The following is a 282,732-nucleotide window of genomic DNA, read 5'->3' on the forward strand; positions in this document are numbered from 1 at the left end:
CTACAGAAACTTGAAACTTAAACTTGAAACAGGATGACATGACATATGCTTTTGTTTCTGCTTCTTACAAAAAACACAATTGTTTTATTCAAAAACAGGAAATCTTCAGATACGATTTTTAATTTCATTAAGAAAACTACAAATCCAATTGTTAAATACATGATAAAAATCTGGTCTAGGGTATACAAGCATACTAATGAAACTAATAACTTATCTTTGTACACCCCAATTTGGGGAAACCAGTATTTTATCCCAGGGAGGGCAGATATTATCTTTCAAGACTGGTCTTCGAGAGGATTAAAATCAATACAGGATCTATATTTACCAAATTCAGAATCACTAATGTCCTTTGACGAACTGACATGCAAGTATAACATTGATAGGAAATGTTTCTTTAAATTCCTTCAGTTACGGAGTTTTATTAGAGAAAGGCAGGGTAATCAATTAACTAAGCCAAAAAAAACATCACTTGAAAGAATGCTTTCTAAAAATAGTCGGAATAAAGGTGCCATATCAGAATTTTATGATCTTTTGTTGTCCAACTCTGAGGAAAACTCTGATTTTAAATTTAAGGCCTGGAATGAGGATCTCAAAACAACCTTGTCAAAGGAAGATTGGGAGTTAGCTTGTAGCAAAGTTCACAAACAGATAATCAGTACTCGGTTTAGGGTTCTGCAATACAAGTGGCTTATGAGAACATATATAACACCAGCGCAACTGAACCGATATAACAGTAATATTCCCGATATCTGTTGTAAGTGTGCTGAGGCTAAAGGGACTCTCTTCCACTGCATGTGGCAATGCCCTGAGATAAGACTTTTTTGGGAGGAGGTTAGAAAAGCAGTGGAGATGATTGTTTCAAAAACTGTTCCAACAAATCCTGTTATGTTTATTCTAGGTATATATCCTTCAAATCCCAAGTTTAGTAAAAGCGAACAAATTATGATTGACATGTGTTTTTTACAAGCAAAAAGAACCATTGCAATGTTTTGGAGAAGAACCTGTAGGCCCAAATTGACTCACTGGGTGAAACAGATGCTCGTAGTTTTTCCATTAGAAAGGATTACATGTATTAGGAAAGGAAAGTTGGAACTGTTTGCAGAAATGTGGGGTCCTCTAAAAAGTTTTGTGAGGAGTCTTAATTTGGAGAATGGATCTGTGGATGACCAAGACTAACTAAGAATACTCTGTAAACCTTCAGTATTTAAAAAAAAAAAAAAAAGCATTTGTATTTGAAAAATGTATCAAAAGATGGCTTTTCTTTAATTTCCTGATTAATAGAGGTTGATCTGTTTTTTGTTCTTCTTGTTATTGCTTAGTTTTTTTTCTCTGTTCTATTTTGTTTATTCTATTTTAGTTCACATATACAAATTGGATGTAAAGCTTGTGATTATGGTTGATAATGTACCAAAAATTAAAATAAAAACAATATTACAAAAAAAAAAAAAAACAGGAAGTCAATTACTATGGATAAAAATCTGTTCGGAACATATTCTTGGAAGAACCTGAATTTAAATTAGTAAAACACCTAAAAAAAAACGTTAAAAACGGGGATAAACATGCATCTGTACAGCTGTGAGCCAGATTCCAGCTCAGATGTGGAAAACGAAGATGATCACGGATTTATTTGATTACAAGTGGATGCATGATCAGCATGGAGCAGAGCAGGGAGCTTGTGACTTGCTATAGTAGTTTCTACGTCACACTTACAAACCTCAACAGCTATTGGTTTAGTTTGCTTTTTGGTGTTGGTGCCTTTCGATAAATAGAATATGGAGTGTTTGAATATACATTTATGACATTAAAATGGTAAACTTCTGGCGCTGATGCGGTGTGAATGAAGGAGAGCTGCGCGCTCGCGGGACACTGAAAGCGTGAACCCGCGTGGAAGGCGTGGACAGACAACACCTCAGCGGACGGGCTTCCCGTCTCCTGATTGGTCCGCTGCTCATTATCGGGATTGTCCCTCTAAGGAGCTTTGGCCTAAAAGGTAACAGGAGCTCCGATCGAGGAGGTCGACCTCCAGCGAGGTGTTCAAGCGGCTCAGGGATGAGCTGAAACGACACTTGGAGCGGTCTGACCTCCGGGTACTTTGGAGGGAAAGGAGCATCCTTAAACATGGTGGAGGTGTTTTCCGGCCGGACCCTGCTGAATAAAGACGGGGATCTGGTGGATCCCGAGCTGGCGCTGAGGAACAAGGTGGTGGGGATCTACTTCTCGGCAGGATGGTGCCCTCCGTGTCGCGACTTTACACCGATCCTGTGTGATTTCTACACGGAGCTGGTGGAGGAGGGTGAGCCTCCTGCACAGTTTGAGATAGTTTTCGTCTCCTCGGACAAGACGCTGGATGACATGGTTGAATATTATCACGACATGCACGGAGACTGGCTCGCTCTGCCCTGGACGGATGAATATAAACAGTGAGTTTTAGGAAAACTGGCTTTTTTCTCTCTTATTTTATGTAAAATAATTCAAAAAGTAGGCCACTTCTTCACATTCTGACACTCTGACACTGATCTTCTTAGGCTGCAGATTTAAATGCTGGTGGAGGGTCACCCTGGTCAAGGATTAAGGTTAACCCTTGTGCTATCTTAGATGACCCCACACTTACATTGACGTGTTCTCTCTACCATGACAAAGGTGGAAAGATTTCATGTAATTCATGGAAATCAGCTAAGATCACAAATCATTGAAGAAAAAAGGTTCAGCGCACTGTCTAGTGGGTCTAGATGACCCAACTCCCAATGTTAAAGTGCCTAGGATAGCACAAGGGTTACATCAATGCAGCCAAGAGACACTTCCTCTTCTAGAGGATGTGTTCCTGAAAAAGGATGTAAGTAATAATTCCTGTGGTATTATTGAATCCTTTAAAAATTGGATTTATTTGCATGGATTGGATTTGGAAATGATTTATTTCATGCCATCAAACCAGAAATAATACAAAAACTAGACAAACAATAGAAATGAATTGTCTAAGGATATATCAAACATTATTTGCAGTGGGTTTGCATTGGTCAGATCTAACAAAAAGCTTTAAAAGAAAATTAAAAATGATGTAAAACTACAAAAAAAAAAAAAGATTATTGGGAATAAATATACCTGAAAGTAAAGCTTGAATATTGCAGCTCAACTTTTTTAATAGAGTGATTTAAAGCATTTTACCTGAAAATCTTTTTTTTTCCAATGTGCTGACTTAACCTTTGAAAAGAGCGCAAAAGAAAAAAAACAATGCAGCACACAGCCACAAAAACAAATATCAAAACAAAGATTCACGAATATGAATAGTTTTGAGAACCTATTAGTGTAATATTGATTTTATAAAAATGTACATAAGAAATTAAGGAAAATATGTTGTTTTATGATTAAATTTACATTTATGAATATAGAATTCACCAGAAGTATTAATACATTAATTGCAAAAATTTTAATATGCCTTTTTGAGTTTAAGATAAAACAAATCTTTGAAGATATGAATAATATTAAATCCAATGAACTCCTTCCAAAATTTCTGTGTGGGCCTCTGTTTCTCCTTTGTCCAATCAGTGAGTTGAAGCAGCGCTACAACATCACAGCGGTCCCAAAACTGGTGATTGTGAAGGAAAACGGCGACGTGATCACCGATAAGGGCAGGAAGCAGATCCGAGACAGAGGCCTGGCCTGCTTCGGGTCCTGGCTGGATGCTGCTGAGGTCTTTCAGAACTTCAAGGGCTAGAACCGCCCAGACGGACCAGAAGAAAAACATCGTTTATGAGAATTTACAATTACACTATAATTTTCTTCTCCACGTCAGCACTAAAACCATGTTAAACCCCTGAGTTTAGCTCAGCTTTTTAGAAGTCATGGCAGGATCATAAACAAAGACTAAAGATTAGCTTTCAGCTTCAAGCCTTTGCTATGCATTTAAGGTGAATCTCAGGCATATCTGCAATAGCTATGTTGTGTGTGTGTGTTGTGATAAGCAGCTGCTATAGTTTTGAGGACTTTTTCCTGCAGCTCCAGATTAAACAAATATTTATTGAACGTCTTGTTTTGATGCAAAAAGAAAGACTTGTAGTTGTGTTTGCACCTGCGTGTATATTTTTATATTCTGTTTTCTATGAGTTGGTAATAAAATATGATCTGAACTTAAACTGTTCTGTTTTTGTCATTAAGGTGTTGGTGTTTAAGCTGATTCCCTTTTGTCTCATTATAAAGGTGAAAATCCCCACAGGAACTTCACTTTTTCCAGCATGCTAGCACATTGGTACTAATTGCTTGCCCTCCCTGTGTGTGCTGACAGTGCTGTTCCCTTTATTTTTTTTACAATTAACCTCTAAAAGATAAGACGAAGAGATGATAATGATGCTGATGCTGATGCTGATGCTGATGCTGATGATGATGATGATGATGATGATGATGATGGCGAAGACCTGCCTTGTCAGACCCATCGCCCCTGGAAGACCTCAAGTAATTCACTGCCACTTCGAGTCATTTTTGTTAGAGAGCAGCATTGATCAGCTGTGTTTCTGCCACCCTTCATCATCACAGGAGCATGTCAGAAGGCTGAGCAGAGAGAAAAGAAAGATGCCCTCTTAGATCTATCTGACTGAAATGATGCAACTCCTTGAAGAAAAATAAAACAGGGGAGTCCAATTGAAGCATTGAAACAGATCTGACAAACCCACACACATCTGTTGGACTTCAAAGTGAGTCTGGTCTGTCCAGTACAACCTTGTTTACCTGGATGGCTTCGTTATTTTTTTGACTGTTGCAGTTCTGCAGCCTTCCAGGTGAGGGCACTGTGCTGACATAAATGAGCACGTTAAATCTATTGGTGTGGTTGATTGTGTTCATTTTGCATTTTATTTTGGTGCAGGACTGCATGCTCATGTGAGGGACTGTGAACTTCACCTTTCTTGTTCATATTTCTCGTTCTTATTCTTGATGTGTTGTCTTTAAATGTTTGGTTTTATGTCAGCATTGTTTTGTTTTGGATCATTTTATGAAAACATTTCGAAGGCGAAGGCTTCTGCTGTCTCTGGAGCAACTAGTAAACTCCACTACATTTTTGTAGTTCTAGGGCTTAAACCTCACCCCTCTGACAGATGAGGTAAAAGAATTGATACATCACAATGCCGAAAATATTTGAGACCTTAGATCCATCAAATTCATTCATGAAGAGAGCAAAGACCTTCAAAAAGAGAACCCTGTGCTGAAGAACTAATGTGAGAAGTTAGTAACACAAATGGAAGAGTTATATGACTGCGTTGCAGTCGCAGAACGTTACAAGTGGTCAGAGCTGCTCTGTTGCCCATCGTGGAAAAGGCGTGCAAAGATGTAAAGAGGGATTTGTGGGACACAAGGACTTATGACTGAAGGTAATGTATCAATGTAAACACTAAGGTTAAGTTAGTTTAATATTGTTTTTCTTTAAAAAATGTTCTATCTGTTTTGTAGACTTTAATTATTTTTCTTTATGAATTTGCTTAAATGGTTGACATCTTATAAAAAAAACTCTCTTAATTGGTGTTAAAACCAAAGTATATGTCGGAGTTAGCTTTACCATCAGTAAACACTGGGAAATAATGTCAAAAGAAAAGCTTTCTTTATGTTTTCCAAAGATACAAACGCAGATTTTGTTTTTCATCAGGACTGTCACAAATTTTTAGAAGATGAATTATTTTAGAAAAAACCAATGGGGAAAAGGTTTATGGTTTGCTCATGGTTGTAACAAATCAGCTGTAGGTTTAATATTAAAACATCATTTTAAAGGGATTTTTTTTTTAATGTTACAAAAGATTTTTAGAAAGGCCATTGGATAATTCTAATTGTTAAATAACTATATCATTCTTTTTGCTGGGAAATATCTGGTAATAATTCTGATTTTCTAAATGGGACTTTGTTAAGAGATATCAAAGATACTTTAGTATTTTGTAGTATTAAATATCCTGGAACAGAAGGGATTTTGGGAGGAGATTTCAATATGGTTTGGTCTAATCAACTATATGGTGGGAGGCTTCCTGCGTCAATTTCATCAACAAGTTCTTTTATGTTGGAGTCTTTTTTTTCCAAACACAACTTTTGTCTTCACAATTGTATTTTGTGGAACAACTCACTAAATGTACACTCTCAAACTTTATGTTTACATAATTAGCATGTTATAAAAATCAACAGTGTTAATTGATTACTAAATGATAAAGGAGAAGTGTACACATGTAATCATTTCTTGAGTACCGGTAAGTGCAACGTTGCTGTGTCACAACAAAATCGAGCTGGATATGAGATCAATTCAAAGTTTACATTTATTAAACTAGATAAAAATCATAAAATTGGAAGATCTAAATGTTACTAAAATATAATTCCAATTGGGGGATTATCCTTATTGAAAAGAAGTTTACAAACATATTTATTTAGATAACAATTCTGTACCGGTATGTCAACATAGATGGCCTTACATGAGAAAAAAGTCTGTAAGAAACACCTACTTATTACCAGATAAGTACCTTATAATTTGTATTCATATTACCCAGTAAAAGTTTATATTTGTCCATTTTTCCTGATGATGGTACATTTTTTTATTTTAAATGTATTATTAGTAGACCGCTGTTTTAAGTTTTTTATTTTATTTTAAATGTTATCCTTTTTTTTCTTCATTTCCTTGTTTTATGGTGAGATGACTACTTTGTAAGAAGATATTGTTAAACTTTTTCATTTTGGGATTTGTTTGACGGCAATATTTGAAGATGTATACTACAATTGTTTTATTCTGTTCTATTTATGACACTAAAAAGATTCTGATTCTGATTTTGCAGCGTAATGTGTATCCGGACGTCTTCACTTCCGCTATGTCGAAGTCCACACAATTTGGCCAATCAGAGCACGGTCGTCGGTTTTACTGCTGTCTCATTGGTCCAGTCCAGGCATTATGACACTAAGCAGTCATTGATGGGCTGCGGACTTTTCGACAGAAGCGAGACTTCCTTATAAAAAGAGACCACACCAGAAACAACACTTTCGATTTAAATCCCTCCGCTTTGGAAAACCTGCAGTCATGGTGGAGCTTTTTGCTGGCCTGAAACTGATGAATAAAGCCGGGGAGTTGGTCGACTCCGAGGCGGCGCTCAGTAATAAAATAGTAGGACTTTATTTTTCTGCGGAATGGTGCCCTCCGTGCCGCGGCTTCACACCAGTTCTGAGTGATTTTTACACGGAGCTCGTCCAAGAAAGTAACCCTCCGGCCCCGTTTGAGATCGTGTTCATCTCCTCAGATCAGACCAAGGAGAGAATGATGGGATACTTTCAGAAAAAGCACGGAGATTGGCTCGTTTTGCCATGGGACCCCGAAACGAAAAAGTAGGTATATCAAGATCACTTTACCTGTCAGAAATTGTAAAATACTTACAAACGACGCAGAACGTGGATAAAAGTAGCGTGAAGTGAAGAAAACTGCGATTAAATCTGAAAAGATCCATAGAAATAAAAGTTGACGACGCTGAAGTTGGCTTCCGATTTACAGCTTCCAATTCGCGGTGACATTAATAAGGAACATTCCACTGTATTTCTCGCACCGACCTCAGCGTCGGTAAAAATGGGCTCAGTCTGCCTTGAGGACCATGATGACTTGCAAAAGGGTGTGTCTAGTCTTTCCATCATAGATGAGAGAAATTGGGGAAACATATTGATATTATACCAATATCAAGGGAAATAACTTTTTTTTTCTTACTGTATCTTTGTCCTGTTTTTGCAGGAAGTTCTCCCAGCGCTACAACATCTCAGGAATTCCCACATTGGTGATTGTGAAGGGGAATGGTGACGTAATCACAAAAGATGGAAGGGCTGATGTTCAAAGCAAAGGCCCTGCATGCTTCAAGATCTGGCAGAAAGCCTAAGAAAAAAGGAAGTCCAACTGGATTTCAGTTTTGATCTTTTTCTTTCTTATTGTCTTGCTGGATGATGGGTTCTTTAAAAACAATAAAACTTGTCTCTTGGTAAGAAGATTCCTGTTTCTGTGAAGGGGAGATACCTGTGTCAATTCTTTTAAATTTCCTTTTTATTCAGCATGTGACTTAACTTTGTGATGAATGGCTGCAGAAATTGCCTCAGGAAATGGTCAATGATTGAAATCCTGCAACTTGTAGTTCCTGGTTCTGTTACAAAATAACACTTGGCAGACGAAAGGCTTTTATATTACGGCACATCTGTCTCCTTTCACTCTACTTCTGTAAAGAATTGTGGCAAGAAAGAGCTGTTTAAAAAAGGACACAGAAAATATACTGTTTAAAGAGACTAGAGATGGCTGAATTCTCCCACTTTTAGAGCATTAAGAGCCAGTATGTGTGAGTCTTGTTCAGACATCTCTGCCTTGCTCAACTGCTGATTACCTGGATCAGGTGTGGTCCACTATGTAAAACATGCCGGAGGGGGACGTTTACGAAAAAAAACAGGAATGTAACCCTCAGTATCCACCTTTGCTGCAGTCAGAACTAAAAGTTTCTTTTTGTAAAGTGGATTTTCCTGTTCAAGATTCTTGATATTCAGCAGAGAAAGGGGAGTTTATGGGGTGTGGCTCAGTAATTCAGAACCTTTTCTTCTGCTGGTGAGCTGTCAGTCAAAGGGAAAATCCTTTTGACGAAGAGACTGCTCTCTCGCTCTTATTGATCACATCAGAGGGTCACCAAACGGTTAATTTTCTGTGGATAAACAAAACTTAAAGTCAGTAAAACCTCCTTGCAATTCCAACATTGGTGATTGTGAAGGGGACAGGTGATGTGATCACAAAAGACTGATAGATCGAGGTTAAAAGCAAGGCCCTGCAATCTTCAAGATCTGAAGACCTGAAAAACACCTAGGATTGTTGGGAAAACAAGTCCAACTAGATTTCAGTTTTGATCGATCTGTCTGATAATGTTCATGTGTGTGAATGAAGTTAAAATGATTTGTATTGATCTTTTGCAAGTTTTATTGCATGATTGCTTCTATATCTCATCATCAATCTATATCTACCCTTTAAGATATTAAAATACTTGAAATGCAGCTTTAATCACACGCTCTCACCAAAACTACTCTTTTCACCTGTGTTACACCCCATTTTGGGTCTAGGGGTATCTAGAGGGGCATAACTAATGTGAAGTTTTGGCCACCTAGTTTAAATTAACAAAAAACACAAAACGAATGTCTCCATACAACTATAACAAATGTATTTAAAAATTACTGAATAAAAAGCAACAAGAACTTAAAGTGAAGCAAAAAGGCCTTCAGGGTTAACCAAAGCCAAAATAACAAAACCCCACCAAACTGAAGTCCAACATCTTACCTGAACCAAAAAAAAAAGGGAAAACAAAGACAAACACTAACTTTCTTCCTGAACTAACATAAACAGGAGAAAATGAACACTAAAGAAAATGGCAGTTCACCCCTAAAGCTTCACTTACTTATAAGTTACACTAAAGAAAACCAGAGTGGGCAACAACACAGAAACACAAAGTGCAACACAACAAAACAGGTGGAGAAGAGTGCCTAGCTGCAGTGGAGCCATGTTACAGCCAAGCACTCTTCTCACAGACTGGGTCCAATAGGAGCCACGCCTTCATGCACCATACTTGACAAAAATCAGACACAGACAGACACAAAGATCCACAAAAACAACGAAGTCCCGCTCTGATACAAAAAAAGAATACACAAACCACAGAACACACAACACCAAATACGGTCACAGCTGTAACATAAACCATAATCGACTATGAATCGCATCTTCAAATAAATATTATGATACAAATCGAATCATTGTTAAAATCAATAATTACACCACTACCAGGGGCACACAAATATATGACATTTACGCCCCTTAGACTCTATTACTAAGGTATAGTATTGAACTTTCTTTTAAGTGGAAAACTACAGTTTCAAAACCTGCCAGAAGAGGCCACTGTGTTGCCATATTTCAGAGGCTGGATCAATGAAACAGTGTACGTAAATGCACCCTAACCCAAACCTTTAATCATTTTTATATGCCAGAGAACTCTATTGTATAAAACATACTGTGTAAGCACAAATGTAACATTTTATACGAGAGAATTTTTGTGAATATATTGATTTTATAAGCTAAAAGGAGGACTTTTAGGAGAAGATGGTGGTTTTTAAGTCTATTTTAGTTTAATTTCTGTAAAGGAAATCCAACAGCTGACAGGAAAACAGAATTTTTTTATCTGATAATAATGAACTGCTTAACAAAAGGATCTATAGGTAACTTAATTTGGGGCTGCACGGTGGCGCAGTGGTTGGAAAATTCCCGGTTCAAATCCTGGCTGGGGGACCCGAAACACCTCTCTGGGACTTTTCTATATGGAGTTTTCATGTTTTCCCTGTTCGTGCATGGGTATTCTCTGGGGAATCCGTCTTCTTCCCAATGTCCAAAAACATGCTTTTTAGGTTAATTGGTTACTCTAAATTGTCCCTAGGTGTGAATGTGGGTGTACATGTGTGACTGGCCACCTGTCCACCAGTGGCAGGAGTAGGCTCCGGCAGCCCCGTGACTCAATATGCCCAACTAATTTTTTAATAAAAAACAGTTTCAATGGGGCTATAAACTGTTTTCATAAAGGTAAATTCCTTTTCTGACAAGCTCAATCAGGCTTGTTGTCAAGTTGCCAGCCAGTGTTTTAATGTATTTACAGGAAGTCACAGGGTTGTCTATAAGTGGATCTTTTCCAACATATTTTGCAATCTAGTTTCTGTGCATCACTGACAGTTTTTCAGGAGCATCACGCTGGACATCTCACTCTCATGCTCCTGTTCCATCATGTCTGAATGCTGTTCATAAACATACACATGCTCACTAAGCTCCATATCATGAGAGTTCCACTTCTGTGCTTTTCTGTCATAGCTTTGTATTGCCAGATCTGGCCATCGCGGACAAACCAAAGATGAATGGATGATTTTTCAAAGCAGACAGAGAGTTTGTTCCTCGATCATATTTTAAATGAGACTTAAAAATATGTCTTCTAAAAAAAGTCACATTTTGATTTAGTTTATTGACCAAGCAGTTGCAGAAACTCTGATTTCTGCCACACCCATGTGTTTTGCAACACTTAAAAGTAGATGGATTTTTAGAGCCCAGTGAGACTTAGTAAAATATTGGTATCCTCCTCCATTATTCTTCAATTATTTACACTGCCTTTAGGCATTCAGGTTAAATGGTGGACCACACATAAAAACCTGGATGTGTATAAATATTCAGAGATTATGAGTGAGACATAGATTATCATGCATCCCAGGCATTGCCAGTCATATCTTTCTCCATTCTCCTCTTGAATGCACCAAACATCTTAATGTTTTCTTTCAAGATAAGATCCTTTTTTTGTATGATGATAGAGGAAAACTTTGGGAATCTGCATCATCAGTCAACACTTTTAACTTTGTAAAAGCACACAGGAAAACATGTACTTTTGTACCTTCAGTAAGTTTGTTTTTTGCCAGTGATTAAACATCCCGGCTAAACAAACAAATTGGATTTTCATTATAAGATAAAACACTAAAAATCATTAAAAATTCTATCGTATAATGTTAAAAGTATCATTTGAAGGTGAGAACCACAAGAAAAGTTGAAATGCTGGATGTGAAGGTGCTTTTTGAACTCATTCTACATACATATTTTCAAATTATAATGCCAGACTTGTCCCACTCAGTGGGGAAAGAAAAAGCACGTTAGTAGCATCTTTGTGATGTTAATCAGCAATTCACATTTACACTTTTATTGTTCATATTGTAATTTGTTGACAGACCATGTCATACCAACATAGAAAAAAACCCCACTGCAAACAGTAACACAAAGGGAAAAAAAAGATAGGACAATATTCTGTATACAACAGTACAGGCAGTGCAGTAGGAATTCGTGTGGTCTTCCTACACCTCTTGTCGTTCCTGTATGTTAGGCCACAAATTCTCATCCACATCAGCGAATATCCTCTCTTGCAATGCAGCCAAATATGTTTGTCACATTATGACAACTTGGTCAACCATTTTGCAGTTAATGACTTATACGATGAACTAATGACTAGGTGTTTTGAGGACTAAGACTATTGCAGTTACTATAACCATAGTGAACTATAACTATTACAGTGAACTATATAATACATTTTGATCAACATGACATAAACAATTGATAATGTAGCAAAGAGCAGAGAATTGTACATAATCATTTGCATGGATGTACCAAAGCAACTGCAACTTGTTCAAAAAAGTGATAAACTGCTTATATGATGTGCACAAGTGACATCATGATGTGAAGATTGAACAAATAGTTTGGGGAATTTCATTCTGATCTGAGAATTGTACCAAAGCGACTGAGAAAAACTGTAATTGTCATCAAAAGTTTAGCCATAGTTTACATCAGAACCTCCCTCTAAAGTACACAGTTATATTGACAACATGACTAAGTAATTTGACCGTCTTGTTCGTAGACGACGACACAAGGACTTAACATTCTGATGACACCGACATGTTCAATGACATAAAGACTTCGTTTTGAGAGATGAACTAAAGATTTTGAGCAAGTTATAGGCTTTTGCAAGAAATCCACAGTGTTTTGCTGTTTGTACAAATTGTTTTGAGAAATGCACACACATATTTGCAAACTTCAATTCTGATCTGAGAATTGTACTAAAGCGACTGAGAAAAACTGTAAAAATCTTCCCTTGAGCTTGGAGCTTAATTGAAGAAACACTTTAGATTTGGATTTCACCTTTACATTTCGACTTCTTGTTAGCCTTTACAAATGAAAGGTGGCAGTGTTTCTTTCTGCTGTAACGGTGTCTTGAGTGAGTCAACCAACAAGGCTGTCTTTATGTGAGAACAGGGAGGGCAGCAGACAGCTGGGCGGATTGACAGACCTACATGGAGAGCGCCTTCCATCAAGCTGCTTTATCGTGGATCAGGCAGACTTCTGCAGGAGTCCTTTAAAATAAGACGCTAGTTTGATGCATGTTTTTGTTCCTTGTCAGAAATAGAGATTTTGTGATTATGTTTGAGTCCCATTTAAACAAATTAGGCATGTTAATTGGGCCATTGTAGCAACTTGTATCATCTTTTAACAAGTTGCCAAGAAAGCTCACCATAGCAACAACACACAATCCCAGTTGACATCAGAGTAAAGCATTTTTCTGTTCTGATCTTGAATTCTGAGTAAACCTCATTAAATATACAACTGTTAGAGGGTTATAAAGCGTGATTTGTATCTTTAGTACAAAAAATTTAAGAAAACCAATTCGATGGATGGATAGATAGATAGATAGATAGATAGATAGATAGATAGATAGATAGATAGATAGATAGATAGATAGATAGATAGATAGATAGATAGATAGATAGATAGATAGATAGATAGATAGATAGATAGATAGATAGATAGATCGATATCGATCGATCGATAGATAGATAAGGGATGGCTGGATGAATGTGAATATGAATGGATCAATGACAGAATGAAAATCCCAAGGAATGAATGAATGAATGAATTTGTGAATTCCAGTAGTTTTATTTTGAAAGCATTCTCATTTCCGGTCGTTGGAGTTCCACAGCTGCTTCACAACGCTCCACCTCAGAAACGCTCCAGAGCTCCTACCGGCTTCTCGGAGTCCGCTGGAATCGGCGTTAGACGCACGCGGAGCACCGAGACAAGGACGGCATCCAAACCTTCACTCCGGGAGGATGGCGCCAACGGCTTCCGTGACGAAAGGTGATCTAAACTGTCACGTTTTCCGGTGTTTAAATTCAACAAATGACTAGAATAGCCTATAAAAGGTGATGGTTTAAAAGATTATCACTTTAGTTTTACTCTTGCAGGACATATACTTTATGTAGCAAAAGACGTGATAAATTAGATTAACAAAAGATATAGTTTAAATGAAGAAAAAACAAACAAAAATATTATCATCCTTTTTTTTATTGCAACTTGAAATTGTAAATTTCATATCAGGCATAAAGCTTTATGTTGCTTGAAATTTAAATCCAATTGTGCATAAAAGGCAACCATTTCTGGCAAAGGGAGCCAAGTAATAGTTTTTTTAAACTCAGTTTTTACATGAATGTGAGTTTTTAAACATCCACAATCACATGCACGCGCGCCCCTATGCACACTGACAGCATTCTGGGAGCGCTGAAGGTTTTCTGCTCTAATCCTGCCTAATGCTCTCACTAACAAGCACCTAGCACCCTGAAATGTTTGGCTGAGTTGTTTTCCCCTCTCCGGCTGAACGGAACAGGAGATTATGGGCTGTTTTGGGTTATTTTGAGCAGATAAGAGTGATGCAGCCAAAGGGGGAAAATTACAATACATGCATGTGAAACTGGTGATGTAACATGTTGTGACATACATGTGCTTCCTTTGCCCTCAAGATCAAGCTGCCCCATTTGAGACCTGTTTTGTTTTGTGGAAGTGCCCTGAATATGCGTTTGCCTGGGAATGTGTGCATTCTCACTTTCTGTGGCCGTGCAGGCTGCATGCCTTCTCATGTTTCGCAGATACCATCACAGCATCAGACAGGACATGGTGGCGTTTGAGTGGTGCCGGCGTGACATCCCTGCAGCGAATTGACTAATCACCGCTGATGAAATTCTGCTTGCCGCGTGCCTGTTTAAATGATCCCAGTTTGTTGAACTCCATTAAGACAAATGGAGATATAATCAGTTTGCACACTGGGTTGTGTTGCCTTTAGGGGCTCCTGACAGTTTCACTTACGTAAACCAGTGTCAGCTATCAACTTCAGAGATGGGGGGTGGCTCAGGAACACTTATTAAAATCCATTGTGACTTTGGAAAAGCTGCTGTTCTGCTAACGCTGCTGTGGCAGTCTGGTTTGACAGTTGACAGAACAGACAGGGACAGGTTTCGGCGATCATACATGATGGTGGTGTTTGCAGATCGTTGGCTGAAGTTAACAGATGTCAGAAACGGTGCACTCATGCGATCATGGTGCCTCAGACTTATGCAGAGATGCAGCTCCACGCTGTCAGACATGGATTTTCATTGTTTTCATCGTCACTCATCCCCTGCTTCCACTGCGTGTTTATCCAGATGCTGCCTGTAGTTTATGTAATTGATCTACAACACAGGTCAATTTTTACTTTCCACAAATTGTCTTTTTAATTCATCACAGGCTCAAATCAATGTTTACATGTTGGCAAACCGTGTAGTCTTTTCTGCACAGAGAAATCAGATCCAATTAGTGCCGCTGACCGATTCATGAGGCAGGTGAAAAAAAATCATATTTTAGGGAATTTTCCTGATAAATTACAACGTCATTAAAACGCAGCTATTGAGGAAGATACCTGATTATTTTCATTCATCATTTTCAGCTTTTCTGTTGTTTATCAATGGTCATCAACACATTTTTATTAGATATTTTTGACTTACTTTTTCCCATTAACTTGACAATAAAATGTGACAATAAATGTTCATGGGTGATACTTTTGCAACAAAATGCTTCTTTGGATTTGCAGGATTTAATCATAAATAATACTTAACGTTCCCTTCTCTGCTTCTGTGCCGGTCCCAAGCCCGGATGAATTGAGAGGGTTGCGTCAGGAAGGGCATCCGGCATAAAACATTGCCAAGTTAACCATGCAACTCATCCTCGAGATAGAGGTTGTTTCGCTGTGGCGACCCCTGATGGCAGAAGCCGAAAGAGGAAGAAGAATCATAAATAACAAATTAACAAAAGCACTTGTGTGTGTACATCTGCAAAATAAAACCCAATTAAGCTGGTTCTTGAACTTCCTTTCAAAAATGGGGAAATTTGTTTAGATTTAAGTCTAAAACAGTGGAAAAAATGGGAAAAATAAAACAGCCATTTCTATATGTCTGAGGCCCTGTGAGGTGAAGCCGACGTTATTTAACACAATTCAGCCATGTAATGAAACTAATGGTTATAGAAGTTGTGGAAAAAGCATGTAATGAAACCCTGTCCATATTTTGCTTAGTTATTTGTTTATAATAATAATCTTACGTTTTTTATCAACTTGGCGCTCACCCAGTTAGCAAGTAGGTTGAACAAAAGGTCTTGACTGTTGCTGGAACATTCCCACAGAAACAATTTTAGAGCTGAAGATTTGATAATATGTTCCACCATCCATCCTCTTTCTAAGCCTGCTTAATCATTTTGGGGTCATGGAGTTGCTGGAGCCTATCCTAGCTACAGAGACAAACAGCACATCCACACCTAGGGGGCTTGATTATATCTTGTCAATAAAAATGCAAAGTGTTGAACTTTCCAAAAATTTCAAATGCAGTTTTCATTGATATTAAATTTAGTAACAAAAGCAAAAAAAAGGGGTTTGACACCAGAGTTTAAGTGTGTTTATTTCTTATTTATTTTCTTAGTTTGTGCCATTTGTTTTCAGGGCAATAGGAACTCACTCGCTAGAATACAGAGCCCCCTAGTGGTCAATTGATGAACTGACCCGGTTACAGCTTTTTGTGTTTAACAAGGAGCCTCAAATGGAAAATCCGGCGCTGCTATCTATGAGAAAAACTTCATAGAGATTCAAATGCAAAAAAGGGTATTACAGATTTTTTTTTACCTTTTATGTTTGAGGAGTGCAAATACAAATGTTTTCAGTAAAAATGGAAAGTTAGGGGTTAAAACAAAAATGCTACAAATTGGAAAATTCAAACACTCCATCGTTGCTTTGTCGGGCACATTTGGGCACTCTCCACGTACAGTGAGAAGGCCTTGATTTTATTCCCAGCTAAAACCTTCTTTGTGGAGTTTGGAGGTTCTTTTTGAGCATGTGTGGGTTTTCTCCAGACACTGACTTCTTCCCACAGTCAAAACACATGTTGACTGGTGACTCTAAATTGGGCCTCGGTGTGAACGTGTGATAGTGTGGCACTCCGACCTGTCCAGAGTGTCCCCCTGCCTTTGCCCAACAGCTGCTGGAATAGGCTCCAGCAACCTAGGGGCCCTAAAAGGGACCAAGCACGTTTGGAGATGGATGACTAGATGGCGTTGGTTTGTCATTTTATTACCTTAACATTGCATACTATCGAGCTGCATTACATTGAAAAGTACATCTTCTGCAAGCCTTTTCTCTGTTGGCTGCTGCTGCCAGAGTGTGGGACGGCAACAGGGCGCTGACCGGTGCAGCAGGTTTCTGCTTAACTCACAGGATTAGTTTGAACCACAAATGCACACGTTTCAACTGATCACAGATTTTTGCCGCTGCTTCACCCTGTTTTGCCTGACGTACAACTTTATTCAAACTGCCAAATAGACAAGTTACAACAGTTAAAAACAGGTAACAGTTCTGGAAAACCAGTCTGATTGCACCATTTCTAACTGTCATGTTGGGTAATTTGAGTGACAGAAAGGACACAAAGGAGTTATTTTTACTCATTTATGTTTTATCAACTGTGCAAACATTGTCACTGAGCTAAAAATAGACACTTACATGTCTACATCTTTTAAAAACTCAAATTCATCTGCAACGTCAATTTTTCAGATTAAGTTTAGCTCTTTTATTTTAAATGATTTAAATTATAATAATGTCGTACAATATGGAAATTAAAGACCCACTCCGATCAGCTTTTGATCCATTGTAAAAGTGTCTCCAGTGGTCTTTTAATTATGAATATGCCGTTCTTAATAAAAAAATAAAACCTGTGTCATTTTCTAAGATTGTTTCTGCAGAGCGGCAGTAGCTCATTAGAAATTTGCCTCTGAGTTGTTGGCGGGACCGTTGGTGCAGAGCAACCCCACCACCCCTTCCCCCCTGTTACTGAGAGATCTCTGTTTACACCCCCTCCTGCTAGCTTACAGGCCCTCACACCCCCAGCAGTACATGATTCTAGTCGCTTACAAGTCAATGCCGGTGATTGAGCAGAGTAGGGACCGCCTATTTGATTTTCTGCGTCACAAAACTAAAATTCTTCAAACTGTTTTTTCCCCCCCCGTCTGTTCCTGATTCACAACAATTTTAAAAGAAATGCAATGGAAATTCCATTTTAAGCTTAATTTACTGTATATATTTTCTCCATCATGAGAAAAATGCCACAAACAGGTGTTAAAAAGACCAAGAAGCACGGTTTTTTTAAATAACTGAGGATACAGAATGTCTTTCGAGGTCAATAAAAACACAGGAAAAACATTTTCTTGTAAATGAATCCATGTGGATTAATCAATTTTTCCCCCTTATCTTTCAACTTTCTTCAAATGTATCTATCTTATCTTACGTTAGCCGCCCTCACTTGACGTGAAGTTAAGAATTTGTTTTTAAGGGCTTACCAGATGGCACGTTCAGAGGAAGTATCAGGGGAAACCGGCCTCTAATGAATGAGAGAGAACCACCTGAGGGGACAGGAGACATCAAAAGGAGCCTCGCTCCTGCCTCCCTTCCCTCCCACGTGCGCACTCGCTGACTTCTCATCTCCCCACTCTCTGCCTGCGCCGTGTATCTCATCTGTCCGCATAATAGCTCCCCTCCAGTGATCCGTGGGCAGCTGACGGTTGAACCGAGCTCATTTTGCTCGTTTTTAAATTTTATTTTAATTAATCTGCTCCTTCCCCCCTTCGGAGGAAACGTATCACTTTTATAGTGGGGATAACTGGGCGGGGAAGCGTGTTCAAGCAGAGCAGCGCTCTAAGGAAGAAGTCCTCACTGCCTCTGACACCAGGATGCACACAAACACATGAACATCCTTTACTGGGAAGAATGTAAAAAAAATTCCAGCAGGAGGGAAATGTGGCAGACATAAATTTCAGTGCGGTAAAGCAAACATCCATCATGCTGTGGTTTATTGGGCTGTTTGTAATGAACATAAAGAAGGTGGGTGTTCTCCGAAGGATGGGCTCCCTAACATAAAGATAAGTGTACATTTCCGCCGTAAAAATATGTGGCAGGCCGAAAATGTTATTTCACAAAAGACATTAGAACAGTTTTGCGTTTCAATCATAGTTGAAATTCCGGTTCAACTGAAGTTACATACATTCATTTGCGTGTAACCTAAGAAGTTTCCTGTTTTAGTCATCATAGTTGCTTGAATAAAAAATCTATAGCAAGACGTGAAATGTCAGGCCCTGGAAATGTTAGTTTTGCTTTTGCACAAACTAATTTCGAATTACAGTAATAAAAATTAAACAAATTATGTCCACAATGCACAAGAAAAATGTAGCAAGTAAACAGAAAATGTTCAGGAAATATCTCTTTAGCTCAGTATGTCATTAAGAAAGCTAGAAAAAAAGGGACAGTATGACATTATTCTGGTCCTTAGCAGCCACTGACTTCACAGAATAAATATTCATTGCAATTCTTCTCTCTTACTGCACTTTTGAGTGAAGGTTTTCCCTCCCTGCTCATGCTAATAAACTTAACAAAACGTGCACACACTGATGAAAGTGAAGTTTTAAAAATGTTGAATGACCCACCCCCTAAAAGAAAATAAAAACAATAAAAAGATGACATTACAGCGGGCGAAATACGGTAAATAAAATGAAAAAAGAATAGGGACGAAGCGTCTCATTTCAAGATCCACTGACGCAACCAAAAGACACGTGTCGGGGTTATCCAAAGGCAGTTTTAAAACTATTATGGGATGGCCACAGGATCTATCGGTTTTCACTTTTTTCTACAATATGGGAAAAGAAAACTTTTGTTTTAGTGATCGTCATGAAATTTCACACACATGCTGCCTGTTTAAGTCTACAACCACAGCCAAAGTTTTGTTGACCTTTAACCTTGGGAAGAGGGGGCCATCTTGAATTTTCAACAAAATAAATCTCCCCTTTAGCTCCAGGAAAAATTAAATAAAAAATTAAAGATCAAAATCCCCTTCGGATTTTGATCTTTTGCCTCCTAACACGTCGGGCATCCTTAGGAAGCTACTTAGTAACAAATTTGGTTTTAGACGTTGTACGTTTACGTTAGTGTGGAAAATTTGCAGAAGAGGGATTCCCCTGTTGCTTGTACATTTTTGACCAGAATATTGTGAAAATGTATTTTATGAATTGCATTAAATTCAACGAAACGATACAACATAAAATGAACCTATTAGGAATCTAGGTGTGGCTGACAAAACAACGTCCGTTCCAAGGAAATCCAAAATATAACTTTTGCAGATTCTTCTAAAACATACATAGACCTTTGAGTCACCCTTAGGTGACCAAAAGATACAAATGGGAGCTCTGGAGAGAAAACAATTTCAAAAAGGGAATTAGCTGTTCCGTCCACATAGAAAATTATGATTAAAAATGCGAAAGACCAAACAGCTCCAACTTGGTTAAAGCTAAAAAATTGATATTTGATGTGTTTTTCTCACATTTTCCAATGCAAAAATGGTGAAAAAGATCAAATGTTGAACACATTTGGTGCTTTTTAGTTTTAGTTCTTGGATGTTTTAAAAACCAACAGAGGAACAAAGGCTTTGTGCTCTTCATGGCAGAATGAGATGCCACATTTGAAAAGGTCACAGGGTTGATTCTCAGATGCCTTGGGCGTTCATGGGCCGCTGCTCAGCGAAGAACACACAAACAAATATCCCCCGTCACCTTAGTGCGACATCTGCAGCATCTGTGTTACCGTCACTATAGAGCGCCGCTGGTGGACTTGTAAGAGTTTCAGTCAGTGAAATGCTGCCTCAAAGTAAGAAGGTCTTGGTTCAAATCCCAGCTGGGCTTTTATCTTTGTGGAGTTTTCCTAGTGCATACTTCATAGGTCCAGGTCATCGTTGTTAATAAAAATTGGTTCTCAGTTGACCTAAATGAAGGTTAAAAAATACAAAAATGCGGCCTTGTTGTTCAACACTTTCCGAAAGGTGTTGTATTGAAGGATAGAACAGATATTTGAGCTGCAAATATGAATGAAATCACATTTTTAAGGAAAGGTGTGTTACACTTTCAAAAGAAGCAAACTGCACAGGAAAGCGTTTAGTCCAGAAACATTTCTGGTGACCAAACAATAAATGTAACTTTTACTGAAAAACAGCAGGATTATTTATTTCATATCTCCCTCCTATCTTCTGGCACTCTCATCACTGCATCTGTGTTTCTATTTCCTGCTTTGTGAAAATGAAAATGTGATAAGGGGAGCAAACACATTTATCAGTTATGGCATCCCAGGAAGTGGAGGAAATGTATTCTCTGTGTTACTGCTGTGGTGAAAAAGACAAACCCGAATACACAGAGATGATGGATTTATGACTTTGGGTGCAGGATCGCGGGGTCTCTGATGTATATTCCGTCTCTTTTGAAGCTAACAAACGCAACGAAACAGTTATAAGGTGGTGTTTAGAGAGCTCACTGCTTCACAAAGAAAAGAGGAACCGTTGTGGTGGATTTAATGCCAGATTCACTGTGGGTTTTGTTGCTGTTGAAATAGGCAGTGATATGGTGTAAAAATTACAACATAAATGTCCTGGATGTGTTCTAGATAAAAGATTATCTTAAAATTACAGTTTTTTTTAGTTCACCTGAATGTATTTTATTCTAACTGTTAAGGTTTTGTTTCCATTTAGCAGCAAGTTTGTACTTTGTAAACCTTTTGTAAGCTTTGACATGAAGTTATTATTGCGTTCAGAGTTTTCAAGAAGCTGTTGGGACTGCGGTTGGCCCCTCCCACATCCCAAAACGCTTCTAGCAGTAATGGCTAACAGTAACAGGAAATGATAATAACTGTCCTAAACATCCAATATTTCTCATTTTTAATTCCAAAATCTATCAATGTTTTGTTTCTGCTTATCTCACACTGTCGTTGGTTGGTTTGTCTAGTTTTTAGCTTTTATAAAACTTAACATGATAACATCAAACCTCCTAACTTTTGTAAGTATGAATTATCACTTATCCACAAATTGTGTGTTCTGTTAAAGCCTATTGCAACACTTTATGCTATTGTTATCCATCCAAATGTACAGCAGTGGGATTTTAAACGCTTATATGTGTAGCGTTTAAGATTTTCCCTTTAAAAACAAGATCCGCTCCTGACAAAAGCTTCTTTATTAATATAATTAAATGTGGAGCTCCTGTCTGCTTCTGTAAAAGTTCAGCCCAGGTGCTTCCAAATGCAAATGTCAGTCTGCTGAGCTGTTAAGCTCGTCGGTAAATTGTGTTGTGTAGGCTTGTGATGAGGAGTTTTAAAGCAGTGCAGAGTTCCACTTCACATGGAGAGTTAGAGAAAACACAGAAAAACACCACAGGTTTTAGTAGCACAACAGCAATCCTGTGATACCTGATTCATTCCTAGAGAGCACTTGGAAGACAACAGTAAATAAAAACTTTCTGACTTCAATGCATATTTTTAATTTTAGAGTGGTCCCTTACTTTTTTGCTTTATTTTTGTCATCTTTTTTATAACAAAGGCAATGATATGTTGATGGGTTGGTATTTTGAAAACCATCCATACCTACATTGATGTCATTTGCCCTTTTATAATTCCACACTTGTAAAAGGAAATTCAAAATAACGAACAATTGTTACTGAATCAAAAACATAAATGTTAAGGAAAAGGATTAATCTTTATACCTATTATTCATCACAAAACGGACATTTAAATACATCAGAATTAATAAAAACTAACCTGTCTAACTATTTTAAAGACCCACTCAGATGAAAACTGCATTTTTAAAATGGTGTTTTTAACATGTTGTTGTGGCATTTTCCCCATGATGGAGGACATTTATGAAGAAAATTAAGCTCAAAATTTTGTTTCACTGTGACATCGGTGTAAAGGAAAAATATCAGAAATGGGTTCTGTGGTCCACTTGGTGTGTGGTAAAATACACATAATTTTATTTTATTTTATTTAGAAAGAATGGGTCTGGGTTCTTATAGGTTAAAATAGATCACAAGATGATCGGAGTGGGATTTTAAGTTCTGCTTGAATGTTGTTTACTACTTTCAGCGTAATATTGTGACATTCTCACATAAAATTTCATGTTTCTGACAGCCTGAGTTTTGGATAAATACTGTTAGGCTTATTGGGGAGATACAGTTAGACAGCAATGGCAACAGGAAACTACAAACGCCTGTTCAGGCAAGCCCCACCAATAGAACTCGATGATTTAGCTGCCAGTGTTCTTGCATTGCAGCCATGCCTGTCCTCATGGGAAGTTGAGTAAGTGGAGCTGAATCAACTCATTCATTTCTGTGAGACTCGGTGGTTTGACTGCAAAGTCTTTGCTCGTAAATCTCGATCGCGCACAAACTCCCTTTCTGGCAGCATATCTGTTTTTTCTGTTTCCTCCCATAAAGGAATGATTGCTTCACTCCGGCTGATTTATGCTGCTATTGTTTCTGTGAAATGCTTTGCAGTTTGGGTTTTAACAGCAGCTCCCTTTTACCAGTCTGATGCCCGCAAATACTGTGTTCTTTATTATAGTGGAAGTTATTGGTTTATTGTCTTGCTGACATAATATTGACAAATGTGGTTGCTGCTTTGTGTTTAGTTTTTAATATCCAAATATTTTTCTCACATAAGAAAAAAGTTCATTCGGAAAAAATTGGGATATAAAAATGACATAAAGGGCCAATATCACACTTTTCTTAAGCCTTTTAGAGCAAACTATATCCATGTATGATAATATATTACCTCCGGCACACTAAAGAATGATTTTTTAAATAAAATTTGAGTTTATTTTCGCAGCAATTTTTCTACCCAGAGTAAGACGACTCGTTCTCTGAGACACCGGTTCACGCTCCGTGTGGGTCCCGCTCATCTCATCACGTCAACCTAGAGTCTGCCTCAGCAGCGTGTCTGCGTTTCGCCCACGAAAATAAACAACATCCAAATTTTTGCAAAGATCGATGTGCATATTGTTCATATAAAAAGAAAGCGTTTTAGCCGATCACCGCTATCTCCCCAGAGAAAGTGTGTGTGTGTTGGCCTGGCAGTTCAGACTCCTCCTGGAAGGGGCGGTTCCTCACTGGTCTACATCACAACGTGAGAACCCGCTCGTTTTCATGGATTGGGAGGAGCTGGTGCTCAGAGCTCAGGTTTTTAGAGGAATACCCAAAAATGTGTGAACAGATCAAAATACCCCTTTGGGATTGTTCATCATAAGGAGTGAACATTATAACACACTTAAAAGCTAAAAACATGCTAGAAGCCTGAGAATATTAAAAAGTAAAATAGAATAGGATAATGATAATTGGATAGGCAAGTTGATAAAATGTGCCTTTATCTGCGTGCACAGCTGATGAAAACAGTTGTGAAATCACAAGTCAACAAAGTGATTTAATTGAAGAAAAAAATGGTTGTATATAAAATCAATTATTATTGCTAACTAAACAACATTGCTAATTAGGTTTCCAAAAATGTCTTTGCATATTTTTCAGAGTTTTTAAAGATGAATAATTCGATCTTAATAGAGAATGTTCCACTCCTCCTTGCGACTCACCCAGTTCTCCATGGGAACCTTCTCAAACAAGCCTGAATCAGCAGTGGAGGTCCTGCTGGAGAGGTGCCCTGTTTCTCCCGGTGCAGCCATGTATTCAAGCACAGTTCGGCATTCACTCGGGCCACAGACTAATCCTTTCATTTGCCCCGGCTTCAGGTTGTTGTGTCAAAGAGTGGACTGTGTGTGGAGTCCAAAGAGTCTGAGACTGATGCACAGAGATACATTTACAGATGCAAGCAGCAACTCAAACACCACACAGCGTCCAACAAAAATATGCGTATGTATTCAGACAGAAACCTCTCCTTCACATCTCCAAGTACACTTAACCAGTGTGTACTTACCATATGGAATATCTAGAATCTATACTCCGTAGATTTATGACAAAATCTGTTTGTTATGCCTTTAATTGCAGCATTTAAATGTACAAGAAATGTGTCAAAAATGCCTGAATCAATCAAAATACTATTTTTACAGATAAATAAAAATTCAACGCTAGCCCAATCGGGCACCACGGTGTGGCTAAAAGCTACAAGGAAAATATCTATAGTATTTAAAAAAGTATTTTTGTTGCAAGAAGATAAATGTGTTTTTTTTTTAGAAGAATTGAATGACTCCCTTTGTAAATCTTTAGTCTCCATTAATTGTTTTCAACCGTAATGAGCACAGCAGGTAAGTATTCAAAAATCCATGAATAGATGCCACTTATCTGTCCCAGCTTGTAAAACCAAAGAACATAATTTCCACTTCTCAGCTGGAGCACAGTACTTTCTCAGTAACTCACAAAGCTGAATTTAGCCAAGGCAGTCCTCCCTAAAACCAACGTGTCAAAGCATCCCAGCAGGATTCAGATTTGCTGCATTTTAATGTTTGGCTGTGAAGAATGAACATGTATTTAATAATAAACCTCTCTGTCTTTGTTCTGTCCTCTTCTTCTTTTACAGAAACGACCTGAAACCCCCACGCTGACCGAGAAGACTTGTTTCCTCCCCGAAATGCTGATTTTTTCCATCAACCAGCTTCTCTCAGACCCATGTGGCAGTTCTTACGAGAACACTGTGGAAAATGCAGACAGGCTTGGACCGTCAGGGGAATTTCAAACAAAAGATTCACAATTGAGTCATGAATGATGTCCAGACGACTAAGTCCTTAAGCAAGCCATGAGACTAAACGGATCAAGCGAAACGTTGCATTTAAACCACATCTTGGCCTTTTATCTACATGACCAAAGCAGTTACACTTTCAGGAAGCGTACGCGATTCCTAAAAATATGACCTCACGCTAAAAGGCAGCCCGCCCCCCCTCTGTGGATGATGGAACATAATCAGATTTGGACTCTTTTCAATGAGCCTGGAGTGTGTGAAGTCACATGATTTTTCCTTGAGTGCGAGATTTGATGCTGCATGTGGAAATGTTAAGGCGAGGACTGCTAACCTGGGTGTCCCGTGTCGGGGGTTTGCTGGTGCTTCTCTGCTGCTCCCTGTCCCTTCTTTATGTCATGACATGTAGCCCTCCACATTCCGACAACCCCCCGCTGACTCATGTGTTACCCCACGCCGGATCAAACCACGCCAAGTTAGGGTTAATCATCGGAGGGGGGACTGGGGAGATAGGGGGAGCTCGGGCGCCTGCCCAAAGCCCACCGGGAGCCCACTCTTACCAGGTGCTCCTGCAAGAGCGAGAGGAGCAGCACCGCCTCTACATCTCCTCCTTAAAGAAGCAGATAGCTCAGCTGAAAGAAGATTTGCAAGAACGCAGCGAGCAGCTGAAAAAGGTGCAGGACAGCCTCAAAAGAGACACTGGGGGTCCAGCAGCGAGGAAGGAGTCAGGTACTGAATCACAGGGAGGGGGCCATGGAGACGTTCAGGGGGTTAAAAGCCATCAGTCTGACCTCCAGGAGTTTTTGAGGAGCCAACTGGCAAAGGCTGAAGTCCTGTCAGGCACCAGATTCCCCAGCGAATATGCAGTGGTGCCTTTTGAGAGCTTCACCTTGCAAAAGATGTACCAACTGGAGATGGGGCTCACCCGTCACCCCGAGGAGAAGCCTGTGCGGAAGGACAAAAGGGATGACCTGGGGGAGGTGATGGAGGTGGCTCTGCGCAGTCTCAACACCCCCCCATCGCCACAGGACAGCAGGGATGCAGCAGGAAAACGTGAAACTAGCAAAGTCTACACGCCGTCCGACTTCATAGAAGGTAAGAACTCTGTTTCACCCACCACGAGATTAAATTTACTTTCAGGATTATCTTCCCTGACTGTGTTAAAGTCAGAATTCTCTCTTTTTAAAAAACAAAACAAAATGTGGAACCGCTTCTGGAAATGTTTCACGAAGCTTTGACATAAAATGAACTCAAAGACTGTCTGAACTTCCAAAACCCTCAAACTATCAACCAGTTTCTCAGAAGATATAAGAGGCCTCTTTTCATTTAATTCATGCAGAGTCTTTTGACACTTTAGCAGCAGCACTACTCAATAATGCATTATTTATACAAAATTATGGGCTGGTTTCAGGGCAGATTTTGCAGGAAATAATTAAAAAAGCTGTATGACAAAAATGGTGTTTTAGCATGTTCTTATGGCTTTTTTCAAATGATGTAGGACATATATTAAGAAAATACAGCTTAAAACTGCATTTCCTCATATTTATGTATAGAAATCATTGTGAATTTGAAAAAGATCATATTTGTTTTGTAAAAGATACGATGACACAAGCTCCCTGCTCCACTCCATTCTGATTAGATCCATGTACGTCTTTGTTTTCCTCATCCAAGCTGATATCTGGCTCAAGGATTGCTCAAATGTTGCTCGCCATTTCTGTTGCACCAGTAATGTTAGGCTAGCAAGAGAGCGTGTAAGCAGAGCGCTCTCAGTAACAAGGAGGGGAAGGAGGGGTGGGGTTGCTCTGTGCCAATGGCCCCACCCACAATTTTGGCTAAAAACAGCATAATCATTATTAAAAGACCACTGGTAACGCTTTTAAAATAGATCAAAAGATGATAGGAGTGGGACTTTAAATAGATTTTTAAAAAATAAGGTAGCACCTTAGTAAGTTGAGTTTATTATACTATAAAAGACAAAACACACTGTGTTCTCTTTGCCTTTTTAAATGTTTTTTTTGTGTGTAAATTTGGTTTAAAGTTTTTTTTTAATCCACTGGGAAGGACTTACATTTGTGTTTGTGTGAAATGACAAACAGGAAATCCTCAAAGCTTGCTGTTTATCTCCGATCAGAATGTCAGGAAATGACAGCAGCTGCTCCCTGCTGTTCTCTGCAGAGCATCTCTTCAAATGTGGAGTGTTTGAAAAATCACTGTTTTCAGCACGCGAGCAGGTGGATGTTTTTAAAGGCCAGCCAGAGCTCCTGGTTTGGAAGGAATGAACCAAAAAGTCTCAAATACCGGATGTGTTGAGTCTGTGCATACATCTTTGTGTACATTTCCTTAGCTGGAATCCAGCTTCATTCTCCCTCACAGACATCTGTTTATGTTTAACCTTAAATGAGAAGCTTTTAACGGAAGCAGTGGAGATGACAACGCCATCGCCTTTTAGCGACAGTCGAGGAGTTGAAACTGCACACAAACACTCAGAGAGGTCCTCAGAAAAAGAGGCAGACACGAAGTGAAAGCGTTTAGCCTTGTTCAACATATTTAGTAAATGAAAGCTTGTTGTGCCCCTTTGGGAAAAGGAGCCTTCCATCACAGGAAGTTGGTCATTTTAACAAGAAGGCTTTAATTCAGGCTGCGACAGAGCTGCTAATCTTTGCTCACATAAACCCCCTGTGTTTCTCCTCCATTCTTTCTTTTTTTAGATCACCATTAATTATGACCAAAAAAACCACAGAACCACACTTACAACAGTGTTGCCGTTTATTATCAAAAAAGTATGAATATGCCACTGCATGACTTTGAGATTATTTTATTTTGAAGTATGATTTTTAGCTAATTGTGATTTTGTCTTATCCGGCTGTCGGCTCTGACAATCACATGCCTCTCTTCCTTTCTCCTCTTCTCTATTTGCTTCTCATTTCTCCACTCTCACTTTCTAAGTTCCCCTCTTTACTGTTTCTCTTTGCCCGTTGGTTTTCCTGAAATCAGCTGGCGACTGAGTCTGTCAGCGATGGCAAAGCAACTGGAAAATAGATTGTCTCTTGGGAAAGATGTTGACGTAAGGCCCGGATTAAAAAAAAAAATGAGTCTGGACAACAAATGTAGCCTCTCAGTCTGGGAGTCTGGGGTAGTAATGGCTGTTAAGCAGAGGATTTCTCATGTGGCTCCTTTTTCTTTTCCACAAAAAAAGGGTCATTTTAAGAGTTAATATTAGAAATGCGAATAATATTGAAGCAAAATCTAATTAGAGATCATTTTTGTTAACATCTTAGCTTTTTTTTTTAGGATTTTAAACTAAAAGGGATGATTGACTTGTGAATCTCTCAAGGGTTTAAACAGTAGTGTTACCCTGGAGACGACGAGAAAAGTAAACTCCCAGTGACAAGGGATGACAAAGAAACTAGAACTTGATTTGAAAACTGTTTAATGTGCAGCAAAACTGCACTCAGATTTTCATTTTCTTCACTTTCCAGGATGTTTCCCATTGGGGAGAGATCTTTTTGATCGGTATATATTTTTAACTGTGTGCCTTACCTTTTAGGTATCACTCGCACAGAGAAGGACAAAGGGTCGTTGTATGAGCTGACCTTCAGAGGCGAGTCGACCAGTGAATTCAAGCGTCTGACGCTCTTCCGGCCTTTTGGACCCCTGATAAAGGTCAAAAACGAGAGGGTGGACACGGCCAACGTCCTCATCAACATCATTGTCCCGCTGTCCAGACGCACCGACAAGTTCAAGCAGTTCATGCACAACTTCAGGTGAAATTCTCTGATGCTTTTCTCACCTTTCCATCTGTCAATTATGAAGACAAATAAGGGTTTCAAACAGCTTTTAATTTTTTAATCACAAGAAACTTAAAGTCCTAGTCCAATCATCTTTTGAGCCATTATAAAAGCAGTGGTCTTTTAATTATGATGATGCTGTTTTTGACCAATATTACGAAACTGGCGTTGTTTTCTTGGACATAGTTTTTGCAGAACAGGAGTTCATCAAAAACTTGCCTCTTGAATTGTGGGAGGGACAATAGGGGGAGGGCAACCCTGCCCCCTTTACCCTCCCTGTTGCTTAGAGCTTGTGGCCCCACCCTGTGTTTTTTTACGTCCCACATAAGCTTTTTCAATGGATTTTTTTCCTGCTTCACAACAATTTGATCAAAGAAAAGCTCAGAAATTAAATTTTAAGCTTAATTTTTATTATTTATGTCTTCTATCGTCAGAAAAATGCCATGAGAACATGTTAAAAACACCAAAAACACAATTTTCATCTGACATCCTGACTGTTGTTCTGACCCAGTATCAGTTTTGTGTTTTAGTAGAGATCAGGCAAACATACTAGGAGAGAAAATGACAAAGAATGGTTACTAAACGCTTTACAACAGCATTTCTGTCCCTACTGGTTCATTTATTGAGTGTTGGCAAGCATCAGCAGGCTGTAAACAAATGGTTTTTAAATGTCTGCCATTGTACCACTTCAGTTTTTATTAGTGCCAATAAAAGCACTGAATTAAAGAAAATTGTAAAAATAAAAAAAACGGAGAAGAGTCATTTGTCAGCTAAGAAATCCAAAATTCAACAAGTTTTAATTGATTCAAAAATCGAAGTATTTTAGTAAAAGATAGAAGCAGAGACGCTTCTACCAAGTCGTTTTCAAAAGTTCAGGTCAATCTGGTCAGAACTTTAAACATCAGAGCTGTGAAGACGTTAAAAAAATACAAATATTAGTAAAATTATTCAAGCAAACGCTGTCTGTCACTGTCTACATTCAGGAATATAATCTCTGCCTTAACATAAACAATTTTTCTAACACCTGGAACTACCTAACGTGACTGTCTTCCACTTCATTTGCACTTCTACTCTCATTTGAACAGATTTACATACTCTAAGCTCTTATGCTTCTTTCCTGCTGTACTGAAGCCCAAATGTCATTGCTCACTTGTTGGGCTTCTTTAGATAAAACCATGTCTGCAAAGTGCCTGACTGTCATTTGTCATTTCTGTACGGATCCACAGTCATAATGGGACAAGCAGCCAAAACACATCCATTACAGACGAGAGTTATTTCATCTTTGCAGTCCATCAGCATCAGTGGCAGAAACCCCCTCTTTAATCTCAGTGACTTATTGTGCTCCCGCTGCCTAACACAGCTCTTTTTACACAGTAAATCCTGCTTAGTAGAAATGTTGCAACCCATTAAAAATGTCCAGGCAGATTTGCAGTAGCTAATATACGGCGTGGCCAAAAGTGTACTTACTTAAAAGACTTACGAGGGGGGTGTTGCTGAGTAAACATTCTCTCACATTCATATAGAAGATGCACTGAGAGAAACTGCATATGTCACCATGTTTAAGGTCCCACTCTGACTAAAATTGTGTTTTTAACATGCTGTTGTGTCATTTTTGCTTATGATGGAGGACATAAAGAAAATTAAGCTTAAAATGAAATTTCTTAGTAATTCTTCAGTCACATCCATTGTGAATCAGGAGCATATGAAAAAAAATGCATTTTGAAAAGGAGCTTTTTTGTGATGTAGAAAATACACTGGGCGGGTCACAAACTTCCTGCTTTAATGGAGAGTAGGGGCGGGGGGTATTGTCTGCCAACAGGCAAACTTGTAATGAAGTACTGCCGCTCTGCAAAAACTGGCACAGGTTTTTTAGTTTTTATGCTAAACGGCATAATTATAATTAAAAGACCACTAGGAACACTTTTACAATAGATTAAAAGGATGAAAAGCTTAATTTTTTCATCAGTTCCTAATTAAGAGACTAAAAGGTTTCTGTTTTTTGTTCTCCTGTAGGGCAGAGTGAAGGTTTTGAAGCTTTTAAAGTGAAGATCTACCTCATTTCAAAAACTAAAATAACTATGATTGATAATTTCTTACTGTTTGAGTGGGTGTATTGAAAGCTTTATTAGAACCTAGCAAATAAAAATCAATTTATTTCATCTTACTTGCATTAGGGAAATATGCAACCATATGCCTGTAAAAACATAACAAAAAACTAGTTTCAATGGAGGTTTTTTTTCCTTTTCTAAAACACTTGAGTCTTTTTTTGCATGTGTGAAAGCAGTTTGAATGTGTGAGTTGCATAAAGAAATAGACTGAACATAAGAACACTAATCTTAGGAAAAAAATAACTAGAAAATAGTAGAAAATATCTGATCATCCAGTAAGTAATTTTGATTTAACTTAAAATCTTAGAATTATATTTCAAAATCTAGATATAAGGAGTTCCATAAACAATCCAAATGGAAAAATAAGATAAATATTCAATAATATTACTTAAAATTGAGTGTTTTACACCCCAATAAGTATTTTTTGTTAGTTCTAGGAAAATAGTTTTGTATGTTTTGAGTTTTTATGTATGTAATTATAGTTTATTGGGATAGCAATAGCAAAAAGTATTGTATTAGGTGGGAATGTATTTATTTAGAATTTTTTTTTTTTTTAAATGGAAAAAAAAATTAATTCTCATAAAATCCAAAACTAGCTTTCATTTTTTTAAACATAAATCTAAATTTTTATTTCCAAAATAATGACAATGAATGCCAATCAACATCTATTGTACTTCTCAGTGGCTTTTTCTGTGGAGATTTTACATTTGATAAAACTTCTCGTCATGGATTAAAAAAAAAAACTTTTCTTATTTCTAGATGCTAGCTCTTAATGAGACAAAAAATTCTCAACTATGTTTACTTTGAGAAAACTTGGAAAGGAAGTAGAGCAAAGCCTGTTGACAAATCTTAAAAGTCTCAAAACAAGGTTTTCATTCTTTGCAAGTATCAAATAATGTGTGATACGTCTGTCATATCTGCCTGCAGCCACATCCTCCCTTGTACAAAAAAATCACTTTGCATTTATTTAACCCCTTTGATGCCTAATATTATTTCCTGTTAGTAAAAAAAATCCCTAAATCAAACCTAAAACTTTACGCTTTTAAATGGAAGAAATCCTTATATATGTTAACTTTTCATGAGTTAAAGACATTTTTTAAGCTAGCAATAAAACTAAACAAGTTTTTCCTGCTGTTTGAAACTCTGTATGTGATCCTTGTTTTTTTCCTTCCTCCTGTGCTTTCATCTAATGCCCCTTCCTTTGTGTATTTGTGCTTCCAGGGAAGTCTGTGTGCGTCAGGATGGCCGGGTCCATTTGACTGTGGTGTATTTTGGGAAGGAGCAGATGAGTGAAGTCCGTAGCACTTTGGAGAACACGTCCAGGTGGGTTTTTGAACTGGAGGAGTAATTTAAATCACAGACCAGAAACTTCCCGCCCAGTCCAGCAGAAACAGATAAAATCATTTTGCAAAGAAACAAAAGCCTCCTCCCTCTCCGTAAACTGTTCTTTTCACAATAGCGCACCAACACGAAACGCTCACCCCTCCCGCTTCGGCATCCTGCCACAGCCGGTCATCCATCCGATAAATAATGGAGCAGTGTGCCACCCATGCTGAGGAGCCGAGGAGCTCCCAGCCAACAGGGATGAAACACAACAGGCCTGTGATCATGTCGGGCTCATTGTGCCCGCTTGCACAGACCTCGACACCCACACCTCCTCCGGGGATGATTGCTGCTGGCTGATCAGGAGTCAGGTCCAGTGTGAATCAAGGCACATAGTCCCTGAGGGGTTGCCATGGCGACGCTTGTCGATTTCTCAGCCTTGGAGGTTTGCGTGCGGCCTTGAATGAGACTATCTCCAGTATCACATTGAGACTCTTTGTATCTCTGCTGGAGGTAAAATGAGGCAGTTTTATGACGTAACTAAAAGTGGAAAAAAACTAGAAGAAAACTGGATCTGTGAATGCAAAAATGTAAAAACTAAATCAAGGGGGGAAAAACAGACAATTTCTGTCTTGCAAGAAAAATAATTTTATTAATAGCAAAATAACCTTACTTAAGGATAATACATCTTAGTGACAAGAACATTTCTCTTAAAGCTAGAATTCTTGAAAATACTTTTTTTCTTACCCCATTGTCAGATTTTTTTTTGCTTATTTAAGAATTCTTTGAATTTTAGACAGATTTTTAGGGGGCGTTTGGGGATTATTGCTGTGAAAATGTATATAAAAATACACAGAAGTGTAAAATGTGTCTTAAAAACATTTTCAGAAGAGCTGGAACTAATTTAACAACTTTCTCTGGTTGTTTTAAAGCACCCGATCTGAATTAAAATAGTTTATTTTCATCAACTTCCCTTCTGTGACCTGGATCCAAGTGATTGAATTCAAATCATGACAAAATAGTAACAACTTTCATAATCTGAGACACACATATAAAAATCATCACATGTATGCCTTAAAAAAGACATGGGTAGACAAATTATGAACGGTTTCTACACTCAGTCCATTCCTCCATCCATCCATTTTCTTAACCTGCTGACTCCTTTTCAGGTTCACGAGGTTGCTGGAGCCTATCCCAACGTATCCCAGCTATTGAAAATGTTGCCAGTCTGTTGTAGGACCACAAACTCAGATTCATATCTAGGGACAAATTAGAGATACCAATTAACCTATTAAGCATGTTTGTGGACTGTGAGAGAAAGCCGAAGTCTTCAGAGAAAATCCACACATGTACAAGGAGAACAAGCACACTCCACACGAAAAGGTCCAGGATTCGAACCACAGCCTTCTGTGGTAGCTACCACACCACCGTGCAGCCCTCAGTCCAGTCCTACGTACTGTTGTATAAGCAAAACTTGGATTCTGGTCCCTGATTTTTTAAAAATGATTACCAAAAATGCAAATTATTAAAAAAAGAAAGCAAATGCGTGCAGCAGGGATGGAACGATTCACTTTCCTCACGTTTTGGTTCAATGATGCACTTCCCTGGTGTCTGATTTACTTATTGAAATAAGTAATATATTTAAAGTTTAGTAATTGGGTTTAGATTTCTGAAAAGTAAAAGCTGAATTGTTTGACTCATAGCTTCTGGTTTGAAAAGACACACACACATCCTTATTCACAAACACAACAAATTCTTGCAGCAATGTCGGCATCATTAAAGGCTCAGATCAATCCGATCCTGCATAGCTCTTCCCAACAAACTCAATTCACCTCCACTAACTGAATCCGTTTGCGCCAACTCACAAATGACCTCCAGCTATTGATCTCCCCGAGACTCACAGTCACACTTTAGAGCAGGGAGCTCAACAGTAAGATGCACCCGCTCAATTTTCCACAGGCATTTGCATAAAGCCCAATAGTTGATCTGGACTCTGGAAGTTTCCCATGAACCTGGGACAAGTTTCAATTTGTTGCAAACCTCCATCTGCTTCATCTGGGTTTGGCTGATAGAAACAAGGGAGCGCCAAACCAGCTCCACTGCATCCAACGCCAAGTCAAATTCAGTGCAGACAAAAACGAGCAAAACAAAGTGTTCCAAACACTTATTTCTGGCATGTATTTTTAAGAGCAGCTCTTTCAAAGACCATCAGAGCTTCAAGCAGACTCCCCTGGGTGAAGGGAATGGGGGGTGGTTTAATTTTAGACCTAAAGGCTCACAAAAAGATTCAAAACAGCTTAAAAGAAAGTGCAGGGGGAAAAGCTTTTACAGAAAAAAAGGAAAATGAGAGATCTCTTATAACTAGACACCAGTCGATACAGATAAATAATTTACTGTGTTGTGGACTCAGAGACGAGCTGATGGCTAGAGGCGAAACAATAGGAGACAAGTCAGAGGAGAAGGTTTGAAAACTGAGCTCACTTAAAAAAACAACCCAGAAAAATAAATAAATCTCAACCATCTTTTGGAGTATTTAGCAGGAAACTGGACGAAGATAAAAGGGAGAAAAGAATGAGAGCACACTGACAATCTGTCAGCCTTTACTTTTTTATTCATTTTTTTGCTTTTTTTTTTGTTTTAGCAGTTTGTCTTTGAAAAACTAAAAGCATTTCTTTCAGTTTCCTCATCGGGCAATTGTCAAGTAAGCCCTGAAAGCTCAGAGGAGGAAGAAAAACACTGAAACTGTTTGAGGGACTCTGAGGAGCAGATTGTATCCAAAATGGAAACTTTGAAATCTGGATTTTATTCATTCCGATGAGAGGAAGAGCCGTTTTAGATCTACCGCAGAGACTGTATTTCATAAATTGTGGCTGAGACGTTAACAGAATGACTCTACATATTTAACAGGCTGCTCTGACCTTTTCATTACATGCATGGATAACTACTCCTCTGAAACAAAACACCAGCAATAACGTCTTTTTTTTATCCGCACAACTGCGGAGAGAAAGATAACACCAGCCTCCTCTGCACCAGTGCAGGTGAAAGCCATTAAACATGAGTCATTGAGATTATATCAAATTCTTCTGCATCACAAAATACTGGGGAGTGTAACTTTTTTTGTTTGTCAGCATGAGAGGAGAGATTAAAAAAATTATTTCTAGGACTGAAGATAAAACATTTTATTTCTAGGACAGAAACGCAAATTATTACAAATTATTCAATTATAACAAAAGAAAACGTAGTGGTTTGTTTCGCTTGTTCTAATTTTTCTTTAAAAACTGTTAAGTTCTAGTTTTGGTGAAAGAATATTCATAATGACCTTTAACCTCTCTAATTTTGATATTGAGGAAATATAATTTTATGTCTGTTCATTTTAGCGAATAAGCACTAAATAATCTTCTTTTTCTATGGACGGGAGTTTTTTCGGACTCCAACTGTTTCACCATCTTCTACAAATGTTTTGTCATTAATATTAGTTTCGTTTATGTAAAGATAATGAGGTTTGTTTTTTTATTAATGTCCCTGCTTTGAGGGAGTTCTGTGGCTGTCAGCCAACGAACTGGTACATCAGGTCCTTTGTTCCAGCTTTTACTTTGGAAATCCAAGAAATTTTCCGATTTGCCTTATCAAGGTCAAAAGAAAACCTCTTGACTTCCAGATTGAAGCTTGTTTAAAAACAAAAGACAGTGGTGTCACGTTAGTTCAGTAGGAAACTACCAGGGGGATTTTTGCAAAAGCTATTAACTGTGGTGCAAAGTAACCAAAATAACACAAACTTATATTCTAGTTTTCTTTAACAGTTTTTTACTAGTTTGGCTGAACTTTATCTTCAGTTCTGATCTGAGTTAAACCACTGACTGTATATGAGAACTGGACCGTGTGACATCACCCAATGAAAAGGATTTTCTACCGGCTTCAACAAAATGTAGTCAATTCAGTTGCCATATTTTCACAATAAGATCATTGTCATTTTGGGACCAAAGTTATCAGTGATTTGGCAACCACTCCAGCCAAATTAGGAGTGAGCTTGTCAGAAGACCACACCTCTATCACTTGAAAGTGGGATACCCAAACGATTTGAACGTTTGACGCATTGACTATATATGAGAACTGGACCGATTGAGTTCGAGGTTACCCATGAAAAATGACTTCCTTCTGGAAGTCTTTTTAATTGTCATTTTTTCGCGATACGGATGTTACCATGGCAATGTTACAATATTGCCAATGTTAGACCGAGTGGTTCTGAGTCAACATTTCTATGGCAACCCCTCTAGACAATCAGGAGTGAGCTTGTTGAAACGCCACACCCCTACCCTTTGAAAACGAGCTCGGGAGAATCTGTCATTCAAACGCTTCGAACATTCAATGTGAGACAACATACTTTTATTGAGGCATCTGATTGGCCAATTTATAACTTGAATAGATTGTACACAATTTTAGAAAAATATGGGGGGAAAATAACATTTGTAAGAACATGTAAAAAGCGCAATAATGTCATTTGGTAAGAAACATGATGCAATATTTCCATTTAGAAAAGATAAAATTTTCATTGAGACAGCAAAAAAAACTTTTTTATGAAACATGGCAACCATTTATTGATTATTTCAACGCTAAATAAATAAGTCAACTTCTACTTAAATATTTAATTGTAAAATCTGCAGGGTATTTTTTTGGTTGTTGTTGTTTTTGTATTGTATTGTTTGCTAGGAAAAAAAACACACGCAAGAATGGTTATTCTGACAAAATTACGACGAGTAAAAGCTGTTTATTTCTCAATAGAACTCTATGCGATTTTGGCTTCTTGGAACCAGCAGGTACTTCCTGTTTGGAATGATAGGGGGGAGGGGTCACTCAGTCCAGTTTCCGTATGCAGTCAGAGAGTGTACCTCACCTTTCAGGCTTGTTTTCCCCACTATTTAGTGTTTTTTGGAAATGCCAGGGATCCTTAACATCATATCTGGTTAAGACTACTATTGAAACAAAATCTTTCCTCAGTTTATTCAATTAAATCATGCTTTAAAAACACTGATTAAGATCGTGCAAAACTTTCCTGGTTCCTCAGTCTGCACAAGCATTTTTAATAGAATCAGAAGTTTCTGAAGTCTTATTTCATGTTGCAAACTGAATTTACCCTTCAGAAATCAAAGCCGGTTGCATGACCATCAAACAAGGCTTTGCGTTTGCCATTATCCAAGTGCTAAAACCAAACAGAAACACAAATGCCGCCACAGATTTAGAGTTTACAGTAAAAGCTGTGTTCAAGCAGCATGTGGTTTGCAGGCAGTCTGCCCCTCCCTCTCCTGACTTAGCATAACTAACAGGATCAGACCCACTGCTGGGACACAACAGGATCCGTCTTCACAGGCTTTTCATTCTGACATAATTTTAACTGGAACAAGGAACGCGCCATGACGCCTACTATAAACAAATTGACTGTTTTAGGTCGTGAAAAGGAGGCTGACATCTGTGAAGAGGGAGGGGAAAAAAAGAGCGGGGGGATTTTTGCAGGATTAGCATGTCTTCCTCCTGATGCACAACAGTAGTGGCTTCATGAAAAACACGTTTGTTTCCATGCTCTAATGGGGAGCGTCCAGTGGACAAAATGCATTAACACACCTCTAATGGCCTAAACCTTAAAACTCAAAATTGGCTCAACTGTTACCCATTTGTTGTCCCTGACACCAAACCTTGACCCTCTGAGATATCATTGCTGTGTGGGAACTTTGGCTTGGTTGCTATGGTGATGAGAACTGCGAGGACAGAGTTTAATTTGAATATGTTGTATAAAGTAGTGTAGTTTTCAGTATTGTCATGGGTGCGTCACATTTTAAGGGTAAACAGTAGAATGCTTAACATTTTCACAAACATAAATGTCTCTCTTGGTACATTTTTCTCTATCTGTGCAGAAAAACAAATTGGAAAACTTCGGTCTGCTTTGGAATATCTGACATATTGAACAACAGTATCGGGTCCCCTGATATAGAAGATAATTTCTCCTCAAGAAGTAAACCTTTGACTTCCGGAATGAAGCCTGTTTAAAAAAGAAAGATCAAATACAGTTCACCATAATCGCTAGGATCCTGTTATATAACATGATGCAGTCTTTTATTTGACAGGGAGCACTATTGGTACATTTTTTGCTTATTTGGGATGGATTATTTATTTAAATCATAATTGTTATTTTTAATTGTTGAATTAGAAACTAGGTATAAACAGTGATAAGGGTCTTAGATTAGAGATGCTGAAAATTGTGTTTTTGGTGTTTTTAACATGTTCTTGTGGCATTTTTCTGATGGTGGAGAGCAGAGATTAACAAAATTAAGCTTAAAATTGCATTTTTTGCTTTTTTGAGTATTTCTTTATTCAAATCATTGTGAATCAGGAGCAGACAAAAAAGGCATTTGTTAATAAGCGTATTAGTGATTTAGAAAATACACTAGGTGGGCCAGAAGTTCCCTGCTCCGCTCTATTCTGATGCATCCACTTGCAGACAAATAGATTCATGTACATCTTTGTTTTCCTCGTACAAGCTGGCATCTGGATCAAAATTGTACGGCTGGATAGCTCAAATGTTGCTCACCATTTTTGTTGCACTGCTAATATTAAGTTGGGGTTCATAGGAGAGAGTGTAAAGAGAGAACTCTCAGTAACTGGGAAGGGAAGGGGGGGCGGGGTTGTTCTGCACCAACAGCCCTGCCCACAACTCAAACAAGAAATTCTGAGGAATTACTCAGAAATTATGTGATAAAAACAACACAGGTTTTTGGATTTTTGGCTAAAAATGGCATCATCATAATTAAAATACCACTGCAAATTATTTTAGAATATATCAAAGGATGATCAGTGTCTGTCTTTAACAGATGATTAACCAGCTAAATGAGGAACCCAACACAGCAAAAAGTACCTCCTATGCTTCGTTCACAATGCACGTTTAGCCCATAGGGTTCAAACTGCATGAGCATGGAAGGGTTTCCTCATATTAGTGTATTGCTACTGTTTACTAGCTAATGTCAGCCACCTGCAGTTGAAAGAGACTTGGTGCGAAATGTCAAAACAATGCAATCTGCTAAATCTTGCTCCTGGCTCTTTCTTTCATAGCTCTGTTCCGACATATGAAAGACTTGGTGTCATGGAATTCCGGCCGGGCACATATACATACAAATTTGTACATAGAGCCCAAAGATGGTCATAGAAATGCGAATGCCAGAGTTTTGAACACGAGAGTCTGTAACGCACATTTACGTCGATTTTTCATTGGAAGTGACTGCTTGAATGCCCGTTCCGAGGGCTGTATGAACGTAGCTTTACACAATCTGATTTGTCTCCAAGACCTTATCAGTAATTTTGGTTTTTTTTCTAACAGTTTTACAGGTTTATATTCGACACAAGCTTTTTGCCCCATTAAAGAAGAGACTAAATCAGCTGCATTTAGACACAAACAGAGCAATTGTTCTGTTTTGCCATCTGTGGATAGGTCAGCGCCAGCAGCGGCCGCAGCAGCAGCAGGATTCTCCTCTCCTGGGAAAACAGAAACAGAGTCTATCTGTTTAGATTCATCTTCTACAGACACACATGTACAACGTTCTCTGACATGTTGACTTACCGACAGCAGATATGAGCAGGTTCCTACATCTGGAAGTTTCCTGACGTTTGTAGGAAGTAAAGGCATTTGTAATCTAACACTACAGTTATTATTCAGACTGAAAAGTTGACTGCTTCTAATAATAACTGTTTATTTTTTGGGAAGAAGGCTCCAGAGCTTGATTACAAGAGATGGAGATGGAAGCCAAACAATAAAAAACGGGATGCTGGTGTGGACGAATTGCAGACAAAAACACACAGAGCATAAACACTGCATTGTAGGAGTCATGATGTAAAATGTTCCCTGTGCTCATCCTGGTTTCCTCTTCAAACGTCTATCTCTTTCATCCCACGTGTTGTTTTATCCCAGACCACATGACTAAGGCAGGAAGTTCGCTCCAGTTGGTTTTGCCTCTGACGTGTGAACCAGTTTTCCTTTGCCATCCTTCATCTCAGCTCTGTTGAGGCAGATGTGTGAGTAAGGGATTAGTCACCAACGGTGTGACTTTATGTGGTCGATGTTAAAGCCACAGCTGCGCACATCTGGATCCAGATGTTTCTCATTAATCTTGCAAAGCAGCAACACACCTTTTATTTTTTTCAGCCTTTGTAATTCACAGATCATCTTCACAGAAGAAGATGATCATCTTCATCAGATCATGTACCCCCTGTTATGAGCAGAACCAGAACAGTTCTAATGAAGATTAATTTTGTCACCAGACCCAATTAAACAAACTCATCAAGAGTTTTTTTATGTGTTGAAAAAAAACCTTTTCTTATAAAACGTTGCATTTTGTCTTCAGGGAGGTCAATTTTAAAAACTACACACTGCTGCAGCTGGATGAAGAGTTTTCCAGGGGCCGTGGTTTGGACGTCGGCGCCCGAGCTTGGAAGGCGGGCAACGTGCTGCTCTTCTTCTGCGATGTAGACATCTACTTCAACGCTGATTTCCTCAACACTTGCAGAATCAACACACAGCCAGGTAAGCCACGCCTTTCTCATTACAATTCTCTTTAGCTTGTAGCAATAATTCTTTTGATCTTAAGCTTAAAAAAGAATCAAAACTTAAAGAAAAGTTTATGTTAAGATACATACATACATTTTTTTTGCCAAAAAATATTTCAAATCTATTTTTTAATTTTAGACAACATTTGCCAAGATGTTATTAAAAAAAGATAAGTAGTGTTTAATATCTAGTTTTGAATATCAATAAATATTTGTCCAAGTATAGAAAGGCCTTTGACTTAAAAGGGAAAGAAAACAATGGACTTGAGTTTGGATTAACACCCTTGTTTGACCATCGGATCTCAGGAAGAGGAACTCCTAGATTTGGTGACTCTTAACAGTAACACTGTCGCTCTGTGCGTCAGAGGAAGAAACAGCTTTCAGTCTAGAAATGAAGACAGTTGAGGTCACGTTAGCTGCACCAGTAATGATAAGACTTTTCTTCAGTGGTTTGTAGTATATTACTCAGATATGCTTGTTTAGAATGAACTGAAAATCAAGACCTTTTTAACTGACACTGCTGTCTCTGCAGGTAAAAAGGTGTTCTACCCAGTCTTGTTCAGCCAGTACAACCCGTCTCTGATCTACGGAGGTCCAGATCACATCCCGCCTGTGGAGCAACAGCTGGTATCACAACAGTTCTACCTTCTTTCATGTCTTCTTTTTGAGCAAGCATCTCTGAGAATTCAACACCACTTTGTTTCTTTTCCCAGGTGATCAAGAAAGACACCGGGTTCTGGAGAGACTTTGGATTCGGCATGACTTGCCAGTATCGATCCGACTTCATCAACATAGGTGCATTACCAGAGCAGCAACAGCCCCTCGTTCTCATATCCACTGCAGTAATATCCACTGTTTTATTAATGCAGAGATTCATAAATAGTGGCTCCTGAGGGTTAATTATCTGTGTAGAGGCCTTACATAACCCTTCAAAATGGGCTTCCTGAATTGCAGTAAAATATGCTCACTGCTGTGCTAATTGTGCCATAGCTTAATGAGTATGGAAAACATCAGACATCGAACGCTCCCTATCAAATTACTTTTCATATCATAGAGGAGATTTTATTATATTACTCTGCATTAAACAATTCTGAGCAGCAGCAACACATATTAGCATCTCCCCAAGTCCTCTCCATCTCGCACTGGGTGAGGAAGATTTGCTCTCTAGACTGATTTACATCAGTTTAGTTTGCCTTCTAAGTGAAGCTGCAGTGTTTTACTGATGAGTGCACATGCAAAGGAAATCAGACGCACACACAAATTCAGATTGCTAAAGATTTAGGGCATTTTCCGTGATTTTTGTTACATACATCTAGATGTAATAGTTTTAGGAATCTAGGAATAATGATGCTGCTGGCTGAGCACACACACACACTTTTTACTTCTGTCACCCTGGTCAAAGTTGCAGGTGACAAATTCATATGTTCAAAATAGCAGCTTTTCTGTTGGTTTTTTCTCGATAGCAACTATATTAATTTTTGGTCGCCTAGCGGTGACATACAGATCTATGTCATTTTCAAAAGAATCAGCAAAAGTACATTTTTGGATTTCCTTGGCAACCGAGATGTTTTAGTTAACCACACCCACAGTCGTAATAGGTTCATATTGTACCTCATTGTACCTCAACGCTTCATTCAGTTTGAGCCAACGATTCATGTGTTACATTTTCACAATGTGCTGGTAAAAAATATGCAAGCAACAGGGGAATGCCACTTTTGCAAGCTCGCCACAATAAGGCCGCTCAAAATCTAGAAACTTTAAAACCAACATTTATTCCAGAGTAGCTTCCCAATGATGCTCAAGAAGTTTAGAGGCAACAGACTGAAATCTCTAGAAGGGGTTTAAATTTGTAGCGTGTCAAAATGGCAGGCTTTTCCCAAAGGTCAAAGGTTAATGAAACTTTGGTTATGGTTGTAGACTTAAGGTGGTGGTGTGTTTGTGTGTAGGGTGGTGTAAATTCCTATATTGTGGGAAAATGTAAAAGTTACCATATTTCACACTTTACCACAAATTGTCCACCAATTTAGACCCAATTTGTAGACCCTTTGAGTATCCCATAATAATTCAAAACTTTCTTTGGATATCCGCTGAGGTGTGTATTTTTGGTTTGATAGTGGATTTTGAAATATTTTTTGAGCTCATACGAGACTTTGGTCCCATTCATTTTTTGCCCTCTGTGATGTCATCATTTCTGCTCAAAGGTGCAGGAAGAATAAAGAATTTAGAAAACATTCTGGCCCTTGTAGTCCAGGACTGCTGCGGGTCATAACTATTCACTTTACACTGACTATTAGATATTTAAGATTAAAAAAAAAAAAAAATAGATAGATAGACTAAAATAGACTTATTAGATGGTGTTATACTGAAGTATAAGTTTTATTTTACTCCAGGCGTGAGCCCTATCTTGGAAACTCTAACCTTTTTCTGCCTGCTGGCATTTCGACAGATGGAAAGAACTCCTCCTGATTCTTGGCCATTTCTTAAATACGTTAGTTATCATAAAAAAATGCACAAAAATCCTGCCTCGTGTTCAAATTTGTGTTTTATCTTTGTTTATCCCTGGAGCTAAAGATAAGAAAAAGATATAGATGTGGAGAGATGATGTGATCAAAACAGATCTGCTGGGAATGAAAGTCAAGCTGCGTTTCACCATCTTAAGACGCGTTTGGACAGGATTTACAGAAAAATAAAACTTTGTTTCTTTTTTCCATAAGAAAAAATAAACCTCTCAGAAAATAAGATTGAATCCAGCAGATCTGAATACAATTTTTTCCTCTGTTTTGTCAGGAGGTTTCGACATCGACATCAAAGGCTGGGGTGGCGAAGACGTCCACCTGTACAGGAAGTACCTGCACAGCAACCTTCTGGTGGTTCGAGCCCCATCGCGGGGCTTGTTCCACCTGTGGCACGAGAAGCACTGTGTTGATGAGCTCCCGCCGGACCAGTACCGCATGTGCATGCAGTCCAAAGCCATGAACGAGGCCTCCCACGGCCAGCTAGGGATGCTCTTCTTTAGGCAAGAGATCGAAGCTCATCTCCGCAAGCAGAAGCAGCAGCCAAACGCCCAAAAAATCTAAAGACTGGAGGAGGACGGGGTTTAAAGGACTGCAATCTGTTTAAAAACAATGTGATGAATGCAAATATCCCGCTGTTGCGTCTGCAGCTATAATTCGGTAGATGAAGACTTGACTTTTGAGATCATCTAATTGAAGTAAAACAACCACAACTCAGCAGATGTAATTAATTAAATTAAGGACTTTTTAGATTAATATTTGTTGCCTAATTTTCAGATATAAAACTTCATAAATGGTGTGCCTTATGTGATAAAAGAAGTGTTACAACAGAAGTTAAACTTTCTTTATTTAAATCAACAGAGCCCCCTGGTGGTCTGTAGTTGAACAGCATGTGAATGAACTATCTTTGCAGCATCCCTATGTGGTGGGGAAATATTTATGACATTAATTCTAAGCCAGCACCCCTTTATTCTTTATTTATTTTTAGATTTATTTTATTCTTATTTGACAAAAGTCTCACCTGAACTATCAGCATTTTCACTTTTCACAGTTTATGTGAAAACTATTGAGTGAGGTCAAATGAAAATAGATTTCTTAAATGATATTTGAAAGTACAATAATTTCCCCGCCAGAATTGTATTGTTTTATGTTTTAACCCCTTAACTTAATCTATTGCTACAAAAATGCATCAAACCACAAAAGCATAAACGGGCAGAATAGTTTTATGTTTTTGGCACATTTTCATTGTTGTGGGGTAATATGAACTAAATGTTCAACATTATTGACGATGACATAAGTCAGAACCAGACCTTAAAGGTTTATTTTTGTATGTATGACTTGGCAAAATATATGCTAAAATATCTTCTGTGCAATAAAAACGAATATTTCTTCTTAATAGACGAGCTGTCAATTTAAAATGTTACTTAGAAGGCTGTCAGCAGTTTTATTTTATTGCTGGATTCCTACCAGTTTTACGTTTTCTAGATCTGTTTTCATTGAATAACAAAAAATGGGGGCGAAAAATTGTTTAATTGAAGTTTTTGATTTTTTGCCAGAAAGGCTTTGATGCAAACATCCAAAATATTTCTTTTCATTTGTGAAGTTGTTGTTTTTACTTTATGTAAATGAGCTCAATAAAGATTTTTGTCCATTGTACATACTTTCTGTAAAGTACCAGCCAACCAGAAAGTATCAGTTAAGATGATTAGAAAACAGAAGCTAATGCTAAGTTGTATATTTTATTCTTTTACATTTGTTTTTTTTCTCAGTGATGAATGTACAGGATATGTACAGATTTAAGTGAATAAGTTTAAGTTAAGTTGAATAAAGAGGAAAACTATCAGAAACAAATAGAATTACAATTAAATAGCAACCTTTAAAAAATACAGTTTCTGTCTAAGTAAAATAAATTAAACAAAAAAAACTTTTATGGTTTTCTAATAAGAAGAATGTACTAATTTAAGACAAAAAGCTTTTTTTGTGGCTTTTCAGTGACCTGTAAGAAGAAAAATTATGGATTTGTACTAATTTTTGTAACTGCAATATAATGTTTTACTATGCAAAAAAAAGTTCATTTCTGTTTTGATCATTTATTATTTTAAGCTTTTAGTTTTTGTCTATATCTCTGTTCGGGTACAGAGCAATTTTCCCTTAGTTTTGTAATGAGCTAAGATTATCTTTTTTTTGTTTTTTGTTTTTTTACTTCGATGTCCCTTTAGGCGCCCTGTAGAATCTAGATGGAGCTATTGAGCTTAAAATCATGTCATATGATAATAGTCCTCTTGACGCTTATTGATGCAAATATGCATCAAACCACTTCAACTCCAAAATTACCAGAATTTCAATGAAATTTAAGTAAAAGCAAAAACATAAGTGATTTTTTTTCATAGCTCGAAATAAATTCAGGCGCCAAGGAGTAAATACGGTTCTAAATAGTATCACAGAATTAAAAAGCATGTCTACTTAAATCACAAAATGTTTCACAAATGTTTTATAAAACATTTTTATGACCAAAGTTATTTACAGTTTTATTATGTTGTCTCTTTTATACTGTGACTAACAAGGCTTCTCTTTTAGAGTGACTGTGGTGAAAGGCACAAGTGTGACATCCTAAGGTCACGAGGTCATGTAAGACTAGGATACTAAACACAGCTTCATGTATGGCGCCATTGTTCTGAGAGCAAAACTAAATGGACAATCTTATCAAGGAATTGTGTTGAGAAACTCACTCTAACGTAGTATTTTAGAACAGCAAGAGGGTTTTCTGTGATTATAAGCGTGTCATTCACTTACGTACCAAAAAAGACCCTACATTTGCGAAAAAAACCACATGGAAAAGCTACAACCAACAGCTACATTCCTTCTAATTTGTAGGTGCTGTCAAAATGAATGTGCATTTTTAAAGCATGTAGTTACTCTTTTAGCTGGCAGTGACTCATCCTGGAAGCCCTGGGGTTGAAATTGACACTTCCTATCATTAACCTGAATCACCGTTTTAGGTTTAGTGCCAAAAGTATGACATGAGCACAACTGCAAATGTGAAGATTCTGAGACGTCCAGGTCACATCATTGCAGGATTCTGCTCTTCAGGACAACAGGACTTTAAAATGTTTATCTAGAAGATTTTTCTCTGTTCATCTGTTCTAGAATGGAAGAAACAGCAAGATTTCCTCAAGATGAGCCGTTTAAAGCCCGTAAGCCCCAAAGAACAGAGTCCTGCAATTAAAAAAAGCATAACATGAGGGGAAAGTTGCCTCAGATAATTCACTTTCTCATTTTTTTTTGTGTTTTCTTAGATATAAAGGCTTTATAGTCAAGTCCATGCCATATTATAAAGTTATTTAATGCAAAATAACTAAAACAACCACCAAAACTACTCATGATTATTTTGATTTTCTTTTTCATTCCATTGTGCAACTAAAATGACTATAGTTTACAGATTTGATTACAGTCTGTGACAAACTATTTATAAAGCTCACCATAACCACTTATCTTCTAAATAGAGAAATGATATAAATGTGCATTTTGGAAGCAGCAGTTAGAACTTTAATTATGTCTGAAAGGGGAGTTGATGGAGCTGGTGCACCATGAAAAAATAAACTGAAACAAGTATTTGTAATGGAAACATTGAGATAGATGCTTTTAACCAGAGATGGAGTGGAGTAAAAGAATATTTTTACATTTAAGCTTGATGTTGAACCAAATGAACAAATGAATACAAAAATGTATGCATATGTATGCAAGATTGTAGACAAGCACTACAATACCAAAGTATTCGCTCAACCCTTCCAAATGATCAGAATCAGGTGTCCTGATCACTTGGCCTGGCCACAGGTGTTTACAATCACTCAGCCACACTCAGGCATGCAGACTGTTTTCACAAACATTTGTGAAAGAATGGACTGCTGTCAGTGAATTCCACCGTGGAACTGTTATAGGATGCCACCTGTGCAACAAATCCAGTGGTGAAATCTCCTCGCTCCTAAATACTCCACAGTCAACTGTCAGCTCTATAAGGAACAAAATGGAAGAGTTTGGGAACAACAACAACTCAGCTACGAAGTGGTAGGGCATGTAAACTGATGGAGAGCATACTGCAAAGAGGTCATTGGCTTTCTGCACAGTCAATTGTTACAGAGCTCAAACATCCATGTGACCTTCAGATTAGACCAAGTACGGTATGCAGAGAGCTTCTGGGAATGGATTTCCATGGCCAAGTAGCTGCATCCAAGCCACACATCACCAAAGCGTCGGATGCAGTGGTGTAAAGCACGCCGCCACTAGAGCCTTGGAGACGAGTCTGGATTTGAAGGTTGCTATGTAAACAGTACATTTCAGACTGCATTGTGCAGAGTGTGAAATTTGGTGGAGGAGGAATTATGGTGTGGACTTTGGCTTGACCCCTTCGTTCCAGTGAAAGGAGTTTTGAATGCTTAAGGATACCAAAGCATTTTGGACAACCTCGTGGGAACAGTTTGGAGTGGACCCCTTCCTCTTCCAACATGACTGTGTACCAGTGCACAAAGCAAGGTCCATGAAGACATGGATGACAGAGTCTGGTGGGGATGAACTTAACTGGCCGCCTGCTCAGAGTCCTGACTTGAGCCACCTTTGGGATGAATTAGAGTGGAGACTGAGAGCAAGGCCTTCTCGACCAATGCGCTTTTGGAAGAATAATCAAAAATTCCTATAAACAAATTCCTCAACTTTACGAACAGCCTTTCCAGAAGAGTTAAAGCTGTAATAGCTGCCAAAGGTGGACTAACATCATATTGAACTCTATAGGTTAGGAATGGGATAGCATCTGTGTTCATATGTGAGTCAAGCCAGGTGAGCGAATACTTTTGGTAATATAGTGTAGATCCAACGAATGAATGGAAGATGGAGGCTCAGTTAAGATCTGGCTCCTTTCTCTTTTTCTTCTTTTTTTGCCCCCTGTCTTTGTCCTTTTTTTATGTTTGTTGTTACGAATGTGTATAAATGCATACCATGTTTGTTTATTGGATGTTGTAACATTTTGTTTGTTAAGTGGTTAATTACGGTGGCCCAGAAAGGTCACAACACAACACATTGGTTTAAAGACATATATTTTGAAAAAATATTTAAATCTTTTGAAAGAATCTGCAAAACTTTGATTTCTTCTCTTTGTTTCTCTTTAACCTTATGTTTTACTTATATTTTTAGATGACTGAATAGATATTTAAAAGATTTTCATCAAATGGAATTGGTGTTTTTGTTTATTAATCTGCTAACAACATAGAGGTAAAGGAATATAGGAAAGTGGAGGTGTTTATAAATGTTTTTTCTTCTCCCTTTACCTTTTCCCCTTAATTTGACTAAACGAGGGAACGTAAAATCAAAACAAAACAATTTTTTCGATATTTAGTATAGGTATCGCATGTGTTTCATATTTACGAACTTTTATGTGAGTGCTTGAACGCAGCACAAAGCCCTGACGTCTTTCCGTCTTCGGAACTTTTCGGCTCCGCTCGGCGTTGCCCTCGGCTCATATGTCCACGGCCAGTGCTTCAGCTCAGAGCAGGTGCCGTCCCTCCGTGACATCATCGTTTGTTGTTCTTTTATAAAGAGCTCGGCAGCCGCCACTTTTACCATGAGCGCCGCAGCGGCACACAGGCTCTCACCAACGCCGAGCAGACTCTACCACAGCCGGGGCGAGACATTTTTGTGAGCGTAGTGCAGTTGGCCGCGTGCGGCCCATTTTAGTCGTTTTATTTTTTTTTATTCTTCGCCGTTTCGCCACATTGAATGTGACTCACTTGGAAGTAGCAGCTTCCCCCGCCTCACCCTGACCCTGAGCTTTATTGCAGCAGAGGAACCAACACCGACGAGCCAACATGTTTGAGGCGAGAGGAATCCCTTTTGTGCTGCTCGACGTAGTCTGCCTCGTTCTCGGTATGTTCTTAACTGTTGTTGCTTGGCGTTCGTCATAAGCGGATTTGTGAGGGAGTGCTTGTTGTAATCCTGTTTGCCATCACGCGAGAGACATTTTTCATGTAATATATAATAATCACCTTTTTGTTTATGGTTAAAAGTTTTTAAAGCAGAAAAAAACATTATTGCTATATCCAGTTAATGTTCTTGTAGTTACATGATCATGTGTTCCTGTTGTCACATTTTATGTCATATGTAAATATGAATTATTTGACAAAGAAAACCACTTTTGTTGAGTTTGAATGACCCATGAAATTAAATAGAAACTGGGTTTGGTAGGGAATCTGATTGTGAACAAAATCGAATCCATTCAGCAATCTGGCAGTGCAATCCAACTCTAATTTTCATAAATAATAGTCCATTTTGTGTTAATAGCATGGGGAACATCTTAGACTTTGCTTACTCTGTCATTAAAACAAACCCAACCTGTATTTTAAACAGCTCAGGACTGTATTCATTTGGCACCTAAAACCACATTTGTTGCTCAGACGGGATCTGAAAATCAACCCAGAACTTGGACTCCAATGTTTCCTTCACTTCTGATAGATATTGAAGTATTATTTAGAAAATCTGTAATTGGTTGATCAGATTTGATCCTTGGTGCTAAAATTCCATTTACCTTGTGCTGTAGAATCCCCACGCCGGAACACTTCTTGTTTAAATCTGACCCACTTTAGTTGCGTTTTTGTACCAAATTGCATAGTAAAAGTCATTTGTTAATGTTAGAATCAGCTGCTCTGAAAAAGTCTTATTTTTATACCAAATACTGCAGTTTTTTTTTAAATGTGCATAGCGTAGTTGCATTTTAAAGGAACATAAATTGTTTTTTCTTCATTTATGTGACTAAAAAGTGTCACATTTCCTCCTTTTAATTTCTCAGACTTTTTTGTGAACAAGCTGAACATACAGAAACCTTAAAAGACCAGATAATTAAAAAATAAAAATAAAAGAATTTTTGAACCTGAAGAGCATCATGCTGTCAAACTTGAACATGCAAGAATTCCAGGACGAGCAGTTTGAACAGTGATCCTCAGGTTCATAGGAACATTCCATTTGGTTGATGCAGAAAACAGTGCAGCCGAGAAAGAAGACCTCCATCATATTTGGTGTGGAGAACACAGAGACGAGTGAATTCCTGGGAACTACAGGACTGTTGTAACCCAGCATCTTTCAAGGCAAAAAACAGAATCTGAGGCGAAAGTTTGCCATGAAAGAGTTAGGCTCCACCTTCACGCGTGATGATCAGGATTATCTCTACGGCTTCTTTTCACGTCGTTAACCAAAGTGAACAATTGGCTTTTCTTTGCTGTGCAAAGGGACAAACGAGCCAAACAAGCGCAGAGATGACAGGGCGTTGCATGCAGACTTTGAGCTGTCGTACCTAATTAGCACAATCTCTTATCTATGTGGAATTTTATGGAAATGGAGCTCCTTACCACGTCCGCATGCCTCAGCACTTCTCCAAAGAGAACATATACATGCTACCAGTTTTATGAAAGTGCTTTTTCTTGGCTGATGCAGCCTCTGTGCAGCTTTATGCTAACATCAAAGCACTAAATTGGTCAAATTTAATTCCAAGACTCAAAGTTAAGTTTTAAAGAATGTTATGATGGTAAAACAAATCTCCTGTTTTGACCTTTGAAGACCCACTCTGATGATGTTTATCATTTTTTTTAACATGTTCTTGTTCTTTTCTCATGATTTAGCTCATATTTACAGAAATTTAGGCTCAAAACTGCATTTCTGAGTCTTTCTTTATTCAAATTGTTGTGAATCAGGAGCAGATGAAAAAAATTCAGTTTTGAAAAAGAGTTAACTTGTGACGTAGAAATTCGCTGGGGAAGCCACAAGCTCCCTGCTCCGCCCCACAGCGGGGAGGGGAAGGGGGGGCGGGGTGGACCTGCGCCAACTACTAATCTGCCCACAACTCAAAGGCAAAATTCGAATGTAGTGCCACTCTCCAAAAACTGTGTCCAAGAAAACGACAATTTTTTTTCAACGTACAAAATCAAACTTGAAAGACCACTGGGGGGGGGTCGCTTTGACAACAGATCAGAAGATAATCGGAGTGGGTCTTTGGATACATTTGTTTCTGCTTCTCTGTGTTTAATGTTGGTCTCCTCCTCAGAAGCCCCGCTGTGAAAAATCCCCACATGTATTCTTTGTGCATCTCTGCCCTCCTCCAGTGTTTAACCGATCTTTTCCTCCACAGGAGGTCTGCCTCTGGCAGTCTTTAACCTCGGTAAGATCCGCCCTTATCAGGTGGGCTTTTTCTGTAGCGATGACAGCATCAGGTACCCCTTCCACCCCAGCACAATCACCTCCACGGTGCTCTACACTGTGGGCTTCGTCCTCCCCATTAGCTGCGTAAGTTGCACGCTCATCAGCGCCCCGTTCAGGGAGCGTAGAATTAGTCAGACTCAGGTGTAAGGCTTTTATGATGCATTGCCATCATGGAAATAGTTCCATAACATTTATCAGGGAAGGTCCGCCCTCCTGCTGCGCTGGCAAGTCAAAATAGTCACTGTGAGAAAGGTCTGTCAGGGTTGATGAGGAGGTCCAGAGCTTCAGAGGAGGATGTCCACTTAAAAAGATGCAGCAGGTTCCACAACTGACCCGGTTCCTTTATGTTTATAGTTAGTAATCTGATAAAAAATCCTAAAACATTTATTCAGGTCGTCCAGCAAAACTGATCTGGTAGAATGAACCCAAACTACTAAGAAGACTGATCGCTGACCTTCACCTCAGGGCTCTTCATGAACCGTCAGAGCTGCTGTTTGACCTGCATTTTCTTCAGACCAGCTGCTGTGGACCGGAGAAGCTGACACCTTTCCTGAGTGGGACCCCTGCTGGGCTGCTTTTGTGGTGTCAGAGCTTCAACTCATCAGTTAGTGATGAGGGTGACATTTCAAATAACCACAAGAGCCAGAGTTTTAACGGGAAATGTCTTTAGTGGGCTCAGGGAATGACTGTGCAAGAATCAGGAGCTGAGTCATGTCATGTCATGGAGCAGAACACATGAATGAATAATTGGAGTTGGTTTGCAGAAATCTGATGCCAGCTCTTCAGGACAGAGCTCGAAGAAGAAAACAGGAGCTCATTTTCTCAGAAATGTCTTTTGCTGCGACTTTTTTTTTTCCACACTAACACTTTGAACCTACGTTTAACAGATCGCCGTCGACACGTTTAACGCCGCTGCTCTTACTGAAAGCTGACCAGTGCGTCTTCAGAGGACTCAGCATTATTTTTTCTTCTCACCTGGCTGCGGGTTTCTACTTTTCACAGGCACACAACTAATGCATGATGGGAAGATGTCTTGTTCTTTGGTAACCTATTCTGTTCTTTCTCTCTCGTTGCTTCCCCACTAGTTGGACTCCCGTTTGCGATTCTCAATTTGAGGCACAAGCCTTTTCGCCGGGGCTTTTACTGTAATGATGATACTATCAAGTACCCGTTTAAAGAGGACACCATTTCCTATCAGTTATTAGGAGCCGTTATGATTCCCGTCACAATACTCATTGTAAGTGCATCTGGTTTTCAACAACAGTTCTTTTTATTCCTATTTCCTCTTTGCCAATCCTACTTTCCAGATTTAGCCCCCCGCTCCTTTTTGTTTTCATTGCTGTGACTTTTTACATTTCTAACCCTGTGAGCATGTTTTCTTCTGATAACTTTCTAGCAGCCGCTTCTAGAAAAAATCCCCCCCCCCCCCCCCTGATATTTCAGAGGGGAAGGTAGTATACTTTTGGAAGCTTCTCTGCCATAAATGACTGTGCAGCTGCAGCAGCAGCAGCTCGCTGGGAGACGAGAAGCTCTTCGAGTTTAGCTGATCAAATCCCAAGAAAATAAAACTAACTTTTTTCCCCCCTAGAACAGATTCCAGTAAAAAAAAAATAATCTCATACTAACTCTACAATTAAAACTTCAAACGTGAACTTTTTCTGCAAAAATTGGAACAATGAACCTTTTAAAGAGCGAGTCATCGGATCAGCGGGAGGAAGTTTCTTCATCGGTTGTGGTCAGAAGGTGGAAGCTCGTCTACACGAGCAGAAATATTTGTACTTCAGTAGAGAAACATGTGTTGACACCGAAAACAATTGTCTTTTTAAGTGGACATCCTTCTTATGGACAACTAAGAACTGTAAAAATAGTGGCCAAAGCGTTATAATTTAGCAATCATTACACAGACTAAGAAAAAATTGTTTTGACTTTAATTTTGAAAAACAGCCATTTCATGGAATTTCTTAAATTTGTAAGCTGCTTTTTTAAAAAAAAAAAACTTTGATAAGATTCCCGTTTAGTTTAGATTAAGGTGCTATTTTCAGGAAAACTTTTAGTTTTGGAGACAAATTTGCTTTGGAAAAAAAAAAGTGAAAATAATTTAATCAAATCCCTGACTCTAAACTCTTGTGAATTTGAGTGATTTCCTGTTTCCTCCTAAATCCCTAAAGTATTCTTCTTCTAATTCCTGGATGCTGTTTCTATGATTTGGACTATTTCTTTAGCTGTCTTTTTCCCCGTTTGTAGCTGTTAAAGCCTCTTTTTCTCCGCCTGCAGATGATCATTGGCGAGTGCCTTCTGGTTTACCTGAACCGCCTCCACTCAAAGTCCTGCTTCGGCAGCTATGTTGCCCGCGTTTACAAAGCCGTCGGCACTTTCCTCTTTGGTGCCGCCATGAGTCAGTCTCTGACAGACATCGCCAAATATTCCATCGGACGGCTGAGGCCTCACTTCCTGGATGTGTGCAAACCTGACTGGACACGGATCAACTGCTCCCTGGGGGTTTATATTGAAAACTTCACCTGCACCGGAGACGCCAAAATGGTCAACGAGGGGAGGTATGTATCAACTCGCTCAAGGAAAGATGGTAGGGTTTTTTTTGTGACCAACATCCACCCAGGTCATCGTGCTAATGACCTTTCAAAATAAAGTTCCGATTAAGGGGAAGAGACTTGTACAAATAAAGAAATGGAGTTAGTTTATGTCTTTCATGGGGCACCCTTGAGTCTTTATTTACCGTAGGTCATTCCTTTCTTTGGGGCCAGTCGCTGTAAAAAGAACACAGGAAACTGAAACAATTAGCCCTCCAGAATAAAGTAAATATTTCAGGGACACAAGGTGAAGCAGGGTGAAAGAAGTGTCATGATTTAAACCGTCTGTATTACCTCATGGTCTTTAGATCTTAAACATTGATGTCATTGTCAGTGTTCTGGAGGAGTTCTACAAACATTATTCCAACTCTATGCGGTCAGGGACTTCTTATAGTGTCATGGATGTTTATTTTGAGGAAAAACCTACAGAATGTTCCTCCTGATGGACTGTTTCGTATTGCCGGAGATTTCAACCATGCTCGTCTCAAGACTTTGCTTCCAAAATTCTATCAGAGAGAACAGGCTGGACCTTGTTTGTGTAAATGTTGCCGTGTATTATGCAGAGCCCCGCCCCCTCTTGGATACCCAGATCACATTTCTGTTAGGTTGGTACGGTTGTACGGGCTGCAAATCGGTTCTAAAACTGATCAAAACCTGGTCAGCCTTTTGAGTTTTTGAGTGCTCTGACTGAGACATGGAGGCTGTAACCTGCGGCTGCTGTGTTGACTATAGCCATTACAACAGGAAGTGTACTGATGATGCGACTGTCTCTAAGACCTTCATCACTTGCTCCAACCAGAGGCCATGGATGATCATGAAAGTGCATTAAAGACAGCAAGACGGCCACTTTCAGAACAACAGAGACTCCTGACACATGTGGAAGGGCGAGGAGCTGAAGATCATCACCTGTCACGCCTCCTGTCCAGAAGCGCTGAATGACTTCTAGACCTGGTTTGAGGCACAGAACAACACATCTCTCCACCTGTTGACCAGGTGCTCTGTCACAACTCTTTTGGACATCTTGGTGGGCAGCTCCATCATCCCAATGTGCCTTAAGACATCGATCGTTGTCCCTGTGGCAAAGAAGTCTTTGGACTGCCGCCTCATTGACCATTGTCCTGTCGTATTCACACCCGTTGTGATGAAATGCTTTGAGGCACATTGAGTCAAAGCCACCATCCTTATTGGAACTCTCAGCGTCTGCATATCGTCCTGTTTCAAGGACGATGCCTTCACCATTGTGCTCTTTCTTGCCCTCACATACCATCAGACGGACGGCTGACCCTGTGAGCATGAACATCTCTCTACCCAAGGAATCCAGGATCTCTGAACTATGATACCCCAGTCCAAGGGTGTCAGACTCCAGGCCTTGTGGGCCGACCTCCGAAAACATTTCAGAAATCTTGTCTTATCTGCCGCTTATTACCTGGATCAGGTGTGTTTTGCCAATCAGAAGCTACCATGGCAGATTAGTTGGAAAACATGTAGGACACTGGACCTCAAGTCCTGGAGTTTGACACCTGTGCCCCAGTCCATCTCCATCAGAAACATCCAGCACCTCCACACTGAGCTCTGGAGCTCAACAGCACTGTGTACACTGCACACAGTCCACCTTGTTGACCCAACCACAACATGACCATAGTAAGTCTCATCAGCCAATGACTTGTCTCTGAATGCCCATCTCCACTCTCCATCAAAGGATCCTTTGTGGAGATTTGTCAAGTGCACCAATCTCCAAGCAAAGAACTTCACCTGCTCACTCAACACCAGCTCCACCACCAAGAAAGCCCACCAATTCCTGAGAAGTCAGAGGAAAGTCCTCGGCCAGGAAACTTCTTTTTTGTTTATCCTTTGAATTGGATGATTGAGAGGTTAAATCAGAAGTGAGATAGCAGAACTTTAGTCCCCGCTGCAACACGAAACATCTATTCTTGTGCAGTAAAGTGTTTTTGGTCAGTAGATTACTCATGAGTGAAGCTAAGGTCTCACAGCAGCTGCTACTTCCACACTCTTTGTTCCCAAAGTGTATTTTTCTTGTGACTTTCACGAGTTGGAGAGTTTCTAAATATAGCTGCATGTTTAAGAATGGTCTCATGACCCACCAGAGGTTTGAGCTGAACTCTTAATTTCACAGTTTAGGATTTTCTCTCCATTCCATCTGAACAAATGAGGGTTTTTCCATTTTTGAAAGAATTAAATAAAACTTGACGAGTCATTATGAAAGTTTGGAGTTAAAAAGTGAAGAAAAGATTTTTTTTTTAAGGAAACAGTCGAGGAGCAGCTCCAGCACACACGAGTGGAGAAATTAACGCTGAGCAATAATGCAGGAATGCACAGCTTGTTTTCATTGCGGTCGGTTATCAGCGCAGAGCAGAGGGAAGTATGATGGGAGGAGAGGATTTCCTTTTCTCATTCTGCAGTTGGCGCAATCGCAGAGGAAAACAGAGAGTTGGGGTTTATTATAAAGGGTGTAAACTGTCTCGTTCAGCTTTGCCCATAGATTCCCTCTATGTAAGTGTTAGGCCTACACTCTACGTTTAGAGGGGTGCGGCGAGTCGCAGATGTTTTCTGGAGCCATGCTATCCATCTGCTGTTTCTAATAGTTGGGCAGCAGACATTTCTCAGCTGTCTGGGAGGAGTCTGGCTATGAAAGGCAGATAACCGGGCTTTTAGGATTAACGTCAGGGCCTATTATATTTCCAGCTGCTAATAGACCCAGTGAAGTGCTGCAGGAGGAGGTGGTGAGGTTAGGGTGTCCTGCCTTGCTTCATCTCTCTGTAATATGATTCCATTTCACTTCAATACAATGTCTAGGAAAGAGAAGCGAATTATCTTGACTTGGAACACTGGAAAACATGTCCTTGTGAAGAATAAATAAAAAATATATATAGAATACTAGAGGTTTTTGCCTGTTATGACTAAATCTGCCAATGGAACTACTAGAATTTTTCTAAGTAAGATTTGATACAATAAATTGTGATTTCCAGCACTTTTAGGACAAAATGAAAACTTCAAATAGCGAAAAAACAAACTATATTGTTACGATTATGTGAAGTATTATATCTTCAACGTTTAAACATCTTTCTCCTCAAATGTATCCTGTTTTAAGCACCACAACTCCTTATTTCTCCTTTTAAAAAGGTTTAATTACACATTAGATACATTTGTTCTAGAAATGTACATAAGTCAAATAAAACTCTTTAGTTTCCCAAAATTACACAATTCTGTTTCTTGAAATAAGACCACTCACCATCCGAAATAAAAAAATAAAACTTCTGCTTAAAAATATTATGCAAAGAAAAAAGAAAAGTTTAATTCAATATTTTGCTAAAACTAAGTTTTCCAGATCAAATGTCTCAACAAATATATTCATGATTTATTGTCAAGCAGTTTCATCTCAATGGAAAGTTGCTAGCAAAATTGTTTTCCTTATTTTAAAGTCCCACTCTGATCAGCTTTTGATCCATTTTCAAAGTGTTCCTAGTGGTCTTTTAATTGTGATTATGCCGTTTTTAGCTAAAATAAAAAAAACCTGTGTTTTCTAGGACATAGTTTCTGCAGAGTGGGTAAAAATTCACCTCCGAGTTTTGGGGGCAGGACTGATGGCGTGGCACTTTTTCTAATTGCTTTTTTAAAAATCTGCTCCTAATTCACAACAATAAGAATAAAGAAATACCCCGAAATGCAAATTGAATCTTAATTTACTTTATACATGTCCCCTATCATGGAAAAATACCAGAAGAACATGTTAAAAACCCAATTTTCTTTGGAGGAGGTGTTTAATATACATCACCCTGATGGTTGTTCTTTGTGTTGCAGGTTGTCCTTCTACTCGGGACACTCCTCCTTCTCCATGTACTGCATGCTGTTTCTGGCTGTAAGTTCCTCCAACCAGCCCACTTCCATTCATTGACCAAGTTATATTATGCAACACTGATATTTATAGAGTGGTTAGTTTGGCGTAGATGACTAGAAACAGGCCAAACCAGTCTGTGGGTTCAGACCTTTCATGTCATGTTACTGTGGTTTAGAGGAGAAGCTGCTGGTGACTCTTCCCCAACATCACCTGTGAGCAAATGTGCTTCAACACTGAGGACAGATCAGTATCACTGCTTTTACTGCAGCGCTCCGATTCCTTCCAGAGGAGCGGATATAAATAGACAGAAAGACAAAGTCCTGGCAGCAAGCCCTAAAGTCCACTCTGCTGTGCTCACAAATGACAATCCCTCAGATTTACATGAAGCGATTTTACGTCACGGCTAGAGCAGCAGGAAGAAAAGTTTGTTTCCTGGTTGTGATTATAATGATGATAATAATGGATTGGATTTATCTGCGCTTTTCCAGACACTCAAATCCCTTACAATGTGTCCATTATTCATTTATTCCTCATTCATACTTGGTGATGGGAAGCTACTGATTTAGCCACAGCTGACCTGGGCCAGACTGACAGATGTTTTAGAAGGTTGAGAGTGAATCATCTTGCAAATGATTCACTCCCGGTTTTGTTCCTCAGCTTTATCTGCAGGCTCGGCTCCAGGTTCAGTGGGCGCGGCTGCTCAGACCAACCCTGCAATTCTTCCTCATCGCTGCTTCCGTGTACACGGGACTCTCGAGGGTGTCCGATTACAAACACCACTGGAGCGACGTGCTGACCGGACTCCTGCAGGGGGCGCTGATGGCTCTGCTGGTGGTGAGAGCTCAGCTAACCTTTTTCCTCGCGTCAGAACGCTTGTGGTTTTGGTCTTGATCGAGAAATGCAAATTTCTGCTGCAGGTCTTCTTCGTCTCAGACTTCTTCAAAGTGCGTCCAGACTCCCGTAAGGAGGCGGAGATCCCTCACAGCACTCTGCAGGAAACGCCCACCAGCGGAAACCACTTTGAGAGTCCCAACTAAGCTAAAGGAGCAGCGGAGAGCTCTGCTATGGAGTCCAAGCTCTCTAGCCTGTCATCTCGCCCTGTCACCCAAAACTCTGCATGGACTTTCCATTCCACCCATCAGACTCCAACATAAGCTACAGTGAAGGAACTCCAGAAACCATAAATGGCCTGCTAAGATTTCTGCTGATCTGCCCTCTCCTCCACCACTCTCCCACAGAGAGAACAGCACTGAAGCGACTGACACTCACTGAAGTTAGAGGAAGAGGAGAACCATTGCATGATCTGCAGAGGCAGAGTGGGCTTGGCTTTCTTGCATCCGCACACTAAAGGGTTTGACCACTACTGGCTGAGAGGACAGTTAGAAACCTGTGAATGTAACCCTGTTTCCCCCTTAAAGGAGTCAGTGCGCTCAAGGATCTGATCTGGGGTCAGCTTGGAGCCTCCAGAAGAGTCTAGAAACGCTCGCTCCTCTGACCTCCTCACAAAGAGGGCTAAAGGCAGGAACGTTCTCGCTGGAGGTTAAAAGCTGATCCCAGATCATAGGGCGGGACATGCACATCTGGAAGCACCGTCTCCAGGGCCACTGCTGTTCTACCTCCAGCTGTTTTACCTGCTGATGTGGTCAGACAGCTGTAGAGCAGAATGTCGGTTAGAGTCTCATAATGCCTTTTGCTGGACTGCTGTGGCTGCTATTAAAGCTCCTTGTGTATCAAATGCAGACAGACATGCTTTTGTATCATCTGTATGCAAAACATCATACAGACATTTATTGAAAAAAACATGTTACAAATGTCTAAACTAAGGAAAAATAAAGCCATATTACTTATTATTGTGAACTTGAATGAAACCTTTTCCTGTTCTGTGAATGTTTGCTCTGGTTTGCTCATGTGAGCAAAAAAAAATTATATTAATATTAAAAAAAAAAAACATGGACAATCAAAACAGAAAACGTCTGGTAAAAAAATCAGCTCAACAACACACCTCAGTTCAGGTTTGATGTTGTAAAGAGGTGTGTGTGTAAAACATTGCAGACGGTGTGAAGGAAAGTCACTATAAATAGAGACTAGCAGCAAAGACGATGTCTCTCTTTATCTTCGTTATTCCTGCAGAGACAGAAAACCACAGAATGAAAGAAGAATTGGTCAAATACATTCAAGAAACGGCTTGAAAATGTTCAATTTAGTTTCTCAAATTAAGGCAGAAAAAGATCACTTATCAAAAAAAACAAAACAGGTAGCTTTTTTAATATTTTTAATCCACCTAAAAAACCGGAATGCTGCAGTCCGCTTGAATCCTTAAAGACCCACTCTGATCTTTTGATCTATTTTAAAAGCCCAGTCATCTTTTCGTTATGTTGTTTTTAGCTAAAATTATAAAAAATAAAAAACAAAAAAGTCGTTTTCTAGGACAGTTTCTGCTCTGATTTGTGGGCGGGACACTGGCGTCAAGCAACCCCGCCCCCCTTCTCCACCTTGTTGGCCCACCTTGTTGTTAGCACATGGCCCACCCAGCATATTATCTATATATCGAATTTGCTCTTCTTCAAACAGCATTTTTTTCAACAGTTTTGAATAAAGAAATACTCGGAAATGCAATTATGAGCTTAATTTTCTGCATATATGTGTGTCCTCTATTTTCAGGAAAAAGCATAAAAAACAACTTTCATTGGAGTGGGTCTTTAAGGACACCACCTGAGCTGCTTTCAGCAAAACCTTTGAAGCGTAAATGTGGCCAAAAGCTTACAGGTGATCATGATTTAGGTTTTCCAGAAAGGGTTAGGGTTATTTATTTATTTTCCTCCAATCAGGAAGTAATAAAACTAGATCTGAAGCATAATAACTGAACTTTGAGCTCATTTCTGATTATCTACGAGGAGTAAACCCGCTTTGCGTATAACTGATCATGTGTGCTACATTATCTGAGGACTTCTCACCTTCTGCAAACTTGTTCTCCAGTTCCGTGTTTCCAATGGCTTTGGCAGCCGAGCACATCTGTCGCAGCACTTCCTCTAAACGGCGCATGCAGCGGATGATGCTTCCTGCAGCAGACATACAAAAAGCTTCCGTCATTTGGTTTAATAATAACAATAATAATGGACTGGATTTATCTGCGATTTTCCAGAGCCTCAAAGCACTTACAATGTGTCCATTATTCATTCACTCCTCATTCATACCTGGTGATGGTAACTACTGATGCCCAGCGGCAGACTGAAAGAGGCGTGGTTGTCAGTACGCGCCTCGGACCACTAAGGGTTTATAAGACCAGACGTTGCACAGATTTTCTTCCAAATGGAGTCTGTGGTGTCGAAATGGTCGTTGATTTCTAGATCTTTTCAGAGCTTTGCGTGGTCAGGCTCATGTTTCATCGGAGCTTTTAGAATTTTACAGCTGTCTACGTTTACTTCGGGTCAGTTTTAAGTGGTTATTCCTCTCATCCATTTAAGAACTGGAGAGTATTGAGCAATTCAAACGATAGAAGGTTCAGCCTTCAGTCTGATTTCTTCTTTTGAGTTCTTTCAGGAGGCTTTCATATTGGCCTCCAAGGATAGCAGATTGTTATGGTTTTTAGATGTATCTTTACGTTTTATGTGCTTGTGTACTCCTTTATTAATGAGCACGGTGTCTTTTTTTAAATCTTTCACTCAGCCACTTGTTCCGTCTCAAACCTTCAAAGACGTCGGTCATTTTGCAGATCTGGGAGAAGCTGGACCCGTTGGCCCAGGCAAAGACCACGTCCATCAGGTGGGACTTGAACTGGCTCAGATACGTCTCCTCGTCCACTTCCAGCTTGGCGTCTGCCGACACTTTGGCGATGCGCTTCGCACACTCCTGGATGCGAGAGCAACGGCGGGGGTGTTTAAGTTCAAAGTGTGACTGAAAGAGCGGTGGAAAGAAAGAAGCGCTTCCCGCCGTCTCACCTGCATCTGTCTGAGCGGCGCTGCCAGCTGTTCGGTCAGTTTGGGAATCTCGCTGGCCTGAAAAAAAAAATACCAAGTGATGAGTTTTCTGTGATCCTCTCTGAAGATTCAGTTTGTGAAGAGAAGTAGAAGACAAAAGTTTAAAAATAAAAAGAACTCTCTTTAAATGGATACATTTTATTTGTAGTGTTTGTAACTACATATTAATGTCATTGCTTTGTTAAATGAATGTGTGATTTTATTAATGTTTCTATCTAAATATTGCACTTTATAAGGGCAGGGGCAATTTTATAGCTTCTTTTTGATGCATAAAATAATTTAGACTCTGTGATTCTCTTCTCCTTCAAAGGCTGCAGGTTATTGGAAGCCAGTGAAGCTACATCATAGACGGATCGGGTGAATACTCGATTCTGATTGGCAGCTGAGGGACAACTGAGGGACAACTGGCCTACACCCCAATAGGATCTGCAGCAACAGAAACTTGGAACATAGGTGGACATACATGTTATTCAGCAAGACAGTAGAAAAGATTTTGTCTTTTAAATGACTCCATGACAGACATGCCAGTATGTCTATCAAATGTTACCATCGAGGGCAACCCTGCCTTTAATTCTAATTAATAGTAAATAGTTTGTTTTATGACAAAGAGGCTGAAAAATTGCTTTCTGGGATGAAAACCTTGAAAAAAGAAAAGTTTATGAGGAAAGAAGGATTTTATTTTGACTATTGCTGCTTTTTTTGGTGATTTTAAATCTTCTCTTTTCAAAATCTCTTACGTTATGCTTATTTATCTGTAAAGCGTTTTCTAGTTTTAGACCTGTAATGATAAAGTACTGAAGCAAAAGGCGACTGAGGAACTCTGTTCCTGACACCTGGAAAGGCGTGTTCATGAGTCTGCACACCTGCTTTACTCCCATTATTCTCTATCAAAGTGAAAGCTCCTGTTTTGTGTCCTTTTTAGTTGAAAATTTGCAAACGCTTGCATGAAATCTGTAAACAGGAGACCTCCGGTTTCTACTCTTTAATTTTTGTAGAGGGCTATGCCTCCCCAAAACTCCTTATTCTTAGTCATTTTTAACAGCAAATTGGTCTCAATGAGTAAAAGATAAAACATGGTAAAATCTAAATAATTAAAATGTGAAGAAGATGAGAAAATCCCACGCAGATATGAGGAGAAATCCTTCCAAAAGCAGCAGCTGGTGCCGTTTACTGACAGCTGCTCGCTGATCTTTTCTGGTGGAGGTGGCAGCTGCTCTCTATTGTTCTCTTCCATTGATGGGGCGTTTGAGGACAACTTGAGGAGGGAGGGAAACATTACAGCTGGTGCAGAGCCAGAGGAAAAAGACCTCCTCAAATAAATTACTCTGCTGGACTGCGCGCTCGAAAAGGCCAGACAAACTTACAAAACCCCGAGATTTCTGTTTTTGCAAGTGAAGAAATCGAAGCAAAAATAAAGCCCCTCCGGCTTCGGCGTTTGGGAATGAGAGCTGGGCGTTTATGTGTGCAGAGATTTGGAGGGTTGGTGTGCGTTTGCTCACGTTCTCCTGGAAGACAAAGCAGGACAGCAGAGCGGTGGCCTGTTCCACTGACAGGTCGTTGAAGAGGCCGTTGAACATCATCTCTGTCAGCAGAAGCTCATCACCACTGGAAAAATGAAAAACATATTTGACTTCTGTCAGCCAAAAACATTACGACTTTACATTAAAATAGACGTTTACGGTATTAAAAAAAACAAAACAGCAATAAATCCTTGAAAAACATTTGTGATATCACTTTAAAGACAGATTTAAAAAAATGTGTTTTTGGTGTTTTTAACATGCTCATGTGGCATTTATCAGAAGAAAATTAAGCTCAAAATTTTTTTCTGAGTATTTCTTATTCAAATTGTTGTGAATCAGGAGCAGATGAAAAATGTTGTTTAGAAAAACACTTTGTTACGTGAAAAATATGCTGCCCAGAAAAGAAGCAATTTTTTAAAAATGTTTTCCAAAAACAGCCTAATAATAATCAAAAGACGACTGAGAAGGCTTTTTAAACAACTCAAAAGGTGATCGGAGTGGGTCTTTAGACAATCGTAGGCGAGCCTTGTGAAAGGTCATGCTGTGAAACAATTAAAGCCACAAATAGTTGGCCCTCTGCGTCTGTGATCACCACATCCTCTGTGGTCACATGTTAACACACAGATCTGATGGGTAAGGCTGCAGCGCTTCTCGTTAAAAACAGACCAACACCTCGAAAAAGTGACGCTCGTGAAGAGATGCAACGCCGTCTCCTTACCTGCTGATTTCACAGGCGACCCGCCCCTTCATCTCGATGACATCGGAGGGACTGGCGAAGCCGAGTCTCCGCAGAACCCTCTTCCGGCATTTCAGCTCATCCATCTGCAGGACGGTGCGAGCCTTCTTCAGCTCTCGTTTGGCCGTTCGGACCTCTGTGGCAATCTGAGACACGAAAAAGCAATTTATATATAAAGTGAATGAAAAAAACTAATAGGGAGCAAAGAACCCATGCTCGTCCTGGACCAATTGCCAAAAGAAAAGAAAATGACAAACATCTGAAGGTGCAAAAGAGACGTTTTTTTTTGCATTCAATGTGATCTAAATGGAGTGTTTGGAAAAACAACCTGCTCTTATGAGGGAACTTTCTGACCTTTAATTGTTATTAATTTTAGAGGAAAGCAATAAAATGTCACTGATTATTTTCTAAAAGAGCATCATACATTTTTTTTAGATCCAACTACAGTAAGTCTGGATCAAAGGAAGGTCTGACATTTAGAAGGACTTCCTGACGTCTGCCATTGAACTCCACAAACAGTTTCTCACCAGAGCTTTTTTCTCGCAGAGAGAGTAAACCGACTCCAAGTTGGGGTCACTGTGCAGCGGGTGGGTGTACATGCGGTGCTCAAAGGCCTCCACCTTCTGAATGACTTTTTTCAGCCCGGGGTCTTTGATGCCCATGTCATCGATGGGGTCTAACAGAGGAACGCCATCTGGGAAACGTTTCTGCACCTCCTGAGGGGAAAAGCAGGCACGACTCAGGATTTGTGTTCATAGTTTGAACTCCTTTTGCCTTCTTGATGGCTGCTGGTTGGACCTGTATGGACTTGAGCATCAGCTGTCTGTTGTCAAAGGGCCTCAGATCTTTGGGGATGTACAGACGAACTGAGCTGATGGATGTGAGGAGGTGGAGCATCACTGGAACCACCTGGAGGTGAAAAAAAAAAAGCATCAGTTACAAGCTCTGTGTTGTGGTTGAATCTAAATGGTCTTTCAGTCACCAACCTGCATCTCTCCAGTCTCCCCTGGTGGAGCAGGTTTGGCAGCTTCAGTTGCAGCGTTTTTCATGCTTTCCTTGCTACAGTGGAGCAATACCTCCACTACATACAGCGGGTCCGAGTCTGTGCTGGCCTGAGTGGGAAAAAGCAGAATCGTGTTCGAAAACACCACAGGTTTTTTTTAGTTTAATTATAATTATAATTAAAAGACCACTGGGGACGCTTTTAGAATAGATCAAAAGATGATTATGATTTAACTACTGTGAGGTCAAAAGTGGTATTCTTACCTTTACATTTGTCTTTTTGCAGAAGTTTACAACAACTCCCCAACCGAAGTCTGCATCATCCTTTTTAACCTGAGGCAGCAAAGCCACACGGTCAGTGTTTACGTTCAAATATCAACAGACGGCGAGGGGTGCAGAGACGTACCTTCACGAGCCGTCCGGGCTGCAAGAAGGGCAGGCAGTATTTGGGCTTGTGGATGAACTCTTGTATCTCTTTGCTCAGTTTGGCTAACTGCTGCCTGATCTTAAAGTAGGTGACCACGCTCTCTTCGTTCGGGATCTCAATGGTGTGGTACTGCTCCTCCAACTTCTTAATTTCTGCAGAAATAGAAAAAAAGAAAATGCAATATATGGCTTCCTTTTTTAAACAAAGGAATCAGTAGAGTTTGGCGCTGCAGATGTTCTTCCTCTTTGTTTTGTATTCACAACAGAAAATAAAAGTTCCCAGATTACACTTTAATGTGAAAGGATTGACAAAGCTTGAGTGTGACCATGTGTAACCGCTGCTTTCTTATGCGGGGGGGGCAATACAGGCAGGAGCCACTTCACAGTGACTATGACTGCAGTGTTTTTCTAAAAAAAAAAAAAAAAAAGACAAAAAAAACCCACCCCGGAGGCTCTGCTTTGGCTCAAATTAAACTGTGTTTGTGTGGGGATACTACAAGTGAAGTAACATCATCCTAGGTGTTGTCATGTCAACAGAACCTTCCGGTTCAACCCCAGAAGATCTGCACGACTCACTCTCCACCACGCCGGGCAGGGCCCTGTAGTGCTGGAACTGGTAGAAGGACTTCTCCAGCATGTACTCTGGGTTGATCTCTTCCACTCGCAGCAGGTTCAGCACCATGTTGTAGGTCAGATGGAAAGCGCTGTTCAAAGGGTCTGCTGAGCCCTGCACACAGATACACACCACACATTTCCTTATTTAAACTAATGGATTTTTTTAAATGACATGTAGACGGGATTTATTGCAATGTAATTTATTTTCTGACATTAGCCCCATATAACCAATCATATATTTTAAACGGGCATTTCTGAGACTCCAATCTCATTAGCAAGATCCAAACGTTCCTTGACAACCCACTGCATATTACTTGTTCCATGCTTACTGCCCTGTAGTGGATCATCATTCCACTAGGGGCAGTAGAAGGGTTTTCCTGCTCATTCAACACTTTTGGTGGAAAAAGTTTATGTAATATTTAAAACTTTACCGTTAGAATTACTCATATGTTGTGATTTTATTCTAAATGACTTCTTGCAGGATTGAAATAATGCAAATTTTGTTGGTAATTAACTGTAATATTAACCGTAATATAGATACACCAGGTGAAGATCAAATGGGAGACAGTGGGTAAAAGAGGTTCTTTTTCTATTGAAAACTCATGTCAATATTTTTACATCTTCAACTAAGATTTTTGTGAGCAAAAACTTACCAAATCACAAAACGTATCATAATAAATAGCTATCCATATCTCAAAAAAAATGACGTGGCACATTATTTGGTGGATTTTATCTTTAAAAACATCAGATTTTCAAGAAATTTGAGTTTTCTGTCAGTTCTTTGATGCAGTGGGGTTTACATAGATACGATTTTGTAGAAAACATGCAGATTTCTACCAGAAAACCTGATATGTTGCACCATTTTAAGATATATTATGTAGTTTTGTGCAAAAAAAACTCCAGTGCGTAGCCAAGTTATCGACCTTTTCCTACTGATGGAGGAAAGGTGGAGAACAGCAGCAAACAGGTGGCGAGTTTTAAACCAACAGGAAGTCTCTTCAAAGAAATACTAATATTAACATTTTCCAATTTCTTTTAACCATATTTCTGTCGTCTCTCAGACCGCATAGAAGTATGAGCTATCTACATAAAGTTATGACCACCATTGTCAACAGCTGTTGCACTTTCAGACTTAAAAGGAGGTTTTAGTAATCACTGCATTGTGAGAAGCAGAGTCCAAAGCAAAGTTCAAGTAGTTAAATATTAACACAATTTCCTTATAAAGTCACTTATTTATAGCAGCAAGGTTGTGCGTTTGTCAAATGACAGAGCACAAAAAGACCGTACGCTCCTCAAGAGGAACCAATGATGGGAGTCGGAAACCGCATGACACCAAGTAACACCACAGCAAAGGGGTCTGAAATGATGAGGAGTGTCAAAGCGTTTGTGTCTGACGCCATGAAAGCACCTTTAGAAGCTGTTTCCCCACAGCAGGACTCATCTTCTCATCCACCATGAAAATAACAATCCCCCTGTCGTCCATCCCTCTTCTTCCAGCACGGCCTGACATCTGGATGTACTCGCCTGACGTGATCTAGAAAAAACCAAAACAGTTATTGCCAAAGGAAAAGTAATCAGTTTTATTTTCTGTCCTGGCAATTAACGGTGTTGCTATTTGTCTGGGAAGGGTATGTGCCCAAAAATACAATCCCAGTAACTATGAAAAACCCATTAAACCCTGTACAAGCAGATTATTGGACAGAGAAACAACAGGATTATCTGCCTTTCATCTCAAATTTCCCACTGGCTCACATCACCATGTGGAGCACAGGAGCTTTGATGGGCAAGTGCCTGCGTGGAGTTCTGGCTCCAACAGGACCGCCAGATGTTTCTGATGAACTTGCTGGAGGGCGACCCCCCTCTTTTCCCAGTCTGTAATGTTTCACAAGTGACGACAGCTTCAGACGCAGCGCTTATAAACAATACGTGGCTGTTTATGTGGCCATGCGAGCTGGAGGACCTTATAAAGGCGTCACTGCACACAAACCAAAGCCCTTCTGAGGTAAAAGCAATGATTAGACGGATCCAACCTTCTTTTTTTTGAAGAGTTGTGAAGATGGGTTCTCTTTTGCTGAGACTCTTACTTTGTCAGCTTGTTTCGGGTTATATTAGTTTAAAAATGATACTTTAGAGCACGGATTCTCACTGTGGTTCTGTGAAACACTTTGGGTTGCCCGTAACGCACTTTACCATTTTTGGAAACTGGAAAAGCTCATGAACTCAGTGTGAAGCAAACAAATGAACCTGGATTTATAGCTAAATAAAGACCAGTAAAATAACATTTATTGTTAATGTAAAGACATTGTAATATGACTACTCTACATTTTAAATTAATAGGATTATAACAAGATTATAGAAAGTTATAGAAAGTATAGAAAGTTATGGAGAAGACTTAATAGTAGAAATGAATTCATAACAAGGATACGGATGAAATGAATGTGTTCTTACAAAGCGGTGGCTCTTGCCATCAAATTTGCGAGCGCTGGTGAAGAGCACAGTGCGGGCTGGCATGTTGATTCCCATGGCAAAGGTTTCAGTGGCAAACAGCGCCTGAAATGAGGAAGAGTGATGTAATTCACTCATACGTTAAATGAGCTTTGTTTATGACCGATGTCATGAGCACACGATTCATTAACAGCAGGTTTATGCTCAGCTAAATTTTTTCTTTTTGTGTTTTGAATATACCATTTTAAAGATGCAGCTAAAAAAACGGAACAGTGCAAAAGTGAAAGTCAATTTTTTTGGTTTGCTGAGAATTGTAGCTTACAGTGAAATAAAGACTAACTATACAGTGTCTGAATTTTTTTTTTTAAACGGCTGCAAATATTTTCAAACAGTCTCACAACTATTGACTAAATATGTGAACTGGACGTGTCACGTCACTCAAAAAAAGGCTTTCTTCGGGTCCCAACGAAATAAAGTAAAATCAGTCGCCATTTTTTGGTGATATAGATGCTGCCATGTTGGAGTTAGACAACAATGTTTCTATGGCGACCACTCAAGCCAATCAGGAGTGTTGGAAGTCCACACCTCTACCACTTGAAAGCAGGCTCGGTCAATCAAACGTTTTGAAGGCTCAACGTGAGACCACATACTTTTATTGAAGCATCTGATTGGTCAGTTTACAACTTGAATACCTTGCACTCAAAAAAAAGTCACGAAAAGAAATTAGGACTAGCAACAAAAAAAAAAGTTAGCAGGGCAAAAATGATTATTTTGACAAATATGATAACTGGATAACAGCCGATAATTCCTCAATTGAAATCTACAGAATTTAGGCTTCTTGGAGCCAGCAGGTACTTCCTGTTTGTGAGGAGGGAGGGGGTCACTCAGTCCACTTCTCATATACAGTCAATGGTCGGTGCACAATTATAGGTTAAGAAATTCTGACTGAACCTGATGTCCACGCATGGACATCACAGAAAGGGCTAGCCACTAAAGCGTATTGCCAAGAGGCTGGTTGTTCACAGAGTGCTGTATCAAAGCACATTTTAAGTGGTATAAAAATGTGTTGTTGGAAAAGATGCACCAGTTACAGGGACAGCACAGCCTTGAGTAGATTTGGGTGAAATCCAGTCAAAACTGGATCTGTAAATGAAGAGCTGCCACATACAGAAAAATCCTTAAAATGGACTGCAAATGTGGAATTCCTTATGTAAAGCCACACCTAAAACACAGAGGTCCAAAATGTCTCATAATTCTAGTTAAAATATGAGTTTCAAGTTTTCACATGCCCAACACTTAACTTTTTCATGTTGTTATTTAAACTTTTTGAGATGTTCCTCTACATAAAGACAACCAAAACGAAACAGAAGTCAAACTGTTAATTTTTTTTTCCTAAACTGTTAAAAAAATTTTTTAATCAAAAACGTTTATCACTCCTTGATGTTCTGCAGAATGGGACAAAAACTGGACTGAAGTTACCTTGAGCAAACCTTCAGAGAACAGAATTTCTATCGTCTCTTTCAGAATGGGCAGTAGACCGCCATGATGGATACCTATCCCTCTTTTCAATAGCGGCAAAACATGTTCCACCTGTGAATATGACAGTTTGCAGGTTAAGAATCATTAAAACACAGAGGGATACTCGATGAAGATCACAGTAATGATTCCATAAACACTTGAACCACAAAATCACAACAGCTTGAAGGACATGAATCAGTAAAACAGCAGCAGAAGCAGGAGTTTTAGCCACTACTTCTGATCAGGCTGCTCTTCCCTCATAGAAAATGAAAGGAGGAAATGAAATTTGCAAACGCTGTTACTGGATAGTTTTGCCAAAGCGGTCACCTGAGGCAGTTTCTTGTCCTCATCCGAGAGGCAGTCCACCGCATTGTTGAAGACTTCTTCCACCAGACGTTTCTCATCATCTGGAACAAACACGTCGTGTAAATATTAGCACAAAGGCCTTTCCTAGCATCCCAAGTCTGTCTGATTTGGAGCAAATTTTAAAAATTGTTTGTTCATTTTCTTCCTCCATATGGCGCCATGGAAGATGAGGAAAGATTGGGGTTGGAGGGTGGGGGGTTTGCAACCACAAACAGGGTGAGCAAGTTCTCCTTAATTCAGATATGGTTTTGTAACCAAAATGTTTCAACTTTGTTTCCTAACAAAGTTGTGCAATTCTTAAAAAAATAAAAAAAGTAAAATTAAGCCACAAGCTGCATTGTATGGCCCGCAGGCGCTATCCACCCCTGTCCACGCAGCCCCTCTTTGACATGGCTGAGCGGCTGACACATGCACCTTACTCTGCCCCTCTGCCCCAGTCACCCTGGTCAAACTTGCACGTGACAAGTTAATGTAAAAAACACTTCTTTGTTGTTGTTTTTTTTAAAGTCAGCTTTTCTGTTGGCTTCACCTCCATAGCAACCACTTCATGTTTTGGTCGCCTGGATGGGACGAACAGGTCTATGTAATCTTTAGAAGAATTGGAAAAAGTACATTTTTTTATTTCCTTGGCAACTGAGGTATTTTGCTCATCACACTCACATGTGTAGTAATATGTCCATATCATGGTATTTTGTTCAGCTTTAGCTAACAAGTCATTTATTGAATTTTCACAATATTCCAGTCAAAAATGTGTGAGTACTAAAACGCCTCTTTTGAAGGCTTGCCCCCCTAGAAATAAAATTCTACAATTTCTATGTCTGATTTTTGTTCTTAAGCAGCTTTCCAATGTCGGTTGAGGACTTAGAAGGCAATAGGTCAAAATCCCAGGAGGAATTGAAATGTGTAGGTGGGCTTAAAGATTTTTTTAAAGAAGAAAAAAAATGGCAGCCTCTTCCTGAGGTCAAAGGTAAAAAAAAGAAAAAAGTCAGTTGTGGTTGTAGACCTAAGCTGGTGGGATGTGTGTGAAATTTTGTGAAGATCGCTCAAACAAATTTTCTTTCTCATACGGTGGGAAAATGTGAAAACCGCCAAATTTCCCATTTTGCCAGAAAAATGACAATCAAGCTGTAGGTCTTGTAGCCATCCTATAATTGTTTCAAGACTTCCTTTGAATATCGCCAACACATGTTTTGATTTTGTTACTGGATTTAGAAATGTTTGTTCTGTGCCCTATAAGATATTTTAAAGGTTTCGCCAGCTGGGATGTCACCATTTAGGGGTGTCACAATGCCCAGAATCCACACCAGTACTAGGTGTGTGTAAATTTTGACGAGTTTGTAAGAATGTGATTGGGGAATTGGCACTGTTAGAAAGAAGAGTTGCAAAATATATATATATATTATATAACAATAACACACTAGTGGTATGGTTCTTTTACAAATTTTTCCAAATGTAGTCAAACTTCCCGGTGTGGATGGACTGGAGGGACGTCCAACCTGCTCACTAGCATCCGTCACCATAATCGTCCCTTGGATCAAAAACCACTCCTCTCTTGAATTCAGCGCCACAGCGAAGCAGCCAAGTGTTGAGTCCCTTTTCCTTTCCTTCAGGAAGCCAAAGTTTGTTTATCAGCCAGAACATTCTGTGCGTGACGTCAGCACAAGGACTGAACTCCTCAGACTAACAAAAAGGACCAAGGTCACTTAGGAAGGCCGTGCTCCCCACAGAATCGTGAGTTTGTCTTGGCTTAACCTGTACAGCAGCATTGTTCTTAGGAGATTCAACCTCACATAATGGAGGGGAGATGGTAGAATGAACAGAAAGTCATTTATTTGGTTTACATGCTGCTGCTTCACTCAGAAATACGATGACAAACTGACCAACTTTACAAAATAACGACAGATCCAATGTCTTCCAAGAATAACTGGTGAAGCCTTGTGAAGATTTCATCCCAACGGTCTGTTAATTTTTTTTTCCCCTAAGAGAATGTTTCTTTCTCCTGGCTCCCTTCAGCAAAGAAAGTCGACACGCTTTCAGTTTCCTCTGGATGCCTCTGCAGTAAGATTACACTTAACCCCAGCCTACATACCAGAAGCAATGAACTCATCACCATGATGTGCAACACACCTTCTGGTCTCCATCATGAATTCAGTCAGTCCAGCACATGTAGTTTTGAGCATAAATAAAACCACTTCTCTCCAGACTTAATAAAAGACGCTTCACCAATCAAATTACAACCAACATTTGTTTTATTAAATGACAGATCACGACGGGTCAGAATTCCCTCCATGTGTGTCTGTTTTGAAAAGGAAAACAGCCACAATCTGGATAACTCATCGCTTTTCTCCACCGACTTTAACTCCATTCCAACAAAAAAAGCCGACAGAGCACAAAGCCAAACAAGTCCATGAAGAAAAGAAGACACAGAGACAAAAATGTAGGAGATGATGAGAGGCCCAGCTGGTTCTGAAAGGAGAAACCAGAGCAGCAACGTGGCCCTTTTTCCTTATCAAAACTGGCTCACAAAGACACACACATTGGAGAAAACACACAGCATAGAAGAGTCCCAGCTGTTTAAAGTGAGATCTTGTTCCAGGAAGTTTTTTTTAGGGTTTGCATCCTATTGTAGCAAAAATGTTAGTAAAAATCTTAAATTTTGTGGAGGAATTTCTTTGATTTAATCCAATATATTTTTAAAAATTTGAATAAGTTGATTATAAATTGCAGTAATAAAAAGATCAGAAAAAGGTTTCATGGGCAAAATCTTTCAATCAAGTCCATTGAGGACCCACTCTGATCATCGTTTGAGCAGTTTTAAAACCCTGTTAACCCTGTTCCCAGAGGTCTTTTCATTATGATTATGTTTTTTTTTTAAATAAAAAAAGTGTAATTTTTTTAGGACATTGTTACTGCAGAGTAGTAGTTTATATGAAATTCGCCTCCGAGTTGTGGGTGGAACCGTTACCGCAGAACAACTTAAAACCCCCTTCCCGTTGCTGAGAGCTTAGAACAGGGAGATTGTAGCCCCCCAAGCGCATTTTCTGCATTATATGCAAGCTCAAGCTTAATTTTTCATCATCCATCATTAGAAAAATGCCATAAGAACATGTTAAAAACACCAACCAATTGTCATCATAGTGGGTCTTTAAAATGCTGACAGTTTAAAAAAACTGTCCATAAATGTTTAAAGAGTGATGATGGATATATGTATGTCCAGGAAAAACAAATCAAAACAAGGAAGGAAAATGTTTACCATCAAAACCTCTTCAGATTTTTTTCCCTTGCGGTAAAACATCCAAAGCAGAGAGAACTGGGTTGAGTCAAGCTTACTCCACAGCTGGATTACGTCCAAACAAAACTTGTTTTCCTGAAGCAACCACTCCACCTCTCAACTGAGCCAAACAGCAGGCCCGTGTGGGGGGAAACACACATCACATCTGTGACACAATGAAGAGGTTTCAATCTAACATTCCAACATTTGGACATCTGAACCTTCCCTTCCAAAAGTTTCATAAATGAATCCTAACGATGGGTTTTGCTGGACCTTTTCTGAGCCCAACAGGAAATCTTTTCATCTGGAGGCAATTAAAAATGATGATGTCAAATTAAGCAACCATGACCCAAATACAAGACGCACAGAGAGGAAATCATTGCTCAGATAATAATAGCACAGTTTCAGCTGATACGAGTTGCAGTGAAACCAACTCTTTTCTTAATACCTGAGCCAGTAATAAAAATAAGTTAAATATTCATTTGGAGTTGAGTTCATCGATTCTTGCCAAGTTTAAAAATTGGATTTGTTAAAGTGAAAGTCACACTTTTACACACACAACGGTAGGGATGTCCTAATGCCATGTGAACACAAATTGGGCCAGATCACGTCGTTTCAGACTGAATCCCAATTGGCTGTTACATTCCGATCAGGAATTGGATATTTGTTTTATTCTTATTATTATGATGAGCGCTAAGCTAAATAATAAGACCTAAAAGGGCATTTCAACGAAAAAAATATTGTTTATATTATTTTTTATGAGAGTTAAACAGAGAGACGACAGTGAGATGGCTGCCAAAAAAACTGTCTCTTAAGTGCAAGCTCCTGGAAAAAGGGATGAAAAACAAAAAAAAACAAAAAAGATGTAATCTCTAAACAACCCAATCAGATAAATGCTTACATTGACACGAGTGAGCTATGAATACTCATCATCATATTCATGCTACAACGATTTTACAAGTCATTGTTAAGTTTTAAGAATTTAATTGACATTTAAATCACATGATCAAAAATGTTAAATAGCTCTAAGATCCTAAAGCTACAGTCACCAAACGTTCTCACATGACTAAATAAAAACAGCGAAAAGCCTGGATCTGTTTATTAAATTTGTTTTTGCTTTGTTATGTGTTACAAAAGTGTCGGATCAGGTCTCAGTATCAGCAGATTCTCAAATGACTCTGAATTGGATCGGGCCCAGAGAAACCTGATAGGAAGGGACATCCCTTCTTAAAGGCTGGTAAATCAGTAAAAAAGCAGCTGTGTCTCTCGAAAACCACATACCAGTGTTGAAGTCGAGTTTGGCCACTTGTAGAGCATAGGCCTCACATTCCTTTTTGCTGAAGCTGAAGATGATAACAGGCTGGAAGTTCCTCTCCATGATCATCTTCACGATCTTAAAAACACTAGATGGACCTGTTGAAGCCCCACATGATAATTGTTTATTCTCATATATTTATGATTGAGTTGCATCATTTGATTTCTATAGAAACGGACCTTTGGTGCCTCCTTTTCGTCCTCTCGGGTCCCACTTGCCGCCGCCACTGCCCCCAGAATCTCCAACATCTCTCAGCACCTGCATGGCTGTGTTGAAATTGTCTTCTCTAAAGTCGCCCTAAAGAGGATCACACATTACCACACACAACTCGGCAAACAACTGGGTCCAAATTAAAAAAATAATTTTTTAAAATAAAATAATCAATTTTCTCATTTGGTCTTAATAAAACCAAAATACTGATGTAATGTCAGATTTTTTTTTGGGGGGGGGGGGGGTGTTTTTGGAAATCCTTACATTCTCATCAACAACTAAGTGAAGTCCATCGCCACCTGCTGGAAAGATGTAGTGCTGCAAAGGAGTGGGGCGGTAATCCGTGTAAACCACATGGCATGGCTGCAGAATGGAAAATATATTGACAAAGCAAACAGACATGTTAACAATAACCTATACCTTCACATATTTAAAACACAAGGAAAGACCAAATGTCATAATGAATTGAAATGAAACCAAATAAACCCCACCTGCTTGTGCAAATGGCAGATCCACTCTGCAAACTGCCTAGCATTAGGAATGGTGGCAGACAAAAACACATAATGTACGTTGTCGGGAAGAAGAATGATGGTTTCCTCCCAAACCACACCACGTTCTGAAACAGACAGAAAGTGGTCAATCTTGGATTAGGTACATGAATGAATGAAAAAAGCAGCAATGCTTCATAATCTTGGTTTTAATCTGACATTAGCAGCACAAACTCTGGTTTGTCAAACTCCATAACAAACTTTACGACAACAGAAAAAAAGTTTCAATGTGAATAAAAACAAATGTTTAATAACTGATGTTTTTTTTTATCTATTGTACAAGTGTGCCTAGTGGTCTTTAATTATGATTATGTAGTTTTTAGCCAAAATCAAAAAACCTTTGCTGTTTTTCTAGGATATAGTTTCTGCAAAGCGGCAATGGGTCATTATAAATTCGCCTCTCAGTTGTGGATAGGAGAGGACTGTTAGAATTGTGCAATCCCTCCCCCCCCCCCGCCCCCTTTCTCTCCCTGTTGCTCAGAGTTCGGAACAGGGAGCTTGTGGCCTGCCCAGCATATTTTCTGTCACAAATACAGGTACATTCTTTTTCAAACTGCATTTTTTTTGGTCTGCTCCTGATTCACTTGATTATGAAACAATTTGAGCTTAATTTTCTTAATATCTGTCCTCCAGTGTTAAAAACACCCAAAATTAATTTTCATCAGAGTGGGTCTTATATAAAACAGAAATGATCCTCATAGATCACTGATCTATCATGCATCTTATCATGATTTTAGCCCCAGTGTTTCTTGTGGGGATCTTTTCTGCCAGGGCTTGCTGGCTTAGTTAGTAGTTGTCGCCCTTGCTGGGGCTTCTGGAGTTTAACTTTGCAGCTTCACGCTGTGAAGTGGACCCCGTTGCTGTCCCAGTTTGGGTGGGCACTGTGGCGATGCTCCTATGGCCAGGCTGGTTCCTGGTGTGAAGAGATTCCCAAATACTGTTTCCATACAGCAGCGCCAAGCCATACTTTTTTTTTTTATTTCATTGTATTTATTTATTTATTTTTAAAGTTACATAGTCATTATTCACTGTATGTCGGGGTCATGGGTCATATGTTTTAACGGAGGGGAGTCGGAAGGGTGAAGGGTGGGTTGGGTTTTTACTGTAATATTGTGTTTTTGTTTTTAATGTTAAAGCGATTGAGCTGCGCAATTGCATGAGAAGTGCTATTTTATAAATACTTTGATTGATTGATCAAGGACCATGTTGTTTTCTGTCTGCACAAACCTGCATCCCTCATGTAATGGATTTCATCAAAGATGACCCATGCTACTTCTCTCATGATCTCCGAGCCCCGGTACAGCATGCTCCTCAGGATCTGAGACCAAAACCATTACTACATGTCAGAACAAGTAGATGATAAAACCTTTTTAAGAGCAAGTTCTGCTGAAGGTGAGAAAACAAAACAAAAAAATTCAATTTCTCACAAAACTGTTTCCCACCTCTGTAGTCATGACAAGACAAGAGGCGGTGGGGTTGATGGTGACGTCTCCTGTGATCAGACCCACATCCTGAAACTCCTCATACATCTCTCTGTACTTCTGATTGGAGAGCGCCTTGATTGGGCTTGTGAATATGACTCTCTGCTTTTCTCGTAGAGCCAGCGCAATGGCATATCTAAAACAGAAAACAGGTCAGAATTTCTGAGATATCAGTTTTTCTTCCCTTAAAATAAAGTAAATCTGGACTCTTTTCTTTATTAAATATTTTTTTTTTCAATCATATTGTTGTACAAATTCATGTACTTAGTTGATAAATGAATGCCTAATAAAAAACAAAATCAAAATATATTTTTAAAGAAAATAAATTATAACTTTATTTTTTCTAAATCTTAATCTATTTTAAAAAAGATCCTTCTGGTAAGTGTGAATTATTTAGGAGCTTTTCAAGCTGTAATCTATTAAGCATCAAAGTTAAAATTCACTTCTCCAAGCGTTTTTGCATATACTCACTCAGCACAAACAGTTTTTCCGGCAGAGGTGTGTGCAGACACAAGCACAGACTGGTTGTTGTCGATGCATAAGATGGCCTCACGCTGGAAAGGATCGAGTACGAAGGGGTATTCCTGCAAATTTCACAAAACAAACATTAGTTAAGGTTCATTTGAGTAAATCCACCCAAATAATGTTGCGATTAACTTTATTTCAGAAAAATACAAAGTATTCTACGATGGCTTTAGAAATAAAAAAATAAATTTAAAGAAACTGCTAAAAAGCAGAACCTTTGAGATATAACTTCAATAAAAATGTCTCAACAAAGGTGTTACACTTTAGAGAGGAAAGCTTAAACCATCATACCTTAGCTGCTTTCCCAACTCTTTGTTTTAGAGGTTTAAACTCGTAATCCGCAGGCAAAGCAACCTAAACAGGAAAGATTTCATACATTTAGATTGAATTGGACAAATAACACAAAGAATATCATTAAAAATGCTTAAAAATGTGTCATTTACCTCATGCGAACATCCTTCCACTGTGTCCACCTGCTCCACTTTTATTTGAGGCATAAACTCTGAAAGACTGTCAAAAAAATTTTTTAAAAATCTTTTACATCAGCTTTATTTTAAGTGAACCTTTAAAAGGCTGCAAAATAAATCCTATTACCTTAAACAATGTATGCAAAGCTTAATATTTTCACTCGAAGTTCAACTTTTACTAAATAAATGGTCGAAGAAATAAGAAAGTTTCTGCATTTTAACTAAGCAATATGAAAAAAGGCAAGAAAAAAAAAACAATTATTCTGACAATACTGGGCAACAAGATGAATTATAGATGGACCATATGAGGAAGATTTCATGCCTAAGAATATCCAAACTTTGAACTTTTTCAAAACAAATTAAGACGTAACATATCTCGTGTTATTCATCTGTACATCTATTCACCTGTTTCAGGACATTTTAAAAAGATCTTAGAAATACTAAAACTGGCTACTTTTTCCCTTATCTGTTTATATAATCTAATACCCTTAATGTGGCTCTCCTAAGCATGGTGAAAAGAATTAAAAGCAATGAGTCTCACTTTAGGTCATTAACTGAGGCCGCCTCATTTCGAGGTTTCTTCCCAAAAACCACCTCCTCCCCCGGATCATCATCTGCCTCCCTCTTTGTCCGGGTGGAGGAGCCTGCATCTTTGTCAGCGCCATATTTACCTGCAGCTTTCCTAGAAAAAAGAAGGAAGAAAAAAATAAAGAAAAATTTAACTCACTTAACTTCAATCAAGGGGAAAAAATGGTTATGCCTTTCAAGATTTGTTTGTCATTCCTCACATAGTATTTGCAGATAAATACACAGGAGAGACGAGACGCTATTTCTCACTAGCATGACAGTGCAACGAAGCAAGCAATAAAATAACAGAATAAAAATAGCAATAAAATAAGATAAATAAAAATAAAATAAGTAAAATAAAATATTTTTCCAGGGGACTTGCAGTGCTGACCACACTTTCTTTGCAGTCATTTTCCAACTTCTGACAAATGTTTTGATTGCAGTAATGCTTTAATTTGTTGGTAAATATCAGAACTTGCACAGTATTTTTTTTCTTCTTTTTTTTGTCTGTCTATTTTATGTTTATTGTTTAAGATTATGGCTGAATGGAAACTGTCTACACTATTTTTGTTAGTGGAACGACACTTGGACAGTAAGCAATTTATTTTTTACCTTTATCTTAAAAATGCTTTTTCTTAATTGACATAAACCTAATTAAGTATTCAAAAAAGGTTCATTACAGTTCGACAACTATAAGTAATTATGAACAGTCCAAAGATGTTTTAGGTTAATCACAAATTTGATTTAAGCCTTGCCGGCGGGTTATTCGAGATTTCGAACAAACAATTCCTTACGAGCGCAAACCATACTACATGTTCTTTAAGGTAAAGTTTTACCAATATAATTTGGTTTAAATGAATGACTTTACTCTGTCTCAGTAGCTGCACTCGCGGGAGTCTTTTTGCTGGACGAACTTTGTTGCTCTTCGTCAAAAACGTTGAACAGTCCTTCCCCAAATAGGTCCGCCATCTTTGTTCAGGTAATATACCCACAATACAACACGAGGTTATTTCGTCAGTTCCGCTACGGAAGCCGCGCAGCACCACATCTAACAGGCAAAAAATACGTTTCAACTTTTTTTTAACCCCACGTCTATCTTAGCCTTTCTTGTGTCTAGAAGGGACACTTCCACGTAAGTGAATGAGGTGTGGGGATTTATCGGATGGGTGGGAAAAAAAAGAAGTCGTCGGCTCAAGCCCCGGCGGTGGCACTGGCGGCAGGAGAACGTCGGAACGGAGCCGCTGCAGCGGGTACCGGCTCGGGAGAGGAGCCAACGAGGCAAACGGCCACTAACAAAACGCAAAAACCATCAAAGGAGAACAAGTCTAAAGGTGGCTGTTTCTGGAAACCGATTAATTAAAGTGAAATTGCATTTAGTACACAAAAAAGTCATAAATACCTGCTACTGCGTGTGACACTGCTCTAATTAATTGTGCTCCATAACAGCTCCAAAGACCTACAGTTTAACCAACACTGCCCAGGTGGAGAAAGTGTCAGAAAAGTCAGTTCTTAAAGTAGGTCTACTATGTGTTTATTTGTTTTTATATTTGCTGAAATCGTAGTTCATAACACAGGAAGATACAACCTAATAACAATATTGATTTTTAATCTGTTAATCCAGGTTTACATTAAAGCTGATCTGGAAAAGAAGATCATTAAGTTGATCAATGACTTCAGACAGGAGAATGCAGATAAAGGGCCCATATCTGGCAGACTTACAACCAAAAAACTGCTGGTAAAAATTCAGATTTGATGGTAGACTTGAAAAGTCATATTTTGTCATTGTTTCTCAAGCTGTCGTGTGCTTGCAGGACTTGTACACGGCTCTCCAGAAGTTCAACTTCAAGAGAGAACACATCGAAGAGGCAATGAAGAGTAGTGTCCTGTATGGAGGCGATCTACACTCTGCCCTTGACTGGCTCTGTCTCAACCTTAAAGATGGTAACTGTAGTGTCAGAGGTCACCACAGAGTCAAAGTTTTAAAAAAAAGATTGATTGACTTTTTGTCTCCAGAGGAGTTACCTGATGGTTTCAGCCAGCAGCTGCAGGAGGAGAGCCTAAAGAATCGGCCTAAATTCCAGCCTGCCCTTCAGGAGAAACCTGCTGTCCAAAGCCCCAAAGCGTCCAGTAACACTCACAAAGACTCTCATAAGGTTTTCTCTTTAATACGCTTGTATAGATGGGTTTCCCATGAAGGGTATTTTTGATGGACTGTAGGACTTGTTTGTTGTATTTGCCAGGCCACAGAAAAGGATGAAGCTGCAACTGTAAAAGATTGGATCTTAAGGTATGCAGAGCAAAGTAGTGAGGATGAAGAGGAGGAGGAGGAAGAAGGAGCAAAGAAGACCTTTAATCCTGAACTTGAACAAAAGTTTGATCCTGTGAGTAAAGTGGAAGTATGCGCCTATAATTTTTATCAACAAAAAACAACAACAACATTTTAATAGAAATTTGTCAACAGTTAACTGTCATTTAGGTTTCAAAAGAGAAACATGTCTGTAATTAATTAATCTACTGTCAACATTCATTACATAATGTTCCAGGTGCTTTTAATAATTCAATTTACAGATTTTAATGAGGCTTAATGTTCAAGCTTGGAAAAAAAAATTTTTATTGCAATATTTCTTTTGGACTTATTTTACACGTAAAAAAAGATTCTTGCATAACAAGGTTAATCAAAACAGGAAATAAAATGATTTGACGGTGTGTGATAGACTGGACACACCAATAGAATTTTACAGAAAGTAAGAAAAAAAAAGTTTAAATTGAAACCAAACAGAAGAATATCTAAAAGTCAACATTTTAATCATCAAGATCAAAATAAGCAATTATTTGCTCCTGAGATTTTTCAAACACATATATATGTATTTAATAGATATTAATAGAAAAATTGTTTACTAAGCTTAACTTCCGGATTGATGATACTTCACACATAATTATGCATTGTTCAACAATTCTGACTAATGCATTATATACGAATCTAAACCTCATACCCGGAGATCAACATTTTAAAGACTTGTTTACTAAGTGCTGTTGAGTTTGTCAAAAAATTTAATTCATTCAAACAATTCTCTGCCACAGTACTGGAAAGAAAATTGGACCTGTATTTTGTAAGTAATAGGAAGATTAAATATTTAGGCTTATCTGGTATTATAGGAGTGAACTTGTTTTTTCTTAATGAAATAACATTGGAAATTGAGTGGAAGTTTACCACGAGTTACACTGTTTTTGATACTTTTTATGCTTATATCATAAATGTTTAAACTTTGTAATTCAAAGAAATTAATTGAATTTTTTTTTTACATAAAAAAAATACAAACTTAGGGATATATAAGCTTTAAGGGATTTATTTTAATACATCTTATTATAGTTTTATTTTCAACAAAAATCTCATGTAATAAAACAATTGTTTTCCTTTTGTGCTTCATCATATTCAGCCTTCTTGGGTTGATCACATATTCCTTTCAATTGAAAACAAACAATCTTGGTGAAGAAAATATATTATAAAAAAAGACAAAAAAAAAAGGAAATATCAGAAAAAATGTGTCTCTTATTCTGTTTTTATTAATCTTTTTATTTATTAAAGTTCCTGCCTGGTAAAAAACTAAAAATTGCAAAGTTGTTATAGTTTGTGCATACCAGAAAAGTCTTTAAATACTTAGGATTTATGTTTTTAATCGGTATCGTATTATCTCTTGTTATACAGAATGACAGGTATTTGATCCTTACTGCACAGCTGTATGACGCTAAAGAAATGGCAACAGCTGCTAAGAGCAAAGTGGACAAAATGGGTCAGAGAATGGCACAGGACAGAATACGCATCATTCAACAAGGTGTGTTACTCATTCGCCAAAACCCTTTTATCTCCCCAACTTACTCAAAAAGCAGAAACGTGTCATGACCAAATGTTAAAGAAAGATTTAGGACTTTGTCTTGAGTTCACCATTTCTGTTAAAACGTAGCCTCCCAATTTTAGCATGGATTGCCTTCCTTCACTCCTTTCTCTCACAAACTGTCTTCTCTGTCGTAAGTGTTGACCTTGTGACATTCTGGCTTCTTTAAAACACATTTTTGCTTCATCATCTGGACAAAAACAAGCGGTAAGAGATGAACTTTCTCCCTGATCTGATGATTTTTTTAACCCATCGTGACGACCAGCATATATATCGCTTTCCTTTGCCGCTGCAGTCGAGACCGGAGGTTGGAGCGGCGCGTTGACATGTTACCGTAGTGGGGTTTCTTAAGTTCTACAAAGATGGGGTGGACTTGATGTGATGATCTATACTTTTCAGAAAGACCACGAATCTTCCTTTGTCTACCGGCAGGATGGTCAATGTTTGTGTACAAGCTGTCATTTGTAAATATTTTCTTTTGTAGAAATGAAGCAATTGGAGTCCCATCCTATGTTCAACCCAGCCATAAAAGTGGTAGAAGCTCCTCAAAACGAGAAAAAGAAAGCTCCAGTCATTGAGGAGAAAGAAGATCTCAGCTTCGGTTTGTTTGAGCAAGCAGAGAAAGACCCCCCTGCAGAGAAAGGTACATCAGAATAACTCTTACTTCCGTCATTTTATGGAACTGCTGCTCTGGTAGATGCCATGAAGGAACTTCAACTGGTCTTGGAGGAGTCATTCTGGTGGTAAATGTTCTGGAAAAATCTTGAGGCAGATGCCCAATGTGTTTTCTGTTTCGTCTCTGCAGTTGTGAAAAAGAACGAACCAAAAGACATCCGAAACTTTGACTACACAGCTCGCAGCTGGACGGGGAAGTCTCCCAAACAGTTCCTCATCGACTGGGTGCGAAAGAACCTTCCTAAAAGTCCACCGCCAGCTTTTCACAAAGTTCCTGCTGGTAGATACTGGAGATCCAGGTAGGAATGTGTTTTCATTTCCCTCACATGTTTAAAGTAATCTTTGACTAGCCCAATGGAGTCATGTAAGCCATCTTTTGATGGTTAATTCTGGAAATAAAATGTCGCTTTTTGTTTCGTAAGGGTGCGTGTCCAGAGAGCAGAAGATGTACTGGAAGTTTGTCCAACTATCTTGACTGAGGACAGCATGCAGGCTCAGCATCTGGCTGCCACTTTGGCGCTCTACAATCTGGTGAAAGGACAAGTAGGTGTTCTCAAAGTCCCATTTGACCAGCCTGAGTGTTTTGTGCCCGTGCTGACCTCTCTGCCCGCCTCTCTTCTGTCCAGTCGGTGCACCAGCTCCTCCCTCCCACCTACAGGGACGTCTGGCTGGAGTGGAAAGACAGCGAGCAGCAACAGCAGCAGGAGAGCCGCATTGCCGCCAACAAACCCCGGGACCAGTTCATCTCCCGGCTCCTGGCCAGACTTAAACAGGAGCAGCAGAACCAGAGCCGAGGGCAGCAGGCTGCATCCCGAGCACAGAGCGGAGAACGGGAAGAGGAGCCTGAGGAATCCTGGGAGAACCTGGATAGTCTTGATATTGGAGATGGAAGTGGGGACGTTGAAGACAAGAATAAGAAAAGTCCAGGGACAAGGGGAGGAGAAGCAGGCCTTCATGCAGCCAGAGAGCTCCTCTTGGGCCTGAGGAAGTCTCCCCTGGCGTCCAAACTGCAGGTAAATCCATGTAAACTTCCACCATGCGAGTGGAATAAGGTCGCGTCATTCAACACATGTCAAAACTTCAAAGGCAGAGCGAGAGCAACTTCCAGTTTTTCAACACCGACATCAAATCCTGGAGGCCTTGCAGCGCCATCCGGTGGTGGTGGTGGCAGGTGAGACAGGCAGCGGAAAGAGCACACAGATCCCTCAGTTCCTCCTGGGGGAGCTGCTGACCGGAGGAAAAACTGCTCAGCCCTGCAACATCGTGGTGACTCAGCCTCGCAGGATCTCAGCCATGAGTTTGGCCTGCAGAGTGTCCCAGGAGCTGGGCTGTGAAGATGGCCCGGGATCTAAGGTAAGGTCTCAGACGAGTCCAGACTTGTGGGCTTTCATTGTTGGACACATATGTAACGACTCTCCGATCTTTATTTCCAATGCTGAATCCAGTCGTCGCTGTGCGGATACCAGATCCGGATGGAGAATCAGTCAGGAGACTGGACCCGCCTGCTGTATTGCACGACTGGAGTTCTGCTCAGGAAGCTCCAGCATGACCGACAGCTCAGCTCCCTGACCCACATCATTGTGGATGAGGTACCAGCAGCTCCTTGTTTTACACACAAAACTGCATTTTTGCTCTGTTTTGTTCACCTCACATCCATCCCTTTAGGTCCATGAGCGTAGCGTCCAGTCAGACTTCCTGCTGACCATCCTGAAAGATGTTGTGATGAGGAGATCTGACCTGCACCTGATCCTCATGAGCGCTACGGTGGACTGCCACAAGTTCTCCAGCTACTTTAACCGCTGTCCAGTGATCAACATTCCAGGCAGGACTTTCCCGGTGGAGGTGAGCGTTTATGGTTGTTCGAAACAGAAGTCAACCTGTACTCCAAGGATAAGCAGAGATGACTGTAAGTCATGTGTTTTGATTACTACCAGGAAACCTTGGCTGTAATGTTTTTGTTGCCAGTCGGGGCAGCAATCCACCAACCTGGTGGTGGTCACAGGAAGTAAGGGATGCAGTTTAGCTGAAGGCGTCAAGCTTGGTTGGAGGGATTATGGAAGCAGCTGATGGGTATCAGCAGTCCAAGTATTTGCAGAGGCAAACAAGCTGAGTCTTAAAGGAGTTCAAGGATTCTGTGGAGAAGGACTCTCATTCAGTCTCAAAGAAATTCTAATAAACAATTTAATGTCTCAGGAGAGCAGTTCTCCCCCAAAACTGTCTATATAGTGCAGCTGACGACCCTGAAATAACAGAAAAGTGGAAAGAATACTTCCTGCAGAGATCTGAGTTTACTCTGCATGGTGACTGGATGCTCCTTTGGAGATAGGGTGAGGAGCTCAGTCACCCAGGAGGCGCTCAGAGTAGAGCTGCTGATCTCAGCTAGCCTGGAAGCACCTTGGGGTTGCAGAATTAGAGGAAGTTCAGAGAAAGGTCATGGTATATTTGCTTAGGCTTCTGCCATAGCAACCCCGCCACAGATAAGCAGGAGAAGGTGGAAGGATGGATGTTTTAAAGCTGCCGTGGTTTTGTTTACAGGTATATCACTTGGAGGACATCGTGGAGCAGACAGGATACGTGCTGGAGAAAGACTCGGAATACAGCCAGAGAATCCTGGAAGAAGAAGAAGCAGTGGTCTCGGTCGCTGTCAGTCAGAAAGGTGGCAAGACATTGCAACACCAGGTAAATCTATGAACTTCAACATGCTTTTAAAATCTTCAGTATCATCAGTAATGTTGTTTGACCGCAGTCCTGATCACGTTTGTTTAAAAACAGTGGTTTGGGAAATCAGATCTGTGTCAATGAGATCCAGAAAAATAACAAATGAAAGCTGCGAGCAGCAGTGTTGTATGGCCCGCAGGCACTCCCTGTGCTCGCCGCCCCCTTTGACCCACCCCCACTGGCTGAGCGGCGACTACGTGCCCCTCATTTTCCCCTCATGTTCCCCTGCTGCCCCACTATTCGTTTATCTTGAGCCAATGATTCATGCATACATTTTTGCTTTATTCCGGTAAAAAATGTGGAAATAACAGATGAAGTTTTGGTAGCTTGCCACGCTAACGCCATTCAAACCAACCTTTTTTTTCCCATTCACTTTGCCCAAAATTGATTTTTATCAGGTTGGTGTATGCAGATATGTGAGTTTTTGAGTATGCGAAGGGGCGAAATTTTTACTCAAACACGCAATAAGACAGAATAGTTCTGAAAACATTAAATATGGTCCTTGCAGTCCGAAACTGCCACATAAGCTCAGCTGAGGCATAGAATGAAGGAATATATGGCACGGGAAAGACATCATCCTAATTACCCGGTAAAATATGTGCAATTGTACAGATTTATAGTTTATTTTCTTTTCAAAATGTATTTTTGTTAACAGCTCTGCTTTTTTCAGCTCACACATGACCTTTCTCTGTTATGGTCATGGTGGTAGCTTACTTTGAATTTCCTGACTATTTGTTAGCGGTTTTTACAGAATTTTTTTCAGGTGACGGGGCCTTTAGAGCCTTGTTTCCCATTGGCTAAGGAGTTTCTGAGGAACCTGGATGCGAATCTTGACCTTACCGGCACAAATCAGGCTCAAGACACAACTATCCCTAAGGGGGATCATTCCCATTGTTTTGGGTCTACACTGCTGTAGCCTCAGTCCTTTTGCTTACTCTGGTCTCCTGTTTGTTTCAGGAGGTGATTCTTAGAGACTCCCCCACTGGGTGGGAACTTGGTCGAGACCTCGACCACTTCAGCAGCAGGACTCGGCAGGTGCTTCAGTACATGAACCCCAATAAAATCAACATGGACTTGCTTGTTGAGCTTTTGGACTACCTAGGTACAGCAGTACATGTAACCTCTCAGGCAGAGCAAACTACGTTATTTTTCGTGTTTAGGTTTCACCTACGACTAAACTTTGGTGGATTTCTTTTTGTTTGTCCTTACTAGATAAATCTCCACAGTTTGCAGATGTGGATGGAGCCATTCTGGTCTTTCTCCCTGGACTAGCTCACATCCAGCAGCTGTACGACCTACTCTCCTCTAACAAGAGGTTCCGGGAAAAAAGCAGGTGATTTAAGAAACTTGATCAAATCTGGTTTGAAACCAATCTTTGTGGAAGTGAAAGGACATTCCCCATTTGCTCTCAGTCAGTTTTATCCATCCTTATAGGTACAGGATTGTTGCCCTCCATTCGACTCTGTCTTCAAAGGACCAGGCTGCTGCCTTCACAGTGCCCCCTGCTGGAGTTAGAAAGGTATGAGAGCTAAGCTGGCTCTGACAGTGCCGTGTCTGGAACTTTCAATCAGAAAGTGAAAAGTAATTATTTTTAATAAAAATCTTTTTAATCCACATTTAACCAAGCTCCACCTTTTTATTCAAGACGTTGAAGCCAATCAAGAATATGTTGCAGTTCCTCCAATGACCACTAGAGGCTGGTTTTAAAATGAGTCAATTTCTAATTGAATTTAGCAGCAAAAACATATATTCAGCTAGGTCAAGTTTTTATTCCTTTTTTCTATTCATAGTGAAATATTTTTGGATAATTGTTGAGGGGAGCACAGTAAATTCCAGTCTTTTTGACACTTCTTTTTTGCCATTCAGAATCCTTTGGAGGATGTTGGAGAGTATTGGTCCACTTCAACTAACTTCATGATGTTTGTTTATCTTCCGTGGACTAAAGGAAAAAGTCTTTTTTTTTTTTGCCTCTTTCAGATTGTGCTGTCGACCAACATTGCTGAGACAGGCGTGACCATCCCTGACGTTGTGTTTGTTATTGACACTGGAAAGACCAAAGAAAACAAGTAAGAATTCATTAAGTGTTTTTCCAATCCCATCCAAAAATCTTGACTTTTTTGGGGGAGCTCAAGTTATGTTAGCTTCTATGCTATCTGGGGCGAGTTTCTAATGACAGAAAAGAACTACAAGATGAGCCAGACTAAGAACCGATCAAGCAACCCTTATGAGAACTCTTCAAAACTCAATCCCTTACTCATTTGGACTGATGTAACCAGACTCCACCCAGGAGCCGGGTGTGTGGTTGGTGCTCGCAGAACTGTTAGACGTTTTAGTAGAGATGGATGTCTGTCAGGTCTAGCAATCATCAAACTAAGAACCTGGATAAATAGATGAATGGATGGACTTTTAGAAGGTCTTTGATTTTGTTATACAGGTTTATAGGAGCAGCCCTCACTCAGAAATCTCACTAGTTAGGAAAAATGACAAAGTCGCAGGTTCTGTATGTCAATGAAACAATTCTAAAGATCTAAAAAATTCAGAATGTGACTTTTTAAAATCCGTTTACAAACATAATGAGAACATTTAGAAGTTTTAGGTCTTCTCTGGAAGCCCACTCCAATTATTCTGACTTCAATCTTTATTTGTTCAGCAAAAATTGTAAAGTGTGTCCAAGTGTTAACATGTTTTACGAATAAACCCTAAGTTTACCGTATTTTCCGGACTATAAGTCGCACCGGAGTATAAGTCGCACCTGCCCAAAATTGCATTATAAAGTAGAAAAAAACACAGATAAGTCGCACTGGACTATAAGTCGCATTTTAACTTTCACAACCTCATATGACACAATCATAGCAGACTGTTTATCTAATAATTTCACAGTAATTTTTTCTCAAACTTATTTATTTATTCTTTTCATGAAGCATCATTGGCCAACTAATACTCTGTTTTCATCCTGTATTTGTAGAAACTGTTTTCACTTTTATTGCATTTCTGAATCTATGAAATCATTGGAAAATAGAATATTATGTTGTTAGCTTTCAAGATCTTACTGTAAAAAAAAGTTTGCTGATTCTCTGAGTCACTTAACAGACTCTTAACACTTAACATACCTCATACATCAAATTGACCCAGGAACATCATCTCTGTTCCTCACAAATGAACATAACAGGAGGGTTAACAATGTATTTATTTCAATTTATTTCTAATATAAGTCGCTGCGGAGTATAAGTCGCACCCCTTGCCAAACTATGAAAAAAAGGGTGACTTATAGTCCGGAAAATACGGTATTTTATTTTATTTAAGAAATTGCTTTTTTGGTATTGTTCAGGTACCACGAGAGCAGCCAGATGAGTTCCCTGGTGGAGACGTTTGTCTCCAAAGCCAGCGCCCTCCAGAGGCAGGGGAGAGCAGGACGCGTCAGAAGTGGCTTCTGCTTCAGGCTTTACCCCAAATACAGGTATGGACCCCGACAGTCCTGGGCTCTCTTGTGGAAACTCTTTTGTTTCTTAACCCTTGTGCTATCCAAGGGACGTTAAGTTGGGAGTAGGGTCATCTAGACCCCACAAGACAGTGTGCTGAACCTTTTTTTTTTTCAATGATTCTTGATCTTCACTGGTGTCCATGGATTACATGAAATCTTTCCACCTTTATCCACCTTTGTCATGGTAGGGAGAACACATCAATGTAAGGGTGGGGTCATAAGGTAGCACAAGGGTTAAAAACCGTTTTCTGTTTTCCAATCAAATTTTATTTCTTAAAATGTACTCTTTTTTTTGGCAAAATAAAAAATGTTTTAATGATGTACACATTATATGGAATATTGCATTCTCAAAACGTTTTATTGAAAGATTTACATGTGTTGCTGTGGGAAAATACAGTCGCACCTGATCAGAATACGTTTATTAAGAGACACGCTCTTTTTATTGCTCTCCAATTTGTTCTGTTATCAGGTTTGATGCTTTTATGGATTACTCCATTCCAGAAATCCTCCGGGTCCCACTGGAAGAACTCTGTCTTCACATCATGGTAAATAAAAACAAAATCTACATCACTTTTAAAATTGAAAAATGAAAAAAACTTCAATCAATCTCCCATTCTATTCCTTGTAGAAATGCCAGTATGGATCCCCAGAGGACTTCCTGAGCCGGGCTCTGGATCCTCCTCAGCCTCAGTCTGTCAGTAACGCAGTCAACCTCCTCAGAAAGATCGGTGCTTGCCACCCCAACGATCACACCCTTACCCCTCTGGGGCATCACTTGGCAAGCCTTCCTGTCAATGTAAAGATCGGGAAGATGCTCATCTATGGAGCCATCCTCGGCTGCCTGGAGCCCATCGTATGTCCTGCCACAGTCCTCATTATTTGTTTAATCTTTATTTAATGTAATAACCAAAGGTTTTGTTCCAGGCAACTATCGCAGCAGCCATGACGGAGAAGTCTCCTTTCTCTACACCCATGAATAGAAAGGAGGAAGCTAACCTGGCGAAAGCCGCTCTGGCAGTAGCCAACTCTGATCACCTCACAATATACAATGCATATTTAGGGTACGCTCAAATCTTTTTATTTTTCATTTGCAAATTTCAACCCATCTAATTGTTTCTTTTTTTCTTCACTTTGTATTTAATGACGTTGCCCAAATTGATGCAACAGCCACACTTTCACCCTCATGGATGTGCATTGAGCTTCTATTGATTTGATTTCTGTCAGAATAACACAGACAAATTGTTTCTCCTTTTTCAATATATTTCCTTTTTCAGTACTTCCCTAGAATGCCTCCTCACCTTTTGGTAATTTCAGATTATAGTGTGAGGTAAATGAGTGAAACCAAAACAATTATTTGGAATTAATGTCTTTAAACTGCAATATAAATGTATTTTTATTTCTCTTTCTTCCATAAAGCCTCTGCATACATCTGATCTAAGTAAAAAAAAAAGATTTTAGTTTGAATTTTGATATAAGACAATTAAAGCCTCTTGGCTATAATTGCTGGCTGCATTTAGAAAAATCTATTTAGTGAAAAGTTCAGTGTTTTTTTGGTGTTTTATTTATTCTATTTATTTAGTCTTTATTCTAATTTTATAAGACCATCTGTTAATTTTGCAAATAAAAATGTTTACATTAAAAATTATATCAAACTGTTGTCAAATGGCTCACATAAAGCAGTGCAGGAAGGAGGTAATATTTCATTTTCTTGTCAAATCTGTCATCAGTGTCAAACAAAGAGTCTTTTCTGACTAAACTTTGCAATTTAATCTTTAAAATGTTATTTTTTTCATTTATTTTGGGGTATGATTATCAAAAAAGTTTCTGTTTTTTTGTTGTTGCTTTGCATAGAATAAAGAAAAAAATGCCACTTATAATCAAGGCAGTTACTATGACAGCAGATGCAAACATTAGCTGGATATTGTGAAAGAAATGCATACTTTTGGGTAAATTATATTCTTCTTTCTTTGATTGATAAATGTCAATATTGATGGTTACTTTCTCCTTCATGTTGTTTCTACCTGTTTTAGGTGGAAAACTGTTCAGACTGAAGGCCTAAAAGCAGAGATGTCTTACTGCAGGAAACACTTCCTTAATCGAACAGCTTTAATAACAATGGAGGTAAAGCGAATGATTTCTCTCATTTTCTCTCATAATTTTTGCTTAAATTAAAATCCCTTTTATCTACTTCTCTTACAGGATGTGAAGCATGATCTGACAAAGATGATGGAGCAAGTTGGGTTTTGGTCATCCCGGCCGTCTCGCGTCAAGCAGCAGGCAGCCTCCCTTTCGAAGCAGCAGATCTCTGTTCTGAACGCAGCGCTGACGGCAGGGCTGTATGACAGCGTGGCCCCCATTCTCTGCACGCCCTCCGTGGATGTGCTGGAACAGATCGCCTGCACGGTGGAGACGCCTCAGGGCAAAGCTCAGGTCCACCCTTCATCTGTCAACCGCAGCTTGCAGACGCACGGCTGGCTGCTTTACCAGGAGAAGGTACCACTCAATCTAGGCTTTCGTATTTTAAATCCCAATTTGAAAAAGTATTTAAAATGGGTACAGAAGCATTTGATTTACACAGAAATTTTTGTTTCAGTCTGGGAGAAAGCCAAAACAAAAACCAAAAAGTCAGATCTACACATTTTTTAAAATTATTAGATGTTTTGATTATACTTGTAAAAAATAACCCAATTAAGAAACTTTTGATCTCATATATACATAACAAACACTAAATGATTTTCCTGAAAGAAGCCCATACCATAATAGTGTCCCCTGTAGCAGGAAGCTCTTTGCAGTAACAGCTGCGTGTCTGCTGTTTTGGGGGGCAGCACCCTGAAATTATTTTTCAGGGAGGCGAAAACCTGGAACGTCACTTTACTTACCGACCACTAGGTGGGGTCGATAACAAGACAGTTAGTCTATGTTCAGGCAACTTTTTATCCATTAGATCAGATTTAAAACCAGTGATTATTGTAATGGATAAACTTTATAAACCCCCTTAATACGTTTTGTCATTTTTTTAATCTAGGGATGTGGCCTTGTTTGGTTGATGTGTAAAGCAATTGATCCTCAGTATTTGAGCAGGAATGCTGGGAATGTTTTAGTAACTTTCAGGAATGTTTGACTTCCCTATTTACCCATTTTCTGAGGGCTTTGCTTTGATATTCTGACAATATTTTTATTTTTGGAACAGCGTAGACACTGAAAACTGAGACTTTATGAAGCTGATGAACTCTCCTCCACAGGTGAAATACGGTAAGATCTATCTGCGAGACACCACTTTGATCTCTCCTTTCCCCATGCTGCTGTTTGGAGGCGACATCGACATTCAGCACAGAGAGAAGCTCATCACTTTAGATGGATGGATCAACTTCCAGGTCAGAGCTCAAAGGGGCACCTTTAAAAAAGCAAAACAAAGCAAGATGGTGGAGGGGAAACTCTATCCGTTCTGTTCAAGCTGTTCAAGCTGATGCTTGTGGTTTTTTAGGTCAGTTAAACGTTAACATGCATCAAAAACAAAACTGAACCACATTAAAGAGGAGGATAGACTATAGTTCTTACATCATCTATTGGCTGGTTACTTTTTTCATCTCAAGTTTCTCATCTGATCTGAAACACGCTCACAGGAAGCTCATTGATCTGTTTTCACATTATGTTTTTTTTTTAAACATTTGGATATTTGCTTTTAGGCTCCGGTACGGATTGGAGTGATCTTCAAACATCTGAGGAAACTGATGGACTCTCTGCTTGAAAAGAAGCTGGAGAACCCCAGAATGAACCTTGAAGGTAAAATCAATGATTATTTTTATCTTCGGTAGCTCAAACACTAATATTCAGGAATTTTTGCTCTAAATCTTTGGTGATTACTATAAAATAGTTGCCATAAGCAACATGCTAAATTGTCCAGATTCTCATTTTACCTTCAAAAATGGTTCAACCTAAAGAAAAACATTTTTTTAGATTTTTTAATTCCAGAATACATTGCTTATGCTACTAATGGCTGTAAAACTAAATATTTATTTTAATAAAAGTTAAAAAACATTTTTGGCACAAAATGTGACCACAGAATGCGTCTGACACAAATTAATTTTTTTCCTTTAACTTTGCTGCCCATTTTAATATTTTAAAGAATAAAATCAATGCTAAATCCCTCTAATACCTTTTATCTATTGTAATAATGTTGAGTATTACTGCAGTATTTCTATCTATAAAGAGGTATTTAAATTACAATTTTTTTATTATTTTTAATGTAAATTAAAAATTGTATTTCTAATGTTGCCGTTTAATTTTTGGCTCAAAAGTGTCCTGAAGGTGTCAAATGTATCAGTGGAGTAATATTAATGGGATTTCAAATATTTTTAAAAAGTGAAGAATTATTTTATAAAATAGAATAAAAGGTCAAATATTCTTTTGACCATTATTAAGAAGTCGTCATTTTTCTTGGCTGTGGAAATATGGCTACTCACCACATTTGTCAAACACTTCTAAAAAGAACAAAGACCAATCTTAAAGTAATCCTACTGACCTCAAAAGTTCTCCATGTTCTCTACGAACAAACAAAAAAGCAGTTTGAGCTATTTTATCAAAAACCAAAGTTTGTATCTACTCTTCCAACTGTTCTTTCTATAACATGTTTGTTTACGATAAAATAAAAAAAGATGAATTAAACGTTGTGGGTTAAGTCCTATTCATCTATGTGTCTGTTGAAGGTGACCCAACCATCCAGCTGATTCTGGATCTGATTCGGTCCGAACACACGGCAGAACGCTGAATCAGCGCTGGAATGAAGATCCAGCATTTCCCCGTTTATCAGGCTGTGCTTCCATGATGTGAAGACTTTCTGATGAACTTCCAGATGAGCTTCACCAATTAACTACAGCAAAGGAATGAACACCAGGAACACTTTCCTCTCCTCATGGAATATATGACATAAAGACTCTTTAAAACAGAATCATGATTTGTGCCAAATGTGGTTAAAATACAAATCTTTTTGTTTTATTCGCTAGTTGTGTCATTAATTACAATTAACTTTTATCATCAGGTTTTTTTTAAAACCCTGTCAACTGCATAATTCACTCACTGCTTAGTGCCCTATAAAGGATCTTTATCATTTTGTTGGGGTGTCCGGATCTACAATTCCAAAATCCAGTGCCCTGGAAACTGGAAACAGTGCCCTGGAAACCCATAAGTGTCTGTGAAAAACCAGGATGCATCGATGGTCACTAGATTGCCTGAATATAGACCACATTTGAATGATTTGTCATTTGGGAAAAATAATGTGTTTTCATTTTTTTCTTATAAATCATCAATTTTGCATGATCAGAACACATAAACGGTCTTGCTAAAATCTTCCTATTTATTAGGTTTTTGCTTCAGGAAGCATGTTCGGACACAGCCAAACTCGCTCTGGGAGTTCCCAGCAAATGTTCATGGATGCTTTTGACTGGAAGCTTTCCACATCATTACAGTATGGAAAATGTAGTTCTAAAATGTAAAAAAAATAAAATAAAACCCTATCATCTTACGTTATAAACAAATAAAAGAACGAGTTAGTTTTCCATTAGAGGGAAGCAGTTTGATATTTAAAATCCAGAGGGAAGAACTTTGCTGGGATTTTTTATTTTTAATGCAGTTAGAAGATAGTTTTTCATGTGATGCAATCAGAGGCAGAAGAATTGCGAAAGCATGAGTGTAGAGCACTTTTCATTTATTGATTCATCTGACAACTCACAATAATAAAGAGGGAAGACCGTATGATGGCTTAAATTGAACATTAAACAGGAACTGGACTTTTATCCTAACAATGACCTTTGGAGGTTAACAAAGGTTATATGAAATGACTCAAATTAGCAGCTGTTAAAGGAAATAACCTGTTTATTTTTGCGGTCACAGTCTTTGCTGCTTTTGGTGTCTTTTCAACTATTTCTAATCACAAAGCAGAAAAACAGTGATCTTAACTTAACACATGGCTTTAAATAACAGAAGTGATCATCTAAAGCTCTAAACGGTGCATGATCATATCAGCCAGCGCATGAGCAACAATGTCAAAATGTTGAAGTGAAGACTGAACAACAAGGAACAGGACTTTGACTGGACGGCAGTGAAAAGAAAAGGGGTTGAAAGCATTTCCTGTCACGTGACCGCTTTTCACACGATAAAGGAAATGAAAACAAGGAATAAAATGTCAGGCCTTTAAGATTCTGAACCAAGTTAGCAGAATAAAATACATGAGTATAGGTGAAGAAGGCTGCTATGTGGAAATAAAGAAAGCGCTATGTGCATACAGCTATATTTACAAAAGTGTATTTTTATCAAAATAGGACTAAACTCTTTGAAATGCCTCTTAAACCTTTAATTTTTTTTATTTCTGTTGTACAATGGAAAAAAAAATATTTTATTTTCAGTCTAAGCAGATCTTTGACGCTATTTTAACACCTCTCATGAGTGTATTTTCATAAAACCATAAAAGGGGAAGTTAAGAGACATGAGAGATATTTACTAGCATAGCCGAGAGTTAGTACTGGATCACACTGTAGCCTGCATCTGCATCCAATGAGAGCTGTGCGCCATCTGCAAAAAAAACAAAACAAAAAAACATTTTGGGGTTAAAATGAAAAGTATAAAGTTATCCTTTAGCCATAGGCTTTATATACCATTTGTTTTAAATATACATGGCTGTATTTCCCCCTAAAGGCCAAAGGGTACCCTACTTTTACTAGGAAAAACACAGAAAATCAAAAGGTTACGTTTCAAAATGCAATTATCAATTTAACGTTTTTCTTTTTTATGATTGCTTCAGCATGATAAATGACACAAAAACACAAAATCAAGTTTACACTAACAAAGAAATACAAAAAATCTAATTAAGGAATAAAATAAGTTTGTTAAAAGGTTTTAATGCACTTATCAGAAGAGCCCTTTTAAAATCCATGAACATTTTAACAGACAATACTGGCAGATAGTAGGGATGCAACAATTCACTTTCCCCATGATGTGGTTCAAATCTTGATTTTTGGGAAAACCATTTTTTCCCGCTTTGTTTTCTTCATTACAAAACAACAACAAAACTAAAATTTTGGGTAAACATTTTTTTTAATCTGCAAATAAGAAATTAACAATGACGAAAATCCTGTTGTAATGTTATGAAACTTTAAATACTAGATCTTAAATGTAGCACAAGTAGGGATGCAGCGATTTATTTTCCCCACGATTTTAACAAAACTAAATTAGATAATATTTCTGATGTTCTGCTTTTAAAAGAGAACATACAAATGTAGGTCATGAGGCTTATATGGATTAGTGATTTGCCTTTAAGAGAGTTTACTTATTAAAGAAAAAAGACATACCCCGATTGTTAGTTGGGTCAGGTAATGGCCCCCTCCTGCAAATTTGAACAACAAAACAAAAAAATAAATGAGCAATATATGGTCAGTATTTATTCATAGAGGGAGGAGAAATCAGGAGGCTGAGATGGAAAACTTCTCTGGGATTTCTTTACCTGATGGGAAATAGAGGCAGACGGGAGGATGGAGCTTCAGTTGGAGACCTCTGCCCACTGTAGAAGTTCTCATACAACACAGTAGCTGTTCAGGAAGAAGACGGGTGACGTTTCAAATACTGGCAGCAGAACTTTGATAAGAACTTCCTTCCACATATCGAGCCAGGCCTGGTTAACCATTAACAAAAGATTTATGCTGCATCATACCTGGAGGTTTCTCTCCTGTCCGCCTGAGGTTTATAAAGTGTTCAACGTCTTCCTGGATGTCACACTGTTCCAGTGACTTCCTCACTTCCTCATACAGCTGCACACACATTGACACGGAGGGAGTGAAAAAACAGGTCAAGGGCCAATTATTGATGAGCTTGTTTGAGCAAATCCTTTAGTTCTATTTGAGTTTCTGTTTTCCAAGTTTCCAATTTGAGTTTCTGTTTTCCAAGTTTCCAATTTGAGTTTCTGTTTTCCAAGTTTCCAATTTGAGTTTCTGTTCTCCAGGTTCTTCTGTTAAAATTGCCTAACAGTCACAGAGTAACACCCATCTAGACATTATTCAAGCTTCATTTAGAGATGTCTGACTCGTAAGCTTCTCACTGCTGTGTGGTCAGAACATTACGTTAAGCTTTGTCTGCTCTTGACCAACGAAAAACTGTTTTTGTCTTCACAGCAAAACAGGGAAGTTTGAAGTGAAACAAACTAAAATTAGTAGGGACTACTTTCAGATTTATGAAAGTTCTTCTTTTATTTTAAATCTTTTTAAATAGGGGATGGTGCACATCAAAGTCAAGGTTGTTGTGGTTCGTCAACAAACTTCCTGCTGATAGTTGCTCTTTTATTCTTTTATATCTTCCAAATCATTATCAGACAATTTGCAAACGTGTTTCATGTGATATAGATAGAGGGGACGTAAAACCTCCATGCCAATTCTGAGAAAGGTTACCTCATCGGTGGTGACGCATTGCTGGGAAAGCTGGTTGAGATGAGTCCAAATCGTGTTCCTCAGAACGTTAATGCGCTCAATTGACAGTTTTTCAAAAACCTGTGTGTAAAACAAATCAGAGCAAATGTTGCTCGATTATTTGTTGTTTTTTTTGTAGTGCTGTAATTCCAAGAGTCCTGTGCGGTCTCACCTCACAGGACTTGACATGCTCCTTCAGCCACTCTTCTCTTAGTTTTCCCATTGTTGTGACATTCTGTTGATATGTCTTATCTGCCAGTAGAGAAAAAGAAAAATGGGGAAATGTATAAATACTCAGATTTAGTTTGAAAAAAAAAACACAAAAAAAATGCTCCCAGTGGTCTTTTAATGATGATTATGACATTTATTGGCAAAATCAAAACCTTTTCTAGGACATAGTTTCTGCAGAGAGACAGTATTTCATTAGAAATTCACCTCTATGTTATAGGCGGGACTGTTGAGCAACCCCGCCCCCTTCACCTTTCATTGCTAAGAGCCCTTTGCTTATGCGCTTACAGCCTGATAACATTATGAGTGCAACAAATATAGCAAAAGGAAACAGTTTAGAGCCACATACAAGCTCAGGCGAGGGAAACTTGGACATTTATGGATCTAGTTGTCTACAAGTTGATGCATCAAAATGCAGCAGTATTTTGGCATTTTTTTCCTCCTGAGACCTGGTCTGCACTTATGGAGATTTTAAAAAATGCATCACAAGGTCTAAGAAGGCTAAAAGTCAAGTGTGAATAGGTCAGAAACAAATGTATTTTATAGCGCTTTCCTCTCTTGCACATTAAGAGGTATTTGGGAGTTCAAACTGAAGCCAAAATACTTTTTTTCAAACTATTCAGAGTTTTAAAAAATAGATAATAAACTGTATTATCTTAAGAAGTTTTGAATCTCCCATTTTGCACAGTGCTAAAAGGTCTCTAGCCCATCTTAGGACTAGGAAACCCTTACAATATATTCAAATTTTTACAAATTTTATCAGTTTAAGGTCTGCAATATCAAGATGGAAAAAGAAATGCTCCATATTTTCTGTAACCATAAAGCTGAACAGTTTCTTTTGTATCCATATGTACCTCTTACATTTATTGAATACTCTTTCAGTTTCCTATTTGCTTGTTTGGTATTTTCCTCAACGGAAATTTGTTGTTGTTGGTTGACTTACCAGCCTCCTCTGCATACTGTTTCGCCTGCTGTGCCTTTGAGTAAAGCTAAAAAACAAAACAAAAAGATTGGTCTGCTGTTGCATACACGAACAAGAAATTACACACAACCTGTTTTCTTATCAAAGCCGGTGTGTCAGCTTTCTAGCCTTAGCTTGTGAATAAATCAAATGCCTGCCATGTCTTGTGAAAATGCCATGAAATCAACAAACAAACACACAACGTAAAACCAAATGTGTGTTTTTATGATATTTTATGTGATTTAATCCTTGAATAGCAGTTTTTTTAAATGTATTCCATCACATTAAGATAGAAATGGTGCAGAAAAGGTGTAAAAAGTGTGAGAGAGATGTGGATATGCCTCTGTACCTTCTCCATGTGCTTTGTGTTGTTAGTGTTGGTGTTCCGGTTAACATTCTGATCAGCTTCTTCTTTGTCTCGACACTTCTGCTCATAGGTTTTCTTGGACTGGGGATGGAGCACCAGAATTAGCATATTTGAGTCACAGCTGCATTTTTTAGCACAGATACGCCCAAGCTGACACCATTGCCTAACGTCATAAGGTTAGTTAACCAAGAACTTGGTGTACATGCAGTCCATTCAACAATGTTTTTTTTTTTTTTTTGGGGGGGGGGGGGGGGGGTTACAATTTTAGAAACATAAAGAAAAAAAACCTTTTTGCCCCAAATTTCCTAATCAGAATTTTAAAAAGTTACAAAGGTAAAATAATTCCTTTTTCTTTCATTACGAATAACCTCAATTAAAATAATTCCTAATCAATTCACAAATAACGCAACATTTTCTCATAAACATGAAGAGCAGCATGATTTTAAAAGATAAAAAAGGAAGCAAAATGATTCTACTTTCTTGATTGATCCTTGTGTAACTTTTCCTTTTGCATTTTTTTAAAGTTTTCAACTTTTTTAAAAATGGTTTAAACAATCTAGAAAATCTTCACAGAACTAATCCAAGTAGTTGCTGTAAAATGTTATTTTCTTGTTTCTCCATCTGATGGAAAAAATTATTTTCTTCTTGATGGTTTGCAAATGTGACATCAGGTTCTTAAAGACCCACTTCGATGAAAACTGTGTTTTTGACATGTTCTTCCTCATGATAGAGGTTATCTATAAAGAAAATTAAGCTTAAAATTGCATTTCTGAGAATTTCTTTGTTCAAATTGTTGTGAATCAGGAGGAGAAGAAGTGACTCTTAGAACCATCAAGGAGATTCAACTGATTGTGGTGACTTTTCAGAGAACAAGTTAGAAGTGCAACTGAAATCTTTCTACACCTAATGGTCTAATCCCTCATTGTTCTAGAGGACTTCCTGTGATTTAATCTTTGCCACACAATGCAGCACTCTTGTGGTATGGGAAGCAAAGCAGTACCACAACACCAGGCTTTTGTTTTCAGCACCAGCTTTGGTCTTCCTGCACAAAAATCATTAAGCTGTTCAATTCTCTCCAGTTCTGTTTTATTACCTGGCATAACAAACTTTTAACCACTCATATTATTTTGGTTCTTCTTGAGCAAGATTGAGAAAATACAGCCATTGTTTTCATGGTGCCTCAAATACAACGCTGGGGAACATTCAGTGTTCCTCGCTCATTCATTTTTTCATTCATTCATCTTCTTCCGTTTATCCCTTTGGAGGTCATGGGGCTGCTGGAGCCTATCCCGGCCACTTATGGGCGAAGGCAGGGGACACCCTGGACAGGTCGCCAGTCTGTCGCAGGGTCACACACATCACACACCCATGCACACTCACATTCACACCTATGGACAATTTGGAGTGACCAATTAACCTATGAAGCATGTTTTTGGACGGTGGGAGGAACCCGGAGTCTCTGGAGAAAACCCATGCATGCACGGGGAGAACATGCAAACTCCACTCAGAAAGGTCCCCCAGCCAGGACTTGAACCAGGCGGGCTGGTCAAAGTACTTCAGAAACTGCTGATCTACTTGGATTTTCACCCACAACCAACTCTAAGGTTGACAGAGAATAGTCTGAAAAAGAGAAAATGTCCAGTGAGCTGCAGTTTTGTGGGCAGAAATACCCTGTTGATGCCAGCGGTCTGAGGAGAATGGGTAGACTGGTTCCAGCTGATAGAAAGGCAACAGTAACTCAAAGAACCGCTGGTTACAACCGAGGTGTGGAGAAGAGCATCTCTGAACACACAACATATCCAACCTTGAGGCAGATGGGCTACAGCAGCAGAACGCCACAACGGGTGAAGCTCCTGTTAGCTAAGAACAGGAAACTGAGGCTACAATTCACAGGTTCACCAAAATTGAAGAATACAAGATTGGAAAAATGTTTCCTGGTCTGACGAGTCTCTATTTCTGTTGCCACATTTGGATGGTAGGGTCAGAATTTGGCGTCAACAACATGAAAGCATAGATCCAACTTGCCTTGTATCAACGGTTCAGGCTGGTGGTGTCATGGTGTGGGGATTATTTTCTTGGCCCACTTTGTGCCCTCTAGTACCAATTGAGCATAGTTACAACGCCACAGCCTACCTGAGTATTGTTGCAGACCATGTCCATCCCTTTATGACCACAATGTACCACCTTCTAATTGCTACTTCCAGTAGGATAAGGCGCCCAGCCATAAAGCTGGAATCATCTCAGATTGGTTTCTTAAACATAACAATGAGTTCACTGGACTCAAATGATCTCCACAGTCACCAGATCTCAACCCAACAGATCACCTTTGGGATGTGGTGGAACGGGAGATCATGGATGTGCAGCCGACAAATCTTCAACAACTGCGTGATGCTATCATGTCAATATGGACCAAACTCTGAGGAATGTTTCCAGTTTCCTTGTTGAATTTATGCCACCAAGAAATTAAGCAGTTCTGAAGGCAAAATGGGTCCAACCTGGTATTACCAAGGTCTACCTGATAAAGTGGCCAGTGAGTGTATATAAAACTACAGTGTCCTTTTGTACTTACATCCATTGTTTTTTTGAACTGTGAGGATTTCTGCTTGTGAAGAGCGTCCATGCACTGTTCAACCTAAAAAGACGACTCATGAGTTAACATCTTTTCCTGTCAACATGTTCTGTTGCCGCTCTTGTCAGTTGATAAAAAGACAAACCTTTTTCCTAGCTTCTTTCTGCTTTTCCCTAAATTCTTCCAGCTTCTTGGCTTCTTCTTTCATGCTTTGAGCAAGTTGCAAGTGTGAAAGACTCACTTGCTCAGTCTCTGCAGGGGTGAAGGTGAAGTTTATTTGGATACACTTTCAAACACAATCTAAAATATCATTTATGCCAGCAAAAACTCACGTAGTTTGAAGATGTCCAGGGATCTCTTTAAAGTGCTTCAAACACAAAGGGCACAGCACATTAAAAGCAGATCAAAGGATCACCCAAAGCTTTCATGTCATGTAAAGGTTTTCAGGCTAAATTTGTTTATTTTCTATAATGTGGAAGTTCTATGCAGTGGCTACAAACAATGGGTGCACTTTAAATCACATGCTTCAGGTCAGTGCCTGAAATTAGAGGGCTGATGGAAAGTAAGAAGAAGTTTGATATGGTGCAGGTGTCACGCACTGAGTTTGTAGTTCCATAATTTCTGAGAGAAAAAGTTCAACAGTTTTTACATAGTTGAACCTGTAACCCACGACTACACCATTGACAGAAAATGCACATTTTTTTAAACTTTTGGATAAACTCCACAAAAACATATTGCTGTATAATTTTTATAACCTATGGATGGATGGATGGATGGATGGATGGATGGATGGATGGATGGATGGATGGATGGATGGATGGATGGATGGATGGATGGATGGATGGATGGATGGATGGATGGATGGATGGATGGATGGACGGATGAATAACCTATTTTGATACATTGGGTAATTTGGTACGTTTTTGCTCACAACAATGTTAGATTAAGATGCAAAAATCTGCAAATCAGGAAAAAAGCACCTTTTTTGCCCTGTCTTAAATTTGATGCTACACAGTTTTTTGTGTAACTGTATTATAAAGAAATAATTATCAACAAATTTAGCATTCTTGAAGTTATGCAAGTGGTCATTTAAAAGTTACTCTCTTTATAAAGTTTTGAAAAGTAGCTACATTTTTCCCACCAAAAGGGTTTCTGAAATTTCACAGAAATTCTGAAGTGAGCAGGAAGAGCCCTTCTATAAGTTATATACAGTGAGTTCATAAGGACAGCTTGAATCTTGCTAATGAGATAGTCTCAGAAATGTATCAAATATGATACGAATGGTTACAGGGTTAAAAAACAATGAATAAGAATAGCTTACTGTATACTAGAGTTTATACTGTGTCTTTTGCACTTGTTTTCAATTTTCCGACTAGAAATAATGCCTCTTTTAATATTTACTCGTAACTTCTATTTATTGATCAACATCTGCAGTATGCATCAAGTATGAGTGTCGACAAGAAAAGCCACCCAGAAAGTTAATACCAATGAGTGTCTCTTCTTCCTCAATTACTCTTCCTTCCTCTAAGAAGTTAAAAACCATCAAGAGAAATAAAACTACACCGGTCACGTGACCACAGAGTGAACAAGACACTCTACTTACGGATGAAGCAATCCAACATTTGGTGTTCTACATTACACGAGAGAACAGAGCAGATCAAAAATGACACAGTTGCACATGGGTCGCTTACTTCATCTCGTTGTGTCCACACACCTTCTTGGACAAACCCAGCAGGTCTTTGGCATACTTCTCTTCAATAGAAGCCCTGAAAGAAAAAGCAGCGCTTAAGAAAGGCTATACCCAAAGAAGATACCGGGACGTTGATTTCCATGCACGTCTTGAAGACAAGCAGCACTTTATCAGCATTTGTTTTTCCACATAATGTTTAGTGCAGAGAAGGTACATTTTAGAGGGAAACGGTTAACAAAAAAGTGCTTTTATTTTTAGAAAAGTACTTTTAGTGAGAGAAATAAACCTGTGGAAAAAAACTACTAGCAGCAAATAACAATAAAACGTATGTAAATGCAGCTACATATGATAAATTATAAACGCTTTTGCCTAATTTTCTGTAATATCTAGAGTTAAGCTTGGGAGCTACTAAAAATATTGACTTAAGCTGAATTTGTACTTGTTCAGATTTAGTATACACAAAGTTCATACAAAAAAAAAAGCTCATCAGTAACAAACAGATCACTTAACCAGGAAATAGTTACTCAGTGTAAATAGTTGCTTTAATGATATTTATACATATATGATCACCAACAAAACTTTAATCAATTTTCTAATTTTTTAAACTTTCTTTTTATTAATGTCTTTACTTCAAGCGTGCTTTGTAATTCTCACTTCTTTCGGTTTGGCACACCACGATGGTTTGCAAAAATGTCCTCCCATGTCGCAAAACACCAAGTTTCACTTTTGTTGTGATATATAATATCCTCCTTTTTATTTCAGAGTTTATGACACAGTTATATACTGACACAATTGCCAGATTTACATGTTGCTACCAATTCATAAACAATAAGCCGACATGCACTCAGGTCTTTGTGTGAAAAGTTAATTATTACAAGAGGAAGAAGAAATGCAAAACTCAAAACGTGACAAACTAAGGTTTTACAGTCCATACTTTGTAAAAAAACAAAAGAAAAAGGCTCAAAGAATTGAAATATAGCATCATCTTTAATAGTTTGATTAGTTGCAAAGCTGTTGGCTTAAATTTAGGGAAGAAATTTCTTTTTACTGATATACATTTTTATATTACATAACCTTTTTTCAAAAAACATTTTTAATATGTGACTTAAAATTTTAAATATATTTTAGTTATGCATTTTATTCACGTTAAAAAGCAATTCCCTGCTGTGAGATTAAAAACTTGATTATTTACTTCTCAAACAACAACTTCACATCTCTTCTTCCTTTTATCATCACTTAAACCCCACTTTTCCTGTGTTAGTCTCACATTAAGTTTAGTTTCATTTTACACAGAGCCTAGAGAGTCTAGCAGGGGTGGCTGTGGTGCAGAGGTGGGGTGGTCAACCTCTCATTGTAACATTGCAGGTTCGGTTACCACATTACCTGCCCAAGACACTGAACCCCACATTGCTCCTGGTGGTTCTTATGCAGCAGAGCCACCACCAGTGTGTGAATGTGCATGGGTGAATGGGACTATGAATATAAAATGCTAAAGGCCTTCTAAGAAGGTAAAAAAAAAGCACAATATAAGTTTACGCCATTTACCATTTATAACAATTTCATGCAAGTATTTTAATGTATTCATTACCTTGCTTTCATGAAGTCCTCGACCTCCTTGCATGTCCTTTTGCCTTCGTTTAGATACTGAATTATGGCATCATAGCCGTTGGTGCAGGTCAGATCTAAGTTCTGTCAGCATCAAAACAAATATGTCAATATTATTTCCATCAATATTTATCAGTAAGACACTACAGGGATGCCTCTTCTCTTTTAAACTGGTTAAACCCGTTTGGAAAGCACATGAGATTATTTGACCCAGGTGAAAATTGGTGTTTTTGAACCGTTAATCTCTATAATTTGGGTCATCTGAGGCTAACAGCCTGTAATCATCCTCAACCATAAAGACTTCCCTCATGAAGTTTTTATGCTTTGCTGCCTATTCAGTTTTTTACCATAGTGGGTTTGGAGTTTGAGTCTTTCGTATATGTCTCAGCTGTGTATTTAAATAAATTAGATGCTTTGAAACTGATCATCAGAAATTTAAAGCATGTCCGTTTCAAAACAAAATTTTAAAATATAAAGAATTTCTTGATAAGGAAATACATGATCATTACTGCTTAATTGAATTTCAGCCTTCTGAAGTGCATTTAATTACCCTGTAATTGTAAAAAAAAAAAAAAATTAGCCAAATTTATCTAGAAAGCTACACAAACTACTCACCCAGAAGAAATCTTTGAAATGAAGATTCTTCATGACTGAAATGTACAAGAGGAGCAACGCCGCAGGCTCCGTGAAGCTCTTTGAGTGCGATTTCCTTCCTAGTTAGTGCCGTGAACGAACCATGAAGTCTGAACTGTACAGTCTATTAACTGGCGCATGCGCAGTAACTTTGACAGGGCTGACTGGAACTCCTCCTGACAGCTCTTCATTGCTGGCAGAGCTGCCATCTAGTGGCTGACTGAGATATTTACTGGACCGGTAGAAGAGAGTGTAATGTATTAGATAAAAGTCAGTGTAGAATAAAATAAATGGTAAATATAAAGAGTGAGATGTAAAGTAAAGCAAATGTGTTAAACTTAACACAGTCATAAAAACTAACTAATAAAAAAGAAATAAAATAAAAGTTTTATTAACACTGATACTGGCAGAAAATTCAGCAATAACTAAGGATAAGGGGAAAGTACCAAATGCTGAAACAGCATTCATTTGCAGTTTTAAAAATCTTGAATCATCTAAAACAGGACAAAATAAAGCCTCCAAAACTAGCAGTTGTACATAATACCTATAATCACAACTTCGTCATTTGAATGCCTTTTTTTAAGAACATATAAAGCTTTGTATTTTCAATGGTAATAAACCACATAAAGTTTCTAAAATCATAAATGGGACCAAAATTAAAAATAAAAGTTTCAGGAGGAGACCTTTTTTTAATCAATCCAAAATTAAGAACCTTCAAGGCTTGAAGTGAGTTCATTTAAGGCTTAATACAAAAATACATAAAGGTTAAAAAAGTCTAGTCTTTAGAAAACTTGATAATGTCTGCATATTGAACTTTTATTGAAATAATTGTTTATAGCTAACCTCTACCTTGTTAATCAACATAGAAAAAAAGGGATTTTGTGATGAAATGATAAAAAAACACCTGTAATGATCTTCAGTTCAAATCTTCAATGTTTACACTGTTTTGACCCAAGATTATTCAATAGTGCATTAGTTTGAGATCTATCGATCTATCGATCTCAAACTTTTGTAAATAATGAATTTGTTCCAGAATCTTTAACAGGGAACAAATTTAAACTTTGTAGACAAAAAAAATATGATTTCTCTGAAACCTAAAGTTTATTTTGTCTAAAAACAAATTACAGGTAAGTTTCCATCAAGGCATGAATGGATATGATCAGAAATCCTGATTTTAATGATGTCTTCAGAAAGACTTTATATTTACACTATCTTATTGGAATAATTTTTTACACAACATAACTTTACACACAGGAGAACAACAAAAAATATAATTACCGATATACACTTCCATCAAATTATACAGTTCCATCAAATTAAAGTCAACTTTGACCCTTTTCACCTTGATTCCATTTCTCTTTTCAATGAGGATTAAGGAGTTTATCTATGTACGTGTGAGCTTTACAGTACACCAGTCCATAATATGTCTTTAAAAGTGAGCATCTTCCACCTTTCTGCTCAAGATCCATCCAGATTCTTTCCAACTCGTGGCTCCTCATGCCTGCAGAGCAGAACAGGTAAAGGTAGCAGCATGCGTTGTAATGAATGTGTTTATCTCCAGGGAACCTAGCACTGTGGGTTGGGGAGACACCAGCCTTCCGAGCACAGAGACCCACAAAAACATCAGCGGACACGGGCGCAAGGACCAATGCAGATGCCACATACACCTTCCGGACTACATCTTGGGACAGCACATAGGCGGTGTCATCGCAATATTCGGGCAGGTATTTGGCAGGGTACAGAGCGGGGGGCAGGTACCCGGGACTCTTAGGGTCCCTGTTAGGTTGGTCTTGTTGAATCACTCTGCCTAGGTACAGATCCTCTGGGTGTCTGTGTAGTCTGAGCAGGTAGCTGCCAAGAGCTGGAAGGTTGACAAACACAGATTCCTTGGTCAGCAGAACAAATCGTGCCAGGGGACAGAAGGAGATCACCCAGCGGAGAGCCAGCACGGTCCTCTCCTTTGAGCCATGGAGGGACCGCTCTGCTCCAGCATAAGCCTGGATTACATCTCCATAACGCTCAGATTCACTTAGGAGCTCCTGATGCGCAGCAGAAGTGTCAGACAGCGCTAAGAAAAAAAATGTCTTCACTGGAAAGCCTTCAATCAGGGTTTGGTTTGCCCATGTCTTCCTCACAGCGTCTCTTTGGGAGATGTTTCCTGCAGAGCTGAAGACCAAAGCGAGAAGAAAGAGGTCAGAGTTTCTGCAAGCCTCAGCGTTTGTTATAGGGTACTCAAAGGAAATGTTTTCCCTGGCATCGCTCAGGTCCAATTTCCTTGCTTTCTCCCTCACGCCAGTAACCATGGCATCAGTGTAAACCCCTGGCGTGGGCTGCAGGAGGTACTCCTCCACAAAATCTGCCCCGAACAGCAAGGCATGGAAGAGCAGTACGTTGAAAAGCAGGAAACACCACTGGTGGGTACGCAGCTTGAACAAACAGATCTAAAATTTTGAAATGAAACAGTTCTTCAAATTCAATTTCCTGAAAACGCTTTAAGCATCTGAAGACTCTTATGCTTACCCGCATTATTTGCTTCTTCAGTGTTAATCTGTAACACAGGTGAGACTGTGGTGAGCTGGAAAACAATAGTAGAGGATAGAGAGGGTTTTCCATGTCATAGAAACTCTAGAAGCTTGCAACTCTACACCTCATCAGCAGTACAGCTCCTACCTGAGTTTCTGCATCATGCACACAGAGGATGAAGAAACATTGTCTCTTACAAATGCTTGAATGAAAAATGTTCAAGTAATTGAACAATTCTTTAAAGATTAATTGACATTCTATATGTGGGGTAACTTTAAAATGACTGAGATTAGAAGCTGAAATAAAAATTGAAGACTGCGATATAAACATTGTTTTGTACTTGAAACAGACTGCGAGTGTTCGTCGCTGCATTGTTTTAGCTCCAAAATTGAAACATTATGGCTCATTTTAAGGGGTATTTACAAATATACAAATAGATTAAACCAAAATTCCTCAAGTAAAATAAAGTACAAGGGTTTTTTGTTGATAAAAAATCAAAATACATTACATGGTGTTAAAATCTGAGTGGTTGTTGTGTTGTCCTCCCTCCACCAGGTGGCGCTAATGGCTTAACACTCTTGTCGACTTTTTCGACTAACCATGACGAAGAAGAGGCGCAGGCGCACGCATATTCGAGAGACGGGTACGTCTCTGCCAGTCATGGCTGCTTTGATTCAAAGTTTGCTGGAAGAAATCTCCAGAATAGAAGATCCAGTTGAGGAGTTACAGAGCTTAAAAACGGCGCTGCTTTCTATATCTGTCAGTGCATTGAGAGACTCAGTGAGCGGACAACGTCTGGATGTAATATTTTCTCTGCTCAGCTCCAATGACAGGTTGGTTCGGTCCTGTGTTTACAATGTTAACAGAAACTGCCAAAACTGCTGCTAGCTAACTGCTGAGTCAGTCCGGCAGGCTTTGGCGTTTGTGTGGTGAATTGTAAATTAAAAAAGTAAACTACACATATATTTTTACAGTATGCTACTAGTTAGCATGCTTAGGCTAAATGTTTCTAAAGAGAGTTTTGTACTACTATACTCTTTTATTTTGTTCTCTTTTTACAAATAAAATAAACAGCATTAAAAATAGCCTTTTTTGGAAATAAAAAATCTCCCAGGTTTTTTTTAAGAAAAAAAAAACTTAATGAGGTTGATACCGTTTATTTTATGATGTAAACTAATTATCTACAGCTTTTGCTGCCGTAAAAATCTAAAGCAGTGTACGTTTTCTTTGTTTAATTCCTCAGATATAAGCTGCACGAGACACCCACTACATTTGCAAAATAAAAGAAAATTATTTCTTCACTTTAAACTTGTTTTCAAATAAAGATGTTAGCAACGTGAGAATTAAAGATAGAGAATGAAATGGAACATCCCAATTATTTCCGCTCACAGCATGATCTACAAATTGATGTTTGATTATCTGAAAAAATAATGTCAATACCAGCGGGCTTCATGTTTAAGTTTGCCTTTTTTTGTAGATGAAATTAAATGCTTTAAAAGCATTGTTTGAGCACAAAAAAATCCTTGTTTTTATTGTTTGTTTTAAAAAACAACAACTTTATTGTTAATTTAATGGATATATAATCTTTGTCTTCTTTCTTTTCCATTACTATCTTAGTTTCCTCTGTCACTTCAACTTTTCCTCTTTGTCAAGAAGAGAAATCTTTTTGAGTTTACCTGAGTTTTTACTTGAGTTTACATATAATTTCAGGATAACTTTGACCAAAAAAAAAAAAATCGTGGATAAAAATAAATGTGGCGGTAGTCTGGGTAGCTCGTTTGGTAAGGTGAGAGACTACCACGCAGGAATCCAGGGTTCGATTCCCGGAGGGGAATGAACAATGGTAATCAGGCAATTACCATATCAATGGCGAGCAATTCACATCACCCAGTGAGGGGCCTTGGGCAAGACCCTTAATGGGCAAGGCCCTTAACGCTACTGACTCCCGGGCGCGGTTCGACTGCAGCCCACCGCTCCCCCAGGGGATGGGTCAAATGCGGAGAAGAATTTCCCCATTGTGGGATAAATACAGTATCAGTTATTTACCAGCTCAGTGGCCTTGTGGTTAAAGTGTCCGCCCTGTAAGGGCCGAGTCTTACCAAAGACTTTAAAAATGGGACTCAATCCCTCCCTGCTTGACACTCAGCATTAAGGGGTTTGACTGGGGGGTTTAAGCCACCAAATGTTTCCGGAGCGCGGCTGTGTCTGCAGCTCACCGCTCCCCCAGGGGATGGCTCAAATGCGGAGAACAAATTTCCCACACCTAGGTGTGTGAAAGATAGACTAAGTATAATATATAAATTAACTGTTATTTGAGTTCTACAAGACAAAAAGTGAGGACTAACAGTGACTCAAAATTAGCTTTCAACCTAATTCACCTGAGTTGAACAAAAAGATGGAAAATAAATGTGAAAGTTTGTTATTTAGTGAAGTGAGGTTGTATTGAGTTGGGGTAAAACTGGAATAAGAGGAGGGACTACAGTAGGAGCAGTACAATCTGTCTCTCAGGTTGTTTTATCATCTGTCAGACAAGCCTAGTATAGAAAACGGACAAACTGAAAGCAGCAGGTCAAACGCATTTATGTGAAAATTAGCACAAACTTTTTCTTTGATCCTTAAGCATGTCATAAAGATGTTTGTTGTGTTTTGCTTTTCTTGAATTTTAGTTTTATGTGTTTTCCATTTTCTGTCCAATGTGACTTTTAAAAAAGCCTTGCCTACTTGTTACTTTCTACAATAAAAGCATTTCTGTGTGTGGAATTGCGCTTGCTGTTTCCTGAAAGAACTTTGAATTGACATCTGCTGCTCAGCAAAGTATTTGAAAGTTTTGTCCTGTTTTCTCGCTGTGATCTGTAAAGGACAAAGAGGAACTTAGTGTGGACTGTTGATCTTTGACAAGGCCCTCTGAATTTCGGCCACACTTTTTGATTTGTGTTTATAGGCAGCAAGTGGAGCTTTGTGTGGAGATTCTGGACCGGATCCTGATGGCCCTCAGCCCTCTTTATCTGGTCCAGAACTACAGGACAGAGCTGCAGGGAGGTTTGACCCATCCAAATGAAACCGTGAAGATTCTGGCTTTAACTCAGGTATATTTATGAGCTGTTTGTACCCAAACATTGCAGACAGCTTCCCATAATAAGTAAACACCACTTTTTTTGTTTTGTTTTTTGGTAATTCGTCAGATTGGCAGAATGGTGGATCATCCAGACGCCGCCACAGAAATCCTCAACAACGAGGACATTCTAAAAGCTGTTATCCTCTGCATCGGAGAGGAAAAGATGTCTGTGGCAAAACAGGTCAGCACTCAGCCTTTTAAAGGACCTCAGTGAGTTTTGGTTCGTCAACAGGGTTTTACTAAATGCCTTTTTTTCCCCCTCTTTTAGGCAATTAAATCTTTGTCTAAACTGAGTTACTCCAAACCTGGATTGGACAAATTATTCCACAGCGAACTTCTTAAAGTGATAAAACAAGTGATGGGTACAAGTGACATCATTCGATACCGAGTGTATGAGGTATGCTCACATTTCAACACATTTTCAGGTCAAAAAATACCTTTTCTTCGAAAATGTTAAATAATTATTACAATTAAATTTTAAAATAAGGGAAGGAAACCATGAATCTCCTTTGTCTTGCACTTTTCATCTACTTTTTAACAAGAAGTTATGATTCTAATTGTTTTTTTGGTTCTCAATGCAGCTTTTGGTGGAAATCTCCTCAGCATCTCCAATTTCTCTTGGTTACTGTGCCAACACTGGCCTTATTTCCCTGCTGCTCAGTGAACTGACCGGTGATGATGTGCTGATTAGGTGGAGATTGTTTTTTATTTTCAATTAAAAGTATAGAATAATGTATAAGCCTTTTTATATGTAGTTTGTTCCCTGTTTGACGCACAGACATGCTTTTCTACTGTCTCCCAAGGGCCACAGCCATAGAGATGGTAACCTCACTGGCTCACAGTCAACATGGCCGACAGTATTTGGCTCAGCAGGGGATAATGGATAAGATCTCTAACATGATCAGAGGGGCAGAGACAGACCCCTTCTCCTCCCTCTACCTTCCAGGTTAGCCTCTCCTTAAAAAGACAAATCTGACTTTGTTATGAAAGAAAATATGTTGAAAATAGATTTATGGTAAACGTTTTTTTTCTTACGAAAAATGCTTTTGATTGGGGAAAAAAAAGGTTGCTACAGGTTTGTTAATCTTATCTTACAATGTCATTGTAGGTTTGGTGAAATTCTTTGGAAACCTGGCCATTATGGACAGTCCACAGCAGGTTTGTGAGTCCTACCCGGTGTTCCAGAGCAAAGTGTTTGAGATGGCTCTTGATACGGACCCGGCAATGATCGGAGTGGCCCTGGATACTTTGGGATTACTTGGATCTACAGTGGAGGGGAAGCAGGTTCTTCAGAAAACGGGTAGCTAAAGCATCCATGTCAGATTTATTCATACCTCTGTCTGATTAGTTTAAAAATGAGTGATAGTTTATTTTCCCAAGAAGGGCGACTAAGATCTGCAGATCAAACCAGAGAAACAGACATGTTTAACGCTGCATTTATCTTATTTCTACTGGAAATATTGCTTTAGAAATGAAGATGTAGGAAACAGAAATATCAGGGATACTTTTGGAACTGCAGAAATTGTTCCCTAAACTTTCCCAGATGCTTTGCTAAAAGCTTTTTGGTCTACAGGGGAAAACGTCAAGGCTGTGTTGTTGAGGATGAGCCAGCTTGCCAGTTCAGGGGCTACAGATCTCAGAGTGCGCAGTTTGGACGCCCTTTCCCAACTTCTGACACTGATGGTAACTTTTATAGCATATTTTCATTTTCAGGATTTCCTCTGTCTTTGCTGGTTTTTGTTTAGTCACAGGCTTTCACTTGTTTTTTTGCAGCCAGAGCAGCAAACCGAAGACCTACTGGCCCTGACAGAGTCCTGGTTTCTCCTTTTGTCTAAAGAGCCAATGGAGATGATTCGCAGCATCAGCACTCAGCCTTTTCCAGAGCTGCACTGCGCGGCTCTGCGAATATTCACGGTAAGTCTCCTCTTTGGAGCCAGATTATTCTCTACATGCAAAACACAAACCTCATCTGAGTAAGGATGGGTATCGTTACGGTTTTAACGGTACTACTAGTCTTGTTGGTACTGCTTATCGATCCGGTATTTTAACGATACTCTTATCGATACTTTTTGAGGACGAAAAATAAATAAATAACAAATTAAGAACATGAAGTGTTTTTTTTCCTCATTATGGAACAACGTTGTTTTTTCAACAAAACATTTTACTTTATACATGATAATGTCACAATACAAACCTGGAATGCACGTGGATGTGCTAGACCAGGGGTCAGCAACCTAAACCTCTCAAAGAGCCATTTAGATCAGTTTCCCACTGAGAGGAAAGCACAGGGAGCCGCAACACTAGATGTGTTAGAAAAAACGTTTTTGACGATGTATCACGATAGTTCATTTGGCAATACTTGCATTGAATCAAAATGCTGTCAGGGTATTTATTTAAGTATTTAATCTAATTATTTTTATTCTTTATGAGCGTGATGTTTCCTTTGATCTTTTGTCCATTTTCCCCAACCTTGAAAGGACTTTTCTGTCTGTCAAACACCCAGAGTTGAGATGAATGAGATGATGGAAACAAATTCAATTTGATGCAGACTCCTGTCTATTTGTATTTTTCTTTAAATCCAGTAAACCCAATAATAAATTATATTAATTTTATGGAAGAAAACTATTTTTTAATAGGAAGCAGCTCTTCCAACCTGTTCATTGTTTTCCCCCGCGTGCAACCCCCCCCTCCAGCAAATTTAAATAATTTTGCGCAGAAATGGGTGGATTTAGTCTAGGGGATACATTTCTTTTTTTTTGTTTTTGGGTGTTCGTGTCCCCTACGAGATCACCACTGACTGTCTTTCCAGTAAAACCTTCCATCCCATAACAAACTGGTCGGCGTTCACAGCTGCAGACACGCCCCCTCTGCGTGCTCACGCTGCTCTCTTCCTCCTGCCTGCTCTGACGATATTAAAGGCACCACGACAGTCTGAGAACATGATAGTTATGTTACTAAACCACAAAGAGCCGCCAGCACAGGGAGGAAAGAGCTGCAATATTCGAATATCTTGTGTGACACAAAAAAAAGCGACTTCTCGAGTACCGACAGCAGAAACGTTGAGGTCTGATCTAAACGATTCTGCGGAATGTTGCCCCGGGGCTCGTTCAATACCGGGGCTCGGTACCCATCCCTACATCTGAGTAAAATGATTCATTTGGTAACATAGTTGATGGCAAATGAGAGCTCTCATGTTTCTGCATGTTTTCCAGGCCATTGCCACTCAGCCATGGGGTCAGAGGCTGATGATGAGCACTCCAGGGTTCATGGAGTTCCTCTTGGACCGCTCAACTGGTCAAACAAAGGAGGCCAAAGACTCCAAGTTTGAACTGGTGGGCTCACTGGCTGGTTCCTCCACAGCAGCAGAGATTCTGGGCAGTCAGCATTACCTCCGTCTGAAGACTTACCTCAGAGAAGGACCTTATTACATCTCAGCTGTGGCCTCAGTGAGCACAGAAGGAGCCGACTGACCCACAATTCTTCGGTCCCACTTTGAAGGGCTTTTGCTTAAGTTATCAGTACTTTTTTTTTCAAGTTATGTAACTGGATCAGCATCTTCAGCTCTACTATTTTAAGCATATAAACTTACAAGAACTTTTGGAAACTGCAACAAGTCATTTTATGGTATTTTTCTGATAAATAAACCACACCTTATTTGGGGCAAGAGAAAACTCAATACAGATAATAAACAAAAAACGGAAATAAAAAATTAATTGTTGATACAACCAAATATGTTTTACCCTGCAGTTTCTTCTTTCTATTTTCTCTAAAAAAAACCTTCACTGTTAGATTTTTTTCTTGATAAATCATTTTGTTAGTAAAAGTCAAAAATGTTTCGATGTGAAGACTCCAAACAGTTTTCAATGTGATTATTATTTTACCACAAAAGTTAAACATTTGCCTACAAGATTTGTATCTATCAATACTTTTTGTTACTAGTGATAAATGCAATGAATTGGGGGGGGGGGGGGGGGGGAGAGAACATGAATTCCCAGAAATATTATGCATTTAGCTTTAATGTAGGGATATATTTCCTAAACAGCTGTTTCAGGATTTTATTCATCTTTAAAAGACTGAAACCCGAGTTGTAAAAAGCCCCCAAATCCATTTGTTGAGGACGTGATGAGTTTAATGTACTATTTTGGTGAGAAGCACTACACAAAAAAGGTCTAAATATTAAAATCTCAAGGTTCAGGAGCTCCTTTAACTCTGTCACCCTTTACCATTTACTTAAGAAGGTATCAAGTTCTTCATCATGCAGAATATGACCACAATGCCTTCATCCTCCTGGCATTTCAACATCTCCACATGACAGTTAAAGTCAGACCTACTTGGAATTAACTAAAAGTGCAGCATTTTTATGCCAGATTTTTACAAATTCACTGCATACTCTGTAATGGTTATTGTTATTTTCTGGATTTGGCAAAAAATGATTTAAAAAAGGATTTAAAAAAAAACAATAGGTTTAAAGAAATCTTTTTTCCCAAATTCCCCAAAACAAATAATCTTACTCAGTGATTAAAGGGATTTTTAGTTGCCGTAAATAGTCACTGAAATAAAGTTGGTTGATAATGTTTTACCTTTTATTATTAAGAAAAAAAATTTTAAAAAGTAAGAAAGTGTATTTTGGGAACATTTATATTTGTGTGCATTAGTGCCCCTTGAATAGAGTTTATGAAATTACTGTCAATTTTTCAGATAACAATTTTTTTAAAGATTTCATTCAGATGCTGAGAAGATTGCAGATGGCTGGAGAAGTGACAGTTTTACCTGAGTAACTAAGACACAAGGAATCTCTACGTTTTTGTTTTAGTAGTATCTTAGAGGTAAAAAAATCAAATGTGTACAAAAAGTATCAGTCTTAGAAAAAAAAACAAATCTAGTGTTTTTCTGTTTTTTCCCCCTCTTCAGTCAGTTTAGTTTTTGTAAATGACAGAACATGGTGGAAATCATACAAAAAAAGCTTTTTTATACTACAAAACTAGCCAAGAGATGGAACATTTTTCTTTAGTTTTTATCCAATGTTTGATTCAGTCTGCTTATAGATGGACAGGTCAGGGTCAGATGAGGACAGAACACAGGCTGCTGACACCAGCCGGAGACAGCAAAGACTCAGGCAAAAGCTCTGACTTCTGGATAATTTTCTGATTTTAGCAGCAAAGCTTATAAAGACCTTTATCCACAAAAACCAAAGCCCCCGCATCAACTGAAACTATTTATGCTCGAGTCACACTATTGCTTAAACTCAACTGAAGTCCAGAGAAAAACCCTGAAAATTACAAGACAATGGTTGTCTTTTTGCCTTTCAGCATTTCAAAGATTTGTTTGAATTTGTGTTATTCATAGCAGGAATGAAGAACGTCTGCATGTGTCTCCAGGCGGGATCTTGCTTTCTAGCTCACGCTGAGTCGATCTCAAACATCCATCATGACCCTGAAACTCTCAGCCTTGTGTCACCGTCTTCCCTGTGACTCATTGCCTCACCCACATCTCTTTTATACTTCTGCAGTTATCTTTTCAAAATAAGAGCTAGGTGGTTTAAATAAGTATTTTTCTTTATTTTATTTCTTTTTGTCACTTGTCCTTGAGGTGTTTCATGCAGCAAAGCATTGTAGCCAAGTATCACTGATAATAGAATACCATGTGTATCTTTAAAAATAAATTAAAAAAGGTGAATTTATTGTTTCTATGGCCTTTAAATATACTTTTGTGTTATGTAATATTTGTAATGTTATGTGTCATTCCTGGAAATGTATTATTCTTTTCTCTTTTTGTCTGCTAAGGGAATGAAGCTCCATCCTCGTTTTAGAAAAAAGTGAATTATCTGTGGTTGAAACACAAAGTGCAGTTTGTCAATTTATCATGAAAGAGCGGTTAAAAAAACGAAAATTAACCTAAAATTCATACAAAAACAGAGAAAGAATAAAAAGGTTAAACTTAAAATTTAAAAGCCTTTAAATAAACATAAATTCACACAAAAACATTTTTTTAACAATTAAGTAGGGAGTGCTTTTTAAATAATTTTGGTACCCAAAACAGCTGTGACTGGTCATTGGGTGTTTTTATATATTAATTCATTCATTGGCTTTGTTTCAATAGAAATAAAGAATTAATACATTTCAGAAATCAAGTAAGAAATAAAGATGACGGTTTTAAACTAAGGGTGAAAATTCTATTTATAAAACTGGTAGTTCTTAGATTGAAAAACATTTTATTTGAAAAGGGAGATAAAAAACAAACAAAACTTGAAATTTACTTTGCCCTAAAAATAGTGGAAAAAATGCAAATAATTAATTTAAAAGGTTAATAGAGTGGCACATTCTGTGTTCACAAATTTTTTTTTCTTAGTTATCTTTTAATGATAAGTTTTATTCTGTACATTCAAGTCAAAGTTCTGGAGCCAAAACCTTGGAAGAGCTTTCTCGCCGACAGAGGGCGCTGGTCTGCATTGATCATGAAAAACCTGAGCGGCATTTCCACAGTAATGTGGCCGCTCCGACAGGGAAGCTGTCATGTTTTCCGCCGCAGACCTGTGCTCTGCGTCTTCAACAGTCAAACATCTCCATCCGCCTCCCTCTGAAGGCTCCTTAGACCGCATCACTATGCTCATTCCCTGTCTGCATCCGCGTGGGTTGGCCCAAACTTCTCTCCAAAATGCACCTGTATAGGTGAGATCACTCAACCGGAGTGCAAAGTACACTTTTTTAAATTATTTTTTTTTTTTTGTTAATCATCTGTCTGAGAGGCCGTCTTTCCCTCCGAGAGTCCACATCTGCCTGACAGTTAGTTAGCCCTCCGATGCAATTAACCCAAGAAGTCGACTTCGCTAAAGGGGACAAAACGCCGACCAGCTCCGCTCCGCAGCCCGACGGAGGCGCCGGATCTCCGGCCAAAATGTGCAGCGAATGCTACGTCAATCAGACATTCGTGAACGATGATGGCACCGTGAGCGAGCACAAGCCCCGGTAAGGCGCACCAACGGCAAACTTTCCACCCCACCTGACCTCCAGGTGAAGCTGCTTTGGGTTGATAAGTGAAAACAGTCAAAACTTTATTTAACAAAATAATATTTTGTTTATTAAAATTACTGATGCGTATCAGTTTGCTTCATGCAGCCACCTGTCATCACTGTGTATGTGCTCAGCTGTTTACTAGTAAACAAAAGCAGAAATCTATTAAAATAGCTGAAAAATCTACAAATATTCCACTTTTTAAAAACAGCTTCCAAAGGTTTAAACTTTATAAAACACTTCAAATCAATTTCTCTGTCGTGGAAAGATGAGAGTTGCTCTCTGCTGCTGAGTTTGCTTTTAAAAGACAGATGGATTTCAGAAAAGCACTATGGAGATATGTCCATCATCAATTATGAAATATCTCTTGACTACTTTAATTCAGGACAGAGAGTGACAGGGAAAGTACGTGAGACATGTCTCGAGTTTTTTTTCCTTCTTCAGTGTCAGTGGTGATGATGATGTGTTTCTAGGAGACTGAGAGCAGCATCCATCCTCACACAAAGCCACGAACACTTGAGTCATGATGGTAAATAATGAGAGGATGGGAATTTCTGCATTTGCAGAAATTTGTTTTTCGCTGATTTAAGATGTAATGAAGGTGGAATCAAACATTTACCGATGCAAGAAAGGAGATAAAAATAGTGGTCTCCAATTCTTCTGATTTCTGAAGGTTATATTTGGGGATTTTTAAAGACCCACAATTAAAAACAAATGTTTTTGTTGTTTTTTTCTCATGAACATGTATAGGACAACATATATATAAAAAAATCAAGATTAAAATTGCATTTTTGAGAATTTCTTTATTCCAATCGTTGTTAATCAGGAGTAAATGAAAAGAATGACACTTGTAAATGTGACGTAGATGGTACAGTCTGCTCCATTCCGATGCATCTGCTTTCAGACAAAATAGATCCATAGACCCATCTTTGCTTCCCTTGTCTGAGCTGACATCTGGCTCAAAACTGTACAGCTGGATAGCTCAAACATTACTCACCATTTTTGTCACACCGCTTAATGATTATTTGGGGTTGTGAGGAGCTGTAAGCTAGTGGGCGACTCAATAAACAAAGGGATGATGGGAAATGAGTGCTGGCTTACTTGGGGCTGCCCACAACTCGGAGGCAAATTTCTAATGAACTACTGCTGCTCTCCAGAAACGATGCTCTGGTTAAAAACACAAGTTTTTTGATTTTGGGACCACTGGGAACACTTTTACAATAAATCAAGTGATCGGAGTGGAGGTTTAAATGAGTTGGGCAACATAACAGAAATATTCTAAAAGATTTTCACTTGTTGCCTTTTCTCTGTTGGTAGTAATACTTTCTTTTAATCCAAACACGTGCTTTCTTAAACAAAAGTTTATGTCTTAACATGTTTCATCCCATGTTTCCCTTCTGCTTCCCCGTGTTCCTTCACTACCTTCTCTTCTTCTATTTTTCCCTCACTTTAACCCAACAGTTTTTCCTCCTTTTTTTGGTTTCTGCCCCTTTTACTTTTCTGCTCTCCATTCCTCCCCCCAGCTCTCTCCCAGCTCCACTCCAGACCACCACCACCACCACCAGCAGCAGCAGTGGAGTCATCTTGGACATTTCTGCTCTGAAGATGGAGCAGCTGGAGAGTGAGGTGCCTCCGCTGCCACTCCACCTCCGCTTCAGAGACCTGCTGCTCGGGGACCAGAACTTCCCAAACGACGACCGGTAGGCAGAGGAGAAGAAACGTGCTCTTAGACAAGATTTAAGGACTTTAAGCCATTCTGGACTGTTGGAATCTTAAAATTTACTTCTCTGTTGACCGTTTAATCTGGCAAGACTTGTAGATTCGATTAATTACCCAAAAAGATCAGAAAACAGAAGCTAATCTAAACACATTAAGATTTCGGAACTAATACACGAAAAAAGTACCGGTACTCATTACGTCCTTATTTTATCCACTTCCTTTATAAAGTTACAAAAATAAAATAGATGCCATTGAGCAGTCCAATAAATAAATTCAAAATAATGTTATTTATAAATGGCACATTGGCCTACATTGTAAATATAGATCATAAATCTTTGCGTGGATGTCACCTACCTATCAGAAATTTCATATTGCGATACCAAATTAATAAATTTTCATTTATTTACATCACAAACAGCCTTTATATTGAGTATTTCTAGGAACTTTTGGTGTTAGTCAAATTAACACCATTTTTATCTTTTCTTCTATTGTTGATCTAATACTTCTGTCTTTTTTTTAGGAATTCAGTAAATGTTTTTATATCTATAAATATAGAGATTCTGTACGTTTAATATTTTTATTGTGGCAAAGTTGAGTTTTGGCCCCTAATCAAAGAAAGTTAGCTTATAACTCTTTCTACAATGTTTGCGCTTTGGGTTTGGTGCTGTCCGTGGTGCTGAAAACAGGGAAAGCAACATTGTCATCTAATTTCCAAATATATTTAGTAATCTGCTCTTTTTCTTCATTCAAAGTTTGTTGCTGAATTGTTCCACAGTCCGATTTTCTTCAAAGATCAAATGTTTTTTGAGAAACTGTTTTTTCTGAAGACTTTGAGCAGTCACAGTTAACAGGCTTTTGACAAATAGCTCAACATACTTTCTTTTTGTGGCGATTTGGATAATCAAACATACTTTCTGAGGTGCTTGCTGCAGTAGAAAACTTTTTTTTTAAAGAGTTAGCCATTTATAATGTTTGTCATTTCCCTCTTTATTAAACGAATAAAAACAAGCTCAGGCAAAGCTTTTAGTCAGAATTGACCTTTCCCTCAGTTGTCCTTGCAACAATCACTATTTTTCTATTCCTCTATGAGCCTGCCTACGTTTGCAGCTTCTGTTGAGGTGGTGATTATCCCTTTTTTCTGTCCTGCTGTTGCTGTTGAATCTACCTCCTCTTTCCCGCTGACTGAGTATTGATGGAGGCGAACCGGTGCCTGGTGTTATATTTACAGCGGACATTCCCCTGTTGCCACTGAACTTGCAAATGTAATTGGTCAGATCTAAACAGAAGATTGCTCAAGTTTTCCTTCATCAAAAGCAAATGTAGAGGCAAAAATAAATAAATAAAAAGGTCTAGTTTGAGTGCTTGTGATTTTCTCTTTTCACCCTGCAATTTGCAGCCTTTACATTTTTTTTCTACACTAAATGCCATCATTTTCTTGTTTCTAAGTGAGGCATTTATGAGGTAAACGTGGGATTCTGTTATAGCAGAATACTGAGGAGGGAAATATTGCATATTTTCAGGCAGAGGTCGCAGCATGCTGCAAAGAACTCGCAAGGTATCTTGGAAAGCTGCCTTAAGTGGCTGTACCTGTGTGGGCGAGAGGGGTTCAAGTGGAGTGGCCTCTTCCGGCAATTTCAAAAACACTGACTCATGGAAGAGGCCATCTATAAATTAGTGGGCCAGACTTTTCACACTTGGAGCTGACAAAAAGGTGCAAGGGCTCAGGGGGAAAGGTTTGTTTCTTTCCCATTTTCTTTGCTGTCAAGCATCTATTTAGAGGTGAAAACTTTCACCTCGGCTAAACCAATACTCTGCGTCCTTTCTCTTAATCTACCAGCATGTTACTGGAGATGTTTACAGCGTTGTCAGGTGCTGTTGAAGAGGAACCACGCTGCAACAGGATCAGTTAGGGTTATTCCTGTCATGGTATTGTTGCTGTGGCAACAGGCCCTCGCATGAAAGAGAGGGAGAGGGAAAAAATGAATTGCTCATATTTCTAAAAATATTAAAATTCCCCTCAATGAACAATTGTTGCATTGAAGTGTCTCATTTTACTGCTTGGTTTAATCGTCGCCTGTCTGCGTGTTTCTCATCTATCCACAAAAGTTCAAAACTGATCTTCTAATAGTAGTGACATTTTAGAGCTGCATGGAGGCGTGTTTTTCCTGCAAGCTCCGCTGTAGGATTTAGGGTTTGCTGCACAACGCAGCTGCGTTTGCCCTGCAGGATGGATCCCGAGATCATCATTCACACCTGGATCAGTCCGTCTGTGGGGACATGGAGGTCAGAGCCGTTTGGTAGTGACGCCGGGCAGAGGTAGGGCTCTGTAGTGCACCGATCAGGAGAAGGTGACAACGTCCTAAGGTGTTGGGATTGGTAATTGTCATGTCTCAGCGAGAAAATTTTCAGCTGCTGCTTTTCAGAGGAAGAGGGAACAATGTGCTCTGTGCAGTTTAAGCTAAAACAGATCTCCCCGTTTCCTTCATTTATTCAAAATTTAACAGGATAATCTCCTTAATGAAGCTACAAAATATTTCTGATGCAGCACTTGTTGATTCTTGAGTGTGGTGTGATTTATGTGTATCATGAAGAAATCAAGAAATTAGTGTTCAAACCTTTGCTTTCAGACAAACTCTGGTTTGAAAATGTTTGCTCTCAGAACACCATCCCTCTCATGTTGTTAATGAAGACCCCTGAGGGGTGGAGGGGGTGGGGAATCACATTCAGAGCTGCAACTTGATTGCAACTTTTTTTCCCCGCTGCAATTAGTTGCTTAAGACAATCATCATTAGCTGGAACGCATAGGTGGCTCTGCAGCATAAATATAAGTAGACCGGTTTGTCTTGTAATTGTCTGCTAAGCAGTAACTGATTAAGCACTACTACAGCGATCATTATGTGCAGACATACATGAGTGGGTGGAGGTGTTGGTTTGTTTTATGGCAGCAATTCAAGTGTCCTCTTTGAGTTCCCTGTGAGACATTTTTACCTCTTGACTGGAGCTTAAACATCACATGGATCTGAAAAGTGGTTGGAAGGGCTGCACTGTGGTGTAGTGGTTAACACTCTTGCCTATCAGCGAGACTTTTCTGTTTATAGGTAGCATGTTCTATTCCAAAAATATGCCTCCTAGGTTAATTGATGATTCTTAATTGCCCCTAGGTGTGAATGTGAGAGTGGGTGAGGCGCTGCGACGGACTGGCGACCTGACTCGGATGTATCCCACCTTTTCCCAACAGTAGCTGGGATAGGCTCCAGCAACCCCATGACACTGAAAGAGGGTGGATGGATGAAAGAAATTAGAATGTACAGCTAATGTCCAACCATGACAGTTTAGCCTCCCGTTAAAACATGGGCTTCTTCACAGTTTAAAGAATTCCTGTATAGCCTCTCAACCTCTCTAATATTACTTTAATTTTTGGTTTCTTTTTTCTTCTTATCTGCACCCTCTTCTGAGAGCTGAGAAACTTTCAGGATTATGATATCATGAGAGTCAAGCAACACACTGTGCTTTAAATCTGCGGCTTTCCTCTTTTTGCCTTTAAAGTCTTTGTCTGACAACGTTAACCTTTTGATCAAAAGCTGCTTAAGTAAAAACTTTTTTTAAAAATCTCCTCATTCCTTCTCATCAAGAATCAGGAAAGTGTTGTAAAGAATTGATCTGATTTAAGGCTGTGAGGTGTACTTTAAAGGCTGCTGCAGTTCATCATAGCGACAGAAATTATACAGCTATTTATGTAAAAAAAACACAGTTATTCCTTTCAACATTAAAGAATTAAAGATTATTTTAATACATTTCAAAGTAGCTACAATATCATTTCCTTAGATTAAATGCTGACAAAAACATCTGTATTTTTTCTCTCTGTTCAAATTTAAAGAAACTGTGGAAATTCTTGTAGATGAGCAAAAACTTTAAATAGAGGAAATCTTTCATATCTCACAGTTGACTCAAAAAATCTGATATTTTTCAATGTATTTTCTTCACTTTTTTAATGAGAAATTGATTGTTGGGCTGAAAGACGTCCAGTAAACATAAAAGACGTTACAAAATAAAAGACCAACGCATTACTTGAAACAAAGTCATCAATTTAATATAGTCCTATTTCACACCTTTATTACATATAAAAGTACTTCTATTAAAGTGATAATGTTTCTTAAAGAGAATTTTGCAAAACCTAAAAAGTTGTGGATTTAAACTTTTGGAGTAGAATAACAAAAAGGAAAAAAAAGGAAAAGACTAAAATATATATGCAAAGTAGATGTAGGGAAAAACGTTTTTTTTAGAGTCTTGAAGGACATAAATTTTCAGCTTAAAGTGTTGCTCTGTGATAAAAAAAAAACTTCTCTTTGGTGTGTTCGGTTCAGACAGTCTGCTTTGTTGTAATCCCTTCTTTGAGAGCAAAGGAAGATGTAGATAATGACTAACTCTCATCAGGCAGATAATTAGAAAAAGAGCAGCATGAATATTCATGACTGCTGTAACATTTGAGTTTAGAGAAGCATCTGCATGGCTTTGATTTTTCCTCTCCTTTTCTCCAATGTACAGAGTGCAGGTGGAGTTTTATGTGAACGAAAACACCTTCAAAGAGCGTCTGAAGCTTTTCTTCATCAAAAACCAAAGATCAAGTGAGTGGACGGGGGCCGTCTTAGTGAGTCCTTAAAGAGTCCATTAAAGAAAAACACGAGCTAAATATAAATGTTGCTCTAAATGAAGTATTTGTGGAAAACAATGAAGTGACGACTAGTTTACAAACATTGATTTAAGTGTTTCGCAGAGTGGTTCTGATCCATTTCTTTGGTTCTTCAGGCCTTAGGATTCGCGTGTTCAACTTTTGCTTGAAGCTGCTCACCTGCCTGCTGTATATCATCCGAGTGATGACAGACAACCCCGGTCAGGGGACCAGCAGCAGCCACATCGCAGTGCAACAAAACTCAGCAAATGGCAACAATAAATGGTTTGTGTTGTTTCTCCGAACCAGCAAAACCACCTCATAATCTGCATGGGCACACAAACGCGTCTCAGCCAGCAAATACACAAAAAATAGAATAAACATAAGAATGTAAAGGAAAAAATAATGAATACATTTTAAAAGACCCACTCCAATGAAAATCATGTTTTTGGTGTTTTTAACATGTTCTTGTAGCATTTTGTCATCTTGTAGCAGGATGGATGACATATATGAAGAAAATTAAGAATAAACCAGCATTTTTTAAAGTATTTTTTTAAATTCGAATCGCTGTGAATCGAGAAAATGATTTATGAAATGATGCAGTTGGAAAAAGATTGTAGCAGAGACGTACAGTAGGTGCTTCAGTCGGCAGGACACAAGCTCCCTGCTCCACTCCGTCCCTGCATAAACTTGCAGACAAATAGATCCACACACATCTTTGTTTTCCTCATCTGAGTGGGCATCTGGCTCTAAACTCTGCAGCTGGATAACTCAATTAATCAGCTGATTCACTGAGGCGACCTCTGAAGGGATGAACCTAAAGGTAAACAACAACATTTTGGTTGCACCAGTAATCTTAGGTTTGGGTTGTGAGCGGCTGTAGGCCAGTGAGAGAGAGTCTAAACAAAGGGATGATGGGAAATCAGGGGAGGCTTACTCTGCACCAATAGTCCCAGTCACAACTCTGAGGCAAACCCTTGCTGCTCTGCAGAAACTGTGTCCTAATCATCATTAAAAGACCACTAGGAACACTTTTAAATAGATCAAATGATGATCAGAGTTTTTTTTTTTTTTTAGATTTAGTCATAGCAGAATGTTTTGTTATTTAATGGCTGGATGGATGTGGGGTGAACTCAGCTCAAATGCTCAAATCCGCACAAACCTGTCATTTCTTTTCCATGATCCACAGCGTCGACTGCCAGTGGAACGGATCGGTGCAGGACAGAGAAATTAACTGGTGAGCAGCAGCAGGTGTGAGCTGAACGCCGCTCTGATCTGTTCCCAGCTCGTCTTATTACTTTTTTTTTTTCTGGCACGAGTGTTTTTGTTATCAGATGCTGCCAGTTGTCAGCACCTGTTCAAGATGTGTCCAACAGCTTGAATGCACGTCTTTCTCGACCCATCACTCGTTGCATGTGTCGGTTATTAATTGTCAAACACACCAGGGCTGTTGTTTTTGTGCTCTCGCCTTGTCAGGGAGTTGATCTTCTGGGTGGACAGGAAGCTTCCTGTTTGGGCCATTCAAGTGAGTCAATGGAAGAAAATGCCAAAACTAGTAATAATTTATCAGTTGGAGAATGTAAACAATGGATGCTTGATTCTATAGGAGACTAAACACCATTGGGTTTAATTCTCTGAGGATTATTTTTAACATACTGCATCTGTTGGAGGTAATTGGTGACATGTATTTCCTGTTTTTGCAGGTAATTGTGGCCATCATTAGCTTCCTGGAGACTATGTTACTAATGTATCTGAGCTACAAGGTGAGGTGAAACACAAAAGAAAGAAAGGGAACAAAAACACTTCTGATTTCAGCGTGATTAATGCGCTTCATCCACTAACAGTATATGAGACTGACGGGCCATAAATGGTGTAATTAGGCCCAGTCATTTGTCGCAGCTACATTAAAGATGATGGTAATTACAGGATCTAGTTGAGGTGAAGGAGTAAGTGGTTGGGTTGGATGAAGGGGGTGTAGAAAAAAATAGAAAGAATGAACATGCAGTGACTCACTGTTTATTGTGCTCTTAAAGGCAAACCTGTGAAACTAAAGTGGAAAACTTGTGCACTTTCAGGGGAACATTTGGGAGCAGATTTTTCAGGTGTCTTTTCTTCTTGAGATGATCAACACCGTTCCCTTCATCATCACGGTAAGAACTGCTTAAAAAAATTTTTTTCCCTGCCCATCAACAAAACAAGGAGTTATATGGCCCATTTTGGCCTAGTTTGATGTCACCAAGCTCCAGAATTGTCAAAAATGAGGAAATATCTGAGATAAGAAGAGTTGATGGTTCAAAAGGGGCTGCTTCTTGATGTCATCATTACTTGGTAAAATTATATAAAAGCTAATGTTTGGCAGCTTGTTTGGCATTTAAGTTTTGACCAATAAAAGAGAAGAAAAATTTGATAATATATCAACAAAGACAAAATGCTATAGACAAAAAAAACAACACTTTTTGAATCTGCTTAGGCATAGTATCACTTCAATAGTGCAGAAACCAGCATTTTTAGCTTAAACAAGTTTAATTTCTCGGCCAGAAAACATGGAAGGTTGACTTAGTGCTTTATAAATGTGGGCATATTCTATAAGCAAACAGACTTGTCAATTATTTTTGGAGGGTAAACACCAAAAAGTTCTTGTTGAGTACAGTCCAAAACTAATGAACGTTTTTCAGCCTGTTGCTATGAAGAAAAAAAGATTGCTAGTAGAAGGTGAGGAAAGGACAATAAAGACAGAATGATCATTTCAATGGTCATTTTTATTAAACCCAATAACAGAGGCATCTGACTGACCCTTGAAGGACCTTAAAAGCCTCCCATATTTCCATAAACTCCAGCATTTTTGGGTAATTGATAAATTATGGGGTAAACTTGTAATTGCATTTTGACAAACAAATTTGTCAAAATGTGAAAATGCTGTCAGCAAAGTGGCTAAAGTGGCTGTTTGCTGCATTTTTTGCAGGCTGTTGATATAAAAGCAAATATTTTATGATAGTTTTGACTCACATTTCCACATCTTTAATTAGAAAAATTAAAAAAGCAAAAAAAAAACAACAACTATTAATGCTTATTGTTTTTTGTCTTTGGCTGATAGCTCTACTTTTTACCTGGAAGTTCTTTTGGTTAAGTGTTTTATTTCAAAAATTCTGTGTTAAATAAAAGTGGTGAGTCAGACTCAGAAGAGCAAAGTGAGTGATTGACATTTAAAAAAAAGGATAATCTGCACTGCTGTTCTTTAAGGTGTTATGTGAAATTTCCTGCACATCTTGATCATTTTCAAATGATTCATCCTGACAAGTGTGATGCCTGCAGGCACAGAGGCGGAAAAAAATGCAGTTTATACCCATGATAAAATTATACATTTAATGAAGATATCATAAAACGACATCATAGAATTACACTTCTGGTGGGCTATTAACAAAGTCAGCACACTATAAATTTAAATGTTGTTTTATCTAGTAAACCTTAATACCAGATGCATGTCTTGTATATAGTAAGTAGTTCACTGTACACTGTATGTTTGAAATCTAAGAAATTACTCGCCCTTTATGTGTTTTGTAATTAAGAAATCACACGTTAAAAAAATAAGCAAATATTCAAGTCAATGATTAAATTGAAATGTTTGCAGTTCAACTGAATTCTCCACTCAGATTGAGTCAACATTTTAGGAAGATTTCATGAAGAAAAAAAGCATTTCTTGAATTTCATACAAAACTAAATCCAACTTTGGACGGTTGTGTCCGACACATTTAAAATCACTGATAGAAAAGCAAAAAAAAAAAAAACCTGTCTTTTAAAGGGTGGCTCAGTAAAAACTCATAATTGTGGAGGTGCTGGGAGTACATCTTCTCATTGATACAAACCAGCTGAGGAGGTTTGGACAAATAATGTTGGATGAATGGATGGTTGAATAGATGAATGGAAGCGTTTCTAATAATTGTAGTAAAAAAATGATGATTCACTTTAAGAGGTTTGAGAGCATCTCTTGGATTGATGGGAATTTTATTTTGTTATTTTTTATGTTTTTTTTTAATTGTTGATTTATTTTATTGACAGATTGGTTTCTAAAAGCTTGCAGTGTATTAGCCAGCATAGGAACAGTTAGTACTTAGAGTGGAAGTGCTGGAAGCATTAAAATGGACAATTATTAATAAATAATTAGAACAACAATGTACACTTCCTTCTAATGAGTCTTTTTTTCCGCCGTACAAACTAATAAAAATGATTCATCTGTCTCTAGATCTTCTGGCCTTCAATTAGAAACATCTTCATTCCCGTGTTTCTCAACTGCTGGCTCGCTAAATGTGCTTTGGAAAACATGATTGTGAGTGCAAACCTTATTATTGGACTTGTTAATGCCCTGTTTTTAATCATACTTTTTATTAACTGTGTGTAGGCGAGATTTTTATTGCTGTGTTTCACTCTGCAGGGTTTATAAAAACCTGAGTGCTTCATTCATCTGAAGCTTTTCCATCCTAATTGCACACTTACAAATGATGCAGAGTTTTAGTGTTTCAGGCTGTAAAGTTGCAGAGTTCATGTTTTATTAGTCTCAGATGCAGGTTTAATATTTGAAAGGCCACAGCTTTTGGTTACTTTCTCGATGAAGTGAGTTTTTTATTGTTGTGCAGAATGATGTCCACAGAGCAATCCAGAGAACCAACTCCGCCATGTTCAACCAGGTCCTGATCCTCATCTGCACCCTGCTCTGCCTCGTCTTCACCGGGTGAGACAGACGCTACATGGATTTTAAAGCAACACTATAGAGTAGAAATAATTACAGAGACAATATTTGATTTAGTCAGTAATAACATGGTATTTGTCTGCATTTAAACCAGAAATTTCCTAATATATCTGTTAATACTAATACATGTATTATGTAGTATAATGGATTTAAATAAGTATAGCGTATTTGTGTATGGAGATCTCTTGGGCAAACAGATTAGTCATTAGGAGGCTTGAAATGAGCTTTTGCCCTTTAATAGTTGGTTTACTCATAATCATAAATATCCTAGATGCTTTATGAGCAATAAAGAAGTTATTAGAAAATATTTTTTTTACCTTTTTTAGGACCTAAAACTATTGAGTTTAGGGAAAAAAAAGTTACCTTTGATTAATGAAAAAGAAAATGTATCAAATCCTAGTAGCTATCCATAAATTGCTATAAAATTATTACTTTTTCAAAACTTTTACTCTAAATTTAACCACACTTAATGTTTAAAAGTAGTACTTTTGAATTAAAAGTAGAATATGACTCTGCAGAAGAAAAACAAAATAAGAAATTAAAAACAAATTGAAGAAGCAAAAAGTAAATATAATGGCAAAATATTACCAAGACACAGCTAAAGCTTCACAGAACAACACAGAGGAAAGTTAACATGGTTTGAAGGAATAGCTTTTTGTCTGAAAGTGTCCAAACCTAACCTAATAGGTTACTGTAAATGTGCAAAGCGACTTACTAAACTTAATGTACTGGATCTAAATTACTTGTCAATAACTGTTTAAAGGGTCTCTATCATGCAAAGTCAACTTTTTCAGCTTTTAAGTGTATTATAATGTTCATTCCTCACAAAATACAACCCCAAAGCGGTATTATGCTCCGTTCACGCATTTCTAAGTATTCCTCTAAAACCCTGCTCTCTGAGCACCAGCCCCTCCCAACCCACAGAAACGACTGGATTCTCACATTGTGATGTCCATAAGTAAGAACAGCCCCTTCTAGGAAGAATTTGCGCTGGCACCACTGCCCCCAGCCTAACACAAACACCCACTTTCTCTGTGGAGCTAGTGATGATTGGCAAAAATGCTTTCCTTTTATATGAACAATATCCCCATTCCTTTTGCAAAAGTTCGGATGTTGTTTTTGTTTTCGTGGGCGAAAAGGAGACTCGCTGCCGAGGCCGACTTTTGGTTGACGTCATGAAATCCGCTGCGTCTTCTTAAAAAATCCTGACAGGTCTCCTTTAATCTCATTTCATGCAGCACATGTGGGATTCAGCACCTGGAGAGGGCAGGCAAAAACCTCTCCCTCTTCAACTCCTTCTACTTCTGCATCGTCACCTTCTCCACTGTGGGGTTTGGAGACGTCACTCCACGCATTTGGCCGTCTCAGCTGCTGGTGGTCATAATGATCTGTGTGGCTCTGGTGGTTCTACCACTGCAGGTAAGATGATGTTTTTTGCCTCCAACATTACCATTTCTCACTTGTGGCTCATAGTTTATTTCAGCTTATGTCTGTGTCAGTTTGAGGAGTTGATTTACTTGTGGATGGAGAGGCAGAAGTCTGGAGGGAACTATAGTCGCCACAGAGCTCAAACAGAAAAACACGTCGTGTTGTGTGTCAGCTCACTCAAAATAGACCTGCTGATGGACTTTCTCAATGAGTTCTATGCTCATCCCAGACTACAGGTACCCACACATTTTTAAAAGAATTACTCAAAAAGTTCTGGCATAACTTCCGCTTAATCTTCAAGGATTACTATGTGGTGATCCTGTGCCCAAGTGAGATGGACGTGCAAGTGCGAAGGGTGCTGCAGATTCCCCTGTGGTCTCAGAGGGTCATCTATCTGCAGGGATCGGTCCTCAAAGACCAGGATCTGATGAGAGCCAAGTAAGCAGAAGATGCTTCGTGAAGCCTTTTAGTGTTTAAGCAGTGGGCTGGTTTACCAAAGGGGTAGTTCTGCATCTTAACACATCAAAATATACTTAAACAACAAAATTCAGATTTGATAGATTTTAGAATAAGGTGGTTAATATTATAATTGATCCAAAACAAAGTCAAATTATGAATATAGAGACATGAGATGTTCCTAATAAACGAATAAAACACCTTAATTTCAAAATTAGAACTTGATAGAAGAGGGTTAGGAGTATGTAAAGTATAAATGATTAATCTTTTGATCTTTTTTCATCAAATTTGTTGAATGAAATGTTCGCCTCTGATCTCATTAAACCTTTGCCTGAAATCTACTGTAGCTGAACATAAAAATGACACTATCAAGCTTCAATCAACAGCAAATTTCAATGACGCTTTGCGTTTTTTCCATGGCATAATGGCCAGTTTGTGTCTTTTCTCATCACTCACACTCTGCAAGCAACTGAATACCGCTTTAAGCGGTAATGCAGACTGGAGCTGTCAATATCTGTGTAACAGATCTTTGTGTTTTTTCAAAAGAAATGCTTTGAATCAAAAGAAGAAGAAAAAAAAAGAAATTACTCTTTACCTCGGCTGTGTTTTGAATTGAACAGTTAAAGGTAAAGGACTGTGGCACGCTTGTTTCCTACATCTGGCAGTGTTTCAAATCCTCCCACGCTTGCTTTGGATTCTGCCCTCCTCTGGCTTTGTTAATATCATGAAAACACACTTTCACAATCTCGGATGTTCTGCTCACATGTTATTTCAGCCTTTTTAGAGCTTTGCATAATTGCAGGAAAAACTTAAAATGTGTAATAAATAATATTGGGTTCTCGTCCGTTTTTCACTGTTTGTGGAGATTTTCACTTGTCTGATGCTGTCATTCTGTCGCATGCAGGATGGACGACGCAGAGGCTTGTTTCATTCTGAGCAGCCGGAACGAGGTGGACCGCATGGCTGCGGTAAGACACGCAGTGATTCAGAATTGAAGGCACTCATTAGTTGAACCATATAGATATATTTTACTTTCTTTCTCTCCCAGGACCATCAGACCATTTTGAGAGCTTGGGCAGTGAAGGACTTTGCACCAAACTGCCCTCTTTATGTGCAAATACTCAAACCTGAGAATAAGTTCCATGTTAAATTTGCAGGTAAACTCTCTTACGCTGTTTGATATTGATCATCATGGGGTAAAAATGCTTTTTTCAATAAACTGATAAAATGTTTTCATTTATAATTTATAATAACTGTTTTGTATCATTTTTTAACTTCACGTTTTTACTTCACTGATGCTTGTTTTGTGTACTTTAAAAAAATTGTATACAAAAAAAAAGAATAATCAAGCAGCCAAAAATATTTAAATAATTGACAATTTTAATGTTATTTCCATTATAGCATATTTATCATATTAGAACATTTATGGAAAACAAGGAAAACCTGTTTTCCATAAACAGCAATACATTTTTTTAAAATTGGCATTAAAACAGTAAATTCAAAATAATTTAGGCAGTTATTCTGCAGGAGTAATAATAATAAACTCTTTAAAAGCTAATAATTCAAACTCTCAATTAAACTTATTAAATATGGAAACTCCCACACTCATGCAATAACTTAAGTTACACTTTTTTTTCTTTAAATTGCTGCTAAAACTTCTGGTCAAAGACAAAAGGTTTTCACATTAAACACGCTTTAAGACTCAAATATAAAAGACTTAAAGATATTTTACTAAGTAGTTGTTTAAAATAATTGAAGACCCAGTAATATCTTAGGCTTTTAAAATTTTTGGTTTTTAAATTATGATTTATACAATTTTTAGACAAAATCCCAAAACCTGTGTTGTTTTTCTGGGACATAGTTTCAGCGAACCGGCAGAAGTTTATCAGAAACTCACCTCTGAGTTGTTGGCGGGACCATGCTAACGGTCAGCCGCAATCCCACACCCCACTATTCCTTGTTGCTGAGAGCTCTCTGTTTACACTCACTCTACTAGTTTACAGCCACTCACACTCTCAACCTAACATTATCTGTGCAACAAAAATGGCGAGCAATATCAGAGCTATGCAGCCGTACAGTTTTGAACCCGATGCCAGATCAAATGAGGAAAATAAAGACGTACATGGGTCTATTTGTCTGCAAGTGGATGGATGCATCAGAATGAAGAGGAGCAGGGAGCATGTGGCCTACTCAATGTTTTTCTGCATCAAAAAAAAGCTCTTTTTCAAGCAACATTTTTTATCTACTCCTGATTAATAACAGTTTGAATAAAGAAATACCGGTTGTCAGAAATGAATTTTTAAGCTTAATCTCTTAACATTTGTCCTTCAATATGGCAAAAATGGAACCAGGACATCTTAAAAACTCCAAAACTACAATTTTTATTGGAGTGGGAGCCCAACTTTGAACATCATCATTAAATGAATTCAATGAGATCAAAATGGCAAGACTTGTGAATGTTGTTTGAAGCAGTTCTTGTAAATTCTATTAAATTCTTCAAAAAGACCCACTTTTCTTGACCAGGGAAGCCGGTGTTGCTCAGTTTCTTCCTTTCTCCGAAAATAACCTAAAGCTGTTCTTTTCCTTTTCAAACGAGCCCAAGGACTCAGAATATTTGATTTAATTGATGTATTTGGCAATGCTTGCAGTATAGTTTGCTATAAAAGAACTAATTACTGCTTTCATTGCGTCTCCTCTGATTTATAGCCAGTGACCAATCTTGGTTTATTGTTGTCAAGCTTTACAAAATCACAATGAAATGTTTCACTTCAACTAGAAATGGATTTCTGCAGTCTGCGAAGCATTTTTCAACTATTTTTAAAAATGCACCTATTGTTATGCTCTTTAGACGTGTTATGTGTTGTTGTTGTTTTTTTGGCAAGTTTTGCATGCTGGTTAAGCATAATGGCTTTTTGTAGGTAGTCCATTTTTGTAGGCTTAATTTATTAAAAAAATATTTATGGGAATAATTTTGAGTAGATGTACTTCTGTCATTTTTATAAGTTTCTTTCCTTTCAGATCATGTTGTGTGTGAGGAGGAGTTCAAATATGCCATGCTGGCTCTTAATTGTGTGTGCCCTGCTACTTCCACCCTGGTGACGCTCCTCGTGCACACTTCCCGTGGACGGTCAGTTGTTACCTAGTTACCTCCTCATAAAATATATTCATTTTTTCTCTCAGTGTGACTGAAAAGTTCATTTTTTATTTTTTTATTTTACACGTTATTATGTGCGGACTGTAGCCAGAATAGACGGAAATGGAAGAATGGAAGAATTGAGAAAGAAAGCAAAGGCAGAAGTCTACATTCCTTGAGCTTCTCAGTAGGAAGTGAAGCAAGTGCATGAAAAGAGAGGAGGCGGCATTCAGAATTGATTTCTCTTTAAGGCCTGTGTTTTCTGTGGAACAGTTTGAAAAGCTTTCTGACAGAAAATGATTTCTTGTGGCATTTAAACAATAATTTTTTTCAAACTGTTGTTAGTAGCAGAAAGCACTTTAGAAAGAATTGTTCGGCTTCTGTGCCTGTGGGAAGTTATCTCAATATTTCTACAAAGATGATTCTTCAGCTTTGTCCCTTTACATTAATCTAAATGTACTTTTCTTTCATGTAACAGCGTTCACAACCAGCACAGCCCCTCAAGTTAGTTCAGAAATCATTTTGAAGCTTTTAATAACTCAACTGACTGAACTCAGTCTACAGCAATTTCACTGTTAACTTGACTCAACTTGATTCTACTCTCCTTTACTCGACACGACTCTACTTGACTCAACTCATCTTAACTCAGCTGTTCTGTACTTTACTGAACACAACTGAACTGAAATGAACTGAACTCAGCTTAAATTAACTTGACTCATCTTGACTTAATGGAACTCAATTCAGCTCTACTGTACTGTACTGTACTCCACTCTACACTACTCTACTCAAGCTAACTACTCTTTTGAACTTCACTGAACTTAACTCTATTCAACTTCTTTCATCTTGACTCTTTAACAGAACTCAACTTAACTCTTAAGCGCTCTGCATTGACTGAACCCAACTTAACAGAACTTAACTGAAGTCAACTTAAGTTAACTCGACTCAACTAGACTCGACTTGACTTAATGGGCGGCCATGGTGCAGCGGTCGAGCAGTCGACCCATGATCGTAGGATTGCAGGTTCGATTCCCGCCTTGCACGCCCATGAGTCGATGTGTCCTTGGGCAAGACACTGAACCCCACCTTGCCTCTGGTGGGAGGTTGGCGCCAGTGTTCGGCAGCGGAGTCGCCACCAGTGTGTGGATGTGTGTGTGAATGTGTGTGTGCATGGGTGAATGGGTCTGTGACTGTAAAGCGCTTTGGGCCTTGTAGGTAGAAAAGCGCTATATAAGTATACGCCATTTAATGAAACTTAATTCGGCTTTAGTCTACTGTACTCTACTCAAACTAACTACTCTTCTATATTGAACTGAATGGACTATAACTCTATTTATCTTATTTCAAATTGACTAATTTTGACTATTTCACTGAACTCAACTCACCTTAGCTCTACTCTTCTCTACTCTACTCTACTAAACCAGACTGAACTCAATTCAACTTAAACTCGACTCAACTTAACTTAATGGAATTCTACTCTGCTCTACTCTACTCTGCTCTACTCTGCTCTACTCTACTCTGACTTAATGGAACTCAATTCAACCTAATGGAACTCCATTAAGCTCAGCTCTACTTAACTCAGCCTAAGGTTTTTTTTAAAATGATTTTTGAGCCAACTTTGGGGGGTTGTGCTGGTTGTGAGTGCTGGTACTGTAGGTGGGGAAGCATTTTTTAAAAGCGCATTCAGACAAACAAGGAAAGTTGTAGCACACAAATAATTTGCAGGAAAAAGGCCATATAAAGCTCTGATGCTTACATAACATGTCAATAAATTTAATGCTATGGCTGGGTGAGTGTAAAACAAAACCGATACATACAGAACATTACAAAACCATCATTGAGGAAATGGTGAGACTTAGAAAAAATAAAAAAAACTTTAATTTTTAACTACCTAAGCCTAACAGTTCTTTTTAAAATAGCTTCTATTCACAACTGCTTGGAAAAATGATCTTTTAAATGTTTAGTTTGCATTCCTTTGTCTCTTTAGAATCCATATTTGTGTGTCCAATCCTGAGACCCTCTAAACCTACAGGGACCACAAGATGTTAACATGTCAGTTCTGGGCACTGCTGAACCGTCTAATCTCTATTCTCTGACTCGTCAAGTCTTAGCTGTTCAAACAGCTCGTTATTATTTTTGATTCATTGGCTTTTTCATCTATATAAATGCATGAGCATCTTAGAGTAGATGGCTATAATTTACAAGGAGGCCTTGAGTAATTTATCATGAAGAAAGGATTCTGATTTCTACATTGAAGTTTCGAAGGCAAAGCAAAATCCAATATATGAGATGATTTATGTAAACGGTATCTAATGCTATGAAACTACCGTCTATTCAACTCTGTCAAAGTGATAGAGTATTTATGATACAAACAAAAACACAAAGCTAGATGGATCAATGTGACTGCTCTTTTCGAAAGACTGTCCTTGAGGTTTTATTATTTTGCTTGATTGGGAGCCTTTCTGAAAGGTGTTAATCAAGAATGCATGCGCATATGCATATAAATGGACTTCAATGATGGGCTTGTATTTTCTCTGAATGGGTGCAGAGAAGGACAACAGTCTCCAGAACACTGGCAGAGGATGTATGGATGTTGCTCTGGCAACGAGGTCTACCACATTCGCCTGTGCGACAGCAAGTTCTTCGGAGAGTATAATGGAAAAAGCTTTACATACGCCTCCTTCCATGCTCACAAAAAGTAAGTGGACTTGAAGCATTTTATTTTTACATGTTCAACAATTTAACATGTTTGAGTAGTTGTTGCCAGTGCCCCCTTCAAGTAAAACTATATAATTATTGTTATTATTTGGCAAGTAAAATTTTAAGTAGGGCCGCAGGAAATGAGGAAATCTCTCAATTTGCTATATTAACGTGATAACAATATAACATGCAATACATAAACAAATAGCAAAACAACAAAATATATCATTTCCATTTCACTGCAACAGTTGAATTTAAATAAGAGACAACATACCTTAAATTATACTCCAAATGACACTCTTCTGCATAGGAGGTGAGCATCTAACATAAAAGTGCTCCATCCGACTGGTCAAATGCATAAAGGGATTTATGTGACTTATTAAATCCTTCAAGCTGCCATAAGATTGTTTTAACACATTTAAGGAATGCATTTGTTGCAATTTTCTCAATCTTTTGCGATATGTGTATTGCACAGCTTGATATTGCAATAAGGATAAATGTGCAATTTATTGTGCAGGCCTAATCTTAAGCAAGCATCAACATTTTCTCTTAAAAAAGACGTTTATTTGGCAAAGATTTAGCCCCAGGAACGGGATCCATGGCCACAAGTGTTGCTGCTAATCAAATGTTCTGGTTTTTATTTATCGTAAGAATAGCATAGAATAGGATGTAGCCAAAGTTATGTTCCACTTGTTGTATCTAGGCAGGATGGTGCAAATATCGCAGGTACAAAAAAAAACCTAGAACATTCAAAAGAAAAACAAACAAACAAACACAGCAAATGACACCATACATGAGGAGAAATTAGTTCCAAAAAGAAACTAAATGTTGACAATGTCACATTTATTATCCACCCCGTACCTGCTTTGTATAACCTACATATCACCTGTGTCCGGTGATTCCAGACTCTCATGGACTGAATACACTTGATCCATGTAATCTACAGCTGGCTGGACAGATATTGCAACATGTTGAGGGCCTTATGGATGTTGAAGTTCAATACTATGACGTGGTTTGACAGTAGATTTTTAATGTGGAATCACCCTAATGAACCTGACCCCCAAACTAATGATGTTCACACCTCCACTAGATCTGAGGTGTGCCTACAGCTTTAAAAACTGCAAACCTGGAAAATGCCATCAATACATTTGTGTTTTCCCAAATTGACTTCAGGTTTTTATTTCCCTCTTAAAGTAAATCAAGACCAATAGTTACCCTGTTCCCAGTGGCAGAGCTACAACATTTTAAATAGGGGGGCAGGAGGGGCAGAAGACTTTGGAAGGGTGGCAAATGAGAACACCAAAGTGGAAGGCCATTATAAGTAAAAGGATCAAAAATACATAAAATACATGTAAAAGATACCTAATTTGACTTCTGCGTATCTCCTTTCCACACGTTTATTGTTCTTAGTTTCTGTCAAATAGAAACTATTTTAAACAACTGACTATAGATATCAGCAAGTGAATAAATTTGTCCATTGTTGATTTTAGAAATATGTTTGAAATAAAAATTACAATGAAATAAAAAAAAATTAACTATACATCATGGCACTGTCCGAAGAGATTGAGTGGGTTTTGTTTTGAAGGGGTTTTTGAAGTACGACTTTTCAGTTCAAAAAGTACACAAAATTCATCTGAACAAACCACAAGACTTCTGGAACGAATAAAGGGAAGTCATTTTGCCAAAATGTCCAAAGGCAGATTTGCAAGAAAATCAAACTGTTAAGTGAGGTGATTCAGTGTTGAGCACAGGGGTGGAAGTATACTGATTTGTGCTTGATTTGCATCAACAGTATTGAGTGAACTCCAAATCTGTCCAAAACCTCCAAGTTAAATAAAGATTTGGTCTTAGAAGTGAGGAAATATTGTAAGCACATCATTCTGTCTATTTCAGAATAACTGGGATATAATTAATTTAGAATTTTGAAAAGATAAATTCAATGATCAGACCTCGGTGCAAATAAGCCTAATTAATAAGTGCCCAGAAATATTACCTAGCTAAACAATTTTTTAACAGAAGAAAATCAAGTCATCTGCAGCAGCCAGGAAGACCTCTGATAGCACATACAACAATGTAATCTAAAATTACAATAGCTTAACATGAAAACCTTAATCAAAGCCAAGCTATTCTTTAACATATTGTAATACAGAGGAGCATTCATTTTTCTCTCTCCACACAATAACTCAATTGTAATTGTAATTTTCAGGTACGGTGTTTGCCTTATCGGAATAAAGAGGGAGGAGAACAAAAGCATTCTGCTTAATCCTGGACCGCATCACATCATGGCATCCACAGACACCTGTTACTACATCAACATCACCAAGGAGGAGAACTCCGCCTTCATCTTTAACCAGGAGGAGAGGAAGGGACGCCCCGCTGGGGGAATCTACGATGGGCCCTCACAGCTGCCTGTGCACAGCATCATTGCCAGCATGGGTAAAACTGATTACACCGAATCCTGAACATCTACTAGTTGGAACAAATTTGACTTGACTGAAGGTATCTAGGCTCTATAACCGAGTGAATGTGCTTACAGGTACGGTTGCAATAGATCTCCAGAACACAAGTCCACCAAACATCTCGGGGGGTAAATTGGTCCCGCCTACTGTGAATGGAACAGGCATTCGTCGTCCGAGTATTGCCCCAGTCCAGGAAATTGCTGATGCCAACTCTATCCTTGCATGTGATCTTCTGGGTGACCAATCAGAAGACGATTCTGTCTTCACAGATGAAAAAGGTCGTTCGCCCACAGAGTAAGCACTTTTTGAAAACTCTTTTTGCCATGTTCCTCTTGGGTTTGACAGTCAGTGCGGTTAATCTGGTTTACAGATATGACTTCAAATAAAGAAACTCTGGGAGTTAAAAACCCACTTCAATGAAAATTGTGTTTTTAACATGTTTTTGTCACATTTTTCTCTGATGGAGGACATATATGAAGCAAATCAAGCTCAAAATTGACTTTTCTGAATATTTCTTTATTCAAATTGTTATGAATCAAGAGCTGATGAAAAAAATAAAAACGTTTAAAAAAAGAGTTTATTTGTAAAGTAGAAAAAATACTCTGAGCAAGCCAAAAGCTTTGCACCAACGGTGTCACCCACAATTTCTAATTAAATGTTGCCGCTCTGCAGAAATTATGTCCTAGAACACAAGAACACAGGTTTTTTGATTTGGGCTAAAACAGCAAATTCATAAATAAAAGGCCGCTTTTAAAAAAGATCAGAAGATGATCTGAGTGAGTCTTTTAAAGCGGAAATTTGTGTTGAGGGAGTCCACAAAATCTGAGCAGGGTGGACCGAGAAGCGGGTAGGAACCTTTTTTTTGGGCACACCAGGTCACCACAACTTTTCCATTGTTGCTCACAGCAACTAGAAGCATGGTCCTCATGCTCTCCGTCCCCTGGCACTTATTATCCGATGGTATAGAGAACATCCATCTAACAGCAGCCAAATGGTACACATTTGTTATTAGCAGCAGTAATTTGTGGTTAATAAGCATAAACATTTTTCTTCAATGTTTTTTTTCTGCACTTCAACCAGAAAGGTGTTAAATTTTAAAGGAAAAAGAAAAAGTCATCACACTGCATTTTTTAATCAAATGTGTCCTTTCTGCTTCCTGGAATGCTTTTCAGGTATGTTAAAGGTTATCCTCTGAACTCGCCATATATCGGGAGCTCGCCCACTTTGTGCCATCTGTTGGCTGAAAAAGCCCCGTTTTGCTGCCTACGACTGGATCAGGTGGGCAGTTGCTTTTCCTTCAACTTAGTCACTCAATTACAAACCCGCCTCAATCGTTCCCTTTTTCTGACCTCCGCTGCACAAAACGATACATCAAATGCCTGTGTGTTGTTGTTTTTCTTCTTTTTTTGTGTGCAGGGGTGCAGGCACAACAGTTTTGTGGATGCCAAAGCGTACGGATTTAAGAACAAACTCATCATTGTGTCAGCCGAGACCGCGGGGAACGGTCTCTATAACTTCATCGTGCCTCTCAGAGCTTATTACAGACCCAGGAGAGAGCTCAACCCCATTGTGTTGCTGCTGGATAACCCGTGAGTTTGTCTTTGCGCACATCCAGTAACGCATTGTTCCCTTCCTGTCCTGTCACTCCGTCCTTCACTGTGTCACGCTGGGAAGTATTATGTATGTTAAAAGCTAAGCACTTATGACAAGGCTGTGGAGGTGGGATGCCATTTATAGTCCTGATGTTAAATTACTGCAAATGCTCACAGCAACTGGGTGCTTTTAGTGACAAAGAAGAAAAAAGTCGGCTCTCTGAACCTCCAGACGGTCACCATGGTAACCCGTTTTGCCTTGAGTCTGAATGATATATATGTTGATACAAGGGGAGAAAATTATTTCCTTGGGAGACCGTCATGCAAGCTTTCATCAATGACCCCAATATGTCCCTTTTTCAACCCCCACATGCAACTTCCAGGACTCTCGCAGACGCACAAGAACAAAAAAAGAGCCCAACCTCTTCCTCCATGCAGCTCCTTGTTTTGTCGCACACACAAAAACGCCCACGCCACTGCAATTCAAGCACTTACGACAGCTTTGGGTCTGTTTTCAGCAGAACTGGGCAGATGCATAAAATAATGCCTTGTCAAGTGCGATGCTGAAGGGCAGGCAATGATGAACACATTCAGTCCCAGAGTGTCTTCTTCACCATGAACTCATTCTTTAGCTTAAAGACACTTAATTTCAGTGAGAATACAAGGTTTCGGAAAGGCTTCTGTTTGCATTTTCACTTTTAAGCCATATTACCCTTGAAACAACCACAAAGTAAAGAATGCTGAGCCCATGTGAAGCCAGAGATCCTCCTGGATTCGACCTAGATTTGTTTTAAAATCTGCTGCATGGTGGTGCAGGGATCTGCCTCACAACAAGGAAATCCTGTTTTAAATGATGGGGCTTTTCTGGAGGAGTTTAGATGATTTCTTTGTGAGTTATCTTTGTGCTCTTCCAATGTCATCTTCAATTTTTCTTTGGGGATTTTTACCTTTTTTAATGAATAAAACAAATACACATTAGTGTCAAGTTAATTTATTTGGGTTGTTTGTCATGGACCACTGTTATTTAGTTTCTACATCCTCCTTTTTGGTTAAACACTGATAAAGTTTGAAACCATTTCTATGCAGATGACGCATAACTATAATTAAATAAATTTTTAAATGATACCTTTATGTAAAATGCCAAAAACAATCCACTGACCTCCTGGTTGAAGCACTTGTAAAATGTATGGAACCATTAGGATACTTTTGTTTAAATTGGACACATCCATCCATCCATCCATCCATCCATCCATCCATCCATCCATCCATCCATCCATCCATCCATCCATCCATCCATCCATCCATCCATCCATCCATCCATCCATCCATCCATCCATCCATCCATCCATCCATCCATCCATCCATCCATCCATCCATCCATCCATCCATCCATCCATCCATCCATCCTTGCTTCCTTCCTTCCTTCCTTCCTGGGAAAAGCTGGGATTTGAACCAGGGCCTTCTTGCTGTAAGGCGAGCAGCAGTGCAGCCCCTTAGATTGTCCCAATTTATCGAATTTGACAACAGAGGAGTCTTTTTTTCTAAACGTATTTTTACCTTACTGAACTGAACATGAACAGAAGGTAAATTACCCACAACACCAGTTAATTTATGGTCGATCGTAAAAATGTGTTTAAAAACCTGGATAGGGGTGAGAGGCTCCGTGTCCTGATGAGGTTTTTAGAAACCTAAACTGTTATTCAGTCTCAGTAAATTGATTGGAAAATAAATGCATTTTCAGAGGTTCACAAAATAAATGAATCTTAAACATATATGGACAAATAATTTTTTTATACAGTACTCACGCATACCACATTGAATCCATTAAATATCATATTTGCCAGAGTTTAATTGAGTGCTTGAAAGGGAATGCGACAAAGTGAACTTGTATGTAAACCCACCTCTATTATGTTCTACCTAAATTATTTACATAATTGCCATAATACAGAATACAATATATATGTCTAGTAATATAGTAATAGTAATAAAAATTCATATAAAATAAAATAAAAATGTACCCCTTGATTTTTATTGGACATCATTATTACACATAACCTAGGTGCACACACCCTGATAATTTGAATTTATTTCAAAATTATCTTCAAAAAATATTGTTAAAAAGTTCCTGCCAATACAGAACGCTGCTGCCAGAGTTTCTGGCAGTAAGAACTAGGAAAATTAACCACCACTATTCTCAAGTCTTTACTCTAGATCCAACTAAATATGAATTTAATTTTAAAGCATTACTTCTGTGCTAGTACCAAGCCCGGTTGCTTTGAGAGGGTTGCGTCAGGAAGGGCATCCGGCGTAAAACATTGCCAAGTTTACCATGCGACTCGTTCGCTGTGGCGACCCCTGATGGGAAAAGCCGAAAGAGAAACAACAACTTTACAAATGACTATATGAAATCCTGTTGATGGTTCAAGCTTCCAAATAAGCTCAAACATGCCCTAAAGTTATCTATATTTACATCTAGGCATTAATTTGAATTGTTTTCAGGAAAAGATGTTTAACGTTCTGCTCCAGCTGCCCTCCAACCACAGCATTTCTGTCTTTAGGCCTTTTGTTGGAACTTTTCATTTCATCAACTGCGTTTTATTCTAAAAGATAGACACAGTGAGTGAAATTAGCTCTTTTGGGTTAATTCCTTAAGGAAAATCAACTTATTACTGTTTTTATCCCAATCCTGCACCCCCCAATACTTCCTGTGTTCATTAGAATAACGGCCAACAAAAAACTTTTACCTACAGATGGCTGGGAAAGGAAAAAAGAAAAAATTTCAGTGTGCTGATTTTTGTGGGTCTGAAGGCACAATGGAAAAGGGGGATTTTAGCAAGTGTCCCCTATTTTCACGTTAATATTCAGTTTGGTAAAATATCAATACCATCATCTGAAAAAGGTTTTGTAGAGTCATCTAGTACAGTGTTTTTCAACCTTTTTTGAGCCACGGCACACTTTAACCTTGACAAAAATCCCGTGGCACACCAGCATCCATAAATTTAAAAAAAAAAGGAGAAACTCCTAGTCTGTATTGATCTACAGCCCCTCCGCAATCTCACATGCATTTTTTTGATAATTGTGGCAGAAAAAGCTGGAAGTTGCAGCTGTTTTTTTTCTAAAAAATGTAATAAAAGTTAAGTAAGAAGATTTAAAAACTGTTTGATGTGTGTTCGTTGTTGTTTCAAGACGTTAAAGGAAGACTCATTGTGCGCAGAGACACTGTCACTTTAACCCAATGCCTCATGGGAAATGTAGTGCAAACAGCCGCCGAACGCAGACAGACTCCCGTCTCTGAGCTTCATTGTTTTGTTCACTTTTTCCACGGTCTGATACCGGATTCTGTGGAAAGCTACACCGCTAAATATGAGCTTTAGCTGGTATTTTTGTTGGAACTAAGCAATTTTATGAGCAGAATTGAAACAAGGAAGTGAGGACTTTAACCAGTTCTGATTGGTTGACTGATGACGTGTGATTAAGCCTCCAAGAATGATTGGTGGAGACAGTAAAAGGGGCGGGAATTTTCCGAAAACAGCTGACGCTACGGCTAAATTGCGGTACCGTCATTCTTATCAAAATGTATTTAATTTAATAAAATAAACATATAGAAAAAAACTATTTTATTCTTTTTCATATTCCTATATACTCAGTGTTTTATCAGGGCCTGTTTGGATGAACACAGAGATGATATCCTGGAGATGGTAAATGTTTTTAGATCAGTGAAAATGGGTAATTTCCCACGGCACACCTGACACTAGTGTGCCGCGGCACCCTGGTTGAAAAACACTGATCTAGTAGACATTAAAACCTTAGTCAACAACAATACAATACAATACAATAATACATCTTCACATTTTGCTTTCTGAAATAAACAGTTAAGACAGTTGGCACTGAAAGCTTAACGTCCCACTCCGATAATCTTTTGATCTATTGTAAAAATCTGGCCAGTGGTATTTTAATTATGATTATGACGTTTTTAGGCAACATAAAAAAAATCCTGTGTTGTTTTCACGGTTTCTGCAGATCACTAGGAGTTTGTCCGAAATTCACCTCTGAGAGTTGTGGCATAGCCACCCCGCCCCCTTCACCTTCTCTGAGAACAAGGAGCTTGTGTCTCGCCTGGTGTATTTTCTGCATCGCACATTGCATTTTTTTCTAATTGCCTTTTTCCCTCTGCTTCTGATTCACTACGACTTTAATAAAGAAATACACAGCAATACAATTTAAAGCTCAATTTTTTTTGTACTTCATCAGAAAAATTACGCAAGAACATGTTCAAAACAATTTTCAGCTGAGTGGGTCTTTAAGGAAATAGAAAAAAGTATTTAATCTGAAGAAAATTGTTTTTAAATAAGTGAACTAGGAAGCACAGTGTGAGGAGAGAAGGGAAAATGGAAGTGAGTGGTGTTAGGTTTCACAAGACACTCAACTCATCTTCAAGGACTTGAGCTTTGACACAACATCGTTCATGCATTCATTCATCTTCTATTATGTTTGTGTGTTTATGCTTTTTTCAGGCCGGATAATCATTTCCTGGAAGCCATTTGTTGTTTTCCGATGGTGTACTACATGGCCGGGACCATTGACAAGTAAGATCCTTGGAACTTGTATGCTGATAAACTCATTCTCACATGCAAAATCCTCAAAAAAAGGACTTAATTTGAATTAAATCAAGTGTTGATTTTGGAAAACTGTTGCTCATTTCTGCATCATGTGTGCTTCAGTCTGGACAGCCTGCTGCAGTGTGGAATCATCTACGCTGATAACTTGGTTGTCGTGGATAAAGAGAGCACGATGAGTGCAGAGGAAGACTACATGGCCGATGCCAAAACTATTGTGAACGTACAAACTATGTTCAGGTCATTTGTTTGCTTTTGTCCCTTCTGCTATGTTCTGCCGTCTTTGTGACCCTGACAGTGGATGTTCTGGCCACAGGTTGTTCCCCAGTCTCAGCATCATCACTGAGCTCACTCATCCCTCCAACATGAGGTTCATGCAGTTCAGAGCTAAAGACTGCTATTCCCTGGCTCTCTCCAAGCTGGAGAAGGTTCGGCAATCTGTTTGATGATTTCAATAATTTCACTGCATTTTTTTTTTTTTTTACGCTTACGAAGCGGCGGGTCATTAAGTGTTGCTATGACACTCCGCAGAAAGAACGTGACAAAGGCTCCAATCTGGCCTTCATGTTTCGTCTGCCATTCGCTGCTGGCAGAGTTTTCAGCATCAGCATGCTCGACACCCTCCTCTATCAGGTTGGTGCATTTTTAAAGAAACTCCCAGGTGATGATTTCCAGTACAGGTGAGCAGGGAGTGAGGGTAACACTGAAGCATGAGCGCCCTCTTGAGTACAAAGGGGGAAACTACACTCATTTAAGTTTTGACTGTGAAAGTTTTCCTCTTGTTCTGTCTCAGTCTTTTGTCAAAGACTACATGATACTCATTACAAGGCTGCTGCTGGGACTGGACACCACGCCGGGATCGGGGTTCCTCTGTGCTGTGAGTCCATTTTAAGAGGACATTTTCAACATATCCAGTTACTGTCAGAGTACATCTCTGTTTTTGATTCTAGATGAAAATAACCGAGGGAGATTTGTGGATCAGCACGTATGGGAGATTGTTCCAGAAGCTCTGCTCCAGTAGTGCTGAAATTCCCATCGGGATCTACCGCACGGAGTCGCACATTTTTTCTACCTCTGAGGTGAGTAAGCGAAGCATTAGGACAGTTTTTTTTTTTTTTCCTTTGCATCACCATTATCCTTCCTCTTCATCCCACATCAGTCACAAGTGTCTGTCAGTGTAGATGACTGCGAGGACACGAAAGACAGAGCGGACGACTCCCGCAGCAATGTCCAGTCAGACCCTCCCCTGCGGAGGAAGAAGAGCATGCAGTGGGCACGGCGTCTGAGCAAGAAAAGCGTGAGGTGGCAGGGGGGCAGCCGGGACTTGAACAAAGATCAAGCCCAGCGCATCGCTCAGCAGCGCCTCAACCTCTACAGACGCTCAGAGAGGGAGGAGCTGTCTGAGCTGGTCCGCAACCGGATGAGGCATCTCGGCCTCCCCACCTCTGGATATGGTAACGCTGGACGCTGCTTCTTTAGAACCTCAGCTTCTTTATTGTATTTGTTTTTTTATGTGAGCTTTTTTCTTCTCTGACAGCAGAAGACCTGTCAAATCTGACCGCCAGTGATGTGATGAACAGAGTTAACCTGGGGTACCTACAAGGTAAAGACATTTGGACTTGGATCCGTTTGTTTCTGGTGTTATTCTGACAGTGGTTCTATGTTTCAGATGAGCAGAATGACCAGCAGAACACTCTGTCTTATGTGCTCATTAACCCGTCTCCTGACACCAGGCTGGAGCTTAACGATGTTGTGTAAGTGTTACCATTACAGGATGAGCCGGGGGTGAGCCGGGTCTTTAGTTTTGTGGGTGTCTGTTTCTACCATCCAAAGTAATAATGCTGGATCATCAAGATAAACCTCTTTCATGCATTCTATAGAATAGAAAGTAAAAGCTGCTTGTATGTTATTAGTCTACAGTAATTTGGAGAAAAAAAGGTTTTGTATTGCTGTTAAGTTATTAAAGTTTTTAAATTCAAAACTAAAAAATATGTGGGACAGAAAAAAGGAACAATTTTAAAGAAAAAAAGTCAAATTTTTGAAGAAAATAATTAAAACATACTTAATCGTTATTTATTTATTTATTGATATAAATATATAATTTTATATACAATTTTGTTGAACAGTATTACCTATTGTACAACAATAGGCAATAAGAATTACATCTAGCAGTAAATATAGATATCCATCCAATCTATTGTTCAGTACATTAAAAAGATTAAAATGTAAAGATCTAGTTGATCTATGTATTTTGAAAATTAATGCATAAAGCTCATCAGAATTGTCTGCCACACAATATACAAAGAAGATTAAAAAATATACTTATTGTTTAATAGGATGCTTTCTCTTGCCATAATTCAGAACAAAAACAAAGTTAAGATGAGTTTCAATTTAAGGAGTCAAGATATGGAACAATTAAAAACAATGAATTTAAGAAACTAAATCACCTTCAAAAAAATATGCCTTTTTTTCCTCCTGGTCTTGCTTTCTTCTAAGTATGTAAAAGGGGCAGAAAAATAAATTTTTGTCTTTAATTTCGTAGGTAGTAGAATTTTTTGTTGTTTTTGTCATTTTTCGGAAATGAAGAGAAACACAAAACTTTAACCAACAGATAAATAAATGAAGGGGTTTTCCTGTCAGAATAAGAAGAAGAAGAAACTCAGAGCTCCAAAGAAAAAGTCAATTTTGTTTAGATTAAAGTGATATTCTAATGAAGTAAATCAATTGGTAAATTCTAAAGTAAAAAGTCAAAGTGAAGTCAGAATTTTAAGGGGAAAAAATTCTCATATTAGTCAGACACCTAAGGAAATTGTATTTTGTGCTTTGTTCTCAGGACTCTCATCATTTCCTATCAGTTTTTCTCTAATATATTAATAGTCTTCTACTGAATAGTAGAGGCAATTGTCACAAGTATTTTACTGCAAAATCTTCTGACCTCAAAAACCTCACTGAACCTTTATTTACATATTAATAAGTAATAAGTAATAAGCAGTAAAAAAAAGTGCAAAAACTGCAATACTCTTTTTTTCCCCTTCTTCTTCATTTAAGAGAGAACAACACAAATGCTGAAATGTCTACTCTTCTGCCCCCTCATCCTCAAGGTATCTGATCCGCTCCGACCCTCTGGCTCACGTTCCAGAGGAGCCGCCCATCCACAGCAGCAGCCTGAAGGAGAGACGTGAGTCCAGCATCGACGTCAGAGAGGACACCCAGCTCTGAAACCAAACTTTTTTTAATGCACCCCTCCTACACAGAGCGTCTGGAAAAAGACAAAGATGTCTGTAAATGTTTGAGTGCCTACTGCTATCCGGACACACTAGATGCCATCTGTGTCGTCCTTTTGCCACAAACGCCGTTCAGCAGAATACTGCATGGGGTCATTCTCTGCTCTCATGGATGAGCAGTTTTCCTGCTAGAAAACTGAATTTGTCAGGGCTTTTGTGATTATTTATTTATTTTTCCTGCTTACCGGTACACCTAAAAACATCTCCAAACCTCTCTAGGAGGATTGGAAATTTCAGGTGTAAGCAGATGAGCAGTTTTCTGCAGCATTCGACTCAGATGACACACTAAATATTTGGTACACTTTTTGTAGCTAAATCAGCAAAGTGGTTTTTCAGTGGTTTGAGGTCTAATTTAGTAGGTGAAGTGTGAACTTACCATTGTGTTGCTATCAGAGAAGCACTCTCCAGCCTTTATAGCAGGCTGTGTTTAACTGTATGAGGCATTTATCTTGTTTTCCACCATATTTATAACGTCACTCTCTGCAGTCCTCAGTGGCAGTTCTGCTTAAATCCACAGCTGTGGTTGTTTTTGGAGAAATCGATATCGAGTTTTTCATTTGACTCTTTGTACAAATGTTAGTGCTGACTATATTTGCACTTGAGTCCGGGTTTTACGTGCACATTAAAGTGCTGTTTAATGTATTCTGAGTTGTGTTATTTATTGCTGATATGTCTAATTCAGGGATGAGATAGACATCCCTGTAATCCAGAGAGATTTAGATTTAGAGTGACTTTTGGACGTTTTTAGCCAAAATCCAATAACCTTTGTCACTTTCTAGGATGTAGTTTCTACAGTGGTTCATTAGAAGTTCGCCTCTGTGTGAGCTTGAGGCCCGCTCAGTGTATTTTCTATGTTACAAATAAGTTCCTTTATTTGTAACATAGAACTGCATTTTTTTCTGCTCCTAATTCACGATTTAAAAAAATACCCAGTAATTCAATTTCAAGAATAATTTTCTTTATACATGTCCTCCATCATCAGAAAGATGACAATAGAACATGTTAAAAACACCATTTACATTGGACCGAGTCTTTAACATCCATGTTGACAAATGTGAACAAAGAGATTTTAAAGGTAACATTTTTAACATGTGTTGACTAAGTATTAAACACAGACGAAACACAGATTTTTATCATTGTATAGCATCATTTAACTATTTTATTGTTGTAGGCATTCCACTTTTGTTCTGAAAATTCCTAAGCTGCGTCAGAGAGACTCGACCAGAGCTTTTTCCTGCTAAATTAGACTCCTCCACAGTTTTCCCTTTTTAATTTTCGCATAACAGGAAAACAATAAATTAGAGAGAGAAAAAAATATCCCTAGTTCAGTAGATGCAGACAAAAACATTTTTCTGACCTGAAAGCTGACTCAGGACTGTGTATCTGCTCCTTTTCTGGTTTAAACCTAATGTAGCACTTAAAAATACTTACTGGAAAAGTAGTCTTAAATTGAAATTATGTTTAGTGGGATTAGTTTCTGATACTTTTGGAAACGTAAAGTTCCTTTTTTTGTTCTGTTCATAAAAACCTAAAGAGTATTTGTAAAACTAGGCTATAAAATACAAAGCTACTGACTTTTCCTGTCTGGTCTCTTCAGGCATTTTGTGTCTTCTTTCCACAACACATTTGAGTTTAGGTGAAGACCAACTTTCAAAAGTTGGAAACATATTTTAAGTGTCTTTGTCAAGTGAAAAGCGTACAGTAAAAGCTGAAAAGTCCTTAAGACATGAAAAAAAAACTAGATTTCTATAGATTTAAAGGGTCTAAGTAAACAAAAACAAGGCATCTGTCTACGATCGCCTCTAAAATGACTGATCACATTATTTCTTTTAAATATTTTTAAAATAATTTGAGTTTACAGTGCTAAATCTGTAGATAATCCTCAATACCCTTCTTTTTATGCTTTTAAATGAAATGTATGTATGTCAACTATAGGTATTTAATGAAAAAGTTGTGTTTAGGTTTTTGTAAAGAAGAAAAAGACACTCAAAAGCTGCAAACTGTAACTATAAAATGCACATTGTTTGCTTTTATTATACCTATTCAAAATAAATAAACATAAAATATGACTGTGATACAGAACATAAACTCTCCATAACAGAATAAACAGCAAAGTAGTGCCTGTTTGTTTTTTTTTGTTTTTTTTTCTTTTAGTAAAAAATGGCTTGTACAGTACATACAAAAAATCCCCCCCCCCCAAAAAAAATATACAAAATGCAGCAAATAAATATCAATTATTGTGGTGTTTCCCAAAAAACACCTCAGCAGAAAAATCAGCTCACATTTGTGCCACAGCTCAGTTCAGTTTACGAGCCCTGAGGGGCTTGAAGATACATTATGGTACAAAAAAGTCCAAAAGATGCTTCCTGGTTTGAGGACGAACACTTTAACACTGTAGGAGCAGATATAGATTTAAAGCACTGTCAGGAGAGGAACACATTCAGGCCACAGTGCATGAGTGGTGCATTTATCCCTTTCAAAATAAAACTGAGGTAAAAATAATACTTCGACAAACTTAAATCCATTGAACTAATTTCAAAATAAAAGCATCTTCCACAAACACAGGGGCCCTGTGGGTTTATCACAGCGGTGGAGTATTTTCTTGCTGATAGAGTTCACTTTGTTGTTCAGTGCCTGTGTTGTGGCATCAGTAGTATATTTGCAGTATTCACTGCTACATAGACATACCATCATCAATAATGCTGTGGGTGTTGCGGGATACATCTGTAAAACTGTACTAAGGTGTGACATGCGGACAAAAAATCTGTGAAAAAAAACTAAGAACGGGGTGTTAGGAGTTGACGTGGACCCACTTCTTTTTGGCTCACTTCCTGCGAGCGCTCCCTGGTCTCTTGATCTGCCAGAGGTGGTTGTGGATGGTCAGAGCGTCCACGCTGGCAGACACGCTCTTGGCGGGGATGATGGTGAACTGCTTGCGGTCGGAGCTGTATTTGTAGAGCTTGTCAATCATCTTATGGCTAATGCTGCGCGGTCCCGTCCCTGTGAATTTGGTGATCTCCTCCGTCTCGGGGGAGTATGTGTAAATGGCACGGAACTGGCACCCGCCGTCACGGAAGAGGATGATCAGATGGTTGCATTCACACTTTTCCAACTCCTGGGAAAAATAAAATAAAATGCATAAAAAGAGCAAACTCATTTCACCAAACTGCTGTAACGACTTCAGAGGTAAAATGAAAGTTTTTCTGGTTGCGGACCTCAAGAACAAGATTCTTCTGGACCTCATTGACCTTTCCAGCCAGGCAGCAGTGGGCGATGGCGTTGATGATGATTGGCTTGTTGGACTTAGAGCTTGGTTCTTTAAAAAGTTTAGGACCTTTTTTAAAACACACAAAAAAAGAAAATGATGTGAAACAGGTTTTCTGAGCTCTCTGCAGGTTACTTGACATGTTCGCACCAGGAAAACCTTTAACGCTCCTGAAAAGTGATCACAAGACAGACTCGCATGAGAAAAAAACTACTGCTGAGCTGAATGCTTTGTGAGATTTAATGACGGCTTTTTTATTTTTAGTAATTCTTTTAAATTACAATTTTTTTTAAGTTTTTGGTTAAACTTTTTTAAAAACTTAATTTAATTTAAAATCTTTTCCCAGATTATTTTAAAAATGTATGTGACTTTATTAAAATTAGATGAGAAACTTTTTATAGGAGGAGATCAAACTTCCGAAAGCAACTTTTGAAGAGCAGGACGTCTCACTCCTTTGGACTCCACAGGCCTGACCTGACATCCTGCTTAAATTCTGTCTTGAAGTTGAATCGTGGCATTTGGAATGAGTCTTTTTTTGTTTTGAAACGTTTCACCACTCACCCAATTGCTATCATAAGTAGCACTTGGTGCAGCGGTAGGGCGGTCGACCCATGATCGTAAGATTGCAGGTTCGATTCCCGCCTTGCACGCCCATGAGTCGAAGTGTCCTTGGGCAAGACACTGAACCCCACCTTGCCTCTGGTGGTTGGCTGGCACCTGTGTTTGGCAGCGAAGCTGCCACCAGTGTGTGAATGTGTGAGTGAATGTGTGTGTGACTGGGTGAATGGGTCCGTGACTGTAAAGCGCTTTGTCCTTGTAGGAAGAAAAGCGCTATATAAGTATACGCCATTTACCATTTACCATAAGTCGTGCTGGGTTCAAGCTTAACTTTTGGTTAAAAAAAAGCAGGAATCTCACTTTTTACATAAAATGATGTGTCATCTCTTCGTTTATGATCTTCCAGTCAAAGTGAAAAAAAAAAGAAAATGTTTTGCTGATGATGCACATTTTGTCTCAATTTGTCTTGTAGAGTGCAGCGTTGTACCTACTGTTGGTTTTTCTGAGGCTTTTTTTAACAATCTTTTCACAGCATTAAACTAAAAGAGGGATAAAAAGTGAGATATCTCCGTTTCGTTGCATTAGATCATATTTGATTCCAGTTTTTTCTGTTATAAAAGTTGACCGAGTAAAGATGACTTGCTAAGGACATTAAAAGAGGCAGGACATAAATTCTACAGCATCTACGATGAACTTTTCACAACAAAGTTCCAGAGACTTGCAGCCGTTAAGGATTGCTAAAAGTGTGGGATACCTTTTGGCTCAGCACTCCTTTTATATGTTCGTACTGGTGGTGGTGCGCTCACCGTTGTACTCGGATGAAGTGATGGAGGATGTTATGGAGCCGTTCTCCCAGTCTCGCTCCATGTTCCTGCTGGAAGCCCTGCTCAACATGGGGAAGGACTCCGTGGAGCACACAGATTCAGCCCTGAAGGAGTACCACAATAAGTCAATGTGACGACCACATGCAAGCATGTTTGTGAATTTGTGCACAGGACTCCTCACCGGTATGTCTCCGCCTCTCCAGAGATGACGCTGTCGGCTTCGGTCGCCAAAGACAGCGTCGATCCTCTGTGACTGAGACTGAGATCAGCTGCACAGAAAGAGGAGCGGTCATTTTCATTTGCTGGTCCACACTTATTGCTTCAAGGATGAGTCAGAAAACGGCACAAAAAATTCAATCATGAGCAAATATTCTGTTTTTAGGGCAGAAACATTTTTAATCTTCCCGTGTAATTTCCTTTTGCATGATCCTAAAAGAAATGGTCGTACACAATCATTTCAGCAGCTGTGCATGCTCGTGCATCATGCAGAGCAGGTTAGAAAGTTCACCTCCCCTGCCTCCTGCTGCTGAGCTCTGGGCCTTGACTAACAAGGAAACCCTCAGAGAATGACCTGCATGACACACATGCACACACTTAGAGGACGTGAACAAGGCCTGAACAAAACCAGCTTACAAGTCACTGGGTAGACAAACAGGGGTTTGACAGACGATAAAAACACAAATATACATTGATCAAGTGTTACGGGTGATCTTACGTGTGGTGGATCCTTTGGAGAAGCTGCTTGACTCTTCGCGGTGCAGCGACTTTGGTCTGTTCCTGCGGGATTTTGTCCTCACGTGAGGCTTGACCAGACCCTGCTCCTCCATCAAGGCTTCCTGCTTCCGCCGCAGGTATTCCTGTTTAATGAGCTCCCGGCGCGCCTTCTCCTCTTCCTTGCGGATACGCTCCTCCTCTGCTTTACGCCTAAAGTGCGCATGAGATTACATAGTGCCGCTGTACACACACATCTCTGAAGATCGTCCGTTCTTCTGGATTAAAAAAACGTACCGAGCTTCTTCCCGTTTGAGCTCCGCCTCGGCCTCCTGCTGCTGCTTGCGCAGTCTTGCCTCTTCCGCTTTGCGCTGCTGTTTGAGTAGGAAGGCAGCACGCCGCTTCGCCATCTCGTCTTCTGCCTTCTCCTCATCCTTCAGATGAAAAGAGAAAACTCTTCTCATTTCAATTCAGGCACAACAAAAAAGTATAATGTAAGCCTAAATCTAACCTTGAAGAAGAAGCCCAGCACGTTTTTTTGCTCTCCCTCTGCTGTGCTGTCTGGACCGTCTACGATGCATTCCTCTTGTGGAGCCTTCAGCTCCGACAAGTCCACCTCGATCAGAAGACCCTTGGTCCTGGAGCTTTCATCTCCACTGACAATCTCGTTTCCTGAATCAGCAGTATTTATCTCTTCTTCTTCTACATCCACCAATGGGGATTCTGATGTTTTGGAACTGACCAGCGGGTCCTGCAGTTTGGTTTGGCTCGAATATTGCCCACTCCTCTCGCCAGTTCCTTCGTGGACCCTGAAGGTGACATTTCTCTGAATGCTTCTCTCCATCTTTGAGCTCTCCAAAAGCGCTCTCTGCTCCTCCTCAGAACATTCTCTTGGAGAAGGCGTGCAGTCCAAAGACGAGCTGCTGGAGTCGACAGACGGTGTTTTGCTGCTTTCTTTGCCAGGTTTCTGCTCTGACGGTCTCCTGCGCTTGCTGGAGGAGAGGCTGGGAGGACGCCGGACTGGGGTTGAGCTGCTGCCGCCAATATCTACAAAGTTGACGGCGAATGATTTGGAGTCTGAAGTCAAGGGCTCTGGCATGGTGGTGGAGGCCGTGCACGGCTCTGGCTGCACAGGCTCAGAGGGAGAGACGGCGCTCTGCTTCATTAGGAGGCCCTGCTGTAAAGTAAGCTGCATCATCTGCTGCTGAATAGAACTGATGGCTTCATTGAGAAGATCTATGGAGCGGGAGCAGTCGTTCAGGTCAGGTTCAGAGCTATTATCTTGGGACAGGGTGAGCCTGTTGTTTTTGTCTGCTGACGCTCCTGTTTGAACTTTGAAGGCATCCAGACAGGAATCATCCTTGCAGGAGAGAGTCTTTGGTGTCCTCCTGTCTGCAACTCCTAGTCCAGGTGATCCCTGGGAGTGTTTCAGGGGTAAAGGAAGTGTGTCACTCCTCCCTCCACCCTTCTTAACAATGTTCAAGAAAGCCGCTTTGCCGAGCTTAAGTCTCTGCCGAGCTGAAACAGTATCCATCTTCTTCTTCTGATACTCTATGGCGCGTCGTTGCTCCTCCAGCTGCATGTGAAGTTGAAGCAGCTCTGAAGGCACAACATGAGGACTGAGCATCATGGTCCTTCCCAGCACTGGGCTCGGTTCCTTCCCTTGCCAGGCGGGAGCCGTCTCTGAGCCATCCGGTGTTGTCTTCTGAGAGTTGCTGGTGCTCGAGTATCCGTCGCGCAGGCTGAGTTTCAGCAGCTTTTTCTCAGCGAAGCTGGTCATCCGGACACCTGAAGCACTGCAGCTGCTCGCACAGGACACGGTGCTGAGGCACGGGCTTGTGCGTCCGCTCAAGTCCTCCTTGTCGTCTCGTTCGCTCACCTTCAAATCCTCCCTAAGTTTGGCTGACTCTCCATCTCCGCATTCAGCCGAGTGCCGGACTTCTAAAACCTTCTCGCCTCCTGGAATCTCTATCTCTTTGGTCAGCTCTATTGGATCTTCATCTTCTTCATCTTCCTCAAGATCAGCCACATCAGAATCAGAGTCTTGCCTTGATTCTATAACAGAGGAGAAAGGACCTTGAAGGTCCTGCTCCCCTGAAAAGTGAAGGAAAAAGCCTTTTTTCTCTGTCTCAGCACCTCCTGCTGCTCCTTCTGTGTGCAGCCTGGAAGAGTTAGGAGCTAAATCTTCAGATGTGGGGTTACAGGTGCTTCTGCTGGACTTAGCCGGAAAGGGTTTACCCTGTGAAGTGCTTGTGACATGAGCTTTAGGAGCAGATACTGTTGATCTACAGAGCATCTCACCACTTTCCTCCTGTTTGTTCAGTCGGATGCTCTTCTCCTTGGCTTGTTTGGGGACAGCTGCTATCAAAGGCTCCAGATAGTAGCTGTCCTCCGGCTGATCCAGCATGAAGGGGGCTGCGTATTGACGTGGAGTACTGGAAGAAACCCTCGAGGATGAGGTTTTTCCCTGCTCTTCTATGTCATCCGGCTCTATGTCGCTCCTGTTTCGATGTCGCGAAAACGCAGAGGGGTGTATCACAGAAACCAGCTCTTCCTCCTCTGTTTCCTCCTCCTCATCCTCTATCCGGATGTGACAAAGAAGGTTTTGAGCAGCGAGTCTTTGCTTAGGCAGGCCTGCTGGCAGCATGTGTTTGGGGGGAATGATGTTGGACGTTAAGCTGTCTTTGCTAATGGAGCGAGCCATAATGACGCTCTCTGCATCTTTCTGTGCGGAAAAACACAAGGCAGAGGAGACCGGCTGGGATAAAGGTCTGAAAGGAGTAATGGGAAAGAGAAGAAAATGTCGGTTTCATGACACCATTCATAAAAAACACAAATTATTTATTCAAATCTTTATGCAGGACTTCACTGAGCACATTTCTCTCTGTACAGATGGTTTAACCACACAAGCTCACCTCGCCCTCCTCTCTGGCCAAGCCAGTATAGAGTCCTGGTGTTGTCCATCTGTTTGTGTCACAGGGTTTGGTCTATTTCTTAGCTCTGTCAAAAGAAAAAAGAATTTATGAGGCAATGCTGCAATCATGTAAGAGTTTAACACTTTGATTTAATTGGTTAAACATGTCTAATAGAGCTTTTAAGATGAATGAATCAATAATATAGCGATTTCAGGTAAAACATCTGATTAGACAACACTTAAATGTTGCAAAAACATGCAAAATCAACTTTTTGAGCTATTAAGTGAATTATAATGTTAATCCCTCATGATAAACAACCCCAAAGTGGTATTTTGATCTAATTTGTGCGTTTCTGAGTATTTCTCTAAAAACCTGTGTTGTTTTCAAAGCATTCCCAGTGGTCTTTTAATTATAATTATGCTATTTTCCGACAAAAAAAACAAAACTGTGTGGTTTCTAGGGCATAGTTTCTGCAGAGCGGCAGTAGTTCATTACAATTTTGCCTCTGAGTTGTGGGTGGAACAGTTGGCACAGAGTAAGCCCACCCCCTTTCCCCTCATTTATGTCCCTTGTAGCTTCATACACCCCCAACCTAACAATACTGGTGCAACAAAAATGGCAACCAATATTGGAGCTAACCAGCCGTACAGTTTTGAGCCAGATACCAGCTCAGACGAGCTAACCTATGGATCTAATTGTCTACAAGTGGATGCATCGGAATGGAGCGGAGCAGGGAGCTTGTAGCCTGTCAATTGTACCACCTATTTAACTGCTACAAGCTTTTTTCCAATGTCATTTTTTCGTCTGCTCCTGATTCACCATGATTTGAATAAAAAATACTCAGAAATTTAACTTTAAGCTTAATTTTCTTAATATACATGTCCTCCATCTTGAGAAAAAAGCTACAATAACATGTTAAAAACACGAAAAACACAATTTTCATTGGAGTGGGTATTCAAGGGCTTTAATGTGCTGCAAACTCTGCAGAGAAAGCTGAGGAAACACTCGGTTCCACATCACCTGAAACGGCCTCTTCGACTGTTTTCTGTTGTCCTCGTCTCAGGGGAGGCAATGAGTGAGATGGACTTAATGATTTTTGTTTGGCGCTGGAACAGAAAAAACAGAGTTTGCCAATAATTATATTTTTACTTTTATTCTGCATTAATGTATAAACCCTATATTTTGTGTATCTATGGAAAATAAAATTAATGGTCATTTAAAACATGGTATTATAGTTGACTGAACACTACCTGAGGTCGAGGCTCGGGGGTGTGGTCAAAGTGTCAGCTGAGTTGGATGAAGGCAGAAAGCGCCGTTTTGTTACGTTGGCGACGGGAACAAAAGAACGAGAACCTTTAGGCTGAAGCAGCAGTCTCACTGTAAAATAATCCAAAAAGAAATGTTAATGAAAAAAAGGGAGGAAAGTCTAAAGACATTAAAGTCTAATGAAAACTGAATTGACTTAAATCGAAATACACTTAAGTGAACAGAACTGGATTTAATTTAATTAAATACAACAAAAAATGAAACACTCAAAACAAGATTTAGAAAACAAAGCAAATACAACTGAATTAAAATAAATTAAATTATCAGTAATCAAAATTGAATTGATTTGAACTGGTTTAAAAAAGACTAAATCAAATAAAGATAAAGGAACTTGAAGTCATTTCAAATTAATTAAAAAACAGAATTGCCTGAAATAAATTAACTAGTCTGTATTCAATTTAACTGAATTAACTATAAAAGAAACTGAATTTATGTCATTATAGTGTATAATATTGGAAAAAGCAAACACTGGAAGGTAAATTTGTATAAACATGCACAAAAAGTTTTTTGAAATCAACAAAATATAAATTCAATTGACTCACCAATGTCATTGAAATAGATCATAACTATTATATAACTTAAAAGTGAAGTTATATGAAATCACAAAAATAACATACAGCAGATGTCAGCTATATGCTGATGTGATGCACGACAAGTTAAAAAACAGTAACGGTTGGTTTCATGAGAGCCTGTTGTTCTAAATCTATGAGTCAAAGGTTCAAGTTCTTTACCGTCATTGATTTCCTGAAGGTTTTTGGGCTGCACAAAATCGGGTTTGACAATCTCAAACCACCAGAAAACTTCAGCAATGAAAACCATTAAATTATTCTGTAAAACACAAGAGGAAAAAAAGTGACAATTTAATGCATGAAAGTGGAGGTTACTTACAGTATTTCTCATTGTTTTATTATTGTTGTAGGTTTATATGATATAAAACTCTTTTGACATGAACACAGGACAATTGACCCAAATACAAATCTAATGTTTCATTTCTTTAAAATTTTGTTTTTTTACTCCATTTTGAAAAATATAATAGATAAAAAACAGGAAATCCCAACAACTGTTAGCATATGCCTTCAACACCCACACAGGTTTGCTTAATTGAGTGTGAAATAAACACAATGAAAATAGCATCATGTGTTTGTAACTGTTGTCTCTTCTCTTTATAAAGACATAGCTTGGCACCTCACTCAGTGTGAAAGGTGGGCGGATTAACACGCTATTTAAAAAAAAAAAAGCTTACTAAATTAAAAAAGCTTTAATTTTTCACTGAAGCTGAATTTTTACAGTTCCCCTGTACATTAAAATGGTTCAAATGAATAAATTAATTACATTTTAGATCAAATTAGTTTTGATGCAGTGAATTAGTAAAGTCCTTTTGATATCTTTAAAAAGGTTTGAGGTGGTCTAGTGTATTAGCTCACCTTTAAGACTGGTGGAGAGAACAGCAGGTCCTCTGGCGTCAGATAGAAGCATTTGTTCAAGTACTCATTAGAAAACTCTGTCAGTAGCTGGATGTTGTAGACGCAGTCTGCTATGGAAGGAACCTCCTTCAGGCAAATATCTGCACACAGTATAGCAATATCCATTATTTGTAGGCAAAAGGAGCATAATATCATTATGATATGCACTTTAGTGCAATTCTTATTAGATGTTTTTGCAGGTTCTACTTTAACATTTAAACAAACCAGATGAGACTAAAGATAGCAGCAAGACCCTTTTGATGAACATCCTCAGCCACATGGGAGCTTCTACACCGGGATAGGGCAGTGGATTTTATTCAAATAGATGGAAAATAAAGAATGCACACCTCTACGTAGTCAGCAAACTCTGTAGTAAAAAACACTGTAGTTCCTCTGATGCCCACTAGAGGCTGGTTTCAAAGGGAAGCATATTGTATTGAATATGCAACATCAACTAAATAATAAACATATTCACAGTGTGTATGTGTGTGTGCGTGTGTGTGTGTGTGTGTGTGGGGGGGGGTCAAATAGAGGTTTTGGCTTGTATTAGCTCTCAGATTTGAGCGAGATTAGGGATCTGTTTCTTTATTTTTGGCAGGTGGATGGATCCATGAATGAACTAAACAGAAATCTATGTTTGCTTTGTCCTGGCTAATCACATATGTTCAGAACACTGTTCAGGTGGGATTGAATAAACTTTAGTCTTTATGGCATCTTCCCACTTTCACCGTTCAGGACGTTGGGGGTGACGTCAGTGATTATTTGTTGTATTAATTGTTGTATTTACAGTGTTCCCTTATTTATCGTGGGGGTTACGTTCTAAAAACCTGCTATAGGTTATAATTAAGAATTACAGTTAAGACCCCTCACTTTATACACTTTTCTCAGACAGGTAACCTAAATTGAAACATTCTATTAGCTTTGTAAATTTGTACAATTTAACCCTAATCTAAACCAGATAACGCACAAACACACACGCACACACAAAGACCTCTCTGTGGTTGATCTGACTGTACCTTCCAGCCTAATAACCTCCGGGCAATAGAAATGGATCACAGTTAGCAGAGCTGTGCCGTCGCACACATCCTTCATCAGGTCTTCCAAAACTGGGAAATGTTGAAGTGTGCGGCCAGACAGATGATCTCTGCGATAACGCACCTGTGCAGCAGGAGAGGGTCAGAGTTAACCCAATGAACACACATTCTGATCAGAGCAGCAGGACCCACATACGCGTTTTCATTTTGTAATTCTGTCACTTCAAGCCCCTTGGTCCTCTGGGTCTCATGTTTACTTTGGAGGATTCAATGAAAGATCAGGCTCATCAAAATAAAAAGAGACGCAGTGATTTAGGGGAATGAATGGTGAAATGAATAAAAATAAAAATGAAGATAAATGATGGGTACTTTACCACACGAGAAAACTCCACAGGCTCCAGCATGCAATGGGCAAGCGCATGCAATAGGTCAGGCTATGGAGGCAAGAATGACATGATGGGAAGAATAAATGAGAGAAACTACGAGTTGACCCTTTTAATTATCAAATTCTGCTCAAAGGTGACTTTGAGTTTGTTAATTTGTCTCTGAGCGTGTGGGTTAGGGGGACAGAGGTTGACAAAAAGGAAAAAAAAAGGGAAACAAACCAGACGTACAAGATAATTTGTCTTGACAAAAAAACAAATGGAAATCTGGACTTCTTCTTTACAGAAGTGAACGTTGTTACGTCTTGCTTCTGCTGCTTTGCTGCATCCCCTGTCATTCTGCTCACCTGGCAGGTGTGGCCAATGATCTTGATCAGCACCTGCCAGGTATTTAAGTCAGAGGAGGCTTCAACCAGGAAGGCAAGCATGCATGCAGAGAGAGCAGAGCGGGAGGCTGAGGAGTGGTTGGAGTTAGAGCTGTGCTGGTTGGTTGGTTGGTTGGTTGGTTGGTTGGTTGGTTGGTTGGTTGGTTGGTTGGTTGGTTGGTTGGTTGGTTTCTCTTTTTATCCCCTCTTGGTCCTCAGCAGTCTTATACTGTTGTGTTTTGTTATTTTAGTTTGGGGTTGGACCTTGGTAGTCTTTATTTGCAGACTTTGTTTATTTCTTTTCATTTTGTCAGGCAGCCTTAGCAGGGAGCTGCTGACTCCGGTCATGGTGGCTGAGTCAGTTGTCTCCCTGACTTATTTTATGTTTGGCCAAGGCTACAATCCCTCTGTTTTGTCTTTTGTTGGGACCAGCACAGTAGTTTTTTGTTTTACAGGACACAGGTTCTTTCTTCCACTTGATAAACTGTGTTCCTTGACTTATTGGTGTCCATTTTTCATATGTTATGGCCCCTTTGGGATTTCCCCTAGTCTGGGACAGGTTTGCCTGTCGGGGCCGTAACAACGTTTGACACAATCCATTTAAATATTTTTCACAATCTGCCTTCTAAATCCTGTGGCAACAGTGTTCTACTCAAGCGTGACGCACAAACTGACACATACAGTAACGGCATACAATTCCGGCAGACACCTACACTCACAAAGGATGTTTCAAGCGGTACACTTACAGGAACAAGCTTCCAGTACCATTTGGAGGGAGACTAGCATCCAAGAAGCACATTGTTTTTGTGTGGGGAGGGATACAAACAGGAAAAGCAGCAGACAAGTCAAGGGTCAAATACAACTACAGGGACAACTACAAGAAAATCAGACTTTCTCCAAGAGTGAAGAAAATTCTGCTTCTTTCTGATCAGGGGTTACATTAAGAAGAAACTTTAGGGATTTTCTTGATTCACAAATGAAACAATCCATAACAGTAAAACAAAGACAACTGGGGAAGCAGCTAATCAAGTCATTTGGAATCTTTAATGTAGCTTTTCTTGAGCTGACTTTATAAGACATATGTCAAATATGGATGTTTTTACGGAAAAAAGTAAAGTAGAAGACAGGATGAAAAATGAAGATAATTTTAGGGAACTGTCAGACAGTTATAGGTAGGTGAATCACAGGGGGATGCAGTTTAAAAATGCACAAAAAGGTATTAGTTAAAATACTTTCTGGGACCAAGATACAAAATCAGAAGGACAACATCAGTAACTTCAGTAAGACAAAGGAACCGTGTGCGTTCTACCTTTTGGTGGCTGGGTGAATCCAGCAGGTGCTGCTTCATTTTACACTCGTTTTCTGCAAGCTCCCTCATCTTCAGATTTACCTAAAGTGAGGAAGATCCAGTACTGGTCAGAAGGGACCAGCAAGCGCACAAATCGGGTAATCAGCATGTTTTGAGGGTTAACCTTGTTAATCCAAAACACCATGGCATCTTCCAAGTTATACGGAAGCTCCTTGGAGGCACTGAAGTTTGCGAAGCGCCTGACGCTGGACACCGCCTTCTCTATGCTGAACATCTCCACTGTGTAGGCCATCATGAGGGCATCGATGAGGTGGATGTGGGAGCTCTAGAAAAAAAAAACAACACATTTTTGTTCATTTCTTAAAAGTCACACATCGCGTATTTATAGTTTATGCGATTCTTTCCCTATTAACTCCTGAACAAACTAGAATCTCTTCTTTCTGTCTTTATTTGAGTGAACAGAGAGCTCTCAGCAACAGGGGGGGGTAAAGGGGGGAGGGGTTGCTCTGCATCAACGGTCCCACCCACAACTCGTAGATGAATTTCTAATGAACTCCTGCTGCTCTGCAGAAACCCTGTCATTGAAAACGACAGGTTTGGGGATTTTGTTTAAAACTGCATAAATGTAGTTAAAAGACCACTGGGAATGCTTTTACAAAGGATTTAAAGATGGTTTAAGTGGGACTTTAACGGAGGTAAAAACTGATATAAATATTTTTTTGCATTGTAGCAGATACCCCAATACGGTCCATGTTATTTGTGTTTCAACTAACCATTTTAATGGGAGAGGAGCTGAGATCCAGATCAGACACAGGGGTATTGTTGGTCTCCAGGACGTGGATGCCTCTCTTGGACAGGGTTTGGATGACAGCCTGGTGGCTTCGGAGCGAGGCGGCATGCTCGGCGGGAAGAATGGATCCACACACCCGGCAGTAAAGCTCTCCGGACAGCAGCAGGCGGATGATGGGGGGCTTGATGTGCTCCTGCTCGTACTGGTCAGTGTAAAACGGGTCTCGTAACTCTGCTGGGATGTGATCTAAAGAAAAGAAAAAAAAGAGTTCAGGTGTTTCTTTTAGGTGAGAAAACTATTGTCATTATAAAATTGGAGCCATTTAGAGCAAACAAATTCATTCTGTCTTAATTTGCTGCATCATGTAAGAATACAGATTCACCCTAATACTGTTTGGTGTGGATATTTGTAACACCGGTGGTTTACCAAGTTATGTAACAGAGAAGCTTCCACTGTGCAGACGATCAAGGCTTGAAAGTACAAAAAAAGCAGTGCAGCTCTGGCAGCTCTGACTTTAGGCTTTAAGTCAATGAACTGACAGGACTTAATGGTGATGCCTAAGCTGACCCCGGCAGCTCCGTGTTCACGGACAGAGACACGAGCGTGTTATTTTTGTTTGCCTCAGACGTGGTGATCCTGGGTTCCTGCAGCTCACTCAAAATATACCTTCCAGCTTTTTCTTTTGTTTAAAAAAGAAGAAGTGGCAAATTCAACATTATTATTTTACAAATCTAATATTTTGTTCCTTTGGTCCTCCTGGGGCAGATATAATGATAGTATAACATGTTACATTTAAGTCTCACCGTGCTGCCAAATCCAGAATCTTTTACATGTGTCCCTATTATGTAAAATGTGCACTAAAACCTTATTTTATCCTTTTATTGTTAAAGAAAATGATGTAATGGCTCAGTCCAACCTTAACTAAAGGTCAGCTCTTACATTCAGAGAAACGTATCTTACGTTGTGTGTAATTAATGACTAAATGTGAGCAGTGGCACTATAGTTTTAAAAATGTCCCTCTTGTTATGCTTTTTGGTCACTTTAGCCTTTAAAACAAAGAGGATTTTTGCATAGATTTCTACTTTTACTATAATTCTGTCATCAAAAATAAATGCATTAATTTCCGAGTACAAACTGATAAAGTTTGTATCTCCCAAATGGATATAGCCCTTTGACATTAGAGCAACTCAGTCAAATGTACTTTTCTCTTCTTCATATCACAGTACTGTATATGCTCCTGCACAAATATGTGTAATGGATAACCCTAATGGCAGTTTTATCCGATGATGCATCTCCATTAGACATCTGCAGGTTTTCATCAACGAAAACAGAAACCAGTGGCAAACAAACACGGGAAGCATGGAAACAGTTTACGGTGGCGCCTTTGCATTAAATAATAAACGCTTAAAAATGTTTTTCCAAAATAGTTTCCCTAAATACCTTCATGATGTGGTTTTGATGGACAATTAAAAGACGGCATTTGTACTTGGATTGCAAAAAATAAAAAACAGCCCATTGCTTTCCTCTTTAAACTCTGTTAAAGGAGCTTGGGCACACAACCCACTAAAAACATGTTTTTCAGTCATTTAAACACAACAAGAGATTTGATTTAATCAATCTGTTGTCCCGGTTCCCGTCTCACTGTCCCAGAATTCCCCCTGCAGATCCTATGCAGTCATCTCTCTTGATCACTGGTTTGGATCATTTTATGCTCCTCGGGAGCAGGAAGTCTGTGTTTGGTGCTTAGTGAGAAGAAATGTAGAGGTGGGGCAAGCCGTGCACACTAATCCTTGCTGCTAATACTCCTTAGATGTTTATTATCCACCTGAGCCCAGCTTTGGAGCCCACCCTGGTGAGCAGGCGTGAGCAGAATCAAGAACGTGTTTGTCTGTGTGTGTGGAGGGTGAAAGAAAGAGGGCGAGTCTTTGTTTCCTTCCTTCTGAACACAAGGTCAGGCGGAGCAAAGGAGATCCTGCTGACAGTTGTGCCAGACTCTGAGCTCTGCAGGAGGAAGAGGCAAATCTTCCGTCCTGTTAAAGAGCTTAACTGACAAACCACCATTTAGGGAGCAAACGGGCATCCAACAAATAAGGCTCTTCAGTTTCAGACATTCAGGAATAATTACATTTTAATAGCACTAACAAATACATTTCTGTTGTGTTAATATTGTCACTGTTCACTATTCTGTTCTAATCATGCATGGCTTCTCTGATCGTATAACGAATATCTAGTTTAAAAATGTGTTTTTGGTGTTTCTAACACGTTCTTGTCGCATTTCTTTCATGAAGAAGGATTTATAGAAAGAAAATCAGCTTAAAAATTGCATATTTGAGCATTTCTTTATTTAAAATGCTTTAAATCAGGAAAAAAATGTAGATGGAAAAAGCTTGCGTGACGTAAAAGTTACTACAGCCAGACACAAGCTCCTTGCTCCTTCATCTACTTGCAGACAAATAGATCCATGTATGTCTTCCTTTTCCCCGTCAGAGCTGATATCTGGCTCAGAACTGTACGGCTGGACAGCTTCAACATTGCTTGCCTTTTTTGTTGCACCACTAATGTTAGGTTAGGGTTGTGAGTGGCTGTGAGCTGGCCGGAGAGCATGTAAACAAATGGATGAAAGGAAACGAGTGGGTCCACAACTGCAAATTTCTAACAAACTCCTGCTGCTCTGCAGAAACCATGTGCTTGGGAACAACACAGGTCTTTTTGATTTTGGCTAAAAATCAAATCAAATAATTAAAAGACCAATGGGAACGCTTTTAAAATAGATCAAAAGTTGATCGAAGTGGGACTTTAAAGTGTGTCAGTAATTGTCATGATTCAATTATTCCAAAACATAATCACACACCAGCAGTGGCCTTTAAAATCCACCATAACAAACAGTTTACCATTATAGCCTAAAAACACCAACCTTACATTCTCTTTACACAAGAAATGATTAGATTTATTACTGGGGCTCAGTATTACAGCAGAAATTCATAATTACATTTTTTTATATAGTTTGATTTAAACACATAACTAGTAACTCACATAACTGGTGTTTTAAAAGAAACTTTGATTAAACTAGAAGTTTTAATATTGAAAATGAGCAGATTATTGCAGAAAAAAACAAGGCATCACTTAAAAAGATGATCAATAGATGTGGTGATTGAATCAATATTACATTTTCCAAGGCAAGGCCGATCCAGTTTAGATTTATTGATTTTTTTCTTTTCTTTTTTTTTTAACTCCGCCCTTTATCTTTATACACTGATGTTCTCAAGTGTAAACAGAAAAATAAAGAAAATAAGAAATAAAATAAAAAACACTACTGTATATCACTTTGTTTTTTTTCCTGACCAACAGTTGAGTAAGCAGATCAGAGCTGAAGGCCTCTTGTTTTAACAGATTTTACCGTTACCACAGTGGTTTATGGATCTTTAGACAAACGGAGTATATATTAATATAAACCCATTTTGTATTTGAGGCAAAGCTTTATTTATAATAATTATATTTATTTGCATTCCTTGTTGGACCGGACGGAAAAAAAAAAGAGAGGGAGAGAGTGGGATGTTGGAGAAGGGGGATATAAGAGAGGGGGGCAGGCCATAATAAAGAGTCATAACATACAGTGAGAAGTGTCATAAGTAAATTGCATGACTTAGTTCTGACATACACACACCAACCAATAGTTTGCACACACATATTTACAGGTTTTGAATAAATTTAATACATTAATGTCTCGTAAGACTTGTGCACACAGAGAGGTACACACAAGATTTTCACAACCAATATTCTTGGAGAGGGTTGTAAAAACATTCCATATCACAATTTAAACATGACATTTGTTTCTAGCTTTTCTTTTTTCACAAACACTCATCAATATATTCTATATATTGTTGCAAAAAGATAGAGGCAAAGCATTTCAAGTTGCTTGTGCAAGCCTAGTGTTTTTCCCAAAGAGCCATTCATAAACAAGCCATGCCTCTAAACAAACGAGTCGTGTCGAACGAGACGCCAGCCTTCAGGTCCAATCCCATTAAACTCTCAACCATGTGACAGGCTGTGCTGAACACAGCACTGCTGTGTTTCTGTCTGTGTTTGCATTCTAATCTGATGGCACTTTCCTCTGTCTTCACCATCACACGCTGACGCTAAATGACCAGACAGAGACAGAGCTTTTTTTCTTTTTTTTTTAGCTGAGTTAAATCGTCCTTCATCTGCATTATCCTCATCCACACCTTTATTCTTGAACCAGAACTACAAAACAGCACTATAAAAAGGGGAAACACACAATCATAAAACTCTGGTCCTTTCTCACTCCTCCAACATAACACACCGTAACATTCAGTTATTAGTGACACCTCATATCACACAACTTTTTGGGTGATTTTAATGAATGAATGTTACGTCTGAAGATTCAGCTGTTTGTTTACCAGCTATGATGTAACCAGTGCACTCTAACTGTGCCTTTGTTTTTGTTTTAGGTCATTTCTCCTTCTGTGTTTATGCTGCAGCCCCACAGTCTATAGTCAGGGATGGAGGTGAGCTTTTACAGACGTTCTTAGGCCATGAGTCTCTGCAATCACAGGTACACATTCCCATGTGAAATCATGATGAACTTTAGAGACCCACTCCATTGAAAATTGTGTTTTTGTTTTATTTAATATGTTCCTGTTGCATTTTTCTCGTGATGGAGGACAAAATTAATCTCCAAATTACATTTCTTAGTATTTCTGTATTCAAATCGGGAATCAGGAACAGACGGAAAAAAAGACAGTTTGAAAAGAAACTAAGCTGGGAAGCCCACAAGTTCCCTGCTCCGAACTCTGAGCAATGAGAAAGGGAAAGGGGGCGGTGCTGCTCTGTGCCAAAAAACTTGAAAGAACGTGTTAAAAACACCAAAAACACAATTTTCATTGGAGTGGATCTTTATAGCTGAACACAGAATTACATCACGTTTAGAAAAGTATTCATGCCTGCTTTATTCTAAAAGGAACACGGAGGAGCTGAAGTGACCTTATACGTGTTATCCTGATATAATTCAGAATCTATACAAGCCTCCACAATGTGACAAATTCCTCTTCTGCACAAAATGCACACCCACAACATGACTTTACCCCAAAAATAACTCCATGAGTACTTTCTAAAATACCCAGTAAGCTCATCTGGAAAAACACGATTCCTTGTTCAGGCTCATTTCTCACTAATTGACCTTCTCTGCTGGGATAAATGCTCTGAGCGAGCTGCCGACTGCACATTTGCATCACTGCATGGTTTAGCAGGCACGGCTGTGGCTCCACAACACAGATACAAAAATCCATTTTCTTTTCTTTATGTGGGACAATTGTTATGCTGCCACCTCCAGAAATCAGACTGATGATTAAAATGGGCGTCTCTAACAGACTAGATTAAGCATGAGCCAATCAGGTTAAGGCCAGAAAGATGGTTGGTTTATTCTGAGTGTCAGATCTCAAGCCTAAAATGCCAAAGTGTCGAGTAACAAAGAGGTAAAAGGCAAAACTTGAACAATATTTCTTAAGAGCCATAAATGATAATAAATCTGTAATTAGCTTCACAAATGTGTTTTTAGGGGTTTTCTAAAAATAATAATAATACTAAACTTTATTTATATAGCACTTTGCTGACAAACGGAGTCAAGAGGAAGGTATTGTTGCAGAGATGGAGTAATTTCAGCTTTATGAGATGGATGTCATAACGTGAGAGTTTTGCAGACTCCTAAGAGTCAGTCGGTGACACAAAAACCTACTTTGGAGGCACCATCCCCGACTTTGACATGTAGCCTCGCTTTGCGGCGCCATTTTGGTTTCATCTGATCTCATCAGGACTGGCAGGGCCGCTGAATGATCCCGAGCTGTCTGCCTAAGTTTCCATTTCCTACGGCCTAAGTGCTCGTGTTTTCAGGGTGAGAATCCTTCATTTGTCAGATTTCATTTAACTTTAGAAAAAGAAAAAGCCCAAACAAATTCTATTAATCACACAGCTGCAGTTTGGTTAGAATCAAGTGTGTATACGTGCAAAAGGTTTAAACTATCTTAAGCTATAATTTTATCATGAAAAATCTAAATTTGCTATTAGGCGCTGTTGACATTGTTTAAATTACAAGATGACTTACAAGATGGCTTTTCTTAGCTTAAATCAATCAGCTGTACCCGCTTCTTCTTAACGGAGTCTAAATCAGCTGACACTGTGATGGGGGGGCGACATAGACCCTGGACACGTCAGCAGTCTGTCACACGGGCAACAGGGGCTCCCATGCATGCTGACATCCAGGGAGAAATAAATCTCACCAACCTAACTGTGGGAGAAACCCCGAGCAACCTAAAAGTATGCAGGTCTCTTGACGTAGATGCCTCGTACTCTGAATCCAACAACAAGAATACTAAAAAGTTTCACATCTTTGGTGTCATAGGCAGTATTTATGGCTATTTCAAGAAGATTGCATTCCAAAACAAGAAAAAAAAAGAACTCCCTAAAGGAAAAAACAACACCTATGAATGCCCCTATTGTGTCTGATTTATAAATAATAAATGCTTTAAAAAGTTAGTTGTTTGATTTGGTTATAAACACTTTTTTACATCCAAAATGTCATCAATGATCAAACAAATAACAAAAATACTGCAATTTCCTGTTTTTCTGTTGTGGTCTATGTATTGAAAACTACTATCCATCTGTAATTTATATTGTTATATCTGCAGTGACCAGTATTTACATTTATAAACCAGACTTAGACAGTAGTGGTCCTGAAGGACGAAGCTATAAAAGAGGAAACAGACCCCCCCTCCCCCTTTTTTTTTCTTAAAAAATTGAACATGAGTTATATAAAATGTTTTTAGCTTTGAAATTTTGGGTTTAAAGCAAACATAACAAGAATATATTTGTGATACCGCTTGGAATACACTTGAAATCCTCTAGAAGGCTCAGATAGCTCCGCTCCAAAACTGCCCGGTACCAGAAATCCTTCATACCCAATGCAATAACCCTGTACAACTCACTATGCAAAAGATAACCTTTGCACATTTTTTTTTTCCTCTTCTTCTCTATTTTGCACATTTCTTTTGCACATCTCTTTACCTGTCCGGTTTTGTAAATAGCTTTTTAAATTATACCACATTTTCCTTGTTCTTGTTTTTTATTTTTATTTTATATTATTCTTAGTCTTTTTTTCCCCTGTCAGTTTTTATGGTAACAAACAAATTTCCCAAGTGTGGGATCAATAAAGTATTTCTGATTCTGAATAAATCCTTGGAATTTTGCCTATAGTTCAATGGTGGTTCTTTTAGACTTTTTTGACACTGTTTTGATTTTTTGTCTTTGCTTTTTTTCTTGGAATTATACATATTTTGTCTCTGTATGTTTGATATTTTATCATGACTGAATTTGTTTGGTGTTCATTTTTGCTGCAAAATTTGACTTAATGTACCACTCGGAATTAGCTTTCTTTTGTACAGTTTCTGATTCAATTTGAAATGTTTGTGTAATACTATCAAAAATCTGTCTTTGAGAAAAGGAGCTTGGAGTTGTACTAAAAAATGGATATGAAGCATTGCCTCAAAAAACAGTTTTAAAGGTAAATTAACAGATAAATTAACAGAGCAAAGGGTAAAGTTTTGTTCATTTTGAAGTCCAAGCACCAAAAGGTGTTACCAAAATATTGTTACAAAAATATTAAACGTCTATTTGCTCCAATCTCAACAAAATGGGCATTTAATGCACAAAATGCAGTCTTTAAACTAAAGGAGTACAGAATACTATTATGTTTATATAATATGTGATATATATTTTAAAAATTTAAGTAACATCCATGCCAAATTTGGTGCTTATACCACAAAATGCACAATGCATGAAACAAGCAGATATGCTATAAATAAAGCATCCAGTTTGGTGTGAGCATTAAAGGAAGACCTACCTGTGCCATAGGCTTTGCCAAAGAGCCAGCGGAGGTTGGCTTCAATTTTAGCCCTTGCAGAGTCGTAGAGGTCCAGATGAACAATCTGAGCCTCCGTGGCTCCATCGTCACCTCCTCCATCATCAGGACTGGCTGCTGCTGCGCCTCTCCTCCTCCTGGTGCTGTCTCTTCCAGCACTCCCATCCATCCTGGTCAGTGAACACCAGAAAGAAAACAATACATTTCACCTGGTGGTCATCTAGAAATCTGACACACCTGACCTGTCAGTGACCATGACTCAGATGTTAGTGAAAAATTAGGCACATTAAAGTCAAGTTTCCTCAAAGATCTGTTTTGATTCGGACTGCAGGAGGAGGTGAAGGACATTTTGATGCCCGTTTTTATTCTTCTGTGACATCAGCTTTTTGTCTTCTCCAGCTAACCAGGCTTTGCTGATGCTTTACCACACCTTACTTCAATGCACTGACCACCACCAGCAGCTAGCTAAACACAGAGACGCCCACTAAAGACTCACCTCTACGGGCACATTTGGGTCCTCTCCGCTGCAGCTTTGACGGCCGTTCCGTTAAAACGCCGACATGTCGGCCTGGCCGCAGCTAACGGTGGAATAACAGACTCCTCCCCGCCCGCAGACACAAATCTCTGGCGTGTCAGGATAAAGCGGCGGCTGGCGGCTGATGGTCGGTAATCCAATAATGAAACATCTGACTGGCGACCATAAGCGGGAGCTGGTTTTCGAAGAAAACGTTGAGGTGTAGAGAGGCCTTCAGTCGCGCGCTGAGGCTGTCATCAGCCCTGACGGGGCGAGCGGCTCGAGTGGTGCTGTTGTGGGAGCCTGTCTCTATGGGGACGACGAAGGCTGCAAGAGGCGCCGCGGCAGTACAGCTGCTCGCCTCCTGAGGGCGCTGTTGGCCCAAAAGCAGGAAGTGACGGCCAAGAGTACATGACATTTTTTTAATTGTTTTTTTTTTCTTCAAATTAACTGCACTCCGTTATAATAATAATAATAACACCATAAAAATATAATTTACAGTTCTGAATTTATATGAGACAAATATGCATGTGTAGCTCAAACACTACGATCATCTTATGATCTGTTGTAAAAGCATTTCCAGTGGTCTTTTAATTATGGTTATGCTGTTTTTGCCCAAATAAAAAAAACAGTGTCTTTTCTAGGACTTAGTTTCTGTAGAGCAGCAGTAGTTCATCAGAAATTCGCCACTGAGTTGTGGGTGGGACCTCTGGCACAGAGAAACACCCCTCCCCTTTGCTGAACAAAATTTATTAAGTGTGATACATATTTTTTTAAACAAATAAATAGATAAATGGAATTCAAAAAACGTTACCCTTAGATAAATCTCTTGTAAAAGTTTGGTTTTGAGTTTAGAATAAATTAAAAATGCAGACCTTTTAATTACAATATGTCACCACAGGGCGGCAATGTAGCTCCATTCTGATCTTTCTCTTATCTTGTCAATGATGCTGATGTGACCTGCAGCACAGTTGTTGTAAAGTAAATTGTAGCTGTTACCAGAAAAATTACCTTCCCTTGGTCCAACAGAAAGTTTTTAGCCTTACACTTTTAGGATGTCTCAATTTTGACACTTAATTTTACACGCTATGTTCTCATTCTGCCCATTTAGTTCAATATCCTAATAATTTATGATGGTCCAAATCAAATTTATGAAGTTTAAGAATAATATAGGGCAAATTGGAGAGACACGTGCCACAAGTTTTCAAATTATGTCTGATATTTAGGAACACACGTTTTAAAATGTGTATCCTCAAAATCAGATTTTGTCTTTCTTGTGACTTCTAATAGAGATTGAATATTTTTTAATTGTAATAAAAGCACTTCATATTAAAATAAACTACAATTGGCATCCCAGTTAAAATACTGTGTTGTACACTACGAGAAAAAAAGATATAAGAACCAACAAGCATATACATTCTAAAAAGGTTTTAGTGAAATCTACTTATACTTATGTGTTTTATTATCACAAACATACATTATTTCTCGTAAATTATTGTGTTTCCTCTGTAGTAAAAGACTTATTATCCATGCAGCTTTTGGTCCATTCAATGCAAACCTTTTTTTAAACTTGTAAGTTCCCTAAACAGTGGTTTGACTCATAGATCATTGTATATTTTTATTTTCTCAGATAAAATACAAAAAAGCTTTCTAAAAATGTGAGAGCCTTTTTAGTTTAGTTTTGTATTTATTTATGTTTTTGGGGATAAATCCCGTTTTTGTTTCTGTTCCAATAATATTGTTTTTCAGTTTTTTTTCCCCCCAGTCATCTCAGCCCCTCTCTGCTTATTAATTATTGTTGTATCTAAGAATAAGACTTTCATTGTCAAACCAGATTGTTTTGTCTAAATACTCATTAAATTGGGCCTCCACCATCAAGCTGGTTTCCTGGATTTAGATCCTCCAAAAACCCCAATTCTTGACCGAAACCAAACACATGCAGGGCATTTAAGGCTTGCCTGATAAAATCCTTTAATCTATCAAACAATAACATTACACATAGAGCACAAAAAGAGGATTTTACCAACATCACAGCGTAAATAAAAAATGTGTCTGTGGATCAAAGTTGTCCATAATTACTATTCTGCTTAAATGAATCGTTAACTGTTCTGACTTATTTTCATTGCTATGTTTGTTGCAGTTATTTTGACAAACACAAGTTATAATAAGGAACTCAGCTTTTAAGGCTTAACTTTATTTATTTATTGAATCGTGACAATTTTACATAACATTTATTTTTTATCAGACATTTCTTAAGAAATCATTTCACATGGAAATCTTTTCTACAGCTGTGCATGAAGATTTTAGTTATTCTCATAAAAAAACACACATCTTTACCTCTGGATTAGTTTATAAAACATGACATTTAGACACCCTAACCACACTCCTTTACAAAGTGCAGGTGATGTCGTTAAACATACAAAGGTCCGATTTCTTTTACAAATTTTGCCCCGTTTTACAAGAAATCTCACAATTATGTTGCTTTTCATGGGAAAAACGAGCAGAAAAAAAATTACACTGGCACTTTTTTTTTTTTTTTTCAAAAACGGTGGCAAATGTAACATTCCAGCGCTCTACAGCAGGTCTACAATTCAACATTGAACAGGTTAAACATGGTAACCATAAACAGTGATTTGTGAAACAACATGCAACAAAGAAACACGCTTTGCATCATTGGTTGCCACAAATCAGTAACTCAGCACCAGCCCAGACCATAGGTTATTTAAAAATAGGCTCAGATTTAAATGCTTTTTTGCTCTGTCTGAACAACATCCTATACGTTCTGTGCTTATAAAGGTCCAAAGTTTCATTACAATGGTTCCTCTCCTCAATTACAAAAAGATGTAACGTGCAAGAAAAGGTGACGCTTCGTAAAAATATATTAAATCATCGTCCAACACATATTCAGTGATAAGACTTAGTGAAAATGTGACAAAACTTGTAATAAAAAAAAAAGGTGGTTAACATATACTTAATACTGAGAACTTAAAATATTTATGCAAGTCCAAAAGAAGCATTTCATAAACTGACTCCAAAAGTTTAAATTTGTAGCAACTGAAGCTCCAAACATTTCCAAATAAACTCAGATATCAGCAGAAGACAAATAAATAACCAGTGTACACACCTAGGAGACTTTCTTTCTGATATACATTTCTTTTCAAGAGTTTCTATGGTTTTCACACAAAACAAAACAAATAGAACAAATAAAAACATAAATATAAAATCATCTTTTTATTTCAGGTAAAAAAAACCGCTCATAAATAAATACAAAATAGCTAAAAAGTATCTTATTAGTATAAAAACTGGTAATAAAAACGGATTCAGTCTTTGTCACTTTCTGTGTTTGTACATACAGCTGAGAGTCCAGGTTTTCCTACTTCTACTTAAACTGGTCTGGGATGAGATTCATCTGTGAGTGGATACTTGTGGGTGGGCTGGAGATGCCCTCTGACCAATCGGACAGGTTGGAATGTGGAGACGAGCTGGACCACTGGTCGGGGGACCCAGGGGAAGGGGTGAGAAACGGGTGGTCGGGGACCTGGAGCTGGTGGCTGGGAGTGTTGTCCATTGGGGCTGAATAGCTGTGCTGGGAAGGAGGGGTAAGAAACTGAGTTCCCAACATCTGCGTCTCCTGGGGCATCACGGTGTGGATTGGCACTGACCGGCCTGAGCTGCTGTTTTGCGGCAGTTCGGAGCCGTTCAGTTCAATGGTGGGAAAGTTCTGGCTGAGGGTTTGACCAGCTCCAGTGGAGTTTGAGTTCTGGTGCTGCAGCTGCCGTGAGTGAACCTGCTGCAGCATGTGTGAGGGTGAACTCAGGTGACTGGTCTGCACATTCTGGTAGCCCATTATCTGAGACAAAGTGGCAGTGCTAACTCCATGCAGGGGACCCAGCATGTTGTGTGTCGCTGCTTGGGTGTAGCTTCCTTGCTGACTTACATCATGATGCATCCTGGAGACCCAGTCGCACTGACCTCCTCGGTTGCTGATGGATGTTGTGCCCTGAGTATTGGAGGTGGGCACAGGCAGGTGGGATAGGCGAGGTGGTGTTGGGTCAAAAGAAATGCAACCCAAATCTTTGCCCATGCTCACCTGGCCTATGTGGGAGTCCCCGTTGCCTTGCAGTTGATTCAAGGACATAGGTGGGGACTGCTGGAAGGGGGAAGGCATGGGAGGAGAAGCCACGTCTGACAGATAGGCATGGGGAGACTCAAGGGATTCAACAGGGGAGAGAACTGCTGATGTATCCAACAAGTTACTCTTCCCATCCAAAGACTTCTTCTTTTTCAGCTTGTCTTTGCACCCATCTTTTCCTCCTTTTCCACTGGAGCTAATTTTACGAACCTTTTTCACAGACTGGCCTGGCTTCAGGTTGCTGAGATAGTCATTGGGAGAGCAGAGCGGGGGCGAAAGGGTGGAGGTGTTTACGGGGGCACTGTGGAGACCTGGACTTCGTACCACATTGTACTCATCCAGAAGACGAACAATGTCATGGTGCATGCGTTCCTGGGCGATATCCCGGGGCAGCTGGTCGAGGTGGTCTGTAATTTCACGGTTGGCAAAGTGATCCAGAAGTACCTTTGCTGTCTCGTAACTGCCTTCACGGGCTGCAAGGAACAGTGGTGTCTCCTCCTAAAGGTAAAAAGAAAGAATTAAAGATTATTGATTTGGAAAACTTTTTCAAAAGTCAACTGATTCAGATTTAAGCAGACCTTGTTATCTTGCATATCCTTGTTGGCACCATTCTTCAACAAGACCAAGGCAGCCTCCACATTGTTTACAGCAGCAGCCCAGTGAAGAGCAGATTTGCCTGAAATGAGATTTCAAATCGTTTCAGATTTCAGACTGTTTTTGTGTCTCACAGATACAGTAATACAGAATCCGTACGGATGTGTGCAGACGATCGTCTGATAAAACAGAACTCACCAGAGTCATCTGTGGCATTGGGATCAGCGTGAGAGTTGATGAGCTCCTCGGCCATTCCCTCCACCGCCAAGCGAGCAGCAAGTATTAAAGGTGTTGTTCCGTCATGCATGCGGGCGTCTAAATCGGTGGCCCGATTTCTGATCAAAATCTGCAAAAACACATTTAGATAAATACCTCCAAATTGTTGGGAGAACTTTATCATGATGAAAAGCAGATACCTGGAATACTCCTTGTGCATCAGCAGCTACAGCAGCATGAAGGGGAGTGCGACCCATGTTGTCTTGAACGTTGGCATCAGCACTTGATTCCAAGAGGCGTTTGGCAGCATCTGATCGAGCATAACGGGCTGCCAGGTGGAGGGCAGTCTCCCCCGTTCTGTCAGTCTGGTTGTGGAGGTTGGCTCCCTGATAGATGAAGTCTGATATTATTTCTACTGAAGGATCCTCCTCTTCCTCACTGTTACCGGTCTCCAATCCTCCACCACTGCAGGAGGCAATCATCAAAGGGGTGAACCCATCTGAAAAGGAAAGAAAAACGTTATCAACACATTTCTCACATGGCTTCTAGGACTGTTACATAAATTATTATCAGGTTTTTTGTCTGTAAACAAACCTGGTCCCCGGACGTTGACATCCATGCAGTCATTCTCTATTTCTCCCTGAGGAGGCGTAGGAGCAATGGATGCAATCCGCAGGTCAGCGGCATCCAGGTGTTGTTGGGTCCATTTCCTTTGATCGGTGTGATCACATAAATCTAACATGGCCTGCTCCTCCAACTGAAAAACAGACCGATCCACATTAGTAACCCTCATTACTGTTTGGTTTATTCTTTAGAATAACAAGGAGAAATGGATTGTTACCCTATAGCGCCTACAGTCTGGATCATCATCACCCCATTCATTTTGATTGTCATCCATAAGATTGATGTCAGAGTTTTTCATAGGTCTGTCAAAAGGATAAAAGACAATCAACTAATTGACAATAATTATCAATTATTGATCCTGGATTTTTATTTAATAGACAATTTAAGATCCATATCCTGATTTGTACTCACTTCAGTCCAACAGAGTCTTCCCCCAATGGCTCTCTGCGTTTCTTTTTGCTAGGTTCAGATACTTTAAATCCTTCTGGAAACCAGAGCTGGCCATGCTCTCGCCGCCGTTTGCGGGACACCAGAACACCTAAGCATATAAAACCAAGAGCTGCCAAGCCCAGGAAGATTATGTACATTGGGTAGAGCTCAGAAGTGGATCCAGGTGGCCTCACACCTGAAGGAGAAGTAAAAACATCCATAAGTAAAGTACTTGAATCATGTAGAAGGTATTTTTGTTATGCATGCACATATAATGTAAAATATCAATGTGTCATACTTGTGACAGCTTCAATATAAGGAACTTTGAGATGTCCACTGCTGGCCAATGCTCCAAGGAATGCAGCAACGTCTGTGGCGCTCTGAAAGCATTCAGAGGACTGCTGGTAACACTGCCGGTTGTCAATCTCAAGGTACACAATAGACCTGTTGACACAAATAGACACAAACATAAGCACTGCAGATTTTTGTAGAAAGTAAGAAGTGAATTGGGAGCTATTCAAATGACACATTTTCTTCTTACCCTTTGACTTGTACTGGATCCAGTTCTCTGCGTCTCCTTGAAGTAACCACAGAGGAGACACTCTCCTTCATCTGATCCAAGACATTGGCGGGTACCGAGGCCCACTCCGGCCAGCCGTCTGCAGAGCGTTTAAGCATGCTGTGTTTGACCAGGTCCTGTTCATTCCCGTAGTAAGGGAAAATCATGGGCTCTCCTTTGGCATCGCGGCGAAACACCACGTTGGTGTGGAGGACACTGCTGAGCTCTCTGAGGAATGATGATGAGCGGTTTTTAAGCACTTCTGGGGGAATGTGGACCACCAGAACTAAATGTCCATCTGCCAGCTTCTCTGGCATGTTGTTGGCGCAATCCAGGCCATCCCATTCACATTCTGCGTTGTTACAGCCTTGGTCGCAGTGACCGTCAGCGTAATGGTCCTTGCAATACTGATCATATAATGGACTAGACAAGAAAAAGGACATAATGTCTGTCAGCACCAGTGCTTGAAAGATATTTTCTGACATGTTCCATTTAGATTTTTCATATTACAAACTTACTTGCACTGCCCTTCTTGTCCTTGGCAGTCAAAGCCATCATAGAGGCATCCTGGGCTGTTACACTGGCCGTCACACTTCCCATCATTGAAGTAACGCCAGCACTGCAGAGCAGCAGAGCAGTTCTTCCAAGGATCATCAAAATTAAGAGAGCAGTCTCCTCCATCCCAGCCACAGGCATGGTTGTTGCACAGTGAGTCGCAGATGTGATTGCCAGCCCACTCATCACACTGTGGAATCCCACAGCTTACCTCCACCTCTGGAGGTGGGGTGATATCTCGGCCAAACCCCCCGACAAAGGAGTAATCCAGTATGTGGCAAAGAAGGCCGTTGAAGTTGCTGGGGCAGCTGCACTTGAAGAAGGGAGCGTTAGGGGTGGTCTGGCACGTACCGCCATTGTAACAGGGATTGGAAATGCAAAGGCTGTCTGTGGGGGTTTCACACTCTGGCCCAGTAAAAGCTGAAGGACACAGGCAGCGGGGACCTAGGTGACCCGACACACATGTACCACCGTTCTTGCAGTTCAGACTTCCACAAGAGTGGGAGTCGTATTCGCAAGAGGAACCAGTAAAGCCCTGGAAAAACACAAGTATTGATTAGAAACATGAAGTGGGAAGACAGCTTTTAAAGAAACAGCTTTATGTGTACTAGTTATTGCACTCACAGGTGGGCATTTGCAGATGAAACCATGGGGTGTGTTGCTGGCAACTGCACAAGTTCCTCCATTTCTGCAGGGTCGTCCTTTACAGCCATCGAAAACCTTGTCACAACGCTGTCCTGCAAAGCAGAAGCATGCAGCACATGTCAGATTATTTTATAAATATAAGGCTCTTGTTGTGTGTTTCTAGATATCCAACTGTACCTGTATAGCCAGTACGGCATTCACAGCGGTAACTGTTCATTAGCTGAATGCAGTTGTAGGACCCTCTGGGGTCGCAGGGATCCGACAGACACTCATTTACATCGCCTTCGCACCGTTCACCAACATAGCCTGGAGGGCACATGCACTGGTAGCCTCCAATGCGGTCCACACACCTGCCATTGTTAAAGCACTTGGGCTCATTTGTGAAAGGATCGTTGAAGGGGTTGCAATCATCCAAGTTCATCTCACAATGGACACCTAAGGAAAGAAAAGGTTAAGTCATAAAGATGTGTATAAAAGACATATTGATTTAATGTGGAATTACTTAGTACATAAACTGAAAACACTAAGCTGTACCCTGTGTTCCTCTAGGACAAGAGCATTTGTAGGTGTTGATAAGATCAATGCAGGTACCACCATTCTGGCAGGGTTGAGACTGGCATTCATTGATCTCTTTGGAGCAGTTAACACCATGGTAACCAGGGACACACTGAGAAATGCAAAAACATAGGTATATTACTATATGATGTGCATTTTACCAGTTTGGTGTTGTTTGGTATTGCCATCACAGACTGAATTTTGTGTGGTTATAACATTTACCTGCATGGTTGCAAATAGCAGACAGAATCCTCCTAAACCAAGCAAAAATGATGTCCCTTACCTCACAACTGTAACCTCCAAGATAGTCGGTACAGGTTGCTCCATTCTGGCAAGGGTTGGGTGAGCACTCATCCACCTGTTCTTGGCAATAACTCCCAGTGTAACCAGCCTGGCAACGGCAGTGATGTGTGCTTCCAGCATCCAAACACTGGCCTGAATTCCTGCACAGCTGGTTCACCTCCACACCTTCAATGCAACAAAATGTCAAAAGTGGCAGCTATGTGCTAGAATGTTTCATGAAAATTTAAGAGAATGAAAGCCATAAGAGCAGATGCACACTGTTGTACCTTGCTGTTTGGCAGCAACCTCACAAGAAACACTCGGGATGTCACAATACAGGCCAGTCCACCCAGTCTGGCATTGACATGTGTAAGAAGCTCCCTGCTGCCAGCATGTTCCTCCGTTCTTACAGGGGGAGGAGTCACACCATCGGACAAGATGCTAAAAGGAATTTCAGATTATTCAGCTAAATTCAATGAACACCAGAGAATAGTGAATACCAGTAAAGGGATTTTAAGCAAGCTACCTGACAGTTTACTCCTGTGTAGCCATGAGGACAGGTGCACTTATACGTCCCATAACCATCAAGACAAGTTCCTCCATTGAGGCAAGGCTTGGAATCACACTCATTGATATCAAATTGGCAATAGCTTCCAGTGAATCCAGTGAGACACAGGCAAGTGAAGGAATTGATTCCATCCACACAAGTACCACCGTTGAAGCACGAGCTACAGTAGTACAAAAAAAAAGATTTTTTTTTCAAACATGCTTTTAGAGTAAATATCTAAGAGGTGGGTTTAATAATGGCTAAGTGAAATACCTGTCAGTGCAATCGTTGGTGTTGATCTCACAGTTGATGCCACTAAACCCTGTAGGGCAGGTGCAGGTGTAGCTGTTGACACAGTCAGTGCAGTTGGCCCCATTCTTACAGGGGTTACTTTCACACTCATTTATGTCCTGCTCACACCTGCCGCCACGAAAGCCAGGCAGACATGTGCATGTGAAACTGCTGATCCCATCGTGGCACAGACCTCCATTACTGCAGGGGTCTGAAACAAAAGAGAGGAGGATGTGAGAGTATAAATTAGAGGAAGGGTTTTCAAGTTGAAGGTTGCTCTGGCATTGCGTTTGTTTTGCGGCTTACTTGGTTTGCAGTCATCGATGTCTGTTTCACATTTTTGGCCTGTGAAACCTGGTTGACACTTGCACTGGTAGCCCCCCATGGTGTTGAGGCAAAAAGCACCGTTCCAGCACGGACTTTTCACACATTCGTTGATGTCAATTTCACATGTTTGGCCTTGAATTAAAAAAAAAAAGATCAAGGATTTATTTTCTCTCTTGAAAAGAACAAAATCTATGGAAAATAATTAGCTACATTTTTGTAAAACTGAGAATTGATGCATACCTTGCCATCCTTCAGGGCAGATGCAAGAAAAGCTCTGGTAGTCTTCAGCCTCCTTGCACACACCACCATTTTTACAGGGACGGGAACTGCAGGGGGCCAGCAGGGTTTCGCAGTTTTCACCTAATAACGAAACATCCTTTTTTAAGTTTTGTGCATACAAAAACATTACAGTATTTGTTTAAAAAATACACTTTCTTTTAAACTGAGCACCAATTGTTAAATCCCATTTTCCATTCAACTTCCTTATCCATTTCCATGACAACCTAACCAAACAGGAAGGGCTTTCCTGCTTCCTGCCATTGTGTGATCGTAGACAGGAAACAGGATGTGGTGGAAGCAGAAAGCAGTGCTGAGAGTAGTATCTACTTCTGCAGCATATGTGAGCTGATTCGGCATGTTATTTCAAAAAACACAAGCTATGTTATCCCTTTAAAACAGACATGCGGATCTTTCCTCAAACAGATGCCAAAAACAGACATCCCAGTTAGTAGCAAGTCCTTAATGTTGTCTTTGACATCACAGGATATGGTTAGATAAACATTTGCAAGGAAACAGGAGGGCTGCATCTTCAGATGTGTGCCCACTGCTAAGGCAGCAGCAAGTTACACTATCCAGGAAACAGGTTCTCTGAATGACAAACAAGCCATGCCGTGCCGTACCGGTGTAAGGCAGCAAACAGTTGCACTTGTATCCGGCCACATCGTCAATGCAAGTCCCCTGGTTGAGGCAGGGGTTGGAGGCACACTCATTGATGTTAGTTTGGCAGTTGGGTCCTACAATAGCGAGATTAGAGGGCACACTTGTTTAAGGGATTTGGTGGTAACACAGTCTTTCTGTCATCAGAGAAGATGCAATAGAGCTAACCAGTGAAGCCGACTCTGCATGTGCAGTGGTATCCACTGGTCATGTCCTTGCACGTGCCCCCGTTCATGCAGGGGTTGGAATCGCATTCGTTCTTGTTGATATCACAGTTTTGACCGCTCCATCCGGAGTCACAGGTACATTTATAGCTGGAGAAGAAATCAATACAAGTCAGTTACTTTTGCGGTTTTATGTTTTTAATCTAAAAATTAAACCTGGTCTCACCCATTAATGAGGTCTTGACAAAGGCCGTGGATACAAGGGTTGCTGCTGCATTCGTCAACCTGCGACAAACAGGTGGCATCGTTGTAGCCCTCTGGACAGAGGCAAGTGAAGCTGTTGATGCCATCAATGCATGTGCCCCCGTTGTGGCATGGGTTGATGGCACAGTCATCGATGTTAATGTTGCACATTGTGCCTGCAAGAAGGTAAAAGAATATTTTGAAAGGATGTGGTCAACCTTATTCAAAAATGGAACAACTCCACAAAAGCCATAGAGGTGGACTTGGTTTTGGTTTGAACCCTTGTGCTATCCTAGGCACTTGAACATTGGGAGTGGGGTCATCTAGACCCACTAGACACTGCGCTGAACTTTTTTCTTCCATGATTTGTGATCTTTGCTGGTTTCCATGGATTACATGAAATCCTCTCCACCTTTATCCACCTCTCATGGTAGGGAGAACACGTCCATCGTCATCTTGACCCCATAGGATAGCACAATGGTTAAAAAGTTGTAAAAGGAGATGTTTTGTGCAACTTTTTGGGCATTTACCTGACAATACCCAATGCAGTTCAAGTGGCCTGTTGGCTTCTGAAGGCCCTTTTACCTTCCCTCTTTTGATTCACTGGGGTTTGATGAATAGACAGAAGAATACCTGACAGGAGGTGCTGCTGCCCCCAGAGAAGGATTTTGGCGGCTGTGGCTACTCTCCCTATTCAAACACATACTAGTACACCCCCCACCTACCCCCGGCGCATTTGTGCAGAACTAACCTCACCCCAGGCTGATGGTGGGGACAGAAGGCCAGACTCATTTCACACACGGCCGAGTAACAATTACACCCCACCCCCCACCCCCACCGCTCTGATGTCGTACCCAGCTCGCTACTTCTATGCTCTTCATCAATCAGAAGGGGAGGGCCCAACTGCCTGAACTACATTCACAATGGTCTTCTGTCCCTGTGTCTCAGTCCTGCTGTTCCCTCCACACTCAGCACAATAAGATGGTGGGGAGGAAGAGGAGGGGGGAGGGGGGTTCTCAGCAGCCTGCACATGCACACTTGTTCCCCACTCACTCACTTTTGTGAAACAATCACTCAACTTCCAATCAGGACCAGTTCTGCTTGGCTATGAAAGGGGAAAAAGATGAAACCAGCCCGCTCACTGAGAAGATTTTCCGCCAAAATTCCTCCGTTTTTGTTCAGAAAATGCCAAAAATCAGAGTAAAAGTATTTAAATCTGACACTGAGGTTTATTTATGCAGTCATACACAAGCCAACATCAGAGAAGGGATGTCTGTTTCTTTTAAAGTATCGCCTTACAGAGTCTCTCTGGCCTCAACTCCACTGTCTTTTCAAGGCAAACACAGTTACTGCTTTGTGTGTGTGTTTGTGTGTGGATCACGTTTGGGGCTGTGTTACCTCTCCCTCTAGTGCCCTGTCCCACACAAGCAATCTGAAACTATTGTTCCACAGGAGAGGACCCGCCAGCCACCTGTCTCAACACCCCATCCCAAAGCTCAAGGGAACCCCCCCTGCACCTGTAAACTCCACCCAAAGCTCACCTGTGTAACCTGGCCTGCATGCACACTCATAGCCATTGATTTTGTCGATACACCTCCCATAGTCGCAGGGCTGGCTTTTGCAATCGTCCAGGTTGATCTCACAATTGAAACCTTATGAGTAGAAAAAAAGAAAGACAAATACCCAATAAAGATTTGTAATAAAAATAACACATTTCTTCAATGTTCAACATGTTATAGGATAGTGGAAGTTTCACCTGCGGTCCCTTTAGGGCAGGAGCAGATGTAGGAGTTCTCCCTGTCCTGGCAGGTGCCACCGTTCTTACAAGGCTGGCTGAGACATTCATTGATGTTGGTTTCGCACAAGCGGCCAGTGTAGCCAGGGCGGCAGTAGCAGGTGAAAGACGCAAGACCATCTTTACAAGTGCCATAGTGGCAAGGATCAGAGTAGCACTCGTTGATGTCAATCTCACAGTGTTGGCCTGTGTAACCTGCCGAAACATAAGGAATATGTGATGACTACCAACATGCAACAAACTTAACTTTTAATTTATTTTTTTTTAAATCTCTTGTTTTTATTGTTAACTTAACTTTTAATTTTTTAATGTTTATTTGCTGCTATCTTCCAAATTCAAGTTTTCCTTTTGCAGCTTTTAGACCATATTTAATTTTGCAAATGTTCACTAATAAGTTTAGAAACGTATTAGTCAGGTTTACCAAGAAAAAAAAATAGGAGTCATGTGAGTTTTAAGAAGTTTGTTTTTTTACATTATTTAAACTGCACTTTGAGACACACATGTAATCTTCTGAATACACATAGACTGTGCAAAAAACACTGGGAGGACTTTTCTGTGTGCTTTGTACTATTTACAAGGGGGATCGGGTCCAAAGGTCAGATTGTTTTATTAAAAATCTTTTTTTTAAATTTGAAAAACAGTCAAGTATGCACATCTAAGTAGGAATATAAATATTTTGTGCATATCAAATTCAAACTTCCTGTGGAGTATAATGTACAAAACTTTGGCCCTTTTAGATTATATTATTACTTTAAGTAATACCTTTTTTTTCTGTTCATGTTACAGTTTGTCTTTCCTCACACAGTCATACCAGGGCTATGTCAAAATTAATGCTTAGCATTCTTAGGTCCATGGCTTTCCTGTTCTATGTTCTTAATTTGCTATGATTTTAATGTTTTATTTTTATCTTTATATATGATGGAGATGTAAGACTGTCTATCCAAAACAAAGAAAAGCAATATTAAGCCGAATTGTTTGTTGCAGCCTCACGTGTAATGTTAGAGTCATTATACATGAGGCTGCAGATTTTTAAAACCCATAAGTGACACGTGTTTTGTATTGCTTTGCAGTCAGAGGTTTGTGCATGGGTACCAAACATAATTCAAATTCATTTTAAAGAATTTAAACATATACTAGTTTTACACAAATTTATTGTTACTCTTTAACACAGATTTGTCTCCTAGCACAAACATAACGTTTGTCTTGCACGTCTACAAATTTGTGTTTGCAAACATTTGCTTTTTGCAATTCTCCATAGACATTTTAACAGCTCACAAAAAGATTTTTCTGTCCTCAAAGGAAAGCGGAAAAGTAACAACCGACTTTTGATAATCTCCTTTATATCATACCTTCAGCACATTCACAATTATACTTGTTGGGACCGTCTGTACATTTGGCGCCATTCCTGCAGGGTGTACTGGCACACTCATCAATATCCACCTGACACAGGTTTCCTGAAAACCCTGTGGATCAATTTTCAAAGACAGAAGTACACATTTACTTAAAACATAAAGTGAAATGTAAAAAAGAACGTGTTCAATTTGAAAAGCCTGCAGTTTGCCTTCTGTGGAAAGATTACAGACTCATTTGCATTTGAAGTGGGACACTGGAAGTCCTTGCGAACCATTCCACAACACCACCTCCAGCCCCCTTTGTCCCCCACCCCTCAGCTTTTACTGTGCAGTGAAATCTTTCTTTTAAACAACAACACAATGGTCTCCAGCAGTTTACCAGCTACAAACCATCCCTGCCCCCACAACTTTGAAACTAAGCTTTAGTACAGACTTCTGTGCCCGCCAAATATGCTAATGTTTCTGCAGTCTGCTTCACTGTGAACAACTTGGCTGTAGAAATTTAAGAGTTTTTAAATGCATGCATGGATGATCTTACTGCTAAAAATTCTACCTATTAAACTTTAATCAAAGAGTGTAAATTCTCAAACTTCCTTAATGTTTTCTTGATATTTAGCTCTTTTATGAATGCATTTTCTCACCTTTGGGGCACTCGCAGTAGAAAGAGTTGATCTTGTCGATGCATTTGCCATTGTTGAGACAAGGCTGACTGGCGCACTCGTCAGTGTCAATATGGCAAAACACACCTTCGTATCCTAAATAAGACAGCAAAAGTGAAACATTAAAATTCTTGCTTAAAAATCAAACCAAAAAAAAAAAGTGGAATATCTAAGTTATGTCTTATCATGTTTTTTGATAAATAATTTTTCATTAAAAACACAATTTTTCATAATAAAAACATATACTACAGTTTAACCACCACAATACTTTTTTTTCATGCATGATTTTTTTCTGGTTATTTCAAGCCACTCAGTAGAACCATGTCTATATTTGCATAATGCCTGCCAATTGGCTGATTTGAAAGTACACACAAAGAGGGAGGAACCTCTTTCCTCCTCAGTTATTGACTAATCAGGACAGACCACTTGCTTTGAGAGGAAAGGTTTTAAAGAAAAACAGAAGACACATTCTTGCAGGCATGATTTGACAAGAGAAACTGTACTTCATTTGGAAAAAAAAGAAGCTTTTTTTTGAAACAGCTAAATCTGTGGTATTAGACACTGATCTCATTAGAAAAAAAACAAGAGTTTATATATAAATTTTTTCTCACTATGTTAACCAATTTTTTTACCTGGCATACAGATGCAGTGGAATCCTCCAATTTGGTCAAGACAGGTAGCGTCATTTTGGCAGGGGTTGGACATGCATTCATTCACATCCATCTCACAGCGAGGTCCTTCATACCCTTGCAGACACTTGCACTGGAAAGAGCCTAATGTGTTGAGGCAGCGACCACCATGCTCACAAGGGTTGGCACCTAGAACATTTAGAGCCCAAGTTGCTTTTTCAAAGTATCAGAAAAACACTTTGGGGACAGTCCTGACTTTATTACTTACCAAGGGCACACTCGTCAATATCCAAGTTGCAGGCAGATCCTGTGTAACCTGGTGGACATGTACAAATCGCCTTTCCATTCACGGGATTTGTGTCACAGTTTGAACCTTTTTGGCAGGGGTTGCTGATGCAGGCATCATCCAAATGGCACAGCAGCCCTGAAGGGCAAACATACCTTATGTAATATTCTCAGAAAGACCAGTAGCTCTGTGTAGATTAGGAGTACAGGGAGAACCTTACCAGTACGGCCATGAGGACACTCGCAAAAGAATGAGGCTACACGATCATGGCACGTAGCACCATGAAAGCAAGCAGCAGCGGCGCAGTCGTCAATGTTTTTGCTGCAATCGTCACCTGTCCACCCGTTGACACAGACGCAGTGGTAGCTGCCGTGGGTGTCGTGGCATGTCCCTCCATTTTGACATACATTGGGCATCATCTCACACTCGTCTACATTTTCTGTGCAGTATTGTCCTAAAGGATTTTAAAAAAGAGCAAGGAATTGGAGGTTCAGTGATTATTATTTTTAGGTAGGACATGAGAACTAAAAAATGGACATATCAAGGGAATTATCACCTGTGTAATGAGGCGGACACTGGCAGTTGTAGGTGTTGACTCCATCTGCACATACCCCACCATTCTGACAGTTGTGTCCTGGACAATCATCAATGTTGTGCTCACAGTGCTGACCCATGAAGCCTAATAAATTAAAAAGCGACATGTGACAAAAAGTTATAAAGTTAGTCCCATAACACTTGGAATTAGTTAATAATCAGACATTTCCTCCCACTGTTATTATTGTATCCATAAAATTGATTAGCTTTCTGTATTATCATTGCAAACTTTTTTAATGCCCTTTAGATGATGTTACGACCCATCTCTTCTTCGGACTTCAAATACTTGTGTGGGTTTTTACAGCCAGGATCGTCTGATTAAAAATCAACCCACAGCTCTGCAGGTGACGGTGAAGTTCTCTATCTGAACGCATTCCACAGCAGACACCCACGAGAGACACAGCATGGATTAAACTTTAACCCACAAGTCCTTACTATCCCTTCATCTACAAAAATGTTTGCTTGTGGTGAAAATCAGACAAAAACAGCAGCAACTTAAAGCTTAATTAGTTATTATTAAAATCCATTACAAACACTTGTTTGTAATGTAAGATAGAGAAGAAGCTAAAAAGGTCTTGTGGTTTTTGACAACCAATGTACAAATTGTCTGAGACTCAGTGCAAAGCGACCTCTAGGTTTTTGTGTTTGTGCATAGTTTTGTCTCTTGGCTCTCTGGTGATTATAAGCAGGAAATGTCTGTGCTACAACATGCTGCCATTGCAAATGGGCAATTAAAGACATTTTTGGGGTAACAAGATTATTTTTCTCCAGTCAGGTTTTACTATAACTAAAAAAAGTTTTAAAAAGGGTAATCTGGATTTAGTTTATGTTAAAGATATTTCCTCTCATAATCAAGACGAGGAAATGCATCTTCAACTAAATCCAGATTATCATTTAAAAAACTTGTACTCCTATTGAACCATTCTGGATGACTGAGACTTCAAAGAGACACAATATGGATAAAGTGATGTCAAAGCGTTGCTACTATTTCACCAATACCAAAGTTTACATAAGTTTCAAAATAATAAAAATATCATGCAATATTAATGTTTGGACATTACCTGGAAGGCAGCTGCAGTCGTAGGTGGTATCTCCTTTCTGGACACAAGTGCCTCCATTCTGACATGGTGAGGGGCTGCAGGGCACGTAAGGGGTTTGACAGTGCTGGCCAGTATACTCTTGTGGGCAGCGGCAGTGGTAAGAGCCAACCTCATTTACACAAATGCCACCATTTAGACAGAGATACGGGGTCTGGGCACACTCATTCACATCCAGCTTGCAAGTTTGGCCATGGAAGTTGGGAGGGCATGTGCACCTGTAGGTGGAATCTAAAGATGAACATTGTCCACCGTTTGCACATGGATTGGAAGCACATGGGTTGGGAGTTTGGCAAGATTTTCCTACAAAGTAACAGAGCATTCAGTCAGGTGTATGAGAAAACCAATAACAGAACACACATTTAAAAGTTTGGGGGCGAGTGGGGGTTTAAACCATCATACCTGTCCATCCTGGTGGACATTGGCATCGGAAATCAGTGAGAGCAATAAGTTCACACGTTCCTCCATTGCGACACGGGGCGCTCATGCAGGCGTGGTTGGTGGGGGTGAGGCACAGCCTGTCGGTAAAACCCAGGGGACACTCACAGAGAAAGTCAAAGGTGTTGCCACGGGAAACTGCACGGCATCTTCCACCATTGCGGCAGGGTGAAGGGCTGCATGGGCTGGGATACTGGCACCGGTTGCCAATATAGTCACTGGGACACCTGGGAAAACATGGAAGAGTGATAAATAAAATTATGATCTAATTTAGCCTAAATCTTTTAAACAAAAGGGGCATGGAGGGGAATGGGACATTTCCCGCCCAACAAAGTCACATTGCAGTGGGACAGGGAAACTGTGTTGTTCTACTGCATCTCCCTGGATTAGGATCTCCCAGAACATTAAAAACACATTCTGCTGGGACAACAGACTCTACCAAATAGTCTAGCCCAACAGACTGTTCCCATCTACCTTTTACCCTTGCGCTGTCCACACTCATCCTGAATGACCATAGAGATCAAGGGGACTCTGCCGCCTATTGATGTCGCATATGAAACACTGCATTCAGGCCTTAAGCCCCTTCAATGTCTCCCTCCCATGGACACAAGAACAGTTACTGCAACAGTCACACAGCTCATACTAGCTGATTAGTAATAGATCAAAACAAGAACAATACAGGATTTGGCAAATAATGGTTTTGACCCAGAGAAGAAATAGTTTTTAATAAATTCAGTGATTGAAATGCTCCTCCGTTGTTAGTTTAGAATGTACAAAATAGTACGGAAATTTCGAATTGTCACCTAAGAGGACAAAAAAGGTCTATGAAAAAGGTGTTTATGTTTGAATTGGAGATTGTGTGATAGTGTGCACTTGGTCCACAAGAGTATGTCTATGTGTAAGAAAGGCATCTGTTGGCCTCCTAGTATCTCCACAGGGAGCAGGTGCGCATGTTAATGAAGGCAGCTGTTGGACAGGGCTCCTCCTCCTCCCCCTATTCTCCTTTCTCCTCCCTCCCTCCACTTATCCCCCTTCGTGCCCCCTCTTCTCCCTGTCCTCTGTCCCCTTCCTAGATGGGGGGGGGGTTTCTGCTGAAAAGCCAACCTTTCCTCTGGGGACCTCAAGAACCCATGTGAAGTCAGCTGTTGCAACTTCTGTGTCTTCATCCCATCATTTTTCAAATTGCTTTCTCTAATGTTTTTATTTAACACAGTGTCTTCTTTTCTCTGGTTTACTGAGGGTGTTTGCTTCGACCCACTTTCCAATTTCCTTTGCCTGTTTGTTTTTTTCTTGGGAGAATCTTCCAAAGCTCCCAGTAGTATCCTTTAACAGCATTCACTTATGTCACACTAGACTGCTAAAAACGGAATTGTTGGCTAAGACAAGACACTGTGGGGGGAATGAGCTAACAATCCTTTGTGACCCCACAGGGAGCCTAAAAAGTTGCAATTAACTGAAGATTGTCAAGGCACTAGAAGTGACTTTGAAGTCTCCCAAATCCCTTTTTCACAGAGATTTTACTCTTTTCTACCAATCAAATATTTTTTAGTGGTGGGTCTCAATTATGCCTCTCGACAGTCCCTCTTTGTCCTGAAGTCAGTCTTCTCTAAAAAAAAAAAGAAAGAGAAAAAAAATTCACCCACAACCTGAAAAGACCAGCAGCACACACCACAGCAACAGGTCCCTCTCGGCAATGCAATGTCCCCCTAGGCAAGAGCAGATGCTTCCCCGACCTGTGACCCTAAAGACTTTTGTGACTGTGGGACGCGCACTTTGCCTTTTCTCCCCTCTCTCTTCATTGGGCCTGATCTACCATCTGTCACTTTAGGGGTGACTTTATCCACTACAATAAAAAAACAGTCCAACTGTGTTGTGGAAATGACACTGTTAAAAACAGTTAGGTGGTAAGATTAAAGGTGACATACAGTGACTTCACATGTTTAGATGTACCGTCTTTTAATTTTTATTCCCAACTCTTTGCTTTCTTTTATTCTTTTGTGTCTGTCCTCTCCTTTTTCGTTTTGTCTGGTTTCCCAATGTTCCCTTACATCTGTTTAATCATTAGCCAAGCGCCGACCCTGGAGGTCTACATCTGTTGGAGGGGGGACAAACACAACAGCTTAATGGATGGACTTCGAAAGCCCCTTAAAGTTCATTTGCTGAACAATATTCATACATTTCACACTTCAAATTCATCCAAATCAAACAGGTTCATTAGTAAGTACAATGCAATGCCACATCCTAAAGTTGCTGAGAAATGTTTAATAATTGAGTCTCAAAGGAAACTAGTACTGATGTGGATTCGTTGGAAGTCACGCAATGAACTACGTTTGGCTATAAAGAGCTGAGCATCGGCTTGACCATTTACTGAAAGGTCACTTTCACTCACAAGCCTAAAAACAGCAAACCCCAGGTTCAGATTTCACAATGTGTAAACACATCATACAAGTCCCTCAATGGACAAAGAAATCTTACACTTTGCATCTAGAAATGAGTCCAATAAAACCACCTGCCTGCTACTTTACCTCTCCTGATGGTTATCAGATAACCTTTCCACAAGTCTATTACTTTAACAGAAGTTCTAGCTTCAATTACCAACAGTCCTATGTGGGAGTATTGCCTTTGGTAGATGTTACTAAAACACACAGACAAATGCACACACATGTATGACGGTGTCCGGTAAACATTTGACAGGCAGTATTGCTGTATGTGAACTTTCAGCACCCACTCAAGTGAAATAGCCTCTTATCTACTCGCTCTGACAGAAAAGCTTTGATTACCATGCATTGAGAATCTCCAGATCCTCCTACTTAAAGCCCACACAACATCAAATGTGGGACACAAGTCTCAGTTGAATGCATTCTTTACAGTGACTTGGAGAGGCCTGTATTGATTTTATGTCCATGTTGATGGGAGGGGGCCTTTCTTTATGGTGTACCAGTTGTAGACTGTATTAGATGAGCCTTGGCATCTAAAGAATGGGCGCAACTAAAGCCATAGCAGTCTCAGAACTTTAAACCCAAATCAAGACACACTTGACCTCGTCATGCACTTGCATTGCTGTTACAGCCTGGTAATCCTATAGTAGGACAAACGAAGATCAGCATTCCTTGACGGCAGAATGTCCTAGCTCTTTGGTGGTGATAGATTTTCTCTGTTCTTTTTGACTCTGAATTTTTATTACCAAGTAAAAGACACACTTTGTTGTGGAAGTGCAATCATACCAACCAAACACATCAGATTTCATAGTGATGCATGTCAGCAGGCAGTGTAGAGTGCTTTAGGTTTATTTTTAATGGTTATTGCTAAACAAATTCAGAATAGCACGCAAAGGTGTGGCTGAGGTCACCAACCTTTTCAACTCTGCAGTGCCCTTATTAGTGTACCACAAATGGAACCTACATTTGACACGTACAATGCAGTGCCCTTCCTTAAGGTCTCTCACGCTGCCCACATAAACAGTCAGCCACAGCTCCGTGGGAAACAGGAAGCCTTGGCCTGTCAAGTAACCTCTTACTTCTCAGTCTTGTCCTAATGCTTCCCTGTTGCAGATACTTGTGCTGTTTCATGTCTTTTGATACCACAGAATGTCTCTGAATGCAAAGAGGTCTGTAATTTTGCTCCAACCTTGAAACAAACAGTTTTGCTATTGTCTTCCACTCCATGAAAACATGACTTGTTACAAAACTACATCCCATCAAAATTTATGAGACAAAGTACAAAAAGAGGCAAGCCTGGAGATTTAAAGAAGGGGGAGACTTTTATTTTAATACTTTAAAGTTCTTCATGACAGAATTTCAGCAAAATCAAAATAAAATCCTTGCCTTAGATAACTGCTTACCAGAGTAACTCTCACTCTGTCTTCTCTACACAAGCATGTGGGTCACATGAACGGGAAATAAAGGTTTCGGTAACTCTCGTCACTGAATGCTTTTAGGTGACTGCATTAACCACAGCAGCACATGACTCACCTCTAACTTGTATAAACGTGTGGGGGGAGTTTAAAGCAACTTTAAACTTTTGACCTTCCACCTGCCATGTTGTGATGGTTACTTCACATCTTACAAACTGAAAATGGGCAATGTGTGGCGGCGTTGTAACACACTCATCATAGAAACAACTCCTTCTTCCTTACCGCAGGTGGATTTTCCTGTGCATGTCATACAATTCAGCTCAAAGAAGGCAGTATGCCAGCTGTATTGTGGGCACAGAAATTTTAATCTGCGACACCAACAAGACGATTTGGAACATTACTGGAACCCCCCCCTGTCTCTCTCTCTCTCTGTCACAGACGCTGCTCTCTGACCCCTTGATGTCCCAGTACAACCCTAGCTGCTTGGCTTGGCAGAGATGAATGATTAATGAGGAGAGCAAGGAGGATGCGAGAATGCGGGTTGCCCTCATCCTGCCGTTTTTTTTTAATTGGACTGACCAGGGATGGAGACCACAATAAGATCTTTGTGGGGTGGAGGGAAAGTTTCTGTGTGCCAGTGTGTCCACACGTGCTGAGGTTTGTGTGTGTGTGTGGAGTGTGCAGATAAGAATTAGTGAATTAGTGGCCCTGGGCTACTAGCACAAGCTTTTCAATAGATCCCCTCCCATTGTCCCCACAGAGCACAGAAGCGCCTGCCATGACCACATGCCTTCGAGACAAACCAGGCCACCTTGGAGTTTCTTTACAGATGCAGACAAAAATTATGCCACAACTGGAAGGCGCAATAGAGATTTACTGGTTTCAGAATCCATCTGTTTTGGTCTTAGGGCTAAAAAAAAAAAAAAAAGATTAAATCTGGTTTGCTTTTTTAATTTCAATTGTTTAAAATGAATAAGTAAATTCAGGATGAACTAGATGAACTTCATGTGCCCCATTTCCAGAACTAAAAGTTCAGAATTGGTCAATTCTTCAGTTCCCACTTGTTTGCTTTCAAATTTCTACACTTTATTTTAAATTATCTCACGTCTACGAGCTCCAATCCAATTACATTTCACTGCCATCTGGCTTTCAATTGCAGATCACAAACAGCAAAGTGGTGGTGGGGGCTTTAGAGGGGGGGGGGGGGGTGATTTCATTCAAAGTGAAGGAGACAAGCCTTTTGGGGGAGGGTTATGGCAGGGGTTTGGTGCTGTGGTGTTTGGGGAGGCTGTGGCATGATGGGAAGCCTTACTTAGATTAGTCACACAGCATTATTCTGACTGCAGGACAATGGGAGACGGGCGGCGGGCGAACCCCAGCTGTCGCCGTGAAAGAGCAGAACAACAAGATTTAGGACTGGACGCGTCCTCTCACTTCTCCAGTCTCGCATTCATTAACGGGCTGCTGTTGGGAGGGAGCGCTTTTGTCCCCCTACCCCTCCAACCTTTTGCATGTGCATTCTCTTTTAATATCTCTCAGAAAGTTCTGGGGTTTTTTACGAAAAAAAAAGTGCGGTACAGCTCCTGAATGGGGTACATGAGCCAACCAGCACAGAGGAGACTTTAAGGGCCTCTGGTTGCTGGGCACAGAACTCATTCAAAGACTGGAATGAAAGTGAGGATTTGTGGCCCCTTCAGGAATTTTAAATAACAAAACTGACTCTAAACATCAAAACATTTAATAGAAAAAGAATGCTAATAAATTCAGTGCAACATGTGGTTCTGCACACTCACCTGCATTCTCCATTGCCACTAGAGGTGGCCACACATCTCCCTCCATTTAGGCATGATTCAGTGGGTAGGGAGCATTTTAGACCTGTGGAGAGGATGAAAAGACAAGAATATTTCAGTGCAGAATTATTAGTTGTATTTATCCCTCCCAATGCAGGGGTTTAATGCGCACACAAGCATCCTTTAATTGATTTGTACATTAGGGTCCATGGGGGATAACAGGGAAGACCCCGATCGAGGGCACCGGTGGAGGCCAGCGCGCACGGTGCGTGGCTTTGGGAGCGCACGCTTTTTGCGCAGCAGCTGCAGGGCTCAGAGGCGGAACAAAAGAAATCAGAGTCCAGCACGAGCCATAAAACACTCTCCCCTGGCTTTGTTTACCAGCAGACGGGAATAACAGTGCCCCCCCCCCCACCCCTCACCCGACCCCAACACGGGGCCCACACAACACTCTCCCACACTTGCAGACAAAAGGTGCCCTTCCTCCTTTCCTTACACCCCCCAACCACCTCAAGGCATGCATTCACTTATTTTATAAATAAAAAAAAACTACTTTAACCAACTTTTTAAAAACGTTATTTTATTTTTATTTAAAATGATGCTAAATATTTTTAAACAACTTTACTGTAGACTAATATATGGTTTGAATGGATTAAAAGTACTTTAGAAAGGCTTTTTTTAAGCGACCACACTCATTTTTTGGAGTTTAACAAGTCACTGAAGTTCAGCGGCGCTCTGCAGCTTACGCCTCTTTCACATTAAAAGTTTAAATTTTCCTACGATTGAATAATTTTCCACAATGTTTCGCATGCATTCATGCCACACAGTAATATGTGTTGTTTTTCCCCCCAGGATCAGCTCAAAACGTTGCAAGAATTATCCAGTCATTTCAAAATAAATTACCAATTTCTTTTAAATTAGGTGTTGTGGCGCATTTCTGCTGCGCCATTCTTTCACAATAAAACACTTTCATAGAGTTTACCTTGTGAGAGGACGATCGCCGGAATGAGAAGACACAGTTTCGCTAAGAAACGATGCATTCCTCCTCTTCAGCTTCACAGACGTTGTGGACTCCCGCGTGGGGTTCGCATAGATCCGCGCTTTGATACTCCAGATGTGGGGTGGAAATCCGGAATCCTCCGTCAGGTAAATCCCAGCGCAGACAGGAAGGAGTAAAAGTCTGCAGCAGCACGGAGTTTTCAGATGTTCACCCGCTGACTTCCAAGTTCTCAATGAAATGTGCAGCTACGGAGTTCCTCCCTCTCTACTCCGCACCTTCCTCCTCCTCCTCCTCCTCCTCATCTGGCACCCCCCCACTATCATCACTTCCTTGCTCCCCCTCGAACAATCGCCTGGACTATCTAACAAAAAATCACTTAAAACTTGTTTAAAACCTCTTTTTTTTTTTTTTTTTTTTTTAGCTTTTGGGGTTTATAGGAAAAATCTTATATCAATTTCATTTAAGACTGTGAATGTGCACAGTGAAGTATAATTGTGATTTGGTTTAAAATAGTTTGAATAAAATCACAATTATTTGTATAAATTGCGATTAAAAATTGTGTTTTGTTCTTGTTTAATTTTAGCGATGATTCATTATTTTCAATTTTGTTCTTATTCTTTACTTGTTTTTGTCCATTAGTTTTTATTTCAGACCATTTTAGTTGAGTTGTCTTATAATTCCGCAAACATTTCAGCAACTGATATATATCTTTTAGTATATTAATAAATGTTTGCAATTTCTTTACATTATAATAAAGCAATAGAGCAATTGTTTCTGTACGTATTGTAAATTTTTTGATTAGAGATGGGAGTTACAGTATTTTTATTTTTATCTTCACCACTCGAAGGCTGACACAATTTGATTGTATCACCATGAACAATGACAATAAAAAGGATTCTGAGTCTGATTCTTTTCATGATACCTTTAACTTTACTATATAAACAATTTAGTTTTCAAATCATTTGGCACTAAGAGGACATTTTAGTTGTCATAAAAATGTACCTACATTTGTTTTGGAAAAAAAATGCTATTTAGGAGACTTAAAATTTGGATTTGGAAATTGTTTATTTTAAGCAATAAAAAAAACTAAACTGAACAGCAGAAATATACATCTATATTACATCAAATTTAGGATTATTAGTCGTGACTTTGACTGGAAATACATATGCATACATCCACATACAGTTGTAAATAGTTCAATTGTTACTTCTTATCATAAATAGACACACTAAAGCTTATGCCTACTAATAATTATGGATCTGATGCTTAAACTCCCCTATTTTGAAATGTACTTCATGCACAATTTGAAAAATTAAGGCATTATTCCAATTTTAAATCGACTTGAAGGACTGAGGCTCTTGAAGTTGCATAGAGGTTTTTTGGTCATTTTTAATTTGTAGCTTTCAAATTCTTTTTTCTTTTTCTTTTAGCTTCTACAGACCCTACTGTATTTAATTCCAGTTATGCAACAGTCCATTTCTGTGCAGTTCCCACACTTTTAAACTCAGATTGACATCTCAAGATGCTCAAAAAGTGCAATCACAGCACAGACCACTGAATTAGGCATCTCATATTCATGTTAACAAATGTGACATGTTAACATGTTGTTCATCTTAACTTAGTTATCACAATTTAGTATGTTTGCATTAATTATGGGTAATCCAATAAAAATGCATTTGTTTGTTAAAGAACATTTTAGTATTTCCCCTGTCTTCAAGCTAATTTGGTACTTTGCCTTATTTATTTATGTATAATGACATCAGCCTTAAAGCTAACTCATTTACCACCAACCAGGATGTTCTGTAGGGGAGCTGGAGAGGAACAGAGAGGGCATGTGAGGTCGACCACCACTGATGGAGGCTGGTTTGGGACGGGAGAACTTTATAAACAGTTTGAACGAGGAAGCTGGATTGATTCGCCTCCATTCCCCACAGCTCCTTCCAATAAAGAATCCTCATTTTAATGGTCTGCCACTGCATCCACTGACCCTGTTTTACCTGTAAGGCAGCCTTTGCAACCTGTGTCCAGATGTCACAGGTTGCAATGGGGCTGTGAGGGCATTTACTGGGTCAAAACACTCACTACGTAAGAGCACAGCGAGACTGGACACGGGCAGTTCCCAGACTCCATTTTTCATTAAATGCTAAGCTGGTTATGCACCTGGGAAGGTCAAGCCCTTTTTGGCAAATGATGAGTCATTCCAACTTTTCATCTTTTAAGCTAATTTGGTACTTTGCCTGTATAGGCTTTTGTTTTTTGTTTTTTTAGAATATGCAGCTAATTCTGCTAACAGAAGAATATCTTGGCAGTAGAAACAACACATTTCAGGAATAACACAATCAAATGTGTTTCCATAGGAAATGCTATGGTTATTAATGACATTTGAAAAGCAGCTGTAACTAGTTTTCAGGTTCAACCTTAATATTCCAACTAATCCAGTCACATGCTATCGTGTTTTACATTTGTGCTATTATCCTGTGATGATCACTGGACTGGTAAAACACAACACAGCGCTCTATGGGTTTGTATCATTTGTATCATCATGCTCTCTGGCAGGTTCATGTATGTAAGAATTAAATTAGGTCTTCCTAAAATACACAAAATGCAATTTGAGGTCAATACAGACGTTATTACAATACAACAATTATGTGATAAATTATAGACTGAAAAAAAATATTTGTTAGACATCAATGGTATAGATGTCAAAGTATGTCCACACTTTGAACTTATGGCGCTTTTACGCCAGGACAGTCAGGCAGTTCAAATGTGGAAAGAAAGTAAAAATGTCTCACCTTATTTGCACTATCAAGAAATGAATAAACGTCCGAAGATACAACAACTGCTCTTTTGGAGGCTGTAATGCCCAAAACAAGGACTGAGATTAGCATGAAACTGAAAACTGGCTACCTTGTGTCAAAAAAGATCCTCCTGCTCAGCAGATCTACCTGCAGTTACCATTATAATGCAATTCTATAGTTGAAGAACCTTGTCTCTGAACAACAGGTATTTTTGTGCAACAGAAGACAAGAATGTGTTTTAAACTGAATCTAATAATAAACAGTTCTGACAGTAGATTTAACCACTGTCAAGCATACAAGGCCTCTTAATTTAGTGCCATGTCAAGGGTGGGGAAGATCACCTCATTCAAAAAAAATAAACAAAATAAATGACAAAGTTGAACAGCATTTTTCTTTAAAGCCAAACTATCTACATGACAGCTCTGGAGACTCTAGTTGCAGATCCCTGATTTAGACTGTCTTTGAGACACATCAGGATGAACCGAACCCTTCTATTCACAGAAAAGGCTTTGATTATCTGATTATGTGAGTATGAACAAGCTTTGCCATCTGGTAAATAAAAGATTTTACCTAAGGAAATAAACTCAGACGCAGCGATCAATAGTCCAGTCAGAAACTCAAATTCTAGTGTAATACTTGTTTAAAAAAAGTTCTGCTTTCCTTTACATTTTCTATATATACCCTGCTGTTGCTGTGAGCTGTCTGTCATTTTGCTTCTTAACTATCAGTCAAGTTTCTTCACTGATGTGTTCAGTCAGAATGTTCAGCCATGAATCACAGCCAGGAGGAGGAAACGAGTTAGGTCTTTCCATCTTAAGAGACCAATACTTGGTAATCTCCATTATTTCAAAAACATTTTTATCCCTATATTTCCCCTGTTATAGAAATGTATTTTGTGCTCTTGGAATCAGCTTTTTTCTTATTTTCCTTTACTTATTAATGTTATTTCATACCACTGTGATCCCTCTTTTTTCTTTTTTGTCTTTACTAAGATTTCTAGTCTTTACATGATAACATAAATATTGTATAAATTGTATCTTAGACGAAAATGTTAGAAGAGATTGAAATAAAGTCAATCTAATATATTTTTAACCCCAGTGAATAATTGTGGGCAAGTTAATAAACATAACTACTGTAGACGAGGAAGTAGAAGTAGTAGAAATCATGTTTTTTGTTTTCATTATTTCCACATATTTAGATTTTTTTAGATACACAAAAAAATAATTTAAGTAAATCTAAATTATGTTTTAGGATAACTTGATGAATTTCGCGGAATTGCAATACTTTTCTAAAACATGCTGCAGTTTGAAGAACAGAAATTACCAAATCCAACCACTTAATCGATCAAAGAATTATTTTAAAAAGATCTACACTGACATTGTATACATGTAACAAAAGGACAAAAGAAGGTTCTTTCTTAAGTTTTTGTTTTTACTGACACACACTGATGATTAGCTCGCTCTTTCTTGTTATTTATCTGAATGCAGTTGCACAGGTCAGTCCTCAGAATAGCTGACTGGGTTCTTTACTCTTATACAACATATGTTAAATGGAAAATTCTCTAGAAAAAGTGATTGTTTTTCTATGTAATTTGATTTCAAGTCATTAGGTTTCAGGTGACACACCAACACTCAGAAAAAGCATCTGAACACAAACAGATCATATGGTTCCACTCTTTAGCTGCGATATCTATAAATACTCTCTGTTTGTCATGTTAGTCATGTCTGCAATGCAACTTATCACAGCTATGCCGACAGCCCTGATTTACTGAAAACTTTCTCCAGCAGAATCCGTCTTTCAACTGATTAAAGCTCATAGGTTTGTGTTTAAAATAAATGATTTTTAATTTACGATGCCGATAATGGCACAAATTAAAACAACGATATTTTACAGCTACACTACAGCATTAGAAGACAGTTGGTGATCCAAACTAAAGTGACAAATCCAAGCTTTTAGTGAAGTACATGTGACTTGGTGATTGTGTCTTATAAATAAAATAAAAGATTGAACTATTATTTATCCAGGCAAGACAGATTAAGAAAAAAAAAATCTTATTTTCGATTCATTATAGGAGACACATAGACCGAAACAATCAGGATAAAACAGCAATAAGACATGATAATAATTTGAATCATAAAACAAGGTTCCAAAAACACTTTTTTTTTTAAAGATGATCATTAAGATTCTGGTTAAAAACTGTCTTTAAAATAAAAGTGTCCAGTCAAAAAAAAAAAAACTTGTTTGGAAAATTGCTGCAAGAATACACAAGATAAAAAAGACAAGACTTGTATTTGTGCATTTCTTCTTCTTTATATGAATTGATCGCATTTTTTTAAACACATTCAAAGGAGAAACTACTTTATTAAGTTACGTTTCAACAGGATCTTGAATTTTCACGAACATAAAGAATACAAGTAAACACAATGCTGTGCTTCACAATTATATAAAACTCTACGCAGAAAGTAGATCTAAATTCAATATTAGATATTTTTCTGTACTTGAGTTTACTTTTATACATTTGAAGAAAGCAGTTTAGACTTAATACCACTAAAAATGTTTCTTGCCATTTTTATTTTTACCTTTTCTTGCTGATTTTTGAATTTTATCTCATGCAAAGCTCAGTGGCTATTAAAACGCTTTTTTGCTTTTTAACCTACCAGTAATTCTTTCATCTTAAGTGTATTTATGCTTAGTTAAAATATATATTACCAATCATAGTTTTCTGATTATGCCAAGTTAAATTAATAGATTTCTAAACATGTTTTAGTTTTATTTCCTTATAGGATTTCTTTCACTGTTTTACCAGTTTGTAAAGATCACATGAAGTTGATGCGTCGTTGGTTTTATCCAGGCTGTCGCCGTCTTGAACTAAAGCCTAACCTCGGCTTTTCCGAAAGAAAGAAAGAAAGAAAGAAACTTTAGCCCATTCTGAGGATACAACTTTTTTTGATCAGAGCCACAAACGTTTAACTCCTTCATGCCATATGTCTCTAACTTAGAATGTTCCATATAATCAACGACTTCGCATGATTTAGCATAAGCTTGAAAGGGAAAAACATTCAAGAATGTTTTTTTTATAATTGAAAATAAACTCAGGTACTTATACTGAACTGAAAGCAACCATTGGTATACAGAACACTTATTTTAATACAAATTGACCTCATTTCAATATTTTCCTAAAATGTTAAAAATGTGACAAACAATATTTCAAAGTTGCTTAACTCTTTAAAGTTTAAAAAATGAATTTTAAAAATTGAAAGCTTTGCAGCTCTTTTCATAAATCCCCTTTTACAAAAAATTGATAGTGTAGAACTGCAATACTCAAGGCCTTTTATGCAGAAAAGTTGCAAATATTGTCCTTTACTCATGCTTTAACTACAACATGCATCACTCCCGTGACAGCTCAAGTGCATGTCTGTGCCAGATTCCTATTATCCCCCACTTTTTTTTCTTCTCTCAGGGCACATGAAACTGTCAGAGAGACACAGCAGAGTTTCAGCACCCCAGGGCAAAGATTATTTTATTATGAAGCCTACGCGCATGCTGGTCTTTCTGTTGACATAACTGCTAAATGGACCAATGCCAAAGGGGGATTGGTCTTTCGAGGTGCATGGAGTGTGGGAAACACTGGGAAAAACGAGAAAAAAAAGGGAGTGTGAGCAATTAGTTACATATGTATTGCACAACTGAAAAGTAAATGTGGAAAGCTGAGGGAATCTATTGGAGATACTGAAAAACAAGAGATGTGCATGGGCATGCAAGAAGCACCTGACCCACCGTGAGAAATGGCAGATTCTTCAGGCACACGCTCAGCTCTTGTCACGGCAAAGTGTTAACACTTGCCCTGGTGTGTCGTTGCTACATAAGCTAAGGTGCGGTTTCAGCTTTAAATAAAAGTGCTGACTTTTCAACAAGAAGACACAAATACCTTTATTTTTTTACTTATTCTGGGGTAATGTCTGAAGCCATGAGAAAATGCGCTGAACTGGATTCGCAAGGTTAGAGAAGAAATGATGCAAGGCTACAAAAACAAACTACATCCGAGCTTGATATAGGAGCGAAATAAAGAAAGGTCAGTGGCAAGTGCAGAAAAACATAGGAATTTCTTTAAGATTGATAAGGAACGTTTTAAACTCTTGCAGTATGAATCTGGGCTGCAGAGTGTGACCTGCAACACGTTTTAGTTCCCTTCTTGCATCTGTGGGGTGAGAAATGGAGCGAGGCCAGAGATGAAGAGTTTTCTGTTTGAGGAACAAACCAGACTGAAGAGACTGACCATAACTGGAAATAATCTTGCTGACTTATATCCAAACAGCTAACAAAAAAGGGAAAAGGGATCAAGGGCAGTGACATTTATCTCTGTTTGATGGAAAACTTCATCAACATGCTTAATTTCGTTCAAACAAAATTCTCGTTCTTGTTCATTTTAAAGTGCCTTGTTACTTACGTACAGTAACGAGGCAACTCAGTAGTAATTTTAAAAGAGCACACATGTCAAACCCTGTACTGACAGAAACAGATTTTATCATTACAGTTCTTGTATTTCTAACCAAGGTTTTCTACTCTCGCAGTTCAAATTTCTGGGCAGTTGCGCTCAGCTGACCTTTGGTGTTGACCAAACAAACAATCAAACAAACCCTGGTCTGCATCAGTTACTGGCAAATGAGCCCAAGTGCAGAACATCTACAGTTAGAAGATTACAAAGGGCAGAAAGTGATCATCCATGCATTTGAAAAACAACAGAAGAAGAAGCAAAAATCATTAAAAAATGTATTAGTAAATTGGGAAAAAAGTAAAGGGGCTCCTTTTGATAAAGACTGCCCCCAATCAGTAAACGCTGTAACTAACTGCATGTGTGCCCAAGCAGTTGCATTGGAAGCATTAAGTCCACCCAGGGGCACAGCTATAGGTGAACATGGGGGGACAGCTGCCCCCCCCAGCTAAAACTGTACCCCCTCCAATTTTTGAGTCAATGTTAGTATCATTATTGACAAAAAATATCATGAGTAAAAGCTTTTTAAGCATAAGTAATAGCACCCCAGCCAAACAAGCTGTTGTCTGTTCTTAATAATAATAATAATGTTATGAAATACGTTTTTTAAATCTTTCATTTGCCGCCCTTCCAAAGTCTTCTGCCCCCCTCTCACCCACCCGTATGAAAAGTTTTAGCTCCGCCACTGAGTCCACCTGAAGGCCTGTTCACACCGGGACAAATTTCGCCGGCGATTTTCGCCGACGTTTAACGCCTCGTGACTAAACAAAGGGCACCAACGAGAGTGTGCACACCGACGCGAAAAAACGCCAGGCGTTAAAGCGTCAAAAAAAAAAAACGCCTCGGGTTCGTTTTTTTTTTTTCGTCGCGTCGAAATCTACTCGACCAATGAGAATGGCGCTTTTGCTCACGTGTCTGGAGCTTCTGAAGTTACAGTAAAACACAACTTGGGGGCGCTCAAACACAAAACTGCCTTGCTGAGCACACATACCAGCGAAGAAGATAGACGCCAAGTAGCGTCTACACAGCCGCGAAGCAATAATGACGGACATTCTAAAACATCCCCGAACCAAGCACCAGTTGGAGCTACTGGTGCTTGAAATATTCATGTTTTCTTTGTTTGATTCTGACAAGCGTGTAAGTACTTGCTCTCTTCCTCTGAGTGAAAAGCGACTTTAAGAAGCGTAAAGTTGCGCAGCGCCACCTTGTGTACAGGAGAATTTCTGTTTTACATTAAGCGCCATCTAATGTCAGGGAATGAAATTGCATGTTCACTCCACTCATCGTCAGCGAAAATCGCCTGGGTGTGAACACAAAAAACGTGGCGAAAAACGCTGGCGAATAACGCCTGGCGAATATTCGTCCCGGTGTGTACGGGCCTTGAGTCCTCAACAATCTTTAAACTACAAATGAAATTACAAAAATTACTTGTGTACCAGCAATAGTATAGTGCTTTCTTATGTTTTGTTTTTATGTTTTGTTTTTAATTTGAACAATTCATTTACTGTAGTCTTTGGTGTAGAGAAATGCTGTAGGACAGAAATGCCTTTTAATTAGAAATTTAAAAATGTAAAGAAAATGTTAAAGATCCACATTGTATTAAAAAATTTATTTTTTGTTAAAACATTTTGTTTCCATTATTATATTTTGATTAAGTAAATGCAAATATTGGAAGATATAAGAAATGTTCCTAAAAAGTATAACAGAAACAAAACAAAGATAAAGTACAAAAAAAACATCACAGCTTTGTTGAAATTATGCCTTTACTTGAAGTGAATCCCAGTTTGATTTAAAATCTGCTGAAGATCTATTTGTTGTCAGATAATTTCTTGTGAGACAAATGACTGGAGAAGCACTTATCTCCTGTGTGGTGTGTTGGCGTGGAGCCACACCTCTATTTTACAGTTTGGGACCAGACTACAGAGGTCCTCAGGTGTCTCAATTATCACCTTCCTCTGAAAGCCTTTGCAATCAGATTCTAGACAAGCCCTCCATGTGTTTGTTAGTGATGCTAATTTCAAACATGTTCAGACACTACGTGATGAAAGCAGTGATACAGATCAGGCACATGTGCATCATGAATAATCCTTAGAGGCACGTTAGCACGTTAGGGCAAGCTGATCAGTTGACAGTGGGAGATGCCAAATGGACCGTATTTATTAAGGCACAGAATTGACTATTTATACTTTGATTTGCCACCAGGTTGGGTTACACTGGTTATTCTGATGCTGTACTTTTCAAATCAGCTAAGACAGAAGGAAATTAAAGACTGAAATATGGGGGTCAACGCATGTATGAGTGTGGGTGTTTGGGTGATTGTGTGATTACTTCAGAACAGATAAAGGCAGGAAGTTGCAACCCCCATCCTCTCCATGCAGACTAGAAAACCTAGCACTAGTTTGTGCTTCAGGTTCCTTCCCCCATCTATGTAACCAAAAGTAAGAACAGTGAAGGGAATTGCATCCTTTTCACAACCTTGTGACGGAAAAGCAAATACAAGAAAGAAAGCAGCTTAACTTTTTAACTAAACCATTACTAAGCATTCATTTTTAAAACAAAACAAAATAACAACCTCATAGCTGCAACCGAACCTTCGCATTCCATTTACTGAAAAAGAAGCAAACCCAAATGTTGTAGTTCTACAAATGACCTATAAAAGCTTTAAAATGAGCAATTTTACAATTAAATCAGAATCAGAATTCCTTTTTTGATCCCACACGTGGAAAACTTTGTTCGTTACCGTAGCAAATGACAGCCTTGTAAACATAGAAGAAAAAAATAATAATAATGTAAAAAAAAAAAAAGATGTGACATAAATGTAAATTTTTTAAATAGTTAAACTTAAGAACAAAATAAAATAAAATGACCATCCACACATTTTCAGAACCCACTGAATCCCTCTTGGGGTCACAGGACTACTGGAGTCAACCCAGTTCCTGTTGAGTGGCGTACGCCCTGAAGAGGTTGCCAGTCTGTTGCAGGACCACACACTCACATGCACTTGTAGGGATAATTTAGATACAGTACAGACCAAAAGTTTGGACACACCTTCTCATTCAAAGGAATGGGAAGGTGTTTCCAAACTTTTGGTCTGTACTGTATATTGTTTAATTTAAGAGTTAAGAGTTTATTTAGTTAAAACAAAGGAGAATGCACATAAGAACATTGATCACATGAAGTGTGATCAATGTTCTTATGTATAGCAAAATTAGTCATTTTTGTCTGTAGTCCCTACAATAGTAGCAACAAGAAAATAAGAAGTGAATAAAATGGTTGGAATTTAACAGAGTGGGATAATTTGATGAGCACACTTGATGAGCACACACAAAATAAATAAATAAAAAATAAAGCGGAATAATAGAGAGGAGAGCACCAGATCAAGAAAATACACAACAAAGTGTAGCTCAGCAACACTTTTTCTTATTTTCATCAAGCTTTCATTCCCAACCATTCAAACAAATCAAAAAATAAACTTATGATATGGGTTTTGGACTGTGGGAGGAAGCTGAAGTGCCTAGTCCCCACATGTGCACGAGGAGAAAACTCCACACAGAAAGGTCACAGCCTGGATTTAAAATAGGGGATTTTTATAGGGTGAGAGCGCTAACCACTACACCACAGTGCAACCAATGAGATGGCCTGGTGTTAAAAAATTTTTTATTGGTTAATTCCTTTATACATGACCACTGTGTGTGGAGGGTTAGATGTTTTACAGTGTTTGAACTCAACAAATCTTAAACAAGTGTAAAATTAGGGATATTTTTTGGATATTCAGGTTAACCAGTGGGCGAACTAAACAAAACTCTTGCTTTACCTTTTTTCTTTCAGTCTATTATTTTCCCATCATTATAACAGACCCACTTGAGGCTTTATTTTTACCTTTCAGAATCTTAAAGGTAATATCAGAGGTTATCTGTCCAGTGTTTATTTATGTCTACAACCAACAGAAACAGGCCAAACAAGTGAAGCTGAGTCTAAAAAAGAGAAATAGTCTTACAAAATTGACATGGAATAGTTTTGCCGTCTTTTCATGCACATATTCATAACTTTTTGAGAGGGATATTTCCTCCGCCTGCATTTCTGCAGTTTGCGAGGCAGCTGGTCTTTACAGGGTCAATGATCCAGGTTATATTAGCAGCCACAACAGTGTAGTGTCAGGCAGTTTAAAGACTCTGCTCCATGGAACATAAATGTGACAGGCATTATCTGACTACATGCATTATCTAATGTGCCATAAGGTCAACATGTCAATGTGCTGCACTATTTTATGGTGGAATGACCCTCATTTTTTTAACTCAAGTTCTAAGTTGAGTCCAATCAAATGATCAGATCATAGCTGAAACTGTAACAGGCTGAGGTGAGAGTTTAACTTCCATGTGGATTTCCTGCTGACTCACAGTTTGACCACAAAAGAGAGAAGAAATTTAAAGTTCAGGGGATCAAATGCAGTGACCAGCTAAAAATCTAACAGTTTAATTCAAAGTTGTGTGTGACAAACAGTACAAGAAAAGATATTTGTTCAGCTTAGAGGGTTACTGATAAGGTTAGAGGCCAAAGCAGTGATTAGAGGCTTTTAGGTTGAAGAATGTAAACAAACAGAGCAAGAAATCTTTCAGCATTCCGAGTCATGCTTGTTCATAAATCAGTTTTTAGGAATGACCTATTAAGTTTTTAAACAAAACAACACAAATTAACATTTTTTATGTACACCTTCAATAACCATTGATTTCTTTATTCCAAATTAATAAGTATGCAGAAGTGATTTCCCAGCAGTCACATGTGAACATATTCAATTCCACTATTTTGTAACTCCTGATGTGGTTTACAGATAAATCTTGAATAGTACAGGCAAAAGTATTTTCATTTACACACTAGACTCAAGGCAAGTTAAGTTTATTTGTATGGCACATTTCATGTACAAAGACAATTCATATGGCTTTACATAAAAAATTGAAGAAACATTTAATAGAATAACTAAAGAGTTGATCATTGAAATAGAAATTTAAAGATTATGAAGAACAGAATTTAAAGTACAAGTAATCTTAAAGATACAAATGGAAATCTTCTTTTTGGTGTTTTTAACATGTTCTTGTGCCATTTTTCTCAAAATGGAGGGCATTTATATATATATATATATATATATATATATATATATATATATATATATATATATATATATATATATATATATATATATCAAGGTAAATCAGCTGATTTTGTCGCAGAAAAAAGTGGCTTTGTGCAGTTATACAACACTTTAATGTGTTGCATATCGCTGCAAAGCCGACATGAGAGGCTGATATGAAAAGAAGTTTTGTTTACATCAGAATCAACTGATTTACGTTGATCGCGGAAACGGGCAAAGATTCAAGGAGGTCAAGGAGGTCAAGGAGTGTTTGTTATTTGGGTTTCGCCAGCGACACCTCTGCTGTTAAAGATGACTAAAAACCAACGTAAATTTGCTAGCATGTTTTAGCATGCTTTTAAAGATTCTGGGCTAAACTTTGCATGTTTGCATGCTAGACCTTCTTAAACCGCAATGAAGTACATTTGAGACTAAATAATCCTTTTTTATTATAAAAAAGACAATTACTGAACATATTTACTTTACCTATTATATGGAGCCACAAGGCCCCACCCTGGATAAAACACAGGGTTGTGTTAGGAAGGACAAACTAAATGTGTGACTCAGTGAAAGCTGATTCGCTTTCATCCCCTGATGGGAAATGCTGAAAAGTGAAAAAAAAAAACTTACTTTAGCTGTTAAATACAAACAGTTTATATAGCTTAGGTTCACACATAAGCGCAGTGCTGCCAACTCCAGGTCAAAATGCTCCTTGTTCCTTTATACTGGCAATGGTGGATTGTGTAAAACTATTTAAGATGATTATCTTTAGGCTTCACTCCTCCCCATTTATTTTAAGGAACAACTGATATGCAACCTGACTATAGTGAAGGAAAGAAACATTCACCAAGAGGCTTTAATTATGATCCAAGCCCCAGGGTGGGTGCTGGGGTCAGACATATGCAGTAGAGTAACAGGCCATGCCTAAGTGATTATGATTGAAAGAGTTATGACCTCCACATGACTTTGTGGCTACAAGACAACCTCAAGAATTCCCTCTATGGCCTCAGGATAGTTACTACCATGCATCTGTGTGAGCCAGAGAGGGAAGAGGTAAGGGGACACAGACGCTGAGATTTTCTTGTACCCCCAAGTTCCACGTTCATTACAAATCCGTCTGAGCGTGGTGAATGTTAAGATGCTCCAAATTAACCCTGAGAGTGTCAGAAGCAGTCTCAGCTGTCTGTGGTATCACTTTCCATCCAAATGGTATGGATAGGGGTTTGACAACTGTCACCCTGACCTTGCTTCACTACACCAACCTCAGACTGCCTGGACTCTGGGGCAGGGTGGGACTAGATTACCAACATTCACCGTCTATCTTGTCTCTTCATAAACACAGCCTTCTGCCAGTCGCATATGTGATCGGTGATGACCGTCTGAAAACCAGACATGCTTTATATAGGAAAGATATTCATCATATGCCAACGTTTTTTAAAAATAATATTCGTAGGAATTACTTTATTACAGAACTTCTCAATTAATTACAACTTTTCTAAACTTTCCTGAACCTTGATTTTCACTTTTCCGCTAGATACAGGGTAATCTGAGGCAATCTGAGGCTCTGGAGCCACATGGCTCCTTTACCCCAGCTTAGTGGCTCTCTGACAAATTAAGAATAAAATGACAGTAGCCATTATATTAAAAAAATACTTTGATTTAACCATCCTATTGTGTTCGGGTCAAAACCGACCCATTTTCCAATGTAAAAACGGGTGGATTTTGACCTGAACACAACATGTGGGTTTATATTAGTTGTGTTCATGCATTTATGGCTGAGGGGCTCCCAGAACAGTTATGTTTTTTTTACACCACTGCTGGCATTACACCAAATCAAGAGACCTTGTGTGCTCTACCATTCCTCTAACCATGTCAAATATCATCAAAACTTTAAATATGCTGAATTTTCGCTAATTGCTCTTATTGTGTTATGAGTATTATGCTGCACAACAATGTTTATCAGCCATGCAAAAAAAAGAGATGCTGAGAAAATTCATTTGTACATTCTTTACACTATTTCTACTGAATCATAAACCAATGAACTCATGTTTTGCATGGAAAAGGATGACAGCCTAAAGCAGACCTAAGAAATTCAAACTTTTCATGAGAGCACATTAACTTCAGTGGGAGGATGCTGTGTGTCTCTGGTTGTCTTTTATTCTAATGTTTGGTTCTCAGTCAAAAGTCCATTTATGGAAAATGCTTTTTCTTTTTGCATATTTCTGTAAAACAACAAAATGAATGCAAAGCAGTACAAAGTTTTCAAATGGGTGAAATAAGACTTTGTGACTCCTATAGGTTCTGGTACACAAGAAACAACCTCAAAAGACGTTTTTTAGTATTAAAGGTTGCCGACCCCAGCACCATGTAATAAAAGAAGGTAATATAAAATTTTTGTTGGGACAACAATATTTGAGGGCACTTAGAGTTTTGAATTATTTAAGAACCCTAAATTCAGCTGGAGATGAATGGATGGACTTAAAATGAACTATTATAGAAGTGTAATGATATTTTGTAAATTCAAAAATTGCTAGAAAGTTTAAGTGAACTGGAGTGTCAAAAGTCAAATGTATCCTTGGATAATCCAGAAATTCCTTGTTGAAATGTGTCAGAATGGCATCGTAAACTATAAATTACCAGTTGCAGGGAGAAGTCCTGCATTAGAACGTTATGATTGCACGTGTCTTGCCAATCATTAAAATAGCGTGTATGGAAAATGCTGTGTCAGAAGCTTTTAATCCTTTCAATGACAGATAAGACATTAGCTGTTACCCTGGACTGGTCTGTGCATGTCTCATTCATTAAATATAGAGCAGACTTGTTATCAAATTTACTATGTCATTGGCTTTAAACTGAGTACCAAGCGAGAGTCATCAATTAAAGCCAAAACGAAATCTCCCCGTTAAACTGGTGTCTGATACCCGACGAGGCCACTGTTTTTTAACCAAGGCCTGGCAAAGTGAAGGGAGGAGGGTGGACAGTGTCCTTTGGGGACTGTGGAGGGTGTGTGAAGCAGTGGCGTGCGTGCTGTCAGCCAGCCGTCCAAGGGGGAGGCACATGGTGCCAACAGCTGCCATGGTGAAATGCTAACCCCGCTAAATGCTTGGTCCGGTAAACAACACTGGACTGAACACATGCCATTGGGGGTCCCTGGGTGAGGAATGGAAGAAGATGGTGCAGAGGGTGACCCAGCTGACGCCGTGGAGAAAGGAGAATTGACCTCTGTGAAATGGATTATTAAAGTGTGGTGGCCACCGTTCTGGGGGGCCAACATAGGACATGACTTTAGGAGAAACTCAAAACCTTCTCTGGCAAACTGAACAGGGTGTAGACCGCAAGCCACAGACAGGAAACTCCATATTCACGGGATATTTATATTGGGTGTTCGAAGATAGACATAACACACTGCACGCGCGAAATACTGATGACAGATGCTTTTATTTTATGTGCTGCACTGAAGTACTTCCACACTGGATGCTCAGCTGATAAGGTATTCCTCCAGTTGATAGTTTTCCTCCTGATTCAACAAAGATGACGACTATACTTGCATCAATGTTTTTAAATCAAGGAAATAAACTTTGGACATCCTATTGCCACTACTGAAGTTGGTGCCGGTTCCCATGCTCCCAAACCCCCAAGGGATTGGCAGGAGCAGATGTGACGTGTACACTCCCCCCCCGAGCCATCCCACTTTCAGTCTGTCCCTCTGCCGCTTGTAAAACAATCCGTCTTGTACTTGTGAAAACATTGCTGTCTGTCTCAATGGTGTCTTCCCATAACTTCTGCTATAATCAGCAAAAAACAACATTATCTTTGTTTTATGATGCAATAATTGCATCCAGCCCCATTTGGTGCTTAAATGTGATACGTGGCCGTTTGGCTGATCAAATTAGCACCCATCAAGCTGCCATGCCTACTAAATGATGCTGAAACAAACACAAAAAACACAAAACTTTCTAAAGGCTTCATTTTCTTGGGATCTTCAAAATCATTGATGTTTTAGCTCAGTACTTAAATGAACACAAGACTTTTTGTCAAATCCATCTTGTTTTGCTTTTGCAAAAAGCATCACCACCAGAGCAACAGCATCCCCATCTGGTGACATTTTTCAAATCTAGAAGGACCTTCAGACTTTTTGTGTTTTTTCAGAATCAGAACCAGAATTTCATTTATTGTCATTGTTTGCTCAACAAAATTATGATGTTCCCAAGAAGATTTCAAAGTCTGGATTTTAAACAAGAATATATTCTAATTATAAAATATGGAAAAGAAAAAAATTGTAAAGACTAAAATATGTATATCCAGCGTCTCTGAAGGACAGTAATAGGCTGTGACCATTAATAGTTATTAATATTTGTGAGAAACATGATCAGTGATGTTTTCCCTCTGGTGTTGATAAAATATATGGTATTTTCATTTTCTTTGTTAAAAGCTTTATAACAAAACATTTGAATCACTGTTTGTCTAACATAAACCGTTGCCTCCCCTATTGCTGTATTGTCAGCAAATATGGCCAGACAACTTGATGCTTCCACCTCCGTACTTCATAATTGGGATGTTGTTCTAGGATTTGCAAGCTTCATTATATTTTCCAAATAAATAAGTGAATATTGTGAGTCAACAATTGTGTTTGCTGGAGTGAAGATTTTATGTAGCATATTTACCATTTGCACAGTCGCACCTGTTCTTTAAGTAATCAATCGACTTCACAAAAACCTTTGGTGACTGGATGACTGTGTCCCCCTCTGGTGTTCACAGAGGTGTAAATTTACTGAGCCAGTCATAAACATACATCTAAAAGTAGGGGCGACAATGGCTCAGGTGGATTGAGCGGGGCGTCCAATGACCGAAGGGTTGGCGGCTCGATTCCCCGCTCCCACCAGCCAAATGTCGTTATGTCGTTGTCCTTGGGCAAGACACTTCAGCCTCCTTGCCTCCAGTGTGGCTCCACTGGTGTGTGAATGTGCATGTATGATCCCGGTGATGGTCAGAGGGGCCGTAGGCGCGAAATGGCAGCCACGCCTCTGTCAGTCTGCCCCAGGGCAGCTGTGGCTACAACCATAGCTTACCATCACCAAGTATGAATGAGGAGTGAATGAATAATGGCCACAATGTAAGCGCTTTGAGCGTCTGGAAAAGCGCAGATAAATCTAATCCATTATTATTATTATAATCTCTAAGCTAAAAATAAGAAAAAAACGACTCTTAAAACAGGAAATGGTGTATTGTCATTCAGTGGTAATGTACTCAGTTTCATGTTCATTTCAGTGAACCACAGGGGTCTGTTGTCTAGTCATGCTCATCTTGGAACACCAGTGTATTGTGAAAGGATGAAAGACATTTGCTGATAGTAGATGTTTCATCATCATCTCCATCTTTGCATCCTGTATTGTAGAAGCAGGTCTACACCTGCCTATGCAATCTTTTCTGTCACTATTACTCCTACTGTGTGTTGTCTCTATCTACAGCGAATGACAGTGAGCTTATGTAAGAAAAGCGATCCTCATTTTTCACAAACTTTTCCTTCGATCATTGTAAAGATCGATGTAGTGAGACATTGTCAAATACTGAATGTTACAGAATTTAAAGGGACATGTTCACATTATTGATGGGGGCGTGGCTCATGTAAACAGTAGTTTCTAAGGAAAATAGTGAGTATTAGACTAAAGCTACAAACTTGAAAAACGTGTGTTTTGCTCAGACATGCAAAAACATCATGAGTGCTGCAGTCCATTGACTTGACAGTGGTGGCCTCTAAATGTTAATTTGCCATCATTTTAGTACACTTTTAAAATGCAGCTTCCGTTACTCAGAATGACAGGAGACATTGAGAATGGGTGGTGGTACAGCACATTTTTCTGCAAACCTCTGGACCATTTTGGACTTTTTTCAGTTTGGTTGAACACAAATTTTGGGTCTAAAGTTGTCTTTCCTCATCTTAGATCACACTTATTTGAGATGAGAAGTTGATGAAAATTGTGTTTCTGGTGTTTTCAATATGTTATTGTGCCATTGTTCTGATGATGGAGGATATACATAAAGAAAATTAAGCTTAAAATTGCATTTCTGAGTATTTCTTTGAGTTGTGAATCGAGAGCAGATGAAAAATCTACAGTCGGCAGGCCACAAGGTGCTCCGTTCTGATGCATCCACCTGTAGAAGACTAGGTCATGTACGTCATCATTTTCCTCGTCTGAGCTGGTATCTGGCTCAAAAAAGGTTGGACAGCTCCAATATTGCTAGCCATTTTTGTTCCACCGCTAATGTTCAGTTGAGGGTGTGAGGGGCTGTACTCAAACTCAAACTCAAACTTTATTTATTTATATAGCGCCTTTCATTTTGGTTAAAAACACAAAGCGCTTAACATAAAAACAGATAAAACAGTCATAAAAAATGAAAGTTGTTCAAAACAGAAAACAAAGGACAATCCCACAAAGAAGGTACCCCTCCCTCACCACCCCCCGCCCCCATCCCCACCCACCCAGTTACCCCAGTAGAACAGTGAACAGAAACAAATAACTGCAGTTGAAGAAGGTCTGGCTTGGTACTGCTGTGAGGAAACGATATCATGGGGACCTATTCATTCCGAGCCCAGCCGGACCACAGGGGCCATTACCGCAGCGCCCGCCCAACACAGGGCAGCCCAGGGCCCCATCCATGGCTATTAGACCACAGAGTGGGACACCAGCCCGCCCAACCAGAACGGGCACAGCAACGGCACACCCTAAAGGTCAAGCTGGTGGTGCCCAAGAACGATGGATCCCCCAGAGGAAAGGAAAGGTAAGCTTCCAGGAGAGCATGTCAACAGATGAATGATAGGAAAGGGGCGGCAGGATTGCTCTGTGCCAACGGTCCCGCCCACAACTCAATAGTGAATTTCCAATGAACTCCTGTCGCTCTGCAGAAAACTATGTCCTAGTGAATGACAAAAGTTTTTTGATTGAAATACCACTGGGAATGCTTTAAAAATAGCCCAAAAATGACTGGAGTGAGACTTTGAAATGCAACTGAGGGTGAGGATAAAGAAAAAACTGTTTCTTTATTTTGATGTCAGATATCGCACATCTGCACAAACATTCATGGTTTAACAAAGATGAACCTATTCCAGAACTTTCTTCCAGAGATCCTGTGCCATTACCAAACCACAGAGCTCAGATTTATATTCTCTGTCTTATCAGTAGTTTAGACTGCGGTTGTCACAACCATAACCACCCGCCTATCTTCCACTCAAACAAAGCGTTAACAACAGTGTCTCCAGGGAGAGACACCATCAGTATCACCATCACTGAGTACAAGCAGGATGTGACAGCAACAGATAAGGCGCATGAGTCGAGTAGATGAAGTGATGGCGTGGCTCACGTAGATCTCTGAGTTCAATCTCAACATAGCACAACAGTTTGCAACAGCAGCAATCTGCAAGGTGAATATTGCAAATATTTGTTTAATAATGATTTTTAGCTTATTTTATTCTTTATTATTAAAATTTTCAGAAGTTAAATAGCCTGGTGCAAATTGGGCAAGGCATCCCAAAGCAGTGGATGCACTTGCTGCTGGTGGAGAATATGTTTACTGTGATGGATGCATGTGCGAAATAGAATAAGTACATACTGTAATGTGACACCTAAGCAGCAATATGGGCTCAGTCTTAACTTCGTAGCTAGGCAGTTGTTTGTCTATGGCACCCTATGTGATCATTTCCCAGGAATTTGTTTCTTTTAGTGTGTTGTTGTAAAAAGCAGGACTTTTAGCGATTCATATTGTGTGGAAATGTTTAGCATGGATTTCCCTCTCGTATTTGTGAGAAAGTCAGGTGCATGTTTTGAAAAACTTGAATTATGTGTTTAATTTCTGTGTCGTTGATTTCCCAGATTTGTTCTCAAACAATTACTAATCTCTGCTTCAGTCATGCCACATGTTGAATAAAAGGGAACTACTCACAAATCAAACTTCGGTGAAGCCATATCACATGCAGATCAGAAGTACTCAATGCACTAATCACATCTTAAGAAGAGAAACAGGGATTTCAAGTGCAGATGTCTGCTCCGACCTGCCCTGTGGCTTGTAATCTCCAGATACAGTCGAGTGGGAGGATGGGTTTCGGTTAACAAGTCTGAACGAAAGTTGAGGAAAGGGAGGTGTGTGAACAAAACACAGTTGTGTTTGCATCGCGGGTTCTTGAACTCTCGCTGAGACAGTGTGTGTTAGATCTCATTCATTTTATGTGACAGAGGAATTGTTTCGTTTAGCTGCAAATGGAACTCACACAAGCTGACTGTACACTGTGATGAATGACTGCACATGATTTTGATGGACGACATACTTCACCCAGTTTGACAGAACATAACAATTTATCTTATAAAAACTGTGTTTTTCTTTCAGTGAAATTTTTATTTTAACAAGAAATTGTTTTACATTTAATAAGTCTAAAGCAAACATGTCCCTTAAAATAAACTTTAGGTAGAAGCTAAGCAGGGTGCTATGGAAGAACTGGTCTGTGCAGCGACATGAGACTTTGCTTCAACAAACCCTAAGGGTGAGAGTGAGGCATCAGATGGTGCAGACAGAGATACAATGAAGGATGATTGTCAGGGCAAGACAGCAGCCATGTGCCATTCAGAGCCTTGGACCATTTGGAACAAGGTATCTGCCTGGAAGATCACCTGAATTGAAATTTGGAAGTATGAACCTTTAAGTTTCAAGTCCCTGATGCGGTCAGTGTCTGATGTTCTCTCAACTCCATCAAATCTCAACTACTGGGAGCTGTCAGATACATCAGTGTGTGTTCACTGTGGAACACATCTGGATCTGCTGCCCTAAAGCCCATTAATAGGAGGAGGTACATGTGGGACCATAGCAAGATTCTGAGGCCAGACGCTGACACCATCTGCACTGCATTCCAGCAGTGTAAACGTCCGCACACAGTCGGAAATAACATCTCTTTTGACATAACGGGGGAGAAACCTCAGGCAGAACCTAACTGGCAGTTATACACAGACTACGGGAGTCAGCTGAAGCTCCCAGAGTGCACTGCAAGGACGCCACAGAGGCCAGACTTGGTTTCAGCATCTGACTTACTCAAGCAAGTAGTGCTATGGATGCTTATAGGAAGAGTGGAGGGAGAAGGCTAATGACCAGAAGAATGCCAAATACCTGGAGGTGGAGGAGGCATACTGAGAGAATAGCTGAAGGGCCAGTTGTGAGGCAACTGAAGTGGGCAGCAGGGCTTTATTGGGCAATCAGAGGGTTGCTAGAACGAAGAGCCATCAAAAACGTCAATGTGGGTCCTGAAAAATCCTCAGGGTGGCTGTGGATTAAGGGGGAGATGAGGTTGCAAGCTGCCTGGAAACAAACTGGGGTCTGATTGGGACACCCAGCCGAAGGAGTCTGAACATCAGAGACCAGAAAGACCCTGTAACCAAGGACTCTTCCCTGAAAATGTATCCAAGCTGCACCTTTAAGGTGTTTGAAAATCAGGTTAGGTTGTAACTATAACCATAAACTAAGAAGTAAGTATTTTAAGTAAAAAAAAATGCAAATATTGTGTTCTTCAGATACAAAACTTTGTTTATATTTGAATGACCTTAATAGTATTACCATTTAGCAAATTTATTATGTATCTCAATTTACTTCATGTGTAAACTGCTATTATGAAAAAACGTGATATTTAAAAAAACAAATGGTAAAATAAATATGTCGGTGGGTACAATTCCCTGCTGTGGCTTATCAATGAGCTGCGGGTTGATATCACAGTGCCCCCTAGCGGCACTTTGCTGATATGGCAAAGCACAACCTCAGAATGACTTGACTTACAAAAAACTGCACTTGGGTCCTACTAGCTCTGGATTTTTTTTATAGACGTACGTATTTTGCTTATAGATTTTGCCAGCTCCTATCATTTTTTCTGTTTTAGTGCTTCACTTGCAAACAACATCCTGGTTTAACAACACCTGACAAGGACCTTGTTAATCCACTGTTGACTTGCTGTCACAGGGGTAAATCAACGACGTCTTTGTTTCCTTCTTAAGTGCTGGGGGACTATATAATTAGAGTCGTGTTATGTTCAAAATATTTTAATTCCATTTCCTTTCTGTTTATTCCAGCGCATATTCATTCTCATGAAATATTGTGTTTTAGTTAGCCACAAAATTCTATGCAGCCTTTTAGGGCTCTTTTAAATTTATTCCTAATTTCAAAACACTGTCATTAGCATGTTTTAGCATGGGCCCCGTTACATAAACACTTTCTAAAAGGCATTATCAGACAATGAAGAGAATGCCTTTTCTAACATAAGCTTTTAACACGGTTTCAACCCTTTTTTGGGCACCTTTAGAACCTCATACTCCTAAACTTCTATGACCATATCTTGAGGTTGATCTAAGCATGTTCATATATGCCACCTTAATTATCAACCACATTGTTTGAGGTATTTGTGAGTTACAATAAGCATTTGAGTCACATCAAGCCAAATAAATTTATAAGCAGACACTAAAAGTTGCTTTTTAAAAGGCCAGTTCAGACATCAACTACTTCCCCACTGTCTCCAAGTCCACACACGTAGATCGTTCCCCATTTTAACAAACTGATTTAATATCAAGGGGATTTTGCAAACCCCAATAAACAAACTAATACATAAGGAATACGTCAATTAAAAACTAAAACAAATTTCTGCTTTCCTCACTTAGCTGTTTTAATCAAATAAAAAAAATTCTGACCTTCTGTCTGTAAAAGCAGTAGCTGTAAGTCTAAGTTCAGTTTGTTCAAAAGCCAAAAGGACAGATTGCTGCCACCAACAAGCTTTTTAGTATCAAAATGCTCACCAGAGGTTAAAATGAAACAAGAGATAACATATTATGACAAATTTAATTAATTTAATTCATTAAAGTTGATCATGCACACATTCTAAGTCAGATTGCCTTTAAGATTTGCTAAAAGAAACTCTTTGTCTAACCTTGCATTTATATTGAAAAAATCTTAAACATTTAGGTATTTTTGCCAAAAACTACAATAAGGTGATTTTTTCTGCTTTTTATTCCGAGTAGTAGACTTTTTATATTTAATATAATTAATATATTCAATATTTTGTATTTAATTATATTTTTTCCTGTCTGTTTAATTTTTTCCAAATTAAAAATAGTTTAAAAAAAAAAAGTATTTCTGAAAATATTGCCATCCTCAGATTCTATGTAAATATGTTGACTTTAAGATTAAAAAACTATGTTTTACACAGCTAAGCTGTACTAAATCAAATCGTATCCCAATTAAAGGAAAATATGTTGTGCTTTTTTTTAATGGGACCCATCTGGCCCCACGAGCCAGGATTTTCTAGAGACGCCCCTGGAATCAGCCCCGCCCACTCGGGATTTGGCCCGTGACGCTGCTTGTACACGTAGTCCAGAAGGATGTGTTCATTGAAGATGGTGGTGTGTCAGACCAAGTGTCCTGCGTATTTGTAAGAATTGACTTTTATCTGTAAACATTTGTGAGATCAAATGACCCTATTTTGATAATATAATTGACACTTTTGACAGCTGAACTTTTCATTTGTTTTATTAAGAAGCATTAAAGTGTTCACGAGTAGTTAGCGAAGGCTAGGTAGTTAGCCATGCTAACTAACCAGTAATGCTAAGGCTAACTGACCAGGCAGTGAACCTGTTAATTAACACTCGACGAGTGGCCAGAGTCCTATCGCATATCTGTTTGTCATTTTCAGTGCAAATTTTACTCGAATTGAAGCTGATCACTTGTTTTTGGTCTGTTTCGTTTGATTTTTACATACTTAAAACATTTGTTTTGCTGGATATGTCGTTCAGGACATGTAGCGTTCCCGTTAGCTTTGTAAAGCCAAGCACTCGCACTCTTCCTCTTTGGCACTCTGATCTGTACAGGCTAACTCTACATGATCGAAGGGAGTACGCCTTGGTTATGTAACAACAAGTTTGAGAGTATTGAGAGAAAGTCGAGAGTTTTCAATTTGCATTTGTGACTTATCAAAAGTTAGAATGCCAGCAACGTTAGCGCTAGCTTACCGGGTTGCAACCGGTCTATGTCAATATAAACCACTTAAAGATCCGGGATCACGTAGCAACTCTAGTGGAAAACACAAGCTGTGCCCTTTTAGCTAGCTAGCTAAAATGTCTTATTCCTTTCCTAATCTGCATTTGAGTATATCTGATTGATTTACTCATTTGTGTTGTCAGTTGGCATATTTTATCAGAATTTCACGAATTAATGTGTAACTTTACAAAAATGCTGTCATATTTTCTGTGAATGAAAAATGTGAAAAAACAAAGCGCAGCTGTTTTAAATGTGTCAAAGTTTCTTCTTGATCTCTAAAGTCATAGAAATGTTGTTTTTAGTTTAAAATAATCACTAACTTAATGTTAATGAAACCTTTTATAGTCATGAATATATAATAGTGATAGACCATAGTTTTTTCAGTATCTTTGTACAAAAGTTTAAGTGTTAAAGACTCACTCTGATAAAAGATTGTGTATTTCAAATGTCCTTGTGGCATTTTTCTCCTGATGGAGAACATATATAAAGAAAATTAAGCATTTCTGAGTTTTTCTTTATTAAAATCGTTGTGAATCAGGAGCAGGTGAAAAAATGTTGTTGGAAAAAACTTGTAGTAGTGAGTAGTAGTAGCAGCTCCCTTCTCCGATCCATTCAAATGCGAATAGATCCATTATTTTCCGCATCCGAGCTGGCATCAGGCTCCAAACTGTACAACTGGCTATTTCCGATGTTGCTCGCCATTTTTGTTAGGCTGGGGGTGTGAAGGGTTGTAAGCTAGAAGGAGAGAGTGTAAACAAAAGGATGAAAGGAAGTAGTGTCAGGCTTACATTACACTGCACGAACAGTTTTGCCCACAACTTGGAGGCAAAATTTTAATGAACCACTGCCGCTCTGCAAAAACTATGTCCTAGAAAACAACACAGTTGTTTGGTGGGGGTTGTTTTTGTGGCTAAAAACGGCATAATCATAATTAAAAGACCACTGGAAACGCTTTTAAAAGATGATCTGAGTGGGACTATATTTGTTTTTGTTCAAACCATAAATAAATGTTTAAAAAGTATAAAATTCTAAACTCAAAAGCTCAGATTTTCTGCAATTCAGTACAAAAATTTTAATTGACACTAAATCCAAATCATGTTACTGCAGTTTAACACTGAATTCACATTATGTATCCTTTTTTAAAATAATACATACTTAAATACAATAACTATTATTGCTACAACCAGAACCAATTCAGAACTCTATGAACAATTGCCACGTTGCGCTGTTTATACAAATAAAGGTGTGGATGACTTCATCAAGGGGACACGGGTCTGCTTTGACTGCTCCTTTTCTTTCTGTACAGCTATGCCTGACTGCGCCTGAGTGTCTTCAGTGATACCTTACAGAGTGATTGGGATCCGCTCGTTTTCTAAACATGCAACCTCCTCCTCGGGCTGGACCTCCGGGAGCCTCCGGCCCTCCTCCCTCTGGGCCAAATATGTTTCGTAGGACCAGGCCTCAGAAGTCTGCAGCAGCGACTGGTACAATGCCTCCTGCTACCCAACCCATGACAAATCCTTTTGCTTTTGGTCAAGCTCCTCCCCCTATGGCTACAGGTGGTATCCCAACAATACCAACGGGCAACCTTCCTCAAATGCAAACACCACCTAGTGCCACGTATTCCCAGCATGGGTCGGGGCTGCCTCCACAGCCGCAATCGCTGGGCGGTGTTCCGTTTGCTCCATCTGTTCCTCCACCATCCACTTTGCCAGGGGTTCCCCTCTTAGACCATCACAGTGCAGTACCTCCTGGAGTTCTACCTGCTCCAAGTCAAACAGAACATACATCTTCAAATAGTGAACAGGGCTACTTTAATTCGAGAGATCAAACGTCGTCCGTGTCGACCGAGTCCCCACCAATGGCAGCAACTTCAGCACCCAGTCAGACACATTTTAACCAATCATTTCAAGGACAACTGCCTCCTTCTAATCCTGTTCACTTTCAGCCGCACCCCCCTGCATCATCTTTTCCTCAGTGGGCTCCTGAACACACAAGTCGCCCCCCATCAGTTCAAAACTATTTCCAGCCTACTAGTGATCCTCCACCACAGCTATTGAATATAGATCCACAGCCTCAAATGTACCCCCCTCACAGTCAGTCGCCTCATCACAACGTACTTACCCCTCCAACCCAGCCTGGTCTCCAGAATCAACCCCCTCTTAACCCCCCAAATCCTGTAAACTCTGCTAACTCCCAGTGGTCAGACCCAAATAGAATTCAGCAGCATAGTTCAAGTTTTTACACTCAAAATAGTTTCAGTCAGAACCCTGCTCCTCAAGAGTCATGGTTCAACCAGATACCACAGGACTATCACCAAATGGGGACGGGCCCTTACAATCCACCTCTTCTTGTGGACACTGCTGGCTCGGCACCTGGGCCGGCCTCTGGGCCTGAGCCCAGGGCTGCTAGTGCCTCAGACCCCAACTCTGAGGACTCGGGTGCTCTCTCAATGTTCTTTAAAGGCAACGATGTGGAAAATGAAGAAACACTGGCTGGCGACAGAGATAAAACAGTAAATGGTGTTGTTGGATCTTTTCAGCATCAAAGGATCCCGCAGAGCCTCGGTGGACATGCAGACGTCCCTGCACAAGAAAATTCACACCTTCCTTACTTGAGTGAGGGAAGTCATATTGTACCAGGAAATACCCAGAAGCCACCTGATACTCAGTTTGACCATGTAGAGAACTTGGAGTGTGTTCCAAACCAGGAAGTATTACCTAGTGAGAGCCATAGTAGTGCTGTTGCACCACATGAAATAGACCAGTTCGAAACGGGCCCCAACCTAGAAACGCCAGATTCTGTTCCAAGACCAATGAGATCTGCTAGCGTATCATCAAACTATAGCAATATGAGTCATGGAAGTGGAACTGGGGGACGTCGGTACCAGGGAGCCAAAGGCACCTTTATTCAGCAGGAGAGTCCACATCTCGCTGAAGATGCTAACCCTTCTGGTGCTGCTGGAGGCTACTTTGAACAAATCGATACCTCTCCGGCCGTAGAAACGGGCATGCAACCAGGCTCCCCAGAGCACATATGGCCTTCTACGCCGAGTCCTCCCAAACCAACTGGGATTTTTCAAACCAGTGCTAACAGCTCCTTTGAACCTGTGCGCTCACATGGAGTGGGCGTGCGTCCTGCTGAGGTGGATAGGGCTAAAATGGTTGTTGAAGGGAGAACTGAGTGCACATCTGGCAACTTGGAGCAACCGCCAGATAATATGGAAAATATTTTTGGCCCAGGTCACTCCCAGGCACCAGGTGCTGGAGGTGGTGTACCGCATGCGACACATCCAGTTGTACTTTCTCATTCTCGCCCTTCATCTCGTGCTTTTGGGGCCAGCCGGCCCTGCGATAGCCCTGCGACCACTCTGTGGGCTCAAAATGACCCCGCAAGCTTGGGTGTTAACATCCTCCTTGCTCCTGCTGCCCCTACAGTTTTGGCCCCTCTACGAGAGCCTAGTGCCGATGTCATCCAGCCCCCAGAGGACGGTCCACTGGACCTGCAACCCCCCCAAAGAATCCAGGCGACTTCTCAGCAACACTCAGAGAACTTAGAAAACCCACCTAAGGTGAGTGATGCTGTGACAACCGACTCTCAAGGCAACCTGGGCTATGCATCTCTTTTGGTTTCTGGCTCACTTCACCAGCCCGTTTTAATTGCCCCGCCTGTATCCAATTATAGTGTGATTCATGCAGGTTCTTCTCAATCATCCATTCAAGGTAGTCACAGAGAAACCACACCCCCGGAAAGATCCCTTTCACAAGGTTCTGGGATCCCCCAATCACCGTCAATGTCCTCAAATAAAAACCCGATTTCCCCTCTGGGATCCATGCCGCCGCCTCCTGTTCAAAGTCCTCTCAATCTGACTCGAGACAGCTCTGTGGCTTCAACATCAGAAATCCCACTTCTGCCACATTCTCACCCAGTCCATCCGCCTCTCTCAAGAGGCCAATCATCAAGTGGTGATGGTCCTTCTGCTGTCCAAGTTAATTCCAATGTTTCTTCTCTCGTGTCACTTCCTGTCTCTAATCCTAATCAGTCATTAAACTACGAACTGCTTGATTTTTCTATGCACCAATCGCACACCCAAAGCCAAACTTCTGGTCAGGCTTCTCTTCATGAGTCTCCACAGTGTAATAATGGATTTTACCTGCAGGTCACCAAAGATGCTCAGCATGGCGCAAGTGTGGAGAGGAGTTCTTCTTCTCAAACTCCAGTCTCTTCATCTGTCCCGCAGGTTCTGTCAGAACCCCCACAACCAGCTGCAAACTCCCAGCCATCCTCAAACACACCTTCTCTAACATTAGATTCTCAGGCTGCTCCACAGGGACAAATCAGTGCTCCTTCTATTCCTGTGAGTGGAGCACCACTTTCTCACGATCAAAGTTCAGCTCTGATCCCCGAGCGTCCTGCAGGGGGTGCTATTACAGCTCCACAGTCTCAAGGGCCACAAGGTCCAGAGCATCCTGCAACTTCCCATCCCCAGACAATGGAGCCACCACGCCCACCATCTACCGCTGGCAGCCATCACAGCTACGGGGCACCAGCTCCTCCTGTTCCAGGGCAAATGTACGGAGCTTATTATGGAAATTATGGAGAATACCCAGACAACAGAGCACAATATCCTCCTGGACAGTATATGCCCCCACCTGGGGATCCAAGGTTACATCAGTATTATCAGGTAAGGGCCAAACTCTCTTTTAATGGGCTGGTTTGCTAATATATGTGATAATAATTATTATTATTTTTTCCTCAGGATAATTCATACCGTGGGAGATCAGATCCTTGGTACGGCAGATACGAAGGGCAGAGCCAGAATTACCGTGATCCAAACTACCAGTACAGGGAGCCACCATCGGATCGACCCAACTCAAGAGCCAGCCAGTACTCGGACAGACCCTCATCAAGGTAAGCAGATGTTTCAGACTCTCATTATAGCCTGAACTGCACTTCATTTTACCAAGTAGTTTACGGAACTTTGTGTCTCTTTTAAAAACTTACACAAAACTTGGATTTTTCAGTTACAAAAAGACACATTTCTACTTTGTTTTGATATTGTTAAATGGGAACATGCCAATTTTTTGAAATTCGTGTTTGCTTGCAGTGTTCTGCAGATTTTTTTCAGAGAAATTCAGAGATGATTTTTCTTTTCTTTTTTTTCTTTTTACAGTGCATTGTGTTCTGGGTCTTGATTGGTTGTAGACCATATCAATCAATAAACTCTGTTCCGTGTCTCCTTCACAGAATGCACTCAGTTTGTCTCATTTACATAAATCTTCTATTGCAATCTTTGTTTTCATTTTATAATGCTGGATTTATTTCCTATGAAGGTTTGAACTTGTGTGTGAAAATGCTCATGTCTGTCTGAGAAAAGTGTACAAAGTGTGTAGTGAGGGATTCTGCAGCATTAAAATGTAACTCTTGACTGATGCTTTAAAAGACCATGGATCATAAAAGCACCGATTTTCTCTTTTAAATTCGACTGTTCAGTTGTACTAGAATAAAGGAAAGCAGCATGTCTTAACCCTTAATGACTTTTTCATATAATAGTGTCTGTCTGCTTTTTCCAAAAGGCAAGGCTACCCTGATGAGAGCAGAGCAAACCGAAGTGCCTACAGCGACTATTATGCAGACTATTCCAAGCACTATGAATATGGAGGTATGAGCTACTACAGAAACAGAAATTGAAAATATTCAACCGATCTGAACTTTTTTTTATAATGTTTGCGTAAAATCAGTTTTTGTCAATTCTTTGTCATGATTGAACATTTTCTCTTTTGCAAAGGATATTATGGACAATTGGACCCACGATACAGAGGATACTATGATCAGTCATACTGGTCTTACTATGATGACACATACAGAAACAATTACTATAATCAGCCTGTGTATCCTCAGAGGTATGCATTTTAAATCCTGGGGAGTAAAACTGAGGTTGTATGTTGTGTTTTTTCTAAATATACATTCCTTTTTGCGCAGGAAAGAGGGGTATGAAGACCAGTGGAAGTACTATCCTGGTTATGACCCCAGCTTTGATGATGACAACCGTTGTGGCGGCGAGATGTATGGGGAAGACTTTGATCGGCGCAGCATCCACAGCGAGCAGTCGGCACACAGCGTCCACAGCTCGCACAGCCACCACAGCAGGCAGAGCAGCTTTAGCTCCCGCTCACAACAGGTATTTGGACTGCACACTGGATTTTTGTTGTCTTTTCTTGGTTCATAAGTTTTAACAACAAAAGTCAAATAATTTCAATTTACTAAATGTTTTTCCATCCTCTGCAAAACTTATTTGCTTTTTTAACATGACTGTGCAGTCAGACTGGTGGAACACTTACTCCTTTCAAATAATGCTACACATGTTTTAACAAAATTGCAATTTTGAGTGTAAAACTGCTTAAAGTGGTCAAGTAGACCAGTGAAAGGTTTGTGAAAAAGTCAGCCTCTTTTGTCAGAACTTGTGTTTGGGGAAAAAAGTTTTTCTCTGTTGTTTATAATGATTATTCTGACACTGAAAGGAGCCTTTTTATTTTTCTTCCATTTTCTCCCCACTAAAGAGCCAGATTTACAGGAGTCAGCCTGACTTGACAGTCGATGTTTGTGACAACACTTCTATGGCTGTGAACTACTCATACGCGCAGTACCCCGATCAGACTGATGCCACCCAGAAATACCTCTACTCCTCAGATTACACCACAGACGGCTCCTGGATTGCCCCTAAACAACGTAAGTATATGATAAGATAAATCCTGTTTGGGATCCACCAGGGAGAGATGAAAATGTTGGATGCTTCTAGAGTGAGGGATTTATGAAATGCGACTCCGAGAGTTATGCTGCTGTTGAGCATTAGTTGACTTAAACCAACAGAGTCAAGTTCTAAATAAATTGATCATTAGAAGCACAGGAAGCATGGAAGTTCAGAAGTTTCTCTGGAACAGACTGAACTGTGTTTCCCACCACTGAGATTGAAGTTTTTGACATGAGAAAAAAAGTGAAACTTGCAAGGCAGAGGTACTTAAACATCAGGATTGGGAAGCAAAACCCTCGGTTTAAACACATCTTTTAAATGTTAAAATCCAAACAAAGGTTTGGTGAAGTACTTTCGGTCTGACTCTCATTTCTCTTGTAGCTCCCCCTCGTCCTGCAACGCCAGAAAAGTTCACCATGCCTCACCGCTGTGCCCGCTTCGGACCCGGTGGTCATTTGGTTCAGGTCTTACCCAATCTTCCCTCAGCTGGACAGCCAGCTCTGGTTGATATCTACAACCTGGAGGTACATCTGAACAGATTGTGTTTGTCTGTCCTCATAGGGACACATTAGTAACTCAGACACATTTGCTCATATGTAATGACAACATTTTAACAGGATTGTTAGTTTAATACATTACACATACAGGAGTTTCCTTTCTTTACCTCATTAAGATTATTTGCATTGCTGGTTTCCCTTTTTAGGATAATGCTTCTTAGACTCTTATTGTGAAAATAAAGGCTAAGAACTTGCAGTGTGTTCACCCTCTTGTTCAAATTAATTTTTTCCAGACCATGTTGCAGGACACTCCTGATCAGGCAGAGCTACGGGCATTCCCTGGTCCTCTCATTAAGTGAGCTATTCAACTGTTATTTAAAAATATCGTTTTTTTCATCTCTAGATCTTACATAAAACTACAAATCCAAATTAATTAGCAAAAATTAAATATGTTTTAATGTTCTCTGTAAGGCAAAGATACTGGTTCAAAAAACTGCAGAAAAAGAAACTAAAATAAACGCGCTCCTTGTTTGTGTTTTGGTCTTTGCATCAAAACTTTGACAATTGACTTTAACAATCACCAATACTTACAGCTCTTTAAAAAATGTTTAATGTAATATTTCATTTTGGCCTTTTTTTTACTGCAGAATCATACGGTTAGCATACACAAAAGATTTAGAGAAACAGTTAAGCTGATCTTTATAATTTAATAAGGCATTATTTTATAAACTGCTGTTTTGATGAGGCTTCCATAATTGTTTTTAAAAGCTTGTAAACTCAAAGCTTGATGCAGAAATTTCTGCTATTTGTCACAAACCCTTTAAAAAAAGTGCTTTCATTTCTGGTTTTTGCTATGATTTTTTGAATGTAAACTCTTTGGGTACTTTGTTTAACTTGCAGGTGTTCACTGAATTTTAAAAATTGGCAAATATTAGCAGGCGCTGGAGTTTCCTTACAGTAGCAACTTAATTTAAACAGTTAATCTAATCTGTTTGATCTTAAAGTGTAGTGTGATATTTTTAAAAAGGATCTAATGTGTCCGTTATCTTCAACCTCTTGCTGTGTGTCATTAGAGGGGAGACCCATAAAGTGGACGTGATCAAATTCTCCCAAAGCAAAGGACTGGAGTGTTCCCGTGACAACAACCTCCTGGACAGGGATTCTGCTCGCCTGCTTTGGGACTTTATTGTGCTTCTTTGCAGACAGAATGGAGTGAGACTATGCAGATGTAGCCTCAAATAACTAAGATGCAGAGTATATTAAAAAAAAGATTTTGCCGAAATATCACTGTTTTCTTTTGTTTCTTCAGACCGTCGTCGGTACCGACATCGCTGATCTATTGTTGAAGGAGCATCGCTCTGTCTGGCTGCCCGGCAAAAGTCCCAATGAGGCAAATTTGATCGATTTTAATAACGAACCCCTGGCACACGCTGAGGAGGATCAAGGAACTGGACCGCTGTCTCTTCTGTCCGACACCTTTATGACTGTCCCAGAGAATGTTGGCAAGGAAACGGAGCGCTTCCGAGAATTGCTCCTGTTTGGCCGCAAAAAAGTAACAAAGACCTCTTTGCACTTTATTCAAAGAGTTTCTAAGCTTTGAGAGCTGAACGTTTATTTTTTTCTGGGGAGTAGGAGGCTCTGGAAGCTGCCATGAAAGCTGGTCTCTGGGGTCACGCGTTACTGCTGGCCAGTAAGATGGATAGCCGAACTCATGCACGTGTCATGACAAAGTACAAATTTGTTCCTCTCAAAGGTTTTTCTTCAATTTATCCCTATATTTTAATAACTTTTTGTTTTGGTTTATTAGGTTTGCAAATAGTTTACCAATGAATGATCCTCTTCAGACGATTTACCAGTTGATGTCAGGAAGAATGCCTGCATCAGCCACCGTGAGTTTTCCTTCTGTCCTTCATTTCTGATCTTTCTTTTGCAGCCATCCTCTTTCACTGGCCACGTTTAAAGCATATTGAGTTCCGTGTCTTTGTTGCTGCTTTAGCTGAGCTGTATTTCAAATTTTTCTGTAGTGCTGTGGAGAGGAGAAATGGGGCGACTGGCGTCCTCACTTGGCCATGGTGTTGTCAAACCTTTCACAGACTCTGGACTTGGATACTCGCACAATCACCACCATGGGTGACACTCTTGGTAAGGTGGAAATGAAAGGAACACCATTTCATAGTGTTTAATTGAGTATTTGAATGTTTTTTTTTTTTGTTTGTTTTATTTGTTCTGGGCAGCTTCTAAAGGTCTCACTGATGCTGCACACTTCTGTTACCTGATGGCACAAGTTGGTCTGGGAGTTTTCACCAAGAAGAGCACCAAGTTGGTTCTGATTGGCTCCAACCACAGGTTATACTCAAATCTGAAATAGCTTTAGCTACAGTGAAAATCTAAAATATCTGTAGCAACGTTTACATTTTTTCTTTTGTTCCCTCAGTTTGTCCTTTCAACAGTTTGCCACAAATGAAGCAATCCAGAGGACCGAAGCCTACGAGTATGCTCAGTCTTTGGGCTCTCAGCCCTGCTCACTGCCCAATTTCCAGGTTTGTTTTTAACTTTGTACACCATTAGAGGTTCTTGACTGTTTGGAAATTTTAAACAGGTCTGTACAGGTCCATCAAATACATGTTTGTTACATTTCCAAGCCCATTGGACTTTACGGCTGTAGATTTCTACAAAATGTTCTTCTTTCCTCATTTTTTAATCAGGTGTTCAAGCTGATCTATGCATGCCGTTTGGCTGAAGCAGGCCTGTGTGCCCAGGCCTTTCATTACTGTGAAGTTATATCCAAGACTGTCCTCATGCAGCCTTCCTATTACTCTCCTGTGTTCATCAGCCAGATAATCCAGGTTTTTATTTGATCTTCTTTGCCAGTTTGGATCATTAAAAAAACCCAGAATGTTTTCCTCTGAACCATGTTTTTGTTTTTTGTTTTACTTAAAGATGTCGGAAAAGCTACGATTCTATGATCCACAACTGAAGGAAAAGCCGGAGCTGGAATGGTTTCTTGAGCCAGATTGGTTGATTGAGCTCAGGCAGTTGATTGGACAGATATGGGTAAGAAGTTTTTATTTTTAATTAACTTAAGTGCTTAGTTATTTATTAAAAAAAAGGAACTTTAGCTTAATTCAACTTGGGTTTTTTCAGATTTTAACACTGAAAGTGCTTAGTATGCCTAAATAAATGTGTAAATAAGGGTTTTATCTTTAAATTTGGCTAAAATGTTTTTTAGTTTGTTACAAGGGTTTGGTATCACAACCACTCCCTAAAAGTTCACATAGCTTGAATTATAATGAAGTCGAATTTTTATGAATTTGTCATTTTAACCCAAAAATAGTTTTTATTAATCCAACCAATTTTTAAAGTTGTTGTATAAGACTTCATTCATTTGGAACATGGAAAGTACAGCCATAAGTTGTTGATTTTTTTCCTCAGACTGGTGCAATTACCTACAGTGTGGACAGAAGAACTCCTCCACAGTTTGATTGCCGCAGTGAAACGTCCGACTTGGAACAGTTTACTCCGTCTGAACCATACAGCATGCCACTGGAGGTTGACGGTCCAGCCCCCGACAACCCACTGACCTCCTTATTGCCCAGACCTCCCTCACAAGAAGTCCGCCTGATGCCTCCAGGTGTGTGGATTTGTCAAAATCTGCTTTCACTTAAAGTATTGATGTCCATCCATTCAACCATCCTCCACTATTTATCTGGAGCCTGTACAGACGCCCAGACTTCCCTCTGAACAGAAATCTCCTACAGTTCTGCTGGGGGGGGACTTAAGGGGCTCTCAGACCAGCTCAGAGACACGAGACACAGTCCTTCTAATGCCTCCTGGGTTTTCCTGTGCGTCTCCTCATTGTGAGAGATGCACAAAATGGCAGACACCCCAGACAAACCAGACTGCTGATCTTGTTCTAGAGACCCAACAGCTCTTAGAAGGGGCCCCGGCCCATGTCGCATGACTGTTGAGACACCTGCCCTTAATCACGTTACTGCGCTTCCGGTGGTCCTTCCTGCAGTTGGTGGGCCTACTTTAAAGTGATCTCTTGTTGTTTCTTTGGGTTGAACCAGTCAGAATTCCAAGTACTGAGCTGTATTCTTTCTTGCACTCTCTTTCAGCTCCTAGCTCCATTATCCGAGACGACATGGGTCCTCCTCAGGTCTATCCCCCCGCCGATCCACCCCAGTTCTACCCAGTACCCCCTATTGGACAACCAGGGCAACTACCTGCCCCTGGTTACCCTCAACAGGATCCCGGCATTACCCCTCCCTCCTTCCAGCCGCAGCATATGCAGACAGCAGGAGGCCATCAGCAATCTGGAGCTCCGACACAAGTGTCCACACACATGCCTCCTCCACCAGGGCCACATTCACCTGTGCAAATGAACCCCCCACTTTTCCCTGCACAGCACATGCCACCTATGGAGCAACCACAGCCTCCATTGGACTCCCAGCACATGATGCCATCGCCCCCTCCCAGAAACTCTCTCACGCCTCAGTCGGACTTTTATGATTATATGGCTCACAAGGTCAGTTACTGAATTATTCTTCTGGTTGATCAAACAACATGGAAATCTTACCCGCCTGTTGTTTTTACATTCCAGACTGCTGGCAGAACACGGACTATTTCAGAGTCCTCTTCACATCTGGTAAGTTTGTGTGTTCTGTAAACTAAAACAACAGCACACGAGTCAGGTCACACAAGAAAGACGTTAGGACTAGCTGTTTTTCTTTTCTTTTCTTTTTTTACTCCTTTCTTTTCATGTGTTTCCTTAAAGACACATTCCAATGGAAATCGTGTTTTTGGTGTTTGTAGCATGTTCTTGTTTCTTTTTTCTTATCATGAAGGGCATATATAAAGACAATTCAGCTAAAAATGGTATTTCGGGATTTTTCTTTATCGAGATTGTTGTGAATCAGGAGCAGATAAAAAAAAATGCAGGTTCATCATATTTGTGAAAATAAACACTGGGCGGACCACAACCTCCCTGCTTCGCACCATGTAAGCAGAGGATTGCATTTCTTTTATTTCCACGACACACATTTTTTCTCATTTTCTAATTTGAATCCGCATTGATGGAGACTGGTCTTAACAACAAAATCAAGTATTTTGGGATATATTTGACAGCCAATTCTCTGGAGAAGTTAAATAAATCTGTTTTTCTACTTAGTTTATTTTTTTGCCATAAGAAAAGACAGTTACACAATTATGAGCTTCAAAATGACATATTTACAACGCATTTAAGAGGCTGGACTGTCTGGATGCATAATGACAAATTAAAGTAAACAACTCAGTTCTATTCATTTTCTGTTCTGCAGCAGTCGGGGAACAGCTCTCGCAGAGCGTCTATATCATCAAACTTCTCTGGAAGAGAACGGGCAAACTCTGTGAAGCAGGTCTCCCCGCCTCCGCCACCTATTCCGGAACAGCCCCGAAAAGAGGCGACAAACACCAAGAAAGATTCCCCAAACAAGGTCTGAGCTCCACACATGCTTCAGTCTCTTCTTGCCATTTCACTCGTGTTTCACGTAAATGTGTTTCCTCTTCCCGTGCAAACAGAAACTTAGCTGGCTGAAATGGCTGATGCCGAGGAGGAATGAGGCTCACTTGCCGGATGACAAAAACCCGTCTGTGAGTAGCGTTACTTGCCTGTTTCTCTCTTTTTTTTTTTTAACCCTTTTCTTTTCTCCGTTTTTCGTGACTTAAACTTGAATGACACAGTCGGGGGCTTTGTTTGACAGATTGTGTGGGATGAAAAGAAGCAGAGATGGGTTGACCTGAATGAGCCTGAAGAGGAGGTCAGGAATCGACTTCAGTTTAAGACAAACGTTGAAACCTTTTTTTAGATCCTTTCTGATGTTCTGTATCTAACCCGTTTAGACTAAACCACCTCCCCCACCTCCCTCTGGGTTCCCTGCCATCCCTCAGATGCCTGGGCCTGGAGGACCTGCCGCTCCACCTGGCGGTGTCAACATGTTCTCGATTAAAGCAGGTGAAAAGAATAGTATTTGCTGTGGATTATGCCTGCACCAACAGTATGTTTGAACTTGCGTTGTTCTTGGTGTCTAACCACTCAAATATGATCCGTTTTCCTAGGATCTAAGGGCAGATATGTGGATGTTCTGAACCCAAGTAGAACGGCTAAAGCAAGTGCAGTGGCCCCTGCTCCAGCAGACCTCTTTGCTCCTTTGGCTCCGATGCCAATGCCCAATAACCTATTTGTGCCTAGTTCAGGTGTGTGTCATAGATTAAAGTGAGTTAAATCATCATATAGATGTGTTGTTTCCATAAAGAGTCTAATGTTGATTTATTTCCTGTAGCTCCAGACGACCAACAACCTCTTGAGGGCAGTGAAGGTGGAAACCATGAGCAGAATTCCCCGAATAGCTCTGCTGCACAGGTATCTAAAAGTCAATCCAGCTTTTCTTTGTTTGGTTGCTTTTAAGACTACACTCAGTGTTCCCTCGCTTATTGCCGAAGTTCTAAAAATAACCCGCAATAGTAAAATCCGCAAAGTAGGATTACTGATGTTTTAAGTCTGTAATACCCCTCATTACACACTTTATACACTTTTCTCAGAACATTTTTAACATTTTTCTCTGTTTAAACTCTCAAAGTTCAAACCTTCGTAGGATCTTTAATGTTACAGGAATAAAAACAAAGATCTGATCGAGATCAAAGATTTAAGAAGATTTGGCAAAACGAACGCATTCTGTACAGGAGACATAGCATGGAAGAGATTTATTGACCGGGTCAACAGCCAATAAGAAAGCAAAAGAAAAACCACAACGCACAGTTTTTCAGTGTAAATTACACTGAAAAAAAATCCATGAGACCTCTTAAGGTTATCCGAGGTACTAGTGGATTAAAAATCGGTCAAATTTAGACCCATGTTTATCAAATTAAAATAAGTTTTTACAAAAAATACTTTTTTTTAAATATTTAATAGTTTTGATGGAAGAAACAAATAAACTGGCTCTTCCAGAAGCATTTGTCAGGTGTTTTTTTTTTTTGTAGACGTTTTATTGCGTGTTTTGGTCTTTTCCTGGCGACATGTTTGTTGTCAGATTCTTCCTAACCGTTCACGGTGGAGGTCTTAGTTGACTCCTGCTCCAGCATTATTTCTTCCTCAAGGTCGTCAGGACTCTCTGATTTCCTCTGTTCGAACACATCTCACTCAATCCAGCCAGTATCAGGTGACTCCAGGGCTGACTGTGGTTTTGGAGCAGAGAAAGTGGTCAATCAAACCCAGATCTGCAGTGTTTGATTGACAGCTGCAGCGAGGAGTTTTTACTCTTCGAAGAGAAAAAAATGGAATGTTTTATTCTGATCTCACATTACAGCACGTTTTCTTCTGAAAAAGAAGTTGTTCAGTTTCAGCTTACTTCATACAAAACCTTACATGTCATGTAAAACCAGTAGAATGTTGAAATCATCTTATGGAACATTCTTTAGCTCTTTGTAAATGGAAGAGCGTTCATGTTAGATCATGTTTTTCTGCTTATTTGGAGTTAAAACTCTTCAAACATGTTTTTTTTTTTGTTGTTGCTCGTTTATTCTGGTGTTTTTGTTGGTTGTAGTCAGACCCAACAACAACTTAGCTTAAAAGCAGTAAGAAGGCGTTTCGTCCAAACTGACTACTTTTTATTTAAAATGATCCAATAAGTCAGTTATTGTTTCTAATTTGTTTTGATTTGACGATTTAGTGAAGATCTCATTTTTTTTTTACTATGTACTTGTAAAAGTGTAGCATTTTTTTTTTTAAAGTGACATTTTTAATGCATAACTCACTTTATAGCCCATTTTGATTTAAATGTATCATCTTTTATAGTCAGTTTATTTAAAAAAAACATGTTTAGAGCTTCTACTCATTAAAAAAATCTTTGCCGTTATTAAAATGTTTAGATGTTCAACCCGACGATGATGCCGCCGGCCCCTGAAGGTCCTCCTGCTCTTGATAGTTCCCAGTCTGGAGAGGTAAGACCCAACAGTAGCTGATAAAATGAGGCCTCTTTAATTTTTTCTTTTTAGCAATTAAACAGACATAAGTACATGTATTTTGCTTTCATGCTGACTTGCATTATTGAATTTAAAAGCCTAAGGAATGTACTGTTGTTTCCGTTCAGTGTAGCTGTGTTAAAATTCTCATCCTGACTGATTTATAATACTGATTTTTCCTAAGCTAATGAGTTCATTTCCATCCTAAACTGTTGAATTGAAACTAATCAGGTGCATGGAGTTCATTCATCTGGGTTTCTGCTTTGTCTCTCTGTCTGTCTGTTCCTCTCTGCCTCCTTTAAGCTCTCACGTTCTAGCTCAATGAGTTCTTTATCACGCGAAGTGAGTCAGCATTTAAACCAGGTACCTCCAGTCAGGCCTCGGATGCACCTCCTCATCACCCTGCAGTAGCTCACCTCATTGTTAACGTCACCGTTCACCCCCTAAGCTTTGCTTCTCCTAACCTGCTTGTCTGCCTGCTGAATCTAATATTGCCTCCAGCGTTACTAACGGAACGAAAGCGGCGGGAACAGGCAAACGCAAATGCTCACTGGACTTGAAACAAGTAGAGCAGCAGTGACTCGCTCGTCTGTGTGGAGATGTCATTTTCAACCCACACAGTCGGAGAATCAATAGCTATGAGCAGCTTTACCTGAATGTTTTACGTTTCCAGAGAAGCGGTTTGTGTTAGAGGAGGGATTCCAAGTGGATGCTTTGGTACAAATACAGACAGAAGCCTTAGAAGAACAAAAAAGTACTTATTGAGTCAATAAACTAAATTTGAAAAATATATAAAAAATATGTATGAATATATTTTTGGATTGTATCAAATAAATTATGACCATTCCAAAAGGCTGTTATTTTCAGTATTTCTGATTATTACAGCAAATGTAAAACGTGTCAGTGATACCTTAATGACAAAGTCTGTCTTGCAGGTCAAATTGACAAAAGTCTGAAACGTTCTTGTAATCTGCTGCTCAGATCAGGGATCTTACCTGAAAAAATATATATTTTTAGGAGCTTGTTGCTCTCACTGTTGTTACACTTGTTTGGACTAAGAGCACAGACTGAAAAATGCACAAAAACCCCATCAGCACAACTGTTGTGGTGCTTTCATGCTGGTAATCATTGCACTGATTTCCATGAAACTGTTGTCACGGACACTGAGCCCTGGGAACTGCTGTTTATTGTAATAAATGGTTAGCTAAAGAAGTTGAGTGCAGCTTGCAGGAAAACTTAGTCTTTTTCCAGCAAACAATCACAGAAATGAAGTAATGAGGTGTTGCAGGCTCACCACGGCGTAAACAAACGCCTGCAGGACTCGACTAAAACCTGGAGACAAAGCTCAGTGGGATAGGTGGCTTTTTTAATTGGCTACTTGGGTTCTTTTTTGTCACAAATATGAAACTAGACACATTTAATTCATTTCAATACCTATTATGAAATGGGTAATTTTCCCTGTGGTTGCACATAAAATCCTTCACTCAAACCAAGTCAAACTTTATTGTTCACATGACTTTGGCTTTGCATGGCTGGCCTGTAACAGTGGTGTGTGTATTGTTGTGGATTGTTGCTTTTTCCCTGGTTTTAGTTCAGTGTCGTCAAACCCCACCGTTCTGGTCTTCTGTTTAAGTCTTTTACCAGCTGCATTTATAATAACTTCACTTACTCTGTTTGTCTTTTGGCAGAGTCCGCCTGCCCAGGGACCTGCGCCCACGGGAGGCATCACCTTCTACAACCCTGCACAGTTTGCACCGGTAGAATTCCAGAATTTGGATCTGTTTTCCCTCTAACTCTAGTTTCTAAAAATTTACTGTCCTTTTTTTTTTCCAGACAAGTGCACCATCGGGAGGTGGAGTGCGCTCTGGTCGTTTGGGCGGTCCCCGCCAGTACCCGACTTTGAAGTAAACCTCCAGAGAAGCTGTTGAATGAACGGACAGCACCAGATCCTCCGGGGGTTTATTAAGCCCTGCACATGGACACACTGCCCCTCTGTCTTAAGGCTTCTTGTTTCTGCCTTCACTTAAGAAGAGCGTAATCGCGTTACGTCAGTCTCAACAGCTTAACCACTTGTTCTTCTGAAGCCCAGTAGGTGTCACTGCTGCGTTAATTGCAACAGGTACTGTTTTTTGTTTTTTTTCCTTGAAGGGCTTATTTTTCTGCATCCAAGCAGTAAATTGAGTTGATTTATGAATTTTATCATGCATACAGGTGTAACCATGGATGCATTTACATAAACTGTATGTTGTTGTAGATATATAATTTAGTGTACAGTAAATACTTTTGCTTTTGAAAGCTGCCCAGATTCCTCTCAAATATAACAGAATTGTCACATCCTGTACCCTGTTTTCGAATTTTTCTTTTTCTATTTTTTATTGCCAACTGTTGGTCGGCATAGAGAATGAAAAGAAATCGGCTGCTTTTTCGTTTCCCATATTACAGGCTTGTTTGTGCAGCTTTTCTGTGTTCCTCTATAGACAGAAGACAAACTTTTTGGAGAAAAAAGTACGGCAAAGACTTGAAGTTTGATTTTCATCGTTTAGTAATAAGATCAGGCAAAGTGGCTCTAGGAGGAGGTCTGCAGTGTTTCCATGCTGCTTCATTGGGATATTTATTTAAAAATCCTCCCCCTCATTAGTCCTTCACTCTAAAATTACTATTTTTTTTGCCCATAATTCATTGTAAAACAGAAAATGAATCTATCCAGATATTTGTATATCAGATTGACTGTATTTATGACCTGTAGGCCTAAAGATGTGTGGATGAGTGTGTGTGCGTGAATAGCAAATAATTTTTCCTGATAGGCTTTGACATAAACCATTTATGATTAAAGAATCATATTCTGATCATTTGTATCAGCTGCTTCTGCAAATAAATCTTTATCTTAATTGTGAATTTTGAGCTAATTTGACTGAAAATTGTTGTTTTTTTTAGTTCAGAGCTGTGATTTGGCTGAATGATTCAGTCATAAATATACTTTTTTCTCTGTGAAAGCAATTTATCCTCTGCATTACAATTCATGTAATTATTAACAAACGGCTGATAGAATAAAAATAAAATGAATTTACTGCACTCTGCAGCACTTTGGCAAGATCTGCTAAAATATTCCACTCAATTTAAGCTATTTTAGAATAATTGGACTCATATGAAGGTCAGGTTTTCTGAAAAATCCATGGAAGATTTTTAAGATTGATCATCCATATTCAGAGAATACAGTGGGGCAAAAAAGGATTGTCAGCCATCAATTGTGCAGGTTCTCCCAGTTAAAAGGACTAGAGGTCTGTAATTTTCATCATAGATTGTGAGACTGTGAGAGACTAAATGAGGACGAAAATATCCAGAAAATCACATTGTCTGACTTTTAAAGAATTTATTTGTAAATAAAGGGGGAAAATGCGTATTTTGTCAATAACAAAAGTTCAACTCAATATTTTGTTAAATAACTCTTTGCTGGCAATGAGACAACTGAAATGTTTTCTGTAAGTCTTCACAAGGTGTTTTTTTTTTCTTTTTACAAACTGCTGTTATTTTGGCCCTGTCCTCCATGCAGATCTCTAGAGCAGTGTTTTTCAACCAGTGTGCCGCGGCACACTAGTGTGCCGTGGGAGATGGCCAAGTGTGCCGTGGGAAATTGCCCTCATTAATCATTAACTGATCTAAAAACATTTCCCATCTCCAGGATTTTAGCTCTCTGTTCATCCAAACAGGCCCTGATAAAACACTGAGGAGTTAGGAATATAAAAGATCGTAAAATACCTTTTCTTTGCGTTTATTTTATTTTATTAAAGACATTTTGATAAGAATGACGTACCGCGATTCAGCTGCACCTTCGGCTGTATTTTGGAAAAGTCCCGTGTTGGGGGGGTTAATCACATGTCATCGGTCTGACCAATCAGAAGTGGTTAAAGTCTTCACTTCCTTGTCCCGATTTAGCTCGTAAAGTCGCTCAGTTCTAACAGAAATACCAGCTAAAGCTCGTCTTTAGCGGTGTAGCTTTCCACAGAATCCGGTATCAGACCGTGGAACAAGTTAACAAAACAGCGAAGCTCCGAAAACCGATCTTCGGCCGTTTTATGCACTACATTTCCCATGATGCATTGGGTTGTGAGAGTGACAGCGCAAAAGGAGATCTGTTGTTAAACGTCTTGAAACTAACGAAAAAACGGGAAAAAAACAGCTGCAGTTTCCAGCTTTTTCTGTAACAATTATCTCAAAAATGCATGTGAGATTGTGCAGGGGCTGTAGATCAATACAGACTATGAGTTTCTCCTTTTTTTTTAATTTTTGGATGCTGGTGTGCCGCGGGATTATTTTTAAGGTTAAAGTGTGCCGTGGCTCAGAAAAGGTTGAAAAACACTGCTCTAGAGCAGTGATGTTTTGGGGTTGGCACTGGATAACGCTTTCAACTCCCTCCAAAGATTTTCTATGTTTTTGACATCTGAAGACTGGCTGGGCTACTCCAGGACCTTGAAATGCTTCTTACAAAGCCACTTCTTTGTTACCCGAGCAGTGTGTTTGGGATGGTTTTCATGCTGAAAGACCCAACCATGTTTAATCCTCAACGCCCTTGCTGATGGAAGGAGGTTTTAACCCAAAATCTGATGATACATGGCCCCATTCATTCATTCCTTTACACAGATCAGTCGTCCTGGTCCCTTTGCTGTTAAACAGCCAACCCAGCATTCTTTCTCCTCCAAACACGATGAGTAGAGTTCTTACTATAAAGTTCTATTTTGGGTTCATCTGATCATAGGACATTCTCCCAACCCTCTTCTGGATCATCCAAATGCTCTCTAGCAAACTTTGGATGGGGTAGGTAGACCCGCACATGTACTGGCTTTAGCAAGGGGACACTTCTGGCACTGCAGGATTTGCGTACCTGAAGGCGAAGTGTTTTACCGATGGTAGCCTTTGTTACTTTGGTCCCAGCTCGATGCAGGTCATCCATTCATTTTTTCTCATTTTGTTTCTCATAGTTGAGGTATAACTATGATGAAAATTACAGGCTTCTCATCTTTTTAGGTGGGAGAACTCGCACAATTGATGGTTGACTAAATACTTTTTTTTTCAGGTTATCAAAATGTTTGTGTACAGTAAATACTGTCTGGCTTGCTAAAACCATTTAAAAAACTTTTGGATTCCTTAAAAACCAAATAGAAAAGCATCTGTTGGACCAGCAACCACATATATGCAGGTTTCTTTTCACTAGAACATAAAAAAAAATCCTACAAAAAAAGTATCTCCCTCCAAAAAGCAAATAAACTAGACCAATAAAATACAGACTTAAAAGTCACATTTTAATGAGGAATGGGTCATTTTTTAATGACTTGGGAATATACAATTATAATTCTTTCTCTTGCTAATGTAAAGAAGAATTTGTGCAAAACATCCATTAGTTCTGGTCACATGGAATGACCACAGTAGCTAAAAACCAAGAGCATAACTTCTTATTGCAAATATAGTTGTAGAATTATACATATAGTACAAAAAATAAGCACGTTTGGCAGCATTTAAAACACTTCCACGAGATCCACACAAGTTTAGCTTCTCCACTGCAGCGGCTCTAATGGACCATGATTGTTTTTCACGTTTATGCATCACAGAAATCAGAAGGTTCTTTAGTCGATTCAGTCAAACATCTAAACTTTTTAGAACTGATGTAGCTTTTGTCAGTGTTTGGGGATGTTCTTCTGCAGAGGGCGAGAATGTTCAGCTTTCTGTTTCCAGGGCAGATTGTGCTTTCTTGACAGCAACTTCCAGCATTGAGTGGTCAGCGAGCAGCTGCTGCAGAGCAAGGGGGTTCATCTCCAGGAGCATTCCTGCAAAGTCGGTGTCTTTCAGTTTCATGTGAATCTCTGCTTTAATCAGAAAGTAAACACTGAGTCACCTGTAATATCATTAGCATGAAGTGGATCCAACTCCTCCACGAGAGAGAAGAGCTTCTCCCCCAGTCTGTCTTTGTCCTCGGCATCAGACGGGCTGCCGTTTTCTGTCTCCTCTGTCTTCTGCCTGAAAGAAGACATCCCTCCATGTTAGTATTCTCTAATGCGAATCTGTCAGGGGGAAATATGCAGCATACATACTCTTTTAGTATCTTCAGGGCCAGAGTCACCTGCTCCTCCAGCAGACTGGAGTCTGAAAGAAGCTGCAAGACTGCATCTTTGTCCTGCTCGAGAAGCATTCCTACACACAGGAAATGTTCTTTACAAAAACTGTAGGCTCTTTTAGATCACAAGTTATTTAACCTGCTTTTGAAAAGACTTAAAAGATCTCAAAACTTGCCGAGAAGATAAGATTTGTGTGACAATGAGTGTTAGGTTTGAGGGGAAAAAAGAAAGCATTAAGCAACATTTCAAAACCAAGTGTGAAAAACTCACTCACCTGTGATTTTTTGGGAGTGTCCAGTGTTGTACACGTCCACCAGTTCAAACAGCCGCTCCCCCAGAGAGTCTGAAGACGCAGACGCATCATCTTCATGCTTGCAAGTTACCCCACTACACAGAGTCACAGGATCATGGGAACGTTACATCCCAGCACCAAAATAAACCCCAGAATTGTCACTAAGGTGTTTCTTCAAAAATAGCTGTGAGAAATCAGTGATGTGAGAAATCCAAAGCTAGAGTTTTTATTTTTTAAGACCTCAGTATGAGACTGCATGACAACCAGAGGCAGGTAACGCATCCAAAAATTGTCCTCTGAGTAAATAAATTTAAAAAAAGACATGACTAAACTAGAAGCTAGTAATTAAAGTAAAAATGGAAATGTGTAAAATATTTGTAACTATTCGAGAGAGGGTAATGTTTTCTAAATTAGTAAAACTTAAGTATTTTAAGCAATTGGGTAAATAAAAGGATCACCTATTTGTTTATTAATTTTTTATTTTTTGGCAAAGATGTTTTCAAAAATGCATCGGCCAATGCCAATTATAATATTTCAACTGTTTTGCCCTTTATTTTACACAGCTTTATAACACAGATGGCCCCTGCTATTAATAATCCTTTTATGCAGTAACCTTTTCTGTACTCATGTGGCAGTAATACTATTTAAATTAAATATGGAACAAGTTAACAAAAGCAAGGAGGACAAAATAAGCCAATGAATGCTGAATTTAATACTGGTTTTCCATTTTAAATCTAGATGTGGTGCTATTAGACTACTTTAAAGAGTAAAAATGTACTTGAGTTACATAAGTAAATGTAACTCATTGCTATAATCCACCTCTACTGACACAAAATGTCTGTTTAGAAACCACTGATACTAACTTCTGCTCATACCTGGGCTCTTGAACCAGCTGCAGCGCTCTGCGGGCTTTCTCCACGGCTGCAGTCAGTAAGGCCTCATCCTGCAGCATATTGGTCAGCACAGACGCTGGCAGCTCTAACAGCATCCCTGAAAAACATACTACCTGTTCGGATAGCTGCATGAGAGAACGGCTGGAACATTTTTTTTGCAGGCAGGTAACCTCACCTGTAAGTTTTCCCGCCTCCTCGTTGTGCTTGGGGTGAATCAGGGTGTACAGCTGTTCACCAAGTGTCTCCAGATCATCATCTTCATCCATGTCACAATAAGAGCTTTAATGTTTAACTCTAAAAATATACAAATACAACTACAGATAACTTTTACGTTTAAAGCCTTTTATTCACTCTCCCAAATCACGGTAGCATTTAAATCGTAAAAAATCATTTCATTATGTGTTTGGGTTTTGTTGCTAATACATCTATTTTGTCTTAAAAACGATTTTAGATTTAAATAAGGTTGACGTCTTGATTGAGGTAAAATTATAACGTCCATAAACACAATTTCAATACAACAATCTCCATCATGTCTGTAAACACAAGGCGCAGGGTGATGACGTCTCTGAGTGTAGCATGAGGATAAAAATCCCTCCGCGGTGAGTTGAAAAATTAGTACCCTTTAAAAAACATTTTGGATTACGGGAAAATTACATTTACAGGAATTATTTATGTCAATTGATTAATTTTTATTGCATGCATCTAGTAGGAGCGCGATTTATTTCGCAATATTAATAAAATAATTCATCGGGTGCGCATGAATCTCTGAAATCTGCCTCGTTAACCGGCTTCCGCCCTCTCAGGTCCTTTTCCTTCGCCAAAAGGTAACGTGGTCGCTTCGGTTGCTAGCAGCTAGTCATTAAAGTTCAAATAAATGTCTTTCTGGGGTTGCATTTTGGCTCACAGAATACACGGATTATAATAATTTTATATCACATGTTCGTGTATGTTAGTAAGTATATTAACTCAAACTCATTATTGAGATTCATAAATGGATACCCACCGCAGCGAAGTAGGCCCCAAATTAGCCCCGGTCCTAGTACTACAGTATTAGCTAAACGGCTAACTTAAACTTTTTTGTGTCAAGGGTGGCTGTTAGATGTGGTTTTCATGTATTAGCTACAATACTACATTATAAACTTTTCTAATCCAAATTGTAGTTATCCGGAGAGAACAGCAAACATATTTAGCCGATGATGATGTTGTAGCTTACCTCAAAGACATAACGAGTTTAATGGTCATTTTTAATAAACTGAACTGGGATTATCATGTGAAGTTTCACAGATTCTTGTCTTGTTTAGGTTCATCATGTCGGCTCATCTGCAGTGGATGGTCATCAGGAACTGCTCCAGCTTCCTCATCAAGAGGAACGGACAGACTTACAGCACTGTAAGGATCTGTAGCTTAAGTATTTCTTGAAAGAAGAAACAAAAATAGTCCCTTCATGATGTACATCAAAGGTTTTTCGAGTTGTGTGGTATTTTTTAAATTATCGTAAGAAAACCAGCTGTTATCAAATAACTTTTTTTTAGAATTTATTGATGTTAGACTAAATTATGATATCCATGAAATTCTCTAATGCTAAAGGCCGAACATTTTATATCAATGGAACCAGCTCATATGTCAGCTCTTGCAAACAATTTTACTTTTACACATAAATGTTAGTCTGCATTAGTGGTTTTTCTTTACTTCTATCTACTCTTGTTTTATCAAAGGAAGTGACTATTCGCACAAATTTCTAAAATATAAGCGGGCAATGCTGAACCCTTTGCTTGGCAACACTTAGGAAAACATTAAAACAATACAGGGGTGTTACGATTAATTATTGTGATTATTTAACCATAACATAAAAACAACAATGTGCATCACAGTGGAACAAAACGTACCTGATGGCAGTTAAAAACAGAATCCGTCTGTCATTACAGTCCAATGTGTGGAAACACTTTGAATTTTGCAAAGCCGTCACCATATAGAATGGTAGAATGATCCCTTTGGAACATTCTGCAAGAAGCAACGCTCAAAACACGCTGCTTCCGGACTGACGCGCCGTGCCCGACGCTAAATTCGCACTGCAGGACCTCTGCATTTAACTGAAGGAGGAAGAGTGGGCTCCTGGGTTGAAGGCCCAGAGTGACACTCCTAATCACAAAGTACGCTACGGGACAGTCAGTTGCTCTGAATGATGAATAAAACCTCTTTATGCTGAGCAATAATCTTTAACAACTGTTTTACAAAGCATCCTAAATGTTTCAGAAGGGTTTTTGATGAGGATCAGTAACGGACATTATTCGGCTGTGGGGGTTCTCAATATTCGGATTATGATAAATTATGATTGAATCAGATCGTTGTTAAAATGAACAGTCACACCCCGATAAAAATACTTATCAGTTAACAGAAAGTCTTTATTCTGAATTTAATTTAAAACAAGTTATTTCCAAATTCATGTCTCCGTTTTTTGCTTGATTCTTGATGACCACGAGGATGTGCTGGTCCTTATTACTACAGCTTATCAATTTTGATTTATTAAGAGTTCTTCTTTTGTTAATGGAGATTTTCTGTAAATCTAAAGTCCTGTTTGATCTGCGTGGCAGGAGCCCAACAATCTGAAGGCCAGGAACTCTTTCCGCTTTAATGGCCTGGTGCACAAAAAGACTGTTGGTGTGCAGCCTGCTGCTGATGGCAAGGGGATAGTGGTGGTGCTGAAGAAACGTGCAGGTAAAAGTCTGATGTGATCATTGTTTAGAATCTGATAAATTGGATAGATTTACTTGAGTGTTTTTTTTTTTTTAATGTTCATGTTCAGGAATCTGAAATCTTGTGTTGCACAGGTCAGAACAAGCCTGCTAGTTCCTACAACAAGATCACCATCAACAAGAACTCCCGTGCCACGCTCAACAGCCTGAGGCACATCATTCGCAAGAACAGCTACAGGAAGGACCTGCGCATGGTGAGCCTAACACTGGTGATTCGGAGAAGTTCAGCGGAGTAAACCTCTAAAAATGTTTCTGCATTGTGTTTCCAGGCTGCTCTGCGTCGTGCGAGCGCCATTCTGAAGAGCCAGAAGCCTGTCGTGGTGAAAAAGAAGCGCACCAGGGCTACAAAGACAGCATAAACTGCAACACATGATTAATAAATAAAAAAAATCTGTTGGGGAAAATACATTTCAGAGTGTTGAGTTTTGTGATAAAAGATGAAAACACTTAAACACCCACTGAAAAGTCTTGGTGGGTGTGAGAGAAGGATTTACACCACTCACCATAAGTTAGGGGTATTGGTTTTTGTGGTATTGGGATGAGAGCTTTTTCTATTTGGTATGAATTTTAATGAAAAGTGTAGAAGTTCCTTTTAATATTACTAATAATAAATCTGAAGTAACGCCATTTTCCTTAATTTGATGTTTATTACCACCAAAATCAGGACAATAGCCTCAAATGAAAATTGACCATGCAATTAACCCTTGTGCTATCTTAGATGACCCCACCCTTACATTGACGTGTTCTCCCTACCATGACAAAGGTGGATAAAGGTGGAAAGATTTCATGTAATCCATGGACATCAGTGAAGATCACAAATCACTGAAGAAAAAAGGTTCAGCGCACTGTCTAGTGGGTCTAGATGACCCAACTCCCAGTGGTAAAGTGATAGCACAAGGGTTAACAGGTATTTCCACCGTCTGCTGCAATGACAGCTTGACAGTGACACACATGGTCCTCACTAGACTGGAAGTTCTGAGGCAATGTGTTTCACCTTCCTTCAAGTGCCACATGCAGTTCTGCCAGGTCACTGCAGGTGGGGAACAGTCATCCAGCCTCTGCTTCAGCAGATGTGCTCTATGGGGTTCAGGTCAGAGGTCACTGCTGGTCAAACCACATGAAGCACTCCCACTTCTTAAAGTCCAACTGTGACAATTCTGGCACCATGTGTTGGAGCAGTATCCTCCATGAACAGAAAGTCGGGGGTGTGATGGTGGAATTGAGGGATGATGATGGAACCAAATCAGTTTTGCCTCGACTGGTGATGCTTGCCCAGACTGTCACTGCTCCTCCTCCTCCTCCATCAAAAACCAACTCTGGGAACCATGTAGACCTCTGCGTATCGCTCACCTCGCCTTCCCCAGCAACACTGACGACCATCATTCCTGTGCAAGGTGACCCGACACTCATCAGTGAACAGGACGGCATTGTCCAGGTCCCATGGTCTTGTGCCCACTGCAAACTAATGGCGGTGTCTTGGCGTTAGTCAGGAGTCTTGCTTTGAGTTCCTCTACAACATCCAACTGTCTACTACCAACCCGAAGGGCCACTACGTGGTGGTGCTGCTCATCCATTAAGCGATGTCTGTTCATGGCTGTTTGAATGATGGACCTGGAATGACTTAATGGCAAAACCAGCTTTTTATACCCACAAAATGTTGAAACTGATGCCACATCGATTTATATGGTTTTGGCCCCAATAAGTAAGACACAGTGTACACAGTGAAACCACGCAGAAAACACGCAACCACGCATGTCTGTTACCCCAATACAATTGCCTTCCAAAAATCTGTGAAGTGAAACAAACGCTGTGTAAACGACATCCACTGGATTTTGTTGTTTTACAATATCCTTGAATTATTGAGTATTGTAAATAGATTTATTATAACTACTGTAGCTGTATAAAAAGCATCAAAATTGAACAAATGGGGGACTCAAACTATACTCTGACCTATTTCCATGTAACCTCAAGCACAAACCTCCTTATTAACCTTTGCACTTGACTTTGCACAGTCAAGTGATCGAAAGGTCTGAAACCTGGTGGTGTGCCAAATGAAATATTTATTTTCTCTATATTCCTGCCCATTTTTCACTTAAAAAATTGCTTTTGTTATGTTTTGTTAAGTATATTGTTTTATTATTAATAACTGCTAAAGGTTTGTTCTGTTCGTTTATGTAGGAAAACTGTAGTCGGAGCTGGAAGCTGTTTCCTGCTGCAGCCACTGATGTGGAATCATTAGATGGATTTTAAAGCAGCCCACTGGCAGCTTTCCATCTATGGCTTTGGAATTAAAAGTGAAACTGTTGTCAACCCCCCCCCCCCCCCCCCCCACACACACACACACACACACCCCTGCTGAGTCTAATCTGATAGACCATCCGTCCCCAATCACAGGGAGATTCAGACGTGTCAACTAAGAGGGTGGCCAGGTATCAGTGAAGATGTGACAGAGCCTGCATGCAACGGTCGCTATGACAGGACTGAGGGGGACGCTCCTCTTAGTTTTGGTCCCTCTGCTGGTGCTTGAAAGTCGGAGCTTCGAGCTGCAGGACACCATCCACGCTCTGCTGGAGGAGAACATCCACCTCCATGACCAGCTGGAAAACCTCACCCAGGCCCTCAGGGAGCTCAAGCGGATGCTGTGGCTGCACGGGAACGGTACGCCGCCTCCATCATTCATTTGTGGAGAAATACAGTTTATTTTGTTCATTACAAATAAATATCTTCATAGATTTAAGAGCTGAGAGCTTGTTTTGTTTTAAGTCAAAAATACCCTGCATTGGATTAAAATGAAATAGTTTCATGTGAATAATTTCGACCTTCAAGGTCAGAACAGATGTTTCATTTATTGACTCTTAATCCTTCCCCTCCCTCATCACACACACACACACACACGCTCAAGCCATCGTAACAGTTTGCAGAGCGGAGACAATAACAACGTGTTTCTGATGCAGATCCAGAGCATCAGGAACACTACGATGATGAAGACGTGCAGCAGCTGTGGGACGAGTGGTCCCAGCATGGTGAGGATGTCACTGCGCTGAGCGCAGCCGGGCCGGTCGTCCCACTGAACATTGATTTCAGGGTCATGTGGTGCTTTGTGAATGAAGTGCTCCACCACTGGAGGTGGTGTAAAAATAAACACAAGGACGACACAGAAGCCTAATATTATCTCATGCTGTTAGCTGAGACTTTTTCTATACATTCTGCAAACATGAAGGAAAACTGTTCATTGGTAAAAAGATATTTATTACTGTCAAACATAAAATGCTTAACGCTTGTGCTATCCTAGGCACTTTACCATTGGGAGTTGGGTCATCTAGACCCACTAGACAGTGCTCTGCACCTTTTTTCTTCAATGATTTGTGATCCTCACTGGTGTCCATGGATTACATGACATCTTTCCACCTTTATCCACCTTTGTCATGGTAGGGAGAACACGTCAATGTAAGGGTGGGGTCATCTAAGATAGCACAAGGGTTAAGTCCACACAAACACAATGTAAGAACAGAGGATAAAAATTATAAAGTGTGTTAAAAGGAAATGCATCTATGGAATAATGTGATGAAAATATACACAAAAAAGGTAGAAATGTAATTTTCTTGATTACTCTTTACACAAGATATTGATTTGATGTTTCTTCCTTCATGAAAGGCATGAGCGGTGAAACCCATCTTCTCCTGGAACACGCCTTTTGTGGACACGAGCAGCACGACTCGGCGGCCCCCCTCCATGAAGAAACCGGCCTCCTGGTGCTGGTGTTGCCCTGCTTAGCCCTGCTGTTGCTCCGCTGTTTGTAGGCTACATTAGCCTGCTGGGAGAAGAGGAGCTACTGATTCAAATTATTAAGTTTTCTTTTTATAAGTCAGTAAATCAGTGCAGTTAGAGGTAGTAATGCAAACTCTGCAAAGCAGTTTGACTGAGCTGGGAGTGTTGAAGCGGCTGAGGGGGGTCGACCCCCTCCACCCCTGTGAACTCCATCCTGCTCCAACAGATTATTGAGCCTTCAGGGTTAAATTTGCTCGTGTCACCTCTGGACTGGAAAATTGATGATAGAGCCAGAATATTAAAGTGCTGAGTCATGGCTGGTAAACAATGATGAAGTGATTAAACTTATCCTCGTGTATCAACAACAAATGTCTTAAGTGTTTTGTAAAAACAAAAAAAAATTAATTAAACACTAAAGATTTTTATTTTACAATAGACTGGAATAATCATTAACAAATTAGATTATTGAAACATTTTAACCAGGCTGTTGTGTAATTATTAGTTTTTATTTTCAGACACTACTATAAACAAACTAATGTTAGAGTACTTTATGCTAGTTTTTAGCCTGAATTGGTAACATTTTTAAAAACTTCAGTTTTTCTCGGATTAAAAAAAGAACCCCAAATCTAATAATAGAGGTTATAACAACATAAATGTTGACAGTTAATGTTAACATTAACATATTGCCGCTGTCTATTACTACAGACGATAGATGGAACCCTTGTGCTATCCTAGGCACTTTAACATTGGGAGTTGGGTCATCTAGACCCACTAGACAGTGCTCTGAACCTTTTTTCTTCAATGATTTGTGATCTTCACTGGTGTCCATGGATTACATGAAATCTTTCCACCTTTATCCACCTTTGTCATGGTAGGGAGAACACGTCAATGTAAGGGTGGTGTCAACTAAGATGGCACAAGGGTTAAAGGAGAAACGGGCTCGTAAAGCGGTAGGTATTTAAATGGCAGCCATATTGGAAGAGACCATTTTAATTCCAGTTCTGACAACTGAGTGGAGGATTAAACGCGCTGTCCTAATTTCATTACAGCTCATTCGCTGCACTATTGAAGGCATTTTACTTTTTATTTGAACTGGAAAATTTATCTTTTTCTCACGTTAAAATGTTGTGATGGGCGGAGCAAACTTCGATTGATTTATCTTTTCCACTTCCGGCCTTAATCTAGCCTCAGAGATTACCGACCCAGTATATATATATATAAATGTATATATTTTTTATTTAAAAATATAAATTCAAGACAAAATCTTGATAACTTTCCACCTGAAATAACTAACAAATCTTCTTTCTCTTTCGGCTTTTCCCATCAGGGGTCGCCACAGCGAATCATCCTTTTCCACCTCACTCTATCATGAACATCTTCTACCCTAACGTTAGCCAACTTCATGTCCTCTGTTAAGACATCCATATATCTCCTCTTTGGCCGTCCTCTTGCCCTCCGGCCAGGCAGCTCCATCTCCAACATCCTTCTACCAATATATCCACTATCCCTCCTCTGAACATGTCCAAACCATCTCAGTCTGGCTTCTCTGACTTTGTCGCTAACACAGGCAACATGAGCCGTCCCTCTGATGTACTCGTTCCTTATCCTGTCTAACCTGGTCACTCCTAAGGAGAACCTCAACATCTTCATCTCCGCTACCTCCATCTCAGCCTCTTGTCTCTGTCTCACTGCTACCGTCTCTAACCCATAGAGCAGAGCTGGTCTCACCACTGTCTTGTACACCTTTCCTTTGAGTCTTGCTGGCACTCTTCTGTCACACAACACTCCTGACACTTTCCTCCAACCGCTCCAACCTGCCTGCACTCGCCTCTTCACCTCTTTTCCACAATCCCCATCACACTGAACTGTTGACCCCAAGTACTTAAACTCCTGCACCTTCTTCACCTCAGTCCCCTGTAACCTAACGCTTCTACCTTGATCCCTCTCGTTCAGACACATGTATTCTGTCTTACTACGACTGACCTTCATACCTCTTCTTTCCAGAGCAAACCTCCACCTCTCTAGCTGTTCCTCCACCTGCTCTCTACTCTCACTGCAAGTTACAATGTCATCCGCAAACATCATTGTCCAGGGAGATTCCTGTCTTACCTCGTCTGTCAGCCTGTCCATCAGCATAGCAAACAAAAAAGGACTCAAAGCTGATCCTTGGTGTAGTCCCACCTCCACCTTGAACTCCTCTGTCTGACCTACAGCACATCTCACCACCGTCATACTTCTCTCATACATGTCCTGAACTACTCTGACATACTTCTCTGCCACTCCAGACGACCTCATACAGTACCACAGCTCCTCCCTCGGCACCCTGTCATACGCCTTCTCTAAATCTACGAACACACAATGCAGCTCCTTCTGACCTTCTCTGTACTTTTCCATCAACATTCTCAAAGCAAAAATGGCATCAGTGGTGCTCTTACGGGGCATGAAACCATACTGCTGCTCACAAATCTCCACCTTCTTCCTAAGCCTGGCTTCCACTACTCTTTCCCACAGCTTCATTGTGTGGCTCATCAACTTTATTCCTCTATAGTTGCTGCAGTTCTGCGTGTCACCCTTGTTCTTAAAGATCGGGACCAGAACGCTTCTCCTCCATTCCTCAGGCATCTTCTCACTCTCTAAAATCCTATTGAACAACCTTGTTAGAAATTCCACTGCTGTCTCTCCTAAGCACTTCCATACCTCCACAGGTACGTCATCAGGACCAACGGCCTTTACGCTCTTCATCCTTTTCAGAGCCTTCCTAACCTCATCCTTTCCAATCTCTGCTACTTCCTGCTCCACAACAACCACATTTTCCTCCCTTCTTTCCCTGTCATTTTCCTCGTTCATCAGCTCCTCAAAATACTCCTTCCATCTTTTCTGTACACTCTCTTGGGTTGTTAGCACCTTTCCATCTCTGTCCTTAATCGCCCTTATCTGTTGCACGTCCTTCCCATCTCTGTCTCTCTGTCTGGCTAGCCTGTACAAGTCCTTCTCTCCTTCCTTTGTGTCTAACCTGTCATAAAGCTCATCGTAAGCTTTCTGTTTGGCCTTTGCCACCTCTCTCTTCACTCTACGCTGTGCTTCCTTGTACTCCTGTCTACCTTCCTCAGTCCTTTCTACATCCCACTTCCTTTTAGCCAACCTCTTCCTCTGGACGCATTCCTGTACTTCCTCATTCCACCACCAAGTCTCTTTACCGTCTTTCCTCTTTCCAGATGACACACCTAGCACCTTCCTACCTGTTTCCCTGATAATCTCTGCTGTAGTTTCCCAGTCATCTGGAAGTTCATCCTGACCACCCAGGACCTGCCTCAACTTCTGCCTAAATTCCTCACAAGTTTCTTCATTCTGTAGCTTCCACCACTTGGTCTTCTTTTCTGTTTTCCCTATCTTCTTCTTCCTGACCTCCAGAGTCATCTTACACACCACCATGCGGTGCTGTCTGGCTACACTCTCTCCTACCACCACTTTGCAGTCATTAACCTCTCTCAAATGACCTCGTCTACATAGGATGTAGTCCACCTGAGTACTCCTACCTCCACTTCTGTATGTCACTCCATGTTCCTCTCTCTTCTGGAAGTAAGTGTTGACTACAGCCATTTCCATCCTCTTCGCAAAGTCCACCACCATCTGTCCCTCCAGATTCCTTTCCTTCACACCAAACCTGCCCATCACCTCCTCATCACCTCTGTTGCCCTCACCAACATGCCCATTAAAGTCTGCTCCAATAACAACTCTCTCTCCTCTGGGAAAACTCTCTATGACCTCATCCAACTCACTCCAGAATCTCTCCTTCACTTCTAACTCACAGCCAACCTGTGGCGCATACCCACTGACTACATTCACCATCACCCCTTCAATTTCTAACTTTAGGCTCATCATCCTGTCTGAGACTCTTTTCACCTCTAGAACACTGTTTACAAACTCCCCCTTCAGAATCACTCCTACCCCGTTTCTCTTCCCAACACCATGATAGAATAGTTTGTATCCTCCTCCAATACTACGTGCCTTGCTGCCCTTCCACCTTGTCTCCTGCACACACAGTACATCTACCTTCCTTCTCTCCATCATGTCTGCCAGCTCTCTGCCTTTCCCTGTCATTGTGCCAACGTTAAGAGTCCCTATTCTCAAACCTATGTTCCTGCCTTTTCCCTTCTCTCTCTGGCAACGGACCCTTCTGCCTCCCCTCTTTCTTCGACCAACAGTAGTCAAATTTCCACCGACACCCTGTAGGTTAACAGCATCGGTGGCGGTCGTTGTTAACCCGGGCCTCGACCGATCCGGTATGTCTAAAGTGTTGTGGATGATTCGCATGGTTATTTTGGCAATTTTTACGCCGGATGCCCTTCCTGACGCAACCCTCTCTATTTATCCGGGCTTGGGACCGGCACAGAAGTTACTGGCTTGCAACCCCTGTGGCTAGATTCCCGAAATAACTAACAAATGAAAAATAAAAAAGAAATATGATGCATAAAATCAAAATGTGTTGCAGTTTATTTACTGTTTATTTGAGAAGAACACAGAAGAAAACAAACAAAAGCCTAAGGGAGGAAGAGACCTCGACAGGATCAATCAAACAAAGAAAGGGAATGTCTTTCTTTTTAACACAACAAATAGATATCACAAACATAGGAACTACAGCATCTTTATTTGCATAATAAGATCCTCACAAAATTGCTGATATTTAATAAATATAATCTATGTCAACGTGGAATGACATGACAAGACTAGAACAGTTTATTTCCTCGTCCATCAGACAGCTTGCTTTGAAGCCGGTCAGTAACTTTCAAACAGAACACCCCCACCCCCCACCCCAACCCAAGAACCGTTCACTTTAGGGAGACTAACAGCAACTTTTTATGCAAACAAACAAAAAAAATGAATTTCATGTCTGGTTTTGTTAATCCAAGGGAGATTAACGGTGAAGTGATGTATTGCAGATGCTTCTCTCGTCTGTTGGTGAACGCCACTGCTATTTGTCACCGAAATTTAAAAAAGGATTGTCAGCAGCTGTTATTTATGCATGCCATGTGAAGCTAGAAGATCAAAGCTTTCATAAAGATTCATTCTTTTTCATTCTGTAATAAGAATTGTTCTACTAAGACAACGGTTTACTCCTGAAAACAAAAGGTGTTTCCACTGCAGCTGTTTGCAGATATTGGCAATACATCAGAGGAAATAGAGACAAATCTTAGAAGTGACTTAATGATGAGATGCTATTTCTTGCTGCAGATTAAACAAACACGTTTACAAGGTTAAGAGACGCTAGCACCAACACTGGGTGGAACAGGAGTAAGTGAGAAAACTTTTGGTTGAGCTTCAGTGCTGCAAGGTTAATGGTTACATGTGAGTCTGTAATCACTGCAGGGGTCCACAGATATAAGTGAGATGTAGAGTCCAAGCAGATTGCATTGCATGTTTCTCAAGCAAAGAGAAGTCTAATCTATGTCGAGGTCTGAGTCCTCGTCACTTACGGCGCTCTGGATAATAGCCCCATTACGAACAGTTTTAGGAACGATTGAGGACTTCTCGGGCAGCAGGCCATACTCCTGCAGCAGGGCCTCCACGTCTACTGCAAAGAAGTCCTCCCCGAGCTGGTCTGTGAGCCGAACGAAGTTACCGATCAGGTCCCCGCCTTTGTAGACCAGCAGCGCGGGCAGAGCGCTCTCCCTGAACAGGTCGCTGATGCTGATGGCCGAGCTGCGCACGCTGCAGAACTTTACCAGAGGATGCTCCTGGGCCAGGCACATCAGGCTGCCACTCATGGCCTCACACCCCGGGGCGTCGGGCTCATAGATGTGGATCATAATCAGCGTGCTTTTGTCCTCTTTGTCCAAAGCTTCCAGGAAGTCTTCTCCGCTGTTCAGCTCGTATACCTGCTGGAAGCGCTTCCCTCTGCAGAACTGACGCCTCATCTCCTCAATGCGCTTCATCCGGTACTGCTGCAGGAAGTCTTCGTCATCTTCATCTTCCTGAAGCATGTTGTACTCCTGCATGGTCATCTGCAAAGAAGACCCAGAATACACACATAGTAAGCTTTTCCACTGCATTAACTAGCCTGTTTCTAGAATGCACACAAGTCAAGTGGGCGCTTACTTTTCCTTGGATCTTGTTCTGCAGCTCTTTCTGCTTTTCTTTGTCCTTTTCCTGGTCCAGGTCTGACCTGCAGGTCATGGACAGCTTCTTTATCAGTCTTTCCATCTCTCTTTTCTGCTCCTGTTTCTGTTCCACCTCCAGCTGCTTGTATTTCCTCCAGTCATTAATGACACCCTTGGGTCCTGGGATGGAAGAGTTTCAGTAGTCAGAAATGATCCAGAAAATGAATCCAGTTGTAAATGAAAAAAAAAGAAAGAAACATCCTCCAAATATGTTTATTTCATGAACATAGAGTTGAGTCATGCATTTTCAGTGTTAACCAAGCTTGTATTTATCAATTTGTGACGCTATATTCTTACTGTATTGTTCATTTAAAGTATAAAAGCATTAAACATGTTCATAAAGTACATTGCAAGAATTTATTTCAGTAAAAGTTTTATGAAAATATTTAAAGAAATCTTTTATTTCCTAATATTGCACAATTTCTTTTTTCCCTTTCCATTTTTTTCTTCTTTAATGTGAATTTGGTGAAAGTACGCAAGAAGTAGTAAATGTGGACACAAATTCCCACCTGTATTGACAGAACTTCCATCCACGCTGTAGTCGATCTCGGGTTCCTCTGCATTCCCATCTCGAATGATCTTGCTCTGCCCCTCTTCATCGTCACTGCCTTCGTCCTCGCTGCTGCTGTAGTAGTACTGAGGCTTCTCTCCCAGTATCTTGTCATCCAGAGTCGTCATGACAACGGTTTAACTGCAAGTGATACACCCAGTGATCCGTACATATGACAAATACACATTCGTCTATGCTTATTTTAATCATAGAAAACAAAATCAGATCTTAACACAGTTGTATTTCTTTACGTAATGACACCCAAGCTGTTAGAAATTAGATAAGAGACTCATTTTTACAAACAGGGAATTCATCATATGTAGGTTATATTCAGCCTGTTAATGTATTTAACTCGGGGTGGAAAGGCCTTCAATGGTTCGCTGATCAGCGTTTAATTCAATCTGTGTGTGCAGATGGACAAAGACAACACGCCCAATGAGTTTAACCCCCTAAATGATGTCGAGTTGTTTCTGTTTTGTGGTTTTTTTTAAGTTGCATCGCGAAAAAACAAAAGCCTTCCCAACTAAGGCTTAGAAAATAACACATGAAAACAAAGGTAAACAACAGAGAAGGCCCAGTCGACCACTCACTGCTAACATGAAACTGGTCACTTTCCATAAACGGACATGATTATAACCAATAATCGTAACCCGGTGGATGAGCTTTATGGGTACTCTCTGACGTGTCAATAATAAGCTGGAAAAAGTAGGTCGATGCTGATGACAACAGGATGGAGGAAATAGCCGCCGCCGGCGTTTAGGGAATTTAGCAAGATTAGCATAGCCGATTGAGCTAACTAGTTAACAAGCTTCGGTTAAAAACCCTCAAATGAAAAACATATAAGCGAGCGTTAACTGTAACATGACTTTAATGATCGATAATGTGTTTACGTTCGGTTTTTACTGGTCTCTTACCTCTGTTCTACAGCAAGAAAACGTTAATATCACCAGCTCACTTTTACTAATCTGCCTGTTTCAGCCGTCTCAAGCCACGCCCCCGGGCCGTGATGCCTTCAAAACTATCAGAAATCTCGTAATGATGTCAGTGTAGATGCCCATGCATCCTGGTCGTGTTATCACAGCAGTTATTCAGTGCAGGTGGACTGAAAGTTCACCAACATGTGTTTCGCAGCTCAAACCTCTTTTGTGCGCACCTTTTAAGTCCATCAAGAAAGAACAGTATCCTATGAAAGTTCAAATCAGCCCAAGTGCATTTTTAATGAAATAACGAGAAAGCATTTTTCCAAAGGAACGTCAGCACGTTACTTAAAGTATCAATGTTGATAAATAAAGTTTAAAATTATGGTGACGCTGTTGAAAAATATGGGTTAAACCAAAATTATAGTTTCACTTGGTAATTTTTCCGACTGTACATGAAAGCAGCACAGAGCTTTTCAGCTAACCAAACGCTCTCTATCAAAAAAGAAAGTGGGCAACTCCTGTTTTTCAAAAATAAAGTACTCATTTTAAAACACATCTCAAAATAAAGGAAAACACCTCAAATTACGGCATAATAAGCATAAATAAAATAAAATAATATAGAAACAGACACAAAAAATGTACAAATAGATCGATTTGTGTTTACTGAACAAATGAATGAAAATGCAGCTATTTAAAATAAATAGATTGGTTAAAATTAGAAATACCACAAATTAGTGACACATTAATAAAAATAACATATCGTCTCATTCAACAAGAAACTAAAATTGAATTTTAGCAGCTGAAGTTGTTTCTTTTTGCAAAAATGTACACTAAATTAGACTTTTGACTCTAATCTAATCTTGAACAAAAGGAAAAAAGAATAAGAAAACATACATAAACCCAATCTAATCTTACCATGACAATAAAAGGCAATACGAATTGTTACAGGAAGTAAACATTGAGACCCATCGGGACCACTAATCAGTCATTTGAAAATACTAACATGTATTGACGTACTTAATTTTAACCTTCTTAAATTTATGTACAAAGCACACACGACATGGTTACCCCATAATTTACAGGTTAAATTCGATAAAAGACTAAATCCTATTGACTTAAAATGACATGAAATATTCAGAAAACCCAGATTTGGAACATCGGAACATCTGGAATAAATTGGACACAGTAACTAAAAATACAAAATCAATTGCAGCCTTTAAAAGTCTTATTAAAATGAGATGATTGGCAAACATGTAGTATTTATCAAGCAACATTTATTTTTGACACTTTAAGTACGTGATGCTACTAAATCTTTGTAAAAGAGGTTAAATGAGGGTTTGTGTAGGTAAATGTATTGATGTTTATTTAAAATGTAGGCAGGGCTTAGTATTTATGTAAAGAGCAATTTTTATTAACATTTTTTATGTACTTTATTGTTTCATTTTGTATTTTATTGATGTTTTGAATTTTTATTAAATGAAATAGATGTTTTTAAAAAAAATTGTTGTTGAGGGAACTAAGACTATGTGCAGCAATAACATTTATGGGTAATATTAATAATATCAACTAAAAAAATTAAATTAAATAAAAAACAAAAAACCTGTCATTAACCATATCTCAAATGTCAAACTGTTTCATTGGTTAAAACAAGATCTGAAAGCTCTCAATAGTGACACCTAGAGGTCAAATACATGAACGGCACTCTACTTAACAAACAGGAGTTTATGGTAAATCTGTTTGTCCAGGCTGCTACTAATGCATTTTCATAACTGCTGTAAAAGCAAATAAAACAACGGTTTTTTTTTTAAAATAATGCTTTTATCTTGAGTAAACTCTTAGGTTTCTTTGATAAATGTAATTATTTTTATGCTTTAAAACACTTATCGTTTTTTTTTCAGAACAAAATAGTTATGCATTTGAAGTCAAGAACTCAAGCATTTTATTTGGCTTTTTTTTTTGCTACTTAAGCTTCCTGTATAGGTTTTCTGTCATTTCAGTGTGACACTAAACATTTTCAGGCCTCAAGGTAAAACATGAAAAGATATTTGTGTAAAATTTGATTATTTAAATATACTTTCCTGGTACAACAATTTTAGATCCCGTATTTAGTTAAGAAAATTTTTGTTTCTTTCTGTCTCCTTCACCATATTTTAAATATGAATTATTAAGAACAGCAATTATATATTATATGTTATCATTATTTTGACACATTTGAATAGTGTTACTCTGTAGTTAATGATTGTGATTTTTTTAGTCCAACAACATTGTTGATGCGTGTTTACAAAACTTCACTGATGTGCATTTCCTTTGTGCACGTGGTCATCACTTAAGTATACGATTAGTGGGAAATAAACCTTAAAAATTTTCAATATTAAGTTCCTAAAATCTGTGCACAGCCTGTTCATACATATACTCTCTGAGCTACTCCTTTAGATTATAAACCTTTAAATATTCTGGACTATTTAATAAAGATACCTTGATGGGAAAACTTGTCTTATTTAAATTCTGACATCAGTTTTCACTCCGATTAAGATCAACATTTTGCTGCTGACGTCTTTGAACACTTTCTCTGAGAAAAAAATCTTTATTCTTCAGGGTATCATTAAATGAACCGGAGCTATCTTCAAATCTTTACTTCAGTCATCCACAGCCCCTCACTGCTGCATGTTCAGTCAACTCTAAACCTTTTTATCAAGTCATTGCAAAAACTGCCTCTTTTTTCTTTCAGCATTTTTCCTTTTGGCATTTGTTTCTCCTTAATTTTCTTTTTCTTCCTCTCTGGCTCCTTTTTTCAAACTCTGTCTTTTTTTTAAGGGTTCCAAATCTAAAATGTTTGCTTTTTGCTGTTTAATTTTTTTTTTAACAAAACACTTGCACAAACATCCTCCAGGTTGCAGTGAGAAGCCCATTAGTTCATACCACTCCTGTAGCTTCCTGTACATGTCTGTTGTCAGCATCACATTTGCCAAACCAAACATTTGGCTTTTAATCCTTGAAAAAAGGGGAAAAACAGGATGTACTTTCACTTAGCTGCATTTTCAAAGATCTAGATCAGACATGAAAGTCCCACATATCTAATATCTTTGTCATCCTATGTAAATGTTCAGAAATGTTTCAGTGTTCTTCTTGTGGAGTAGAGATACACGGTGTAAAAAGAAATGTTTAAAAAAGCCTCTTCTTGAATTGCAGCAGTGTTTCATTTGGAGCCAAAATAAACTAGATTTACTGGCAGTAGATAAGATAGGGAGGTGGGGTCTCCTCACACTTACAGAACAATGGAAAGTGATAAAGATTTGAGAAGCTGTCTATGTTATTTAAAAACAAAACTATAGGTTTTTATTTTGTTTCTTCCAGTGGATGCAGAAGCCGTTACATGTATTTGTGGTCATAAATCTTGCGTAAGAAAACTCTGCAGGGAATAAAACCACTTCTGTCTGATGTTTCCACAGGACAGGAAAAAGAAAAACGTCCACACTGAGCTTTGATTTCAGAACCTCTCACCGCCGTCGTCTCAGCTTGTTCCACCTTCATGCCGGGGTGTAATAAAAGCCTTGACCTTGTGTGGGCTGCACATGGTCATAGCTCATCGGGACATTCCTTCCCCGGTTGTGATTTCTCCTCAGCTGGAACTTGGAACGACACGTACGGACACGTCCTGCTGTTCAGACAGACCAGCTTCTTCAGGCTGGCTGTGTTCACTATGTCAAAGCCGACTTTCCCACCAAAGGTGCTGGGTTTCCAGTAATCCGGGGAACATATGGGGTTCCCCAGGAGGCCTTTGAGAGAGAAGGGTGCACCCATCTCCACCATGCTTTCCCCAAATATGGCCCCTGGTCGCGTCTTCTCCAACATCAAGCCGGGGTAAAATTCCAGAGCGTCGATATCACCATACAGCTCTTCAAGCGTTTGGGCTATCTCCTCATTATCTGCAAAATGAAACGCTGGTTAGTTAACAGTACACGAGTCTCTGAATGTGCATGACAGTAATGTTTGCAACAGGTGGATCGGTCAAAGGACATGCCGAACAGCTGCAGGTCACATGATTGTTCTTAGATTCAAGAATTCTTAATTTCTTTTAAATTCTTGTTTTCTTTGCTGATTTTAGGGCTGGTCTTTAAACAAATGATGCACATCTGTTTTCTACTATGATTTTTTTAGGAATTGGAAGCCATTTTTCAGCAAAAGTTATTTTAAGTTAATTTCAATTTTAACTTTACATTATAACAGTGTGGAGACGGTTTCCCACATTAGAATTGTGAGATAAATCCTGAAATGGCTTTTATTGTTTGTTTCTTTCTCAACGATGTGCTTCCCGTCACTTGTTGACTGCATTTCATGGACATCTGTGTCTCCAAAACTAAGTATCTGGGTGACATCATATCCCAAGAGTCAACAGTTCAATCCTTTTTTTGCTGCTGGAATGTTAGTGCATCAGCTGCACATGTAATATGTGAAAGGAAGGACCGCCCAAAACTCACCCGACGATCAGAATCAGAGGAATTCACTTAAATGTCAGATATAGCTCATCTGACAAACAAATAGCTTTTCTTTTTTTAAGCAACATAAAACACATCTATCCATCTCAGTCGAAGGTGTTAAAACAACAAAGGAAACTCTAAAGTGACAGAAAATCTTGGATAAAACAGTTTGTTTATATTTTGTAAATCTAGATTTAATTCTTTAGCTGAAACCCTCTGAATGAAATAAAAAAAAGTCCTATCCCATGAACAGTGAAAGTGAGGTTAAATTGGACTCATATTCCATGTATGCACATTGAGCGGCTCTTCACAGCTGTGGATCCCATCAGCTGAAGTTTGGGGGCTGTTAGTCTCACCCGCAAACTCTCTGAAAGACGCGTACGGCTCCAGGTTAAAACGCTTCCTGTACTCGTTGAAAGGCTGGATCCGGAGCTGGCGGGACTCCTTGATTGTACTCACGGCCACATGGGTCACCACAGCATTAATGTTGTGGCCCCCGCCAATCTGTCGGAGGAAGACATGGAAAAACGCCAACAAAGTCACATCTGTGGGATTTGTCACACAGACACGCATGGAAATCTTTTGAAATCACAGTAGGAAACTATTCAGCTAAAGTATAAACGGTGTAAAACTGGCAGAGATTTGAACATTTAAACAAGGTGATTCTCCTTAAGGACCCACTATGATAAAAATTGGGTTTTTGCTGTTCTAGTGGCATTTTTTCTCATGATGGAGGACACATCTAAAGAAAATTAAGCTTAAAACTGCCTTTATGAGTATTTCGTTATTGAAATTGTTGTGCATCCGAAGCAGATGAAAACTGCTGTTTGAAAACAACAAAAAAAAGCGTATTTGTATCGTATAAAATGCACTATAGCTCTCAGCAATGGGGTGAGGAAAGAGGGGCGAGGTCGCTCCGTGCCTAGGTACCGCCCACAACCTAGAGGCAAATTTCTAATGAACTACTGCCGCTCTGCAGAAAATATAGGTCATAGAAAATTAGATAATTTTTAGGTTTTGACTAAAACAGACATAATCATAATTAAAAGACCACTGGGAAAACTTTTAAAATAGACCAAAAGATGATCAGAGTGGGATTTTAACACTAAATGTTGATGCTTTCTCTCATATCCTTTCAGAGAGTTCACTCTAGGTTCAGCCTCAAACAAAAAGCTAGCAGTAACATAATCCCAGTGAGTTTTAAAACAGGAAAACCCAGCTCCCACAAATGTTTGAGCTGCAATTTCTGTTGAGTGAAAACAGCTGCACACAGCTGCTAATAACATTGATTAGAAGTTAGACAAAATGGGTGAGAAAATGACGCATGACCATGGAGCAAAGACGTTTGGTAAAAAAGTGAAAAAAAAGGAAGCAGTCCTAGAGTCTCGTTTGGGAACAATGTCATTTTAAAAACAGGGGAGAAAGGCTACACGTGAGATAAAAGAAGGGAATTAATGTTCGTGCTGCAATTTGAGCTCAGTCAGTTTTGAGAAGAGGCAGAAAAGCAAGAATGAAAAGGGAGAAAACTGGAGAAGAGGATCATGGGAAACTTTCTAATTTAAAGACCTCTTCAGTTTGGGGAAAAGGACACTAAGCGTATCCAAAAAGTAATTTGGAGATCACTAAGAAGAGACGGTGTAGATAAAGAGAAACAGAGGAAGCTACGTCTGTCAGTTGCAATGGTTGACCATCCAATGAACACCAAAGCAACAAGCCCTCCTGAAGAGATGGAGATGGTGGGTAGATTTGCCAGGCCAGCATCATCCCGCTAGTTTACAGCCCCTCACAATCCCAACCTAACATCACCGGTGCAACAAAAATGGCGAGCAATAATGGAGCTATCCAGCTATGTGTCGGCAAGTGGATGCATCAGAATGGAGCAAAGTAAACTGCATGTTTGTGTCTGCTACTAATTCACAATGATTTGAATAAGGAAATATTCAGAAATGCAATTTTCAGCTTAATTTTCCTTATATATGTCCTCCATCAAGAGAAAAAAATGCCACAAGAACATGTTAAAAGCCCCAAAAACAAGATTTTCATTGGAGTGGGTCCTTAAGGTTTAGAAGTATGAACAGGGTGTGTTGGCTGAAGAAAGAGCTGTGGAGGGCTCTAATTAAACTAAAGTCCCTGGAGAAGAGCAGGAGAAGGAGATGAAGTCAGCTTAGATCTGTCTTGAACACTGAGGGCAAGATTTTCTCTAGCATAGCAGTTGTTGGGGAAAGGAAGAACGCCTGGCTGTTTTTTGTTCTCTGAGGAAATGTTTTGCTAGGCTGGGTCCTTTATTTGTCATTTGTTTTATATTGTTATCTTTGGCACATTTACTGGGAACATTCTGCGGTTGGATTTATTACCTGGCCAGCAATTTGGCGGGAGAAGGAATCCACCAGCTTTTCCACGCCGTAGTGAGTCAGAATAGATGTGTTGAACAGGAAGTGTTTGTACGACAGCTCATCTCCGTTTATGTGGAAGCTGTCCGGCATCAAAGGGTGCCAGTGGTACAGCTGGCTGAACTCCAGCGCGATGCGGTTTCCATACTGGAACTGGGAGTTGAACAGCAGTGTGGGGTCAAACTTCAGGTCCAGCAGGTAGCCGCTGAGATGCTGCACGTACTCCTCAACGACGATTCGTATCGTCTCACCTGAGTGATGCAGACGGGGAGAAAAACATCAATCCAAAGTGGAATTCTTCAGAAGCAGAGTCTAAGAGGAACAGGTCAGAAGAGGTCAGAGGTAACAAAAAAAAAAAAAAGGCTAAGCATTGGCTGCATCCTACGTAAGTCAAACAAATCTATCGTCTGTTTTCTTATGTGATTAGGGAAAAAAACAATCACAATAGAATTCCACTTCAGTTCTACAATTTGATTTGAATTTTAACAGTTCAATTAAAAAGCATAAAAATATTTTTAAAGTTGGAGGAAAATAGTTTACTTTATTTTTAACAGCCTACAAGAAATTGTAATAAAAATAATATACTCCATTTTTATTATAAAATCTTCACAAAAACTTCTATGAAATCCTTCTGCCTTAAATATTAATTCAACTGATTTTTTTGTTTTCAACTATTTTATTAAATACAGTTGAATTTTTTTCTCCATATGATGCATGTTAGAAGAGTCTCTACTTGTACGCGGTCAAAGTAATCAGCATAAATTTTATAAAATGTTCTTTTTTCTGTCGTATTGGAGTAAAGAATAAGTTGTTCTAAAATGAAAAAACAAGTTCCGTTCTTTGAGTTTGTTGCTTTTCCATTGAAATTCCTGCTTAGATTCTACAGAATGGTATCTATAGGTAAATGCAAATTGAGCCTCTTCACATCTAAGTTTAAACATAACTGGTTTTCTAACGCAGGACAGACAACGGAAGAAATTTGTATCTATGAACCTGTTTCTAAAAATGAAAAAACAAAAACGTGCAATAATCTGGGATTACAGTTTCTATCATTTTAATAGGTTTACCTTTAAAACTTTTCTTAAAAACAAAATGTTTCCACTAAAGATGGTTTTACAAAATAGTCCTAGATATTTTTAAACTGTGACTGTTTTTTATTAATTCATAAGTGATAAAATATTTTATATATAGAAAAACTAAACTAAACTATTACTTTGTTTTTCCCCCTGAAATGGTTAACAGTCTTATTTTATTAAAATAACATAAATAAAGACATTTTTCCTGAGAAATCTTAAAACTGAAAATTAATGAAAGCAGCTTGAGATGAAATGTGATGTTTTTGTGAGACAATTTTTTCCTTTATGTTTTTTTTCTCTCTGAAAACTGTGTCACGCTCACCAATAATGATTAAGCGAGCCGTCTGGAAAAGCTGCTCGTCGTCCCACACAGGATGCTCCGCCTTCAGGACGTCACAGACGCGGTTGTGCTCCCGCAGCCACAGAGTGGCGTACAGACCCAAACCTGGTAGGAGTCCAAACACCTCCTGACCGATGGCCATTTGATGCTCAGGGGGAACTCCGGGGGGGTAGCTCATGTAAACCGCTGCATCGACCACAGAGGGAGGGAACACCTGTCCATCAATAACCTGATGGGAAAATGCAAGAACGATAGATTTAATGGGGAACTGAACACTTACCTGAAATTTTATTTTTGCTTTGTCTAAACATCGCACTTTGTCATCTTACTTTTACTTGTTTTTTTTTACCTGATATTTCAGTTTTCCGTCTTTAAAAAGCCGAAGAGCCAGCTGACGTTCCAGGTTATCTCCATAAATGTGTCCTGCATCCACCTGCATTAGGAATAAAAACACCATCCAATTGTAAAAATGGATTAAACTTAAGGTTCTGATCCATGCAACACATCTTAAAGCCGCCTCAGTCCCATGATAATATTAAAAAATGATTAAGTGGAGCTTGTAATAGGTCCCTGCAGGCAGTCATGGTTTTGGAATTTGTTGCGAGCACATGTTTGCAGCCTTGAGAAATGCTTTAGCATATTTGGTGCGCCCAGCTATCTCCGTCTTTCATAAACACAGAAGAAAGAGGGCAGAAAAACTAAATTATGCATAGTTGCTCATATATCATGCTCAGAAAAGTTCTGCAGCTACAGAATTATAAAACGCAAAAGCTGTTTCAATAAAAACTAAACTTTTAGTGAACGATTCCTGTCTGATTGCATTTCTCGTACACAAACATTTTACTCTTAGGAAATAGGAAAGTTTATGCGTTCAAATAAACTCTACAGACGAGTCACAAAAATGCTTCTTTGGCTAAAAACTTGTCTGAAACAATCTGGAAGAGAAAAGCAGTTGTTATGTAAGGACTGACCCCATGGCTCAGAGCCTTAGTGAAGCCCACACCCATGCGGTTGTAGGTCTTGAAGAACTGGTGAGTGAAGTGTTGGGCGAAGAAAGCAAACATGAGGTTGGAGCCCTGAGGGTCAGGTCTGAATGTCCTTCTCTTCAGCAGCCTCTCCACCACAACCTCTGGGTCAGGCAGCTGGCTCCTCCCTGAACAAAAAGAGAAACGTCACACAAGGTGTACTCTTGTTTTTTAAAATTGTCCAACGTTTCTGTCCAATTATTATATATATATATTTTTTATTTAAACTATTCAATTTAAAGTAGGATTGGCCCATTGAGATGAAACATCTGGTTTTGAAGGTTGTCCTCAGTTTTAGATATTAAAAGTAAAAGAAAACCAAAAGAAAAAAAATAGCAAAAAACACTACAGTTTGATTTACAGTATTATTTAACACACAAACATCCTCACACATACAAACAAATTGACTCTCGATATTTACCCCAACTCACAATGATCACTCCAATAACAGTTCACAGTCTTTAAAATTCAAAATGCAGAAATTTAAAATAGAAAATAAAATAGAAATGATGTCAACTATGTTTTAGATGAGTTGAAAGATGTCTATGAAGACTCTTTTTCATCCAGGTTGGTTCCATTGTAGTAGGTTTAGGGGATGTCATCTGGACTTGGTTTTAAAGTTAGAAGACGTTTCACCTCTTATCCAAGAGGCTTTGTCAATTCTGAATTCTCTTAATAAGAATGGTGGTCTCAGGTTTATTCTTCCATCCATCTACGGCAGTGTTTTGAAACCTAACCAAACCAAACCAGTTCCACCTGGGTCGTTCATAGCTGAAAGAGATGACCAGTTTGGGGAGGGAGTCACTGGCTCCCCAACCCCCAGCTGAGGACAAAGGACTCTTAACGACCCGAAATCATGTAGGCTAAGTTGACAATACCATCCAGTTTCAGGTCTGACTCCTCCCCCATGAGTGCATATATACCAGCTCTTCGACCAGCTAATTCAGAATTGACAAAGCCTCTTGGATAAGAGGTGAAACGTCTTCTAACTTTAAAAAACAAGTCCAGATGACAGCCCCTAAACCTACTACAATGAGTTGAAAGAGCTTTCCAAAAATATCAACAGTGTTGGAGAAGAACACAGAGACAAAGGAAGAATGTTCCAATCATTCGGTGCTTTCACTCAGTTTTTTTTATGTCTGAGGACACACTTCATGCAAAGGTTCACATAAACGACAAGATTTGGACTTTAAAGCCACAGTAGAAACAAAAACGCTGGTGGTTTGCAGGTGAAACTGAACATCAAAAACTTCCCTGTGTTCAGCATAGCTAAGGGGATTTCGTGCTTGACCTGGTGGAAAGAAAATATTTTCCAAAAATATGCAAAAGTGTTATGTCTGATTTGAAGTCAACATATCAAATGTGTGATGACCCATTTAGATGAATGAAATATGACTTCCAAAATAAAATGAATTTAAAATCAATTAATTTTGTCATTAAATGATTATAAATGTTCGTTTCTTGGCATTTAAGTTATGTGTTTGAAATCATTAATCACAATATCTCATCATTTTGAATGAAGAGCCATTTTACAGTTGGAGGTGCTGTCTTGTGTTTGATCCATATTTATGGAATAAGTTTTAAACTAGAATTTGTTTCGGCATCCCATGGTTTTGGCTTAGAATTCCTTTTGTTCTCTTTATAGATATTACTCACAGTTAAAATCATCTACAGTTGTGTTATAAACATGTTTTTGCAGAGCGTATTTCTGTGTGTAAAAGCAGATGATTGAGGCAAAGACAGAGTGATCAAATCAGAGATTCACTGTCCAGTAATTTAGTTTATTTTAGTTTGATACAATTTTGACCACGACCTCTCGTTTAACTAACAAATAAGCGGCTGGGTTTTTGTTAGTGGTGCAAAAATCATATGTTGGTGCTGGAACTGGTTTCTGTTGCAGCATTCTATAAAACATTCTGTGATGCAATTATGTCAGAAAGAGGTTTTCTAAAAATATTTAGGATAATTTTCCAGTGCTGAGAGTTAAGACACATAAATCTTACCTTTGACTCCCATAGGTGATGGGCAGTCTTCCGGCACAGGGGGCAGAATTCGAGTGTAGTAGCTGAGATTGTAGTAGGATTCCCAGTTGAGGTAGCCATACTTTGAGTTGAAAGTTGGAGGGTTGGGTATCAAGTTGGATCTCACTTTTGACAGAGTAAGACAGAAAGTTAGGAGACTCTTAGAAGGTTTGAAAGATGCAGAAGAATTTTTGTCCAACTAAAAAGATCTGAACCTGTTAAAACTAAACGCATGAGGGTGTCCCGCAAGAAAGTGTTGTTGATGACGTCCCACAGCCAGTGGAAATGTGTGAGAATGTAATGCACCACTTTTGGGCTTGGTTTGAGGAACTGACGCACCCTGGTCAAAAACTCAGCTGGAAAAAGAAAAAGAAATTTGGGGTTACAATTGAATTTGGATTTTTTTTATTTTTGATTCAGAAACAAACAGTTGCAAAAACAAAAGGCACTGAATGGTGTGTGGAGATGGAGATGCACACATAGAAAAGATCCCAGCAGTGATTTGAACCAGAATCTCTCTTGCTGTAAAGTGGGAGCGGAAACCGCTACCCCACCGTGCACCATTATGACTTTTAAAACTAAGGTTCAACAAAAGGATTAACTTACATTAAGTCACCGCAAAATGCTACAATAATAAAATACTGGTTATTCTGAAAAGCAATTTAGGAAAAACAAATTACAACTAAACTTGTCAACTCTTAAGCACTCATTCAAAATGCTACATATAACAACAACTTTCCTCTGATTTAAGAATTTAACTTTTTTTCCCCTGGTGTATCATTTGCTCCTTTTTCTTGTAAAAAAATGTAAACTATGAGATTAAAGTACCGCTTTACCCAACATACAAAGTGAAAATGTTTTATGTCCAGCACATGTGAATCCCAACTCTCCCGGGTTTGTTTGCTTATCTTTTCCTTCCCACTCTCCGTCCTGCTGGCACCAGAACCACTATAGAGGTTCTGGCACAAGCTCCTGCTCCCATGTTTAATGCGGAGCTGCGGTGTGGGAGGATTTCCATTAATGAGAAGCAGATCTGTGGAGGTTGTAGGCGCCTCTAGGACTAATCACCTTAAATGGTTGATTTTCCCAGATGTTTGCATCTAGGTAAGGAATTTTACAGCCAGGAGCAGTGTTGAATAATTTCCTGTTTCAATGATATTTTTGAAATCTGTTTGGCCCCTCGCGTCTCATGAAAAAGACTGTTTCAAATTCCTGAAAGGTGCAATAAAGCAGAAGCCGGATATGAGAGGAGTGGACTCACGGATGGTGCAGTTCTCTCCATAGTAGCCGGTGCGGGTGCAGTCACACTCATACTCCTCCTGTGTGGTGCGCACGCACACGCCCCAGTGCTGGCAGGGGTAGTGACAGCATGGATTGACTGCTGAAAACAAATGAACGCAGGGGGTACAGCACATGTCAATAACCTTGAAAAATGCTTGCACAGGTCAGGTGAATTAGATGATTATAGTTGTACAGAAACTCAAGAAGAGGATGTCTGTGGCCCTCATTCCTGCATGGTGACTTCATTCTTACACAAACACAACCGTTTTAGAATTAGTTTGAAAGCTGTTCATAATGCCAGAGATAACATCAAGATCTTCCCTTCAAACACGTTTTTTTCAGATTACGATCAGGGGTAAATTGACATTTCAAGTCAGGCAACAGGAAACAATTTCAGGCCATTTCCAACCACAGACATACTATCATTAGATCATGTTACCTAGCTTTGAAAAAGTATCTCCCTGAGAAGTAATTCATGTAACATACAGCTGAAAAAATAATATATATTCTAACTGAGAAAACATCTTCCTCATACACCCTCCAGGCTGGCTGCATGCACCAACCAGCCTGAGAACTTTTTCCAGGAAAATCCAAAGGAAGTTGTTTTATTCTGACTAACAATTGGGAGGAGCTGCCTTACTTTCAAAAGTATATCGCTGTTAAAAATGTAATTTACATATGTAAATAAATTTTGCATCTGCAAACAAAAGTAGTGCGTTTGTAAAATAGAGAAAAAAAATGAAATTTTGTGAAACCAAAAAAATAAAACAAAAATTGCATCTGTAAACCTGAATATTTCTGAAGACATAAAGCGTGTATTTTACAAGCAAGTCTTTTTTTTTCTTGACAAAAGCAGTAAATTGTTCTGCAAAACAGAAAATTACTCTGCGCTCGCAAATTCTTTTTTTATATAGTTTATAAATGCACAATTTGTGTTTCCAGATGCAAATTGTATTTATATATGTGGATGTCATTTCAGTAGTGCAAAGGACTGGTAAAAGGGACGTAAATCCACACAAGTGCCTCACCTTTTTTCTGCTCTTCCTGAGCACAGCCCTTCCACAACCCCAGTGCTGCCAATTAACCCATTACTGACTCTAATTTAAACTTAATTTAAACAATAATAATAATAATAATAAAAAAGTCTCCAATAAAGGTACCGTAGATTTATTGTCCGACTGGGGTGTGATTAGATTGAAAACACTGTTTTGTTCTTTGATTAAAGTTTCATTGATGTTAGCTTCATATTTAACAAAATAATTCTCTACAGAGATCTCCCGTAAGCACATGCATTAATACTTTACTATACAGGTTTTGGAGAGCTTATGCATGTTATCAGATCAAACACTAACAATAAAAAGCTTTAATTTTATTTTGTTTACCATTAACACCAAGAAAAAGAAAATACCAGCATGAATACTGCTGATGTCAACACACAGAGACATTCCAGTGTGAAACTGAACTCTTTTGCTTTGTTCTCTATTGGCTAATTATTTACTTTCTGCTGAAAACCAAACAAGTTTAGTCACATCTGGTAAATAGTTTCACCTGAAACCCCCGTCCTTGCTGAGATAAGACTGCAGGGAGCTGAGAGTGGCAGGCAATAAAAGTGTGAAATAGAGTAAAGAATAATCATAAATTAAACTGAACTGTGGGAAATGACCAAACAGAGAGGCCTTTGTTCTTGCAAACACAGACATGGCAGGGTGGTGGGCTGTTAAAGCATGTAAGATCTTGAAACCTCACATCTTAATCTGGTAAATCCTGCACCTGATTATGGTCTCACAAAAAAGAAAGACGTTGCAGCCACTTGCATTTTAGCATTAATATGTGGACTTTTGTGGGTGCACGCACAGATGCATTTCTGCAGGACAAGTCTGGTCCTGCTTCCTTCCGCCAATCATCAACAGTAAACTTAGAAACTGAATCAGGCATCTGGCCCGTGTAAACTAAAAGGGCAGGATCTGATTTAGCAGGTAAAAGAGGGTTTTTGAAGGATCAAAGACTTCCGGACTGCGCGTCTCCCCCTGTGACCCACTTTCTGTCCTCAACTGCAAGTTTTCTTTTGTGGGGGATTGAACAATGGGGCAGAATTTGCAGCTGAAAAACCTCCAATGGGGAAAAGACAACAGAAATCAGATACGAAGATGAATGAGGTGACAAACTGGTGGAGGCAGACAGAAATGCCCTGAGGGAATGATGGGATTCAGGGTTTAAAGGCGCATGTGTTGAGTAATTGACCATCAGAAAAGAAAAAATAGTGAAGAATTAATACAGAATTATCCTACTTCTTTAGAAATTTCTCATGCTAGATTATGCTGGCATACAAATAAGAAAAAGTTATTTTTACCTGGAAGGAACCAGCTAAGACTTGTCTGTTTTTATGGTTACAAGGAATGTCTACCTGCTAAATGGTGAGCTAATTTGTTCTGATGATTCTAAAGCCAGTCCCTGAATGAACTTCGACTTCCTGACTCATCCATCACTTGCAAATCTCCCCGAGAACGGGTGATTTCTTTGGCCAGAGTTGGACTGAACCCACTGAGCTCTCACCTGTGCTGGAGGTGACCTCCTCCCCGTGGCAACCTGGCTCCCTTAACAGCAGAAGGAGAACAAACACGCATCCAAAGATAGAGGCTTCAAAAAAAACAGACAAATCCAAATCAGGAAAAGACATCACAGGTCAGCAGCAGAAGAGAAAAAACAAATAGACTAGTCCTAGTTGGAGCTCCCGAGAGTGAACGGGGGGCACAAAACGGGGGTACAACACACTTACTTCTCATAACAGCAGCCTCAGATCATAAAACTGACATTCCAGTTTAGAAAACCAGCAGAAAGGTTCAGTAATCCAGATTGAGACAAGATGGCTCAGGTAAAGATGGGTAATTCACAGACAGATTAGAGCGATAAAACACAAAAAAAAACAGCTGTTGCACAGCTTAACTCCTTTTCTCTGGGAGCTGCAATCTTTCGCACCTCACCTACCAGCAGATGGGGAAAAAAGAAAAATGGGATTTCAGTGAAGTGAAACTCCTCCTTTATGCTGCCTCCCATTGGTGCAACCTCACGACTAAGAGACGCACATACCAGAATTTCCTCTTTCCAGCCCTGCTGAAGGGATGACATTAGCATTTTGAAAACAGACTTGATTCAAGATGTAGATGAAACCTATTGTAGGTGTTCTCCACCCTCGTGAATTTCCTTTATTTTTTATGTCTGCCCATACAAGCAAGCACTTAACATTTTCCATAAATTCCCATATTATCTTTCCAAGAAAGATTTGGGAAAGATGTGAATCCGTTTTTTTTAAATATTTATGCTTAAACATGACAACCCTGTCAACAATAAAAAAGGACAGCCTGAGGTGAAGGTGGTGGAACGGCAGCAAAATCCTCACAGAGGTGGGAGTGGGCTTTGGCAGCAAAAACCAAAGACACCCTGCAGCACTTTCAAGAAGGGTGTGTGGGAAAACTGTTCCTGCCGGTAAGCCTTTTCGGCTTATCTGTGATTGGAAACAGACCTAAGTTAGATAAAAGATAAATCTCACAAAGTACAGATTTCTTTTGGGAGCTAAATGTGAAAACAGAAGTCTGGATACTAAGTGATCCTGCTGCATCTGTTTGGAGGCATTTTATATAGAATCCCCTAATAGGGGAATGTCTTACCTCCATGAAGCACAGTCACCATCCTCTTCATTGCTTCATCCTGCCTTTCCCAGCTGCGGTCATAAAATTCCAGCTTCCGACTGATTTATAAACAAAGCTTCCCTTTCAGTCATCGTCTGCAAAGCCTTGCTTCATAAATATTTAGTCGTGTTTTGTTCACGGAGATGCTGTGAAGCCACGCATACATATGGCGTGTTTCACAATGACATAAAAACTGGAGTGTTGCCATGAAACTATGGAGGATGAGGCGTCCTCAACCTGTGGTCTGGGAGCACTGGATTGATACAGGGGTCTTTTTTTTCAGCAAAGGTTGCATGAATATAAGAATAATGTGGAAACAGCTCAGTCAGTACTCAGGAGGATTCATTTCTAAATCTTTCCAAGCTGCACTCAGTAATTACAGCAATTGGAAAAAAATGTGTTTGCAATTATAGACAAAAGCTCGAAGAGCTGCATTTGTGTTACACTCTGATGTTCTTGTGTTGTTTGTTTGTGTGAAAAAGGAGGAGTTACAATTCCAGCTTTAACCTTTTCTTCTCAGTGCTTTGAAACAATGGGACCACCTCAGAGCTTCATCATGAAACATTCACCTGTATTTTCAATACTAGTGATTTCCAACCTTTTCCAGGCCAAAGACGGTTTGATGTCAACCAAAATCTTCACGGATCGTCTGTACTGGACATCCAACTTTTTTTTAGCTTTCAGATTCTGTTAACTTTTGACGGTAAAGTTTATCTTCATCCTTCATAGAATATCTCCAGATTGACTTTTTCACTAGATTTTAATGCAGGAACCATTAAAATGCGATAGATTTTCCCAAAACCCATAACAGTCACAGTTTTTTCCAAAAGCTTCAGTCAGATCATTCAGTTTTAACCTTTATTGTTTTAGAAACATTTTTGGGCGGCGGACCAGAGTAAAAACAATCTGAACTCTGGGTAGGTCGCTGCGTAGCATCAAGCAATCAGGGAGTCAACTTTGGGCATGTGATGTTTTCACTGACAAGCAGTGAGAGCGGCTAGTAAACACACCCAATATAGTGGAACATCCACCCATAGTTCTTCTGAACTTCCATTCATTTTCTTAACCTGCTGTACCCTTTCAGGGCGACAGGGTTTTTAGGAGACGGTCCCGGATAATTTTGGGCGCAGGCAGCTACACCAGAGTCTGCTCAGGCCTCCTGAACTTAGGCAAGGCAAGGCAAGGCAAGTTTATTTGTATAGCACAATTCATACACAAAGTAATTCAAGGTGCTTCACAAAACAGAAGAATGCATTAACATCACAATACATCATAGAAATAATCAACATAAAATTTACTTTAAAAGAAAAAAAAAAAAAAAATTGAAAACAGATTTAAAAATAAAGGAAGGAAAGGAAAGAAAAGTGCAGATAGGACCTTTCAGTCATATACACGGCTAAACAGAAATGTTTTAAGTCTAGATTTGAACATGAACACAGAAGAGGCCTGTCTTACGACTTCAGGGAGGCTGTTCCAGATTTTAGCTGCACAATATTGAAACGCTGATTCCCCTTGTTTAGTTCTGACTCTGGGCATCAACAGGAGGCCGGCCCCTGAGGTCCTCAGAGTACGAGATGGTTCATATGGCACTAACATGTCAGAGATGTACTTTGGTGCTCGGCCATGGAGAGACTTGTACACAAGCAGAGCTGCTTTGAAGTCTATTCTTTGAGGTACAGGGAGCCAGTGCAGAGACCTGAGCACAGGACTAATGTGATCATACTTCCTGGTTCTGGTCAGGACTCGAGCAGCAGCATTCTGGATGTACTGAAGCTGTTTTACAGCTCGTTTGGAGAGGCCGGTGAGCAGGCCGTTACAGTAGTCTAACCTGCTGGAGACAAATGCATGGATAAGTATCTCCAGGTCTCGCTTTGAGATTATGTTTTTGATTTTGGATTTTTTTTTCAGATGGTAAAATGCCGCTGATGTTACTGACTTGATATGGCTGTTAAAGTTCAGGTCAGAGTCCATGATTACCCCTAGATTTCTGACTTGATTTGAGGGTTTAAGAGACAGAGAATGAAGGTAGCTGCTGAGACTTTCTCTTTGTTTCTGTGGGCCAAAAATAATAACTTCGGTCTTGTTTGAGTTTAGCTGGAGAAAGTTGTTCTGCATCCACGCACTGATCTGTTGGAGGCAGTGGCTGAGTGAATCCACCGGCCCATATTCACCTGTTGTCAGTGACACATAGATCTGAGTATCATCTGCATAGTTGTGATAAGATATGTTATTACTGCGTATTAACTGCCCTAGTGGCAGCATGTAGAGGTTGAACAGAAGGGGTCCCAGGATTGATCCCTGGGGCACACCACAAGTCAAGGCCATGTAGTCTGAGACACAACTCCCAATTTCAACAAAATATTTCCTGTCTTCTAGATAAGACTTGAGCCAACTTAGGGCAGATCCAGAGATGCCAACCCAGTCTTGGAGTCTGTGCAAAAGGATCCCATGATCAACAGTATCAAAGGCAGCACTCAGGTCTAGCAGGATTAAGACAGTGACTTTGCCATCATCAGTGTTCAGGCGGATGTCATTGGTTACCTTGATAAGAGCAGTTTCTGTGCTATGATGGGGTCTAAAACCTGACTGGAAAACATCAAATGAGTTGTTTAATAAGAGAAAATCAGTGAGCTGTTGGTAGACAACTTTTTCAAGGACTTTTCCTAAAAATGGCAGATTAGAGATAGGTCTGTAATTATTCAGTACAGTGGGATCAAGACCGCTTTTCTTCAGGAGAGGTTTAATGACTGCAGTTTTTAAGGCCTCTGGAAATATTCCATATTGAAGAGACATGTTAACTATTTGAGTAATTGATGGCAACACACTGTTCAGGACAGACTTTAGAAATCTAGTGGGTAACACATCAAGGCAGCATGTAGACGAGCTCAGACGGGTGATGGTCTCTTAGTAATATTTTTTTGGTCTCTTAGTAATATTTTTTTTAATTTATTGCGACGCCAATGAAAAAATGTAGAATAAACAAACCTGATCTCTCAACACCACCTGTGTCTTCCATGCATTGTAAATGAGAGAAACAACACCGCTCCATGTATCGATCCAGATAAAAACATTAGCTGGAAGCTCCTCCCACACGCAGGGTCAGGCTCAAGAACACAATTTTGGACAGGCGGCGAGTAAAGAATTCACCGCCAGCGTAAGAGGCGGACACGCAAACTTGCAGCACGAATTGTGTCGAACGCAGCTTAAGAATGTCCTTGACATCCAAAGGTTTATCTAACAGTGATGAAAGTCAGGCAAGGAAAAAATCCCTGAACTTTTCTTTGAGCGATATGGCGGGCACAGAGCGAAATTTTGGAAAAATACGTGGTCTTAGATGCATTCTGGTGCATTCTGGCAACTAGTTATTCACTTCTTTATCAAGAAACTAAGACTAATTGGAGCATCATGATTTGTCATTCAAACCCCTAGTTTGACTCTCCATTAAGGACTTGCTGGTCCTAAAAAAGAATTTGGAAAATTGCTCAAAGTAACACAATCCTACAATCTACGCTTTTCCTTAAAGCTGCAAAACATACAATTGCTAAAATATAGTAACATCAAAGCCCCAAATGGCAAAAAGAACACCAGTAACTATGATATTCTATGAAAATACCTCAGTTATTTATACATTATTTCTGCTTTAGAAATGACTGATGTACAACATCCACTTGCACTGTTTTCTCAAACTATAACTACATCAAAATATGGGATCTGCTTTAAACTATAATTCTATAACATAATACATCAATTCTTTAACAGCAATACTAAGTAATCTGGGAAATATCAAAACAAACATACAAACTAAACTAAACATTGTAAACATTATTTTTTAAGGGAGTGTGGGTCCAAACCATCAAATACTTATAATTAATGTCAACTATACTGAACTAAATCATGGTAATTAGTAAATACAAATAAATTAGATAGAGAAATGTATTCAAAATAAAAACTGAAACTCAAAACTAAAATTGAAATTATTTCAAAATGTGGTTTTGAGATTATTTTACACAAAAAAGTATTTGACCTACACTACCTTAAAAATCTTTTTTTTCCAGCCAAGACCACTTCAATTTGTTTTTTATCGTCTTCTCACAACTGAGGTCGTGACCACGCTCAATAATGACAATGCCTGCCATTATTTTAACACAAATTTGATCGCAAACTCTTCAGATGTTTGTGAAAGTTTAGCGTGGGTCCGCCAGTTTTGGTCTCTAGGGAAGCGAGTCACGCTGACCACGTGGTGCAGACAGAGCCAATCAGACCCGTCGACGCATCCGAAAGCAACTAAAACGTCCCGTCATTGGTCAATTAGGCCGGGAAGACGAGAGATGGCCACGACCATAGAGGAAGCGATCTGCGGAGAAATATAGAAAATAAAGCTAAAATTAGCTGATTTCAGACCATTTTTTGATCCGGAAAGCAATTTGTCCGTAGAGATCAGGTCTTTATTTCCCGGAAAGTACGTTCGGTTTGCTCAAAAACCCGGATTTCCGGGAATTCCCGGAAGACTTTCATCACTGATCTAAGTGTTCAGACGCAATTAACATCAACTCTGAAGAGCAGTCTGGTGCTTACGATGCAAATAAGCCGATTCTGTGGCAGAGAATGGCGTTGTGCTGCTCTGCAACACTTTACATTAATGTTTGATATTAGTGCAAAGTCGATCTGAAAAGCTGCTTTTCTCTGCACCAGAATGACATTGACCACATAAAATGTCATTCTCAGTATGTCGGAGCGTCATTTAAGCATTTACGGGTTAAACAGGCAGAAGTGATCATAAAGTTATTTATTACAAGAAGGCATTGATCCCATTAGAGGCTCATTTTCTCATCATTGTATGAAGTTTCAATAGAAAAAGCTAAAACTCCTGTTTTCACATGACTTTATTTAAGCAAAAACGTGTCCTTTAGGATGAGCTGGAGGCAGCCACTGCAGCACGCCTGGGTTTGGGGGTGGTGCCCTCACGGAAACCATTTCTGGAAAAAACAACATAAAAAGAATGATCAAGCATCAAAATAAATGAAAACCAGAAACAAATTGGCAGCAAAAGGGTTACAACAGTCAACCCTAATGAGTCAAAGCAGCTCACCTCAGAGTAAATAAAAGTTGAATCACGATGAATTCATTGGTTCAGACATTTAAATTGGCATCATTGGTGAGCTGTTTGTTTTTGTTTTTGCTTTGAATTTTCCTTGAACTTTAGCACAAAAAGGATTCAAATCTATACAACTGTCTAGACTCAGTCATGCTCCTGCGGGCCTTTAGTTTACACATGAATGTGTCTTCTCCCAGCAAAATGCAGAATCAAACTAACCCGATTCTTTCAAAACTGCTGTCATGGCATTAAACAACTTGTAAACAGCTGACATCGTTTATACAGATGCATCTGTGCACATGATCTCCAAACACAACAAAACATCAATAACTGCCTGAATACCAAAACATTTCTCTAAAAAAAATTACACAATCATAAACAAAAACAGACAAAAAACAGCAGAAAAGATACGGAGGAATTTGGCTTATATTACATTCCGTTTAGATATAACGTTTTTTTCTTAGAAAGGAAAACAATTTACTATTTTTGTCAGAAAATGATTTCTTGAGCCTAAACTTGATGCTTTATGCATTTAGATTAACTTCACAAAAAATATTCATCGACTAATTGGATGTCACTCACATCTTTTATTCATATCTAAGTACATTTACATCTGCATATTTAAAAATACTATATTCTTAATTTAAAGACTGTCTATTTCAACAATAAGAAGGAAAATAGCTTCTAAAATATTGTATTTTTTAGCTTCAGGTTCAAGACATCTGAAAGGTCAAGAATCACAGACATTCCCAATATTTTTGGTTTGAAAATAAACCCAAACACAATAATTAAAATGTAAATACAAAAAAAGCACAAATGAGAAATAGGGAATCTGGCACCCTTAGGATTTTTGCTTTATTACTTGTTTGTTTCCATGTCAGCCTCACCTGAATCTACGATAGACGACCTTCAGGTGCCTCAGGCGGCCAGTCCCAGTGGTGTTCCTCCTCTTGGCCTTGGCGCTCCAGTTGTCTGCAAAACAAATATGCTTCTGAATTAGACTAGTTTATCAGATGCAGATTTAACATAAATATTGCAGTTAGTCTGGATGACAGTAACAGTTAATAAAAAAAGTGAGCGTACATTCAAACATCAGTGTTTCAAGATTCACCTATTAAATCTAAAACATTGGAACACAGTTTCTTAACTATTAACCCACGATAAACAACATTAAAATGTAAACAATCAAAATTAAATTGTGATGTATTTAAATTTAAAAAGCAGATTTGGAGAGAAAGAATCTGGCAAAAGGTCAAGACCCTGCATTTTCATGTCCTTAAAACCTGGATACCTTCAAAATACACCAATCTAAAATGCCCAAAAATTCCATATATACATATTTTACATGTGCAAATGGCAAGAAACTCTTAATCCTATTCAGCTGGGACAGTGGCTTTTTTTTTAGTTGGAGAAAACTAGATACAAAAGAAACAAGGCAACAAGTCAAGTTGCCTAAAAGGCTTTTAGAATTATTTATAACTCCACTGTAAGGCCTCCTTGGAACCAGCATATATTTTTAAATAAACTTACACTTTCTCTTGCGCTTCTGAGGATAACCACACTTCCCGCAGGTTGATTTCTGCAGGTGATAAGCTTTGGCTCCACAACGACGGCACAGAGTGTGCGTCTTGTTCCTGCGTTTTCCGAATGAGGATGTCCCCTTCGTCTGCAGACAAGTTTTTATTTAAGCATTAAAACAAAAATACAAGGACAACCTCAGATTAAGAATAATACATCTAATCACAACTACACTACCAAAACTTTCAGGGTGACTGCAGGTTTATAAATCCGACACTTTTTTTCAATATGGTGTTTAGAACATCACCTAAGCCTAACAATGAAAAGTAAACGGGTTTCAGAGAACATCTCATATAATTACTATCCGTTCTTTTCAAGTAACAAGCCTGTAGACCCTAAGGAAACCCAGAGCATCATTTAAGTCAATGCAAAGGTGGAAACGCAACAATGTTGAAATGGTATACATTATTTAGCCAACGGCAGCAAAGACAACAGCAAGACACACTAAAACAAAATCTCACTTAGGGCTTAT

General features: G+C 39.4%; 18 protein-coding genes and 1 non-coding gene across 43 annotated transcripts in view; 9 read left to right on the top strand and 10 right to left on the bottom strand.

Annotated features, from left to right (window-relative positions):
- The first annotated feature begins 1,974 nt into the window (after positions 1-1,974).
- nxnl2 (nucleoredoxin like 2) lies at positions 1,975-3,907 on the top strand. Its single transcript, XM_004074579.5, has 2 exons — positions 1,975-2,420; positions 3,544-3,907. The coding sequence occupies exons 1-2, from the start codon at positions 2,119-2,121 to the stop codon at positions 3,710-3,712; spliced, it is 471 nt and encodes a 156-aa protein (XP_004074627.1). The 5' UTR covers positions 1,975-2,118; the 3' UTR covers positions 3,713-3,907.
- A 9,631-nt stretch (positions 3,908-13,538) lies between these two features.
- Positions 13,539-45,428, top strand: csgalnact1a (chondroitin sulfate N-acetylgalactosaminyltransferase 1a). Its single transcript, XM_011481587.4, has 8 exons — positions 13,539-13,711; positions 25,299-26,549; positions 29,002-29,218; positions 32,572-32,673; positions 41,058-41,236; positions 41,792-41,886; positions 41,973-42,054; positions 44,047-45,428. The coding sequence occupies exons 2-8, from the start codon at positions 25,751-25,753 to the stop codon at positions 44,334-44,336; spliced, it is 1,764 nt and encodes a 587-aa protein (XP_011479889.1). The 5' UTR covers positions 13,539-13,711; positions 25,299-25,750; the 3' UTR covers positions 44,337-45,428.
- Positions 45,429-49,253: 3,825 nt separating this feature from the next.
- plpp1a (phospholipid phosphatase 1a) lies at positions 49,254-60,308 on the top strand. Of its 2 annotated transcripts, none has more exons than XM_004074576.5 (6): positions 49,254-49,685; positions 53,093-53,244; positions 54,282-54,562; positions 58,415-58,472; positions 59,109-59,285; positions 59,369-60,308. In XM_004074576.5, the coding sequence occupies exons 1-6, from the start codon at positions 49,628-49,630 to the stop codon at positions 59,486-59,488; spliced, it is 846 nt and encodes a 281-aa protein (XP_004074624.1). In that variant the 5' UTR covers positions 49,254-49,627; the 3' UTR covers positions 59,489-60,308. The 2 variants fall into 2 exon arrangements, with proteins under 2 accessions (XP_004074624.1, XP_004074625.1); XM_004074577.5 differs by lacking the exon at positions 53,093-53,244 and adding an exon at positions 51,937-52,091 and having other exon boundaries at positions 49,257-49,685.
- Positions 60,309-60,447: 139 nt separating this feature from the next.
- mtrex (Mtr4 exosome RNA helicase) lies at positions 60,448-80,447 on the bottom strand. Its single transcript, NM_001164882.1, is given in 27 exon segments — positions 60,448-60,575; positions 61,406-61,510; positions 62,138-62,300; positions 62,390-62,446; positions 63,928-64,033; positions 64,667-64,830; positions 65,212-65,400; positions 65,483-65,593; positions 65,671-65,796; positions 65,951-66,019; positions 66,093-66,265; positions 66,689-66,839; positions 68,136-68,261; positions 69,176-69,277; positions 70,652-70,762; positions 71,018-71,097; positions 75,609-75,740; positions 75,822-75,939; positions 76,117-76,215; positions 76,344-76,468; positions 77,628-77,718; positions 77,843-78,017; positions 78,353-78,465; positions 78,698-78,760; positions 78,850-78,916; positions 79,415-79,555; positions 80,309-80,447. Coding segments are annotated over 27 exon segments (3,111 nt in total). The 5' UTR covers positions 80,410-80,447; the 3' UTR covers positions 60,448-60,522.
- A 29-nt stretch (positions 80,448-80,476) lies between these two features.
- dhx29 (DEAH (Asp-Glu-Ala-His) box polypeptide 29) lies at positions 80,477-95,202 on the top strand. Its single transcript, XM_004074575.5, has 28 exons — positions 80,477-80,771; positions 80,887-80,954; positions 81,062-81,175; positions 81,252-81,381; positions 81,454-81,593; positions 81,681-81,821; positions 83,147-83,273; positions 83,818-83,976; positions 84,139-84,307; positions 84,431-84,551; positions 84,635-85,021; positions 85,095-85,361; positions 85,454-85,597; positions 85,674-85,850; positions 86,544-86,687; positions 87,684-87,828; positions 87,939-88,059; positions 88,161-88,245; positions 88,704-88,792; positions 90,055-90,183; positions 90,677-90,752; positions 90,836-91,060; positions 91,132-91,268; positions 92,238-92,328; positions 92,407-92,700; positions 93,450-93,581; positions 93,894-93,990; positions 94,914-95,202. The coding sequence occupies exons 1-28, from the start codon at positions 80,603-80,605 to the stop codon at positions 94,973-94,975; spliced, it is 4,140 nt and encodes a 1,379-aa protein (XP_004074623.1). The 5' UTR covers positions 80,477-80,602; the 3' UTR covers positions 94,976-95,202.
- Positions 95,203-95,894: 692 nt separating this feature from the next.
- pstpip2 (proline-serine-threonine phosphatase interacting protein 2) lies at positions 95,895-106,852 on the bottom strand. Its single transcript, XM_004074698.5, has 14 exons — positions 106,693-106,852; positions 106,061-106,161; positions 104,474-104,548; positions 103,115-103,149; positions 102,928-103,034; positions 102,783-102,845; positions 100,196-100,294; positions 99,829-99,874; positions 98,830-98,909; positions 98,640-98,738; positions 97,910-98,006; positions 97,703-97,787; positions 97,551-97,585; positions 95,895-96,774 (listed from the first exon to the last, which is right to left on the bottom strand). The coding sequence occupies exons 1-14, from the start codon at positions 106,723-106,725 to the stop codon at positions 96,719-96,721; spliced, it is 1,011 nt and encodes a 336-aa protein (XP_004074746.1). The 5' UTR covers positions 106,726-106,852; the 3' UTR covers positions 95,895-96,718.
- A 1,078-nt stretch (positions 106,853-107,930) lies between these two features.
- On the bottom strand, positions 107,931-109,429 carry b3galt9 (beta-1,3-galactosyltransferase 9). The gene is made up of 2 exons (XM_078955497.1): positions 109,231-109,429; positions 107,931-109,151 (listed from the first exon to the last, which is right to left on the bottom strand). Exons 1-2 carry the CDS (start codon positions 109,321-109,323, stop codon positions 108,072-108,074), a joined length of 1,173 nt encoding a protein of 390 aa, XP_078811623.1. The 5' UTR covers positions 109,324-109,429; the 3' UTR covers positions 107,931-108,071.
- Positions 109,430-109,818: 389 nt separating this feature from the next.
- On the top strand, positions 109,819-116,078 carry psmd5 (proteasome 26S subunit, non-ATPase 5). Its single transcript, XM_004074573.4, has 10 exons — positions 109,819-110,066; positions 112,175-112,319; positions 112,416-112,529; positions 112,617-112,745; positions 112,930-113,039; positions 113,152-113,294; positions 113,457-113,648; positions 113,922-114,031; positions 114,122-114,262; positions 115,561-116,078. The coding sequence occupies exons 1-10, from the start codon at positions 109,834-109,836 to the stop codon at positions 115,816-115,818; spliced, it is 1,575 nt and encodes a 524-aa protein (XP_004074621.2). The 5' UTR covers positions 109,819-109,833; the 3' UTR covers positions 115,819-116,078.
- A 2,700-nt stretch (positions 116,079-118,778) lies between these two features.
- kcnt1a (potassium sodium-activated channel subfamily T member 1a) lies at positions 118,779-150,797 on the top strand. 8 transcript variants are annotated; one of them, XM_078955494.1, is made up of 31 exons: positions 118,779-119,016; positions 120,882-121,058; positions 125,623-125,702; positions 125,884-126,031; positions 126,936-126,983; positions 127,223-127,271; positions 127,450-127,509; positions 127,822-127,896; positions 129,987-130,070; positions 130,378-130,472; positions 131,729-131,909; positions 131,990-132,154; positions 132,220-132,356; positions 133,279-133,342; positions 133,423-133,531; positions 135,393-135,501; positions 138,053-138,202; positions 140,411-140,640; positions 140,741-140,957; positions 141,836-141,941; positions 142,080-142,252; positions 146,770-146,841; positions 146,977-147,111; positions 147,188-147,299; positions 147,403-147,504; positions 147,665-147,748; positions 147,822-147,950; positions 148,031-148,325; positions 148,412-148,474; positions 148,541-148,625; positions 149,973-150,797. In XM_078955494.1, exons 1-31 carry the CDS (start codon positions 119,003-119,005, stop codon positions 150,088-150,090), a joined length of 3,666 nt encoding a protein of 1,221 aa, XP_078811620.1. In that variant the 5' UTR covers positions 118,779-119,002; the 3' UTR covers positions 150,091-150,797. The 8 variants fall into 8 exon arrangements, with proteins under 8 accessions (XP_078811620.1, XP_078811619.1, XP_011479885.1 ...); XM_078955493.1 differs by having other exon boundaries at positions 118,787-119,016; positions 148,409-148,474; XM_011481583.3 differs by having other exon boundaries at positions 118,822-119,313; positions 120,820-121,058; positions 148,409-148,474.
- A 1,359-nt stretch (positions 150,798-152,156) lies between these two features.
- Positions 152,157-173,893, bottom strand: LOC101161659 (calmodulin-regulated spectrin-associated protein 1-B). Of its 5 annotated transcripts, none has more exons than XM_011481578.4 (19): positions 173,525-173,893; positions 173,011-173,198; positions 165,082-165,344; positions 164,472-164,633; positions 164,309-164,389; positions 163,746-163,778; positions 162,234-162,375; positions 161,179-161,318; positions 160,486-160,582; positions 159,679-159,805; positions 159,449-159,534; positions 158,429-158,513; positions 156,025-158,284; positions 155,811-155,947; positions 155,518-155,726; positions 154,984-155,071; positions 154,785-154,906; positions 153,371-153,489; positions 152,157-153,270 (listed from the first exon to the last, which is right to left on the bottom strand). In XM_011481578.4, exons 2-19 carry the CDS (start codon positions 173,195-173,197, stop codon positions 152,980-152,982), a joined length of 4,629 nt encoding a protein of 1,542 aa, XP_011479880.1. In that variant the 5' UTR covers position 173,198; positions 173,525-173,893; the 3' UTR covers positions 152,157-152,979. The 5 variants fall into 5 exon arrangements, with proteins under 5 accessions (XP_011479880.1, XP_011479879.1, XP_078811617.1 ...); XM_011481577.4 differs by lacking the exon at positions 163,746-163,778 and adding an exon at positions 162,626-162,685 and having other exon boundaries at positions 173,525-173,891; XM_078955491.1 differs by lacking the exon at positions 163,746-163,778 and adding an exon at positions 162,448-162,685 and having other exon boundaries at positions 173,525-173,891.
- Positions 173,894-175,720: 1,827 nt separating this feature from the next.
- On the bottom strand, positions 175,721-198,417 carry notch1a (notch receptor 1a). The gene is made up of 34 exons (XM_020707575.3): positions 198,117-198,417; positions 197,138-197,219; positions 191,456-191,718; positions 191,018-191,356; positions 189,919-190,041; positions 189,583-189,816; positions 189,345-189,500; positions 189,080-189,265; positions 188,430-188,543; positions 187,786-187,899; positions 186,398-186,631; positions 186,183-186,293; positions 184,625-184,817; positions 184,403-184,548; positions 184,198-184,311; positions 183,539-183,658; positions 183,278-183,430; positions 182,954-183,182; positions 182,660-182,861; positions 182,421-182,574; positions 182,135-182,319; positions 181,831-181,963; positions 181,474-181,731; positions 181,276-181,388; positions 180,615-181,186; positions 180,079-180,519; positions 179,836-179,981; positions 179,520-179,733; positions 179,326-179,410; positions 179,079-179,241; positions 178,685-178,983; positions 178,467-178,614; positions 178,253-178,350; positions 175,721-178,172 (listed from the first exon to the last, which is right to left on the bottom strand). Exons 1-34 carry the CDS (start codon positions 198,172-198,174, stop codon positions 176,922-176,924), a joined length of 7,431 nt encoding a protein of 2,476 aa, XP_020563234.1. The 5' UTR covers positions 198,175-198,417; the 3' UTR covers positions 175,721-176,921.
- A 23,466-nt stretch (positions 198,418-221,883) lies between these two features.
- Positions 221,884-240,755, top strand: sec16a (SEC16 homolog A, endoplasmic reticulum export factor). 11 transcript variants are annotated; one of them, XM_078955502.1, is made up of 33 exons: positions 221,884-221,998; positions 223,910-224,087; positions 226,041-226,174; positions 226,763-227,287; positions 227,363-227,514; positions 228,180-228,265; positions 228,392-228,506; positions 228,586-228,784; positions 229,164-229,332; positions 229,736-229,878; positions 230,145-230,206; positions 230,925-231,063; positions 231,161-231,403; positions 231,484-231,581; positions 231,659-231,740; positions 231,876-231,993; positions 232,086-232,197; positions 232,286-232,391; positions 232,557-232,697; positions 232,792-232,905; positions 233,284-233,482; positions 233,970-234,379; positions 234,455-234,499; positions 235,170-235,325; positions 235,411-235,482; positions 235,593-235,649; positions 235,732-235,843; positions 235,948-236,085; positions 236,172-236,251; positions 237,757-237,828; positions 238,153-238,212; positions 239,538-239,606; positions 239,683-240,755. In XM_078955502.1, exons 2-33 carry the CDS (start codon positions 223,982-223,984, stop codon positions 239,755-239,757), a joined length of 4,389 nt encoding a protein of 1,462 aa, XP_078811628.1. In that variant the 5' UTR covers positions 221,884-221,998; positions 223,910-223,981; the 3' UTR covers positions 239,758-240,755. The 11 variants fall into 11 exon arrangements, with proteins under 11 accessions (XP_078811628.1, XP_020563232.1, XP_020563233.1 ...); XM_020707573.3 differs by having other exon boundaries at positions 223,910-226,174; XM_020707574.3 differs by having other exon boundaries at positions 226,041-227,287.
- A 2,370-nt stretch (positions 240,756-243,125) lies between these two features.
- Positions 243,126-245,708, bottom strand: LOC101171347 (uncharacterized). Of its 2 annotated transcripts, none has more exons than XM_004074571.5 (6): positions 245,317-245,708; positions 245,124-245,238; positions 244,231-244,343; positions 243,933-244,032; positions 243,737-243,858; positions 243,126-243,668 (listed from the first exon to the last, which is right to left on the bottom strand). In XM_004074571.5, the coding sequence occupies exons 1-6, from the start codon at positions 245,405-245,407 to the stop codon at positions 243,559-243,561; spliced, it is 651 nt and encodes a 216-aa protein (XP_004074619.1). In that variant the 5' UTR covers positions 245,408-245,708; the 3' UTR covers positions 243,126-243,558. The 2 variants fall into 2 exon arrangements, with proteins under 2 accessions (XP_004074619.1, XP_011479874.1); XM_011481572.3 differs by having other exon boundaries at positions 245,124-245,254; positions 245,317-245,454.
- A 44-nt stretch (positions 245,709-245,752) lies between these two features.
- rpl28 (ribosomal protein L28) lies at positions 245,753-248,300 on the top strand. Of its 2 annotated transcripts, none has more exons than XM_011481571.3 (5): positions 245,753-245,965; positions 246,443-246,530; positions 247,733-247,856; positions 247,970-248,088; positions 248,164-248,300. In XM_011481571.3, exons 2-5 carry the CDS (start codon positions 246,450-246,452, stop codon positions 248,251-248,253), a joined length of 414 nt encoding a protein of 137 aa, XP_011479873.1. In that variant the 5' UTR covers positions 245,753-245,965; positions 246,443-246,449; the 3' UTR covers positions 248,254-248,300. The 2 variants fall into 2 exon arrangements, with proteins under 2 accessions (XP_011479873.1, XP_004074617.1); XM_004074569.4 differs by having other exon boundaries at positions 245,947-246,093.
- A 1,959-nt stretch (positions 248,301-250,259) lies between these two features.
- On the top strand, positions 250,260-252,024 carry LOC144996213 (uncharacterized). The gene is made up of 3 exons (XM_078955504.1): positions 250,260-250,552; positions 250,849-250,917; positions 251,549-252,024. Exons 1-3 carry the CDS (start codon positions 250,366-250,368, stop codon positions 251,692-251,694), a joined length of 402 nt encoding a protein of 133 aa, XP_078811630.1. The 5' UTR covers positions 250,260-250,365; the 3' UTR covers positions 251,695-252,024.
- Positions 252,025-256,148: 4,124 nt separating this feature from the next.
- pdcl (phosducin-like) lies at positions 256,149-259,421 on the bottom strand. The gene is made up of 4 exons (XM_004074567.4): positions 259,285-259,421; positions 258,330-258,511; positions 257,759-257,940; positions 256,149-257,664 (listed from the first exon to the last, which is right to left on the bottom strand). The coding sequence occupies exons 2-4, from the start codon at positions 258,496-258,498 to the stop codon at positions 257,101-257,103; spliced, it is 915 nt and encodes a 304-aa protein (XP_004074615.1). The 5' UTR covers positions 258,499-258,511; positions 259,285-259,421; the 3' UTR covers positions 256,149-257,100.
- Positions 259,422-262,600: 3,179 nt separating this feature from the next.
- Positions 262,601-274,919, bottom strand: LOC101161174 (prostaglandin G/H synthase 1). Its single transcript, XM_011481569.4, has 11 exons — positions 274,678-274,919; positions 274,455-274,538; positions 271,882-272,001; positions 270,836-270,976; positions 270,603-270,746; positions 268,546-268,727; positions 267,924-268,007; positions 267,557-267,803; positions 266,123-266,409; positions 264,125-264,272; positions 262,601-263,216 (listed from the first exon to the last, which is right to left on the bottom strand). The coding sequence occupies exons 1-11, from the start codon at positions 274,682-274,684 to the stop codon at positions 262,867-262,869; spliced, it is 1,794 nt and encodes a 597-aa protein (XP_011479871.1). The 5' UTR covers positions 274,685-274,919; the 3' UTR covers positions 262,601-262,866.
- Positions 274,920-280,452: 5,533 nt separating this feature from the next.
- Positions 280,453-282,732, bottom strand: part of rpl37 (ribosomal protein L37) — a 2,789-nt gene continuing 509 nt past the window's right edge. The window contains exons 2-4 of the mRNA XM_004074566.5: positions 282,213-282,348; positions 281,570-281,654; positions 280,453-280,563 (exon numbers count right to left, since the gene is read on the bottom strand). Of these exons, the coding sequence (XP_004074614.1) occupies positions 280,494-280,563; positions 281,570-281,654; positions 282,213-282,348 (291 nt within the window). The 3' untranslated portion in view covers positions 280,453-280,493. The remainder of the gene's footprint in view (positions 280,564-281,569; positions 281,655-282,212; positions 282,349-282,732) is intronic.
- On the bottom strand, positions 280,670-280,749 carry LOC111948396 (small nucleolar RNA SNORD72). The gene has a single exon (XR_002874388.1). It is a non-coding gene; the product is annotated as a small nucleolar RNA SNORD72 (small nucleolar RNA).

This window comes from Oryzias latipes, chromosome 12, assembly GCF_053564925.1.
Source record: "Oryzias latipes strain Hd-rR chromosome 12, Olatipes_Hd-rR_3.1".
Taxonomy (NCBI): domain Eukaryota; kingdom Metazoa; phylum Chordata; class Actinopteri; order Beloniformes; family Adrianichthyidae; genus Oryzias; species Oryzias latipes.

Bases quoted from the DNA above. Each gene is read 5' to 3' on its own strand.
- nxnl2 (XM_004074579.5), top strand. From the start codon at position 2,119: ATGGTGGAGGTGTTTTCCGGCCGGACCCTGCTGAATAAAGACGGGGAT. The intron at 2,421-3,543 runs GTGAGTTTTAGG...TTGTCCAATCAG, and splicing joins TGGACGGATGAATATAAACA to TGAGTTGAAGCAGCGCTACA.
- csgalnact1a (XM_011481587.4), top strand. From the start codon at position 25,751: ATGCTGCATGTGGAAATGTTAAGGCGAGGACTGCTAACCTGGGTGTCC. The intron at 29,219-32,571 runs GTGAAATTCTCT...TTGTGCTTCCAG, and splicing joins CAGTTCATGCACAACTTCAG to GGAAGTCTGTGTGCGTCAGG. The intron at 41,237-41,791 runs GTAAGCCACGCC...CTGTCTCTGCAG, and splicing joins CAGAATCAACACACAGCCAG to GTAAAAAGGTGTTCTACCCA.
- plpp1a (XM_004074577.5), top strand. From the start codon at position 49,628: ATGTTTGAGGCGAGAGGAATCCCTTTTGTGCTGCTCGACGTAGTCTGC. The intron at 52,092-54,281 runs GTAAGTTGCACG...CTCCGCCTGCAG, and splicing joins TCGTCCTCCCCATTAGCTGC to ATGATCATTGGCGAGTGCCT. The intron at 58,473-59,108 runs GTAAGTTCCTCC...TTTGTTCCTCAG, and splicing joins ACTGCATGCTGTTTCTGGCT to CTTTATCTGCAGGCTCGGCT.
- dhx29 (XM_004074575.5), top strand. From the start codon at position 80,603: ATGGGTGGGAAAAAAAAGAAGTCGTCGGCTCAAGCCCCGGCGGTGGCA. The intron at 81,382-81,453 runs GTAACTGTAGTG...TTTTGTCTCCAG, and splicing joins CTGTCTCAACCTTAAAGATG to AGGAGTTACCTGATGGTTTC. The intron at 81,594-81,680 runs GTTTTCTCTTTA...TGTATTTGCCAG, and splicing joins CTCACAAAGACTCTCATAAG to GCCACAGAAAAGGATGAAGC.
- pstpip2 (XM_004074698.5), bottom strand. From the start codon at position 106,725: ATGAAGAATCTTCATTTCAAAGATTTCTTCTGG. The intron at 98,910-99,828 runs GTAAGTCAACCA...CTCTACTGGCAG, and splicing joins ACAGTATGCAGAGGAGGCTG to ATAAGACATATCAACAGAAT. The intron at 98,739-98,829 runs GTGAGACCGCAC...TTTTACACACAG, and splicing joins AGCATGTCAAGTCCTGTGAG to GTTTTTGAAAAACTGTCAAT.
- b3galt9 (XM_078955497.1), bottom strand. From the start codon at position 109,323: ATGGAAAACCCTCTCTATCCTCTACTATTGTTTTCCAGCTCACCACAG. The intron at 109,152-109,230 runs GTAAGCATAAGA...TCAAAATTTTAG, and splicing joins TGAAGAAGCAAATAATGCGG to ATCTGTTTGTTCAAGCTGCG.
- psmd5 (XM_004074573.4), top strand. From the start codon at position 109,834: ATGACGAAGAAGAGGCGCAGGCGCACGCATATTCGAGAGACGGGTACG. The intron at 110,067-112,174 runs GTTGGTTCGGTC...TTGTGTTTATAG, and splicing joins CTGCTCAGCTCCAATGACAG to GCAGCAAGTGGAGCTTTGTG. The intron at 113,295-113,456 runs GTTAGCCTCTCC...ATGTCATTGTAG, and splicing joins CTCCTCCCTCTACCTTCCAG to GTTTGGTGAAATTCTTTGGA.
- kcnt1a (XM_011481581.3), top strand. From the start codon at position 119,147: ATGCAATTAACCCAAGAAGTCGACTTCGCTAAAGGGGACAAAACGCCG. The intron at 121,059-125,622 runs GTAGGCAGAGGA...TCCAATGTACAG, and splicing joins AACTTCCCAAACGACGACCG to AGTGCAGGTGGAGTTTTATG. The intron at 126,984-127,222 runs GTGAGCAGCAGC...TCGCCTTGTCAG, and splicing joins CAGGACAGAGAAATTAACTG to GGAGTTGATCTTCTGGGTGG.
- LOC101161659 (XM_011481577.4), bottom strand. From the start codon at position 173,197: ATGGATGGGAGTGCTGGAAGAGACAGCACCAGGAGGAGGAGAGGCGCA. The intron at 164,390-164,471 runs GTTAACCCTCAA...TCCTCACTTTAG, and splicing joins TGGTGTTTTGGATTAACAAG to GTAAATCTGAAGATGAGGGA. The intron at 162,376-162,625 runs GTAAAGTACCCA...CCTGCTGCACAG, and splicing joins CTGTGGAGTTTTCTCGTGTG to GTGCGTTATCGCAGAGATCA.
- notch1a (XM_020707575.3), bottom strand. From the start codon at position 198,174: ATGCATCGTTTCTTAGCGAAACTGTGTCTTCTCATTCCGGCGATCGTC. The intron at 180,520-180,614 runs GTAAGTTTGTAA...TTTCTTGTCTAG, and splicing joins GGACAAGAAGGGCAGTGCAA to TCCATTATATGATCAGTATT. The intron at 179,734-179,835 runs GTATGACACATT...CTTCTCCTTCAG, and splicing joins TTATATTGAAGCTGTCACAA to GTGTGAGGCCACCTGGATCC.
- sec16a (XM_020707572.3), top strand. From the start codon at position 223,982: ATGCAACCTCCTCCTCGGGCTGGACCTCCGGGAGCCTCCGGCCCTCCT. The intron at 227,288-227,362 runs GTAAGGGCCAAA...TTTTTTCCTCAG, and splicing joins GGTTACATCAGTATTATCAG to GATAATTCATACCGTGGGAG. The intron at 232,906-233,283 runs GTAAGAAGTTTT...TTTTTTCCTCAG, and splicing joins AGTTGATTGGACAGATATGG to ACTGGTGCAATTACCTACAG.
- LOC101171347 (XM_004074571.5), bottom strand. From the start codon at position 245,407: ATGGATGAAGATGATGATCTGGAGACACTTGGTGAACAGCTGTACACC. The intron at 245,239-245,316 runs GTGAGGTTACCT...TATGTTTTTCAG, and splicing joins GGAGGCGGGAAAACTTACAG to GGATGCTGTTAGAGCTGCCA. The intron at 244,033-244,230 runs GTGAGTGAGTTT...TCCTGTGTGTAG, and splicing joins ACACTCCCAAAAAATCACAG to GAATGCTTCTCGAGCAGGAC.
- rpl28 (XM_011481571.3), top strand. From the start codon at position 246,450: ATGTCGGCTCATCTGCAGTGGATGGTCATCAGGAACTGCTCCAGCTTC. The intron at 247,857-247,969 runs GTAAAAGTCTGA...TGTGTTGCACAG, and splicing joins GGTGCTGAAGAAACGTGCAG to GTCAGAACAAGCCTGCTAGT. The intron at 248,089-248,163 runs GTGAGCCTAACA...TTGTGTTTCCAG, and splicing joins ACAGGAAGGACCTGCGCATG to GCTGCTCTGCGTCGTGCGAG.
- LOC144996213 (XM_078955504.1), top strand. From the start codon at position 250,366: ATGACAGGACTGAGGGGGACGCTCCTCTTAGTTTTGGTCCCTCTGCTG. The intron at 250,553-250,848 runs GTACGCCGCCTC...TTTCTGATGCAG, and splicing joins GCTGTGGCTGCACGGGAACG to ATCCAGAGCATCAGGAACAC. The intron at 250,918-251,548 runs GTGAGGATGTCA...CCTTCATGAAAG, and splicing joins GGACGAGTGGTCCCAGCATG to GCATGAGCGGTGAAACCCAT.
- pdcl (XM_004074567.4), bottom strand. From the start codon at position 258,498: ATGACGACTCTGGATGACAAGATACTGGGAGAGAAGCCTCAGTACTAC. The intron at 257,941-258,329 runs GTGGGAATTTGT...CTTCCATCCCAG, and splicing joins TGGAAGTTCTGTCAATACAG to GACCCAAGGGTGTCATTAAT. The intron at 257,665-257,758 runs GTAAGCGCCCAC...TCTTCTTTGCAG, and splicing joins AGAACAAGATCCAAGGAAAA to ATGACCATGCAGGAGTACAA.
- LOC101161174 (XM_011481569.4), bottom strand. The intron at 268,728-270,602 runs GTAAGATTTATG...CTTTTTGTTCAG, and splicing joins ATCACCTATGGGAGTCAAAG to GGAGGAGCCAGCTGCCTGAC. The intron at 266,410-267,556 runs GTGAGCGTGACA...TGCATCACTCAG, and splicing joins GGCTCGCTTAATCATTATTG to GTGAGACGATACGAATCGTC.